Genomic DNA, 288,358 nt, shown 5'->3' with positions numbered 1-288,358 from the left:
CTTCCCCAGAGATTTTTAGCTGCTGTATTAATCCCAGCATTCTCCCTTCCCCTGCCTCTGAAAACAAGATCCAATTTAATTTAGGGAGAAAAAAATGCACAAAAGCCATAACTCTCAGTTTATCCCTTGAAATGCAATCGGGCTGAAGGAAAGAATTAATTTTTAATTCCATCTTAATTACTCAGAGAAATAATCTATTGGCACAGATTGGCCCTGGGACGCCCCTGCCTGATCTCTGCCTGCCGCCAATGGCACCTGCGGCCCACTCCAGGTGCCGCCCGGGGGCGGGAGCGGTGGGCTGGGGCTGGCCTCCTGCACAGGTATCCTTTGCTGAAGAGAGTAATGAACTGAAGAAATTCATGCGTATCTTTCCTTCAGCCTGATCTCAGATTTCTTTAATAAAGCCACAAGATCTATTCCTCAGAGATGCTTAAGCGGGGAGTGGGGGGGTTCTACAGGCATGCCGGAATATTAACTGAACACCTGCTATTTGCCAGGTAACTCGTGGGAGCCAGGGACACAGCAGAGCAGGTCCCTGCCCTCATGGAGCTGACAGTCTCTGGGGAGGGGACACAGTAAGCAAATAAATATGATAATTTCAACTGGTAATAAGCACCATGTTGTAAATAAATAAGGCAATGGATTGGAGAGTGATGGGCGAGGGTTGGCAACAGCAGACTGGGAGTCAAAGAAAATCTCTCCAGAAAGGGGGTGTTTGGGGCTGATACCTGGGAAGAGCACGCCAAGCAGAAGGGACAGCAAGTGAAAAGGCCCTGAGGCAGGCACAATCAACAAGTCTGTGGGGTGGAAAGGTCAGTGTAGCTGGAGTGGCTGAGCCAGGGAGAGGGTGGAGCTTGTGACTTCGCGTTTCATTCTTGGCCCCCGGGGAAAGTTGGCCGTATGCCCATGCAGGCGCACAGTAGGTGGTCCGTAAGCCTCAGAAACAGCAGCCTTCGAACCGACGGCATTTGGGGATCCGTTTGCTGCCATTTTGTCCCCTCCCTGCTGCCAGAGAAATTCAGACAACTGCTAATGTCCAGGAAGCCGCCCTCTGCCAGCCCTCACCAACACTGTTTTGATGTGCTAACAGCTCTTAATGAGGATCCTAATGAGTCACTAAAAATGGCATCATTAGGTTGAGAACAGAACAGTCTACACAAGCAAACGTCCAAAACAACCAGGCGATTAGCCAGCGAGCAGATCCTGCCCCTTTCTAGCCTGTGCTGGACAGGCCGCCCCTCCCCAGACAAGCGGGGAGCCCGTTCCCTGCCTATGTGTCCCAGCCCAGCACGCTGTCATGGGCCATTTTCTTACTACCACGTGAAGCTGTTAGTCTAAGAACTGAGGAAAAAAACGTATAAGGGTTTGCTTGGATATAAAAGTGGAAGTGAAAACATAGCTTCAGGCTGGTCAGAACTTACAGCGCTAATGCATTAGGGCAGAGGTTCTAAAGCGAGGGCTGTGGGCTAAACCTGACACAAGTATGTCTTATTTGGCCTACACAGCAGTTACAAAAAATTTAAATCAGTTTCCTACATTAAATTATTGGGAGAGTTTGCATAAAAATCTTGATGTTCAGCTTCTGCTTAAAGCCAGAAGCTCTGGCATCCCCAGGCTCACATTCTGGTGCGGCAGCGCTGGGCTGGGGCCAGGTAGTGGCAGTCCCTTAGAGAAGGCATGCTCTGTCCTCTTTGTTGCAGTCCCCACCATCCCCCGATGTGTCCCCACCCTGAAGCCAAGTGTCAGTTGCTATTTATCATCCAGTGTGCCCAGTTGATTTTCTTTTGGGAGATTTAAGAAGAAAGGAATATATTTCTCAAAGCTCCTCTTCACTTGTTGAGGAAGTGCTGACAATTCCTACCTGTTTACTATGCAAGCAAATTGTGTCTGCCCCCAAGGAATCCACTGAGAAGCCATGGAAACCAGCCCCGCCCCCCACTCGTGGGCTGCCGTCCTCGTCACAGGTGGCCGGCAGCCGTGGTGCTCAAGAAGCCTGTGTGCCCTGCTCAAGGGAGTGTGCTTTCCACACCAGGGCTGTGGCTCCTGCACAGGCAATGCCAGAAACTAAGCGTTCACTCCTGGGAATTTAAGTGTGCAACTTGCTCAGGAATATCTTGAGTGATATTCCTAGTGAACCTGAAAGTTACCATTTTTTCATTTGAATGTCGATTTCAAACCCCACAAGCGGGTCCTTCCTGACACCTGTGGATCCAAGTGTGGAATCCACTACAGATGTTTACAGCCAGCTCCTGCCCTGGGGATCCGGACACTCCGTCAGGACCTCGAGAAGAGTCAGTCGGCATTCCAGTTAGACAGTATGTGCAAAAGACCTTTTAAAAGTACTCAAGGGGCTGGCCCGGTGGCGCAGTGGTTAAGTGTGCACGTTCCACTTCAGTGGCCTGGGGTTTGCCGGTTCAGATCCCAGGTGCGGACATGGCACCGCTTGGCAAGCCATGCTGTGGTAGGCATCCCACATATAAAGTAGAGGAAGATGGGCATGGATGTTAGCTCAGGGCCAGTCTTCCTCAGCAAAAAGAGGAGGATTGGCAGCAGATGTTAGCTCAGGGCTAATCTTCCTCAAAAAAAAAAAAAGTGCTCAAAACGTTGACCAGCTGGATTACTTCTTATTGTTTGACGTTTGTAAGAATAGGTAATGCGTGCTCATGGGAAAGAAGTCAAGCATTATAAAAAGGGTTACCATGAAAAGCCAGTCTCCACTCACCCAGACCCCGAACTCTCGGTTTCCCTTCCCAGAGGCCTCCGCTCCCCCATGGAGCTGGAATCTGAAGTGGGTTGAATGGTGGCCCCAAAAAGACATGCCCACACCCAAATCCCTGGGACCCGGGAATGTGACCTCATTTGGAAAAGGGTCTTTGCAGATATAATTAAGTGAGGGTTTGGAGATGAGGAAGTCACCCTGGATTATCCAGTTGGGGCCCTCAAATCCAATGAGAGTGTCCTTATGAAATAGACACAGGGGAGAGGAGAGCAACGTGACCCTGGAGGCAGAGATCAGAGGATCGGCCACGAGTCAAGGAATGCAGGCGGACCCCAGAAGCTGCAAGAGGTGGCGAGCGGATTCTCCCCAGAGCCTCAGGCGGGAGCACAGCCCTGCCAACACCTGGACCCCAGACTTCTAGCCTCCAGAACAGGGAGAGAAAAAAATGTGTGTTGTCTTAAGCCACCAAGTTTGTGGTAACTTGTCACGGCAGCCACAGGAAACCAGGACAGAGTTGCTGTTGTCCCCATTTCTCCCTCCCGTTTTCCACGTACATGAGGCATGCTGTGCTGGGGGTCCTGCCTCTTGCTTTTCCTGCGTAAGTGCTGCCTGACAGTCTCTGTCACAGACAGCTGCCACAGCCTTCTTGATGCCTGTGTAGTAGTCTATCGTATGGGTGTCCTGGTGACTGGTCTACCCATCCCTCACTGATGACACTGAGGGTGCTCCCAATCTTTGACTCCCGTCAACAACGCTGCAAAGGGCATCTTGTCCCACACAGGTGTGCATGTGTGTGCAAACACCTGGGAGACCAATTCCCACAAGTGGAATTGCTGCATCCAAGAGTGTGAGCATTTTCCGTTTTCAGAGGTATTGCCAAATTACCCTCCGAGGAGGTTATATAGCACAGATTCCATTTTAAAAGTACATTTTTTTCTCATTATAAAAGTAATCTTTTAGTAGAATTCTTAAGTGTGATTTGATTACACCTTGTAACCAAAATCTTGTCTAGCAGAACATAGTCAATGGGAAAATAACATCAATTACCTGAAATTTTCTTGCCAGCCTGGCTGGATTGGCCCTCTTCTGTTAAATAGGGGGTTCTGGTATTAGGTGTCTGTTTCTCTTCCAGGCAGCCTCTGTGGGGGCTCTGGGGCGGGGCACGAGGATGCGGATCTTGGGGCCAGGACAGCTGTCTGAAGCCACCCCTCCCTGCCCCCCAGCAGTCCGGTGGTGACTAATCCCGACCTCCCAACCCCATGTTCTTGCTGTGAGAAGAGGAGGAAGGGAAACAAAAAGCCACTTCCCCCATCTGGAGAGTCCTATATCAAATGTCCAATGTCCAATTTGTCCTTGTTCTTTGTGTTCCTGGACCAGCCTTTGGCTCAGAGGAAAGTTCCCTGCTCCTCGCCAAGGCAGCGAGAAGGAGGGCTGGTTCCCTGAAGTGCCCCCCAAACCCCGCCTCTTCTTGGCTCTCGTTCTGGATCAGCTGCCAGCACGGAGGGCCTCCTCTGTGCTGTGCCCACCCGCTCAGGTCCTCACAATGGCTGGAAAGCTGGAGAGACCCTTCACACCACCCTGTCGGGTCCCGTGTTTTAAGGACGGACAAACCAAGGCCCAGGGAATGAATTGACTGGTCCAAGGCCACACCCACATTGGCCCCCAGTCACCTGCTGGTGAGAGAGTTGAGCTCTTTCCATAGGATGAGGGGCCCGCACGTGGGCTCCACTTTGTCTCCAGCTCCAGCTCCTGCCACGCCCTGCCTCACCTGAAGTGGCCTGAATAACTCAAAAGAATTTGAAGTTCGCTGGCTGCTGCCCTCCATCACCCGGGCCCCCACCACACACACAGCCCCCGGCTGTGCCCCACGCTCATGCTAACCTCTTCCTTCCTTGACTCAGCCTGGTCAATTCCTTCTCATTTTTTATGACTCAGTTCAGATACACCCTTCTCCAGGAAGCCTGTCCTGATTTTCCCTAGCCGCATTGGATGCCTCTTCTTGGTGCCCGAGCATGTCTCTATGGCCTCAATTACCACATTTATCATGATCTAATTGGCTTCTATCTCACTGCCACCACCACACGGAGCTCTTTGAGGACTAAGAAAAAACTCAAGTCATCTATGTGTCTAGATCAACACATGTTTGTTGAATGAATGAATGAACAAATCAGAAGCTAAGTGACAGACACTGCAATGGAGTAGAAAGAGAGCAGCCCGGGCCTGGAATCAGGAGACCTAGATCTCTGCTATTTATTATTTATATACCACTGGGCAAGTCTCTTACCTTCTTGAGGCCTCAGTTTCCTCATCTGTAAAACGGTGCATCTTGACTGTTTCTCAGTCAGCTGTTGCTGTGACAATGTTAGGCTCTGAGGGACACCTGGCAATAAGCATTGTTTGGCTCCTCCATTTGTGGTTGACTGGGTGTTGGCCGATTCTGCCTGGGCTCATGAGATGGTGGGCTGGGGCTGGCTCTGCTCCATGTGTTTCTCATCTTCCTTGGACCAGTGGGGTAGCCGGGTCATGTCCTCCGATGGCGATGACAGAAGCACGAGAGGACAAGTGGCAACACGAGGAGGCCTCTCAAGGCCTGGGCTCTGAAGGGACGCTTCTGCTCACAGTCCATTGGCCAAAGCTGCTCACACGGCTGAAGAAAAACTAGAGGGCAGGGGGACACTCAGCTTCTGCAGAGAGAAACTGCAAAGTCACTTGAGAAAAAGCGCAGAGACAGAGAGGGTGAAAAATTGGGACCAAAAAAACCAGTCTGCCCTGGGCTGCGTGGTCTCCAGAGACCCCGCTAGGCCTGGCGCGCTGCAGCCCTGAGATGACCCCCGTCCCTCCCTGCTCTGGCCCCTCGTGTCCTGCTGACCGTTGAACGGCCCCCTGCTTCTTTCCGTCCGCCTGGTCCAGGGCTCTCGGTGGAACTCCTGTGAGGGGTTCTCTCCTCCCGTCCAGCCTGTGGTCTTCACAAAACCTCCGCCCAAACCCGCTCCCTCCTTCAGCAGAAGCACAGCCACCCCCTTGTGCTCTCAGCCTGAGACCTGACCTGAGCCTCCGTCTGCTCCCCTCCCAGCTCTCACTAAGCCCCGGGATCTCATGTCCCTGCTCCCTCCTGACCCTGCCGCCTCCTCCCAGTCCCACCTCCTCCCCACCCCCGCCCCACGCCCTGCCCGGCCCAGGCCACCTCATGTCCCCCGAGCCCAGCTCTGCCCCCTCCACTGGCATCCTCCACGCTGTCACTTGCAAACACGCCGTCACCCGCAAAGACTTTGCAACAGGCAGATCTGACTGTACCAAGAGCACTGCTGGGTCCTCACTGCTGACAGCGGGGGCGGCCAGGCAGGCACTGTGAGGCCATGAAGGGACGGATGGTGCCGGGGAGGGGGGGGCACTGTGGGGGCGGGGGGGGGGTTGAGTGCTGAATTGTGTTTCCCCCAAAAAATGTGCTGGAGTCCTAACCCCCAGTACCTCACAATAGGACCTTATGTGGAGATAGGGTCTCTGCAGAGGAATCGAGTCACGGCACAGCCATTAGGGCGGGCCCCAATCCCACAGGACCTGGGTCCTTGTGGAAAGGGGAACTATGGACACAGACAGCACGGAGGGCAGACAGCGTGAGGACACAGGGAGAGCGCCATCTGCAAGGTGCCCGAGGTCGCCAGAAGCGAGAAGAGACGCTGGGACAGACTCTCTCTCACGGCCTCAGAAGGAAGCAAGCCTGTGAGGCCTCGATCTTGACTTCTGGCCTCCAGACTGTGAGACGACAAAGTTGTCTTTCTGCCGTCTCAGCCGCCTAGTTTGTGGCACTTTGTTATCAGGCAGCCCTAGGCGACTCATGCAGTTGGGGGAAACAAACAAGATACTAGCACAGCAGGGGACATGGGAACTGGGAGGCACACGGGTCCTTAACGGGGGGGAGAGAGGCAGGAGAGTCAGAACCAGAGACGGCTCGACCCTCCAGCTACAACACACACCAGTGGCATCCACGGGAAACTGGAGGCCGGGGAGAAAGGAGCCTGGTGTTTCTTCCCTCCCCCTTCCCTGCCTCGGTGGGGGTTCTGACAGGCTGCGCCCCAGGGCTCCCGTGGACAGCCCTCCCCCCTGCCGCAGCCTCCCCAGCTCTGGTCACTCTGCTCTTCCTCTTCCCCTCTGGCCAGAGTGGCAGTGGCTTCTCATGTGGCTTGTGCCTGGTGCTTCCACACCCATTGTAGTTCCCCAATAACTCAGCCAGCACCTCGGTAAATGAACCCCTCATTACATTCTCCTCAGAGTCCCAGCTGAGTGGCCTTCTGTCTCCTGCCAGAATCTGCCTGATGACACGGGGTGTGATCATAAAAAGATGCCAACCGATTTGCGTGGGGAGGTTATGGGACGCTTTGGGAAGGCATTGGACGTGGCATTCTCAGTGTATCCACGGATGGGGCTGGGAAACCGCGATCCTGGAACCGGGAGAGGGGTCGGGGCTTTGAGCCAGACAGGGAGGTTTGGATTCTCCACCCTCTTCCCATAGTTATGCGAGCTTAGGCGACCGGCCCCACCCCTCTGAGAGCTTGTTTGCTGTCCCTAGAATGTGTGTCACCTCCCAGGCTGCACGTGCAGGGAGCACGATGGATGGTGGCTGCCAGGCCCCTGGGGGCCTTCCAGGGACAGAGCAGCACGTGCTCCCCAGGCGGTCAGGGGTGTGCTGAGGAAGCAGCCAGCAGCCAGGGCGCCTGGACCATTAAGACCGGTCTCCAGACAAGGGGAGCTCAGCCAGGAGGCATTTAAAGTCAGGGCAGAAACTCTGGATTGCATTCAGTTGGCAGGGGCTGCCGGGAGGGGAGAGACACATGGTCTGAGAGATGCAGGATCCAGAGAGGAAGAGAGAGAGAAAGAGAGAATTTAGAAGGTTAAGGATCTTTGGCAACTTCCTTTGGAGAATGTTTCAAAGCCATCTGTATCTTGTTTTCTTTGTGCGAAAAGGAGAAATAGAGGCAACTAGAACTCCAGAAGCAATTTATTGACAACTTGGGCCCTGAGAGCAATTCTTTCTGTGGGTAATATGTCTTCTAGCTAGAACTCTTTGCCACCTTAGGCTCGGGAGGGGCCTGGGAACAGGCAGGGCTGCCAGGCGAGTGCTCTGCGGGGAGAGCCCTCGCTTCACGTCCACAGGTCTACCCATGGGGCTCCCTGCGGCCAGACCAGGAGACCCCGGAGCAGGACTCATGGGACAACAGGACTCTGCCTGGAGCCCCCTCCCTCTTCCCCTTCAGGCTCCTGCTAACTAATGGCGCCTCCTGGTTTTCCTTCCAACAGGAAAGGGAGGAAAAGCCCCAGTCAGTCAACGAAGTTGCCCAGAGCCACCTGGTAAATGAGGCTGGTGGAAGACATCCTGTCACTCAAGAGTCACAGCGCACACCAAGGGGCAAGGAAAAAGCACCATGCTATTCATCCTGTCTACTCAGAGCCTGGCCTGCACAGGGGGGCCAATCTCCCCTCACAGCCTATTCATCCTGTTGTTTATCTTGTCTACTATACCAGTCAGATAGGACTTTGGCGTCTTGTAAAATGTTGTCATTGTTATTTCCTTAAAATGACTTATTTGGAATATTTTTCTACCTTAGTCAATACTTTTGGTTTGCAAGAGTCAGAAATCCAACTCAAACCAGCTCCAGGAAACAAGAGAACTGGGAAGTCCAAGGGTATGAGCTGCGGCATCAGGCATGGCTGGATCCGAGTGTAAACAGTCATTAGGGTCTGCTCCCTTTTCCCCAGCCAGGTCTGTTTCCCCTGCATCGGCTCCTTTCTTTGGCAGCCTCTTTCTCCACAGTGGTCCCCAGCAGCTCCAGATTTCTATTCTATAGGCCAAGTACCCCCGAGGAAAGAGAGGACTTCATTTGTCATGGATGTGATAAATGTCCCAGAATGGAGTCCTCTTGGATTGTCCAGGGTCATGTGTCCACCCTGACACCATTGTGTTGGAGATGGCAGGCTCCGGGTGACAAACTTGGGCCAGGTGCCTGCAGGTGCCCACTTCTTGAGCGCAGTGGTTCCAGAGGGACAGCATCCGGGCACAGAGAGTGAGGAGGAGGGTGGAGGCTGGGCCGGCTGGTGGGGCAGGGGCCACCATACGCTCATTCCTTCTGTTCTCTTTCATTTTCAGCAGCCCAATGTGCCTTCTAATGCAAGACTGTATGTGCTAACAAATCTGCATGGGCCATGATTCCCCACGGAAAGCAGAAAGTTCCAGACCTAGCTAAATTGGCCAGGTTCTTGCTTACCTCCTTGGAAGCCAGGATCTGGGGGAAAATCATCATATAGACCTGCAGAGGCCAGGACAGGAGCATCTGGACCCTTCTGCTTGATGCAGTTGTCCTCAGAGCGACAGACAGTGCAGTCATTGAACAAACCAAAAAGACCCAGCCTTTCACTTGTAAAGAGAGCGACGGAGCCAGAGCTCAAGCCCAAGAAGGTCCTGAGGCTGCTCCCTGGGAAGGAACTAGGGAGGGACCACGGCACTCTTAGCGGGGGCCCTAAACAGGTGGTCGTGCCACATCACTCAGAATCTTTAGGTTGCAAGTGACAGAAACGAAATTCAGACTGGGCTGAAGGAAAATAGTAATAGTAAAATTGTTATTCACAATACATAAATCAAACAGTGATAATCACTGTTAATAACATATAGTTATACAATTAATAATACTTATCAATATTATTATCAATAATATTATTCCCTGGTTCGTATAACTTGAGGCACAGCTGGATCTAGGGACCCAAGAAGTCATGGGGCAGCTGTGCGACCCCATCTCAGGCGCCTTCCTCCGCACTGGCTTCGTTCTCAAGTCCCCAGCAGCTTCAGGCTGACACTCTCAGCTCAGCAGGACCCCTCCCCATGATCCCAGGATTCACCTGGATTAGACTTTGGGTTCCCAGTTCACCGTCAAACCACTCTCTGTAACTAGGGTGGATACACTGATTGGCCAGGCCTGGGAGGCGCCACCTCTACCCTCCAGAGTGACCAGCTCCTTCCAAACCTGACCGACTGAGCAAAGGAGGGGCTGTCCCACTGTCCCACAGAGGGTGACGGTGCCTGCAGGAAATACCACAGTTGTCCCTCACTCCAGGAGGGGCCCGGTGGAGGGTGCTTGAAGCACGGAAGGCGGCCTCCTGTCAAGCAGGAGAGGCAGGCCGTTGAGGGGGAGGAGTCTGAGCTGTCCCAGCTCGGGGGCAGAGGGGGCTGGGGAGCAGATGTGGGGTCACAGGGCGGTCCTCTGCAGCAGAGTGTAGGGCAGCGCTGAAGGCAGGGCAGAGAGGGACAGAGCGGAGGCTGAGGCCCAGGGAGTGCTGTGCTGCTGCTGGGAATGGGCGGCCATCCTCAGCTTGCAGTCTGCCACACCCCTGCTGGCGGCCGCCCTTCCCGCCTGAGGCTCTCAGCTGCCTGATGCTTCCAGTCAGTGTGTCCCCGGGGCTGCCCCAGATGCCAGGGGGAGAGGAGGACTCACCTTCTCACGGAGGGTTCCGGGCTGCTGCTCTGAAGTCCCCCCAGATGGTTTCCTGCGAGTCTGACTTCGCTCTGGGGGCCAGGACACAGTGTGAAGGGGATGGATGTGGCCTGGATCTCAGGAGTTCACTTCCTAACTGAGACCAAGGACAGGCCCCTGGTGTGTTCGCTGGGCTCCGGCACAGGGTCCAGCTCACCGATGGGCTTCAGGAAATGTTTGTGGAATCAGGACAGCGATTCAGTGGAAATGGCTCTCGCAGCCCACGGGGTGAGGAGCTGCTTTTAGTCTGACCCACCTATTATTGGCTGGGTGACCCTTACTTAGTCACACACCCTCTCTGGGCCTCCAGGTGCCTCATCTGTCAAATGAGGAGGTTGGAGCAGCTGATCCCCAAGTCCCCATCCAGCTCTAGCATTCTCTGGCCCTCTGGCCGTCTTCCTGCCAAGGGGACAGTCGCTCCAGCAGCCACACTCGCTCCATCCCTCTCGCGGCCAGGGCAGGGGGAAGAGGCATTCAAGGCGAGGTAATTATTGTAAAGAGGAGAGTTTAAGTGTTTAGTTTTATGAGGTAGCCGGCCCTCTCTGTCAGCAGAAAGCCGCGCGGCTCCCTGGGTGCGAGTTAATTTCCTCCGTGGCTCGTTTTCTCGCCCACCGTCATTTTTCCTCCACTGCTTTATGGCTTTTGGAGCAGGCCAGAGCAGTGTGTGCTGGCGGTGGCTTCATGCCCTAGAGTGGGAAGTGCCCCGCGCTGCTCCCACCCTGTGCTGAAGCCCATGGGCAGCCGGGCCCTGCTGTTGGCAGTGAGGCCGGTGACCTCTGCGCTGGATGAGACGCGGTGGCAAGACTGGGAGCAGGGGAGGAGCAATGAGGCCAGGCCAGGGTGTCCCCAACCAGGCCAAGGCCCCTGGCATCTCCTGGATGAGCTTGCAAGGAATAAGTCTAAATTAAATGATGCTCAGACCAGCCTTGCCGCTGTCCTCGGTGCCTCAATTAAACAGCAAAAGACTTTGCCCTCTGGCTCACAGTGAGCAAGTGAGGGGGGAAATGCACCAGCTCTGGCTGCAGACAGCTTGGGTTCAAACCCCGGCCCCACCACCACTGTGTTGCCTGGGCCAAGTGCTTCCTTCCCCTGGGTTACCATTTCCGCGCCTGCAGAACGGGGACGTGGGTTGCACCTGCCCGTTGGTGCTGAGGGGATGGAAGATGACCCTATACACAAAGCACCTCGCACGGAGGCTCCATTCCCCAAATGTGAGCTTGTTTCCTGAGCTGTGCTGTGGCTCTGAATGTCCTCTCGCCTCCTCTGTGGGCTGCGCAGAAGTCATCCCCATGTGGAGGAGAACCATGGATCCTGGTGAGCAACCAGACCACCTCTAAAAGATGCTGTGGGTCTGCCAAGACCAAGACCACGTCTCACCCACATCAGGCCTGGCCACGCACACGGCATTTCTACAACAAGGACCCGTGGGGACCTGCCAGACAGCCTTGCAAGGTAAGGATTGTTAGTCCCATTTCAGGATGGGGTACCTCAAGCTCCGAGAGGTGAAGCAGTGTGCTGGGAGGTGGGGGGGGGGGGGGGGGGGGGCAGGCTCACAGGAAGCCACGCCAGGCGCCTGGCAGTCCCTGGCAGTCCCGTGGTGGTGTCCATAAAGGCACCGCAAAAATGGACTCCCCTTTGGAGGCTGCAGACTGGCCTCCTGATCTCACATCCCTGGGTGGCTCTCAGGAATAAGGGCGATAAAATAAAGGCAGGCAGCCCAGTGTGCTGCGAAGAAGGCTCTGCAGAGTCAAACCTGGGCCTGAACCCACTATGCCACTTGTGACCTTGAGCCAATCACAGACTCCCTCCCCTGCAACAGGGGGACAGCAGCTACTTCCTAGGGCACACCAGAGGATTAAATTAAAGGAGACGAGGCATGTGAACTGCTGTGCACACAATGAGAGCACTGGTGGTGACGTCCCACCCGGATACCAGGGCGGGGAGCTGGGAGAGGGCGTTCTCTTCCGGATTCTGCCTCCAGCTCGTGTTCAGCCCTGAGCGCTGCCCCTCTCGGTGAATCTGTTCTAGGCGCAGGCCCCTGTGAGATTTCACCAAATCGTGGTGGATCCTCCGCCCAGAGAATCGCACCTAGGGCCCCACGGATTTGGCAGTGATTTTCGAGATTCCTGTACCTCCTGAAATCTGTCCATGGATCCTCGGAGAAGATCCCTGAGTCTGACTGAGGGGTCCTCCAGTCCGAACCTTGTATGTCCTTGTGTGGGGCCCGGAGGTGGGTCTCCCATTCTTACTCTGGTCCCTCGTGGACCCGCAGCACCTGGCTTCACAGACGGGCCCCAGCCTGTAGTCCCAGCCGACTGCCTCCTGGGAATGGAGAGAAGCTGTTATGAAAGTCCAGCAAGTCCCATGTGGCTGGTCGGCGTGGCTCACCTCCCCCCCGTCAGGACTTCTGCGGTTTCCTCTCAGCATCCATCCCTTCTTCCTTTTGGAAATTGTCCTCCAAACTCCCCTTGGGGAAAACCCCCTCCCCTGTCCCAGCCTACGATTGGTCAGCTGATTCCACACCCACCTTCAGGAGCAGACCCTGATTGGCCATTCAGCATAGCCCCTCCTCCTGGCTGCGGCTATTGGTTCAGAGATGATCAGGTAACCCGATCAGAGCCAATGAGACATAAGAATATGCCTAGTGTTTCCAGGAGAGCAAGGTCTTCCTGGTTTTACACGGAAGGCTGGAAGAAATCTTCATTGTTCCCCTGAAGGCTGTGGTATCAGATTAGAATGGCTGCAGCTATTTTGCTAGCAGGAAGGGATAGTCTGGAGCCGCTCAACATACCATGAGAGGAGGCTCTGTGCAGAGCACAAGGATGAAACTCACAGCATGGAAGTCAGACAAGGGACATAGAAGCAAGGTCTCTGGTGACATCTTTGGAGCTGCTGGACCAAGCCTTACCTGATGCTAACACTACCTCCAGACTTTAAACCTGTATACAGCTCGATAAACTCCCCTATGATGTAACCAATTAGACCTGGGTTTTCCTGTCGCTTGCAGCGCAAAGCATTCTAGCTGAAACTCCATGCGAGCTGGACAGACAGAGACAAGATCAGGAAGGACTGCTCAGGAATCAGAAAGACAAGATTCTTCCAAAGGATGTGGGAGATGGGAATGTCCCCTCACCCACCTGGTGCTGGGAACGCTTCAGGGGAAAGTGGGGCCTGAGAGGAGATACACTGTTCGGCATGACTTGTCTGGACAGGAGCAAAGTTTGGCCATTTGGTGTTTGATTAGCCAGTAACGCCCTTCCAGTCCACGATGTTTCCTGAAAGCCGGTCGTGCGGGGCACTCTGCCGTGTGGTGGAGGATACACTTACAAACAGGACAGCCCCTCCAGCGGAGAGCCCCCAGTCATGGGGTGGGGACAGGGTCCCACTAAACTCATAGGCCCTGGGAGCCTAGGCCAGGATCACGCAGGAGGGCCGGCCCAGGGGACACACAGGCACAGCCACCTCCACCCAGAGTGAGTGCCTCTGCCCAATTTGGCAAAAACGCCTCAGGGGTCGGCATGGGCCCAAGTGCCAGGAGCTGCGGGGAGCGGTCCCTCCATGTCTGGCCCCACAGAGTCTCCGGATTCTGCGCTCCCCAAATGTGGGATGAGGACGGTGAAGCTAGAGGATTCAGGGGGCGCAGAGAATGGAGTCGAGTCACACCGTCTCACCCAGATGGTGAAAGAGTTACTCCCTGTTCGGTTCTCTCTGAGACCTGCGCTCCAGGCCCAAGTGGCCATTGGGTGCTAGCCCATTTTTGTGGCCTCTCTGACACCCACTGACCCCTCCTTTTAGCAGAAAGAGAGCAGGCCTCAGCGCATTGCCTTCTGCACGCAACAGGTTCTTGCTCAAATTTCCTCACACTGTTTTGTTTTTGTGGCATTTATTTTAACAGTTGTCTTCTATTTATGGCAAGAGATATTGGCTTTCCATTTATGGTAGTGATAAAAAGCTCCCTTTTACATTTCATTTCTTTAAGTTTTTTAAAGGGGGCCAATTGAAAGAAAAATATTGGATGGTACAAGTGGGACACAGATATAACAAAATTGTGAAGGTGGGATGTGAATGACTGAAGTTTGGGACGTATCTGTTGCACACACAGGCTGCCTGCTCGGTGTCAGGCCTTGGGACACAGCAGGGACCCGAGCAGCAAACCCTCGCCCTCATGGAGCTTACAGCCCAACGGGGCAGCAGGGAGGTGAGATGGTACCAAAGTGAACAGAATCCGTGGTGTGTTAGAGCGTGATCAGTGGCCCGAGTGAACGCCAAGCACGGAAGGGACAGCAGTGTCTGGGTGGGCACTGACCCGCCGGGTTAAGTGACGACAGGCTTGGGGGAGGTGAGGCCATGCTCCGCAGATGCGCTGGGAAGGGGTGCAGCGGGCGGAGGAAACAGAAGGGTTGCATTGTGCTGCCGCCCCTCCAGGGTTTGGAGACTCACACTGCAGGAAACCCCACGTCAATATGCCATGCTTTCTTCAGTATGAAAAAGCAAAGGATGGTCTGCGGAGACGAGGGGTGGCACAGAAAGCAGTGCCCAGGGCTTGGGGTCACAGCAGCTTTGTTCTGGCCCCACATTGGTCACAGGACCGGCCCCACACATGAGATCAGGACCCAGCACCCTGGGGCCTGCTGGGGTCTGAAATCATCGCCTCTGAGTCATCCAAGTGCCGTTGACTTCCGGTCAACAACAGTACGGACGCTAAGTGCACTTTATTATTCCACTTCATGGGAAACTGGTCATCTGTCTGTGGTCCATCTGTACCCTGTAAGGAGAAAAGCCTGGGATCTGAGCCACGGCTCCCCCCTTGCGAGCTGTCCGCTCCGTTACTCTTTTGAGCTTTTGTTTCCTTGCATATAAAATAGGGGTGACACATTGAATGAGGTCACTTGTACTGCTCTTGGCACATGTGGCCAGTCAATAGATGCTGTCCTGGTCCCCCACATCCCTAATTCTGAGTTAACCAGAATACCCCTCCCGTCTCCCTTCCACAAAGGGAGCTGGCAGGAAGAGGCGATGGCAGGAAACCCATTCATTCACTCCACAGTCTTCATTCCTCCACGCCAGGCACTGTTCCAGCCACTGGAGGTACAGCACAAAGTCAAGACGGGTGAGTTTCTACTCCCATGGGGACACATCATCAGAGCAATACATGAGATCGCAGCGAGTGACAAGGACTGTGAAAATGTTCAGGGAGCCAGCTCAGACCGGGCACCGGGGGAAGGCTTTGCAGAAGAGCTGACACTCGGCAAGCAGGGGTGAGCTTGTAGAGGTGTGGGCGGAGAGCACTCTCGGCAGAGGGAGGAGCATAGCAAAGCGCCTGCGAGTTGTCTGAGATGGAAAGCAAGCCAGCTGCCGGGGGAAGGCGGTGCTGCGGGGCCTAGGACCAGAGCAGGGGACGTCAGCCCCTGTGGGACTCAGGCAGGGGAGAGGCCAGGGGGCTCTCTCCCCAGCTGTGGGGCCCAGGCTGTGTGAGGAAGCCTGCAGGTCCCGTTGGGTGCCGGGGCCCCTTCGACACATCCTTAGAAACCTCCAACTTGAGCAAGACCCTGGGCTCCCGCCCGCCAGGCCAGGCCCTGCCTCTGGGGTTGGTTTCACCTTTGACCAGACCCACAGGGCACCCATGTGCTGGCTGAATTTCCCTCCCTGAATCCCAGTTCTCCTCCAGGTTGGAAGAAATCTCTGTGGTTTGGATGAAGGAAGGGATGAGGAGGAGGGAGAGAGCAAAGTGTGTTTGCTGGCACCAAAGTCATGGCAGAAGCCAAGACTGGAACCCTTCCCAAGTATTTAGAAATTAAAATAATACAAGAAAACTGAGCATATGGAGTTTGTAAAGTGCCGTCCATTTCAGGAAGGGACATGACTTGCTCAGAATGCAGGGGAAAGCTGGGATCTGGGAGGCTGTGTCTGTAGGGTGCGGATGGACGCTGGCCTCTCAGGTGGGAACGAGGGGCAGGAGCAGGCACCACTCCGGGTCATGAGGAGTGTGGGAATCCCTTTTGGATTGTACTTTTGGAAGAGGAGAAAGAATGTCCCCTCTGTCCCCTCCCAAATCCCATGGGAGTCCCCGTCCTCCCCAGCCAGGGGAATGCACCCCTCCAACCCCACTCCAACGCTGTCTTCAATGCTTCCTCTCTGCATCCAGCTCCGGAGCAGTCCTGTAGGCCTGGCCTCCAAACACGCCCAAACCCAGCTGCTCCCCACCTCCTCTTCCGTCCTGCCCCCCTCCTACCGGCCAGCAGAGCCACCCCTGCCAGGTCTCCCCATGCCTCCCTCCCCATCCCCGCCTGCTCCAGTCTGCCCTCCCCACGGCCACCAGATGGATCTCTCCTCCAAAGGCTTTTCCTCCCACTTCAGGTAAAAGCCCAATGGTCTCCTCGCACCGCCTTCAGATCCTGCGTGAACCCGGCGCTACCTGATCCAAATGTCACTGCTCTTCCCTCTGTCCCTCAAGCAGGCCAAGGTTATTCTGCTTCACGACCTTTGCGCATGCAGTTCCTTCTGCCAGGAACATTCTTCCTCCTCCCTTTTTACGACGGGCTCCTCATTCAGGTCTCAGTCCAGATGCCACCTCCTCAGAGAAGCCCTCCGTGGCCACCTCATCTAGAAGACCACCTCTCCAGTTCCTTTTGACGTCACTTTGTTTATTTCTACATAATCTATTACTATCTAAAATTACCTTGTTTGTTTGGCTTGTCCTTCTACCGTGTAAGTGCCATGAGCCCCGGACCTCGTCTGTCCTCTTTCTTGCTGTGTCCTCACGCCTGCAACAGGGCTTGGCGAGGCAGACCCTCCACAGACACCTGCTGAATGGGGCCCCAGGGAAGGCCAGAGCCACCTGGCTTCCTTGAGCATCAACGGGTGTTCAGGTAGCACCACGACAGCCTCGTGGTTGCTAAGTGGCAAATGCACCTCACTCGGGCAGAATTCATGGGGCTCTGGTGGAGCCGCCTGGTCATGAGTCAGGGTGCTGCAGAGGGCGCCCGCTCCCAGACAAATCGCCAGATTCCCCAGTGTGCCCGGGGGCTCTGTGCCCTGACCGAGCAAGAAACCAGGCAAGAAGCCCTCCCGCTGCCAGAGCTGGGAGCCCACCTGGGCCTCAGGGGCGTCCCTCCAGCCCAGGTGCCCAGGGGACCCTGTATCAGGCAGCCTAGCTGGCACCAGCTGAAGAGGTGAGCTGGCTGGAAGGTATGGGTAGCAGAACAAAGTGGAGGGCAGGTGTCCTGTGCACACCTCTGGGGCAGGAGGCTGGGTCAGCCCACGGCCCTGAGGGTCCTGGAGCGCTCAGAGTGCCTTGGCTTGGGTGTGCAGAGGGCGCTGCGTGGGCACGTGTGGACCCTCACCGGGGAGGAACAGGTGGCTGGGCCTGAGGAGGGGGTGGAGGGTCTCCTCCTGCAGCCCCTCCTCTTCTCTCCCTCTCCATCCTGCCCCTCCGTCTGGCTGCTCCTCTCCCGCTCTGCTGCACGCTGGCCTCTGCAAGATGGATTTTCCTGGCTGTGCCAATCTTGCTGCCACCTGTTCGCGCTGTGCTGGAGCCAGCAAAGTGGCTCAGCTTCAAACCCGGAGCAGCTGGGGAGCGGTTGCCAAGCCTCATCGCCCCCCTCGCTTCCCTCCTTTGTTGCAGCGGCAGCGGCTTGGGCTCCCAGTCATCCTGTCACCTGCTGTCAGCGCAACCCCTTCTCTCCCCCACCATGCCCCTGCCAGACCCCTCCAGGCCCTCCCCTGGGCCTTAGCCCCTCACGGCCAGGCTGAAGAGCAAGGTGCAGGGGTGTCCACAGGGGCCCTCGCCACCCTGCTTGCCCTCCACTCCCAGCCCAGACTCTCCGTCCTCTCCCCTCCCTCACTTCCCATGGGATTCCCTAACTGACTGCTCCCAGGAGCCTTCCCCAGGAACTCCAGACGCAGGGTTGAGGCTGGGACAGGGGCCGGGAAAGCCACGAGGTGTTCAGCTCTACCCACTGAGCCTGTGACAGAGCAGGTGCCCCAGGACACCCCCAGGCAGAGCAAACTTCAAACCTCTGGGAGAGAGAGGGCTCTGGCAACTTCCTGCCGTAGCAATCCCACCGGCCCGTCCCTGGCCCTGATGCTCGCTCGCTCCATGACCTCGACAAAGCCCCTCCGAACCTCAGTGTCCTAGCCTGCCACAGGGCTAGGTGGGTGCCTGCCCAGCCCGCAGTCACTGGGAAGAACAGACAGAGGACTAGCGCCTGGAACTCCTTTGGGAACAAGGCAAGGATATAATTAAACACAAGCGTGGGACAGAGAAATGCAAACTGTAAAGTTCTGTGCAGCCTGAGGAGCTGTTTTTGCTCTTTCTCACAGGGCATGGACCCACTCCCAGAGAGGCGGCGAGTCCCCGTGGCCAGAGCGCGTGCATGCCTGGCCTCAGGGAGAGAGATGCAGGCTGTGTCTGTCTTCAGAAATACCGGCTCCAGTTGAGGGGGCATCTGACGGCAGAGAGACAAACACATCAGAAGATAAAGCAAGATACAGGCAGACAGACAAATAAACACAGATGAAATAGCCGGCGAGGCCGATGGCTCTCCTGATGGGAACAGACAGGCAGTGGCGGCTGGGCTCCCGTCGCCTGGGGCCTTTCTCTGCTCCACCAGGATCCTGCCCTCCCTCCTGCCCTCAGTCATCAGCTCTCACCCGCGAGACCCAGGGGCACGCGGGTGCCGCCTCTGCACGTGCACACCCTGGTGCTCACATGGCTGCCTCCCACGGCCACAGGGTGGGAGGGGCAGGGAGGCTGGACCCTCCAAATTCTGAGATGCTACTGAAACGGCATCAGGGGGACAGAATCTTCCCTTGGTGCCATGACCTGGGGACTGAGGAGGTGTGCCCTTGTCATGACAGTAACAGGAAGCTGCAGACCATTTCCATGGGGGAGGGGCGCTAATCCCTGGGGATGAGTCACGAAGGAGAAGCTGAGGAGGTGGGAGAAACCACAGAGTCTGCTCAAGCTTGTCAAGGTGCTTCCTTCCCCGGGTGCTGAGAGCTGGTCGCCGGGACCTGCAGGTGAGCAGGAAGCTTGGGGCTCCCAACACCATCTGGTTGGTGAGGGTGGGGCTAGCTGGGGGTGCCAGCAGGGCTTGGATGGGGCAGGGGCTTTGGCTGGCAGCCCTGCTTCCTCTTTGCCCCTGTCATGCATCCTCCCACAGCTGCCAGACTGCTCTTTCGAGAAAGAGTGTAGGATCTCTTCCTCTCCTGCTTACCTCCTGGCTCCCATAGCTTCCCATTGCACATGCAATAAAGTTCAAGTCCTACCCATGGCTTACAAGGGCCTCAGGATCTGCCCTGCCTACCTCTCCAAGCTTGTGCCCTACTTATTCCTCACTCATGGCCCTCCATCCACACTGGCCTTGTTGTTCCTCCAATCCAGTCCCGCCCCAGGGCCTTTGCACTTGCTGTGCTCTCTGCCTGGGACTCAAGCTGCCAGTTCTTGCCTTGGTCGCCTTCTTCTCCTCATTTAGGTCTCAATAGACAGGCCCTTCCCCATTCCAATTAGTGCTCCCCTCCTTCCTCTATGCACTACCACATCTCCCTGGGTTTGCTCACTTGTTTTCTGCACAGCACATATCCCTATGTGAAAATCTTTCCTTTGCATGTTTTTAGTCTGTCTCCGCCCTGTAGAAAGCAAGCTCTTGTCTTGCTCGCTGCTGTTTCTGCTGTCTGGAGCAGAGCCTGGAACACAATAGGAATTTAATAAATAGTCCCTGAGTGAACGAGTGAATCTCAGAGGCAGAGGCTCAGTGTCCCTAGGGTGGGGAGCACATGCCCCAGACACTGAACAGGGCAGGAGGGAAAGCAGCTGGGGAACAGGCGTGGTTTTGAGGGGCCAGGAGCAGAGAGACCTCCCAGGGGCTCGTGACACCCGTGGCCATCTTACTAGGAGCTTTGTTCAGTTTCCCTCATTGAATGCTCGTCATCTGAGGCTGTTGTAGCCCTAGCCCCACTTACAGATGAGGCCATTGAGCCTGAAGACTTTAAATCCTGTGTCCAAAGTCACACTGCTTATAAAAAAGAGCAGGGTTGTGACTCCACATCCCACAGTTTCTCCTCTGTGGAGCGTGGCCTCCCAGGGGCCCTTCAGTCTCCCTGGAGCCACTCGGGCCCAGTCCTGAAGGGGCTCTGCCTGTCTGAGATGGGAGCAGAGGAGGCCTGGGCAGCAGGCTGACAAGGATGCCAGGCTGAAGGGGCAGTGGCCAGGAAAGAGAAGCCAGAGAAGTGGGTCCCGTCCTTGGTGGGCAAAGGAAGCGGGGACAGAGGTCTGCTTGTGACTGACAGAAGTTTCTAGAGGAGGTGCGGTGCGAGAAGGCCTTGCACGTGTCCTCCAGCCCAGGGACTGAAGGCTTGGATCCAAGGCCCAGCCCTGCTTTTGGCAGCAATCTCATCATTCAGCCTCACTGTCCTCCTCTGTGGAATGGAGATAATTATGCCTACCTCCCAGAGTTGCTCGAAGAATGAACCAAGCCCTGTGTGGGAGAGCGTTTTTATAAACCTTCGAGAGCTGTACAAATGTGCATTGGTGATGACCCATTTGGCTTCAAGGGTCAGAAGTCCACTCAAACTGGCTCCAACTTGAAAGGGTATTCATAGGCTCTTGTAATTGAAAAGTCCTTGAGTGGAGGAGGTTTAGCTTCAGGCATGGCTGGATCATGGTGCTCCAACAGAACCAGTCTCTCTCCTTGTCTCCTTGTTAGCTCTCCTCTGTGGGGGCTCCCTTCTTAGGCAAGTTGTTGTCAATGGGTGGCCATCAGCCACTCCAGGCCCCTACACTGACCGATGACCAACTCCACCTAAAAGGGAGCATCTCCTGTATGAGCCCAGCTTAAGTCTCAGGATTGATTCTCACCACTACAAACTGGAGCCCAATCTGAACCAACCACTGTGGAAGCCAGGATACTGGGAAAGTCTGCTTGGCCACCCTTGGAACCACTAGTGGGATTGGCTCCATCTGAACCATGAAGACTGTGAGTGGTGATGGTGGAGGTTCTCCAAAGAAAATCGGCGCTTCTCCCGGAAGAGTGGGTCTGGGAGCCTGGCTGGCCAGTCCACAGATGTTCATGGCCAGACCAATGGCAGCATTCTCCCCCTTCCTGGCTGGCACTGCAGAGCAGAGCTCCTTGGGGCTCCAGGTTCCTGGAGGCTCCACTCTGGGCTGCCCTGCAGGGCTCAGAAGAGGCCGCTGCCTTGGGAAGGTACTGAACTGAGCCACTGTGAGAGTCCAACAGAATCGTTCAGGAAACATGATTCGTAAACAGTAAAAACACCTTTCAAATGTTAGAGGTTATCTTTAATGCTGTTTTAGAATAGGAGAGGAGTGGGGAGCTACAGGATTTTGGAACTGAAAGGGGCTTAGAACTCATTGGCTGCCACTCACGCACCCCCGCCTTCTAGAGTCACCACTCCAAGGCAGCCAGAAGAAATGAACTTAAGATGCGGATCACATCACGTCACTCCCTGCGCAAACCCTCCACTGGCTTCCCTTTGCTCTAGGAAGAGTCTAGATTCCCCTCCTCTGCCTCAAGAGCCCTTGGGATCTGGTTCTTGCCCACCTCTCAGACTCCATTCCCCTTATTGCCTCCTGCCACGCCCCGTGCCCCAGCCACTCTGCCTTTCCTTTGGTTACACAAATACACCAAGCTCATTTCCTTCTTGGATGCTTTGCACTTGCTGTTCCCTCTACCTGAAACACTTTTCCCCCAGACCTCCAAATGGCTGCCACCTTCTCATCACTCAGGTCTCAGCTGAAAGATCATCTGCTCAGACACACTTTTGTACTGATGCCCTCCACGCCGCCTCTCCTCCATTCCCTCTCACTTCACCCATTTTATATTCTTCACCATCTGGAATTATCTTGTTATTTATTTGTTTGCTTATTTATTGCCAGTTCTTCTCCTACCTGCCACACTCACTGGGATAACCAGATCCAAGAAAACAGGATAGACACACAGCACAGGGCCTGGCATAATGGGGGTTAATAAACACTTGTTGAATGAATGAGTGTATGGATGGTTGGTGGATGGTGGATGGGTGGATAGATGAGCAGATGGGTAGATGGATAGATAGATGAGTAGGTGAGTAGGTGGGTGGATAGGTGGGTAGATGGGTAGATGGGTGGATAGATCAGTAGGTGGGTAGATGGGTGGATAGGTGGGTAGATGGGTAGATGGGTGGATAGATCAGTAGGTGGATAGGTGGGTAGATGGATGGATAGATCAGTAGGTGGGTAGATGGGCGGATAGGTGGGTAGGTGTGTAGATGGGTGAGTAAGTGGATGGGTGGGTGGATGCATGGGTGGGCTGAACCCATGCCCTGTCTAGTCCAGCCTTCACTGTCACTTTTTCTTGTCCTTAAAAAAAATGTGTCCTGTTACCCTCCTCAGACTAGGGACTGACTGGGAGCTCTGGTAGCTAGGGACCCTCCCCACCGCCCGCTTCACACCAGCTCACGCACCGCAGCCTCAGTGCACCTGCTCTAGTCGCTGAATTCACCTGACTTCAAAGCCCATTAAACCGATCGTTAGGAGGTTAATAAAGCCCTTCCCCCTGCATGGGCACACCTCCGCCTTCGCCGGCTGCCTGCTGCCCATCAGCTGGGTCTGCCTGTCACTGTTGCCAGGAGCTGGGAGAGAGCTCGGCAGCCCCTCTTGCCTGGCAAGCCATGCAGGTGAGCTGAGTGCTTTGTCCTCACGGCAGCCCTGCCCCTCCAGAGCTGCACTTGGAGGCGGGAAAGGGGAGGTGGCCCGTCTCCTTGAGGACCCTGCGCCTGAGCTGGGGGGCCTGTGAGGTTGGCAGGAGGTGGCTGCTACGTGGGGCTATGGCAGCCTCACACGCAGACAGCCATCTGTGAGCTGCCCTGGTGTCTCAGTGACAGAGGCTGGAGGAGGGAAGGGGCGCTGCTGTGACCTTGGCCCACGCCAATCGCTGAGGAGGAGCAGGGTCCAGAGGAGCATTCGGGCAGACAGGGCAGCAGGCGACGAGCCTGGGGGGGCGCAATGTGGACACACTGGGCTGAGTCCACATTCAGGGGTCGCCTTGATGCAGGTCCCAGGCCATTCTTACCATGAGGTCCCAAGGGCAGGGGAGCCTCCTCTTCCTACCTGGAAAATTCCATCTCAGTGAAATCTGATTGAAGGAAACATCAGCTCTCTGGGTCATTGTGGGGGGCACATTGCAGAGTAAGCACACAGGGAGACATCGTGTTGTAAAAAATCCAAAATGGAGCAGAATTATGTCTACTTACAGCAACATCTGTGCCCGTGCACATGCAGAGAAAGGCCCAGAGGCCCCACGCCAGCCTTTCACCACTGCTTCCCTCCCTGGAAAGCCTGAGATTTGGAGCGATGTTATGTGTAGTCTTTTTTTCCCCCCAAAATAAGGTATTCACATTTTATATGTGAAATTAAAGATTAATTTTTTTTTCTAAAGATTGGCACCTGAGCTAACAACTGTTGCCAATCTTTTTTTTTCTTTCTGCTTTATCTCCCCAAACCCCCCAGTACATAGTTGTATATCTTAGTTGCAGGTCCTTCTAGTTGTGGGATGTGGGACGCCACCTCAGCGTGGGCTGACGAGCGGCGCCATGTCCGCACCCAGGATCCGAACCCTGGGCCGCTGCGGCAGAGCACGCGAACTTAACCACTCGGCCATGGAGCTGGCCCCTAAAGATTAATTTTTAAAGATATTCGCCAACAGGGGCCGGCCCAGTGGCCCAGCAGTTAAGTTGACGCGTTCTGCTTCGGTGGCCTGGGGTTCACCGGCTCAGATCCCGGGTGCAGACATAGAGCCGCTTGGCAAACCATGCAGTGGTAGTCATCCCCCATATGAAGTAGAGGAAGATGGGCACGGATGTTAGCTCAGGGCCAGTTTTCCTCAGCAAAAAGAGGAGGATTGGCAGCAGATGTTAGCTCAGGGCTAATCTTCCACACACAAAAAAAGATATTCACCAAGAACGTAATTTAGAGTGTGAGGGTAAGACTCAGCCCTTGAAGGAAGTGGCATTTAAGGTCATGACAGGGTCCCAGCTAGCATAGGACCCCCTCAGTGGCAAGCTAGGCCAGCTGCAGACAAACCCAATGGGTGCCTCCTTTCACCCTGGAGCTCCCCTGGGACAGGGCACTCCCGGCTGCCTCCCCAGACCTGACCCTCCTCATAGTTCCCTCCAAGACCCCGCCCTGCAGTGGCTGAGGTCCACCCAGGAATCAGTTCCAGGACTTGGGGAGCAGGGAGAGTGGGAAGCCAGGCCGGGAGGGAGACGAGAGCGTTCTTTCCGCTCAACTGATTCCATAATGCCAGGCTGCTGCCTCTCTGCTTCTGCCGGCCGAGTGACAGCGTCCGCGTGCTCATGCAAGGGGGGTTATTTTATTAACCAGATAGATTAAGCATCTCTCCTTCTAATTACCAGTTTAATTAACCTTGGCACACAGTATGTACCATCCCCCGAGGGACTGAGTCAGAATCGCTGTGCTGGGTGAACACAGCCCATCTGCTCTGCGCCAGCTTCGGCTGGCTCTCAGGGGGCCAGGCAGCAGGCTCTGAGGGCCAGGGGTCAGGCGGCACCAGAGAGGAGCAGAGGAAAGAGTGGGCGGGGTTGTCAGGAACTTCTCCGGAGGGGCTGAGTGTGGATGCTGGATTTTAACGCAGTCGCCTCTTCATCAGCCCTTCTGTAGGTGACCCTGGGCAAGGTGACCACACAGAAGTCAGCCTGGGCCACCTCACTGGGGTCTTCCAAGTGTCCACAGGGTAGCCTGGGGTCCAGAAGACTTGCGTTCAACTACCAAGTACCAGATGGTGATGGTGCAGGTTCCCCCTTATATTTCCCGAGCCTCAGTCTTCTCTTCTGGAAATGAGCAGGGTGATACCCAGGACATGGAATCATTTAAGAGGTTTGCTTAAGAAACAGAGATCAAGGATCCCTTGTAAATTACATCATTTTTTTCATTCACTCATTCAGCACATATTTATGGAGCATGCACTCTAGTGTTGGCAAAAGTAAGCAATACGATTATGAACAGGGAGAATTTGGAGACCCAGGTCTCTGGAAACTGACAGTATCTGACCCCAGAGTCACCTCCCCTGGGCACACAGGCACACACATACTCCTTCCTGAGCACTCACCCGCGACACCCCACACTCAGCACACGCCTCACAGACATTTGCACACTACACGTGGGCACACACATTCTCCTTCACAGCCATGAACAGAACACGCACCACCTTAGAAACATGCCAACATGCATGAAGACAACTGCCTGGTTCCTTGGTTCTCAGGAAGCGTGAAGCCACGGACGTTACATTAATAAGAAGCACGGAGGCCCTGGTAAAGCGGTTTTTATATATTAATTTGTTTTAAAGCTTATTAAAATCCTAACCTAGTCTCCTCTTCACTAATGTAGTGATTCTGGAGCCTCCTAATGTCTGTGAGGGGGGGTGAAGATGGAAGCATGTATTTGCATACATGTGAGAGAGACTTCCCATGCGTCTGTGTGTAGGACGTGCCAGCACGTGTGCGTGTGCATGAGTGTATGTCTGAGTCTGTGTGCGAGTCCAGGCATGTGTTCAGGTGTGTGTGTGTGTGTTGCATGTGGGGTGTGTGTTACACTCAAACTTCTTCAGACCTTTCAGTGCTGAGTAATGTTTCTCAATCTATTTTTCACGATCGCCCCCATAAGGCACCTTTGTAGACAATTTTTTTCCTTATCGCCCCCTCTCTGAAATTGTAATCGCACAGATACACTGTTTATGTACTGTTATAGATCTGTGCTTTAATGGAGAGGGGGTCAGGCTTTTTTACTCACCCTCCACCCACAAAGTACCGATTTCTGCCCCCTTGGGGGCAATAGTGCCCCTGTTGAGAATTCCTGAAGCAGAGCAAGAATTTCTGGCTCCAGGGGCCTACAAGCCTGTGTGCCGTGGTCCCCAGGCTGGAGGCCCCAGCTGGAAACCTCTTCAAATGCAAATTCCTGGGCTCCACCTGGAGATCCTGTAGCAGATCTGGAAGGAGGTCCAGAAATCCAGGTTTTCACAAGCTCCCAGGAGATTCTGACGCCCTGAATGAGGGAGGGGGCTGGGGAGAAGGGAGTTTAGAACCATCAGCGGCCATCTAGTCTGAGGGGCAAGGGTCTGTCTGCAGTCCTCACCTAGTGCTAGAGAACTTGGAATCTCAACCCTCTAAGGCCGGCACCTGGCCAGCAGGGCCTCCTTATACTAGAGGCCCCATATTAGGGCGCCACAAAGGAGGCTGGGAGGAGGCTGGCGGCTGGACCAGGACCCCTCCCACTGGCCCGGGACTTAGAGAAGGCACAATGAGGGGAGTGTCCCCAAGACCAGGACCACACAGCTGAAGTCTGGGACAGACGCTGACTCAAGGTGTCTGGAGCCCCATTTTCCATCTGTTCCATAGAACCACAGATGCCCGCCCTGTCCCGCGGACCTGGTCCTCCCTTCTGGGAGACCAATCTCCTCCCCCCAGCCTGAGGGACTCAGAGTGCTGGGCACTGGGAGAGGAGGCAGAAGCTTATCTCGGCCTTGCTCACCAGAGCAGCCCTGGGATTGGAATGGGAGCTCCAAGCTGTCAGGGGTTGCAACCCTGCCTGGGAGTTACCAAAGACCTAGTAGAAAAATCAGTCAAAAACAGAGACCCCCTACCTGGCCCTGTCCTCTGTGGATGCCAAAAAGAAAGCTGTGCCTCTTTGGAGGACTGGACCAGTGCCAGGCCCCAGCCCTGGGTGTCTGAGTGATCAGAACACAGGGGACCAATTGATGAGCTGTGGCAGTGGTCCAGCACAGGGCCGCCGGAGGGGCAGATGGAGCTTGGAAGAGGGAGGGAGGGACCATCACAGCGGCCAAGGAATGGGATAGGTTGGGGATAGAAGTGACTCTGTGAGGGCACGATGGCAGGAGAGGGAAAGATGGGAGATGGAGAAAGAGCAGGGAGCGGGGATGCTGTGGTCTGGTGGGGAAGCCAGGAAGGCATCCTTCTCCCTCTCTTAAGCTTTTAAAGGCATCAGAGCATCTTGCTAATTGTTCATCTCCCAGAGACACTAATGAAATTAACTCTGCAAAATGCTCATCAGGTCATCTGCAGAGGGCACAGTGCCAGGCTTCCACTTGGTCCAATCCAGTCCTCCTCCTGCTCTTCAGCTCCTCCTGCCCCTTCTTGGTGGTTCCCTGCCCCTTCTTTTCACACAGGCCCCTCAGCAGGGGAGACCACACCTCCAAACCTGCCTGAGAGTGCTCACTGGGAGCTAGAAATGGGGGCTGTGTAGCCAGGGAAACCTCAAGAGTCTGAGACGCCCTCGAGTTCATGGAGCTGGAAAGGTTGTCTCTGGGTGCGTGTGTTTCTCTGTGTGTGTGTTTCTGAGTGTGTGTGTGTGTGTGTGTGCGTTTGTGTGTATACAACAGCACATACACCACAGGAACACATGTATCTAATAAAACCATTTATTAGACTGATTGTTTTTTCAGTCACTCAGCAAACATTCCTGGAGCAGCTTCTAGGTTTAAATCCTTGTCCCATCCCTTACCAGCTGAGTAACTCTAAAATTACATCCCCTCTCTGTGCTTCAGTTTTATTATCTACACAATGGGGACAATAATAGCATCTACTTCAAAGGGGCTGTGAGAATCGAAAGAGAAAAACCAGGTAAGGAGCTTAGTCCTAAACTGGGCAAGCAGTGCAGTCTCAAGAAACGCCTGGTGCTGTCCTTGGTACTGGAGGCTCTAGGCGAGGAGATCTCGCAGTTCTTGCCTAGCCAGTCGAGAGGCCCAGGTACAAAGTTCTCAGCAGCACGGGACAGCATGCCGAGTGGGCATGTGAATAGTCTGTGGGGGAAAGAAGTAGGGAGAAGTGGAAGTCTTTTTACATTCACGTGAATATATACAGGGAACTTTGTGTTTTTATCGTGTTTAATTGCCAGGTGTGCATACACGTGAACTGGGTGTGGAAAGTGCATTCGTGTTAGGAGCAGAGACTGAGTGGGTGCAGGCATGCTGTGTGTGTGTGTGTGTGTGTGTGTGTGTGTGTGTGTGTGTATTGGACTCAGGGCATTGGTAGGTGTTGAGGTTCTGTGTGTGGAAAAGACCGGCCCAGATGTTGCTGGGGGTCCTCTGAAGGGTCTTGTTAACCCCCATACATTCTTCACTCATCGTATGACCCAGCTCTCATTCCACACTAACTTACAACTGGGAGGATAACTATGCCTTCTCCCACAGGCTGCAGGTTCCCCCAATGGGTAGCACTGAGTTTTGCAAACAGTAGGCACTAATAAATATTGTTCTATCCTGAGCAAGGCTCTAGAACATATTTTTATGAAATACAATTCTGTGTCATTCTTTCAATTCTGTGCAAATAACAGAAACCAAAATGTGCTTAAACAACAAAAAAGGCAATGTATTGGCTCATGTCACTGAAAAATCAGAGGTATATCTGGCAGCTTCAGGAGCAGCTGGATCCAGGAGGCTTGAATGATGAACCAGGATTTAGCATCTCTCTCTTCTCCAGGTTCTACTTTTCTCTGCCCAGGTTTCAGTCTTAGGCATGTGCTCCTCACGTGGTGGTGGCTCCAGGATCACCTCTTTCTTCCTCCAAGTCTAGCAAGGAAAGAAATTCTTTCTCTCCTTAGTCCCAACAAAAGTCCCAGAAATGAGCCTCATTGGCTTGACGTGGGTCATTTGCCCATCTCTGAAGCAAACACTGTGGTTTAGGGAACAGTGGGTGCTGAGTGGCCAGGCCTGAAGCATTGACCATTCTCTGGAACTGGAGCAGGGTAACCCCACATGAAACTGCTGTTGGGGAGGGGTGATCCTCCAAGGAAAGGCGCTGCTTCCAGAAGGCAGAAGCTGGATGCTGAGCAGTGGGCAAATGTGAACGCTTGGACCAGGACAGGGACCGTCAAGAGCCGACATGGGGTTGCCAAGAGCAAGTCCTGCCTGTCGAACTAATTTCCTGTTTGATTGAATTATCAGCCTGGTGGATCAGTGCAAAGCTGGAGGCTCATGAGTCTTGGGGTCTGCAGGGTCTTTCGGCTTATTTCATGAGTGCAGCAGTGAGCTGTGAGGTGAAGATGGTGAGGTCCGAGTCTTCCTGAGTGGATGAAAGGAAGTTGACCTAGTGCCCTAGAGCAATTTGCAAGGTAGTCTGGAGTAGGGAGCCGCTAAGCTCTGTCCTTGGTTCTGCCCTTAGCCACCTGTTTAGTAAGGACTAGGCTGAAAGTATTTAAGACTTTCCAATCTCATCTGGGAATGACAGGAAGCTGAAGAAAATAGCAAGTACCCTGCCTGACAGCCTCCACTTCCTGAGAGGGCTCCATATGGGAAAGAGGGATTAGATGTAATATGATGAAATAGAATTGGGATGAAATTCTATTCCATCATAGAGACATCTGCATTTAAATTCAGAAAGCCAGTGACCCAATGGGGAACACCAGTGGTTGGTATCACCTATGGCAAAGACCTAGGGCAGTGTCCCTCAAAGTCAGGTCTTCAGACCACCGGCCCCAGTAGAAATAGCTGGTAGGGGGTGTAGGGGGCTTCGTGAAGGCACAGATTCCTAGACCCTTCCCCAGATATACTAAATTGGAATCGGGATAGGGCAGGGCCAGGAGATTTGCATTTTAACCCGCATCACAGGAGCTTCTGGCATATCTCCAAGACAGCAGTGGCCTCACCACAGGCTCTGAGGTCTCCTAGCCCAGTGGACATTACCAGTGCAATGTCACTGACCAACAACTGATTGGGACACTGCTTCTGCATCAGGTCACGTGGGCAGGAGATGTGCCGACTCTCTTCAGAGAAGCGGTCTCGCTGGGGAGCACCTGCAGCGGGGGCCAGGGTGGCTAGCACAAGGACCCAGAGGCCTGTCGCCATTGTGGGCCACAGAAGCAAAACTGTTTGGCCTGGAGGGAGAGAATTCAGGATAGACTCAGAGTTTGTGTTCTGAAATAAGTCTTCTGAAATAACAGAGGCAAAAGAGAGAGCAGATATGCCTGATGTGGCCCCAGAAAGTGAACTCGATGAGAGGCAGATTCTCGCTCCCTGGAGAGGAGAAATTTCTGGTCAGCAGAGCGGTTGGAGGTGAAACCTGTGCCCTGTCACTGGGATATTGCGAGGGGGCTACAGACGCTTGTGGGAGGGTACCACCCAGTTAGGTCTGGCCCCTCCCTCCCTTCTGGGGTTCAAGGGCAAAGGAGGTTGGAGACGTTGGAGACCTCCTCCCATTTGGCCATCTACCCGCAGGTCTGAGACAAGCCCTTCCTGGCAGCCCTCCTGATTCTTAAGCAAAATTCAGGAGCTGCCTACTCCCTCATCCCTGAGAGGGCATCCCTGCTCCTTTCTCTGACAGCCCGTGGGTACCACTTGCAAGGGGACAGCTGAGCAGAGGCCTGAGTGACTAAAAGGAACCAGCCATGTGAAGATCTGGGGACAGAGTATTCCAGGAAGAAAAGCAAACAGGAAGGCCCACAGGTGGGGATGAGCATGGATGCTGGAGAAACAGATGGAAGGCCCCCATGCCAGGGCCTAGGTGGTTTTGCAGATGTAGGCAGGGGCAAGTCATAGGGGGCCTCGAGGCTGTGGTCATCATTCATGTTGCTCTTCACATATCTCAGCTGCTGTCTTCCAGGCACCCGGTAGGATTGCACTTCCTGGCCCTCTTGGGTGGGGCTGTGGGGCCAGTTCTGGTCAATGAACTGTGAGTGAGAGTGACACATGTCATTTCTGGGCTGAGCCCTTCGCTGTGGGTGGGTGTGCTTCCAGAGCTCCCTTTTCCTCTGCCTCACTGACCAACAACGCTCTCAAGAGTGGCTGCTTTGTCAGCCTGGGGCCTCGAGCGAGGATGATCTGGAGCATTCGACCCACGGTGCACAAATGAGAAACAAACCCTGTTGACTTAAGCCACTAAGATTTGGGGACTGTTTGTTACCACAACATAAACTAGACTGTGCTGACTGCTACACAGACCATTCTCTTCCAGATGAAGAGAGAAGACCAGAGAAGTGAAGAGAGCAACCAAACTGAACAGAAAAGGAGACCCTTTCCTTTCCTGGACCCCAAACCTGATTCCCAAATTCTAATCCCAGAGCAGAAACTGCAGGAGGAGAGAATGCAGGGAGCATGCACACTGAAATCAGACCTCCCAGGGACCCATGTCAGCTAGCCCTGCAGTCACTGAATAAGGTTGTCTCTGGGCATAAGGCACTTCCTTTTCCCAAGCTCAGTTACCTCATCTGTATTATGGGGATAATAATGTTTATCTAATGGGATTACACGTGAGGCTCAAATCAAATTATAAATGTAGGCAAGGACACAGCAGAGGCCAGCACACATCTTATATTCCAGCCCCCAACCCCAGTGCTTCACCCTCAACCACCTCCCTCCAGTGCCCAAACCCTAGTTCCTAATCATCTCCCCCACAGCGGGGGCCCCAAACGCAGGTCCTGCTACTGAGAGGTCTCACCTCTCACCCTCTCTTCCCTGGGAGTGAGTGGAGCCTGGTGTCAGAGGGAGCAGCCTGGGTATACAATGCTCCCCTGGACACACACACACACACACACACACACTCCAGTTGGCTATATCAGGCTCCCAACACAGCGTACATACAAGCAACCACCAAACTAGAGTTAAAAAAAAACAGAAGCTGGTGGATATTTGCGAACACTTTCATCTGGGCTCACATGAGGTTAAAAAAAATTTTTTTTTCTAGTTAAAAATTTTAAATCAGGAGATTTAAAATGGTTTCTATTGAAAATTTGGAAGATATGGCCAAAACTGGGCCCCAATTCCACCCCCTAACTGGCACCTGGAGCAGAAGAGCCAGCCGTCCCCAGGACTGCCCTCGCCTCCTTGGCGCTGAAAAGCAGCGTCTGTAGATGTGGATCTGGACATTGGCTGATGTTGTTATAGTAGAGTTTAGAGGAAAGCAGAAGGTTTCTCATAACCCTTCTCTATCAAAAGTGGGAAACAAAAGACAGACCGAGAGAGGGCCTCGTGTTTCAAGAAATATGGGAGATCTCATATCTCTTTGTGGAAGCGAAGACCATTCTTACATCGCCCAGCGTGGAGCACCAGTTTATATTCTCGCCCGGCCCCTGCAGGCGGTTTAGTTTGCCACCCTGCCCCCACTCTTCCCATTCCCCTCCCGACCCAGAGTAGGACCCTCTCTTTTTCTGACCATTCGCCCTGTGCACATGGTGCGCGTTTGTCATTTTCTTTCTCCTTCAAGGCAATCTTCTGTTTATTTTAACCCATTTAGAGAATGGGGGTGGGGAACAGAAGATTCCAGCAGCGGTCATTGCTAGAGGCTCCGGGAGACGACGTGACTTGCCCAAGGTCACAGAGCCAGAAGACAGGGGCGCCTAGACCCTACCCCAGCTCTCTCTAGCTCCCAAAGCCCAGCCCTTCCCTTCACGCCCACGTCTCCGGCGCCGTGCGCTCTAGGGGCGCAAACGCCGCGCGACCTGTAGGATACGCTGCGCCCTGGGGTTGTTTTCCTTAGGCGAACGGCGCCGTGGGGTTAGGGAAGCTTTGAGTCACGCTGGGATCCACCACGCTACGTGGTGGGACTGCGGGTGGCCCCAAGTCTGGCCTGCTAGGGCACCTCGGCCCGGGCACGCTCCCGCAGTCTCCTATCCCAGCCGCGGGCTGGTGGCGTACCGCAGCGCGCTGACTGCCTCGGAGCGCGGCCGGAAGGCGGAGAGTGGGGTGGGGTTGGGGGAGAGGACTGCGGCGGAACCTGCCCTGGGCACCCCTGCCCCGGGCCGCTCTCTGCAGTCTGGCGCCGCGCCGGGGTCGCCGCAGCGCTGGGCCCCTCCCGGGCCACCTGTGCGCAGGCTGGCGGGCCCGGGAGAGCCCGGATCCGAAGAGCCGATCCACTCCGGGTTTCAGACTCCTGGCCCGGTCTCTGGAGACCGCACGGGGCGGTGGGAGGCCTCCCCGCCCACCACCCCAGCCCCTCCCCAAGGGAGCCTCGAGCATCGCCGGAAGGGATCCCCAGAGCTGGCCGTGGCCCTTGCACGCGGCGCGGGGCGGCCTGGCCCCTCCTTCCTCCCCCCCCCCCCGCCCCTCCTGGCCGCCGCCCCGCTCCGGTGCTCCAGTCCGGGTTTTGCGGCGCCCGCCGGCCCGCTCCCCGGCTGCGGGCTCCGCGCGGCGGCTGGCTTGGTGCGCGGCGCGGCTGGCGCTGCGCTCCGCCCCGGCTGCATTGCTGCGCTCCCGGTGCCCAGGGGAGCCACGCGCCGTCTGCGCCCCGCAGCCGGCCGCCCGGAGGCAGCGCAGTCCGCTGGCATGGGCCCCGGGGGCGCCCCGGGCTGGGGCTCTGGGCCGAGGCGCTGAAAGCCGCCCTCCCGCCCGCGGGGCCCCGCGCCCAGCCCGCTCACCCGCCCGCGGCCATGGCCGTCCGGCCCGGCCTGTGGCCAGCGCTCCTGGGCATAGTCCTCACCGCCTGGCTCCGCGGCTCGGGTGAGTCACGCGCGCGCTCTGGGGAGGCTTGTGGGGGACTGTGCGCGTGAACGCTTGCTGCTCTAGGGGGTTCTTGACCCGCGCTGCCGGATCGTCTGGGAGCCCCCCGAGGCCAAACTTTGCGAGGCGGGACGCGGGGGCCGCCCCTAGCTGCTGCGCAGCTTCCCCGCGCGCTTCCCCGGAAGCCTGGGTTCTGCCAAGTCCAAGAGCAGCTGTTAGCGCGCGGGGCTGGCGAGTGTAGACACCCCACGCCTCCGGGCGGGGGAAGTTTGCTGGCTGCCGGGCCCCAGAACAGGGTCGGGGGGTTGAATCAACGCCCAGGGAGCCTGACTTTAAGGGTCACAGATTGGAGGGTATTGACCACATCCCAGTGTCCAGGAGATCGAGGAGGGGGGTTGAGACCCCTCTTCCTGGTATTCGTATCTACCCCAAACAGCTACTCACAATTCCCAGCTTGGCACCTGGCCTCTGCCCACGTTCGGAACACAGTGTCCTCCTCTGTCCCCGCCGCACACGCTCGCACACGCACACACTCAGGCGTGGAGGCGCATACAGCAGCCCCCAGCCCTTGCAGCCCGCACAAAGCGCCGCGGCCCCTGGCCCGGGCTGTGGCTCCTGGCGATGGCTGCTGGCCTCCTTGGTGCATGGGGGCCAGAGTTGTGCGCGCCGGGTCGCACTTCCCCGTCTCCTTTTCACTGCACAGCCCTCCTTCCTTCCCTTCTTGTCCCGTCAACCACCCTAACCAGCCCGGTAACTCAGCCCTCAGCCCACCTCCCTTGGGGGTGGGGGACAGTTCCCCTGCATCCTTTGTCTGATCTCCCTGAGCTTCCACCTAGGCTGAGCTGTTGGGGCCTCCTGATCTCTGCCCCCCACTATGCTCTTAGCAGAGCTGAGCTTATGTGAGTATGGAGGGGGCGGTGAGGGGTATTTGTGTGATCAAGGGGTTATGGGGCTTGCCCTAGCAATTCTTGATTCTTGCTGCCCTGAGAACCTGGGGGGTGCCCCCCACCCTGGCCGGGCCATTGTTGATCCCAGGAGTGTCAGAAGGGACTGTTGGAGTTCCTAAGATGCAAAGCCAGACTGATGGGAGATCAATGAGTGAGAGCTCAGAGACCAGCCCAATGATTGAGGCTGATGGCTGTTTCTTTAAAGGGTCTCTGCGTAGCACATCCTGCACCCACCACTGCCTGGCCACACTCCCCATCCTGCCCCTTCAGTCCTCTCTCTGTCTCCCTTCTCCATCACCCCATCAGCCCTCAAATCCTTACTTTACAAACCCTTCTGCCCCATGACCTCCCCTTCTAATCCTGACCGAGCTGGGAGGCTGCACTGCCGTTGGGTATGTGTTCATATTGCATACATGTGTGTGTTAGGAGTGTGTGTGCAACACTCAGGGGGTGTGGGTTGGACCCCTAACCATGGCGAGCTGGGGGTGTTCATGTTCCTCACAAGGGTAGTGTCGCCAGATACCAAGTAGGAGCCCAGGAAATGTTTACTGAGTCAGATATGTGTGAGAGGGCTGTGTGGTCATATCTGCATGTTGCCCACGTGAGCACGTGAGGGCTGTGGGTTGGTATGTGTGCCCTGGTGATGATGGGAGCTGGCAGTGTGTGCAGCATTGGTATGTGTGTGGCCAGATGAGCGTGTCTGACAACTGGGCTGCCACATGTGTGTGGCGGTTGTGAGCAGTTGCACAGGTGAGCATGTGTAGATGAGAGGCTGATAAGTGCGGGTGAGTCAGGGCAGTGCAGCCTGGGGGGTGCCACATGGATCCCTCAGGAGGCCGTAGAGTGGGGGAACCACATCCTGAGTGGTGGGGCCCCTGTCGGGGCCTGGGCCAAGGCTGCCCGGGGAGCCAGTGCCGCAGGGCTGCCCTAGAGCGTAGCCTGCCTCCAGGCATCCCCTCTCAGGCCTGTGGGAGGAGCTGCTGAAGGACGTGGAGGGGCCCTTCTCTCGGCTGAGGCCCTTTGCTGCTGTCTTGCTCAGGCTCTGGGCACACGTGCCCAGGCAGGCTGGCCCTGCCATGACCCCGGCTCCTCCCGCACCGCCCATCAACTCCTCGGCACCAGCAGCTAGTGAAAAATGTGTGTGTGAGCGGCTGAGGGAGGGATGGCCAGCCAGGCAGCAGGGGGCGCTGGGGGCCAGCACCACTGCAGCCTCCAGGTCCCCCAGCCAAGCGCCCACCTTCAGTCACCGCCTAACACAAAAGCCTGTCCCTTCAGCACGCTCACCCAGGTAGACCCCTCTCTGTGTCTCCACACACAAGGACCCACCTGTCTCACAGGATTTTCCCATTCATACCCAGTCACGTGGCTGGCACCTGCCTCCCCACCCCTGTGGGCCGCATACATCTGTCAGTCTCCCAGTCACACAGATGGCTGCACTCCTTGGGGGAGGGGCCCATGGAACCTGGCTCTCCTGGAAGGTGGGCTGAGGGGCACCACGTGGTGGCATTGCCCATGCTGACCCTGACAATCTATCCTGGTAGCCTCTTTCTCCGGCCCCACCCCCATCCTCAGGGCTGGTCCTGGACCCCTCTGTCCACCTCCACTCCAAGACTGGAACAGTTGGTTTGTGGGGGAAGGTGTCTTGATTCTTTAGGGCTAAGAGATACCCTGCTCTCACTCACTCTGCCTTGGGTATGGGGTGGGCTGAGTTTGGAGTCCCCCAACTGTCCCCAGGAGAGGTCTGGTCCTCTGATTGGCCTGCCTGCTCCCCCTTACCTGTGTTGGGAGGGGCTTCCTTCAGGAGCCTGGGATTGACACTGACCCAGGTACCACAGCCCCAACCAAGAGCCCCTGACCTGGTTTCTAGGAGCAGCCAACTTGGGCCTCAGCCACGGAGTAGGGGCCTCTCCAGTCTTACACCCCTTCCTGGGCCCTTTCTGGGCCCCAGACCTGCAGACTCAAGCCATGTAGTCTCAAAGGCAGCAGCTGCCCTAAGCTCGGGGTAGGGGACCTCTTCTCTAGGCGAAGGCCCCGGTGCTGGGCTTCGCGGCCACCTGGGAACACTTGTGTCCACATACACACATGCCTGTGCCTGCTCATTCCAGGCCCTCCCTCTCCTGCCCCCTCCTCCGAGAGCCCTGCCAGTCCCCCACCTTATTCCCCCAGCTCAGGGCTAAGAACCTTACAGTCCCTCTTGGCTCTCCCTTCTCCTTCACGCTTCATGTCTAATCTGTCACTAAGTCCTCCAGCTCAGCCCTACTTGTGACATTGCTCTTGTCCCTCTGCTCCTTTTTTGCCCCTCCTCCAGCCCCCTTCTGCCTCACCCTTTTCACCTGGACCAGTGCAGTGGCCACCACCACTCCTCCCCCTCCTGTGCCTCCTCCACTTAGACTAATGCCCCTGGTGCCCAGGGGGGGAACCCCACTAGGAAGCCTTCTGTGGCTCCCCAGTACCAGCAGGTAGAGTCCAGCCCCGAGCCTGGGGCCCTCAGGGAAGCATTGCCACCTTCACTGGGCTGACCTCTGGGGAATGGGCGTCCTCCTGGCTTTGACTGCCGGTGGGCCAGGCATCCACACCCCCACACAGGCTCTGGCTTCCGCACTCTAGCTCCCTTGCCTTGCAGAACCTGGAGCCCGTGGCCCTGCCAGCCATGCTGCCCGCCACACCCCAACTTCCTCAGCTCTATCCAGACCTAGGCCAAGCCCCCTGCTGCTGCCAATCTCCACCCTGCTTATCTCAGCCTCCAGCTTCAATCCAGCCCCTCTAGGAGGCCTCCCCAGCTCCTCCCACGGCCTGTGCAGGGGCTGTGGCACACCAATGAGCCTTGAGTGGCGACAGGACAGAGGTACTGATTGCTGGGCTCTGCAGAGGCACCTGGGGCCTGGGGCAGCTGCTAGAGGCCTCTGGCCCAAGTCACCTCTTCCTCGTTCTCGCCAGGGCTTCCCACAAGTACTGCCATTGTCTCTGTAACTCTGCTTTCAGCCCCCAGCATGCCCCGAGTCCCAGCCAGTCAAGTGCTGCCTTTTTCTATTTCCTCCGCTTGACTTTGGGTTCTCCAGCTGGGCAAGGGGAACTTACTCTGCCCCCCTTGGCAGCCGTCCCCATCCCTGACCCCAAACACAGTCTGCCCTGCTCCAGGGAGGCTGTCTGGGGTGGGGCTGAGCAAGCTGAAGCCCCACCCACAGACAGCAAACCAGCTCCCATGAGCTTATGTGTTATGGGCCCCCACACAGGTCATATGTCCATGTCTGTTGCATAGGAACCTCCCTGCCCACCTCCATCCCTCCCAGGCATTGATGTTCCAGGATGGGCATCTTCTCATGTGAATGATTTCACTTTGGCCCCCAGACCTGCAGGCACAAGCCCCTGGAAGGTGGGGCTGAGGGGCACCAAGCTGTGGCACTGCCCTTCCTGACCCCGACAGTCTGTCCTGGGGCTTCTTTCTCAGGCTCCACCCCGTCTTCTGGGCTGGACTTGGCACACAGACTTGGCCTACTCTGTGCTGCACCTACTCGAGGCTCCTGGTTCCTGAGACTGAACCCCAGGAGAGCCTGGCCCCTGGGCCCCAACCATCCTTGCCACCCAGATGGGCACTCAGCTTCCTGCGATCAGTTCCACCCACCCACCCCTTCATTCCTCGTCTCCTCCATGGGAGTGGCATCGAAGGGTCCACCACCCTGTGGGACGCCTCGGGCCTCTCTTCCTGTCAGGTGGAGCAGAAAGGGCAGGAGGTTTGAGGAAGACAGGACTGGGTCTCCAAGCCATCTGACTTTGGCCGAGTTACTTTTACGCCCCAGCCTGATTCTACCCCTGTAGGATGGGGTCAGTTCTGTTTCCTGGGACGACAGTAAGGAGCTGATGGGCAACTCAGAGAGACTGCCCTGGTGGGCTCTGACATGGAGCAGGTGCCTGTGGCGTGTGTGTCTCCTGCCTCCATTTTCCGGGCATTTGAAGGGGCACGAGTTAGCACAGGTTGGTGCTTAAGCTGCTTCAGGGCCTAAGCCCAGACAGAGGAGAAGAGGGGGTCTCAGTGTGAGCAGCTCCCCTTCTCGCTGCTCCAGCCTCCGGAAGGAGTCGGTGCGTCTCGTCTCGTTGGAAGAAGCCTGCGGCCCCCATCCACTCGCATCGCCCCCTGCAGGGCCCTGGGCCTGATTCAGACATCGATGCCTCCAGTGTGCAAAGAGTTTTGTTTGGGAGTTCTGTGAAGATGATGATTTGGGCTCAGCTTGTCCTGGAGCTGTGTGCTGATGGTTAGCACTGGCACACAGAACGTGGCAGCAAAGGGGAGGGGGACCCTGGATGGAACTCAATTCTAGTCCCGACTCTGCCGTTTGGTGGCTGTGTGTTTTTGGACAAATCACCCTCTTTGGGCTGTGTGCCTCTTTGTATACTAAAGGATTGGGCTTGATGATTCTATTGGGGAGGCTGCCTTGGACATGCATTCAGCAACAGGTTCCCCTAGGTTCCCCTCACACCTGCCCAGCACCTGCCAAAGCTGCCAGCCACTCTGCAGCAGCTGCCTGCGTTGCCTTGGAGCCAGGTGGCTGTGAGGCAGAGGTGGGAGTTGTGAGTCCTAGCACCCAAGCCAGGAAGCAGGGTGAGCTTTAGCTGGTGAACACACCCCATGGCCTTCTCACGACCCTCAGAAGATCAGAGCGCCAGTGCCTGAGGCCCGCCTTCTTCCCAGGCACTGACGCCAGATGCCGCCAGATGCCGCAGGCAGCCTGCCCTGGAGCCGGAACCCCATGCAGGTCGAGCAGGTGGTGGAATGGTGCAGTTGGCAGGCTCTGTGGTCCGGGTTTGGACCAAGGCTGGGATTGAGTGAGGCAAGGGAGGTGCCTAGGGTGCAAAATATGGGCGGCGCAAGTGCAGGGTCAGTCCTGAGAGTGAGTGCTGTGCCTCAGCCTGCTCTTGGCCATGGATCCAGCTCCTCCCTGCTCTTCTGCAGTTTCCGGGTCTCTAAAATGGAGTCATAAAAGGACCTACCTCACAGGCTGCTGTGCAGATTAGGCAGACTGATGCAGTTCAGTCCTGGCACACAGTAGGCACTTGATAAATGTTAGCACTTGACAGTGATGGATATGGCAGAGGGCACTGTTCCCATCCTCTCCTTGGGAGAGTCCTTGGTGCCATCTTTGTGGGAGAGGCTGCAGCTGGGGGGCCAGGTGGGAGGGCAGGGGCCTGAGGGGAGGCCTCCATTTGGGAATGGGGGACAGGCCTGGCGTCTCTTCTCTGCCCACTTTGACGCCCAGGGGCAGGGCATACAGAAGTCCCCCACCCCTCCCCCTCTAGGAGTGGTTGTTGGCCGGCCCATCCTAGTCCCCCGTGAAATGGGGGTGAGGGGGAGACTCACAGAGATCAGGAGAGGCCTGAGCGCAGTGCTCATCCCCAGAGCAGGCCACACGGGGCAAGTCTTAGGTCCCACTTAGATGAGGGAGGGGGCCATGGTGAGAGCAACAAGGGCCAGCGTCCTGTTGGGTGAGCCCCCCAGAGCCAGGCCCTTCCCATCCCCGGATGTCGGAGCTGTGTCCGATTGGAAGGCTCAGGGTCACCTTGAGCTCCAGGAAAATATGCGGCTGAGATTTGGGTAGGGGGAGTCAGTCAATTGCCTGAGCCTGAGGGACAGTTGCAGGGCCCCTGGGGAGGGAGCTCTGGACCCTATATGCCACTTCTGCCCTATACCCCCCAGCCAGGGTGGCCAGTGGGACTTCCCATGCCCTCACCCCAGCACGTCCACCTGAGAGCCTGCAGGGGAGTGCAGCTCCAGCTAGACCGTACCTCCTCCTATTTGGGGTGGAGACCAAACGGATTTGAGGGGCTGTTGGGTTTTCCCACGCCGGCATCTTTCCAGCCCCCCCCTCCCAAAGAGGGTCCCCAGCACAGGCAGGTAGGAGTGCTTCCTTTAGCCTCCCCGGCGTGACTACATCCTACCTCCTCCCCAAAACAACCCCCACCCGTCCTCCTCGTAGCTTGGTCGGCGGGGGTCACGGGCTAGAGGCAGGCCTCCGGCCAGGCGAGCTTCGGAACACGTGAGCGGCGGTGGGGCGGCAGGGACCCGAGCCAATGGGAGCCCGAGCCCAGGGGACCGGCAATTAGCAGCCGCGCCCGCCGGGGCTCCGGGGAGGGCGCCCCCGCGGGCGTCCAGGGGAAGCGGGCGCTGCGCGTGCTGCCCGCCGCCCTGCCCGCGCCGGCGCTGGGAACGAACGGGCGGCCGCGCGGGAAGGGGCGGGCTCCCTCCGCCCGCCAGCCCGCCCGCGGCCGCCCGCCGGATTAGCGGCTCTTTGTTCGGGCCTGTTAACAAGTTCCTGGCTGAGCGCTCGGCTGCCGCCCGGGGAGCGGCCGTCCAGCCTCCGGGCACCGCGGCTCGCGGCCTCCCCCGCCCCCACCGCCTTCCCCGGGACCCGGATCCGCGACTGGCCGGTGGGCACCCCGGCGGCCTGGTGGCTGCAGGACTTCCAAGAGCCCCCAGGCTGACCTCGCTGCAGAAGGAAGGAGAGGGTCCTGTTGCTTGGGCACCTCCTGTAGCCCAGGGCCTTCAAGTGCGCGGCTGTCTGGGGTCCCCTTTTACAGATGAGGCAGGGCTGGGCTTCCCGAGGTCCCAGGTGGCCATCCTAGACAGGGCTGGGGTTCCAATCCAGGTCTTTGACACCCAACGGCATCCTCCTTCTGCTAAGAGGAGAGAAACCTAGGGCGGCAAGAGGAGGAGCCTTTGGTGTCTGTAGACTGCCACATTTGTTATTTTTAATTAACTTGGTGGCGGTGGTCACCGTGGCCGTGCTGGGTTCAGCCTGCATCATCTGATTGGAACCTCAAGACAAGCCACAAGGTCGGTGAGGTTAGTCCCATTTATTAGATGAGGACACTGAGGCTCAGGGAAGTGGCAGAACTGGTACCTTGTTACTGTTCAAACTCAGCTCCCCCAACCCACACCGTGGGGTGCAGAACCCTGTCCCATGTGGCCAGTTGTCAGCAGAGCTTTGTCTGGTATCTCGTGGACTTAAAAGGCCATGGGAGAAGGTCAGGGGACCTTGATTCTCTGTGTAGGCCAGTCCCCTCATGCAGGTGGGAAAACCCATATCCCCCTCCACATCCTGCCTCCTGACCCCACCCAGAGTGGGCACTTGCTAAACCTGGGCGGGGCCATCCAGGCCCCAGGACTTTGATGATACAACCCCTCCGGGATTGGCTTTCCAGCTTGCCCAGGGCCACACACCTTCAGGCAGCCGGGACTGTTCACAGCTACTTTCTTAAAATGAAGGGGAATCCTTCCCAGTAAGTTCCCCCAAATGGTTCTTGGCTCTTCCTTCTGGGGCCACACAGGATGGGTCTTCCCCTTTTCAGTTACTTAAGACATCGGCACTTCCTCAGGCCAGGCGCCTGCAGTCCTCTCAGCTGTTCCTCCTGTGGCATGGTTCCCAGCCCCCTCCCTGCCCCCTGCCTCCTTTTACCTGCCTCTAGATGTCAGTCTCAGGAGCTTATCCCACTGGGACACATGCCCCCGCATGGACTAGTGTAGGATACTAAGTGTGTCTGTTGCAAATATTGAAAAACCCAACCCAAACTGGCTTAAGCAAAAAAAAAAAAAGCGGGGCGGTGGGGGGGCGATTTATTGGCGTATACAACTGAAAGGCCAGGGGTGGCCCTGGCTTCAGGCAGGGTTGGATCCAGGGAGAACAGTGCCACCAGGATGCATCCCTCATCTCTGCTCTTGAGGTGCTGGCACCACTCTCCAACAACCTCTTGCCTCACAGCCCCAAGGTGGCTGCTGGAGCTACCAGAGCTCCATCCGTGGAGGCCCGGTCCGGAGAGAAAAGAGAAAGCATCTCTTCCCTCAGCCATCCAACAAATGTCCCAGTCATTCCTCATTTGTCCGACCCAAGTGCTATGCCATGTGCGCCAGTCCCCACAGCCAGGGTTATGGTCATGCAATTTAGCTTGGCCCTGAACCGCTTATGCCGCCGTCCTGTTATGCAGGCTGTTGGCCACCACTCGCAGCTTCTTGTCCACTGAGAAGGGATGGGTACATGGTCCTCAGATTTAACCAGGATGTCATCCATATATTTCACCCGAGTATTTAATAACAATGCTGAATAGCACCAGGGACCAGCCTGAGGCTCAGAGGTAAAGATCCAAGTCTGGATCAACGCTAGCTTTTTAATCAGCTGTGTTAGAGGACACTGCTGGCCACCCAACAGGTTTTGCATTCCCTTAAATGTGCCGTCATCTGGTTCATATATCTCTGTTTACTGATCCTGAGATATTTTATCAGGTGCCTGGCTGAAACCCACACACACTGTTCCCAGGCTGGCCCTGAGCTCCCAGGACAGTAACCCTATAGTAGGGAAAGCTGGCCTGGCGTGACAGGCCGTGGGGGTCCCAGCGTGTCTCTCAGTGTCCCTGCTTCCCTTGTTCATCTGTGGCTGACTGAGAGCGCTACCAGAGCCGGGCCTGGGGTTTGCATCAGCCTCTCCAAGCTGTGGCTCTTCCAGTGGACGTTTGTTGTGTTTTGTATCTGTCCGGCTTCCGTTCCAGTCCCACCAGGACCCCATGACCATGACCTCTCCCCTTGCATATAGTCTTAATGAGTGTCTTAGGGAGCCCCTTCGTCTCAGCAGCAGAGCCCAAGTGAGACAGGTAAATAATTTCCCCTGTCTTGGTTCCTCTCCTGCTCCAGAGCCTGCTTTTTAAGCCTCTTTTATTCTCTCAACCCAATTTCTCACCAGTACTTTCATTTTTTGCTTAAAAGTGTGAGAATCAGTGTCTGTTGCTTGCATTCACAGAACCTAACTGGTGCGTTCACTGAATCCAACTTTCTTCCCTTTTTGAGAACTGGACCGCAGCTCACGCCTCTCCTGCCCCACAGCTGCTCCCGCTCCCACTTTCTCGGGGGCCGGCGGGGGGTTCAGCAGGCCCCTGCCAGGACTGAGGTGTGATTTATCAGGACCAGAGGCCTGAACTCATTCAGAACAGCCGCTTGACCTGTCCTGATCTTGCCTTTTGGTCTCCAGTGCTTTCCTACTACAGTCTGTCCTGCCTCTCCCCTGTGGTGTCCTCAGGTGCACAGTGGTGGGGTCAGCAGGCCCGCCCTGTCCCGTCCTCCTCCTCCAAGCCATCTTGCTCTAGCCCTTCCCACAAGCGTCAGCTGGACCTGAGCTTAGTGTTTCTCACACGGTTCTCCCGCCCATGCCTCTCATCCGAGGCTTTGTCCTTGGTTTCCAGCTGTCTGTCCGTGTTGAGTATGTCTGGCCAGAATCTGAGCCTCTTTAGATGTCTTCAGCTGCTCTCACACTTCTAGAATCTAGCTTCCTCCAGGTCCTTTGGGATCACACAGCCAGAGGTCCATTTTTGAGACCCACCCAGTCCTGCCAAGACCCCTTTCCTTTCAGACCCCTGCTCTCCTGGGGGGCTTATCTTTAGCGTGAATTGCCTGAAGCTCACCACCCATAGGCCGGGACGCCCTTCTGAGGGTGGGCAGCATTCCCTCCCCAGCAGTGACGTGCTGGTGAAGGTTTGACAGTCATCTCTCTGGGAGAGCTCAGGCACAGATCGGCCAATTTCCGTGGTGTAAATACTCCCACCACAGCTTATTTCAAGCTACCAGTGTGATGTCAACTGGCTCGCAAAATGATGGGCCCTCCGAGCCAGGATGAGCTGGCTCCAGCACACTGCTGTTCCCTGGTCACCCCAGCCATCTGAAGAAGTAGTCACAGGAGAGGAGTGACAAAGGCTCCTTAGGCCTCTGCCTGCAGGACCCATCGACCTCCCCAGGCTTGGAGGGTCTGCTCCTGCGGGCGCCAGGCTCGCTGGTGGGCGGAGAGCTGGGGAGTCCGTTGGGACTAGAGGGTTGTGATCCAGAGCCGGGACTCTGGAGCTGAGGGTGTGGGTTAGAATCCTAAACCAGCTGACCTTAGACAGGCGATTCCAGCTGTCTGTGCCTCAGTGTCCTCATCCAGCAAATGTGGCTCAGGGAGGGTTCCTGCCTCATAGGGTTGTGAGGACTGAGTGAGTTATTCTGTATGGGGCACTTAGCCCAATCCAGGCCCACAGCGGATGCTCTGTAATTGAGAGCTCATGCTGTGTGGACAGCAGTGTGTATGCTCACTTTTGGCCTCCCTCTGTGACACCCCCCTGCAGTGTGTGTGTGTGGACGTGTGTGTATGTTTGTGTTGGGGGGTGACGCCCACAGAGTCCTTGGCTGACAGCACTAGCAGAAGGCATAAAGGGCAGGACCCTGCCATCTAGAATCTTGGGAAGTGCTCATTTTGGGGTGACGAACTTTCACGAGAGGGCTTGAGAAGGAAGGTTGACGTGGTGAAGGATGACTCACCCAGAGTCACTTGGCCAGGTATGACTCCTGACTGCCTGGAGGCCCGGTGGGTCCCCAGGATACACAGAGCAGAGAGGTGGCAGAGGCCACAGAGACATTTGAGAGCCCAGATGGGCTGGCCAAGGACAACCCACCTGCCGGCCTATGGCTTCAGGGCTGGTCCGTGGCCACCCCCCTTCCTCTGCTCCTGAGTTCTGGGGGCCCTGAGGCCAGAGTAGGAGAGGGACTCTGCCTGGGACCTTGGCATGTGGTGGGATTGGGCCCGACAGTGAAGGGAGGGGAAGAAAGTGCAGGCATTCCCTGGTGACAGTGTGGGTACAGGGGAGCCAGGAGGCGCAGCCTGGCTGGAGCAGACGGCGCCTGTGGGGGACCAGAGAGCGACAGGGCTGGCTACATCGTTGAGCTGGGGAGTGACAGGCGGTGAGCAGTGTTTAAGGAAGATTAATCTGGCAGCGCGTGGAGGATGGATGGGAGCAGGGAGAGGCTGGAGGCAAGGAGACCAGCCAGGAGGCTGCTGCGGTCATCCAGGCAAGAAATGACGAGGCCTCCCTTCCCAGCAAGCAGGCAGTGGGGATGGAGCAAGAGAGATGGATGTGGGAGACATTTGAAAGGAGGAGCCTCTGGATGTTGCATGTGGGGGGTGAGGATGGGGAGGAGGCAAAGATGATTCAGAGCTTTCAAGCCTGGGGAAGTGATGTCAGAGGCAGAAAATGGATGGGGAGCTGTGATGGGGGAGAAGCCGAAAGAGCAAGAGGGCTCCACGGTGCCGTGGGCTGCCCGCAGGGAACTCCACCCCGTCAGGCCCTATCCGGAGCATGGCCATCCATCAGGGCACTTTGGCCACAAGCAACAGAAACTGGCTCTGGGCAAGTTGAGCACAGGGAATGTAACAGAGGGTGGTGAGGGCTGGCAGATGCCATAGGTACTAGAGGGACGAACTTAAAGTCATGTCCTGGGAGAGAAGTCCTGCGAAGGGCAGGGTGGCGACGGGCTGTCCTCTTTAGTTCAGGGCACTGAAGGCAGGAGGGGAGGGTGGGTTTGCTTGTTCTGTGTAGCCCTGGAAGGTAGGGTCAGGACCAGCAAGTAAGAGACACAGGACACCAAGACAGACCTTCCTAACAAGCAGTGACATGGTGGCCTGGCAGGCAGGGAGCGCCCGTTCGGTAGGGCTGTTGAAACATGCCTGTCGGGACCTGTCAGGAAGACTGTGGATAGGTGGCAGGTGGCTTTGGTGAGGCTCTATGGTGAAGGGGAAAGGGTGGGGCTTCGGAACTGACTTGGACTCCTCTCTCAGCCCCACCCTTACTAGTTGGCCTTGAGAAATTTCTTTCCTGTTGGGAACTGGGCTTTCTGAAGAGATGACCCCATCTCATAGAATCTTGTCATTTCTCTGGTGCCCGTTATTGACTACTCAACACGTGTTCTCATGAGCACAGCACCTCCACCCTTCCTTAGGTGGGCTCCTCCCCAACACCATGTGGTCCGGGTGGGACTGTCAGTCATGGTACCCCCTCCGCTCCCTGGGGGAAAGCACCTGACCAGGCTGGCAAATGCTGGTAGGGGTCCTGGGCACAGTGATTAGTCCAGGCTGGCCACATGACCTGGGCTCAGCCAGTCAGGATCCTTCCCGCAGCTTTTCCCGCCTGGAGGTGGAGGAGCTGCCCTCTCTGCCTCTGGGGTGGGTAGCTGTGAAGATGCCGGCAGGGACGTTGGACCAGTGGCGGCTACTTCCCCATTGTATGGAGAGAGCCTGACTGCAGAGGTGAGTGGGGCCAATGCACAGGAATATCAGAGACAAGCTAAAGGGGGAGATGTCCTGTTGGCCCTGACCCCCGGAGACTCAGGGCTTTGTGACTTTTTTCTCAGTCCTCCAAGCTGCCCCTACAGCCTTCCCAACCCTTGAGCCAAGAACTTCCTGCTTTAGGCTTACGCCAGCTTGGGTTGGGTTTCGGTACCCTGCACCTGAAAGGGCCCTGGCACAGGATCTCAGGAGGAAGACATGATGATGTGGGCAAAGCACCCATCCAGGGGTGGCCAGGTGGCAGTGTGCAGGGCATTCATCCCCCAGGTGGCAGATATAACATTCTGAAAATTAGAGAATTCACGTAAAAGTCCAGGATACAGGTTTCTCTTGAAAAAATCAGATCTGGGCACTGAGAGACCACTTTCCTGGGTGGGCAGGGGCTGGGACCTGGCTGCCACCTTGGCAGGTATACACCCCCACCACCCCAGGTGTCCTCCACCCCAGGCACCCCCACACCTCTGGGGGCGCCCCCACCACCTCTGCACGCTAAGGCTACATTCCCCACCCCGCGCACAGTGTTCAGTGTCTGGTGGGCACCGAGGATGTGTGCAGACGCCTTTTCTCCCCCCACCCCACCCCTCCCGCTCTAGGAGCCTGTGTTTGCTGCCTTAGATTCCACCTGTTCCATTTGAGTTGGCAGCAGACGGTCAGGTGGAAACGTCTGAAAGATCACTGGAAACCCAGGCCTGGCACTTTGAGATGTAGTGAGGGCAGGAAGTGGAGATGAGAGGCCCATTCATAAGGAGCTGGTCACAGGCACCGTGAGCTGGAATCCCATTCTAAGGGGTGATTGGGGAAAGGCTGTGGCTGAGATGGAAAAGGAAGATTTGGGAAATGATTCTGAGGAAGCCAGAAGGAGGCCAAAGAGAGAGCCGCGGGAGCCAGGGAGGAGTTTAAAGCTTGGAGAAGCAGAGGGAAGCAGCCGCGGGGAAGGCCGTGGGGAGAGGCTGTGCAGATGAGGCCTGGAGGACACGCACCACGTGGAGGCTGGGGAGCTGCTGGGGGGCCTGTGCTGGGAAGCGCCACACCAACATCAGAGAGCCGGGAAGAGGGGGGTGGCCAGAGGCCACTTGGAATGTGTAGAGCTGGGACAGAAGGATATTAGAGCTAGAAAAGGCGTGGGTGCTCCAAGACTTCAGAGGAGGAGGCCGAGTGCTGGGAGCAGGGGCCGGTCAAGCACCTGTACATGAGCTCTCTCTGCAGGCTCAGACTGAAGTGACCGCCCCACGTCACGGGGGCCGCCACCGCCCCAGGCCCCAGCCCAGCCCCTCTGGGTGCATGTCTGCAGAAGGAGGTGGGGCGGAAGGCCCAGGACCCCGGGGAGCTTTGAGGGAAGCGGAGAGATGGACTGGGGGACAGGGCCAGGTGAAGACAGGGACACCTCAGTCATTAAATCAGCATTGGTGGAGCACCTACTGTGTGCTGGGCCACACGTTAGGCACTGCGGATACGTGGGAGGAGATGACTGTAAGCACAGAGGCACGTTCCAGTAATGAGGAAAGATGCTCTTCAGGAGGCGGTAGGCAGGGAAAGAGGGCCACACGGCCACGTGGCTGCGAGTGAGCTAGAGGCGGGCAAGTTAGACTGGACAGTCAGGCCCTTCTGAGGAGGCGACGTGTGAGCTGAGACTTGAGTGACAGGACGGAGCCAGCCATGGGTGCAGCGGCCGAAAGGTGGTTAGTGAACGTCGGCTGTGGTCTGGGCACCAGCAAGTGGGGCGTAGGGTGAAGAGAGAACACAGTGACTTTTCTCTGTGTTCCTTTGTGCATATGCCCCCTCGGGTTCCAGAAAGGCACAGTCAGAGGAGCTGAGCGGTTGAAAGTCCCTCTGAAGGCAGATCTCGCAGAGCCAACGCGGGTGAGGAAGGAGACACGCAGGTGGGGGTGCCGGACGAGGGAGCCCGGGTCTGAGGGTCAGGGGGCACTCCTCTGCCTGGTCTGGGAAATGGGCGGGATGGCCCAGGTCTGCGCTGTCAGGGAGCTGATCCTGAGGCCTTGAAGTGGGGAGCAGGGGCAGGGGTGAGGGCGGGAAGAGGGAGGGTGTGGGGAGAAGGCAAGACAGGCCACTTACCCTCAGGCGAGGACAGCACCATCCTGCAGTCTCAGTGCCACCATCCCACCACCTCGCAGAATCAGATACCAACCGTAAGCTGAGCGGAGGGATGTCGGGTGAAGCGGAGGTTCACCCCCTTCTTAAGCACTTTGGTGCGTATTTGTGTGTGTGTATATTTAACTAGGATGAAATTCATGTAACATAAAGTTAACCATTTTAAAGTACACAGTTTAGTGGCATTTAGTAAGTTCACAATGTTGTGCAACCATCACCTCTATCTGGTTCCAAAACATTCTCATCAGCCCCAAAGGAGACCCCCGTTAGGCAGTTACTCCCTCTGCCCCCCACACACAGCCCTGTTTTTGGTCTCTGTGGATTTGTCTGTTCTGGGAATTTCCTGAAAGTGGCCTTTTGAGGCTGGCTTCTTTCACTTAGCACGATGCTTTGGAGGGTCATCCATGGTGTAGCTGGTGTCAGCACTTCACTCCTTTCCATGGCCAAGTAACGTTCCACTGTATTCAGAGAGCACGTTTGGTTTCCCGGGTATCATGCATCGATGGACGTTTGGGTGGTCTCCGCCTTCCGGCTGTTGTGAATAATGCGCTTGTGTAAGCACCTCTTCTCAGAGCTCTTGGGTACGTACCTGGGAGGAGTTGCTGGGTCATATGGGAACTCTAGGTTTAATTTTTTGAGGAACCCAAAAAGTGTTTTCCTCAGCAACCATTTTATGTTCCCACCAGCAAGGCATGAGGGTTCCAGTTTCTCCACATCCTTCTGCTTATTTTTGAAATATTAAATTCTTGCAAAACTTGTTTTTCTCCTCTCTTGGCGCTCCAGCCTCACTGGTGCCTGAATCTGTGTGGAGCCTGCCCCCCAGGCCAGCCAGCCCTGCCTGGTGTGGGTTACCTGGCCAGGATTGGCATCAAAGGGCAGGTCGGGGGAACTGGGGCAGCTGGGGGCACATGGCCCTGCAGGCGGCAGGTGGGCAGGTTGGCTGTCAGGGAAGGAACTGGCCTCTCTCCGCCCTCTGGGACCCTGTTTCCCTCCCCCCTCCCTTCTTGCCCGGTGCATGCCCCTAGCTGGGAGCTGCCCTTCGCCACCCCTCTGCTCCGTTTTGTGTGTGCGTCTCATCACCAGGATAAATGTGGCTACAAACAATGCGGCGGGCTGGGTGCTAATTTGTCAGACACAGTGCTCGGCTGTGATTCCGAATACATTAACATTTTCCCATGAAATCATTTCAATTTTTAGTGATTAAGAAGTATTTGTTTTAAAGCATCATGGTGATTTACTGCAGACCTGGGGGGCAGTGGGGGCAAGGATGGGGGAGCCCCCCAGGTACGATGTCATTCGTGGGTACTAGCACAAGCAGAGCTCATGCCAGTCACCACCCCACGCCCACCTGTGCCCACCCATACCCACCACGGGTTTCCTGGGTATAGGGCTGGGGGTGGCAAGGAGTGGGCAGGTCACAGGACTGGCTGGTGGAGACCATAGGGTGTATGGGTCCTTGAGGGCACTGGGGCCCAGAAGCCTCAGCCCCCGATCTTCTCCCCTCTTCTCCATGTCATTCAAACCTCACTCAAGTCACCTCAGAGAGGCTCCCCCTGGCCCCTAACCTCAAGTAGCAGCCTGACACTCTCTGTTTTAGCTTCTTCGTGGCACTTACCAACATCGGAGATGACCTTCTTCTTTGAATTGTTAGCTCTTTATTTTCTCCTTCCCCCCATTAGAACATAAGGGACCTTGGCCTGCTCACTGTTATGTCCCCCATGCCTAGAACAGTGCCTGGCACTAAGGAGAAGGTCAGTATTTGTTGGATGGATGGGTGGATGGACGGACGGACAAGCAGACAAGCAGATGGGTGGATGGATGGATGGATGAGTAGATGGGTGGGCAGTTGGATGGATGGATGAGTATATGAGTGGATGGATGGACAGATGGATGGATGGATGGATAGTTGGATGGATGGATGAATGGATGGATGGGTGGATGGATGGATGGATGAGTAGATGGGTGGGCATTTGGATGGATGGATGAGTATATGAGTGGATGGATGGATGGATAGTTGGATGGATGGACGGGTGGATGGATGGACGGATAGATGGATGGATGGGTGGGTGAGTGGATGGGAGGGAGAGAGGTTGGATGATTGTTCAGGGGACACAGAAGACCCCTCACCATACTATGCATCATAATCCTTGAGTCAAGCTCCCTCTAGGACTTGAGGGACCCCAGCCCTTCCCAGGCAAGCCATCTCTTGTGTGCCAGGCTTCTGGCCACCTGGGAAGAATAAGTTCATTAGCAATAAGGCTGGTACTCACAGGGCTCTAGACCCCCCACTCTTCCTCATCACCCCCACTCTTTAGAGCCTGTCTGTGTCTCCCTCTCCAGATGGATGGGAGCCACTGAGGGGTTCCCTAGGGCTTTGGACAGACCAGCTCCTCCAGGTCCCAGCTGTTGTCAGCCTTCTTGGCCAGGGACTCTCTCCTCCGCTCCTGGAGACTCCTAAGCAGGGTGGCCCTCTCCAGAGAAGCTTATAGGGCCGCTAAGGCCTGGGCATGAAGGATGTGCTTGCACAGGGCATGTATGTGGCATGTACCTGCTTGTGTACTGGCAAGTGTATGAGAGGATGTGCTGGGAGATTTGCCGAGCGAGACTCCCGCTTCTGCAGGCGTCTCTCCGTGGTGACCACACTGGAGTCCCTTCCTCACCCCTCTGTGCCTCCCAAACTTCTGTGGCCCTGTGCCTCACTCCTGTACCCCAGATCAGACCCCTCCCCCACCGACCCCAGTGAAAAGAAAATAACTGGAAGCTTTTATCGTTCAGCAGAAGCAACATCAGAAAACAATTATTGTTTTAATTACCTGCTGTCGCTGTACAAGACAGGGAGGTTGTAAAGTGTGATAAAATCTTTCATGTTAATGGACTGCCAGCCTGGGCCAGGGCGCGATTTATGGGACTGCAGATGGCAGCTCCAGTCAGCTGGTATGGAGCCCCCTGGGCCCCACCTCCCCATCCCTGGGGGCAGGTCTCCAATGCCAGGGGCCTGGGCACCCTTTTGGCCATCACACTTCTACCAACATGGCAGGGACCCAGTGCTTGAGACAGCATGTACCCAGGGGAGTCCAGGAGGCTCCCTCCCTATAAGCTGAACCTTCGATGGGCCGCTCTTTCCGCTCAGTGGAAGGCACACAGTTTTGGCCTGGGTCTGGCACATGAGCCTGCCTCTGTAAATGGGCCTCTCCCCACGACCTGCTCTGCTCTGCTGCCCTCGTCCTCCAGCCACACAGGGCCCGTGCCCCGGGCACCTCCTGGACTCCTGCACTGCCCAGAGCCGGTCCTCCCCACAAGACCTGTAACCTCATACCTGTCTCCTCCTCCGTTCTCCTCCACTTCCTGGAGCCTGACGGCTGGCCGTTGCCTCCTGGTGGAGGTCCTCGTCTCTCCTTCTGCCCTCAGCCAAGCAGCCTCGCTGCTGCGCCCGAATCTTCCTGGAGCCCGTGGTGGTGTGCCCCTGCTTGGGAAGCAGTCTCTTTTGTCTTAAGCGCTTTCACACGTTGTCTCATTGAAGCCTCGCAACAGAGCTTGGAGGAGGTGCTGCCACTACGCTCCCCGTTTTACAGATGTGGAAACCAAGACATGGCAAAGTCAGGTGTGTGGCTGACAGTCTGACTGCAGAGGCTGGTCTGAAGACTAAATGGGAAATGGGGTAACAGTTAGGAGATGCTTGGAACCATGCCGGGAATAGAGTTCATGCCCAGTGCATTTTAGCTCTAATAATAATTCTTGTTGTTATTGCTGTTCAGCCTGGAGCAGATCACTTTCCTCATCTGTGCATTGGGAACAGCGATCGCCTATCCTATAGGAGGAGAGATCAGATGAGCCCGTGTCGTGGTGTGCGGTGTAGGGCAGGTACATGGTGAGAACTTAGGACCTGTTAGCTGCTGTCCTTGCTGTTGCCATGGTGATGGTGGCAGAAGTTGAGGCTGTGAAGATAAGTTGAGTCCACGTTATGCCCGGTCTTTAATACCACACCAAGGAGTTTCGAGCCGTTCCAGAGGCAGTGGGGAGCCGTGGGAGATTTTAAGTCAGGAAAGCATGTGACCAGATCTGAAGTTTAGAAGCATTATGGTGGCTCAGTGGCAGAGCAATGGGTGAGAAAGCAAAGCTCGGTACCAGAATGACCCTGGTGAGGCCTGATGAGGCCTGCACCCCAGCCGTGGCCGGGACAGTGCCAGCCGTGGTGAAGGTGGACGGGCAGGGCTTGGTCACCACTTGGGCAGAGGAGGAACAAGAGAAGAGCCAGTGGTCTGCATGGGGCTGGCCTCTGCCAAGGCGCATACCTTTTTAGATCCTCTCTTCCCTACCCAGCCCCAAGCACAGGCCTGGCACACATGGTGGCCATTCTGGCCTCCAGAACACGGGTAATTGGCTAAGACGCAGGGAGCAGCAGGAGCAGCTGGGGTTGAGGCCAAATCAGAGTAGGGAGGAGCCCAACTCAAGAGAAGCTTTAGGTCATTGCCTGGGCCTGGGGGACGCTTCTCTGAGCCTCCTCAGGAGCCTGGTTTCGTCTGTGGATGGGCTTGGATGCAGGCTGCGAGTCTGCCCCACGTGGCTTCACTCACTAATTCATTCACTCACCCACTCATTCATTCATTTCTCAACTCACATCTTCAACAAATGTTTGTTGAGCACCATCTCTGTGCCAGGCTCTGAGTCGGACCCTGGGGACGCCGGGCAGGGCATGGGAGCTGTACGCACACCCTCTTGGAGCTGACGTTTTAGTGGAGGAGACGGGCAACGAGCCAGTGAAGAAATGAAATAATTGCAGGCTGTCGGGAGTGCAGAGAACAAAGAAGGAGCTGAGACGCGGTCCCCCTCCTCTCTCCTCCTCTCAGTCCCTGTCCTGTCTGCCTGTGAGAAGTGGCTCGCGGCTTCCCGACCTTGCTGAGATGCATGGTGGGCATTAGCGGCCCGGCCTGCCCGATATGTCTCCCTGTCTTCCCCGGATTACTTCCCCCATTTTGGCCATCCCTTCAGAACTCTAATATATTCCCTGGGGCCAGAGAGAGGCCATTCATTTAAAGATCTTTCTATGGCGACTTCTCTGAGGACCCTGAGGGGAAGAAAAATGCCGAGAGGATGAAAAAGAGAGCAAGAGGGATCTGACTTCAGAACTCCCGAGCAGCAGGCAGATGCAGAAAGGAGCAGGGCCCTGTTTGCTCAGAGACGTGTCTAGCCAGCAGTGTAAGTGCCTGTCACCCACCCTCCCGCCTGCTGCTTGTGCCCCTGCAGGAGTCTGAGCGCCCTCTGCCCTCCCAGGGAGAAGCTGTCCCCAGGTGCTGAGAGACAGTGTCCCTGATTACAATTCAATTTGCATCCCTCCCAATTCCCTGAGGAGCCACATGTGCACTGTGAGGGCTCCTGCGGGACCAGCCGCCATGTGCTCCATCCCCTGTAGCTGGGCCAGGGTGGCTGGCAGGCTGGGCCCACCCTGTGCCAGTTGGCTATGGGAGACATTCCAGTGTGGCAGCCCCAAGGCAGAATGGAGTCTGACAGGTCGACGGGCGGGTGGGCTCTGGGCCCTGGTTGGTGCCTGTATGACTCTCTAGGCTGGGAGTCATCACCCTTTTGGGATTTCAGGTGGCAGCTGCATCTCATGAAAGTATTTGGAAATTCCAGGCTCCCACCTGGCACTGTGGGTGATCCCCACTCTCTGCAGGCAGCATGGCTGTGGAGAGAGCTGGTCTCAGGGTGGCATGGTGGGGTAACAGATGTTTTCACACATTGTGTGAGCCTAGGAATGAGGCCTCTGGCCAGGGGCTGGCTTGTACACCTGGAGGAGGACATTGGCATTGGTGTGACCAAGGAAGTATGTACCCATGGGTGAAGGTGACCTCACTGCATGCTTGGAAGGCAGGGATGTTCGCCCCACAAGGCCAGCCCCTGGGGGCGCGGGGCCACCTGCCAGGCCTGCCTCTCTTCTAAGTCTGAACAGAGGCTGCCTGCCTGGTCCAGTGTGTGCTCAGTGTGTGAGACTCGCATGAATGCTTCCATGCAGGGGCAACTGGGCAGCTAGCTGGGTCCCCTGCCCACGGCTGAGTGAGGTCTATCCAGGATTCTCTAAGCACCTCAGTCCAAATTTCAGGAAATTCCCTGATCCCCTACCAACAGCTCCAGATGCTCCAGAGCCTCTGATCCATTTCTCTCATGTGCTGGCATTTCCCTGCCTGGCTCCATCCCCTTCCTTCCTGTCAAACATATGAAATCACTGAGCTTTTCAAAGGGCAGTGCCATGTCCCTCCTCGACCTGCAGGTGTGTGAGTGAGTGCGGAGGGAAGTGTGAGCATGGGGGTAAATCCTTGTGTGCATGAGCATGGCTATGGAGGTGCCAGCATCGATATAAATGGATGCTTTGACAAAGGGTGTTGTGTGTTCGGGTCTGTGTCTTCTGACTGTGTATATCCCAGGTATTCTGGGGCGAGAGTCCCGTGTGTAAGTGTGTCTTAAAAATGGATTCGTCTGGAATTCGAAGCAACTGTTTTATCATTGATAAGGAGCTGACAAAGGAAACAAAAGGTCTGAATGAATAAACAGTCTTCTGGATAGAAAAGTGTAAGATGTGAGCTCAGCCAAGAATCGGAGCTAATCTTTTTTTTTTTTTAACATTTAAATAAAAGATCTGGAAGAGGATGTGTACAGTGAAATCACCAAGTTTGCAGTTAAATCTAAAGTCTCCTGGGTGGTAGTAAAATGCCAAGCTGGTGAGGGATAAGCTTTAGGAAAATCTTATCTTGAAAGGCGGTGGGCTGGGCAGAGAATGGCCAGCAAGTTTTAATTTGGGGAAAATGATATGGATGGTGTCTGGGGGAGAGTATTTGGAGCTTCTTTCCTGGGGAGGGACCTAGAAGGGTGATAGAAGGCTGGACATGATTGGGAAGGGAGTTTGAAACAAGCCGTGAATGTTTCATTCTCCTGATGCATGAGTGGGGGGGTCCCTGCATGCTCATGGTCATGCCTCCTTAGGGGAGAAGCAGCCCAAGATTAGGGATAACCTGGGTTTTAGTACACACATAGGCGATCTGGGTAATTCATTTCCCTTCCTGACCCTCGGTTTATACATCTGTGAAATGGAAGTAGTGATCCCTGGGGGCCTGCGTCACAGGGGTGTGAGAGAGACTGGGATCTCACACAGACGACAATATGTAGGTAACTGTAAAGTTTAGGACAGCTATGAGTGCCTGTTATCAAGAGAGTTGTGATGAGCAGGGAACTGTCATATAAAATCAGACTAGCCCACCTGGGACAACTTCAGTGTACAGAGTGAGGCTAAGAGGGAATATGGTAGAAATCTATCAAATCAGAAAGGGCATGGAGAAGGAACATGGGCTTCTTCACAAAACCCTAGCCTGATAGAATGAACCCCTCCCCACTCCTGCCCCACCTCCAGAGCTCAGGAGAGGCAAGTTTAAAACCAATAACAGGAAATCCTGCTGCACTCAGCAGGGAATAAACTTTGAAAATCATTTCCCCTAGAGGTGATACAGGCTGGAAATATAAATTACTTTTGGAAAGGTTTAGATAAGTTCACGGATGGCAGAGTCAGAGTGGTTCCTGGGCAAAATTAGAATGTTAGGAGGCCTCTGCCGTGTGAGGATGATGTCAGAGAGGAAGTCCCCGTCAGAGCCAAATGCCTGGGCCAGACCTGACAACCTGTGGCCCTGTCTCTATGTGTGCATGTGTGAGTCTGTATTTACGACCAACTTGTCCGTGTCTGGTGAGGATGGCTCCCCTCTCACCAATCCACCTCTGTTCTGAAAGTCCCTTTACTTCCTCCCCGGACCCTCACCCCCATTGCTGGTCCCACACCCCCATTCTCCACTCTGCGAGTTCCCTAGCCCCACTCCCAGATTTCCACTCTCACAGTGCCGACCTGTATCTCCAGCTTGTCCCTGCCATCTCACCTGTCATCACAGAGCAACCACCCCCTCCCTCTGTGTGCTTTCGTCTAACACAGGCACCTTGCCTGGTAGTGCCCAGGAGCCGGTGAGGACTGGAATCTCCTGCCAGGCGCTCCAGTTAATGCTGTTGGCATGCAGCCTCTCTCTCCGGCTGCCTGCCCAGAGCCTGTCTCTGCCTAGCTGCCTCTCTCAGGGTCCCCAGCAGAGGCTGGCTGAATGGAGGCTGACGTCCAAGCCCTTCAGGGACTCACAACCCTGGAGAGCTTGGGCACCCGAGGATGGACTGATATCCACACTGGGGACAGGGTCACCATCAGGAAACAGGCCTGATGGGTCTGTGCCAGGTTATCTGTCTTGTGCAGAAGGTCTTAGGGGACTGGGATTAGCAGAAGATGCAAGGTTATGGAGTCTGCTTCCCCATCGTGCTTCCTAAGATCCTTTGAGCCCCTTCCAAGTCACCACGGATGGGCTGTGTAGCTAGCTGTGGGCTCCGTTTTAGCACCACGGATAGCGGTCCTGGGCGAAGCACGCGCTTTCAGCACCATGGACAGCCCCCACGAGGTGCCGCCGCTCGCGCAGTGCCTCTCCCAGGTCTGCTACCTACCTCTGCTAGCTCCCCCCGGGAGGTCCCCATCACCGCCTCCGGAGAGTTCATTTATCCATTCGCCAAGATTTATTGAGCACCTGCCTACTATGTGCCAGTCCCTGTTTTAGATGCTGGCACCCAGCACACTACTGAACGAAACAAATACTTGGCCTGTGGAGCGTCCGTTCTCAAGGGCGTGGACTCCCGCCCCACAGGTTTCCACTAACGTTCCCAGAGCTTCTTCCAGGCAGGGTGGCCTGGCAGGCCATGGAGGGCAAGCAGATTATGCCTTCTGGCAAACCTGATTCTGACGCTTAACTCTGGTGGGAGGGAGGTGGAGAGGTAGGGAGTAGGGATTTGTGAGGCCCAATCAGATGGGATTTCAGGATTCTAGGAACGCGGGGTGACCCACTCAGCCCCTGCTGAAAACCTTCCGTGGTTCCCCAGTGCCGATGGAAATAAATAGCAGCTCCCATCTGTCATTCAACCCTTGGTAAAATGTTCCTGATCCATCTTGCCAGTCCTATCTTCTTATCACTCTTCTCGTGTTTCCCACACTCCAGCCAAACTGGGTTCTCAGTTAAGAATCTTTTGGTTGCAATATGACAGAAAACTCAACTCAAACAGACTTAAACAGTAAGTGAATGTTATTGACTCTTGTAACTGAAAAGCCTGAAGGTATGGCTGACTTTGGGCAATGCTTGATCCACTGGGTTTGAGCCAGTGGATCTAGAACTACTCTTTCTGTTTCTCTGTTCTGCTTTCTCTGGTGTGACTCCATCCTTGGCCTCCTCAGGGCAGCCTCTGGCAACTCCATACCCTCCCTGTCTTGGTAACAAAATGATTGTGGCAGCCCCCCATCCTTTCCCTACACCATTCAGGGGAGCAGAGGTCTCCAAAGTCCTCATTGACGGGCTCTCATGCCTCTCCCAAACCAATCACCATAGCCAGGGCAGGAAATACAATTGGTTTAAGCCAATCAGGGCCCACACCTGGGGCTGGTGGTGTTGGCGGGGGGGGGGGGGGGGGGTCATTTCTACCCAAACCACGTGGCTGAATGTGGAGCAGCAGGAGATCCCCAAAGAAATGAGGCTACTGTTTGAGGGAGAGGGGGAGAGGGAGCCAGTCAACAGGTGTCCAATCACTGAGCATGCTATTTTCTCTTCTGCTTCTGTAATTTTGCACCTGCTGGTCTCCTGTCGTCCCACCTACTGATACCCTGTGCCACCTTCAAGGCCCTTCTCAAATGCTAGTCCCTTCCCCACACCACTCCCCCATCACTCCCTTCGGAGAGTCACGTTTTCCTCCTCTGATCCCTCACAACACTTTGCTTACTTCTCCCTTCTGTCTTCTCACCATTCCCTGATCAGCAGGCAGGGAAGGGAGTGGACGTGCATCCCAGGGCATGTGTGCTGGAGCTGGGTGATGGATGGCCACTGTCACATTGGCTCAGTGAGGTGGGATAACAGCATCATTGAGCTGCAGGCAGCCCAGGAGGGCTGGCTGGCTGGGCAGGCCCAGGGCTGTCCCTGGTACCCAGGTCCACACAGCCTGGACTGTCCCCTGCTGTGGCCCCAAAAGCTCGGACTCGCCCAGTCTGTGGGTAGAGTCTCTGCCCCTGAAGCTGCCCTGGCAGGGCCAGTCTAAATATGACAGGAAGGCAGGGGATATGCGTGGAGGAGGTGGCCTGGCCTGAGAGTGGAGGCACTTGGCGGAGGGTTAGTGGGAGTCCTGGGAGAGCAGATGTTAGGATGCAGGCAGCACCCTGGGTTCTTTTCCCACCGCCTCTGTCTCCTCAGTGTTAACCTTCTTCAGGCCTCTCTGGCATTGGCTGCGGGTGGGGGAGTTGGTGGGGAGAGGAAGGGCTTGTAAGGAGCCTGTTGGCCTAAGGGAGGGGAGACTGGATCTGAGTGTCAGAAAGAGGAGGGGAGAAACTCCGAGGTGCTGAGGGGCCAGATGTGAGGGGACGCAGCAGCAGGGGCTGGGCTGTGAGCTTGGGGAGGGGCCGGGTGGCAGAGCCGTCATTCATTCCCACCTGGCCTCACAGCTTCCCTCAGTGAGGTGTCACTCATATCAGCACTAACCCTTCCATGCTCTTGTTTAAATAACAAGTGGGCTCAGCAAGGGGGTGACCCCATCTCCCAACCGCTTTCTCTGTTGGACGGGGACCCTCACTCTGTCCAGGAGCCGCTGGTCTGGGTCAGAGCCCAGGTGGCCGAGGGCTCGTGTGAGGGACAAGTGGGGATTCTCTGACCCCCCTCCATGAGCCCCATGATCACTTCCTAGGGGGAGCTGGTGGGCAGGACAGGAGGCAGGCATCTCCCAGCCCAGCCCCAGGCCCCCCTGCCGAACGTCTTCCAAATCACTAACCAAGGGGACTGATTACATCCAGGCCAACTTCAGAGAAGTCTCATTCTGCAGTGGGACAAATGGGACCAGATGACAGGGAGACCTGCCCAGGTGACCCCACATGACAGCCGTGCAATGGCAGTGAGGGTGGGGCTAGGGAGAGCTTCCTACCTCCTCACTCTTGCCCACCTCATGGGTCCCCCACTGACCCCGAGTGGCCAAGGCAGGAGGGCTGCTCCCTCTGAGCCCCTCACTCTGGGCTTTGGTCTCCTCACTGGAAAACTCCATCCACCAGACAGAGGGTGTCTCAGTCCATTCGAGCTGCTGTAACAGAACACCAGAGGCTGGGGGCTTCTACGCAACAGAAATTTATTTCTCACCGTTCTGGAGGCTGGAAGTCCAAGATCAAGGCATCAGCAGATTTGGCATCTGGTGAGAGCCTGCTTCCTGGTTCATGAGCAGCCGTCTTCTCCCTGTGTCCTCATGTGGCAGAAGGGGCAAGAGAGCTCTCTGGGGCCTCTATAGGGGCACTAAGCCCATTCATGGGGCCTCCACCCTCATGACCAAGTCACCTCTCATAGGTCCCACCTCCTGATATCATCACATTGTGGGGTTAGGATTTCGACATAGGAATTTGGGGGGACATGAACATTCTGTAGCAGCGGGGGATGAATGACTAGGCGTTGAGTGGATGCAGTATGACGTGGTTGTGCATTGAAAGCCATGGCCCGCAATGGGAGTGTCAGGACCCATTCTTGTCTCTTGCACTAAACTTATAAGGTCCTGGGGTCAGGACAGCATGGTAATGATCACGAAGCTAAAGCTGTAGGGGCACCAAATGTCTGCTCCAATTTATTTCCTTCAAGCCACAGAGCTGCTCAGTGATGCAGGCAATTGTGGGTGCCATTTGCAGACAAGGATGTGCCAGAGTCTGAGGGATTGTGCAGGCACACTGCCAGCCAGAGGTGGAGCTGGCCTCAGCCTCCAGCCTTCAGCTCCCGGGTCAGAGCTCTGCCCACCACCCTGAGCCTTGCCGAGGGCTGAGCCTGGAGGATCTGTGAACGGCAACCTAGCAGGCGCCTTAGGATGTAGACTCTGGAGCCAGGCTGCTGGCTCTGCCATGACTAGCAGTGTGACCCTGGGCAAGTTACTTTACCTCTCTGAGCCTCAGTTTGTCACCTGTAAAATGGGGAAAATGAGAGTATCCAATTCTTAGAGTTGTTGAGAGAATTAAGTGAGATGTTATATATATAAATATATATAGTATATAAAATAAAGACAGATTTCTTATCAAGTTAAACACATACCAGTTGCCCTCGCAATCTCACTCCCAAGAGAATTGCAGGCCTGCGTGTCAAAGTTCACTGCAGCCTTGTCATCACCAGCATCTGGAAGCAGCACCGGTGGCTGCCGGGGGACGAGCCGCGCTCCATTCACACAATGGACTACTGCTCGGCTGTGAAAAGGAGGCAACTGCGGGTTCAAGCGACGACGTCCATGAACCTCAGAGACTTTGTGCTAAGTGAAAGAAGCCGGCACAAAAGATTGCATACTGTATAATTCCATTCCTATGACATTCTAAAAAGGCAAAACTGGTGACAGAAAGCTCATCAGTGAGGGCTGGGGCTGGGAGAAAGGATGGATAGCAAAGGGACCCGAGGGAACATCTTCAGGAGGACGAAACTACTCTCTCCCTTGATTGTGGTGGTGGAGACCCTGTCAGAACTCATCAGACTGTAGATCGAAAGGGGGTGAATTTTATACGTCAAAAAAAAAAGAAATCCCTGGTTTTTAAAAAGCAGAGGGGACGTAGTAAACACTGTGTGAGCGTCAGCTGCTCTTACTGTTGCTGTTGCCATTGCGGTTCCCCCGAGAGTCTCTGGACTGGCCCTGCACACCATGGCCGTGCCCGGCGCCCGCCCTCCTGCTCAGGTTGGCAGGGAGGACGTGATGGGTCTGCTGGGCACAGAGAGCCATGGGGGGGCTGGGGGGAAGCATGGGGAGGGCGTTCAGCTGTTTCCCCGAGCCTGGCCTCCCTCCTGCTGATCCTGTGAGGCGCTCAGTGACACGTTAGCAAGAAAGATGCCACGAGAAATAAAGTTTGTTGTGAATTATTCTACTTGGAGCTAATTATAGGCACAGAGGAGAGGATTATTACAGAGGCAGGAGGCAGCAGGGAGGGAGAGGGGTCCGGAGGCCTGGAAACGAGGTGGAGGGCTGGAGAGAGTTAAGCAAATGGGTCCGTGTCTGGGCGAATAGAAGCACTTTTTAATAAAACCTGCAGCTAAACTCAGGTCCAAGCTGATGCAAGTGTTTCAGCAGATGGATCCGAGGCCCCAGGCCTCGTCATGTCCTTGAGACAGAGCTGGGGAAAGCTTGATCCTGGGACACCAGCATTCTCTGGGTGGGGTGTGTGGCAGACATGGGACCCCTCCTCCCCTGGACCCCCAGGGGGATGTGGGCCTGTGTATGCACCAATGCCCAGTCTCACTGTTCTCCTTGTTCCTGTCCAGGGGAAGGAGAGGCTGGGGGGAGGTATTTCCACCCACAGAGGTGGGAGTGGAGGCCAGACTGAGCCAAATGTGTGTGCCCACTAGATGGAGCAGGCTGGTGCAGGAAGGGGCCGAGAGGGGACTTCGGTGAACTGTGCCATGCCTAAAGAGTCTAGCCAATTGTGGCTCAGGGATCCGTGGGCCTGGTGTGGCCCCAGCTTCCGATTCTTCAGCAGGAGGTGGAAACCAATGTTTGTGTGAACCTTCCGAGTCTTTAAATGTTGAACCTACAAGACGCATTGAGAGGCCAGTGGACCAGTGGTTCGCGGCCTCTGAAAGCCGGCCTGGCCTCCTGTCGTTCCAGGTGGAAGACAGAGCCCCAAGCAGGGCTGAGGCTCAGTTACTCGCCCCCCAACCTGCCTTACTCACAGTGAGTCACGGCGGTTGGAACTCGGTCCAGCCGTGGACTCCCTGCCCAGTGCTCTTCACAGACCGCGGTCGTCATACCCTTGGGTCTGTGGCTGGGCAGGTTGGTGGCTCTCCCAGCTGGCGGAGGAGCTCCACCTCGCCAGAGGGCCCTGATCTTGCCATCCTCCGAGAGCAAGCAGCAGCCAAGCTTTTCCAGTTCCTTCACCTGGCCGCAGCGCCATCTCCCCACGCACCCAGGCAGGAAGTGGCAGAGTGTCTTCTGCTCCCTCTGAGCCAGGATGATCGCTCTCCAAACCCGGCCCCAGAAGCTTTTCACGTCCCCTCCTCCTCCCCAGCGGCCTGCTCCTCGTGCTGTGTCATGGCCTTCACTCCTCCTCCCACACACAGCCATCTCTCTACAGCTCCCTGATCTACCTGCCCTGCTCCAGAACCTTCCCGGCTTTCCTGTGCTCGGAGTCCTGGCACAGATTCAAACCCTTTCCAATCCAACCCATGCTGCCACCAGATATGTCCTTTCTCGAATTCCCTGCTCCTGCTGCCACCCAGCCTTCCGTGCAGCCCCCGCCTCCCCCGGGCACAGCGCAGCCCCTGGCGCGCCGCAGGGCACACTCCCTGGTTCCAAGCCTGCCGATTTGCCCTGCTGGGCGACGAGCGCCCCCGCGACCCTCTGCGACCCAAACCGCGGGGCCTGGCCCAGAGCAGGCCCTCCAGAAACATGCATGCCTCAAGCAAGATGCGTGGCGGGGGCCTCAGGGTCCGCAGTCTGTGCCAGGGAGACAGGAAGGCAGAGCATCCCTTCCAGCGAGTCAGACAGGGACGCCCTCGGAGGGGTGGGCGCCCGCGAGGGCCAGGGGTACTATTTCAACTGGGGCGCTCAGGGAAAGCCTCTCTGAGTTTCTGCCCTGAGCTGAGATCTGGACAATGAAGAGCCACAGCGTCAGTGGGAACAGCATCCAGGCAGAGGGAACAGCAGGTACAAAGGCTCTGAGGCAGGACTGAACTTGGAGTGCTGGGAGAACAGATGAAAGGCTACGTGTTAGATGGTGAGTTGAAAGGACAGTGGCCTGTGACATCTGAAGGGATAGGAGAAAAAGAGACAGAGACAGAGCCAGCATGTTTCCCGCCAGGGCAGTGACAGTACTGTCTGCATGGGGAGCTGGTTGTTTGGGGTGCCACGCAGGATGGCTAAGAGGGAGTGTCCTGCAGAGACAGGCCTGGGCGTCCTGCAGTGGGTCCTTTGGAGTCTTCTGCTCTGAGGTCCTCATAGAAGCCTGCCGTTCTCCAGGAGCCAGGAGAGAACAGATCAGATCAGAGAGACAGGAGGGGCGGGGGAGCCCTGAGGGCGGAAGCCAAGAGGAGCTCTTGAGTCAGAAGAGGGGTTCCTTGGCAAATGGAGAAGGGGTTTCAGTGGAGCTGTGGGGGTAAAAGCCAGACTGTAGGGGCTGAGAGAGGAACAGGATGAAGGAGGGCAGAACTGGGCCCAGAGAGGAAAAAAGAAGGGACCTAGGCTGGAAAGGGGCAAAAGACTTATACAAATGGTTTTGAGGGTTGAGCATCCTTGGAGACCCTTGGGCCCTCAAGGCATTTTACACGGATCAGTGATACCACCTCCAGGAAGCCCTCCTGGATGCCTCAGGTCAGGCCCCCCACTTATGTGCTGTCATGCCACCAGTGCTTCTCTGACAAGAGCTCTGACAAGGTTGTAACCTTGGACTTCCTGCTCTGACACCTAGCCAATTCTGTCTCCCAGGAGTGGGAGCTCCTAAGAGAGGGGCCTGGGTTTTGATCTCCGTGGTAAATGTAGGCCATCACCCAGGGCCTGACGGGAGAGGCTGAGGCACCAGGGGGAATGGGCACAGTCCTGATGCCGAAGCCCCAGAGGGAGCCAAGCCTGCAGGGTGGTGAAATGGCCCAGAAGGAGGTCATGCTGCCCTTGAAGTGAGCTGGAGGGAAGCGCATCTCAGCAGGGGGCGCATGTGCTGGGGAGCAGGGTGGACACAGACACCACCGAATGCTCTGCCCGCCCAGAGCTGTGACTGGGGCACCCCCACCCCCTGCAGAAGGTGGGGACCCCTCCACCCCGCCTCCCACTCCATCTGTGCCTCTGATGGCGGCACCCACGCTCTGGTTTGGGGGTGGATGAAGGTCGGCCTCGTCCACATCCAGCTGATGTCGAGCTCTGGCTGATTCTCCACACATGATGGCCGGGCCCAGGTGCCGATGGGGCCTTTGCTGGATGAAAGGATGCATGGGTGAAACCACGCTGTTCCCACCCAGCGCCCCTCTCTGGGATGGGGGTTCGGGAGAGGGGCAGGGCCAGCACGGGGACTGACCAGCTGTCTCAGCTGGTCCAGGCAGGAGAGCAGGTGCGTGTGGCCTGGCATGCTGACCCGTGAGCCCTCCCTCCAGGGTCTGCTTTGGGTGAGGGCCCCCACCTGGGAACAGACCACTGAGAGTCCCAGAGAGAGCGCCATGTGGGGGCCCGGGGGGACCCTCAGCAGCCTCTCGGTTCTCTCAATTCATTAAGACCTGTAAATTTTCTCATTAATATACTTAAAGTTCGTTTTAAGGGGAGCAAGCACAGAGATAATTGATAATAAACCCTCAGTTAATGCCCTCCGTTTACTGTACGTAATTTATATCCGCTGATAGCGTCTCTCACTCCCAATTACCCATTTAGCTGTGGCGATAACAGCAGTTCAATCAGACCGATAGCAACTTTTATATATTCCAGCCTGATAGTAATAAATACCCACACAGGGAGACTCACTGGGCCCACTGTATTTTTTTATTAAGATTTAAATATTCATGCAATTATTAGTGATTTATTAAGAGCTAATGACCCCTTCAAGAGGCTCTAAATCTTCACCCAAAGAGGCTGGCCCTCCCCTCCCCCTTCACCCATGTCTCCTAACTGCCCCCCAATCAGAGACATGAGCTGCTCTTCCACAGCTGGATGACATCACAGCATCACCCACATTTCCATGGTGACGGCAGGCAGGCAGGTGAGGCCAAGGATGGAGGTCATGGCCAGGGAGGGCTGGGGACCAGGAGGCTGCCCACCGGCCTCTCCATGCCCTGCTGACCAGCAGCCTCCACACTGCAGCCTCCTTCGGGCTGGTCTCCAGGAGCACCCCCTCCCCACCTCATTCTGGCGTGAGCTTTGCCCCACGCCCGTCCTCTCCTCTGTATCCCTCCTACCTCACACCTGAGTCCCTGCCCATCCCTTTAGGGGCCCTTGGGAGGGGTACACCAGCTTCTCTCCCTCCTACTGCCCTCTCTCTCCTTTGTTTCATTTTAAAACATTCCACCCTGGTTGCATCCAGAGAGGGCCATAGCTCACCTCCAGCTGCACAGCAAGGCCTAGGCCACCTCTCTTTCCTTCTTCCATGTTCCCTCACACCACTTGCACACACACACTTCCTCTAATCCCCTCCCGGAAGACCTTAGAGCCCATTAAAGGGGCAGGAAAGATAATGAACAAACAAAGAAAACATGAAATCAATATCAGGAGAAAAAAGTACGGCTGCCATTAAGTGAAATAAACAAGCTGGTAATTATTTGGACAGCAGGTAATTAAAATGGGGTGAGGGCTGATCACTGTCTCATTGGGGGTGTGATGGGCGCCGCCGGACACCCTCTTCCCAGCTGGAAGGTTGCAGCCGGGCCTGGGCTCCTGCCTGCCTGCCTGGATTTGGGGGGTCGTCACAGGGATCTGCTCTGTGTCCCTGTCTCCAGCAGCCTTCTCTTGGCTCCCCTGGGAAAGGATCTGAGGCCCAGAGCAAAGGCAGGCAAGGCAGGGCAGCCCCCAGCCTGCTGTCTGCCCCCTTCTCCTGACCCCACCACTGTCCGGAGCAGAGAGCAGCTCCCTGCCCTCTCTCGGACCCTCAGCCTCTGGGAAAGGGGCAGTGCCCTCAGGCCTCAGCTGAGGGGGGACGCTTGTGCTGACAATTAAATCTCGGCCACCTGGGGTGATGGACGGATGACCCCTCCGGCCTCTGCCCACACCCCAGGGGACTTCCTTCAGGAGGCCGTGAGGAGGAGCGGTCCCAGGGGGAAGGCAGGATGATGGGGTGCTGGCAAGGATGGGAAGGGGGGAGGAGAGCACGGGGGCTCCCCTTCGCCCTGCTGTGACCCGATTCTTAGATTTGTAAAGTCAGAGAAGACCTTGGACATTGTCCAATCTGACTTCGGCCTGCCAATTTGTTTGGCCTATACAATGTTTAAGTGTTTAAATTAGTTGTCAACATTTTAAAATAGGAAATTCCACATAAAAATGGATTTCCAGCTTCTCTTAAAAGAAAAAGGTCCGGTGCCTCTTGGCCGGGCTGCCCACGTGGCAGCGAGTGGCTGGACTCGGCTGACCCCTTGAACCAGCGTCTTCCTTCTCCACTTCTCCCAGCCCCTGGAGCCTCCCGAGTTTGCACCCCCTGACCCAGTCCGACCCCTTCTGAGGCCCAGAGAGGGCAGTGACTTGTTCAAGGCCACACAGCGAGGGAAAAGCAGTATGGAGACTGAGGATCCAGTCTCCTGACACGCCACTGAGGGCTCTGCCCCCTGGAGTGCCCAGCCCTGGAGCTGGCAGCAAGTGAGGGGGTGCTTCAGCCCGGCCACAATCACCGACCCATGCAGCCTCTGAGTGGACACTGCAGAGGGGAGGTGGCTCGGGGCTGTGGCATGCACTTGATGGGGGGTGCGGTCTGAGGGAGGAGGGGCACCGTGCACCCCGCCTGCGGAGGTCAGTCCGATCATGATCTCACATCCGGGAGCCGAGGAGCTGAGGAGGGCGTCCAGAGGAGGCGACACCTTGAGTTATGAATCAACAGGACTGGGGGGCATTGGGAGTGGGCAGGGTCCCTGGGGGTGCAGGGGAAAGTCAGGGTGAGGGAGGGGTCCAGGCTTGCAGGAGGAGGGGTCAGTGGATGCAGTGAGCTGGCTGCAGGGTGGGGGTTGGTGACCAGGGATGAGGCTGCTGTGTTGGGAATGGCGGGTGGAGACCTGACATCTACCCTGCGGTCAGTGGGAACCGTTGCAGGGGTTTGAAGTGTGGGATCAGATTTTCTTTCTAGAAGGCACTGTGGCGACATAGTTGATGGCACCAGAGCCAGGAGGTGGTCACGGGAAGGAAGGGGGGTGGGGGCTGAGTGGGTAGCCATGAAGCAGGAGAGGAGGGAGGGGTGGGAGGGAGGCTGGGGGGGAACGTGGGGAGCTAGAATAGTGGATGGTCAGGGAACCAGAAGGCCCGGCCGCTCCAAGACTCGTGTGGAGGCTCCTTCAGGTTGTGGCCCAGCTGATGGGGAGCACGAGGTTTAGGGGTGCCACCAGCCACCCACTGGGGATGTGCCTGGTCTTGAGGTTCTAGGACAGCCATCCAGAGGCAGGGAAAGTGTCAGGGTGGAGCTCAGCAGGGAGGGTGCCTAGGGACCCTAGGTGGGGAGCCATGGGCAGGAGGATGGTGGGGAGGCGCCATGGACGCGACCTCAGGAGAAGGCAGAGCTCAGCAAGGCCGCTGCATGGATGAGGAACAGAGGAGGGGCTGGGGTGTTGCCTGGCCACCACCACTGCCACTGCCACTTCGGGAGCTGGCAGGATCCATGGATAGGAGCTGGATCTGCGCTTGGGTGACTGGGTTTTTTTGTGGGTCCCCGTATGAGAAAGGGTCCAGGTGGGCTCAGCTCCTGAGAATGGGGTCACAGGATGCCTGGTGACCTATGGCCTCAGGGTCACCATTCTGGTGAGGACATCGGCTGCCCCAGCCGGATTTAGCCTGGAGGACAGTGGGCAGTGGTGGTGGGCACATGCATGTACCCAAGGGGCTTAATGAGTGTGCCCTTGAATGCCAGAGCAGCAGACATGTGATTCTGGGAGCATGATTCTGGGACAGTGTGTGCCTGAGACTTCTCGGGTGGGGCTGTGGCCACTGGACACTCCATGGGACAGGGACTCGAGTCCATCTTGGCATTGCCGTGTGGCCGATGCCTAGCACAGCACTGGCCCATGGTGTCCAGCACATGTTTGCTGAACGAATGTGACCTGGTCAAGGGCGTGGGGCGCCATAGCCAGCCTGCCTGGGTTGGAACCACAATCACTGCTTATTTCACCTCGCCCTGCCACGGCATCCTCGCCTGGAAGTCAGAGATTAAAAATAGTTATTTGGCTCCTAGAATTGTTGTGAAGGTGAAATAAGAAAATCCATCTAAAGTTGTCATCGTTAAGACGTGTGTGTGAGTGTGCTTGCACGTGTGCAGCACAACCCGTGTGGGTGTCCATGTGTCTCCCACGTGCCAAGAGCCAGTGTCCCTCTTGTCTCTGGGCTCCATCCCGGGCCTGCAACAGCCATGCCCTATGCGCGCCAATCCCAGCCATGTCGGGGAACAGTGCTGCCACTCGTGGCCCCAGCTCTGGCTGGGCTCACATTAAACCAGTGAGATATGAAATGTCACCATATCCGGGACAGGGTCTTTAATTAAATTAATTGCCAGCAACATTGTAAAAATGCTGATTGGGTCATAAATGGCGCATCGGCGATGCTGTTCATCATCCCCTCAGACTTTCAGGGGCCACACCTGGGCTGAGGCCACCAGGGAGCTCTGCAGCCACCAGGGCCGCTGAGGCGGGCAGGCCACCAGGAGGGAATGGGAGCATGGGGCAGGGGTCACCTTGTTTTAAGGGTGCATGTGTGGAATGGTTGCATCATTCTTAGCCGGTCTGTTTTCCTGGTGAAGGACACGGATGGAAATGGGAGGGTGCCTCAAGGGCTGGCAGGGGGCAGGAGTGTGTCCTCCAGCCTGCTGGCCAGTCAGAGTTACTCTTGATCTGTGGGCAACCCGAGAATCTGGCCCAGCCCAGCGCTGATGGCTGTGTGACCTTGAGCAAGTCTTTCCCCTCTCTGAGCCCCAGTTTCTCCATTAGGAAGACAGGTGACCCCCCCTCCCCACCTGCCTGCCTCCCTGGTCCTCCCGGCTCCTCCTGGCCCCCTCTGGCAGCCTCCCACCCCCAGGGACGGTGCAGGACAATATTGTGTCTCTTTCAGCCCAAGCTGCTCAGAGCCTGCAGGCCAGCCTCCCGCTGGGCTGGTGCCCGCCCGCCCACCACCTCCACCCTGTGAAAGGTGGAGGGGGCTGCCATGCACACACACACGCACACACGCACGCACCACAGAACCAGACGCACACCCACAGCAACACACGCTACAGCAGCAGAAGGTTCTGAAGCGGGAGGAAGGCGTCCTTGCCCAGTTCTCTCTGGGCTGTGCGACCACGTAATTACCCTGGATTCCATTCTATTTAATTGCAGCTTATTAAATTCTAACCAGCCAATTATCAGCCACAATTACAGCTTAATTCGGGGACACAATAGCTATTTTATCGTTTGTTAATCAAATGCTTATTTAGGCCTCAGCTTTATTAACTATTTCTCTGGCCCGAAGCGACGCCCTGCGGCAGGAAGGGGCCGAGGAGGGGGTCCTGGGGGCCTGTCCCCCATCATTGCCCTCTCCCTGGGCATCCGGCAGTTTCTAAGTCCCCTCTGCTGGCGAGTTTGGAGGCCCTTAGCCATGGCAGGGGTGCGACACCCGGTGTGGGTGCGGCCGTGCAGGTGGAGGACCTGAGTTTGTTTGTCCACGTGCTCTGCACATATTATCAGACGCCTACTGCGGGCCAGGCCTGTGCCGGGCTCTGGGACCACAGCAGTGACCAGGACAAGTGTGGCCCCACCGTCATGACACATTTCAGGGGAAGGGGACGGACAATAACAAGCAAGCAAGTGCACCACCAAGATGACTTCAGGTAGTGGGGAGTGCTGTGAGGCATGGGTGCGGGGAGGGGGTTGCTTCAGACGCGGCAGTCAGGGAGGGCCTCTCGGAGGAGGTAACGTTGGTGCTGAGACTGGAGGGATTAGAGGCGGCTGCTGTGGAAGAGCAGGGGGCAGTGTGATGCAAGCAGTGGATGAGCAAGTGCAGAGGCCCTGTGGTCAGGGAAGCTCAGAGGGTTTTAGAAACAAAGGATCGGCGTGTGAGCGAAGTGGAGTGAGCAGAGGGTGGCATGCCGGGCGGGGCCGGACCCGGGTCCTGGAGACGCCCAGCCCCCTGCCTGTGTGGAGAGACCACCCTGCCCTCCGTGGCTGTGCAACCTGAGTTCCCGTTCCTCGTTCCTCGTCTGTGAGGTGAGGGGCGGGTGGGAGGCGCCTGAGCGCAGCTGCCAGGTGACAAGCCTGGTCTGCGGCAGCTGGTGGGCCATGTGGCCCGGCCGCACACTCTGCTCGGTGTGACCGTGCTCTGAGCTGCTGAGGGGGCGCCATCCCCCTCCTGGCCTGCCTTGTTCTTTGCTGTTCAGCCTGTTGGCATGTCCTCGTGGCACCTGTGTCTGTCCCTGTGACCCGGCCTGTGGAGCCCACCGGGGAAGAAGGTGACTTTCTTCTGGTCTTGGGGAGGTGACTGCTGCTTCTGTGACACTCACGCACGTGTTACCATGGAAACTGCAGTGCCGCGCATGCGTGTGTGTGTGTGCGTGTGTGTGTCTGTGCACAGGTCAGGGACCAGCCCTCCCTTCTTAGGGACACCGTGAGGGGCTGTCACCCCCACCCCGTCACCTCCACCTCCTGCGCATTCGTAGATGGGAGAGACTGCAGCCATCACCTCCCACTGAACATGCAGTGGGGCCAAAGAGCCTGGCCTCAGACCCACCCCTGCACTCCAGGAAGTCCTTGCTACTGGGAGTGACCGCCAAGGAGACAGGGGTTGAGGGGTAGACCAAGGGGCCAGAAGAGAAAGGAGGGAGGCGTGGGTGGGCGCCTCAAGCTCCCGGTAAGGTGGCATTCCTGACCCCCTCTGATGGTGCAGGGTCAGCGTGACGTGCCCCAAATGAGGAACCAAGGCTCAGGACACAGGTGTCCTGCACAGGGGTCTGGGGTGGGCAGTGGGTCCCGGAAGCAGCTGGGGGGCAGCACAGAGGTTTTTTACATGTCGGATTTGGGAGAATTCTGGGGCATTCACCCCAGCTTGTTCTGTCCCCATGGCAGCCATTGTCACCTCCAGGCAGGTCCACACCACTGAGTTGCCACTTTGAACCTCAGGGTTCTTTGTGTGGCCCCCAGATCTGTCGTCTCTGGGCCTCCCGCCAGCGTTCCCCCACGCCCCCCGCGCCCACAGTTGTCTGTCTCTGGCGGCAAGTGCAGATTTCACCCCTGCTGGTCAGAGCCTCCTGGTGAAGCTCCCTCCTCATAAAACTGCCCTCATGTAAGAAAGAGTCACTCATAGGCCATCTTAGGCGAGGGGTGCAGATGGGCAGGAGGACGCAATCCCCACTCCCCCGCGTGTCTGCACCCCCTCTGCCCCACCACTGTGGCCCTGGCTCCCAGCCCCGCCTGCCTCCCCACATCTGCCTCTGCCTCCCCAGGGTCCAGCACGGGTGTTTGACGAAGCAATTTCTCTCCCCACTGATTTGATTGATGGATTAACTGGAAAGCGAGCAGAGGGGCTCCCAGCCAGATTGGAGTGTGTTTCCTCCGCTTCCAGCTCTCCTTCCTGGGCTGTGGTCCCATTAGAGGGAACATTCATTCCCTCAGGATTCACTCAACAAACACTTGCTGGGTGCTCACTGTGTCAGACCCCGGCGAGGCTCGGGATGTGCGAGGGGTTGGGGGGGTTGTCACCATGCAGTCCCTGCCCTCAAGGTGCTGACAGTGGGGAGACAGACTCATAAATGGTGACAATATGGCATGTGAGGCGCTGAGACTGTGGGATTCAGTTGGTCTGTGGGAGCTCAGAGGCGATGTGGCCAGCTCTGTCTGGAGGTCAGGGAGTCTTCCCAGGGGAGGGGTGTTTGAGCAGGCCTTGAAGGGCGAGTGGAAGTCACTCAGGCAGATAGCAGATGGGCAGGTGGATCAATGCAATGAAAAGATCCTCACTCCAACTGGCTTCGGCCAGAACAAGGATTCCAGGGGAGCTGTGCCTTCCGGCCCGTGGGATCCCAAGCCGCAGGCGCTGCCAGGACCCAGGAAAAGTCCGTCCCTGTCTTCCCCGGTTGTCCGCCTTCTCCAGGCCCCTGCTTCAGACCCATGAGTGCCTTTCACTTGGCTCCCCATGGCCTACAAGGCCTGCCGGGCTGACCCAGCAGAAAGGAGTTCTCTCTTCCCAGCAGCCCAAATCCCGGAGGCCCATCTGCTCAGATGGGGTGGCCAGCCCACCTGGGAACCAGGCTGCTTCACATGCTCACCTCTGGGGTCAGAGATGGGGTCCACCCACCTGGATGAAGTACCATATGGCCTGGGCCGGGTGAGGGTGAGAATTCTTTGTAGAAAACTAGATGCTGTTAGCCAGAGAGAAAGGGGTGCAGAGCCTGGAACAGAATGTGCTAGAGCCCTTGAGGAATTGCAGATAGTCAGGATGCTGCCCACGGGGCGCATGTGGAGGGAGGCCCTAGCGGCCAGGCCAGTGGCAGCTCAGGCCCTGGGCCAGCTGGGCCCGCACGCCCAGGAAGGTGTGTGCACTGTCCGGTGGCACTCTCCTCTCCCGGTCTGGGCCTGAGGAGCGGGACACCAGGCCCCAAGGGGACCTACCAGATGCACATCTCCAGGGGTGAGCTGGCATGAGGCTCCCCAGGACCGGCTGGGAGCACAGTGTGTGAGGGGTGCACAGGGGTGCAGAGCTCGGTGAGCAGGGGGGCAAAGGTCAGGCTGGAGGGAGACAGAGGCTCCAGGCCACCAGCCCCTCCTGCCCTGCATTTCAAATCCAGAACATCTCTCAAGGGGGCAGACAAAGCAGAGACCTGCTGGCCCACCCCTTGCCATGTCCCTTGACCTCGGCGCTGGTACAGGCTGCGCTCGGGAAGCAGAGGTCACATCTCCCTGCTGCGTGAGGCCCAGTGATGCCCTGCCCCCAGCCCTCCTCTCCCCTCCCGAGACCACGTCCTCGCTCAGTAAATACGAGTTCATTAATAGCTTGATTAATCACACCTCATATTTTCGAGGTGCTTTTAAAAATAAAACATTTGAAAGCACTTTCACACCCACCCTGGGCCTCAGAGTTACATGGGCAGGTCTCATCATCTCAGACTGCAGGTGAGAGAAAGGGGCTCGGCCTCGGAGCAGCAGCATGTCAGGGTGTGGCAGGGGCAGCCTAGAGGGCGGAGCCCTCTCCCTGCCCACGGCTCTGCCTGTGGACCGCCCTGCGCTCTCTGCAGGTCTCCCTGCAGGACGAGAGTGAAGGGGCCACCCTTGGGCAGATCTGAAATTCAAGAGAGAAGAAGGGGCAGTCATTTAGTCACTCAACAAACACTCCATCAGTATCCAAGCCAGACTTGGGCTCCTGCCCCACGCGATTTCATGTTCTAGTGAGGGGAGGCAACGTGCAAACATCCACCCCAGTTCTGAATGTGGCCTATACCCTGGAGGGAGGCCCGAGGGACAGGGTAGGTGCTAGGGCAAGTGATAAAGAGTGTGGATCCAGGAAGGCCTCCCAGAGGAGGTGGCATGTTTGCTGAAACTTGAAGGCTGGATGGGAGTCCCCAGATAGACCTCGTGGGGCGGGTCCACCATGGTCCACTCCACTGAACACCTCCCCTCCCCTGACACTCCTGCCTCCCTCCACCATTCCTCACGCAGGGAGATCTCATCGCTCCCCTGCACACAGGCCCCCAGAGGCTCCCCACTGCCTTCCAATAAAATCCCAGCTCCTTGCTGGACCCTGAAGACCTGCGGGTTGGGCCCCTGCTCCCTCTCTGACTCACCTCCCGTGAGCCCCCCTGCTCCCTCCGCTCCGGCCACACCGGCCTCCTCACCATCCCCACACAAGCCCGGCTGCTTCCTACCTGGCGGCCTCTGCTGTTCACCTTTCCATAAAGCCTCTTGTGGCTGGCCTTGGCACTCAGGGCTCCGCTCAGATGTCACGTGCACAGAGAGACCTGCACAAGCCCCCCTGCCCTTGAGAGCCCCCACGCTCATGCCTTTTACCTGCTTTTTAACTCTCAGCAACGTCTGGGATCCTCTCTTTTATTTTGTTTCTCCAACTCGAGTGGAAGCTTCTGGGAGCAGGGGCTGCCCATCGTGTGCCCCGCAGTGTCCCGGGACAGTTCCTGGCACTCCACGAATGATACGTTTCAGGTCGTGGGAGCACATAGGGGTGAGAGGGGAGGGGAGGGGGAAGGTGGCATCTGTCACAGGCTCAGTTCTGGCCAAGGCCCGTCACCCAGGGGCATCTTAGCCCCCTCTGGTCCTGGCCTCCCTACACACACGGACATACACACACACACGGACACACACACAGACGTGGTCTCCCAAGCCCCTTCTCTCTCGCTGTCCCTGAGGGACGCTGGCGTTGGGACTGCTGGGATGGTTGCTCCCACCTTTCATGGGTGGCCAGAGCAGGGGTGCCAGCAGGGGCCGACTTGGGCAGCCAGTGCCCTCCTGAGATGGGGGTCAGCTGGCCAGCCCCAGGGCTCACGGGAAGTGGGGTTCCCGCTTCAGGGCTGCCCGTCCACACAGGCCTGTGCATCTGCCGTTCCCCGTGACCGAGAGCCTATCAAGGAGCCGCTAGTAAGTGACGGAGGTCTTCTAACCGAATTCCAGGAGTGGTGGGGCCACGTGCTATGCGGGTTGAAGAGCCTTGGCCAGGGAATGGTGGACGGAGCCTCTGGGGACCTGGGGCTTGGAGTTCAGGACGTGACAGGGCCCGTGTAGCCAGTGGGCCCTGCCTGCCTGCCCCCCTGCAGCCCTGGCACGTCTGCCTTGGCAGAGCAGGCCTTCCATGCCCATTGTTCAGCAGCCCCACAGGAAGCAGCAGAAGGCACCTGACTCTGAGGCCCCAGGCACCAGCACAGGCACTAGGCAGCCTTGAGCTGGGCAGAGGGATCAGGGATGGACAGGCTGGCAGTGGGGACCGTGGCCTCAGGCACCCACTTGCTTCTCCTATGATAAGAGCTATGGTGGCAGTGAGGATGGACCCCACACTCAGGGCGCAACGGTATGTGTGGTTTCCTAGGAGAGTGAGTTGGGGGGAACTGTCTTTCCAGAAGAAGCAACAGTGGAGCTTGGCCCTGAGGAGAGGGTAGGAAAGTGCTGGCAGACAGGGAAGAGCGTGGGCAGAGCCCTGGGCATGGGAGGCAGCGCCTAGAGGGATCACTGGGTGTTTCTGCGTAGGAAGGCTGGAGAGTTGACTGGGCCAGAAGGGAAGGCTCAGGGATGCCAGCCAAAAGCACTTGGCCCCATCCTGAAACACCCACGAGAGCCAGGCAGACAGCAGAAATAGAAGAAGCAGGCCCAGGGTTGATGCAATAGGGAGTGGTGGGGACTGCGACAAACTGGAGAGCTGCTGAAAGGATCATAGACCATTTGGCGCTGAGCATGCACTGCTTGGTGTTGTCTTTGATAGATAAGTACAGGATTCATGTCAAAGAGAAAGAACGCTCACTCTAGTGGCCTGTGACATGGAGGGGAAGAGACTCTAGGCTCTTGCTGTGCCTTACTTCAGGCAAGGGGCCTAACTGGGAGCGTGAGGGGTCAGGCAGATCGCGGGTGCTGACTACAGGGTGGAGGTCACATAGTGGGTTCGGAGGCCAGAGGGAGGGGAAGCCAGCTCTGGCTGCCCAGACAGCTTTTGTAGCCCCAAGAGGACATCCAGTGGGGCCTGGCTTTGCCCCCACCCATGACCTTAGAGTGTCCTTGCTAAAAGGCATAGCAGCAGCCTGGACCCCTGGGTCCACCCAATAAACGCCCCTCCCCGGTGTGAGGAGGGGAGGCTGTGCCAGCGTGGCGTGACGGAGGCCCCAGAGAAGTGAGCTATGTCCCTTATTGGTCACAGTACATTTATTTTTCATTAGCAGTTAAATGCAGACATGAGGGATTGTGCCGGGTTCAGCGGGCGGCTGACGCGAGCAGTGCTGGGTGCAGTGATCGATAGGGACACTGAAGGGCCACACGCCCGCTCCTGCCCACACCCCTTCCGGGACCCCTGCCCGCATAGCCCAGTAGGCCGGCACAGGCCGTCGCACCGAGCCTCTGTGAGGTGACGCCCGGCACCTCCCATGCCTTCTGGAGCCTGTGACGCCTGCCCCCCCCGGCCCCTTCAGGCCCTGCTCAGGGGTCAAGCTCGGCCTCCTCTGTGCAGCCCTGGGGTCTGTGGAGATGCTGTGATTTCCCCACTAAGTGTCCAGAGAGGCCACTGGACCTACCAGCTCCCCACTCCAGCCCACACTCAGGAGCCCGCCCTCTGGTTCATTCCCCAGACGTTGGGAGGCCCTAGCCTGACTCAGCTCTGCCATGACTGAGCCCGCTCCAGGGTCAGGGGCTGGCTAGTGGCTGCTGAGGGTCAGTGAAGAACAAATGCAATAACAAGAGTCACCCAGCAGCCCCTGGACACTTTGTGAGTCCTGGGTCAAAGCTGGGTGGTCTAGATAAGGGACTTTCCCCTCGGACTTCAGATACCCCATCTGTAAGATGTAAGAGGGCTCTTGCCCTCTGCCCACAACCCCACCTTCCTCAGCCTACACTGGAGAGCCGCGGAGGGCCCTGACAGAGCCCCGGGAAGTGGTTCAGGACGGGGCAGGGTGGGGCAAGGTGAGCTTGGTTCTCCCGCCTGCAAGTGTGGTTCCCAGGCAGGCTGGCCTGCATTACAGAGCTGCAGAAATGTGCAGCGGGGAAAGAGGCAAGCTGGGAGAGGCCAGGGGGAGGGGTGGGGCGGGAAGAGGGGTGGATGACCTCTACTGCTACAGACACTGCCCTGTGCCCCTCCCACACAAGGGCATGACTCCCCTCCATCCCAAAGGCAAGGGACCTACCGACTCTGTGCCTCAGTTTCCTCATTAGCCCTCGTCCCTGAAGAGATTGCTGTGATGGTTACTGAGCTGAGAGAGATGATCATAAATGCAAAAACACTGGGTGTTGATAGCAGCCAGCATTTCCTGAGCACATTGCATCCTCACAACAGCCCGAGGAACTGGGTACCATCTCCCCATTCTGCAGGGGAGTCACCAGGTGCTCAGCCTCTCTGCGGCACTCCCCACTCACCTGAGCCAGCCCAGGATGCCTTCAGGACCAGGGCAGATCCCCTCTGCGAGACCATGGTCTTGGGGTGGAGGGGGCTGTCTCCCATTTTGGAAAGAGAGGGTCCCTGTGCAAGCAGGGGAGAAGGGGCAGCATGGATGCCCTCTGGGGGGTGGGTTCAGGCCCAAGGAGCCAGGCCTCCTGTTAGAAGCCCTCTGTGGGTCTTGGGTTGCCTAGGGAGGGTAGTGGAGCCAGGAAGCTGACTGGGTGAGGCACCTCCAGAATCCCCCACAGGGTAGACGGGACCTCCACATCACAGATGACGAAATGAGTAACTCGGCTAAGGTCCCCACTAGCAAGGAGCAGATGGGTCTCTGAAGCCCCAAATTTCCCCTCTTTATGCCCAGAGTCTCTTGTTGGTTGTGAGTGTGTGTTGGTGGGGAAGTCACTGCAGCCCTGAGGGACACCAGGCTGTAGGGGCCTGTTTGGTGGGCAGCTGGATGGGGAGGCTGGGGGTGGCCCCCACTCCATCCTCCCACTCCCACCCTCTCAGGGGTCCTGCTGGTCGAGTGGATCGTGAGACTGCTGTGGGGTTTACCTCCGCCAAAGCCGCAGAGCCAATTACCTGTGTAATTAGCAGCAAATGACTGGTGGGATGGTTGTGGTTTTCAGTTAAAATTAGAAGGAAACCCATATTCAGGTCTCCTTGAAGGGTGGGACACGGCCCAGGTCTCTCGGCTCCCACACACTCTTCTGGCTGCCTGCCTGCCCCAGGCTCACCCCGCCCCTACCCCTCCCGGGCCCGTCTCCTACAGCACTGCCCCCGACACTCCCCAGGAACCCCCTCCCCTCTCACTTGGTATTTTCTGAGTGCCTACTATGGAAGCAGCCCTGGAGGCAGCCCAGACACCAGAGGAAATGACCCCTGCCCACCTGCCCTGGTAGGGTCCTCTCCTTCCCTCCAGCTTTCGCCTGGACCTCCCAGGGCTGCCTCACCAGATTCCTGAACTTCTACCAGGATGACAGTGAGCCCTGACTGCTGCCATGTGCTGGGACATCTGCCCTTGTCTCATTTCGTCTCTCCAGTCTTCACAAGTGCGTGGACTGCTTCTTCCCCCATTTTACAGAGGGGGACACTGAGGCTTAGTGGGGGCACTCAGCAGCCCAGATTGCGGGGCTGGAAGTGGCAGAGCCTGGCCTCACACTCCTCCCATCGGCCCCAATAGCTGCCTCTGCATGGCCCGGCCCCAGCCCCTGGGCGGGCAGCTGGCCCTGGGAGGGCCCCACAAATCCAGCAGAGGCCCCGGCTCACCTTCCCCCTCTGCCCCTGCTGCAGGTGCCCAACAGAGTGCCACGGTAGCCAACCCCGTGCCTGGCGCCAACCCAGACCTGCTTCCCCACTTCCTGGTGGAGCCTGAGGACGTGTACATCGTCAAGAACAAGCCGGTGCTGCTGGTGTGCAAGGCCTTGCCCGCCACACAGATCTTCTTCAAGTGCAACGGGGAGTGGGTGCGCCAGGTGGACCACGTGATAGAGCGCAGCACAGACGGGAGCAGCGGTGAGGCCAGGCGGGGTGGCCAGGCAGGGCCACTTGAAGGGGAATCTGGTCTCAGCCTCAGGAAATGGAGGCCCAGAGAGGGGCCTGCAGTTGCCCCTTCCCCAGAAGCAGAGAGCAAGGATGTTCCCAGCTCGGTGCCCAGGAGAGGCAGGACTCCCACACCCAGGACCATGTGTGTACACAGAGGCCTTCCCTGAGTGGCCCCACCCCAACAGACCTCCTGGCTTGTTGGGGGGAGTGAGAAGGAAGCCCCCTACAAATGCCTCAGGGAGTTGCAGAGGGAGGGCAAGTCCCACCACTGTGTCTGAGCCTGGCTGGGCCTAGGGCAGCCCAGTGAGCAGTGCCCGCAAGGAAAGGGGTTTGCAGGGTCCCATGGAGCTGACATTTTGTGATAGTCTAACTTGTGCATCCATTAGTTCATTCATTCACTTGCACATTCCCTGAGCACTGACTCCTGAGCTGGGGGCACAGCCCCACAGAGAGGGGGGCAGCATGGTGACCCCTCAGTGAGTCCTGAGGGCTCCCCTGTGGGGAGTGAGAGAGGAGCAGGACCCAGAGGTGACATGTAAACCAAGGGGGCCAGGGGCCTAAGAACTGGTGAGGAGAAGAGGGAACGGGTGTCCCAGGCAGGGCAGAGCGCAAGCAGAGGCCTGGAGGCAGACACAGGCGGGGTCAGCAAAGAGGGTGTAGGGTACGTGCATGGGGCAGGGGTGCCATCTGGGAATCTCACCTCTCAGGCTCTGGAGTGAGGTCACAGTCCCATGGGATTTCAAGCTTCTGAGTAACATGGCCAGAGCTATGGGTGACACTGGGGGGACCAGTGTGGGGGAGGCTGACGGGGCAGACCCAGAGACTTCAAGGAGAGGGAACCAGTGGGACTTGGCTGAGACATGGGGGGAGGGGTTCCAGGGGCAGCAGGCAGACCCAAGAAGTGTCCCTTTCCTGGGACACCCCATGCCCCGTGCTAGCCCTGGCCTTAGGCAGCAGTGGGCAGTGGGGACGTGGGCAGAGAGCCCTTGTTTGGGTTCCTGCGCTCCCCAAGAGCAGGCCCAGCCTGACAAGCTGACGACAGCCTCTCCTCCTCCTCCTCACTCACTGGACCCCACTTAACTCATTTCCTCTCCCTTTGCCCTGGCGCCTTGTGGAGCCCCTACACAGAGGAGCCTTCAGGTCCTGAGCCGTACTGAGCCTCAGCCAGCCTGAGACACACAGCACACACCCTGTGGGGAGTACAGCCACCTACGTGAGCCAGTGTGAATGGTGGTGCAGCCTAGGACAGGAGGCCGGGCCAGGACAACTGACGCTGATGCCCTGATGCTGAGGGCAAGCAGGGGACCGAGGGCCCAGAGAGGCACGCCCGTGCCACCTGGCAGGAGGGGCTGGGGCAGGAAGGATTCCCAGAGGAGGAGTAATGTCCAAGCACAGGTCTTAAACCCAGCATTTCCCAGGTCAAAGGACCTGAAGGTGCAAATGCAGGCCCGGCTGACAGGGCTCGGGTTTGGGTGGGAGGCAGCGGCCACACTTGCCCTGTGGGGCGTTGGTGTGGGGCAGAGGGAGAGTGGAGGAGGGGCCCTGCCTGGGGAACTGCTGGGAAGCCCCCCAACAGTGCGGATGGCGGATGTGCACGGAGGAGCCCTGGGCTCAGGCAGCGTGGGATTTAGTCCTCAGAACCAGCCCGCCATGTTACAGGTGGACTGGAGGCCTTGGCTCTGACTCGTCCAGGGCCCCTAAGGACTCCAGCCAGGGGTTCTGTTCCACGGAAGTCACACCCCATCGCCCCGACCGGGGTCAGCAGGGGCTAGTCCCCTTCCCCCCAAGGGTCAGAGCCTTGATTAGTGATTCCTGCCCAGGCCTTGAGCCCTGCAGTGCCCTGGCCCACACAGGCCTGCTGCTGCAGCCTCCGTCCTCAGGCCTCAGGGGTTAACTGTGCACGTGCTCTGTGTCAGGCCTGGGTCAGATGCTGGGAATTCAGCCCCAAGGCTCTCGGGGCTGGTGATGCAGCTCTGCCTCCCACCTTCAGAAGAGGGATGGAGAGGGTGGTGCCCTCTGTGGCCCAACAGAGTCCTGGGCCCCATCAGCACCTCCCAGGGCCAGAGCCTCCCCCGGCCCGGCAGAGAATCCCGAAACCTCCCTGGCCATACAGGCAGCTTTAGGGCCCACATTGTCCGAGTGGGAGGGTCAGCCTCCCCTCAGGCAAGTCCCCTCTCTCCCTGGGCCTCAGTTTGCTCATCTGTAAACTGGGGATGGGGAGGGCCCCCTTGCATGTTGGTGGGGGAGCAGTGAGATCTCACACACCCAGTTCCAGGCCTTTTCTCTCTCCCCACCCCACACCTGGGGCCCAGGGCCTCTTTTCGGCATGGTGAGTCCCACTGCTGTGGCAGGTCCCCCAGGGAAAGGACAGATGAGGAAGAGGCAGCCACAGCCAGAGCCTGCCTTCCTGCAGCCTCAAGGCCTGTCCTGGAATCTCTGGGAAGGCCCCAGCCCGTCCCCTGCTGCGCCCAGCCTCCCCGCCAGGCTCTCCACGCACACCCCACTTTATCTCCTGCCGTCACGTCACAAGGTCTGGATTCCGTGTCTGTGCAGCAGTCACAGGCTGAACCACAGTCACCCCCCAGCCCGTGCTCCCCAACAGGCTCCCCTGGCCTTGCTCCCTTCAGGCCAGAGAGCAGAGCTCATGAGGACACATCCCACCCATTAGGGCCTGGGCCCTCTCCTCCCTGAGCACCAGACCTCAGGCCCCTCATAGCCAGCACACCTGAATTTTCCTTGGTCTTGTTGATGTCTCAATCCAAAGCCATTGCATGCTTTGAGCTGAAGAGGTATGCTTTCCTCACTTACCCACAAACAGATGTCACATGGTGGGCAGTGGTACCGTGTGCACACACAGACCAAAGACCTAGACCCAGAAATGTCCTGTGGTCAGGCAAAGATGGCAGGGTCGGAGGGCAGCCCAGATCTGCAGCCCCACCCATTCCTAGGGGGAAGTTGCTGGGTGGACACCCCAGGATAGAGCATCCCTGTCTCCCCGTCACGTGCCCCTACTCCCCATCCAGAAGGCTGGGGGAGGGAACAAAGCCTGAGAACCCTGGGACCCAAACCTGCTGATGCTGTCAAAGCTCAAAATGTGGACACCAAGCCCTAGAGTCCCGTCTGGGGTGTCATTTATTGTGTGTTAAACAAACTGATTGGTTACCACAAGCAGATTGGAGAAAAGATGAGAACCTAAGGCTCAGCTTGGCCTCAGAGCCCCCCACCGCCCGCCAGCCCTCCACCTCCCAGAAACACCTGGCACGCCCACACGGGGGTCCCCCCACAGGCCCACGACCAGCAGGGACCCGCCTCCTTCCTCCCCATCCGTCCCCTAGGCTGGTGTCAGCTCCCCTTCAGCAGGCAGGTGCAGGCACAGCCATGCCCAGAAACTGCTCAGTGACACAGCCCCTCACATCAAGGACCCGGCAGGGCAGGGTCTGGGTCTTCCCTCAGTCCACTGCCGTCCCAGGGCTTGTGGGTCTCGAGGACACTGCCTGGAGCTGCGACATCCGAACAAACTTGGCCCTCATTCATGGCAGCGGGCAGGAGCCAGGGAGGAGGTAGGACACAAGTGGGAGGAGAGGGGAGAGAGAAATAGGAGCACTTAAATTTAGCGCGGTTCTCTGCGAGCTGCGTTGCCTGGCGGGGGGAGGGGGCACGTGAGTTCCCCAACCCCCTCGGGAGATGGAGTGGGCCACCCATAGACCTGTCCACCTGGAAGAGAAAAAGTACCCAGTTCAGAATGTTCTGGAGGTTTCCACTGCTAACTAAAGAGGCCGAGAGGAGGAGAGTCCTGCTTCCACCCCCAGGTGTGTGCATGGCTCCTTCTCATGCCCCAAGACTCGGTGTGCTTGGCAGGTAGCTGGTGCCCAAAGCCCTGCTCCTATGCACAGACCCTGTGAAGGACCCTCGGTTCTCAGCCATGACCCACCCCCCAGCAATCACGCACATCCCAACGTCTTGGAGCATGAGAGAGAAAGGGGGCGGCAGGGAGTGTCCAGTGGAGGGAACTAGCCCAGCAATAATGACCTCAGCCAGAGGTCACACCCCCCCATTTCCTCTGAGAACTCGCCAGGGCCAGGGGCGAGTGATAGAAAAATCTGGGGACCCAGTGTGGCAGCTGGAGAGACTGTAAGGAGGGGTGTGGGCAAGGGTCAGGGAGAGACATGTTAGAGAAATGAAGAGGGAAAACAGCCTCCTGCTGCCTGCTCAGCTGAGCCGCTCCTCCTGCAATGCAGCCCTAATTGAATTTCTCTGTTAACAATAGAAACACAAAGGCAGCCGGCCTCTCTCCCTCTTTCTGATAAGCCAATGACCCGAGGGAAATTGGGGTCAGGAGGAGGAGAAATTGGAAACAGTCTTTTCTCACTCCGGGAGACACTGGTTTTGGTTTTGGCCAAGGCCCAGGGGGCTGGAGGAGGGCTGGCATCCCCCCTACCTGGGTCCTCAGAGGGGCCAGCCCTCCCCGACCCACTCCCTGGCACACAGGACTAGGGCTGAGTCCATCCTTGAGAGGGTCCCCCAGCGCAGCCCAGTTGGGGTAGAGTGGGTCCCCAAAGCCCACCACAGGCCAGCTTCACCCCGGGCCCTGCCCCCTCTCCCTTCCCGCCACTTCTCCCTGTGGGATGGGCACCCCGCCTACCCCAGGGTGGCTGCAGAGCACCCTGAACACACTCTGTGTTCAGATAGCCAGGGGCCTATGTCAAGCCACAGCCTCTCTGAGCTTCTTTCTCCTCCACAGAGTGGGAGCAATCTGTCCAAGGGCATGGATTGAGAAAGATAACAAGCTAGCATGTGGGAAACCCTTGCTAAGCCCCAGGGGTCTATTATCATGCAACATAATCTCTGTAATTACATTGTTAATAGCTGTTATTATATTATCGCATGTCACAATCTACCTGCTAACCCCCAGGGAAGTGAGACAGATCTTTCTTCACCCTTTTTTACCCACAAAGGCCCCAGGGCTGGCCTGTCCACCTGACCCCTTCTGCCTGGAGTTCTTGGAGGCCAGTCTCTGTCATCCTCTGTGCCATTGTTTCTGAAACAACAGGAAGCCCCTTTAGGGACATTTCTGTAAGTGACTCCAGGGAGACAGGCCTTAGGTAACACAGTATAAGCATGGCAGTGCCAAAGACACACTTCTGGCCTTCAGGAAAAGTGAAGGGAGCTTCCTGTGTGTCCCCCGGACTGAGCCCCCAAAACCTGTCCGCTCTTCTGCCCAGCAGAGGGAGTATCTGTGGGTGGTGCAGGGACCTCCATATAGAGACTGGACAGCAAGGCCTGTGCAGGCTCAGCGTGGCCTCCGGGCCCTGGCTACCCACCCCTCCCGCCCCCAGGGCTGCCTGCCATGGAGGTCCGCATCAATGTCTCGAGGCAGCAGGTGGAGAAGGTGTTTGGGCTGGAGGAGTACTGGTGCCAGTGTGTGGCGTGGAGCTCCTCAGGCACCACCAAGAGTCAGAAGGCCTACATCCGCATCGCCTGTGAGTCCGGGGCCCGGCCTCAGGCGAGGCAGCCCTAGGGTGTCACCGGGGGAGGGGATCTGCTTGGAGATCCTCAGGTCCTACCTTGATAGGTGGGGGAAGTGCCTATGCACACAACCCAGGCACCCCCATATCCCCCTGGGCACTTGGCACTTCCTCCTGCCATGTACCATGGCCCCTGTGGGAAGAGGGGACAGAGCCAGCCAGGCTGACCCAGCACGAGGCAGCCAGGCTGGAGGACACTCTTGTTCTTCTCCCAGATTTGCGTAAGAACTTTGAGCAGGAGCCACTGGCCAAGGAGGTGTCCCTGGAGCAGGGCATTGTGCTGCCCTGCCGCCCGCCGGAGGGCATCCCCCCAGCCGAGGTGAGAGGGGCTCCAATGCCACAGGTGGGCAGGGCTCCCAAGTCTTGGGTCCCGCCTGCCCAGCCCTCCAGGCTGACCCCCCTCCCCGAGGGGCCACTCTAGCTCCAGGCAAGGCCAGCGTGGGCAGGCAGTGCAGTGATGTGGCTCCCTCCCCCAGGTGGAGTGGCTCCGGAACGAGGACCTGGTGGACCCTTCCCTGGACCCCAATGTGTACATCACGCGAGAGCACAGCCTGGTGGTGCGACAGGCCCGCCTGGCCGACACGGCCAACTACACCTGCGTAGCCAAGAACATCGTGGCACGTCGCCGCAGCGCCTCCGCTGCTGTCATCGTCTACGGTGGGCCCCAGCTCTGGCAGGGCAGAGGGGCTCCCGGGCACAGGAGAGGCACCAGACATGTTGTGGGGCAGCCACATGGCGGGCTCCTGGAGAGTCAGGGCGGGGTGGACCAGACCACGGCCTGACTGGGAAGGACAGGGAGAGGGGCTTGCTGTGGCTGTTGGGGAGGTGAGAGGTGTGTCTAGGCTGAGGTGTGGGGCAGGTTGGTGGTCATCTGTGGCGGGACCATCCCTTGGCTTACTTGTGGGCAGGGGCCATTGTGCAGAGGGAGATGAGGGGACAGGGTGGGAGTCTAGAAAAGGCGACAGACCACAGCTCGTGCTCCCGTGTCCCTGGTGTGGGAAGTAGAATGTCCAGGAGCAGGCAGGGGGAGGAGGTGTGGGAGTTGCCCCAATGAAAGGTTGGGGTCTGGGCCGGAGGATCATGGGACCTGCAGCTAGGGCTGGCTGTCCTGAGCGCCCGCGATGCCTGCTGGGAGAAGGGACTATGGAGCAGGTGCAGCCAGGCCCTGAGGACAGCAAGGACAAGCATGGCCTCCCCTCCAGGGCCTCTCACCCGGCATAGCCGCAGCCCGCCCCTTTCCAGCTCACAGCCCCTGTGTCCTCCTGCTTCGGCCCCTGAGCCAGCGTGTCTGAGGAAGCCCCCGCTCCCTGACCCTAGTCCTTCTCTGTCCGGCCAGTGAACGGTGGGTGGTCGACGTGGACGGAGTGGTCCGTCTGCAGCGCCAGCTGTGGGCGCGGCTGGCAGAAACGGAGCCGGAGCTGCACCAACCCGGCACCTCTCAACGGGGGCGCCTTCTGTGAGGGGCAGAATGTCCAGAAAACAGCCTGCGCCACCCTGTGCCCAGGTACCCGTGGCCGCTGCCTCCCGCATCGCTCCTCACCACACCATCTCTGTGCCCTGGCTCCATCGTGCCCACCAGCCTGCCCCCATGGCTCCATCCCACCTGCCTGCACGCAGGGCCAGGCTCAGTGTGAGGCCGGGATGGGATTCATTGTGATTGCAGGCAGGGCTCGGTCTGTGTCCAGGCTCAGCCTCAGCAAAGGGGCTGAGTCACAGCGTCTGAGGTACATTCAGGACAGGTATAGTCAGGGCAAGTACAGTTAGTATGTGGCAGAGGTAGGGCCCAGCCTTGGGCTGCAGAAGCACCTGTGCCTGGGATCAGAGGGTCATCGTCTACCCAAGCGCCCTCACTGCCCCAGGGCCAGGGTGGCCCCGTTGGTGTGGGTAGAGCCAAGCAGACCCGGCGTCATCGTGCCTCCCGTCATTAGCATGCATCATCCAGGCCAGCTGGACACAGCGGGTGTGCAGACTGGTGGGCCTGGGCCTGGCCTTGGCATGGCACCCAGGTCCGGATGCCCAGTAGAGCCACACCAGCAGACTTCCTGGGCTGGGTCCCCGGGCTGACCACGCCCTCTCCTGTCTGTCCATATCTATCTTATGTCTAGTGGATGGCAGCTGGAGCCCATGGAGCAAGTGGTCAGCCTGTGGACTTGACTGCACCCACTGGCGGAGCCGCGAGTGCTCTGATCCAGCGCCCCGCAACGGAGGTGAGGAGTGCCGAGGCACTGATCTGGACACCCGAAACTGTACCAGCGACCTCTGCGTGCACAGTGAGTCCTCCGCACCCCAGGAGTCCTCTTCAGTTGGCCGGGATTGGACCTGCCCAGCCCTGGGGATGTGGTGGCTAAGGGAGTGGGTCCCCTGCCACAGGCTGCACCCCCTCTCCAAAGTTCAGGACCCTTAGGGACTCCCCCATCCCTAACACACCCAAGCATATGCCCACGCACGACCCAGGACCTCACACGCCACCCAAGACATGCACACGTTTGAAGCTTCTCTGTGCCCACCTGGCCCTGGGATCATCTCCCAGACCCCTCTCCCCTTTCTCTTGCAGCTTCCCCTCTGCCCCGTGCCCCAAGTGCACATGCAAGTCCTGTGGGAACACAGGGCTTGTGCAGCTTGTTAATTACAAGGCCATAACTAACAATTAAAGATCTCTGTTGGATTTTTTTTCTCTAGAACACACCCTCCCCCATTCTTTCAATTAAAAACCTAATTATCTGTGTCAGTTCGTTTCTGATGGACATTTCTTCCATTATGCAAAGCCCTTCTAAAATCAATACAGCTTCCTCCAGGCGGTCAGTCACCCCTCCCCGGCCCTGCCTCAGGCCTGGGGGAGGCAGACAAGGAGAAGAGTACTGACACCCCTGCTTCTGGCCCCGGGAGGGGCTCGGAAGCAGATTGGCAGACCCCATAGGAAGCAGATCCTCTGCTTTGGGGGTCTCACCCCAAGCCCCAGCTGACCTGGGCCCCAGAAGAGTGAGTTCACCCAGCAGCCCAGCACCAGGCCACCCGGGGAAGTGTCTCTTCCCCTCCTCCGTTCTCTGGCAGCAGCAACCTCAGCCTGAATCGAGCCATGAGGGATGCGATTTGCTCAGTGATATGGCAAGGCGGTAGCAGCTGCAGGGCTAGGATGCACGCCTGCCGACTCCGTGCTCCCTGCCGCCAGTACCTGCTGCCCTGCTAGTGCTGATGCCCAAGGAGCGGAGGCCTCATCCTTCTGGGGTATAGACCGCTGACCGCTCCTTCCCGGCCTCCTGCACGCTGCCCCTGCCAAGGCCGCACTCTCTCCCGCAGCTGCTTCCGGCCCCGAGGACGTGGCCCTCTACGTGGGCCTCATTGCCGTGGCTGTGTGCCTCCTCCTGCTGCTGCTTGTCCTCATCCTCGTTTATTGCCGCAAGAAGGAGGGGCTGGACTCAGACGTGGCCGACTCCTCCATCCTCACCTCAGGCTTCCAGCCCGTCAGCATCAAGCCCAGCAAAGCAGGTGGAGTGCTCCCTGCCCCTAGCATTCCTGCGAGGCCTGAACGCCGAGGGCTGCCCAGACGGGGCTGCCCCCATGCCACTCCCTGAGTCTCTTTATCCTTGCAGACAATCCCCATCTGCTCACCATCCAGCCAGACCTCAGCACCACCACCACCAGCTACCAGGGCAGTCTGTGTCCCCGGCAGGACGGGCCCAGCCCCAAGTTCCAGCTCACCAACGGGCACTTGCTCAGCCCACTGGGTGGTGGCCGCCACACGCTGCACCACAGCTCACCCACCTCTGAGGCTGAAGACTTCGTTTCCCGCCTCTCCACCCAGAACTTCTTCCGCTCCCTGCCTCGTGGCACCAGCAACATGGCCTACGGGACCTTCAACTTCCTCGGAGGCCGGCTGATGATCCCTAATACAGGTGGGAAGGACCCCAGATGCCCCAGGGAGCTCTAAAGAGCCAGACTGGCCTCTATGTCCCTCCTGGAGGAGGATGGGGCAGCCCCGATGGCCTCCTGTGCCACCCAGCCTCAGCCTGAGTGCTGACCAGGCTAGAAAGGAAAGGGAAGAGAGGTTGGGAGAGGATCCAGTCGTGGCTTGCTGTGGTGCTGGCGCCAAGGCCATGGTCGGAACTGTCTCCCTCCTGTTGCCTAAGGGCACAGGACTACTATCCATCCATTAAAAAGCCGGCCAGCCTGTGTACACTGGGCCCCGTGATGGCCCTGGGCCCAGAGGGAGGGCAGGTGCTGGTCCCGAGGAGCTGGCCGGAGAGACAGCACAGGACAAATGTCTGGACAGGGGGCCTCTCCACCCACCACCTCACAGACATGCCTCTGACAGGGTCCCCCAGGTCACCTTGATAGAGAATCCATGGGCCCTTTTCATGGTCATGTTTTGAGAAAGGACCGCAGCCTCTAGTGTGGCTGGCCATGCCCACCCTGAAATTCTCTATTCCCTCTGCTTAGATGACCTCACGTGACCCTGATCTTTTTTTTTATTGCAGTAACATTGGTTTATAACATAATATAAATTTTGGGTATACATCATTACATTTTGGTTTCTGTGCAGACTACATCTTGTTCACCACCCAAACCCCTGGTCTTCTTGCCCCTCTCCAGCTGCGCTCGCTGCCTGCTCCCTAAATGTAGGTGTTCCTCAGAGCTCCCTCCTGGTGCCCTGTCCCCAAACCATCTCGCCCACTCCGCGGCATTAATCACCATGTCTGTGCAGATCACTCCCACGCCTCCGGCCCCAGCCGCAGTTCTCCTGGGCGGCAGAATCGTACACCCAGCTGCCTCCTGGGCAGCTCCATCTGGATGTCTCTCAGCACCTCGGATTCATCGTGCCCAAAACGGCACTGTCTCCCACCCTCCCCCAGAACCTCCTGCTTCTGGCTTTCCTCACCTCAGGGACAGCACAGTTGAGTTGCTCAAGCCAGAAACTGGGGGTCACCTTGACCTCCTTCTCTTCTTCACTTGCCCGCTCACCTCCATGCCAGCTTTGGTCACACACCAAGCCCCACTGTTCTTCTTCCTCAACTGCTCCTGCTCCCTCCTGCCTCTCGTCTTCCCTGCTACCTGTCCTGGCCCAAGCCACCACACTTACCTCTCATCTGGTACACAGCTCCAGGCATTCACCAAATGAAGCCAGACTTGATCATGTCCCTCCTCTGCTCAAAGCCTTCCTGAGGCTCCTGCTTCCCGCCGCAAAGCCCACGTGACAAGGCCACAATGACCCACTCCCTGCTGGCCGGCTGCAGCGGCCTCTTCCCTCCCATGCATGCTTCTCCTGCACAAAGCAGCCGTGATGGGCTCACAGCCTCCCAAACACAGCCTGCTGCCCTTCACGCGCACGGGCTTCTCTCCACCACCCCCATCCACTGCCTCATGTGCTACTTCCCCTTCGGGTCTTGGCCTGGCAGCTCTCCCGCTGTGCCTCATGCCCTCCTCCATGAGTGGGATGATGATGTTCCCCTCACAAGGCTGTGAGGATGATGAGGTGAGATGGTCCATGGCAAGCTCATAGAACAGGACAGGCACACGATGGGTGCCCAGTGACTATCGGCCCTTCATTCCCCTAGTGGGATGGGTAGGCTGCCGCTCCTCCTCGCTCTCCCTCAGCAGACACTTTCTGATGCTGCTTCTGCAAGATGCTGGAACACAGATGAATCAGCTAGAGAGGAGGACATGTGTGCGATGGCTCCCAGACCAGAGAGATCTATTGAAGCAGGCAAAGTTGTTAAAGGCAAAGTTGTAGGGGGCCCCTGCCCAGCACGGAGCAAAGTCACCCAGAGGTGGAGTGCCCACCAGAGATGGCCGTGCCTGGAGAGGGAAGGAGCTTGAGCAGGTGGGAGGGCGGGGCACCCAGGCAGAGGCATGCTCAGGGCAGTGATTCCAGGACAGCCAGCCAGGAAAGCAGCACAGGCTGGGCTGGAGAGGCTGCTGGGAAGACCGTTGGGGCCAGAGGCAAAGGGCTTTAAATGCCAGGCCAGGGAGCTTGGCTTTATCAGAGGCAGGGACGGTTTTAAGCAGGGAGTGCCTGGTCCCACACAGTGCCTTTTGGGTTAATGGGGGAGGTAGGTACAGCATACCTGGCTCCTTTGGTTCCAGAGTTCTCTGTGCCCAGGCTAACTAGGCATGCGTTTGCCACCTGAGTTCTCTCAGCTGTTCTTGGGGTCACCATGACTCAGCTTCATGCCGCTGTGGGTGGTTGGACAGCCTGGCAGTCCCTATGGCACCTCTGTCCCCAGGCCAGGCTAACAGCAATCAGTCCTCAAACGGAGGCTTGTGGAGGGGCTGGCAGAGTGGGCTGTGGGGTGTCTCCGCACGCCTGGTAAGCCCGGCCCTCCCCCCGCTTTGTCGCAGGGATCAGCCTCCTCATCCCCCCAGACGCCATACCCCGAGGAAAGATCTACGAGGTCTACCTCACGCTGCACAAGCCGGAGGACGTGAGGTGTGAGCGTGGGCCCTGCTGCTGGGCTGGGCGGGGCCTGCCCCTGCCTTCATCACTGTGACACCCCTGCCCACCCACTGTCCTCGTCCTGCTGGCCTGCGGGAGAGCAGGGGAAGAGCTGCCCCTAAGCTCCACCCAGCTCTGCCCTGCCCCTGCCCAGCTGCCAGGACGGCCCACTGATGCCTTTCCCTCCCCACCTGTGTTTCCCCACTTGAGGTTGCCCCTAGCTGGCTGTCAGACCCTGCTGAGTCCCATCGTTAGCTGCGGGCCCCCCGGAGTCCTGCTCACTCGTCCTGTCATCCTCACCATGGACCACTGTGGGGAGCCCAGCCCCGAGAGCTGGAGCCTGCGCCTCAAAAAGCAGTCCTGCGAGGGCAGCTGGGAGGTGAGCAAGATCAGCCCCAAGCGCCCCCCCACCCCCGCCCCTGCCCCCAAAGTGGGGCTCCAGGTGGAGCCCGGGCTTCCCTCCTGGCTCTGGAGCCACGCCCCCTCCCCAGTCTCTGGCCACTCCTCAGAGCTACCCTTGGCCTGGAGCTGACCCATCGGGCCCTGCCCGCAGGACGTGCTGCACCTGGGCGAAGAGGCTCCCTCCCACCTCTACTACTGCCAGCTGGAGGCCAGCGCCTGCTACATCTTCACTGAGCAGCTGGGCCGCTTCGCCCTGGTGGGAGAGGCCCTCAGTGTGGCGGCGTCCAAGCGCCTCAAGCTGCTTCTGTTCGCCCCTGTGGCCTGTACCTCCCTCGAGTACAACATCCGAGTCTACTGCCTGCACGACACCCATGACGCACTCAAGGTACCGCCTGCCCCACTGGGTCGGGTCAGTTGTGGGGGGTGGGGAGCCAGTGGGGAGGGGCCCTCCCGGCCCCCAGGCCCTGCTGACCCCCTAGGGCGCTGCAGGAGGTGGTACAGCTGGAGAAGCAGCTGGGAGGACAGCTGATCCAGGAGCCTCGCATCCTACACTTCAAGGACAGTTACCACAACCTGCGCCTGTCCGTCCACGACGTGCCCAGCTCCCTGTGGAAGAGCAAGCTTCTCGTCAGCTACCAGGTGAGGGCACTCAAGATGCCCGGAGCTGGGCACACTTGCCTCCGGGCACACCTGACCCCACCTCTGTGCCCCCCCAGGAGATTCCCTTTTACCACATCTGGAATGGCACACAGCAGTACCTGCACTGCACCTTCACCCTGGAACGCGTCAGCCCCAGCACCAGTGACCTGGCCTGCAAGGTGTGGGTGTGGCAGGTGGAGGGCGACGGGCAGAGCTTCAACATCAACTTCAACATCACCAAGGTGGGCAGCAGTGGGCTTCAGCACTGCCCTAATGTGCTCTCCACTGGACCTACCCTGCCACCGAGCCCACCTCCTCCAGAAACCACTTGGCACCTTCCTCCGAGTGCCCCCGGGAGGGAGGTACAAATGCAGTTGGACTTGGGGAGTGGGTTGAAGAGGCTGTGAGAGCAGCGGGACGCGGAGCCGGAGCCGGAGCTGGCCTGGAGGCCCCAGAGGTCATCCCTGAGGAGGGACTTTGTGCTGGGCCTCTAAGGATGAGTCAGTTAGACAGACAGCAGCGAGGGAAAGGGCGTTTCTGGCAGCCATGAGTTCTGAGTGGTCAGCAGAGGTGACTTGGGGAGCAGTGGTGGGGAGAGAAGGAGGAGAATGAGGCCAGTTGGCTCCTCTGCTCACTGGCTGTGTGACTTTGGGCAGGTCACTGCCCCCTGAGCTCCAGTGAGCAGGGTCCTGATGCAGCAGGGGGGCGCAGTGTCCACGCCGGCCCCATGCTCTGGGCTCTTGGGTGGCCTAGGAGGGAGCAGTGGGCTTGAGCTGGGGAAGTTCTAACAGACACCTCCACCCCTCCCTACCCCCAGGACACAAGATTTGGTGAGCTGCTGGCTCTGGAGAGTGAAGGGGGGGTCCCAGCCCTAGTGGGCCCTAGTGCCTTCAAGATCCCCTTCCTCATTCGGCAGAAGATCATTACCAGCCTGGACCCACCCTGTAGCCGGGGTGCCGACTGGCGGACTCTGGCCCAGAAACTCCACCTGGACAGGTGGGTGAGAGATGGGCAGGGAGGGACTGTGAAGGCCATCTGCAGTCCAGCCTGTGTGGGTAGGATAGGTGGGGTGGACGGGACACCCTATGAGGCTGTGGCCCAGCCACCAGCAGCTGGGGTGTCCAGTGCACTTGGCTGAGGGGAAGCCCTGACCTTGGGCAGGCAGGCTTGGGGGCAGGAACCAGCAGCCTGCTGACAGGCTCTCCTCCACTCTCCTCCACAGCCATCTCAGCTTCTTTGCCTCCAAGCCCAGCCCCACAGCCATGATCCTCAACCTGTGGGAGGCCCGGCACTTCCCCAACGGCAACCTCAGCCAGCTGGCTGCAGCAGTGGCCGGACTGGGCCAGCCAGATGCTGGCCTCTTCACAGTGTCGGAGGCCGAGTGCTGAGGCCAGCCAGGCCCACAATGCCTACACTCTCACCAGCTTTGGCACCCGCCAGGGACAGGCAGAAGCCGGACAGGGCCCTTCCCCAACCCTGGGGAGAGCTGCGTGGACAGGCCCCCTCCTGGTGGACGCTGTCTCCTAACACTGGCCCTTGTGTAGTGCCCTGCCCACACTCCCGCCCCTCCACGGCCTGTCTGGCCAGGCTGGCACTGCCACCTGCTGTGACTCTGCCAGGGTCCAGGGTGGACAGTGCCTGGAGGCCAGGCCAGGCGCAGTCCCCTGTATGTGTGTGTATGTGCGTGTGATGCTACCTCTCCTCCTGCCCCTGGCTGGGGGCCGCATGCACACGAGCATGCACGCACACACTGGGCTCGGGACATGGCCCCAGAGCTCCTGCCTGAGCTGGACCTTATGCAAACATTTCTGTGCCTGCTGGGTAAGGGCACATCTGAGGGGCCCAGCTCCAAGCCTGCGGGACCGAGGGCCACAGCCAGACAGGGGGCGGCCCCTGGATTCAGGCACACGACCCCCACACAGGCATGTGCCCACACATGTCTTGTGTGCTCATCTCACATTCATCTCCACACACACACACATCTCACGCTGCACACCCGGAGGCCACTCATGTCTCTCACGCCTGGTGCCAGTCCACATCTGCCTCTCACATGCTGCCCTTCTCCCACCCCCCCACCCAGGGACACCCAACAGCTCCTCCTCAATCCTACCCCTGCCCCCAGCCACGAGGAGCCCTGCCCAACGGGGCGTGTGAATATGCAAAGGGAGTCCCGGGCTGGACTATGGCGAGTGTGCGTGCCGTGGCGTGCCCGTTCCTGGGGCCGGCCGTGCCCCTGTCCGGGGCCTGTTGTGTGAAGCTCGTGCCCTGACTCTGTCTTAAGTGCATTCACGCACTTACACTTGGCCTTATGTACACAGCCTTGCCCGGCCGCCGGGGCGCATAGGGATTTTAGCGGACGTGAATGTAAATAAATTATATATATATATTGCTAACCCAAGTGCTACTTCTCTCCGGGAAAGCCAGGGGTCGAGGCCAGTGGCCACAGAGGGGTCACCCATGGCTCTTCTAGGAGTCTTGGGTGGCCGGGCCTGGCTGGGAAACAGACAGGGCCCGGGCTCCGGTCCAACAAAGCTGCTTCCTAGAGACTTCTTCAGACACGGGCCATCTGGGCAAGGCGACAGGCAACGGCAGTGACCAGGGCTGCACCTTTGCCGGACCCATCCTCTGACTGAAGAAAGGTGACCACACAGCGAGGGGCCAGCTTCCGCACTGTGGCTGCCACCATGCTGGAGAAGCTGTGAGGGGGAGGGCCTGAGATAAGCCCAGGCCAGTCAGGCCCCACCTGGCCATGCCTCCCTGCCCAGGCCGGCACCCAGACTCACTGGGGGTGCAATTTGTAGAGGGTCCCATCCACCCCTACAGACACGGTCAGCTCTTCCAGACCCCGGTTCTCACGGATCTTCTCCACCACAGCAGCCACACCCGCCCCACAGAGCTGGGCAGCCCGTTGGGACACAGCCTGGCACACCTCCAGGACCATCAGGGCGTCATCTGAGGTCAAAGGCAGCCCCAGATCCTCCAGGATGGCTCGGACCTGCCTCAGGGCCAGGCTGTCACTGGGGACAGGAAGGAATAGAGCACAGAGAGGGAGGGTCCTGCATTAGCTCCTCCTCCCTCATGATTCCTCCCACCAACCAGCATTCCACCCAAAGTAGAAGGATAGGCTCCTTTGGGAGGTGGAGGGAGGTAATGCAGGCCCCAGCACCTTTCAATCTCAGAGAGAAACTTGGTCTTGAAGATGTCCCTGGTCTGAAGGCACTGAGTCTGCTGGCCCCGGAAGAGAACTCCAAGGCTGGTCAAATGCAGGAGGATGTGGCGGACGATCTCTCCCAGGTACATGCCACTGATCATCTTCTCAAACCTGCGTGAAAGCGTGTGTCTGCACAGGGCAGGAGACCTCACCAGCACCAGCCACCACCAGCCACCCTTGCCTGGCCTAGCCCCACCTCTGCTTGCCAGGGTTGATGGATGCCTGGTCCACACTTGCATCGAAGCAGGTGCTGAGCACGTCCAGAGAGCCATCGTCCCCAAAGGCACCCCACTCCATGTTGATGCACATGTGGCCTGAGTCCCCAGCCACGCCCGCCACATTCTCGAGCTCTTCCATGTAGCAGGCATTGGTGCCAGTTCCTGCAGAGAGGCCCGACGGGTGGGAGCCATTTACTGACACAGACAAGATCCCTCTGAGCCCTCCCACACTAAAATGGCAAAATTTGAGCTCATTCCATACCTCTCCATCTCCCCATGCTCATGACTTGTCCCGGGTCCTGGTCTTCCCTCCTTCCTGACATTCCTTCTATGGACCCTGCCAACACCAAGCCCACCGGGCCTCCACCATTTCCCCTACCAGCACCACCATCAGTGTGTCTCGCATGCTACCTCAGGGCGCTCCTAAAATGTCCATTAGTTATGTCATTCCCTTGGGAAATGTGTGAATCCCCAACTGTGTGCAAGTGAGAGGCCCAAGCTCTCTGGACTGGCCTTCCAGATCTCTAGTCAAACTAGCCGGTGCTGGGCCAGGAGCTGGGGTCATAGACAGGAATCAGACATGAGAATCACGGAGCTCCACAGTGGCCAGAGATTGGACAATGAGCAGCCAACCCAGATACTGCCTGTATGTGCCCAAATAGAAGTGCAAAGAAGAACATCTGGGAGCCCTGAACACGGGTAAGTCTTCCTGCCTAGAGGGTCAGGAAAAGCTACAGAGAGACAGTGATGTTTGGATTTGACCTTGAAGCCAAGAAGCACAGAGAGGAAAGGTGTTGCAGGCAGACGGCATACCCTGGGTAAGGCAGCCCATTCCGCTCCCCAACACACGGGCAGCTCTAGGCAGGTGGTCTCCTTGTTGGCCCCCCCTGGAATTCCTCTGTCCGGTTGTTTATTCACACAGCAGTCCGGGCGTGCCTCTCTTGAGCTCCTCCCCGTGCCAGGATCTATGTCCCAGAAGCTCCCAGTCTCTTGGGAGGCTACCCTGTACCTCCTGCTCCAAGAGACTGATGCCCAGTGAGCTGCGGGAACCCTCCTCCCCTGCCTAGCCAAATCCCTTCTTCCAAGGCTTTCTTTTCAAGCCCCGTACATGTTGGGACCACTTCCTTTCCAAACTTGGCCTTGTTACCCTGGCACGTAGAGTCAGATTCTGCTCTCTCTGATTGCCATGTGCTGTTCTGGGCTCGACCCCCACTAAACAGTCAGTTCCAAGAAGGCGGGTATTTTCCCCTTCTTTATGTGTCTTCCAGTCCCTTCATCCAGCCCCTAGCTGGCCACAGGATAGGTGCTTAATAAAGACTTAGAACCTTGGACTACCTGAAGGACCCTCACAGCTCATTCTCCCCTCCCACCCCCACCCCCACCTCATGACTCCTTGAGACAGGCATCACTATTATCTCCATCTTAGAGATGAGGGAACTGAGGCTCTGGTGACTTGCCCAAGAGCCTGCAGGAGGAAGTGGCAGAGTTAGTATTTCTACCCAAATCTGTGTGACTCCAGAGCTTCGATCCATTTAATAGATGGGCAAATTGAGGCTCAGAGAGCTGAAATGATTGTGAGTCAGTAGCTGAGTTTGGGCTAGACACCCAAACTCTGGATTCCCAGTCCGACAGAGTGTTCCAGGGCCCCATTGGGTCAGAAGAGAATGATCCCCAAGGCCAGGGGAACATCCGACCTGAGGAATCAACAGGAGGCAGTGAATTATCATCAGACAGTAAAGGCACAAAAGAGCAGAGCCCTCCTCACCGACAATGAGGCCGACTTCACAATGGGGATCCTCATAGCCACAGGACATCATGGTCCCCACTGTGTCATTGACAATGGCAACCACATTCAGCTCCACTCCCTGCACACAAAAGGATGCTGCTAGTTGCTGGGCAACATGGTCGTCACAGTAACCAGCACTGGACCCAGAGGTCTCTCATGCAGAAGGCCCCTTCTCAGGAAGCAGGAGATCCTTCATTCCCCTCGAGGCCTACTGCAGCCCCAAAGCAGCCCTGGAGGCAGACCCCTTACCTTCCTGCGCCCAATGGCTTCCCGTAGCAGACACACAACATCTTGGCCCTCACAGTCTGACGCATTGAAACCCTTCGTCCAGTTCAGGAGAATGCCCTGGGGTGGGACCAAGGAGGGGCAGGAAGCTGGAGGCCCCTTGGAATCTCAGCCCTCCCAAAGCCTGCACCCCATAAGGAGCATATGATTTCCCCCTCCCCAAGCAGGATTCCATGCCCACTCCAGCAGATGACAGAGGGCCTTGCCTTCTGCCCCCTCCCAACTCCCCAGGAGCCTTCCAGTGTGAAGAAACCTATTAATAACCATCCGACCTACGCCTTTCTATTATTAGTACCAGAATGCTCAGATGGTCTGAGGGTCTGGCCATTTTAAGATGTTTGCCCAGAAGGAATAGCCCTTTGTAATTGGGTTAGGAATGAACAGAGCCGGTAAAATAAGTGCCGTGTGTGAGAAAGGGGAGGATGGAGAAGGCTCTGAGGTCCAAATGACAGCAGAGTCCGCTCTTCCAGAAAGAACTAGCAAGAGTCGCTTGAGAGGAAGGAATTTTCAGGGTTGGGACAGAGCCACGTCGATGGGAGATTCACTTGTGTTCCAGATATGAGTGAAGGACAAATGGAAAAGCCAGAACCCAGACACCCAGGCAGGATGGGTGGGGCCTTTACCGTGGGAAATTGGCCTTAGTCTGTGAACTTATTGACCGGGGCTTGACTGCGCTTAGGACTGTTCTTTTCTTGTGTGCCTCCTCCGGGGGGTGCGAGGGGGGATAGGAATTACTCCACTGCTGTTAGGAGAAAAGGCCTGCTCTGCCCAAAGTAGGAGCATGGAGAGCAGCTCTGGAAATCTTTGGGGCGGGACATTTTAGAAATATTAACCAACATTTCCCCCAGTAATATTTCCTTTTATGCCTTTCCCCATGTAACCACAGCTAGAGTGTTCTACGCTCACTGTCTCAGAAAGAGACACCAGAGAGAGTGAGAGAGTGAATGAGAGGGAGAGCCAGTTTAGGGGGGACTGGATCATGAGAAATAGCAAAGCTTCCTTGCTCCCAGACAAGAGAAAGACCCCCTCTACTGGGGAAGGGGAGCTGGCGGGGAAGTCAGAGCCAGGTTTTGGATGGCTTCCTGAAAAGGCTGCCCTCCACCCTAGGCATGCCCCTGTTGGGGAGGGGAGGAGACGGAGGGCTTTGGGTGATCTGAGAGCGGAGGTGGCGTCTGCCGTCCTTCCCCACACAACGCCCAGGGAGGTGTGAGGACCCAAGAGCAGATGTGGTAGAGGCCAGACAGCTGGGGCCTGGGCACCTCCCCAAGCTCCTTGCGCGTCTGCACGTTCTGTACAGTAAAGGATACTGTGCAGCTGAGAGGAGTGCCTACCTGGGGAAGAGAGTCCCCAGATTGATTAACGTTAAGTTTTCACCCCTCAGAAGAATATGGGTTTAACATAGAAATTAAGTTCAGGTATAGAACATTAATAGGACCACGTTTCTTACACGCCTGCCTGATCTTGCACACTAAGTCCCGCCTGCTTCTCAGACCTTACAAAGAATAATCACGAGGTGCCAGGATGCTCAGCCTGGAGCAGAGCAGACCAGCAGAGACACTCTGCTGACCTACTGCACGATCCAAAAGCCCATGGTGTAGAGGAGAGCCGAGTGCAGAGGCAGATGTCTGAGGGAGGTCGGAGCGGGAGGAGGGCGCGAAAGCTGCACGGAGGCTAGTTGGAGCAGAGAAGGCAGAGGTTTCAGCGGGTGCAGGTGGGGAAGACGGCCATGGGTGCCTTCAGGGGCAGCGAGCTCCTCGTCACCAGAGGCTTTTCAGCAGAAGTTGAGGGTGTCGAGGAGGAGACTCCTGGGAGCTTGGGCTGGAGGTCTGGGCAGAGCTGTCTCCACACCAGGCCTCAGGTGTGGGCACTGAGAGGTTACCATTCTCACTAAAGGACACGCAGAGGTGTGTGTCGAGTGGGTGCCATGTCTAGACCCGTACCTGCTGCTCCGCCACCCGAGTCGGGCGCCCAACCCCGAGGCACTGAGAGGGTCACAAGCAAGGCCGGGAAGGGGAGAGAGGGCAAAGAAACAGTGCAACCACAAGCCCCTTTGAGAGCCAGAACAAACACTGCTCCCCGCAGGTCCCCTATGCCAGTGTGGGTGAGACAGTCAATCGTTGGCTGGTCAGCCCCAACCTGGGCCTGCACTGCTCCCAAGTGCCCCAGACCCAACCCTGGCTCCACTCTCCTGCCCACTGGGTATCCATGCCCTTCTCCATCCCAGGGATATCCGTCTTTCTCCATCCCAAGGGTATCCATGCCCTTCTGCATCCCAGGCCTCTGCATAGCCCTAGATTCCAGGCCACTTCACCACACCCCCTCTACCTGGGCACACCATGTCTGGGGAAACTGAGGCTGAGTGCAGGCCAAGTTTAGCATGCCTCCACTTGCCCCTCCACTCAGCCCAGGACCCTCAAAGCCTCTTCCAGGCTTCCTGCCCACTCCATGAAGGGAATTCAAGGTGAGGGGGAGTCCCTGGGGATGGCTTCTCCTGGCCCTCCCTCCCTCACCTGGTCCAGGCCGAGCTGCCTGCACGGGAAGGAGAAGGTGAAACCCAGGGGGAGGCTCTGCCCACTCAGGCCCTGCTTCTGCTGGAAGTCCATGATGCAGTCCACAATGTGGTCAAAGAGCTGAGGGTTGAGGCAAGTCAGAGAACAGGCTACCCCTGACCCTTCCCCACCCCTGACCCAGGCCCAGGCTGTGGGTACCTGCTGTCCAGAGCCCTGGGCCACACACTCAGGGATAGAGTAGACCTGGTTGGTGATCTGCACACCTCCCGTGGCCACACGCACAAGGAGGACCCGGAAGTTGGTGCCCCCGAGATCCAGGGCCAGGAAGTCCCCACGCTCTGTGGAATAGAGACCTTCAGTGTCAGGACAGAGCAGGTGGCTCCACCCCAGCACATACTGTGACCCCCAGGAGCCCATGTCCCAGCCCCATACTCAGGCCAGGTCCTCACCACTGCCATCAGGCGTTGCCCGGACGTAAGTGGGCAGCATGCGGAGGGAGGAGGCCTCCCCTCGGAGCCCCTTGATCATGGCCTCCCGCATCTGTGCCTGCAGTGCTGCCAGCTGCTCTTGGCTCAATCGGAATGGTGCCAGGGTCTCCTCCAGTAGGCGCTGGTGGGCAGCCAGGCGGGCAGCCACGGCAGTCACCATTGCCACACCTCGGCCACCCCCATCCAGAGAGGGGATGAAGGAGACATCACATTTGGGGGCCAGGAACATCACTGTCTCCTGCAGAATGCTGAGGAACCTACACAGACATATACCAGGCCCATCCTGGCTTGATACCTGGCCCTGACCCCTAGGGCTTGCTGAAGCCCTGGGTCCCATCACTTCAAATCAATTCAATTCTAAATTCATCTGTGCAACAACCATATGCCCAGTGCTCCCAGCAACCCCCTCCCTTGCACACTCAAGGAGAAACATCTTCTCTCTCTCTCCTCTGACCTCTTTTGCCCACTCCCCAGCCCCTATCTGGCCTCATTCTGCTTGGGTGCCATTTAAAACCCACTGCCTTGCACCTGTGGTACCAGAGTGCTCTCTGGGTGTGAACCACAAACACACACATGTTCCTGCTACCTGCTCACACAAGATCCTGTGTATTCCCAATACCTGGGGTGTCGCTCAAACACTCGGCCTCCGGTGGCCACAGCGATCTGAAGCGTCTGCTGCTCCCGGCTGTGCTGAAGGCGAGAGAGGACGGCGGCCAGGGCAGCTGCACAGAGCTGGGCAGCCCGTGTGCACACTGCCGCACACACGTCCTGCACGAGCTTGGCATCTGAGGCCCCGGGGCTCAGGCCCAAGTCCTGCAGGATAGTGTGCACACGGGCTGCCCCGACCGAGGGGCTGGGGGTAGGGGGGTAGGACAGGGTGATTCTTTGGGGCTCAGGTATCCCAGAAGTTCCCTGCCTCCCCAAAGTCCCCTGGCTATCTAGGGGACTACAGCATCCTCCCCTCTCCCAAGCCAAGAAGCCCCTTGTGTAAGCCCACTGGCTTTTCCCACTCACTCCTCCATCTCAGCCACGTGCTCCAGGAGGATGCTGCCTCGGCTCAGCAGGGCAGGGGAAGCACAGCCACCAAAGAGGACCCCACACTGGGCCAGGTGAGCCAGCACCAGCCGCACCAGCTCACCCAGGTATAGGCCCCCAATCATCTTCTCAAACCTGCGGGTGTGAAAAGTGGCTGGACAGAGCCTTTCCTAAGCCCTCAGCCCACCTGGCCCCACCTCCAAGAGTCCCCAAAGAGAGGTCATTTTTTGGGGGTCCCCAGACTAAATATTCCAGAAGGAAATGGCCCCCCCGGAGACAGGTTGGAGTTTACCCAGACCCTGCTGCCCCTCCAGCTTAGGTTAGGTTCAGGGGGCTCCTGGAAGGTGGTGGAACCCAAAGGAGGGCAGGGGACACTTTGCTCAGCTACTCCCAAACCCCCAACTCCTGTAAGGACCGGTCAGAGTCAGGAATAAGGGAGGGCCAAGGGTTAAAAACTCTAGGCTCTAGAACCTTGTGCCCTTCTTTCTTTGAGCCTGGCCAGGGTCCCCCCAGAGAGCAACCCGGAGACCCTCCAAGTGAAAGGGAAGGGCCTGAGGGCTGGAGTACAGAGACAGCAGAGGGGGAGGGGAGCAGAGCAGTGATAGGGCCTAGAGCAGAAGCTGGGGCCACCTCTGGGCACCAGGATTCAGGGACTCCTGGTCCAGGGCACAGTCGAAGATGGTCAACACTGGTCCCAGGGCCCCATCATCACTGAAGGAGCCCCATTCGACACTGATGCAGACTCGGCCCCGGTCCTCGTCCAGCACTGCCACATGCCGCGCCTCCTCCATGTAACACGCATTGGTGCCGGTGTCTGACAGGGATGACCCCATCAGGGCCTGCCCTCCAGGCAGCCATGCACCCCACCCACCATCACAAATGGTCCACAGCTCACCTACAATGAGCCCGACCTCACACGGCCCAACCCCTGGCTCGCAGCCCATCATAGTGCCCACTGTGTCATTCACCACGGCAACCACATCGATGCTGTAGGCCTAGACAATGGAGAGCGCAGAGGTTGGGCCTGGCCTGAAGGGGCAGACCTGGGAACCTGGGGGATGGGCAGGGCTGGGGCCCCAGCTTAGATGGAGATGCCCAGAGTCCATGAAACAATGACCTACACATTTGTGTCACATACATTCTAGGCACCCCCACCCTACGGAGGATTTTCCTCCCATCCCATCCTCCCCTTGGCTCCTCTGCCCTCAGCTCAGGCCCTGGGAGTCTCAGGGGCTCCCAACCTCAGCCATCACCTCCAGAACACTGGCCCCCCACAGGACCAGGATGAGGGTGGCAGATGCTGCACCTTGAGACTGTGCTGTAGGCACCTCACTTGCTCACCCTCGTCCTGGCCTGGCTCCCTGAGCCTGCTCCTCCCAGCTCTGACTTCTGCCACTCACACAGCCCGCACAGTTAGTCCAGATGGATCCGCCTCTCTCAGGCCTCCAGACTTTTGCATACGTCCCTCTGAAACTGGATCTTCCTCCCCAGCCCCAGCTTCTGCACCTGGAAAACTCCTCCTTCAAGTCCCTGCTCAAGTCTTGGTGTGCTGGCCCCAGTGCTCCACGAGTCATCGGAACCACCTCCTCAACTGGGACTGTCACATTGGAATGCTTTCCCCACTAGACTGGGAGATGGGTCAAGGCCTCTCTTCTTTGCTTCCCCCAACAGTCCTGAACATTTATTTGATCTTTCTTAGCCTCAGCCTCCCTACCTACAAAATGGGAATGGTAGCAGCATTTACCCCAGGGCTAAACTGGATAAAGGATATAAACAGGAAAGGAAAGCGGGCCCTGCAGAAGCCAAGTGGGCAGCCCGCCCATCACCCCTGCCTCCACTCACCCCCTGCCTCTGGATGGCCTCTCGCAGCAGCTGGACCACATCCTGGCCTTCCACACCACTGCACCTAAAACCTTTGGTCCAGGATATTAGGGTGCTCTGGGAGGAAGAAAACCGAGTCACTCCTCCAACGGCGTTCGTGGAATTGCAGCCCCTCTACCCACAGTCCATGAGCCCACTCTGCCTCACCCTGTCCAGGCCTGTCTGGTGACAAGGGAAGGAGAAGTTGAACCCAAGTTTCAGACCCTGATTTCCCACAGGGAGAGTATCCAGGAACTCAGACAGGCAGCGGGCAGCAAAGTCAAAGAGCTGTGGGACAGATAAGGGGCTCAGCTCGGCCCACCAAAGCCCTAGCTGCCCAGCTGGGCCCCAGAGACTGGGCAGTGAGCGCTCACCTGCTGACCAGGACCCAGCATCACCTCTTGGGGGATCACAAACTCCTGGCTCCGGGGCTCTATCCTGTGCCCCTCAATGCCCGTCAGGGTCACCCACAGAATGCGCAGCGAGGCCCCCGTGGCCCCCAGCTCCAGCACCATGAAGTCTCCTTGCTCTGGGAGAAAGCAAGTCACAGAGAGGCATGCAGCTGGCAAGACCAAGCCCTCTGCCTCCCAGAAACATCCCCAAGGCCTGCAAAGTCTCGTCAAGGGAGCTTAGAGATGGGGGCATTACAGATAGAGTCAGGGATAAGGAACGGCGCACTCCCTTAGATGAGAGCCCTCTCCCCAGTCCTGGCCACACATTTTGGTCACCTACCAGTGCCATGTGGGGTGGACCCCACATATGTGGGCAGCATCCGGACAGCAGGGGCAGGGCTTGTCTGCCCGCCCAGCGCCTGCTCCATGGAGCCCAGGAGGCTGGCCTGGATCTGCTGTAGCTGTGCACCTGTCACCTTGAACTGCCGCAGGCACTCCTGTACCTGGGGAGAAACAGGCCAACATCTGGCTGGGAGCCCTGTTGACCTAGCCAAGTTCCCTGACTCCAACCAGGACAGGCCAGCCCTGGCAGGCTCACATCTCCCCTCATCAGTCCAGACCAGCAAGCCACTCTCGGCTTCCCCAGAGGCTGGCCTGAGCCCTCTCTAGCCTTGCTGGCCTCCACAGAGCTTGCCCAGTCCCACTCCTGGCCTCCTCACACACCTAACTCTCCTGCCCCTCACCGCCTGCACCCAGCTCCTGCATCCTCAGAAGGCTTCTTTCTGGAGGGAAGACCCACTCAATTCCTCCTCCTGCTCCATTCCTTTGTGGCTCCTTCTCAGCTCCCTATACCTTCCCACCCCCTCCATTTCTTTGAATTCGGGGTGTAGTGAGTCCTCTCTCCTGTCACACCTTAATTAATGTCTCTCTGGCTCCCCAGTACCGAGAGCCGAACTGCTGGGTGAGTTGTCCTCAAACAAATGCGTGAACACACTTCAAGTTCAGGTGCTTCCCTCTCCTGACCCACTCGATCTAGAGCCTGAGCAAGCCCAGCCCAGGAGAATCTGGAGACCACCCCCTGGAGGACAGTCCTCCTGCCGGGCGGCCGTCCTTCCCACCGGCGTCGGTTGAGGCCCGCCTACGTGCCCAGCACCATCCTCAGCACCACGTGCTGCGCCACCAGCTGAGGCCTGCTCTTGTGGAGGTCAGATCCCAGTGTAGGAGCCAGAAAATCAGCAAATAAATGTATAATATGGTTCTGGTAGTAATGGTAGCTATTAAACAACAAAAAAAACCCACAGGAATAGAAGTCTGAGAGTGACCAGGGAGGAAGAGGTATTTTTGCATATTGGTCAGGGAAGGTCTCCCTGCAGAGGCAACCCAAATGAAGGAAATGAAGGAGTCATTTGAAAATCTAGCAGAAGAGCACAAAGGGATTTCCTTCGGAGCCAGGGGATGGATTTGGGGAAAGGCGGGGCCTGTGTCGATCAGAGAGAAGGGAGGAGTGAGCAGGCGGGGAAAGCGGACACCCCAGGTTCTTCTCCACCAGCAGCCTGAGGTGGGGGAGTTTAAGACGAGCACCCCTGGGCCCAGCCCCACTGCAGAGTGGTTTAAGTCCCACATGCTCCACTTCAGCAGCCCGGGTTTGCAGGTTCGGATCCTGGGTGCAGACCTACTCCACTCATCAGCCATGCTGTGGAGGCATCCCATATATAAAGTAGAGGTGGACTGGCACAGATATTAGCTTAGGGCTAATCTTCCTCAAGCAAAAAGAAGAGGAAGATTGGCAATGGAGGTTAGCTCAGGGTGAATCTTCCTCACATACACAAAAAATAATAAGAAAAAAAAAAAGAAGCACCCCCGTGCCTCACATCTGTGTGGACGCTGCCCCCAGATGACCCTCTGGCCTGTCCTTCAGAGAGGTTCCAGCAGCCTTCCCGGGTTGGTTGGAGGGTCCCGTGACTCCATCTTGCCAGGCTTAGCCTCTCCCAGGCCCCACTGCCTGTCATACAGGAATTCCATTCCTATGACCTGCTGCCCCCAACTGGACCCAGATCTGTGAAGTAACCACTCAGGCACCTGGTTGAGGAGGCAGGGAGAGCCAAGGAGGAGAGGCTGCCCACTGAGGGAGACAGGAGTGACCCAGTGCCCCAACTTTAGTATGAGAATGGGAAACAGATCCCTAAGGAGGTAAACGATCCTAACTGGAGGGCTGGATGTGCAGTTCCATGTGTACGTTACAGCAGATGCGTCCTGCAGCCATGCACGCTAGGAGAGGCTATTCCTGTGTTACAAATGAAGAACTGAGGCTCAGAGAGGGAGAGTCATTTGCCTAACCCAAGCAGCTATTAAGGGGCAGGGCGGGAATTGAACCCAGATCTGACTGTGGAGATGTTTCCACATAAATGGGGAGCCTTATAAAAACTAACATCTTCACCTGAAAACAATCCAAAGCTGATGAAGTTTGCAGCAAAGAAACCCCATAGGATCTAGGATGAGAAAACTTACATCCGAGTCCTCGCCCTGCCACTTCCTGGCTATGTGGCCCTGGGCAAATCAAACCTCTCTCTGTGGCGACAAGAGCCACCTCTTGTGGAAAACCAAAAGAAAAACAATACTCAAAAGGCCCCCCAAGCCCCCAGTGCCATGGGGTGTGCCTTGTTCATGGCTGTCTCTCAGAGCCACGCAGAGTGGCAGGCTCTAGGCAGGCACTCAGGAAGGATTTGTTGATTGAGTGGTCGTGGGGCCATGAGGATTAAAGGAGATAATGTACATGAAATGTAAAGTGCTGTTCAGATGTGAGGGCTGTGTTATTATTGCTTAATGATAACAGCAGAGTTGTAGAGAAGTTGATGGCTTGGGCAGATTGATATTTTTCTTCCTTCTCCTCCCAAGTGCAGTGAGAGGTGCAAGAGGAGTGACTAGGAGATGGCAGAAGCTGCAAGAAAGACAGGAGGACTTCCCTGGTTGACTCCAGTGGGCAAGCAGCAGCCAGGAGAAGAAACTGAAGTCTCCCCTCCAACCTTCCCAAGGAAGAATGTGGAGAGACCTCAGCCAGGAGGGCAAGGAGCAAAGCACTAGAGAGGGGGGAATCCAATATAGCATCAACGCTGGCTCCATTGACCAACTTGCTGTGTTGGTTGGTCTGGGCCCATCGCCTCACCTCTCTGAGCAGGTTTTCTCCTCTATCAAGCAGGAACAAAAATAGCACCTACTTCTCAGAGACGCTGTGATGACTGAGGAGACAGCAGACATGAAGGGTGGAACAGCGAGTGGCCCATAGGGCACGCTCAGTGAAACGTAGGTTCCCTTATCCTCAGAGCACAAGGTACAACTGGCCTGGAGAGCCTGATTCCATGCCCTCTCTGGTGACAAAAAGAGACCTGGGGGAAGGGGTCAGGAAGGGACTCTGTAGTTAAATAACCTTCTCCTCAGATCACTGTGGGAAGGGGAGCCAAGCGTGAGGCCTCTGGTACTAAGAGGGCCCAAGGCCACAGGAAATTCCTGTGAAGTTCCCCCAAAGCCAAAGGGAATTGTCTTTAAACTGCAGGTGTGTGCAATGGAGCCAGCAGGGTAGATGTAGGACCAGTGCAGGAGTCTCAGGAGGCAGGGGCACAAAGCGAGAGAGGAGATGGGGGCAGGCCCTAGAGCCAGCCCCAGTCAGGCAGGCCCTGCGGCCCAGTCATTGCTCACTTCTGTGGCCCAGCTATGAGTCACGCACAGAGGAAATGTTCACAGCCGGGTTTGGGGTGGAGGTTGGACAAGGGTGGAGTAGGAGCATGAAACACAGTGAGGGGTGATGCCCCCACAGTTTGGGCAACAAGCCAAGCCCAGGAGATATCAGAACAAGCAGGGAAACTCAAGAAATTGCAGGGAACAATTCGAGAAGCCTTTCACAGATGCCTCCTCTGAGCGGGTCCTTGATCTCCATTAGCTCTCTTAAACCTCCAGGGGGCGGGAAGATTAGACTTTATTTTCCTCCATTTTCCTGATGAGGAAACAAAGACTAAGAGATATGAAATGACTTACACAAGTGTTTCCTGTTCAAGGGTGTGGTAGACAAAGGGCTTCTAAATCTTGGTCAAGACGACAGGACAAAGAAAACTCACTCTGAGCTAACCTGAGGCATGCGCACTATGCTGCATAGTAACCTCCAAGTTGAGGGGGCCACTGGAATCACCTCGGTGTGCCTGACTGCAGTGGCTATGTTGAGCGGAGGGAGACAGGCAGGAGAGACAAGAGAATTGGGGAAAGAAGGGCCTCAAGAACACAGCTTTCTACCAGAAATCCCCGAGACAGTCCTTTCTAGACTGTGTCCACCCATTTGGGGCAGGGGCGTTGCTTGAGTGGCAAGGTGGCAAAAGCAATATGTTTGGAGCTGAAACATCTCAGCTCAAGCTCCTGTCACACCTTAAACTCAAGTCGTTTCACTTCTCTAAATCCCCTCTTCCTTAGCTGTAAAATGAGGAAGTAATCACCGCCTTGCCATTGTGTTGAGCTTTGAAAGAGAATTTACCAGATCAGATATGAAAGGCTTGGTTAACTAGAATGCGTTGCACGGCTGTGAGCCATGCCCCATGGCATCTTCAGCTGATCCTGCTCTTGACAGCCTTGAATAGGCATGCGATGGGAACCCAGTGCTGAACTTACCAGCTCAGAGCTGTCTGAGGGGCAGGGCAAGCCCTCCTGGGGGTTGCAGGGGGATCCTTCCCCTTGCCGCAACCCTACAGGCCCAATGGTGTCCATGTGGTTCCACAGTGGAGGGTGGCCACCTATGGGAAGAAAGGAACATCCCGGGTGAACCATGTATTCTGCAGGCTCTCAGAGACTGTGACCCAGACACTTAACTAACTTTCTTCTGAAGAGGACCAGGAAGGAAGCTGTGGGCAGAGCTCAGAACCTCTGACGATTATAGATCCTTCAGTAATCAACCAGAAGGCCTTCATCTTCCAGAAGCATGTGTAGGGAGAGAGCACTGGGAAAGCTGGTTTCTAATCCCAAGGCCATTCATTCATTCTGTCATTCATTCACATTTATGAGTTCTTGATGCCTACTGTGCTGGATGCTGGGGTACAGATGAAGCAGACCTAGGCCTCGCCCTCAGGGACCTGACAGCCTCATCAACAATCATAGTACGTTGACACAGGCAGTGAGAGACAGACATGCTGCTGTGTTTGCAAGTTCAGGGACATTCTAGAGGTTTGGAATAAAGGGTATAAGGTAAGAAGGTGCCAAAGACCTGCTGGAGAAGCAGGCAGGCTGCACTACAGATAGCCTTTATGACAAGCTAAGGTGCACGCATTTCTTCCTGAAGGGAGATGTGGACAGGGCTGGATCTGTGCTTCAGAAAGGGCTTCCACTAATGGCATGACTTTGGGCAAGTCATTTATAACTTCTTTGAATTTCAATTTCTTCTCTTACTGTAAAAGAGGTAGAAATATGAGCCATTCTCTTGTCCCTTGTCTTCAACAGCCCATCTCTGCTGGGCCTCCTTCCTGAGTCCCTCAGTCTTCATAACTCCTTCTCTCCTCTCACCTTAATGGGACTCCCAGGTTTCTGGCCATATCTCTCTCCTCCACACTCCCTCCTTATCTCACTCACCCCCAAGGTTTGATTAAAACCTCCATATGAGGGCTCCCAAATCCACCCCTGTCCTGAGCCAAATCCCAAATTCTAATGGTCTGTTAGACATCTCTCTCTGGATGCTGGAAGGGCCCTCAAACTCAAAAGTCTAAGCCACATTCATTTTCTCCTTCACTTTTCCCCAAGAAACTCTTTTCCTGTCTTCCAGCTTAGTTGCTCACTCTGGTAGTCCAGTTTGCCTGCATGCATCCCTGACACGCTCCTGCTCTGTGCAGTCAGTTCTCAGGCTGAAGGAGCTGGAACAGAAAGAGCTCCCGAGTGTGTCCCCTCCTCCTAGTTCCCACTGCCACTGCCCTAGACCTTCCTCCATCCGATTGTTCTAACAGCTTCCTGATACTTCTGCTCCAATCTGTCCACCTCCCTGCCCCACTAGCTCCCAACACATCACCAGAGTGACCGTGCAAAACCAGATTTTACCATGTCGTTTCCAAGCTCTATCTCCCCTAAGAAAGGACGTAAACCGTCACATTGGAATGTCGCTCACTCCAGAAAAAAAAAGTCTAAAACTCTTTATGGAGGCATTGCAGGCCCCTCGCACTGTCCTCAACCCAGGCTTCCTCTCCTGCTGTTCCCCTTCACACTCCGGCCACATTGACTACAAGCTTCGCCCCCTCTCCCACTGTCCAGCTTCATTCAGTGTTCCCTGAGTCCGGAACCAGTGTCTGAGACATCTCTGCATCTTCAGCCCAGCACAGGGCTTGGCATGGATAGGTAATAATACAGCTTTGTAAAATTGGGGGGAGAGGAGATTTCTTATTTGGAGAACCAAGAAATAAGTTGGGGTTTTTTTTTCTGCTTTTTCTCCCCAATTCCCCCCAGTACATAGTTGTATATTTTACTTGTGGGTCTTTCTAGTTGTGGCACGTGAGACACCTCCTCAGTGTGGCCTGATAAGTGGTGCCATATCCACACCCAGGATCCGAACCAGCGAAACCCTGGGCCACTGAAGCAGAGGATGCAAACTTAACCATTCGGTCATGGGGCTGGCCCCAAGAAATCAGTTTCTAAGAAATCTCCCCAGTCACACATACCTACACTCTGTTTCTAAATCTGTGAAACAGGGACGTTAGTTCCATATACATTACAGGTCTGTTTCAAGGATAAAATGGGGTAACTGAGGCAATTACCTTTGGAAAGGGCCAAGGGCTACAAATGTGGTGAGCTTTCCTCTCCTTTCAAAGCCCAGCTAGCTCAATCATTCATTCATTCACTCTATTTGACTTTATTCAGCACTTCTACATGCTAGTGACTGTGAAGCTTCTCCCAAGAAACCCCAGTATTCAGATCTCAGGAACCATATTCATGTCTGCCTCTTCCAGCTGAGAGTCCCTGTGGGGAAGGGCATGTCTCCCACATCACTAGATCCCGAGAACCCAGCCCAGGGTCTGCACACATTTGAATAACTGTTGGCCTCTTGGCTTAACTCAGCTGAATTAGCTACATGGATCGAACCTTCCTTCTGAAAGGTATCCCAAGGAGCCCTGCCGAGGATGGGAGTCACCATGGAGGACCAGCTGGCTTAGTCTTCCCAGCCTCCGCTCCTCCAGCATGGGCCAAGCAGGAGAGATGAGGGCAAGGGGCTGGAGCTGAGGCAGGCAGGAATCAGAGGAGGCTCTTACCTGGGAGCAGCAGCAGTTGGTCACTCTCCTCAGGCCCAAGCTCTTCTCAATGAATGTGAGGCATCTCACTGACTTGGTTTGCGCCCAGTAATGAAACTCACAAGTGACTTATGTCCCCAAGCCCCACCCTCTTCCTTAGCCACCACTTACTAGAAACAAGCTAATTCAGGAAAGTGCACTTCCGTCTGAGTCTGCCCTAAGAGGTGCCCGGGGTAGGTAGGGCCATGGTGCAAACTTAAGCAAGACGACCACAAGAAGTTGAAGCCCTGAACTGGGTCAAGGACTTTGGGACATCCCCTCAGAGCTCTGTCCATTTTACAAACACTCACAGTCTGACTTTTGAAGTGGTGGCTCACCCCTGGAAAGGAGCTGGAGAAATATGCAGTAGAATAGACAATTTTCCAAAATGAGGAAGTATTAATGAGAAAGAGGTAATGTGGGAACACAAGAGGAAGAGACTAACTCTGTCCTAGAGTGGGCAGGTCAAGTTGAGGAAGCTGAGCCCTGAAGGAAGAAGGGCAATATGCTGACAGAGGTGGTCCTTAACAAAGAGCGAGCATGTACAAAATCATGGAGCACAGGCACCTTCATGGAATGGGGTGCAGCTCCAAAGGCCTAAAGAGGATACATGTAGGTGGGGATATATGGTGGGAGAGGCGGCAGCCCCACTGTGGAGTCTAGCCTTTGGTCTGTAGGCCAAGGGGGAAGAGTAGGTTCACACCCTGGGTCTTTACCACAAGGGGAAGGGGAGACTCAAGCTGCAGTAACGTCATTGGCCACCAAGCTGGTTCCCCCCGAATTAGTCTTGAATGCACAAAACCTTGGGGTATCACTGTGCCCACTGCTGTGGTCTGAATATCAGTGTTCCCCCAAAATTCTTATGTTGAAAATTTAATCCCCAAGGTGATGGTATTAGGAGGTGGGGCTTTTGGGAGGTGATTAGGTCAAAAGGGCAGAGCCCTAATAAATGGGATTTGTGTCCTCATAAAAGAGGCCCCAAAGAGCTCCCATGCCCCTTCTGCCATGTGAGGATATGAGAAGTTGGCAGTCTGAAACCTAGAAGAGGGTCCTCACCCAACCATGCTGGCACCCTGATCTCAGACTTCCAGCCTCCAGAATTGTGAGAAATAAATTTCTATTGTTTATAATCCACTCAGACTGTGGTATTTTGTTATAATAGCTCGAACAGACTAAGACAACCACCATGGTAGGAGACTAGACGAACTGCACCAATTTTTGTTTCAGGGAAATTGGTGAGCAGATACTTTAAACATTTTGGGTTACCTCATCAGCAGTAACCCTACCATTATCCACAGGTAGTACATGGCCTCCACATGACCCCAGGATGGAGACCAGGGATGGTGGCTCTGGTACCAGTTTTGGCATGACTGTGCCTGGAAATATCAGCCCTGCTGCACAGTTCCCTGGGTACCAATCGGTCATAAATGTTCTGAAAGGCAGGGAAATTGGGGAAAGGGTGGGGAGGACAGAGTGGCCATCACCCACGACATAGCATACTGCCTAGCCTGGGGCTCCGTTTCTCTCAACTTTGTTGGGAGAGAATATAGAACTGAATGTGAAAGACCCAGCTGTGATTCATGCTGACCACCAGAGTCTGCAGTCTCTTGCGCCAGAGTGAGGATACGTCCATGAAAAGCAATGCCAGGGCTCTTTATCTGGAAGATAAAGATTTATCTGCTTCTGGAAGTCCTGTGTTCATCTCCCCAGGAGCAGGGGTCTTGGTACCCTAGGCAGAGTGTCAGGGAAGGTGTGTGTCAGGGCCTATGGAGGGAGGCAGCAGCCTGGGCTTGAGGTCTGTGAGCAGCTCTGACAGCCATGACTGTGGCAGAGGTACAGCAGCAGCCAGAAGTTCTCTTCAGACACCAGATGGCCACTGACCAACAGGGAGAAGGACAAGTCCTGACGAGGCTCCCTCACAGCCCCTTAGTGCCAATCTCCAGCTGTCTAGAAGGGAGAGTAAGTAATGTAAAAGTCAGTAATGGAGAGAGTCAATCAGCCGGGGAAAAGGCGGGCCACAGCCAGGGTACCACTGCTGGGCTTGGAGCCAGACCCTCCCTGCTCCAAGGTGCTCACAGGCTTGCTTCTCACAGCTGACAGTGCCCCGCAGCCAGGCACACAGGCCCTCAATAAGCTCTCCATCATTCTCTCCATGCCCTTTTACTCTGGATGTGCCTTGCAGCTCTCCTACACCCATCAAGCTGCTTCTTACTGTTAGCTCTTTGTTCATGCTGATCTGTCTGGAAGGACTCCCCTTTCACCCTCTCCAGCCTTTTCATCTCATTTTTCCTCATTCTTTACACTACACCTCAGTCATCACCAATGCTGGAAGCTTTTCCCGGGACAAGCTCCTCTTGGCCCTTACCCCAGCTAAGTGCAGCCCGTCCATTGATCCCAGTCTTGGATTTCCTTGTACCACTGCATTGACAACAGCCTATTAAAATCATGTTTATGTGCTTGTCTTCCCCCACTGTACTACGGGCCCCCAGAAAAAGTTTCTCATTCACCTTCGTAGCCCCAGGGCCAGTTCTAGACCTGACCTGGAATTAGATATCAGTAAATTTTTATTAAATTGAAGAACCCTCCCATAACCTCAATAGTCCATGGCTTTTGAAACTGAGAGGAAATAAGCAACCTCTTCCTGCCTTCCTGGTGCATGTGGCTTCAACAGCCTTTCCACTCTGGGTTTACACATTCTCCCAACTTCCCACTGGTACTACCTGCCTTCCCCTCACTCCAATTCCCATCTGCTAAGTTAACTTAGGGCCAAAGATGGTCTGCCTCACAGATAAGAACGAGCCCATCCAAACTTAAAATTCCCATTGAGTTTTGTGCCTCAAGTGGGAGGTAGGAGGTAGTATAGTGTAGTACAGACAGCATCAGCTTTGGTGTCAGACGTGAGTTCAAATCCCATCCCATTTACCAGCTATATAATCTTAAGCAAATTTCGTCACTTCTCTGAGCCGGTTTCCCATGTATAAAACATGGAGACTAATTTCTCCATAGAATTTGCCTTAGCTGGGTTTCCCCAGAAACAGACCTAATTTGAGCGCAAAATAGTTTATCTGGGAAGCAACCCAGGCCCGGGCTAGGATTAGGGCAATACCTCTGAGGTGCCTAGCTACAAACGTAAAGAGGCACTCTCAGGTTCACACAAGTGCCAACCCTGCCTTTACCTGAACCCAAGAGTGAAGGCCCCTCACCCTAGTCCCAGCCCTGACCCAGGAAGCACTGACGGGGACCTGGTTGTGCATTAGGAAGAGAAGGAAACCAACAGAATGTACATAATTAAGTTGCTGCTGGGAGCTACTGAGGCTCAATCCCACAAGTGAACTCTGAGAGACAGGTAGAATGCACCTACCTAAGAGGTTGAGGAGGCTGGGGGTTTTTGTTTGTTTTTTGGTGAGGAAGACTGGCCCTGAGCTAACAGCTGTGCCAATCTTCCTTTTGTTTTTTTTAAAGATTGGCACCTAGGCTAACAACTGTTGCCAATCTTTTTTTTTTTTTCTGATTTTCCACCCTCCACCCCCCCCCACCCCCCCGCCATACATAGTTGTATATCTTACTTGCAGGTCCTTCTAGTTGTGGGATGTAGGATGCCGCCTCAACGTGGCCTGACCCGCAGTGCCACACCCACACCCAGGATCCGAACCCTGGGGCACCGCAGAGGAGCGGGCGAACTTAACCACTTGGCCACGGAGCCGGCCCCCTCCTCTATTTTTTGTATGTGGGATGCAGCCACAGTATAGCTTTACTAGTGGCACAGAGGTCCATGCTTGGGATCCAAACCCGTAAACACCAGGCCACCAAAGTGAAGTGCTCGAACTTAACCACTATGCCACTGGGCTGGCCCTGAGGCTGGGGTTTTATCCTCCAACTTCCATCTTTCACTGGCTGAATGCTGCCTCGGGGGCTCTAACTCCCTGGCACTCCCAACATGTGCCACACACAAGCCTAGAGAAGTGTTAAGGCAGACTTGCAGGTTCTTGCAATAGGACCCTGTGGGTACGTAATAGAAGAGTGAATGCCCAGGGAAAATGGGCAAGGCACAGCCTCTGCTAGTGGGCTGTTCTAAGGATGAAATGAAATACCAGGACCACAATGCTTAACAGAGAGAAGTCTACTTCTCTTTCCCAACTTACAGCAATAGCTTATGAAGTTCATACAGCTTCCCAACTCTCTGAGTTGACACCACCAGCAGAACAGCAGCTTCCCATGTCAGAACATGCAAAAAACCCCAGGGGACCTAGGCAAGCTCCAAATGCCCAGGACCCCAGCTTGCCATGGAAGGTTGACGGTTGATGGAGCTCAGGTAGTCGAGGGTTCACTCCTCTAAGAACTGTCTCCACTTGCACCTGCACCCCACCTCTCTGGCTTTTCCACCTCTCACTGTAACATTACCTATGACGTACAAAACTAGCAGCACATTCATAACAACTGCTGACACTTACTCATCATCTACATGATAAGATACTGTGCCTTTATACACATTATCCTACTTCTTAGAATCCTGTGTGTATGATTTTTCCCATTTTATGGACAAGGAAACTAGGTCTCAGAGAGATTAACTTGTATCAGAAGTGGGTTCAGACTCAGGTTGACGTGACATTCTTTCCGCTTTTTCTCTCCACGGTCTCACTAATGCCCCTCCCACACAACCACTGGCATGGGGAGAACAGACAAGCAACTTACCAAAACCCCGGGGGTGGGGGATGGGCACTGGGGAGATGGCTGTTTCCCCGACATCCCATTAGCTAATAAGCCTGGGTCCTCAGCCTGCTGATCCACACTCTCCTCCAACAACGTGCCACTGCTCCATGTTCTAGGCAGACTGCTCAATTTCAAGCTAAATAATTTACTTTCTAGAATCAGCCCTTTCCTTTTTCTTACTTTCAGGCAGAGAGAGAAACAAACTATCCCATTTATAGAGCTCTACTCCAGTAAACTGCCATTTAATGAGAGAGAAGGCTGGAGGGATTTAAGCTTATGGGATATAACTGATAAACTACTTTTCATTACAAGGTAAACAAGAAAAGAATCAATACTAGAGTCAAAATATAGCATTTTCTTTAGGACTGAAGACACGTGGCACTGCGGTCTCACCGCCATGGACAAAAAGTGGTTTCATTTCTTCCTCTGAGCCTTTGTTTCCTCATCTGAAAATTGGAGAGGATAATACCTACCTCAAACGGTTGCTGTGAGAATTAAACACAGCTACATACATTGCCTGAACCATAGCAGTTGCTCAAAAAATAGTAGCTATTATTTATGTGATGTTGGCTGCAATGTCAGTGCCATCCAACACCAAGACATGGAAGGAAAAGACAGTGAGCCTGCCATCCTGCCTTCTTCTAACTCAAAGCGCTTGTGGGCAAAGGCACCTACACAGTAAACAGTGCCTTAAAGGCCTGTGCTGTGCCTTCCATCCTAGCTATCTCTGACCTCCCCAATCTAACACACACTTCATTTTCATTTTAAAACAAAGGAAAAGGTAACTTTGGACTTGATAAATCAGAAGTTAGGAGAGTGTGATAACGTTATCCTCATTATCCTGTCCCAGGACCCTTTCCTGGTCAGCAGCTACCTTTCACAGTCTTTCATTCCATCTTCAAATCAGCTTGGGCCAAAGCTAGCTTTTTTGTTTTGTTTTCGTGTTTTGGTGAAGATGATTGGCTCTGAGCTAACATCTGTTGCCAATCTTTCTCTTTTTGCTTGAGGAAGATTGTTGCTGAGCTAACATCTGTGGCAATCTTCTTCTGTTTTGTATGTGGGATGCTGCCACAGCATGGCTTCATGAGTAGTGTAGGTCCATGCCCAGGATCCAAACTGGCGAACCCTGGGCCTCCAAAGCGGAGCACACTAACTTAACCATTATGCCACCAGGCCAGCCCCAAAGCTAGCTTTCTTAACATTCTTGTTTGGTTATCTCTGTCAGTTAGTTGCTTCTGCCATCTGACCTCCTCTCATCTTTGGAGTCTGCCCATGCACTGAGGACAGTCACAGCTCTGTTCTGCATTGAAATCTCCTGGGCAATGTGGTCAAGAATGTGCACTCTTCTACTTACTAAGGTACTGAAACATAAACTATTTCCTGTTGCTGCTATGACCTTTGACAGTAAGAGAACCAATTTCGGTTTTAACAGATGAATACGCCTGGCACCCCCACTGGTTAATCTAGGAAGAAAAAGTAATTGCAAAGGAACTAGTAACAAAGTGTTTATGTACACACTACTGAGAAGAAGGGCAGGACATACCCCTCAAAGGTCCTATGCTGTGGCTGAGAATTCTTTTTTTTTTTTTAAGATTTTATTTTTCCTTTTTCTCCCCAAAGTTGCATAGTTGTGTACATAGTTGTGTATTTTTAGTTGTGAGTCCTTCTAGTTGTGGCATATGGGACGCTGCCTCAGCATGACTGATGAGCAGTGCCCTGTCCATGCCCAGGATTCGAACTGGTGAAACCCTGGGCTGCTGAAGCGGAGTGTGTGAACTTAACCACTCGGCCATGGGGACAGCCCCTGGCTGAGAATACTTAACTGGGTGAAGCAGCAAGATGAAGTGACAGGTCATTGAATGGTAGGGATAGCAGAATAAGAAGTAGGATTCCAGAATGGTGTCAGAAAAGGTCAAGGGAGCAACCACACTGTGTTTGGAAGTGTACACTACACATTCAGTAAATATAGGCAGTATGTCAAAGACCAGTAATGGAATTCATTTGGAAACATGTAATTTATGACTCTGAGAACTAGCTCCGCAATTAAAATATCTCCACCCCTAACCCCGTAACACAGAGTGAAAAAAAGGAAAATCTCCATCTTGTTGAAATAAAATTTCATACAAACATAGATAAATATATTTAAATTTTCTTTTAACTATAAGCGAATTCAAACAGACTGGTATAAAACAGAATACTATACACAGTTGTCTGTATAGCTCATAGAAAACATAAAAACCAGAATGCTGAGTAGGTGCTGGTGGTGAAAATCGCAGGGCCAAAACTTACTCAACAGTGAACTGGAGGCCATTAAGGCTTAATGAACATGGCCTATCCCTACTGCTAATGGATCTGTCAACCTGTGAACTCTAGAAATTCAAGATTTTCTCCTTCTTCCTCTGCCTGCTTTGGTCCGTGTCCGGCTAACTGGTCGGACAGTAAGTTGCTTTTTGAAGTCTACTAAACAATCTGTGGCTTCTGAAATGGAAACAAAAGACTTGATGGGAGACTCATTTAAGTCAAGATGTGCAAGGGAACTCTGCATCTCTCTGCTGCAGCCTGCCTCTTCCATCCCTGGTGAGGGCAACCTAGAGAGAAGGGGGAAAAATTCAGAATTCAATATACACCTACTAATAGGCATTAAGTATGTGTCACACATTGTACCAGGGGCTTTTACACATATTATTAGTTTATATAATCTTTATAAAAATCCAACCAGAGAAGTACTATCATTCCCTCTTCACAGATGAGGACACTGGGTAAATCATATACCCAAAGCCAAACAGTTAGGCAGTGAGATAATAAGGATTCAGACCCAAATTCTCAAGTTGCTTGAAATCTAAGTCATAAAACCAAGGTTGAGGTGGGATAAAGAGGTGGGGGGGAGTAAGACACAACTTTGTTCTGCTTGTGTTAACACCATGAGTGTACTGAGCTAGCCAATCAATTCTTAGACCAGATATATGAGGGTCACAGAGCTATACAGAGAGGTCACAGTTCCAGAGTGAATTCTACTTTGACAGTTTGAATATCATACTATACACAGAACCCAGGACCAGGTCTGTACTTTTCTAGAACTGCTAACAGCCACATTTCAATGCACACCCCAATTCACCTGAAGGCTCCTATTTCTGAAGACTTAGTCTTTATCTCTGCATCTGTGACAGGAGAGAAAAGGCAACAAATGCTGTTAGTAGTGTTGTAGTCATACTACTTCTCACTGATCATGTGCTTCCTGTGTTCTAGGCACTGCTTTTCATCAGGCTTATCCAGGTAGCTCAGATTCCCAACCCCCAGACCAATGGAATGTGAGCATTAGCATCCAACAGGCTCAGGTGCAGAAGTACTAGGATGAACACTTTTGAATGAACCACCGCTGAGTAAATCTACTTCAAATCTGGACTTGAGGAATAAGGGTTTGCCAAGGGAAATGTGCTACCTGCAGATTCACAACCTGCTGATCTAGAGGCAGCAGGCTGTGGGACTCGGAGAAGCAGCCTTTTTATAGTGATCAGAAGGCAAAACAGATTTACTTGGTGGGAATGCACTATTAGAACTAGATGGCAAGCAAATCTCACCAGGCTTAAGCCAAAGATCCTCTTCCATCTGCATCCAGGGAATGTTAACAACAGCCACTAATAACAACAACAGTAATAATAGCAGCTAACATTTATCAAGAGCCTATTTATGTTGGGAACATGTCAGGAGCTTTACTAGCTATAATCCGTGCAATCTATGAAGTTAGTATTACTAACTCTATGCAATGCTCTTAACCAACCACTCTACTACTCCCTAAATACTAGGCACAAAGAGACAGAGTCATTTCCCATAATCCCTGAGGAGCACAGGTCGGGACACTAAGCTAAAGGTAACATATGAACCATACAAAAAACATTAGGAGGAGATAGTAACGTCTGCATGTCTAGTTTTCCATGCTTGCTCCTTCAGAAGGTACTTGGGGCTTGTGTCATTCCCTTATGATTTAAAAATGCTTTTTTTTCCCAGTTCAACAGGCAGTCCTGAAAGTTTAGGCTTTACAAAGCCAGAAATGAAACATACGATGAACAAGACAGGGTATCTCCCCATCTTCCTTAGAAATGACCTAGAATGAATCTCAAAGGCTGACTGACAAGGTCAAATATGCACCCACATAACTCCAACCAATAATTAAGGAGTCGGCAGTGGCTATTTTTCCTGGAAGGCCTTAGGGAGAAGCTGGTCCTGGGGTCCTCACCTGCAGTCTTGTGCTCGGTTTGTTCCAAGAGACTAAGGAGTCGGCCTTCTCTGCAACCTTTTTCCTGTAACAGAAGAAAATACATGAAAGGGTTACCTCATGACAGAGTGTCTGAAATACAACCTCTTTAGCCCAGATCAACCTGTTTCCAGGAGAAAAGAGGTGTGGGGGCACAGCTTTAAAAAAAGTCTTTTGCTTTCTAATAAATGAGGGTACACAAGTAAATAACCAAACTGTGATGAATGGAACACATCTTTATGCCAAGAGTATTACTCAAGAATGGATACCAGAGTCAAGGCAAATTATTCCACCAAGATCCTATTAGAGAAGAGTAGCCTTTGACCTCTGATAGATTTGGAGCGATTTAAAACAGAAAATAACAGTTTCAAGGTAGCTTCTAGAGGCAGTGATGCAAGAAGAATAAAATGGCTCTATGGTATAAGTACTTACCTATAAGGCCCAACTCAAAATCACCACCTCAGAATCACCCCACTCACACAGGGTTCCCTTTCTTCTGTCATGACAGATAATGGCTTCTCCATCTTAGTGTGCAGTGATTGCTGTGTGAGTAAGCCTAGAATATGGAGCTGCTGTTGTATCTTTGATCTCTAAGCCACAGATCTTCCTGATCTCTAACCAAAAAGCCCAGAAAACACATTCATCTTCCCAGTCAGGGCCAGAGTCCACGGCTTCCTAAGGCCAGGCACATGAAGCATTCAACAGAGTTGATCTCGAATATGTTCCTGGCAGTTGAGGTATGATTGGATACCCTCTCTGGAAAGCAATCTGGCAGTATGTTTCAAGAGATTTTAAAATGTTTATGTCCACTGCCCTAAGAGTTCCACTTCAAGAAATCTATTGTAAGAAAATAATCAGTGGTGCAAAGACTGATTAATATTTTAAATACAGTCTTATAATACAAAAAAATTGGAAAGAACCTGAATGTCCAATAATATGAGAATGGCTAAGTGACTATCTGTGTGATACAAATATTAAGAATAATTAAAAAAAAATAGTTTAGGGACCAGCCCTGTGGCCGAGTGGTTAAGTTCGTGCGCTCCGCTGAGGCAGCCCAAGATTTCACTGGTTCGGATCCTGGGTGCAGACATGGCACCGCTCACCAAGCCATGCTGGGGCAGCATCCCACATGCCACAACTGGAAAGACCCACAACTAAGAATATACAACTATGCACCAGGGAGCTTTGGGGAGAAAAAGGAAAAAAATTAAAATCTTAAAAAAAAAAAAAAGTTTAGGGGCCGGCCCGGTGGCTGATTGGTTGGGTTCACGTGCTCCAATTTGGCAGCCCAGGGTTTCACTGGTTCAGATCCTGGGCGCGGACATGGCACGGCTCATTAGGCCATGTTGAGGCGGCGTCCCACATGCCCCAACTAGCAGGATCCACAACTAAAAAAGTATACAACTATATACTGGGGGGTTTTGGGGAGAAAAAGCAGAAAACAAAAAAAAAGATTTGCAACAGTTGTTAGTTCATGTGCCAATCTTTAAAAAAAAAAAGTTTAAAAACAAACCCAGGAAGGTATTGATGCTAGTGTTAAGTGTATATACACAAATACATCTATACACAATACACATATATATGAAGATATATGTGGTGTCACACATATGGTGTCAACTACATTAAAAATGTATAGAAAAAAAGACCAGAGAAAAATAAGCCAAAATTACAAGTTCTCTCTTCTTTTTGGTGAGGAAGAATGGTCCTGAGCTAACATCCATTATCAGTCTTCTTTTTGCTTGAGGAAGATTGTCTCTGAGCTAACATCTGTGCCAATCTTCCTTTATTTTGTATGTGGGATGCCACCACAGTATGGCTTGATGAGCTGTGTGTAGGTCTGTGCCTGGGATCCAAACCTGTGAACCCCAGGCAGCTGAAGGACAGTGTGTGTACTGAACTACTGCACCACTGGGCCGGCCCCTAAAAGTTATCTTTGAGTAGCGAAATTATGGGTGATAATTTGTTGATTCGTCATACTTTTGTTTGAATGTCCGTACACTACAATGAGCATATACTACTTTTTAATTAAACGAGAAAATAATTTTAAAAAGCATAAATCTTATTTCAAGATAAACAGAAGACAAGGAGTAGGGGGGAGAGGGGAACCCCAGAATAGAACTGTGGAGGGTTAGGTAGCCTTTCCTAAAGCACTCCACACATACCTTTGGGTTCCTCCGCTGCTGCTGCTGCTTCCCCTCCACAGTTGAGCATACTCTCCCACTCTCTTCAGGCCCATCTCCTTGGTCACCCCTTGCAAGCTGGAGACAGGACTCTACGTGACACTGGTACTCTCTCAGTGGGATCAGGGATTTACAGAGGTAACACTTCTCATTCCTAGCCAATCAGAAGAAAGGGAGAAAAGGCAGTTTTCAGATTGGCTTTTGCCTCTGGGCTCCTGGATAAGTCTCAAATTGTGTTTTTACGTCTCAAAGTTATTCTTTGAAGGAGACATGTCAACCAAAGCAGATTCGCTCAGCAGGATCTCCAATAAAACGAACCCAATGCCAATCAAAAGGATTGAGTGATTAACGGTTTTCCCCGGCTGTTTCTCTGTACCCTGCTGTTGCAGCAGTGGGATGGTAATGAAATCAGCCCTTCTAACTATCTCAAACAATGCTGATTGCTCTTCAGACATAAAATATTCTGTCAAACTCTTCTGAAATTAAGTGTAATAATTTTTTCAAAAGGAAGTTAAAATTTAGACAGAAAAGGGAGCACCAAGAGCATTAGATCAAGATGACATTTTTACCAGGGTGGGTGAACTTGTGTGATTAGTAAATCAAGTCTGTCTATGTACTGACTTCCTTAATTCTACAACATGCAACATCAACTAGGAAGTTACCAAAGCCATGCAGCTCTGCCAGAGGCTTTTGCATAACTTCATATACACAATTATTATTATCTTTTTATAACAGTAGAGTTTGTGGCAAGAGAGGAAATCATGTTCTTGATGTAAGGTTTACTGGACATCAGTGAAAACAGAATCACTGGGGACAAAGGAAGAAAATAAACATTTATTAAGTATTTTCTCTGTGGTGAGAACTAGTGCAAGGCCCTTGCACCAACTGTGAGAAATACAATTTCTCAATTAATTCTTTGGCCCTATTAGGAAGGTACTATTCTCCCCAAGGTCCTAAAGCTAATAATTGTTAGAACCCAGGTCTGCCTGACTCATAAGATCATTTTAGTTTTAAGAAGCTAAAGAAAACTTTCCAAAGCTTGCTAATATCTTAGACTTCTCTCTCTGGCCATTACTATCCAGTGACTATAGCAAGAGAGATTTGCATTAGCTCTAAGGAAAAATTTGTCTGGAGGTCTTTAAAATAGGAGAAATAGTCTCTCAAGTACTTAATCATCTGGGAGAAGGCAAGTACAAGTCTGCTTTATGAGAAAAGTTAGACCAGTGTACCTTTCAAGGTTTATTAATTAATGCAAAAAGCATTTAATAATCCCCTAGTACATGAGAGGGAGCAGCAGTGTGGAAGAAGTGTAAGTTTTTGAGTCAGGCTGACTCTGCCAGTTCATCTTGGCCACGTGATCTTAACCATTTACTTATAATTCTCTTCAGTTTCTTTATCTATTTTTTAAAAAAGAAAGGATAACTACCTTACCAGCTATTGTGAGAGTTACAAAGTAAATAAAGCACCTAGCACAGTGGCTGGTACCTAACATTAGGTGCTCAAGAAACAGCTATTGCTGTCTCAGATACATTTTATTAGATCCTGGAAATACAAACACAAATGAAGGCAAGTATCTGCCTTCAAATAACCCACAGCCTACCCAGGGAGACAGAAATGTCAAAAAAGAAAAACAATTACTGCAATACAGTATGATGAATACAGTCCTAGAGGAATGTCTGCATGACAGTAGGATTCCCAAAGGAGCAAGTGATCAGCTCTGCTCAACTCGACTAGGAAAAGCAGCCCTGAAATTTAGAGTCTGAGATCTGTGTTTCAAAGATAAATGTTTCTGCCTAATGACTAATTGTTCTCATGTATTGTTGGTAATGTCTTTACTTTTGAGAGGCAGCACTTACACCTCACCCGCCCCTTAGAATGCACTCTCCTAGTCAAGCTGCAACTCGCAACGCAAGGAAGTCTTCTATATTGCTCAACCTTGTGCAACTCAACTTCTGTACCATTGCATCACAAAATAGCTCTCTGTTCCCTAAAAGCACCAAACACCAATATGCAAAGTCAAGAAAAACAGAAAGCTAAGAGCAATGTGAGAATGGAGTGGATGGCAGGATTTTTTTTTAGAGTAATGAAAAGGGATACAGAGGCCACCTACACTGCATGAACTGGGAATAAGAAAAAGGCATCCAAGCTGCGAAGTGATTGGCAGGCCAAAGAAACCCTGGGTAAAAGAGGACTTGGTCTCTTTATCCAGTCCAAGCAATGGTATTTCATGTGAAAGGAGAGCTCTGTGAACACTGTACCTACTTACTTGTCAATGTCTAGGAAAGTCTGGGCGGCTGTCCCACTCTTGCTCTTACTCTTGCTCTTGGCCTCTCTTTGTCTCCGTGTCAGCACTTTTGAGAAAAAAAGAAGAAAAACTGCTAGTTAGCAGTAGAACTGAATACATAAAAGACAAAATTTTTAGGAAGAAGCAAAGTTTAAAATCCTAGTCCACTGGGAAAAGTGCATAGTCTGGGAAACCTCTGTCTTTCTAGGATAGAGAATAACACTGTAATGTATAGACTGAAACTGCTAGCCACAAGATACTCCATACTTGCTAATGAGATATATAGATTCCTTATTTGCCATGAGACCTAAACATCTAGCCCACACCAAGAAAGGTTTTTGTGTACTACCTCAACTTACAGCACTTGAGGGACGGATTTATACTTTCCCAACCGAAATTCTGTCTGGTGTGACACACACTCCAATGAGATGCTCTATGAAATGCAGTAATGATGGCCACATCTGAGTGCTCACATTAGCTCCAATCTTTACAAAATTCCAGAAAGTGCTCCATTTACAGTGAGGAAAGTGGAGTTCAGAACCGTTAACACAACCAGACTTTTCCACTACACTAGGACTACCTCCCCATTCTAGTGGGTATAGACAGCTTTAGCCCAGGTGGCATACAAATACTTTGTCTCACACCATAAGGCATCTGTCGATGAAATTGTAGTCTCTTAAAGGATCTTGGAGGTTATTTAATCAACTGCTTTCCAGTCTTTAATCCATGCAGTAACAAGAAAAACAGTGACCATCTCATTTCAAATCTTGCCTTCTTCCCTCTTGACACTTGAAATCCCATGACAGAGAATTTAGGAAGGTTATTGGTTCACAAAATAATTTAGGTTGTGAAGTATTTATCTAGCCCAGGAGGAAACTTTTTCTGTAAAAGGGCAGATCATAAATATTTTAGGCTTGGCAGGCCATATGGTCTCTGTCACAACTCTGCAACTCTGCAACTCTGCAATGTAGTAGGAAGACAGACACAGATAACATATACATAATGGTGTGGTGTGTTCCAATAAAACTTTATTTACAAAAACAGATGTCTGGCTGGATTTGGCCCCCAGCTGGCCATCATTTGCCTATCCCTCCAGTCCGACCACCTACTCATAAAAATACTTCCTATAAGCATCCCTGACGAGCAATCATACAGTGTCGACTATATCCATTCACTGAGAGGCATTCCCTTCCTCCTAGGGAAACCCATTATACTGCTACACAATAATCTGGCCCAATGTGCATTGGGGGCTGTATGAATAAGTTTACCCCCTTTTACCACAAATCAGCTCTTTGAACACTTAACAAGCTGCATTACAATCTTGGATTTACTCTGTTGTCTGCTCCACTAAAATGTAACATCCTTCAAAGCAGGGACTATATCTAGTCATTAAGCCAATCTCTAATAAGACTTGGATTGCAGGGGCCGGCCCCATGGCCGAGTGGTTAAGTTCACGTGCTCCGCTTCGGTGGCCCAGCGTTTCGCCAGTTTGGATCCTGGGTGCGGAGATGGCACTGCTCATCAGGCCATGCTGAGGCAGCATTCCACATGCCACAACTAGAAGGACACACAACTAAAAATATACAACTGTGTACTGGGGGGCTTTGGGGAGAAAAAGGAAAAATAAAATCTGTTAAAAAAAAAAAAAAAGACTTGCATTGCAGAAACTTTTGAGTGCCTAGGTTAGCTCTAATCCTTATAAGGATCCTCTGATTGGTGTTATTATTCTGTTCTATTTTAAAGGTATGGAAACAAACTCAGAGGAATTGACTCTGCCAAGCTATCACACTGGTAAGTAGCAGAACCCAGGACAGAATCTGTATCTCTCTGACCCCTATACCCATGTTGTACCTTCCTAGTTAACTTCCTCTACGAATACACCCCAATTTGTCAGTGTCTCTTTTTATATGTGGCGCCACAAAATAGACGTAGTACTCAGCAAGCAGTCTGACCAGTAAAGGAATACAAGAACTACAAACTACCTCATCTAAAGACACATTCTACTAATTTAGACAAGGCTGTGTTTGCTGTATTGACAATCTTGGTAGACTATTGGCTTAAAATGAGCTTAAAGGCAATTAAGATCCATCCCCTACCCTCCCAAATCCTTCAAATAAAACGTTATTAAGACAGGTCTCCTAAATCTATACTTGGATAACTAAGTTGTTGGGTATTTCCACCCCCTCAAACACAGGACTTTGTATTTGTCCCTGTTCTTTTCAACTGAACATTCCAGTCTGTTGAGATCATCTGCAGTCTCGATTCTGTAATTGATGTTACTAGCTCTCTTTTCTAGCTTTGTGTCATCTGCATAAATGACAAGCATGCTTTCTACATCTTCATCCAAGTCACCGGGGAAAAATGAGTGTAAAGGATACGGCCAAGGACAGAAAACTGGGGCATGTTACCAGAGAAACCTATCTTCTTCTTCCTGGTCCAAGTTTCCTTGAAATACTTAATCAAGCAAATACTTATTGAGAATCTTCAATGTGCACGTAATTTGGGGAGATATATGAATGAGACAGGGTCCTTGCTCTTAAGGAACTTACAATTTACTAAAGGAGACAGCACATACACTCAAATAACTACAACATAAGGTGTAAAGAGATAAGCATAATAAAACAAGATCATACACAAAGCAATTATTAGTACTGTTTGTCTCTGAGGAAGTTGATAGGGACACCTGAGGACTGTAATAGGAGGGAGGTATATTTTTCACTACATACTTTTCTGTACTGTTGAATTAAAAATTAAAAGGGAAAAACAAGAGATTGGATTAAAGAAAGGTCTTAGATCCAAATTAGACTAGACAATCTATTTCTAAGGTTCCTTCCAACCCAGAGATTTTATAAGTGAAAATAAAGTACTGCAGAAGAAAAACATCCTAGACACAGTTGTATAACCATCATCAAATCCACCTCCTATTCTATCAGCCAGCCTACATTTCTCCATCTTATGTACAAGGACTTTACGAGAGATTTTATCAAGTGTCTTGCCGGAATCAATTCTTAAAAGGCTGGCACCTCACAGATTGCAGCAACTTTAAAGGGTTGTTTTCTCTTTCTCTCTCTCTCTCTATTTGTCTCCCATCTTGACTACCAAGTATTTTTCCAAAATAAACACTTGGAAACCACTCCACAGACAGGGCTGGAAAAAGATTTAATTGTTTCTACCTCTTTATATATACCACTACTACACTTAGCACAATGTTATTTGTTTATATGTCAGTTTCCTTTCTACACCATGCAACTTCCTAAATTCAGAGGTTCGGGGTTTTGCTTTCTTTTGATCTCTTCAGCATCCTCAGCAAAGTCTAGCTCAGATTAGATGCTAACAAATATTTGCAATTAAATCATAGCAACAGATTCAAGAGAAAAAAAGATCTCTTGTTTTATGAGGATGTACTCTGTGCCAGGGACTTTATAAACATAATCTCTAATCCTTACAACCACCCTGCAAGGCATACATCATTATCTGTATTTTATAGATGATGAAATATTAAACCTGATCAACATCCCAAAGCTAAAACAACAACAAGAGCAACAAAGAAACATGGCACCAGGAATGCAATACAAGTCTGACTTTAAAGAGGCATTTGTTGTTTTACAAGAGCAGGCTGCCTCTCCTGGGTAATAACAGGGTAAAGGATGGAGAGAGAAAAAGTGGTAAGTGGTAAGTGAGTGGGCAGGTAGAAAAGAATCTGAGGGAAGAGACTTGGCAGATGGCTGAGAACTACATGCTAATTCTATTATTAAATGTTCTGATCAGAGTGGACTGGACTGGGGCTTGCAGCTATGTTTTTCCTTTGAAACCTACTGCCCCTACAAAGGAGCACAAAGGTTTAAGCTGCTCCAAAGGAGACTCCTACTCTGGTTTATGAGGGCTGAGACAGCCATTTCAACTAGCTGTAGGCAGTGAATTCAGTATAAAACTTAAATCCAAAACCCTAGCTGCTGGTGACAACAGCCCAAAGACTTCAAAAGGGAACAATGGAATCTGAGGGCAATTACCAGGAAAAGAACTACCAGAGCAATGTAAGCAAAACAGAAAGGAGGGATTATCACTGAGAGCACCACCTAAAAACCACGACCATCATCTCAGGCCTTTATATACCACTAGATGGAAAATGTCCTAAGGAGCTGCACTTGGGACTTGGCTTGGCGCTGTTAAGATACAAGGAAGCAGCAATGTCTACCATAATAAAGTACACCAACTTTTGAGTTGGACAAAACAAGTGTCCAAGTTGGGACTCTACTAGCTGTGTCGCCTTAGACAAGTTACCTAACCTGAGTATCAGCTGACTTACCTACAAAATGAGATGAAAACAGCATCTATCCTCACGGGTTTTGGTAAGGATCATGAATCAGACAATCCAAATAAATTGCAAGAACATCCAGCCCACAGAAAGCACTCAACAAACATTAGTTGTTATTTTTATATAATTCTCATTATTATTCTTCTAGACTTATTTCTTAGTCTTATCCAAAGATTCAAGCCCATCCTTAGAACCAGCACCTACCAGCCTGTCTATGGGTTAGGTCTCAGTCTTAAGTGGTATCCATACTAATCTGTACAAACACAACGAACAAGTAAATACCCAAAGCATTATAGAACAATTACTGATACTATGTAAACACTGGCACATTTGTTTTACAAAATCCAAAGAAGACAAGTAATCAAAAATAAAAGCAGGGGGCCAGCCCCATGGTGTGGTGGTTAAGTTCACCAGAGTTCACAGGTTCAGATCCTGGGCACGGACCTAGCACTGCTCATCAGGCTATGCTGTGGTGGCATCCAACATAAAATAGAGGAAGACTGGCAAAAGATATTAGGTCAGTGATAATGTTCCTCACAAAAAATAAAAAAATAAAAATAAGGGCCAGCCTGGTGGCTAAGGTTCATGTGCTCTGCTTCAGCAGCCTGAAGTTGGCAGGTTCAGATCCCGGGTGCGGACCTATATATCACTTATCAAGCCATGCTGTGGTGGCATCCCACATATAACATAGAGAAAGATTGGCAACAGACGTTGGCTCAGGGACAGCCTTCCTCACCAGAAAAAAAAATACAGCCTAGAACTGCAAACAATGAAGATAATGGCTCCTTGAGTAGAGTGGAAATTATATACAGGGAGAAGACAGATTTGGCAGAATGACAGTGGTTATTAGTCTCCTCACTTTGTCTCTCTCAACCTCAAAACCACCTCAGCAGAAAATAATGGGAGTCCACAGAGCTGTGTATGTTCCTGCTAAGACCACCCCTCCTTCAGCCTAGCACTTCCTTAGTGGGATGTAAGAAGCACCAGCAAAGTTCCACCTGCATGTTGCCTGCCTCAATGCTGCCAGCCTCCTCTAAGAGACCAGTCTCAACAAAAAGGCTACCATTAGAACCCCTTATCTACCGTTCTCTGAGACATGTGGCTCTTTAAATTTAAATCTTAATTAGAATTAAACAAGGGCCGGCCCCGTGGCCGAGAGGTTAAGTTCGTGTGCTCTGCTTCAGTGGCCCAGGGTTTCACAGGTTCAAATCCCGGGCACTGACATGGCACCACTCGTCAAGCCATGCTGAGGCGGCATCCCACATGCCACAGCTAGAAGGACCCGCAACTAAAAATACACAACTATGTACTGAGGGACTTTGGGAGATAAAGGAAAATTAAAATCTCTTAAAAAAAACAAAAAGAATTAAACAGAATTTAAAATTCAGCCTCTCAGTCCCAGGAGCCACACTTCAAGTACTCAGTAGCCACATATGACTACTGGCTACCATTTGACCCCACAGACAACAGAACATTTCTGTCACTGCAGACAGATCCACTGGATAGCACTATTCCTTTAAGATATAACCAGGAATAATTCTGTCATGCTTTAAATCTGTTTATCTTGGACACCAGAGAAATCCAAGCCTCTCCTGGCGTCCTTCATTACCTAGATTCTCATCCCCACAAGACTCTAATCTGTCAGCTGGGGAGACTTTTCTCATCTGACTCAACTTCCCACTCCTACTCTCAAAATGACTCTGTCCTCCGGAATTCATGTAAGTGATCAACAAAATCTCCAATGTTCTTAACCTCCTCTATGAAAGTTTCTTTCACCTTCTTACCCTGAAAGATGGCTGTCCCCTGAGGATATCACTTCTCCTTGTACCTTCTCAAGTACTGGCTTGTTCTGCCTTACGCCACGGTACTACTGAGCTGGAGAGTGCATAAATATCCTTTCTCCTTGTTGTTGCTTCCAGACTACGAGAAAAACTTAGTTTGAAGCAACCATTGTGCTACCCCACCCTGAGGTAGTCATCTCATATGCTCCTGATCACCTGACCTCTACCAGCCACCCCCACTTCCTGGTCATTCTCACTGAAAAATTTAATATATCATTTACTGTCTCATCACTACTCCTGCCATCATTCTTGATGACTTCAGTATCTACATATTAGACTGAAGCAAATGAAGTTGCAGTTTTGTAGGTTCAATCTAAGGTATGATCCATCCAATACTGTGGCCTCTCAGTTTCTTGACCTCTTGGCTATCTACCCCATGGATCATACCATTTCAGCCTTTCTCAGGTGGAGTTCTAAGGGAGGAGAGAGCCTAATGCCCCAAGGCATCCACTGTATGTAACGTTAACTCTGCCCTCTGCATCTAGAATGGTACCAGTTACGTATCATCCTTGGGAGAAGGAAACATTCAATTCAATTCATTTTCTGTGTTCTGTGGTTCCAATGAGGAACCCTGGCTGAGCCTGTCAATAATAATGGTGCCACTTCCAAGATCTCAATTTCAGATGTCCCATTCTCTGATCACCACCACCTATCTTTCCAACTTACTCCCTCTAATGCCCTAAGTCCAATAATCCTTCAGCCCCACTAGAAGGTCTAATTTCAGCCTATCACCTTTCTATATCCATTACCCTGTCATGTCCTCACTTTCCTTCTTACCTTAGATCTCATGGTTATCATATTAACAATTTCCTTGAATATTCTCTCAATTTTTTTTTTAAACATTTTATTTTTCTTTTTTGTCCCCAAAGCCCCCTGGTACATAGTTGTGCATTTTTAGTTGTGGGTCCTTCTAGTTGTGGCATGTGGGATGCCGCCTCAGCATGGCTTGATGAGCAGTGCCATGTCTGCGCCCAGGATCCGAACCAGTGAATCCCTGGGCTGCCAAAGCAGAGCATGCAAACTTAACCACTCGGCCACAGGGCTGGCCCCTCAACTTACTTTTTTCATTTCTACTGTATTCCCTAGTGAAACTCAATTTTGGTTAAATCCAACCCTCCACCTATTATGTGTCCCTATCTAAGCAGCACTACACATTATATTTATGATCACAAACCTCAAGCGGCCCCTTAGAACTGCCTAGCATTCCTAGTATGTTTCCATAGTCAGTTTAGTCTTCTACTCTCCCAGAGACTATTTCACATCTTCTACTCTATCATTATTTTTTGTTTCAATATAACAACGTGATTGAGACATAATTTATATATTACATAATTCACTTATTTAGAATATACTTCAATGGTTTTTAGTATATTTAGAGTTGTGCAACTATAATCACTATCAATTTTATAACATTTTCATTTACTGAAAAAGAAACTCATTCCCATTAGCAGTCATTCAACTTGCTTTCTCTACCTATGAATTCGCCTGTTCCGAGCATGTCATATAAACGAAATAATACAATATGTGGGCTTCTGTGACTGGTTTCTGTCACTTAACATATGTTTTCAAGGTTTATCCAACTTACAGCATATATCAGTACTTCATTCCTTTTTTCCCCTACAGTGGCTGCACCATTTTACATTCCCACCAATGATGTACAAGGGTTCCAATTTCTCCACATTCTTGCCAAATTTGTTCATTTTCTTTTCTTTTCTTAATAGCCATACTAGTGAGTATTATCTCACTGTGGTTTTGACTTGCATTCCTCTAATGACTAATGATGTCAATCATCTTTTCACGTGCTTGCTGGCCATCTGTATATCTTCTTCGGAGAAATGTCCATTCAGGTTCTTTGTTTTAACTGGGTTTGTCTTTTTGTTGTTGAGTGGTAAGAGTTCTTTATACGTTCTGGAATCTAGACTCTCATCAGACATATGATTTGCAAATATTTTCTCCCATTCTGTAGGTTTTCTTTTCACTTTCTTGATGGTATTCTTTTTTTTTTTTTAAACTTCTTTTTTCTGGTTTATTTTTCTTTTGAGGAAGATTAGCTCTGAGCTAACATCTGCTGCCAATCCTTCTCTTTTTGCTGAGGAAGACTGGCCCTGAGCTAACATCCGTGCCCATCTTCCTCACTTTATATGTGGGACGTCTGCCACAGCATGGCTTGCTGAACGGTGCCAAGTCTGCACCCAGGATCTGAACTGGCGAACCCCGGGCCACCGAAGCAGAATGTGCGAACTTAACCGCTGCGCCACTGGGCCGGCCCCCTTGATGGTGTTCTTTGATGCACAACAGTTTTAAAGTTTGATGAAGTCCAATTTATCTATTTTTTTTTCTTTTGTTGCTAATGTCTTTGGTGTCGTATCTAAGAATCCACTGCCAAATCTTAGGTCACAAAGATTTACCCCTAAGAAAGTTTTATAGTTTTAGCACTTACATTTAGATCTTTGATCCATTTTTCGTATATGGTGTGTGGCAGGGGTCCAACGTCTTTTGCATGTGGATATTCAGTTGTCCCAGTACTATTTGCTGAAAGACCGTTTTCCCCCATTGAATTGTCCTGATAACCCTGTCAAAAACTGATTGTCCATAAATGTATAGTTTTAATTCTAGACTCTCAATTCTATTCCACTGATCCATATATCTACCCTTATGCCCGTACCACACTGCCTTATTAGTTAAGTTGTAAAATCAGCAAGTGTGAATCCTCAACTTTGTTTTTTTTCAAGACTGTTTTGGCTATTCTGGATCTTCCCAATCTCAAAAAAGTGGAGTCATCATTAACCAGTTGCTTGGTGGAAAACCCTGGTGTCACCTCTGAGTTTTCTCTTTATCTCATTCTCTGACAAATCCTGTAGGTTTGAACTTTAAAACACAACCCAAATTTGACATCCTTTCTCCTTCACCTCACAGGCAGCACTGTGAAGTCCAAGTAAACATTAGACCTTGCTGGAATACTGCAACAGCATCCTGCTTAGTCTGTTTGCTTCTGCTTTTGCTCCTGTCCTCTACAGACTATTTTCCATGCAGTACCAAGAGCCAGATTACATCACTCTCTCTCAACCCTTTCTATGGCTTTTCATCATATTCAGAATAAAGTGAAAAACCCCCATATGATCTGACCACTGCTTATCTCTCCTGTCTTTTTGCCTGTTGCTCATCTCACTTCAGTCATCGTGGCTTCCTGCTGCTCTAAGGAACATGCCATACACTCTTGCATTGGGGCCTTTATCCTTATTCCCTTTACCTGGAATGACTCTCTTCAAATATCACCTCAAGAAGTCTTCTTTATCTTTTTCTTTAAGAGGCCCATCCTTCCCTGACCTGATCATTCTCTATCCCCTGTTCTTGCCTTATTTTTCTCAAATTTTATTTATTATCTGTTTCCCCCATGAGAATGTAAGCTTCATGAGAGCACAGATTTCTCTTTTGTTCACTGCTGTATCCTCAGCTTGTATAACAGTATCTGGGTTATAGTAGGTGTTAAATAAATATTGATTGGGGCTATCAGTAAAGGAGCATAAATAAACAACACAGTCATCTTATGAATTACTCAGGGGGACTCTCTAAGCGGAGCATCCTGCAGTGGGCTTAGCCAGAAAGCTCAGTCAAACTTGCCTTCTCTCATCCTGACCCTCATTCACAAAGTTTTACTGATTCTCTCACCAAAAGATTCTCAAATCTGTCCACTCCCATTGACTCTGCTTCATTACTTGTCTCCCTATTTCTAGTCTCATTCCCTCCAACCCATCTTCCATACTGCTCCAAGAATAACTGAGGCCCAGCACTATCAGTGACAGTACCCAGGAAGCTGTCCCTGACCCAAGAAGGTTCCAATCTCTACACTCAAATAGGTCCCTATGTACTTATCTCACACAACATTCTAATGATTGCTTTACCTATTTATCTCCCCCAGTAAACTGTCTCTTAATCACATCAGTATTCCACATTCTTGGCATAAAATTAACACTCAATATAAACGCATATTTAATGAATAAATTTAGCAAGGTAGGTTCTTATTTGCAAGTTTGGTGTAGTATTTTCCTGGCTTTAAGAACAACAGAATATTTCTATAATATAGATGAAAATGTTTCTAGAGTCCAATCTGAAATAACTCTTGAAACAGAAAGGCCCTACCTACCCCATTCCATTCAATAAATAAGTTCTTGTTCTCTCAGGCACTGGACTTGATAAAACCTTATTCTACAAGAGACAGCTTCTAACTCAAAAATCCTAATAATTACATTGATAGTTCCTAAGTATAAATATCCCTAAAAAGGCAGGCATCACTGGGCCCATTTTACAGATGAGCAAATAAAGGCTCAGAAGTCTCCATCCTGTAAATACCAGTCTAGGATATGATTCCACGTCTGTTAGACTCCAAAGCCAGTATCAAAATACCAAATTGCCTTCCTTGCTGCAGAGAAATCAGAGAGGCCCCGTCCCTACTCAAGTTGTAGCAGTTTCTTTTCAAGTTTAGAGATAAGCTTGCTTTCTCAAGAGGTGCACTTGAATGTTGAGTTCTTGACCTTAACCTTCAGTACTGCTGTGGTTAGGCCCTGCATCTGAAGTGTTGGTATGCCTTGCTCAACACCTTTCCATACAAAAACAAAAGTGCTCATATAAAAATATTCTTAGCAGACTCCCGCACCTCGAAGATAAAGGGAAGAGTCAAGACTGAGAAAAATCCTTAAATCACACAATTCCCATTTAGGATACAGAAATAAAGGGTCTAGACCCATTATATTTTTATGAACAAAATTCGTCAATCAATGAAGTATGGAATAATTTAGAGGTCTTAGAGAAAGAGTCATTTGTCTAATTCCTACTACTACTTGTGTATAATATTTATAACTCAATCTTTTTTTTTAACAGCTGGAATTTTTATTTAAGAAATTTGGCAATATATACCTACAATTTCAAAATAATTCATATCTTCTGATCCATGAATTATATTTGGGAATCTACTCTGAGGTAATCATCTGAATTTAGATGAGATTGCAAGACAAAGATATTTTATCAGAGCATTATTTATAACAATGAAAAATTTAAACAACCCAATGTTCAAACACAGGATCAAACACTAGGCAGGAATTCAAAATAAAGACGGAAAGGAAATATACCAAAACATCAATTGGGTTCTGGGGTGATTATTTTTGGATGATTATTTTTCTATGTTGCCAAGTTTTTTTCAATGAGCATATACCATTTTTACAACTTAAAAAATTATTTAAATATTGAGAGATACCTTAATGAAATAACAGATCTAGGTGATGATCATCAATGACCATGAGCTGAAAGCTAGGCTTTCTAATGGACAGATTAGGCTGCTCCCACTGTTCAATCTTAGTATCATAAAAGGAAGATAAGCAGATAATATGTTTTCCAATGTGATGTAATGTGAAATATACAATACCACCTATAAAGTAACCTTGTCAAAAAATAAATTAACTGAATTTGATTAAGCCTCAAATCTAACTACAAGTTTTTGAAAATTATAGTCCAGAACAGAAGAACATGTTAAATATAAAACAGGGATACAAATCAGCAAAATCCAGAATGGAAATTCTAAAAAACAAAAAGCCAGTCTCTTTAACAAATAAACCATAAAAGAAAAAGAGAGAGAGGAGGATAGCAGAAATTAAAAGACTTCAGAGAGAGATCAACCAAACGTAACATGTGAACCTCATTTGGACCCTGATTTGAACAAATCATTAAAAAAAAATTACGAGAAGACTGGGGAAAGGGAGATGTTGACTGGTGTGATAATGGTAGTATGGCTGTATTTTTTTAAAAACAGTCCTCATCTTTTAGAGATACATATTAAAATACTTATGGATGAAACTATATGCCTGAAAATTGCTTCTAAAAAAATCTAGCAGGGGGTGCATGGGTGGTATGTTATACATGAAAAAACTGGTTATATGTTGATAATTGCTGAAGCTAGAAAATAGGTTGAGAGAGATTCATCATACTATTAAACAATAAAAATAACAAATAGACTCAAAATAAAACTTGCTGTTAAAAGCTAACTATGTAAAAACAAAAAAGTAAGGAAAAGATGCACATCAAATTGTTAACAGTGGCCTGGGTTGGTCTGGAACATGGATGAATTTTTTCTGAGTAACATTTCCCTAAAATCTTCCATAATAAAGAGTACTACTTTAAAAAAATTGTTAGAAGACAAAACAGCCTAATGATTAAGAGTGGAGCCCTTGGATAAATGGCAAATTTTCCAGGGCTGAAGCAGGAAAAGTGAAGGTAACCCCACAACCGCTTATAATAAAAAGTAAGAAAGTGCTCAAAAAACTGATGGACACACGCCAAAATATTAATGAAGACAACTTAAAGGAACTTTCAAATTTGGAACAATTGGAACATTAAAATGACTACTGGAGCCAACATCACCCTGATCCGCAAACCTGACAAGGACAACACAAAGAAGGAAAACTACAGGCCAATATCACTGATGAACATAGATGCAAAAATCCTCAACAAAATTTTGGCAAACCAAATACAGCAATACATCAAAAAGATTATACACCATGATCAAGTGGGATTTATACCAGGGACATAGGGATGGTTCAACATCCGCAAGTCAATCAACGTGATTCACTACATTAACAAAATGAGAAACAAAAACCACATGATCATCTCAACAGATGCAGAGAAAGCATTCAACAAGATTCAACATCCATTTATGATAAAAACCCTCAATAAAATAGGTATAGAAGGAAAGTACCTCAACATAATAAAGGCCATATATGACAAACCCACAGCCAACATCACACTCAATGGACAAAAACTGAAACTCATCCCTCTCAGAACAGGAACAAGACAAGGGTGCCCACTTTCACCATTCTTATTCAACATAGTACTGGAGGTTTTGGCCAGAGCAATTCGGCAGGAAAAAGAAATAAAAGGAATCCAAATAGGCAAGGAACAAGTCAAACTCTCACTGTTTGCAGACAACATGATCTTATATATAGAAAACCCCAAAGAATCCATAGGAAAACTATTAGAAACAATCAACAACTACGGCAAAGTTGCAGGGTATAAAATCAACATACATAAATCAGTAGCATTTCTATATGCTAACAATGAACTAACAGAAAAAGATCTCAAGAATTCAATCCCATTCACAATTGCAACAAAAAGAATAAAATACCTTGGGATAAATTTAACCAAGGAAGTGAAAGATCTATACAACGAAAACTACAAGACCTTGAAAGAAATCGATGACGACATAAAGAGATGGAAAGACATTCCATGCACATGGACTGGAAGAATAAACATAGTTAAAATGTCCATTCTACCTAAAGCAATCTACAGATTCAATGCCATCCCAATCAGAATCCCAATGTCATTCTTTACAGAAATTGAACAAAGAATCCTAAAATTCATATGGGGCAACAAAAGACCCCGAATTGCTAAAGCAATCCTGAGAAAGAAGAACAAAGCTGGAGGCATCACAATCCCTGACTTCAAAACATACTACAAAGCTACAGTAATCAAAACAGCATGCTACTGGTACAAAAACAATGCACAGATCAATGGAACAGAATTGAAAGTCCAGAATTAAAACCACACATCTATGGACAGCTAATCTTTGACAAAGGAGCTGAGGGCCTACAACGGAGGAAAGAAAGTGTCTTCAACAAATGGTGCTGGGAAAACTGGACAGCCACATGTTAAAGAATGAAAATCAACCATTCTTTTTCACCATTCACTAAAATAAACTCAAAATGGATCAAAGACCTAAAGATTAGGCCTGAAACAATAAGTCTTCTAGAAGAGAATATCAGCAGTACACTCTTTGACATCAGCTTCAAAAGAATCTTTTCGGACACCATAACCCCTCACATGAGGGAAACAATAGAAAGAATAAACAAATGGGACTTCATCAGACTAAAGAGCTTCTTCAAGGCAGGGAAAACAGGATTGAAACAAAAAAACAGCCCACTAAGTGGGAAAAAAATATTTACAAGTTATTTATCCAACAAAGGGTTAATCTCCATAATATATAAAGAACTCACACAACTCAACAATAAAAAAATCAAACAACCCAATTACAAAATGGGCAGGGACATGAACAGACATTTCTCCAAAGAAGATATACGGATGGCCAATAGACACATGAAAAGATGCTCATCATCACTAATCCTCAGGGAAATGCAAATCAAAACTACACTAAGATATCACCTTACACCTGCTGGAATGGCAAAAATATCCAAAACCAAGAGTGACAAATGTTGGAGAGGTTGTGGAGAAAAGGGAACCCTCATACACTGTTGGTGGGAATGCAAACTGGTGCAGCCACTATGGAAAACAGTATGGAGATTCCTCAAAAAGTTAAGAATAGAAATACCTTATGACCCAGCCATCCCACTACTGGGTATCTATCCTAAGAACCTGAAATCAGCAATTCCAAAAGTCCCATGCACCCCTATGTTCATCGCAGCATTATTCACAATAGCCAAGTTATGGAACCAACCTAAGTGCCCAGCAACTGATGATTGGATAAAGAAGATGTGGTGTATATATACAATGGAATACTACTCAGCCATAAAAAAGGACAAAGTCGTCCCATTCACAACAACATGGATAGACCTTGAGGGTATTGTGTTGAGTGAAATAAGCCAGACAGAGAAAGACGAACTCTGCATGACTCCACTCATAGGTGGTAGTTAACATATGGACAAAGAGAACTGATTGGTGGTTGCAAGGGGAAAGGGAGGTGGGGGGAGGGCACTAGGGGTGAAGTGGTGTACCTACAACATGACTAATAATGATGCACAACTGTAATTTCACAACGATGTTAACTTTCATAACCTTAATAAAAAAATAAATAAATAAATAAATAAAATAAAAAAGACTACTGGAAAGTATGTATTACAATATAGTAAATGTAAAAAACGAATCCATGAGTCCATACCACATTAAAAAAATATTAACGGAAGAAGGAGAAAGTTCCTATTTACAGAAGGATGTCAGCTAATCAATATAGAAAAATGGCAGGAATACAAAAATCACCATTTAATAACAGAGTAATAATTAAATTAAGCAAGAATCACCAGTAGGATATTCATACAGCCTCAAAGTATTACCCCACAGATAACAGAATGATCACAAAGGGTAAAAGGTACCTTTACAAAAGAAAACCTGGTAGACACCACCTTAAAGAGAGGATCAGATTTACCATCTGTAACAATATAAACTGCTATCATTTGCACCCTGATGTGATACGTAATAGACTGAATGTCTGCATCCTTCCCAAATTCATACATTGAAATCTGACCCACTGATGTAATGGTTTTAAAACGCAGGGCCTTTCGGTGGTGATTAGGCCATGAATGGGATCAGTGCCATTATAAGGGGCTGTTCTCTCATTCCTCCACGTGAAGACACAGCAAGAAGTCAGCAGTCTGCAACCTGGAAGAGGGCCCTCACCAGAACCCAACCATGCTGGCATCCTGATCTCAGATTTCCAGCCTCCAAAACTGTGAGAAATAAATTACTGTTGTTTATAAGCTACCTCGCCTATGGTACTTTGTTAGAGTAGCCCAAACTGACTAAGACATGATGCATTTAGAAGAACACAACATTCCCTTTGTTATATTCCTGCCAAAAATGTTTAACCTGAGTCTAATCATAAGAAAACATTAGATAAACCCAAACTGAGGTATATTCTGGGAGGAAAAACCATAGAGGAGAAGTCCCACATTCTGTGAATAAACTCTGCTTAGGTCTCTGGCTGAATCCAGAACCACTCATGCACTAGACAGACTTGAGTTAAGGATGATAGAATCAAATTGAGATTGAAGTGCCTCCCCAAATGACAGCATGCAGTTTGACTCCAACCAAGTTAACTGTCTAATAAAACAAACGAAAAATAATACTTTTCTGAAGAATAAAACAGACTCTAGAATATCCACAATATAACATTCACAATGTTCAGGATACAACTAAAATTACTTAACATGCAAAGAGAATGAGGAAAATATGACCTGTTTTCAATTTATAGGCGAACAACAATTTGAATGACTGCAGATTTCTTATCAGAAATTATGGAGGCCAGAAGATAATGGAACAAAATCTATAAAGTGATGAAAGAAAAAAATCCATCAACCCCAAATTCTATATTCAGTGAAAATATCCTTCAAGAATAATGGTGAAATCAAGACATCTTCAGATAATAAAAATGCCAGGAAAGTTTGTTGCCAGTAGATCAATACTACAAGAAATGCTAGAGGCAATTTCTTCGGGCTGAAGAGGATAACATGGTATGAACTCAGATTATGAGGAAGAACTGAAAGAGTATCAGAAATGGTAAATATTTACTAAATATGAAAGACTATTTTCTTCTTAGTTTCTTTAAAGTACACAGGACTGTTTAAAGCAAAAACTGTAACACTGTTTTATGGGTTTATAATATATGTAGATGTACAAATGACATATGACAACTACACCATAAAAGAAAGGGGAGGCTAATAAATGGACCCATACAGTTACAAGATTTCTACGCTTTTCATAAAGTGTTATTAACTCTAAGTAGACTGTGAAAAGCCTACCTGTGACTAGATCATGAAGTGAGAGAACTTCTCTACAGTGGTTTTAGTTGTTAATATTTCTTCAACACATAAAACTTTGGGTAGTAACTCAAGTGTTAATAAGAGCTATTTTATTTTTCAAGGAAAGAATAAGCACATCTGGCAGAAGGAAACTGCTGAAGAAACCCTGAGGCTTGCCTCTTCAGCAGCAAGGCACAACAAGTAGGGGTAACTAAAGCAAAAACAAAGTCAATGTTAAGAGGAACAAGAAGGGAACAGTGAAAGCACTGAGGACTCAAGCAGATAAGGATTACAATCAGACTATCATTTCACATGCCACATCACACAGCAACCATAGTGGAGCTGATATGAGGAAATGTTTCACAGAAAAGTTGAACAGAAGTTGTGAGAAGAGCCAGCCCTGATGGTCTAGTGGTTACAGTTCAGCACTCACCACTCTGGCAGCCTGGGTTCACTTTCCGAAAGTCATGGAACCACACCACCCGTCTTGTCAGTTGTCATGCTGTGGAGAACTGGAATGACTTACAACTAGGATATACAACCATGTACTGGGGCTTTGCAGAGGTTAAAAAAAAAAAAAAGAGGAAGCTTGGCAACAGACGTTAGCTCAGGGCTAATTTCCCTGCATAAATTAATTAATTAAATTTAATTGAAAAAAGTGGCCAGAAGACAAATGAGGTGATGAGGGCAGGAAGGAGATGGGATGGGACGGACAACACACTGCTGCTACATCATTAATACAAAAAGAGAGAGTTACACACAGTGGAACATAACAAGTCTGGGGTGGAGGTACAGGTCTATTGTTCATCCAGTAGCTAAGAATTATGATGTATTTCTATGTCAGTATCATAAGCTTTCAAATAAGATGGTGGCCTCTCCAGAAAACACCAAACAGTTCTGGGGTCAAACCTATCAATGGGAATCTACTTTAAATATACCACTTTGGGCATCTAACTCGTGTTGACCCCCATACCAGGCCACTACCTCCTCCTACCTCTTAACTTCCTCCTCCCACCATCAACGGCAATAAATTCTTTATCTTTTCTCCTTGCTGCCCACTCCTCCCTTAATTCTGCATGGATTCCAATACTCTTTTCCCTGTATCAGTGCTTATTCTATTCAGACCGATTAGGTCTTTCTGCAGATTCAGCACTGCTTCCACTTCAAGAAATAAAAGCTTTGACAGTGTTTGCACAAGAAGACGGTTGCTCTCCCAGGCTGCATAAATCTGGAAACTTGTTAGGAACTGATGGGTAGGTGGAAAAAACCTGGAAAGTACCTGTGAAGCAAAAAGCAAATCATTTATAAAGAACTTAAATAAACTGATAAGAAAAATACTAAGAACCCAACAGATAACTTGCGCAAAGTTTAGAGAACAATTCTCAAAGAAGAAATACAAATTGGCTTTTTAAAAAAAGAAGAAAAGTTCAACTTTACTACTAATCAAAGAAACAAAAAGTATAATGAAATGCCATTGATTACCTATCAAATAGGCAATCATTTTTTTAAAAAGAATATTCCTCAGTATTTGGAATGGTGTGGTTAAAGGAACACTCTCATATGCTACTGGTGAGAATTTAAATGAGTATTACCTTTCCAGAAAGCAATCTGAAAACGCTATACATATAATCCAGTAATTCTACTTTTAGTAATCCAGTTTAAGGAAATAATTCTGATCAGAAATTCAGACAATTTATACATTACAAGATTCACTGACATTTTACACAGCTATCTTTAATAGGAAAAAAAGGTTAAAAAACCCCATGCCTGGTATTAGGGGAACACAAGAATCTGCCCTTTTTTATCACCAATCAGAAGTAATCCCTTCCCTCCTCTGTGAGTGGTTAGTGCCTCTATTTTCCCACTTCAACTGATCTGTATCATACTTAACAGTGTGCAAGCTCCATTTGCCTCAATAGACTGAATTCTCTGAATACAAATTTGAGGTCCCATTCAGCTCTGTATCATATCCCTCACCACCTCTTGAGCACCTCCAGCACTTAGCACTTCACGAATAGCAGGACAAGAAAACTTTTGTTAAGGTGAATCACTGTACAAAGCAAATTAATCAATGATTTCAGAGATAATTTTATACATACAAAGACATGAACACACATAAAGGACATGAACAAACACTAAATTTATAACTGACCTAATTCTACCACAATTTGGAATAAACTCAACTCCAGAAGATTATAGGAATGAGTATAGATGCTGTAGTCAGACTCTACAGTCATACTCCTTTATCCTTTCTCCTTCTTCCTGCCTGGAACACAGATCTAAGTCTAGAGATGCCAACAGCTATCTTGAAACCACTGAGTCAGGAAGCCACAAGTGAAGGATTATTAAAGCCAAAAGAGAAAAGCCTAAATTCTCAATACATCACTGAGCCACTGCCTCACTCTAGATATCTTGTTATATGAGAAAAAGAAATCCTACATTAAACCCACTGTTAATGGTGTTTTCTGTTACTTGTTCTGATTCTGACTTATAAATGATACAAACCCATCCTTGGTCACAGTGACTAGACTAAAAGTGGACACTTAAATAAAGCCAATCAGTTCTTCTCTAGACTGACCTATGGTCTCAAGAGAAGGAACTCTTTCCCACTAAAAGCTAAAAGTTTATGCCTGCTGGCAGACATTTTGCTTGCCCCCTGAAAAAAGCCTACCTGTTGAATAAAGACAAGTGGAGTCAAAGGACGGAGAAGGACATCATCAGAGCTACTAGAGCCAGCTCCGCCTGAAGCCTACATTAGACCTCCCAACTATTATGCAAACTAACCTCTCTTTTTGCTTCAGGTTACTTGAATTATATTTCCAACACCTGCATCCAAAAGAGTTCTATATACTACAATGGGGTAAACATACAAATAATTCTTTTATAGTTGAAAAAAATTTTGCCCCATATTAACCCACATAACTCATTACATTTGTCATTCTTCAACTGCCTACTATTTCCTTTCATAATGTCCATACTACAACCACAGTGAATTGCTTGCTCTTTCCTGTACATCCTTCATATTTTTCTATTTATTTGATTTTTTCCTACTGTTCTTTTACATCAATACCCTTTCCTCTCAATCTATAATCACATTGCTTCTGAAACACCACAGGATTTTATCTGTATGTCCCTTAGTTTTGACCTTGCATTATTACAGTTATTCATGTATACGTCTTATCTACCCAACTGCACTGTAATCTCTGTGTGTTTGGATTTGTCTATCTCCTCACAGATCAGTCTGTCTCCAAATACATGTTATTTCTACTAAACCTGTGCTATTTACCAAATGTTAATACTCAGTAACTAGGTGTCAATAGGAATATACTTGATCTAATCCTCCTGGGTACCAGAAAAGCCACATTAATACAGCAAGAAGATTGAATGGGATACAAATTACAATCAGCTAGGCAAATCTAAGTATAAAAAACAGAAAAAGTCAACTTTGTCTAATTTAAGAAGTTTTACTTAGAGATGTTCAGGTCTGATGATTTTTGCTGAGTCACCCAAGTCAAGCATCTTCTAGGCCTCAGTCCTTCTCTGTTAGCTCTCAAGCTATTTATAACAAGTACTCATACCTCCACCCGCCCACTTACCCATCATTATTATTCCAGGAAATATCTGTGAAGAGAAAATCCACTCCTGGCAGTATCCTGACTCTAAGCCACACCCCTGTATCTAGGCCCAACGAGTATAGACAGTTAATGCCTACAGCTTCCCTAAGTCTCCTATGATCTATCTCTCACTAGCTTATTCTTACCACTTTGACCCTCCTACCTTGCCCTGCCTTTCTTCTTTCCCTTAGCTCCACCTTGCTGATGGCTTATCTTTTATGTATTAGCACACAGAAACACAGACCTCAGAAACACTACATAGGCAGGAAGAATATTCAATAATAACAGTAGCTACCATTTATAGACTATCTATACTAGACATACTGCTAGGTACTTTATAAAGTATCTCTGATTCTCATGACAATCCTGACGATGTCAGACTAATTTTACAAACAAGGCACCTGATCCTCAAAGAGCTAAGATAATTTGTCAAATATTACCCAGCTGACAAGTATTGCAGGTGAAATTTAAGTTTAGATCTGCCTACTTCCAAAGCCCGTGTTTCTCGCACTCTATCATACTGCCAAAAATAAAATGTTGGCTGTTCTCCCAGCTTCCACCCTTGTCCTCAACCCCAACAATCTATTCACAGAGCAGCCAAAGTGATCTTTTTCTCAAATACTAATTCATTCCTTGCACAAATCCCTCCAAGGATTCCTCGTTTAGTCAGAGTAAAAGCTAGAGTCCCTACTATGACCTAAGAGCCATATGTGATCTGTCCACTTGTCCCCTTCCCAATGACCTCTCTGGTTTCATTGTTTATCTCTCACTCACTTACTCCACTCCAGCCACACTGGCTTCTTTGTCATTCCTCATCCGTACCAAGCCTGTTCACACCTCAGGGTCTTTACACTTACTGTTCCTCTGCCTGGAACACTCCCTCCTCTCCACCTTGAAATCATCTTAGCTTATTCCCCCACTTCCTTTAGGTCTCTGCTCAAATGTCACCTTCTCATTGACACCTTCCCTAACCACCTACTTTAAATTGCTATACCTCCTGACCTCAGTACTCCCTATCCTCTTTTTCTTTTTTTCTCCAAAATACATAATATACTCTATGTTTATTATCAGTACCCTACTACTAGAATATAAGCTCCATGAGAACAGGGACTTTATATATTCTGCTCACTGTATCTGGTACATAGTAAGTACTTAGTCAATATTTATTGAATGAGTAAATGGAGTTATATTCTTCCTAGGGGTTTAAATAAAAACGGTCTCAAAGCCATATTCCAGAACGCAAATTCAAAGGTAACCTATCTTTGTCCTAGTCTAGATTAATTCAGCAAATCCTTCTCCCCTCAAACAATACCTTTAAAGAACACTCCCTCTAATTTTTCTGTAGCTGCGGATAGACAGCCATGTCACTGAGCAACAAACTGAGCCAACTTAACCAGACTGTAGCATTATAATCAAATAAAACTTACAGCAAAGTTAATCAGACACATATTTAATGATACGCATAATTGTTATTGTGCTGCACGGTAACTAGGCATAAATGGTAGACACTTCTTGTAAATGACTCTAATTACTATTTCTTTTACACAGCTGAACCAAGCATGCCTAGGATCAGAATCAGGAGAAAACAGGAAGGAGGGGAAAGCTGGATACTTAACTCTGGAAGGTAAGTCCTCTCACGCCATCCCCTTAGGCATTGAGCTAATGGTCTCCCAGCCTGGGTTGTATGTTTTCAAGATTAACTTTTCCCCCTCTATAGTAGGAGAGGCTTCCTTTTACCAAAGATTGAAAAATTAGGCTGAGGGCCTGGCCTCTGTCGACAGTCATAAAGTTGAGAGGAACCAGAACAATCACGACCGTCTCTGACAAGGAAGACCAGGGCAGACAAGCTGGTAGAGAAACCAAATAAAGACACAAAACTTACTGAGGACCTACTATACACCAAGCACACTAGTAAGTACTTTGCATAATTCCTTTAACAACTTCCCCACCCTCCCTATAGCTGCATGCTCTGTTCCCAGGAAAGTAGAGGAGTAAGCAGAGTGGGACAGTTCCAGGGAGGACTCCCTGCTCCAAATTCTTTCATAGGGCCTAAAATGTCACCAGAGAGGGTAATTTAGGTTAGCAAGCTAACATACTAGAAAGATTAAGAGGAAGAAGCTCTTGTTTAGTGGCCTTATTTCCTATCTTATCTAACCCACAGGAGGATAAAGGGCCCCCTACTTTCCTATTGTTTTATCCAAAGCCATCCAGCCTTCAAGCCCAACTAAGCCCACCCTCTCTGAGACATCATCCCTATTCACTGCAGCTCTCCTTTTTCTGACTGCACTTACTGTCAGCGACATTCATTTGGGTACACAATCATTCACTTTGTGTCGTCTTCTAATTATGGTCCTGGGTTAATGCTTATCTCCCCAATGAAACTGCAAGCTCCTTAATGGCAGAAATCTTGTCTTAAACTTCCGTAGTAACTCACATAAGGTCTAGCACCATTTTTTAAAAAGTGTTTCTTAAGTATCTGGATGAATCAAAGGTAAGTAGGAAGGCAGTAGGTGATAGAAAGGAATCAAATTTCTGGTTCTAGGTAGGTAAGTTGGTGTTGAAAATAAATTTGTAGTATTTTAGATTTTTCTTTATTGTACTTCTGAACTAATTTTTAAAACATATTTCCCTATTTGAAAAAGAAAGTGTGGCTGTCATTCAGGATACAGCAGACATCTTTGGGTGGAGCTCTGAGACACTTGAATCAGAGCTACATGACATATAGTGCCAAGAATACAAGAGCTTCCAATTATATCAGAAAACACACTTACATCTATGTCTGAAAGAGTCCTCAAGACTAGAGTGTAAATCCAAATGAGCAGCATTAGACAGGGTAAATGACCCTTGGCCCAATGGAATAAAGAGAACCTGAAAGGCTTTCCCTGAATGAATGACAATGCAAGTCTCAGTCTACTTTGCCCAACAATGGTGTCAGCCTCTCAACAAGTTCAATGAGAAGGTCCTGGCTCTGGTGGTACAAGTCTGCATTTGGTTTGAGAAAACTCAGAAACAAGTCTGAATCAATTTCAACAGCAAACAGTTGGGGTTGTGAGTTGCCCCACCACAGCCAAGTAAGGAAGAACAGTCTTAAAAGCACTATCATATGGCTGAAAGACATCTGACAGTAATGAATACCAAGCTTCCTGTTTAAGCACAAACTGTCAGAGTTCAGTCTGGGAGATGTCAGTAGGAGCTACTCTGTGCGCTACTCCTTACTTAATAATTCTGATCAGAAGGAGGTCATCTATTTCTAGAGCTCAAGGGACATTCAGCTACTCAAACTCATCTATTTCTGGACCTCAATGCTAAGTAGGGTTTTGACTCAGATAACTAATACCAGTTGGGTAAGTATATTTGGTAAGATAGAAAAGATAGGTTCTTCCTTCTCTGATCATCAAATGCCCAGCCCAGAATTTTTTCAGTCACTGGGACTCAGCTAAAAATCAGACTAAAGAGCAATGTCAAGTTAAAACTGCATCTAGAATCCTAGTCCTTCAGTGCTCTTCTATTAAAAGGAGTTGATGACTAGATTTAGGTCTTCGATTTTCATTGTATTTAAAAGACTACAATGCTATTTATAAAGACCTTTAAAAATGATGACAGGGGTTGGCCCGGTGGTGCAGCAGTTAAATTTGCACATTCCACTTTGGCGGCCCGGGGTTTGCTGGTTCGGATCCCAGGTGCAGACCTATGCACCGCTTGTCAAACCATGTTGTGGCAGGGGTCCCACATATAAAGTAGAGGAAAATGGGCACAGATGTTAGCTCAGGGCCAGTCTTCCTCAGCAAAAGAAAAAAAAAAGGAGGATTGGCAGCAGAGGTTAGCTCAAGGCTAATCTTCCTCAAAAAAAAAAAAAAACATGATGACAGAATCTTTGCCTAGTAATTCCACTATTGGGAACAGTAACAGTAGCTGAAAGTTCTTAAGTACTTACTATGTGCTAAGCACTTACCTTAAAATATCTAATTTAACCTCACAAAAACAGAATAAGGTCATTACTATTATTTGACAGATGTATAAAGGGAAGCTTGGAAACTAGCACAGGGTCACACACTAGTAAGTGACAGAGGTGGGACTCAACCTCAGACTGATTAGACTCTAGAGCCCATCTCTCTTACTACCACCAAACTAGAAATATATCCTTGGGAAATAAGTCTAAAATACCGCAAAAACTTTATGCATAAGAGACTCAGTGTTATGTAAGTATAACATGGCAACTTGAAGCATTCTAAATACAAAACAGTTAAGTAAATGGAGGCAATCTGGATTACAGAATATTATGGAGGCATTAAAAATATTTTTACACATAACTTTTAATGACATGGGAAATTTTATGCTGTAAGTATAAAAGACGCACATTTCAACAGTGATGAATGGCAACTAGACTTTTGGTGGTGAACGCAATGTAGTCTATACAGAAGTCAAAATATGATGATGTACACCTGAAATTTATATAATGTTATAAACCAAGGTTACCTCAATTAAAAAAACGGAAAAAAAAGAACACAAAATTTTATATATAGTGTCAGAGTTCAACTACATAAAAAATATCTCTGCACATGGAAAAATCTAAATTTACTGCTAAATAAAAAAAGGCTAGTTGTAGAATAAAATATATATAGCATGGTCCCATTTATGTAAATAGTGCCTGTCTCATTTTAAGTATTCAATAAATGTAAGCCATTATTATTACTATTATTATAATGAATACATACTACTTTATAATCAGAAAGATAAATTATAAGTTTAGGTACTTCTTTAATAAATAAGAAGTGTATTATTTCAGAAAAATTAAATAACATGTGGCTTTCTTTCCTAGAAATCTTAACTTACACAATATCTCACAATTATACAATTTTAGATTAAATACCTCTAAGTCATGGGAAGCAAGTAGCACTAAGAAAAACACTGCAACCCTTCCAATCATCTAAGGCATGGTTACATTCAGCATGTTGGACCACAGCGAGCTGGGCTGATACCATTATATTTAAAGTTTAAAGTCCTAGACAGAAAGGCAAGATGAGGGGTGGAATTTCAAGGGCTATGATGAAGAAGCCAATATCTCACACTGCACCAAAACTTAAGGCTTTTGGTGCACTCTTCAAGAGATAACCAACAGCTCCAGGGTAGGACATGAATGGAAATTAGGGATATTTTTCAGCTGTTGTCTTTAGGTAGAATTTCCACACACACAAAAAACCCAGAAAGGACTTAATTTGAATGAAAAAATGGGCAACTCTAGAACTTAGTTCCACAAATTCCATAGGAGTCTCAAGATTTGGATATATAAGTTGAAATGCAAGGTCCATGGCATTGCACTAATTTTTGGCCTACCTATGGCAAAAATTAGTTGAAACATTCAAAGATGAAACACTTTTCCTTTCCCCTTCTCCTTCTATGCAACAAAATAATACATCTGCCAAAGTAATAAAGAGCATGAAAAATACTACAGAATTAACAAGACAGAAAAAACAAAAACAAACAAACCAAGAACTTTAACTTTGAAGAACAGGTGAAGAAGAGTTTCCTGTACTGTACTGTACAGGATTACAAAACCAACACACAGACTTTGGCTGTCCTGATAAGTCTTACCTGAATCTTGCCCCATTGGCCCATTGCAGTACATGGCATGTTGCTCGATCTTTGAGCGGGGAAAGCCTTGGCCACATACTGGGCAGGATATCCGGGTAGTGGATGAGAAGGTAGAAGTAGGTATTTCCTTCTCAGTGTCTTCCCTGTTACCAACCTGAAAAACATGACAAATGGCAACTGTGACAGCTTTACTTTATAAAATCTCTTTTCCTCCAAAGAATTACAAGAGACTCCATCCCATATTTCATTTACTTTCAAAGAGACAATATCAATCAGTGTGCCAAATTCAGGACTGAGTATTGGGAGATACATTAATATAGTTAATACTTATTCAGTGTCTAACTACTATGTGCTAAGCACTCTGCATGTAATACTCATTTAATCCCCACTGTAATCTTACAAAGGTATTAAACATACCCTTTTTACAACTTAGAAAAGCACTGTCCAGAACAGTAAAGCAACTTGCCCAAAGTTACAGAACAAAGAAGTGACAAGAGCTGAAATTCAAACCAAGGACTATTTGGCCCCCAACCCTGAGGGCATTCCTCTCTCTTACACTGCAAGGCACTGTCCTCATTGGGTCAGTATGCTGTGTCTGCTGTGTTTCAAACAATCTGTAATTCAACAGCATCTTAAAGACACTTTTTTCAATCTCACAAAAGAACTCTGATAATTCTAAGTGACTTCGGACAAAAGGAGTTAGAAAACAAAAGAGATCTAAGCAAAAGGAGCCCAACTAAAATTTAAGAACCTAGGCCTCAGCTTAGAATAGTAAGACATATCACCTCTTGTGTTTTATTTGTGACTTTTGGATTGAAAGAGAAAACACAAGTACAACCCAAATATTTAAGAAGGCCTGAAGAAAAGTCATTAAGACAATCCACCAAAGCCATTCTTATACCTTCTCGCTCTTCCTCCTCTCAGTGTTTTATTGTCATCATTTTTTCCTATAGTCGCCAGTGTCTCTCAGAGGCAGTTTTATTTTACCTTTACAGGTCAGAGCTGAGAAGTGTGGAGTGATTAATTCAACAGTATGCCTGAGCACTGCGGCACTACTGCCTAACACTTGCTTCAAAGGACAGCATGTCCTATCCACTCAATGTGAAACTGTCCTGCAAAGCCACTGCTTCCATTTAAGAGCAAGGAGCACCTGGGCTGTCATTACATCTTACTATGGGGAAAAAAAAATAAACCCTCTTCTGGTACAAGAACAAAATAGGACCAAAACTGAAATGAGTAGATAATTTGAGCTCTGAGTCAATTGGATTTTTTTTGGTCTCTAAGTTTAGGCCATCCCTAAAGTCTACTGCTTGTATTGTGATCCAACAGAGAGGGAAATGGGCCATCTATATACCAAGTCAAGTAGTTTCTATAACTGCGAGAAAATGTCATTTTCAACACACTGGTCTTTTACTTAAAAAGACATACTCTGAAAGGGAAAAAAAGAAAGATAAGAAAGAAACTAACAGTGGTTGAGTTCCTATATTATTTCAGGCTTGGCTAAGCATTTTTCACATTCATCCCTCACAACAACCCAACCAGCAGAGGCATCACTAGCTCCAGCATTACAGAAGACAACATTGAGGCTTGGAAAGGCAAAGTAACCTGCTGATCACAGTTAATACGTGGACAATCAAGACTCAAACCCAGGCCTGTGTGGCATCAAAACCTTTAGACTCTCCATTCCACCACGTTGAGGCAAAAGCAAAAAGCACTCCCTCCGTTCTGTTTCTGGAAGCTGACCCTGCAGGGTACTGGGAGACTATCTGGTTCTATTCTTCTTCTCTAGAAGGTGGGGAGAGTTAAGAGCGTCTGAAAGTTCTAGGTGGTATTTATTCCAAGCTTAGTCACTGAGCTTCTCACCAACCCAGGTTCCTCTGTTCATAAATCTTACAGGGAAAAGTTGTCTTGTGCATGCAAAACCATTTGAACAGAGGGGCAAAAAATCAATATACCCTAAAATTTGCAAGTAGTCTTGACTTCCTGAAAGTTAGTGGCAACTGGCATTCTAAAGTTCACTAAGCACAGAAGTGTTACAGGACATGAATGTCACTGGTGCTCACACCCGTGCTATACTCCTTTGTATTCATCACCAGCTCTATAAAATATAGAGCATGTACCTTCAACTATTAATGTATTCAAGAGGGAGCAGTCTATTATTGTCTTATTGTGAATACAAGACCACTTCCAATCATATTCATAGGCAACCAAGAGGTTTCTGAACATTTTTATATTAAGATTCTTTCCAGCACCATTAAAAAAGTCTATTTAAATATTAACTGCAATGGAGGAACCTCAAGAGGAAAAAATACAAGCGAAGCAGCTTTCATTAGAACCAGGCAATCAGGGATTCAGTCTCTGCAGAGCTGCTTCTACTCCTTTTAAAATACTATACAGTCATTTCTCAAAAGAGGTACTTGGACACCGAATCTTGATCTCTTAAAGGTTGGTCCTTACCTCGTGGCCTCAAAAGAAATCTCACCTCAAGAAACAGACCCAGTGAAAATAAAAGTATGTCCTACAAATCACCAACCTCCCCATTCCCTCCAGTTTTATGTGTAGCTTTGAAAGCTATTTGTTTGGATGTTTCTCCTCTTATCATAAGGACTCAACACAGGTTACTTAAAAACCAACTGATGAAACTGACTGTCAATATAACTCATCTGAGAAAAGAATATCTGAGACTCCAACTGAGGGAAACTCTCAGGCAAGATATTCAAAAATCATTATTTCCAAAGGAACCTGACCACTGCTGGAAATGAAATCAAGGGGGATCACAATTCTGCCACGGGTATTCCAAATACTTCAAATACTGTTGAGCAAGTCTCTGTCATTAGTAAGCGAATATGTGAACAGCCACAATACATTACAAAGCAGTAAAATAATAACTGGTTCCACATGTATACCTCTACTTGTGCCAAATACCTGCTCTGTTTTATATTCTTTATCTAATTTAATCTTCAGAGCAACCCAGAAAAACAGGTTATTTTTGTCTCCATTTTACATATGAAGAACTGAAATTCAGAAAACCGTTCTTCTATGCTCACCTAATGCCCTAGGCATCTCTCTATCATTACATTTGTCAGACCACATTATAATTATAATTATCTGATTATGTGTCTATTTCTTCCCTTACCAGGACCATTTAAGGGCAGGGACTATTTTTTTCTTATTGATCTCAAAAGTCTAAAATAATAACTGGCGCACAGTATACACACAACAATATCTGCCAAATAAGTAAATAAAACAAGTAATTAAATAATCTGCCCAAGAGCCAGCCCGTATTGCCTAGTGGTTAAAGTGTGGCACTCTTACCACTTCAGCGGCCCAGGTTCGGTTCCCAGGCACAGAAGCACACCACTTGTCTGTCAGCTGCCATGCTGTGGCAGTGGCTCACACAGAAGAACTAGAAGGACTTACAACTAGAATATACAGCTATCAACTAGGACTGTGAGGAGGAAAAGATAATAATAACAATTTGCCCAAAGTCACAAAGTTAAGTGGTGGAGTTGGGATTCAAAACCATGTCTTCTAATTCCAATGCTCAAGCTCCTTGCACTAATGACCCTATATGCATATTCTAAGGGGAAGAGTCCACACCCTTTATGATACTATCTTTGTGCACATAAAGAGATTCTATCTTTGTATTAAGTGACTTGTAACTAGTCATTACTCAATAACTTAAACACTAAAGTATCTCTAATTTCTGTTAATAGAAACTTCTAAGACTATTTAGAGACATCCATAGGTATCAGCAAACAGCAACACCAAAAAGAGGACATTCAATGTGAGAAAGGCCATACAATTCTATCCATTTGATGTGTAGTGGTGCAGGCATATAGACTATAAGTTCTAAATAGGGTTTATGCTCTTTGCCCCAAACAAAGAACAGTCTCCTTCGCAGTCACGGATGGGTAAGAAATCAGCCTTGATTAACTAAAGGCTTGCAGGGCTTCTTCTGTAGGTTAGGATGACTATGTCAATAACACTCTGTTCCCCCAATGCCATTTAGAAGGTTCTAGTCTCTCCCTGGGAAAAGGACCTGAGGCCATTTTGGCAGAATCTAGCAGAAATTTGTCCTTAGTTGCTCTGCTACAGGGAGTGTCATCATCTCTCCTACCACCACTGGCATCAGGAAATCTTGGTCTGTCAGCTGTGACAGATCAGGTTCCAGGGAACTAAGCAGTGAGCATGATTCATGAAAGCAGAATTTCTACCCAGTTAGCTGCAGTGCAGACACTAGGGAGGGGATCTAACTTCTACCGTAAACACTATTTTCAAAAAATTTTAGTGTATAAAAAGGAAAAAGAGAATGAAGCCTTTCTGAGGTGCTCAGGATAAGATAGTATACACAAATGTTACTAAAATCTTTATTTCCACAGAAAAATTAATTTAATTCTCAGGCTGCTTTCCCTAACAACAGATTTTAAAGATTTTTCTTGAAATGGTAGTTCTTGGTGGTTAAACTGTTTTGTCAGACTCCACATGAAAAACGCACACTGAGAATCTTAATCAGAAGTATGAACCTGTATCAGTCAGCTTTACGGTTGATGCCAGATACGTGAAGTTAGGAACAGTAATACCACAAATAGAGATTTGCTTATTTTATCATGTTGCTATCCCGACTTTGCATTTCTGATCACGTCTAGAAATCACGGCTGAAAGTTATATCGTAATATAAATATAGTGACTTTTTCCAAGGTGGTTCATCTCTGTTACTTATCAGTATACAATGGAAAATATCCTAGACTTGGAGACAAATGTATGTTCAAATTCTAATTCCACCACTATTAGCAGTTTAAATTTGAGCAAATTACTTAAACATCCTAAGCCTGTTTCGCCATCTGTAATAGAAATAATAAAGCATATTACAGTACTCAAGAAATGGTAACTACTGTTATTTTCAAAAACGGTGCTGAACTGATCTTAAATATAAGAATCTCTCTCTGAGATAAGTGTCCCAAAAGCTACAACCCTCCATCACCTAAATCTTTTCAGCCAAGGTCAATGTTGCATCAGAGAGAGGAATACTCATAGAAAGTAAACACTGAGAAAAACTGTAGAGAATATTCACCTCCTTATCTGACATTATTAATGCATCCAGGGTCTCTCTGCTACCTGCAGAGACTTCTCTTTCAAGGTCAAAAATTTCAGGGGAACTTAGCTGTGTCTCTGTAATTAAAAAAATTAAAAGCTCATTAATTTTCAACTTGAAGTTTCATAGTTAAAAAAAAACATAAACACTTATTTCCCCTAAATTTAGGGTATGATAATACTGCAGTGGCAATATAGATCTAATTAGCTTCTTCTTAAAGCTTTACTGAGGCATAATTTACATATAACAGAATTCACCAATTTTCAGTATACAGTTTGATGAGTTTTACAAATGTATATAATTTATATATGGTATCATTTATACCACATAACCATCACAATCAAGATATAAAACATTTCTAGTATCCCCCCAAAATTCTAATGTACCCCTTTGTAGTCAAGCCCCTCCCACCTGGCTCCTTGCAATTACCAATTTACTTTATGTTCCTATAGTTTTCCCTTTCTAGAAAGTCATATAAATGAATTCATATAGTGTGTTGTCTTTTGTGCCTGACTTCTTTCATTTAGTATAACATGTCTGAGAAGCACCCATGTTGTTTCATACACCAGTAGTTCATTCCTTCTTACTGTGGAGTAGTACTCTACAGATACATAACAATCTGTTTATCCATTCATCATTTGGCTTCTTTCCAGCATAGTTTTGGTTGTAAAATATATTTACTTTGACAGAAAACAAAAACCTGCCAATATTAGTTCTGAGGTTAAAAGGATCATCAGAGAAGACAAAAACTGGGAGCAAAAATAGAAAATACATTCTAGACAAAAATATGCCTTTAATAGATTCTTTAAGCAGTATCTAGTCATTCAATATTAATTCGACAAACATATATGAACAACAGGTTCCAGGCACAGTACAGGCTAATAGTAATATGGAGATGTTAAATGGAGTCCCTCATATTCTGTTTCAAGGGTCAGCAAACTATAGCTCATGGGCCAAATCCAGCCAGCTGCCTATTTTCGTAAATAAAGTTTTATTAGAACACAGCCACACTCATTCTTCTTTGTATTGTCTATGGTTACTTTTGTGCTAAAATGGCAGAGGTAAGTAGTTTCAACAGAGGCTGTATGGCCCACAAAGCCTAAAATATTTACTATCTGGTCTTTTATAGGAAAAGTTTGCCAACCTCTGGTCTAGATACCTATCACTTAATGCAACAAAAGAATAGTAACTATATTTCAAAGAAAGACAATAAATCTGGAAAAGAATTTTATCTCAGAACACAAATCCAGTAAGTGCTCTGTTATCTACACCGTACATCTAACTGGTACTTCTGTGCTTCACAAATACAATGAATGGCCAATGTTGGGCAACTAAAGTACCTGCAAGAAACTAAAGTATCTTCTCAATCATCAAAGAAGGATTAAATATATTTCTAATGTTAACTACATTTTAATACATATTTTTTTGAAAATTGGATACACACACACAGATTTTACCACCTTGTTGGAAAAAGGCTTACACTACACAAACTTCAAAATCTTCTCTGTCAAGTTTCCCTGAGAGATATTACCAAAAAAGAATTCGGCCTGTTAGAAAACAAGAGCCACTCAATGCTTGCACTACTGTAATAATAAAGTCTTAAAGCTTTCTGTGAATGGCTGGAATGTTCAATTATAAACACAACTTAAGAGGAATTAGATCCTTAGAAATAAACAATGCTAGCAGCATGTGCAACGTGTGCATGAGACTATAATCCTGCTTCTTCAATAAAGTGAATAACTCCAAAAAGATGTTATCATTTTAAAGATCAGACCCCTGGAACAGTCAGAAATATGAGACAAAATAGGTAAGATGAACTACTACACTCAGTCTGTTTCACCCATTTAGAACAAATTGTTCAGACAATTTAGATGCATAGTTTCTAAACTATATATTTAAAAAGAGACTCAGGAGTCTGGCTCCATGGAGAAGTAGTTATACTTTCTTAGCAAAAGGAACAGTAACATTATGGAAACCTTTTGCAATCTCATTTAGAAGTGGTTATGTCAGCAAACAGTTGGACTTAATCAGCAGGCTACTGACAGCAAGTCATGATCATAAAAGTTATCTAACCTTAGTCATGAAGGGCTTGCTTTTTCCTCTCTCATTAACTAGGGCTTTTAAGATTATTATATTTGCAGGTTTCTCCAGCGAGATCCTAGGGTGACATCATATGCTATCATCCTAAGTGGACAGATGAGTGACCTCCCAACAGGATGGTATAAGTCAGCAGTCCCAGACAGAGAGGGTGCAAAGTTTTCTTTTCACAAAGATAGTACAGCATTCTTGAGTGCTCCTGCCAAAACTGGAGCACCTAAGTAGTGGGGTCTCTTAGGGGTATCATTAGGCAGTAAAACAAATACATTTCAAGTGAGTTAAGAAACTACTTTCAAAAAAAACCAACACAGCTAAATTTTAAAAATAAGTAAAGAAAGGCCTTTATGATATGCTGCCAAATGTTTAAAAATATTTACAGGACATTCCTAGACTAATGTGTAAACTAAGTTTGAGTCTCTGTGGAAAAAACTTGAAAAAAATAAATAAAAAATAAGAAAACTACAAGTCTCTCTGATCCTGAGAGATTATATGAGATCTAAGGGAAAACTAGATATGACTTATGGTAACACGTGTACCATACTTGCTACCCAAAGAGTTTAAACATTAACAGGAAGTCCCTCAACCTCACATGAATGAGGTTACTGATAAATATAAAGGGCCCCACTTTTAAGAAAAGACAAAAAAGAAAATATAAGCTGAAACAAATTCCTTAGAAAGTAGTAATTCATATCACAAAATGATTCTTCATATTATACAAATGATTCAACTCAAGAATTCCCTTACATGGTGGGTATTTTAGCTCATTTTAAAATTATTTTATATATCAAAAATTTATTAATGTGCAACTTGGAGTGACCATCTCTTCTACCTAAAGCAAGGTACATATATCTTCTTTTCATCTCTACAATTAACAAAAAGCAAAATACACTACTTAATCGGGTTAAGTGTCTTGTCTAAGTCCAAAAATAAGTCAATGACAGAACTGTGCATAAAATTCAATTTCTGGACTCCCTATGTAATAAGAAGTGAATAGCAATGTAAAACTACTAGTAAAAGGCTCTAAGAAAAATCTGCCTAATGACAGGCAGATTTGAAGACAGCCCAACTCTGAGCACCCATAAACTCTGAGAACCCATAAACCAAAACATAAACCCCATTTGGCTCTGAATATACAGTTAAGTACTATTCCTGATGCTTTGCTACCATCTCTGATGAGGGTGGTAAGCAAACAAGCAGAGAAAAGAGCCATGTTAATTTTAAAACTAAAGCATCTCTATCAAGAGAAAAGGCTGAGAATCAGAGCCAATGTCCATTAAAAAAAGCGTGTGTGTGTATGCATATGTAAGTATATATATACATGTATGTGTGTGGAGATATACACACACATCAATCACACATAAACCTTCCAAGAGCGAGTTGATAAAGTCAGAAAAATTAATAGGCACAAAAAGGTATATAGCTAGAGATCACAAATACGGTAAAATCACAGTGGGGTGCTTACCAGGACACACGGTGATTTCTTCTGCAGAACTCTCTGGCATAAGGATTGAGCTTCTCTTGCTGATGAAAACAGTAATGCTGAAAAAGAACCAAACCCCAAATGAATTCCCGGTAAAATAAATCAGAACACCAGGGCAAAAGCAATGGTGAGTCATTCACAAAGCCACAAGTAATCTGATACGTGCTGCCCACTACCACAAAAGCACAGCAGGGAAGCAAGGAATCAGTAGTGAAAAACTCCAGGCTAGAAAAAGGAAAAATAAACATGCTTACAACTTCAGTTCCAGTGAAATCACTGAATGAAAAGAACCCCCTTTTGGAATCTTCAAAGGAAAGCTGAAGGGTAAGGACTATCTATGAATACCATATAAGACAAAAAACTCCACTCCAATATAAGGATGTCAAAGGTGTTTTACAGCCTCCATCTCAGCCTTCTGAAAGGTAGAAATCTGTAAACTCCTAAGAGAAGATATGGAGATTCTCCTGACAACACACTAGCTTTTCCCTCACTTTGCAGTTAAATTTCCTCTTTATCTCAAGATGTGGCTTTCCAAGCAACAAAAATAAGATACAATTCCAAACTGCCCTACAGCAAAAATCTGCCCACACAAGTTGAATATCTATTCTGAGAAAAACATAATTATGAATGGTTTACTCTGCCTGTTCATTGAGTGCAATCTCTTCCTGACACAGGAACACATGGCTGAAAGATCTGAGCATCTGAGCTAGCCCTCTCCTGCTTCATAGAGCTTTACAATTAGTCTGATCAAGTATGCAAGAGGACACTTAAAAACACAAATCCTCACATCAACCAACTACCACAGAGAAGAGAGATTAACCACCACTGATTCATGATAAATAACTAAATCCTGATAGGAAACCACAAGTGATTTCTCTCTCTAAATAAAACATCTCATAGCATTTGTTATAAACCCAAGTCAGACACAGTTTACTCCACAAGTAACATTAGAGCTTCATTCAAAGGGTCCATCACAAAACAATTTGCTGACATTTATAAAATGGGCTAATCAATTTGAAGGCAAACCGCATTGCCTGCAATTCCAACTCTCTCCTGGTGACAAAGCATATAATCATTCATTAAAACCCACATCTGCTCTGCATAAGGCTCACCACAACAAAGCATAGAGGCCTGCAGGAAGCAAAGGGCCTACTCCAGTTAAAACCACTTCTAAAACTGTCTTAGCAGGAGAATCAAACCAAAGCCATATTCCTCAGCTCAGGAAGAAATACCTAGTAGTATCAACTTAACCAAAGGTCTAAGAACACCACCTAATTTATAGGAAATGGCAACTGGGCCTCAACTTCCACATGGGAGATGAAGGTCACTCAACACAAAATTAAGCTCTTGACTAATCCCCAAAGGTCAACTACCGGATAAAAGGGAAAAGTAATTGGAAGCCTGATCCAGTTAATAGTGCAATTTGTAGCCAATCAACCACTATATATTATTAAATATAATATGTAATATTATGTATTATTACCGTCTTCTGACTTAAGACGGTAACCCCATCAATCAATCAACAAGAATTGAGAAGGTAATGCAAATACAACCATTTAAGGGAAAGATGAGATACAATCAGATTAAAAGTGGCACAGGACAGGGAGTGAGGGTGATACAGGTACTGTCCAGCCTGAATAATATGAAGGCATCAAGAGGATGAAAGTCTTAAGAGCAGACTTAAAAGATATATACGGTTTGGATATGCAGATGAAATAATCATAAGCAGAAGGAACAAAGAGAGAAAGGGGATGGGAAGACTAGAAAGAACATAAAGAAATCAATCCACAGTCTTCAAACTGGCATAGGAAACTAGTGTAGTCAAGTTAAGAGAGTTGCAGGATGTAACCACTTTTCAGGAATAGTGTAAATGGGATTTGTGACAAGATGGCTGGATTGGACAAGAAAACCCCTAAGATCTCTTCCACCCTAATATTCTAGGCTTTTACGCGATGCATATATGAGAACTGGGAAATAATGATTTCTCCTAGCTTGTGCTTATAAAAGAACCAAAAGACCCCTGGCAAGCTGTCCCTATACAGTCTCACTTACGTGGTTCATCTTTCTTATTCTGGCACCCTCAGAGAAGAATTCAGACCCAAACAACACATAATCTTACCTTTGTGAGGCAGGTACAGAGTTTCCTTCTTCAGAAGTTTCTTCAACAAATAGCCCTTGGGAAGACTGCAAAGAGAGACAACATCCTAAATATAGAGGCAGGCATAATTGGTTTCTCTTCCTTTTTAAAAGAAATTTAAATTATTTAACATTATCACTCAGCAATTAGCAATAAGAATAAAACATTTTACGTAAGTCAGTAAGTTTCAGTAATAAGAGCATATCCTGTGGAGTCAGAAGACTAGGATTTGAATCAAAAATAAATCACCTATTAACTTTGTAATCTTAGGTAAGTCACATCTGAATCTGTTTCCTCATCTTAAAATGCATATTAACGATTGCCTCACAGAGTGTTACTGTGAAAATTAAAAAGATAATATATGCAACGCACTTTGTAAAATGCAAGATATATAAATATCAATTGGTGAGTCAAATGAATGATGATTTCAGAAAAGCAGTTACAAAGCTTTTAGTGTGGAAGGAGGAAATATAAAAAAAGTCCAGTTTTCAGTGGAAATACTAACTTGGGAAAAACACTGCAATCCATGAAAGAAGTCTCCGGGTACAAGCAAGCCATAACATAAGACATTCCAAAGGGAAGGTTACAAAGATTCCTGTTGCTACAAAATCTGCCACTATGGTTTTGATGTCTGGCTACAGGAATATGTTTTAAGAAATCTAACAAATAGGGATTGGATAAGCGAAAGATTATTTTCTTTGATTAACGGTAGAGTTGGTACACATGTCAACTCATTAAAAGTAGGTGCACAGAACAGAAAAAGCAGCTACTGCTGCCTTAGGAGGACTTCTGAGGCAGTGCCTGGGCTGTGAGGTTTCTTCCAATAGAAGTAAAGCTGAAGTTTTCAGAGTCTCCTAACAGGGTATAAATAACCTAAATAACTTAGGCATCTCTCTACCACTCAGGTAAATAAATGATGAAATACACCAAAAAACAGAAATAGCTGAGATGAGCCTTCAGTCAAAGGGACGATAAAGCTGTACAATGATTGGGAACGTAGTCATTATGAAAAATGAGGGCTGAACAAAACTGTCAAAAGGACTAAAATACAAGAGCAATAAATACTTCACCTGACTATGTGTTTGAACAAAGTAGTGACAAAACACTGTTTCATTCCTGATCTCTCAAAAAAAAAAAAAAGGCGGGGGGAGAGGGTAAATACTAACACTTAGTGTCCATTTAATAGAATTTTACCTTCTTAGCCAATGAAGGCTTGGGCTTTAGAAGCAATCAAGGTACTAATAAGTTATAAGATACCTACACCTCTACTTTAGGCTAAAGCATCACTCTACCTTTCCCAGTAGAAATTTTTTTTTAATTTACTCTATACCTATTATGTGCCAGACCCATGCTAACCACTTTAGATACAATGTCTCCTTTAATCCTCACAAAAAACTTCTGAGGCAGAAACTATTAAATTATTTTAGGAATGAGGAAAGTGAAACTTTGACAGGTTAAATAATTTGCCCAAAATCAAAGAGGTGGTCAAAAGTGGAGCTGAGACTTATCTGACTCCACAATCCATGTTCTGACCATTACTGTTATGTTGTTTACTCAAATGATGATCTTCCCAACCACTTCAACATAGAATCCCAAGAATGTCTTAACTTCAATAAATCATTTTTCATATCTCAACTAACACCTCAATGGCAGTAATTGAACATAGGGTAAAATTAAAGTAAGGTTCTTCCACAATATGAAAATAACATAGCAAAAAAAAAAAGCAATAAAATTTGATTAGAATACCCAAATCTAAATCAAGGTGAGCAGGGAAGCAGAACAGGAACGTAACTGTAACTAAGGAGGCTGCGGCCTAATCAAGATATTGCACTCTGCCTCAAGAAATAATATGCTAACGGTAAAGGGATAATTTGCAACAACTCTAAAAAAGAAAAATCCAAAGATCCAGAATCAAGCAGTGTCTTCCACACCATGGCCTGGGACGTGAAAGTGAAGAGACACATCGTCTGGTCACCACAGAAATGTCCTCTGTTATCAGGCACACGTAGCTGTAGCTAATCAGGTCTTTCCATAGACTAGGTGAATCATCCCTTAAAATTTCCATTTTCTGATTACTATTTCAGCTTCCAGATACCTTCACCCTAGAAGGAGGTACAGTAGATGGTAGACCTAAAGTATTCTGGTCACTGAAAATGTCTCTTTCATTTGGTGTGTAACTGTCATTTGGTGTACATATCAGCTTGAAGTTTCATTAGTCAAAGTCAGTTCCCACACCCCCACAGAATCTGGTCATTTCTGGAAAATAAATTCCAGTATCTGGACTGAAAAATTACAGATCAGACCCTGAAAAGCAGTGACCACATCAATATACAAGACCCTTCCACCTCCCTGCTGCAGGGCCATCAAGATGACATCTCCATCTTCATTAACAACTTTCCTATTGTCTGTGATGCCAGAAACCAGTTATCATTTGATTCTAAAGTTTTTATAACCTTCATACAGACTAAGTATTTTGCCCCAAGGTGAATGTTTTTCTGAGTCCCTGTTTCTAGGACTCTCTTGCTGTCTCTATCAACCAAGGCGTCTCAACTGTGGGCAGCTCCAGCAAAGCCATAATCAATAGAAAATGTTTAACACAAAAATTGTTTCTAACACAGTTCCTGAAAGCAAAAGACCAAAAGGTGAAATTACAATCATAAGACTTTCATTATGTGCCTATAAAATTAGTAAGTTTATTTCTGTTTGTTTTACTTTTTAAAGATATTATATTCTGTTAGCAAGGCTGCAGTGAACTAGGTAGGCATTCTCATACATTGCTGGAAAGAAGGAATAGAAATTTGAGCAACCTTTCTGAAAAGCAATTTGGCAACAAATAGCAAGTCTTTTTTTATGTTCATAACTCTTTAACCCAGCATTTTCTTGCTCCCTATGCCTAAGGACACTAATTTTAAATAAAGAAAAGTTTTATTTAGAAAGATGGTTATCACAACCACAATATCCAGCAATAGGAAAACAGTGAAAATGTTATGGTAAATTCATAAGCCAGAATATTATGTAGTCATTAAAAATGAAATCTATAATTAACTTTTAACATCATAAGAAAATGTTTACATAATGCTAATTTAAGAATACAAAAATACAATAATTTGATCTAAACCATACAAAAAATAGGTATAGAAAAAAAGATGAAAGAATACATCACTGGACGGTAGGATTGTGGATGCTTTCAACTTTATTCCTAATACTTTTCATCATTTTCCAATAGTTCTAAGTGATTTCTAAAATTAATGTTAATGATCACACTGGATACTTACTAGGTTGTCTGCCCAATCTCCTTTTACTGAAGACTGTCCGTCACCCCTCCCATGGCATTCCAGCAGTGGGCTCACAGCCATTTGTACAATTTGACACATACTCACTTCGGGACACAGCCAACAGAGCTGGCGAGGGCTTACTAAACCCAAATGGGCTGTAAGTCCTTTCCTAGAAATTTGAAACTGGAGTTGGGAGAAAGCAAATCTCCTGTAACCTGTATTTAAGTTTGGGAGCTTGTAGGATCAGTGTCTTCCACCTACCATGTGAAACAGAGAAGCAAAGGAAGCCAGTCTGCAGGGAGAAAAATGAAGCAGATACAATACAGCAGCGAGATACAGAAAAACTACAGACAATTTTCCAGGCCCACTACCTTCTCCAGGCTTGGTTACCATCCTGTTTTAGAATTTATGAGGCACGCTGTTTCCTTATGATAAAGTCCTCTTTTTTATTCAGCTAGTTTGATTTGGTTTGTTGTAGCCAAATAGTACCAATTAACAATATTATTTTTAGTATTTGGTGCCCTGTTCATGAAGATAGAGAACTTCTACCTAGCCTTTGGCTTTTCCAAAGGCACTGTTTTCAAACCTCAGAACTTGAAACAAGTCTATGCTCTAACACTCTGGCCCCTGGGATCTTTCAGAAAGCTAACAACATGAATTACAATAAATTATTAAGTGTTCACTCTGTGGAGTTAATTTATTCTTTTAAGGGGAAGCACCTCTGAAGTGCAAAGAACAAACAAAACGTGCTATCATGAGCATAACCTAACTTTCCTTTGGAAAAGAGGCAAGTCACTAGAAGAACTGTTAAGAAAAATGCTTTCTATTCCCATCTTTCCAGAATGTGAATGAAGAAGGCTGCTAGGGAAGAATGTTTCCCACAGGTATCCTAGATGAATGACCTCTGGTCCCTTCAAGAGAACAACTATCATTTATTGAGTGCCTATAATCTCCTAAGCATTATATTATACTAGGCATTTTATATAGTAATTCACTGTAATCATTAAAACTACTGCATGAATTTCTATTCCCATTTTCCAGATGTAAAATCTGAGATTCAGAGAGGTTAAATGGCTTGCTCAAAGATACACAGTTACTAAAATACAAAGTCGAAATTCAAACTTCAAATCCACGCTATGCTATGAAATCTCATAGCTACCATTTCTTGAACCCTTACTCTGAGAGAGACACAAGTAGGATAACAACAAAACCAAACCAAAACCTCAGAGTCCAACAAGAGAAATAGCAACAAAAAACAGTATAGTCATAAAACAGAATACTCTTTAAAATTATAATTTATAAAAAGTTTGTAATTATATGATTGGTTTATAATATTCAGAGAAAAAAATAGAACATAAGCATACATATCTATAATGTAATCTAGATATGTCAGAAAAAAAGTGAAAAGGCAACCCAAATGGCCCCAAACAGGGGATTGTTTTCAGTAAATTATAGAAAACCACGACAAGCAAAATCAGAAATATACCATTACATGGGGGGAAAAATAAACTGGAACACTATATGCACTTCTTATCACAAAGGACCACCTCCCCTAATATATAAAAGGTGCCTAAAAACCACAAAAAGAAAGATTATTGAAAGAGAAAAATGCCCCTAAGATCTAAACAGACAGAAAAGGAAATGTAAGTGGGTTTCAACTACATACATAATAAGAAAAATGCAAATTAAGACTGCATTGAGTTACTATTTTTCATCTCTCAGACTGGCAAAGATCAAGAAGTCTTGATAATTCTGTATTGGTATGGCTATGAGGAAGCTGGTTCTCATACACTGTAGTGAGTGTAAATTTATACAACCTCTGTGGAAGGCAATTTGGCAATAGCTAGTAAAACTGCAAATGCATATATACTTTGACCCACCAATTAAATATAAAAGAAATTATCCTACAAATATCTCCCATGTGGATAAAACATCTCCTGTAGAAGAGTAATCGCTGCAGCAGTGTTTGTAATAGTAAAATACTGGAAACAACCTAAATGTCCACCAATAGGGGCACTGGATAAAACACACTCATCCATACATGGTGTATTACACATCCAAAAAAAAGAATAAATTCTTTATCTATTGTTATGGAATGATCTCATAGAGATATTAAATGAAAAAAGCAAGGTACAGAGTAATGGCGTGGCGTATGCTATCATACATGTAAAAGAAGATGAAGAAAACAATATATACACACATTTGCCTGTACTACATAAAATATCTTGGAAGGATACACCAGAAACCAGTAATAAAGGCTGACTCCAAGGAGGGAAACTGATGGGCTGGGGAAGGGGATAGGAGATAGACTTTTCATGTATATCTTCTTGAATTTTGAGCCATGTGAACATTATTACCTATTCAAAAACTTAATTTCTTAGAAATAATAAACATTTTAACACACAAAATTTATGGTATATCTGTATGACAGAATGTTGTCAAGTATACTTAATAAACAGGAAAAAATATAAGATAAACTATTAAGTGAGGAAAGGAACAAAGCTTATACAGAAGTCTTCATTTTGTTGAAAAATTAGAAAAAATATTTTATATGCATATAAATAATGATTATTGCCTCTTGGTGGTGGGATTATGGGTAATTTTTTCTTCTTTACACTCCTCTGTACTTCCCCAATTTTCCGTAGTGAGCATGTGTTACTTCAAAAATCAGGGGGAAAAAAGACCACAAAAAGAACAAACAGCTAAAATAATCCTTGTTTAATCTGTGAATAAATCATCCTTAATCACAGCATCACTGACCCTTACCTGACCATGACTGGTTGTTGGTTCTTCCTCCAACAAAAGTTTCTCTTTCAAGCTTTTAATTGGGCTTTCTTGGAAATCCTTGGTTTTTGAGTGCCAGACAGATGCCCTAGACTCCTGCCTCTCCTCTTTGTCTTCATCTCCCATATCTTCTGAGATGCCTTCATTTTTTTCACTAGCCTGATCTCCTTGGCCACATTCATTCTGGATCAGAGAAGGAGGTCTAGGTAACACTGGTTCCCCAAACTCTCTTTTTTTAAAGAGCTGCCTCTGAGCCATTTTCAGGCTCTTTTGATAAACTTCCAACTGGCAGAGAATGACCTTGGTATACTGGTTAGGGTCTACTCCAGCAGGGCAGAATGGAATACCCCAGAAGTAGTGCACAGTGCCCCCAATGTCCTGGAGACCTTTGGCATCTGCTGGGGTAGGCAGGCAGTGCCTAGATGTGTCCCCCCTACCCTGGGCAGCTTTGTGAAAAGCACAACCCCTCCCAGTACTTTCCTGTGGCTTCCCACACTGTGTGCGCTCAGCCAAGCGGCCAGTACATCTGTCAAAACATTTAACGTTCTCATTCTCAAACACTGGCTGGCTTGACTGGTCCCAGCTTCCTGAGCTGCCAGAGACCGGCTCCTCTTCAGTGTTTTCAGTGTGGTCCCAAGGCTCCTCTCTTTCCTCAGCCTCGTTTCCCTGACTGATAAGTGAGCCTTTAAACAGTGATGGAGGTACCAGCTGCCATATGCCTGTAGGGTATTTGAGAAAAAGTAGGGCTAAGGACAAACTTTTTTATTAAGAGGGCTTGGCAAGTTATCACTTACCAAGAATTACATAATGTGGGTAAAAAAGGCTCTTCTTTGGATTTAACCAAATGTTGGCTTTTCCTTGAAGACAAAACTATGCTGGATATTAGAGAGATCTCAACTACTTTCTGATTTAACCTCTTTAATACCACCAAAGGGATTTGGGGCATTTCTGTCTATCTACTCTCAGCTTGAGATCCCTGTGATATGGTTATACGTGATGAGTGGAAGGAGTCAGAACAGGGAGACATGCCTTCAGTGGTCCCAGAGTCTGTGGTTTTCTCTTGGTGGGACTGTGAAGATGGTCCAGTGGCCACAGGTCGAGATCTTGTAGCAGAAGCATCAGAAGGCCGGCAACTCTGAAACAAGTGATCCCACACCAGACCAGGTTTATTATTAAAATAGCTATAAATGAAGGGTCACAGAAGGACACAAAGGGGAAGCCACTGTCCCTAAGAGATTCTCCTCTCTAAAACAGAGATGCTCAATTCAAATGAATTCCACAGCATGTACTGAATGCCTACTATGTGCAAAGTGCTGTTCTAGATCACTACACTAAACCTTTTTCTAATATAGAGAGGTGAATGGCATAAAGGATGGCTCAGGACCTGGCACTGGCAAATATCCTTCACATTTAAAATAATTTCAGTTACATATATTCAAATCATGATTTAACATTATCTGAAAAATTTTAAAACTGCCCATTCTTTCTCTCCATAACCCACCTCTGGTTCTCATTCTCTTTGCTCTCCCCACAAAACAGGAGAGGTAAGCACCTTATCTTGTTCCCTTTTGGTTTCTTGGTACTTGGTAACTCTCTTTAGAAGCTGCCAACTACTATGGCTCTCTTAAGCCATGGACTGAAAATCTGTGTGGGAGAAGAAAACTCTTTATATAGAATTACCAAAACACTTCAAATTGGGTTCACCAACAATCCAACATGGACTTTAAAAATTATTTTGGGAAATATGTGTTAGCTGAAAACCCTATAAACTACTACAGCTAGTCCCTAATGCAGCTATAACACTACAAAAGTAAAAGAATGTTGCTGATCAATCCTAACAAACTTTTTCAACATAGCATATTTACATTCAGGCTTTCCGCAATGGCTTTCCTCAAGAGCTCCTCTTCTTCCTCCTCCTGGCTATTCACTTCCCTAGCTTCCTGCTCACTCATTTTGAGAGCCAGAGCAAACTGTTCTTCTTCTGTCATTTCTGTAAAAGGACACAGAAAAGAGAGGGGAGGGACACCACAAACGTTGAATAAGCATGGAGGCAAGAAACAGAATTATTAAACTTTTCAAGTGAAGACACTACAGACCATTTAGTACAATTTCATAATTTTATAATTGAGGAAAGCCCCAAAAGGTAACATGTTAGCTAAGATCAGTAGCAGCAGCTACAACAAGAATCCTGGGTTAACGAGACTGTAAGCTCCCGTGAAAGCAGAGTTTTGCCTGTTTTGTTCACTGTTGTATCTCCAGTATATAAAGGAGTGCCTGGCACCTGGTAATTACTCAGTAAATATTTATTTGGTGAAGGAATAAACAGAGGAATTGACTTCCAATCCAGGGCTTTTTGCTACATATCACGCGGCTTTATGCTCAACATTTAACTGGAATAATTCTATTCTTCAGAATCCTCTGATTTACCCAGCAGAAAAGAACATCCTAGTAACCAGAAAGTGATCGTCAAACACCATTTCCCATTAAAAGCAACTGGAGTACCCTGGAGAAACAGCTGATTCCAAGTCTGGAGCACGAAATGTAGGTGAGCTAGAATAGCTGTCATATCTGTGAGCAAGGAGTCTACCAGACACTACTAGGGTCATATCAGAAGAACTTTAACAGCCAACTTAAAAAGGTTCTGACTGGCCAAAAATGGAACTGGACTATCAATAAGGATAATGAATGCAATTAATTAAAACACATTAAATATGTTCAAATCTGAGCTCATAATGATACTTTAGAAAAAAATACGACTAACTGATCACTGCTGAAGAATGTTAATCAATTACTTTGAAAACTAGTAAATAAAAAGATAGAGAATCAAATTTTTGTCCTACTCTTCCAATACAAGTTATACTACTGGGTAACCAAATAGATGAAAAGAAGTTTCTCTTTAAAGAATTATTTCAGCTCTAAATGTAAAAGAAATGATAGAATATCACCATTTTGTATAATACCTATGGAGAGGATTTTGGCAGTGTCTAACAAACTACATACATGACCCAGCAACCCCAATTCTAGCAATTTACTCTAAAGATATACTTCCAATTGAAAAAAAACAGTAAATATGAACTACATTTTTCATTGCAGCAATGTTTGAATTTGTAAAACATTGGAAATCTACTTAATAACGAACATAGGACACTGCTTGAATAAACTTTGGTATACATACATATAACTATAAAAAAGAATAGGGAAGATATATACGGATCAGGAATAGAATGATTTCAAGGATATAATATTAAGTAAAAAAAAAACAAAAATGAAGTATGAAAGAACATGTATATATGCTACCTTTTGTGTATAAAAAGAGAAATAAGAAAATATACATATACTTGTTTACTTTTGCAAAAAATGACACAAGAGGGACAAATCAAAAACTAATCCAAGTGGTTACCTACAGGTAGTTGGGAACAAAGTAGAAGGGATAAGAGAGGGAGTAACACTTCTTTGACTATATCTTTCTGTGTATTTTTGACTTACAGAATCATGTACATGCTAAATATATTTTTTAAAGTAAAATAAAATCAGTAAGGATAAAGGATCCCTAAAACTGAATCCAAACATAAAAAATGTATCCAACTGAATTTGAAATGACTCTAATAGAATGAAAACATACAAAATCTATGGGATGCACTTAATGCAATGCTTACAGGGAAATGTACAGCATTACATGATCATATTAGAAAAGAAGAAAAAGTTTAAAATCACTGATCCAAGCTTCCTACTTTAAGAAGCTAGAAAATGAGGAGTGAAATTAACCCAAAGTAAGGAGAAAGAAATACAGAGAAGAAATCAACGAAACAGAAGATGACAAACAATAGAAAAAACTTAAGCAAAAAATTGGTTCTATGAAAAAGTCAATAAAATTTATAAAGTTCTAACTAGACTGATCAAGGAAAAAGAAGAAAAAACATAAATTAACAATATCAGGAATAAAAGAGGGGATATATCACTACAGATTCTACAGTCATGAGAAGAATAATACTGTGGACAATTCTACGCCAATAAATTTGACAACTTGGATCATGCATTCTCAACAGGGGTGACACATCATTCCCAAACAGACAAAAACTAGTTCTTGGAGGTCAAATATCTTACTCTCTTTATGTATAAAACACAGATAGAGAATCAATACATAAACAGAATATATAGCATTATCTCTGGTATTAAAATTTTATGGGGACAGCAGTGATTAGGAAAAAAATGTCTAAAGGATCCTTTGGGGAACAACAATGAAAAAAGGACTGAGAGGGGCTGGCCCCGTGGCCGAGTGGTTAAGTTCACGCGCTCCGCTGAAGGCAGCCCAGTGTTTCGTTGGTTCGAATCCTGGGCGCGGACATGGCACTGCTCATCAAACCACGCTGAGGCAGCGTCCCACATGCCACAACTGGAAGGACCCACAGCAAAGAATATACAACTATGTACTGGGGGGCTTTGGGGAGAAAAAGGAAAAATAAAATCTTTAAAAAAAAAAAAGAAAAAAGGACTGAGAAACAATGAGCTGAAACAAACAAAAAAATTATTGAAAAACACAAATTATGAAAACTGATACAAGAAGAAACAAAATCTGAACAGCCTTATATCTATTACAGAAATTGAATTTGTAATTAAAAACTTTTCCATAAAGAAAACCCTGGGGACATCTGACATTCATCACTGGTGAATTCTACCAAAGAATAAAGAAAAAAGTGGGGCCAGCCTGGTGGCATAGCGGTAAAGTTCACACACTCTGCTTCAGTGGCCTAGGGTTTGCTGGTTCAGATCTCAGGTGTGGACCTACGCACTGCTTATCAAGCCATGCTGTGGCAGGCATCCCACATATAAAATAGAGGAGGATGGGAACAGTTGTTAGCTCTGGGCCAATCTTCCCCAGCAAAAAGAGGAGGATTGGCAGTGAATGTTAGCTCAGAGCTAATCTTCCTCAAAAAAAAGAAAAAAGAATAAAGTAATACCATACTAATTCAGAAAATAAGAAATCAATTCTCCCCAAATTGATTTACAGATTCAACACAATCCCAATCAAAATCCCAACAAGCATGTTTAATGGAACATAATAGAAAATTTAGAAATAGATCCACACACTGAGTTTCAATTGATTTTCAACAAGGAAGGACAGGCTTTTCAACAAATGGTGCTAGAACAATTGGATATCCATAAGGAAAAAAATGAACCCTTACCTCACACTATATACAAAACTTAACTCAAAATGGATCATATATTTAAATGTAAAGGCGAAAACTATAAAAATCCTAGAAGAAAACATAGATGAAAATCTCTGTAACCTTGGGGCAGTCAAAGATTGCTTTGATAAGACCCAGAAAGAAAAAGCCATAAAAGAAAAAAAATGGACCTAATCAAAATTTAAATCTCTTTGTTAAGAAAATAAAAAGGTAAGCCACAAAATGGGAGAACATATTCACAACACATATAAGCTGACAAAGGACTTGTATCCAGAATAAAGAATTATAATTCAATAAGAAGAAAACAAGCAATTTAATTTAAAAAATAAAGAGTAAGGGATCTGAACAGATACTTCACAAAAAAAAATATCCAAATGACTAATAAGCGTATGAAAAGATCATTAGTCATCAGGAAAATGAAAGTTAAAATGAGATACCCCTACATACCACTAGAATAGCTAAAAAGAATGACATTCCTAACAAAGTCACTAAGTCAATCAAGAAAAAGCTGATTACATCCTTTATGTTCAACTTAAAAGAATCAAAAACCACGTAATGCAAAAGAGGTAAATCTGAGTTCTTTGTAATATTCTGTTTTTCAAAACACCCTATTCCCTGAAGGCTCTGGAGAGATAAGGCTTTGCTACGTTAACTGAAGTATTCTTCAGACTCTGCCTTCTTCCCAACCATTAAAACAAGAACTTCAATTTAGTAACACAGTCTGACTCTGTTTTCTAGTACATACAGAGGAAGCTCCAGAGCGAGACTGCCTAGGTTTAAATCTTGATTTTTGCCTCTTTAGTTGTGAAATCTTGAGCAGGTTACTTATCCTCTGTACCTGGATACTGGGGCTGATCTCTAATAATCTCCTTCCCCCTTTTTATTTTGCTTCTTTTAATTGCTGTGGACATGCATGTAGAGTAAACATACTCTTGACTTTAAGGATTCTCATGTAAATGTCACCATTGTGTAATACCTGTTTTAGTTCACACATATATAAAATGGAGGTAATAATATTTAAGGCTGCTACGAGGATGAAATAATTTAAATATATATAACACTTAGAATAGTGCTTGGCACATAAGTGCCCAATAATTGTTAATTATTACTATTAATTAATAATAAAATTATGTATTGTTATTATATATTATTTAAAGAAATCCAAAACTTTAATTCAGATTACCACCTTTCTAACTTAGTCATTTTATGTATATTTTACTGACAGCATACAACCACATAACTTGACAAAGCCACCATTACATATTTACTTTAACTACAATAAGAATTAAAAGGACACTCTCATTCACTATTTACTGTCTCTTATTTTCACATATCAACCATGATCTGAGACTAAAGTCCAATAAACATCATTGTTGACTACGACACATTTTAGCTGACCTCTCTACTATGTAAGAACCCAACCATTAGAAGAAAGAGAAAAACAAACTGGAATCCCACCTGGAAGCATGCTCCTTTAAGGAAAATGTCAGCAAGTGTCAACTTTAGAATCTCCAACTGAACTGGCTGGACTCAGCTTATCAAATGATTCTGCTGAGCTAAACACAGAGTAGTACACAAGCTGTGTGAAGCTGATTATGCTGGTCATAATTTATGATGATCAACGTCTCCCACCATTCAGGTTAGCCTCCCACTGAGATGTGCAAACACGCTGTTAACAATTCAGAATACAAAACTAGACAGTACATCAGGAGAACCTATAATAATTTATGGGTACTTAAAATGGCTGAAAAGGAACATTTCATACGCACTCACGTACTACATAACAACATTTTGGTCAACAACAGACGATATATACGATGGTAGCCCAACAAGATATATATCCTAGGTGTGTAGTAGGCTATACCAGCTAGGTTTGTGGAAGTACACTCTATGATAGTCACACAATGATGGAATCACATAATGCTGCATTTCTCAGAATGTATCCCCATCATTAAGCGACACACAACTGTAACAAAAAAATAAACCAGATAAATTATTTTCCTACCCAAATCTTTCGTAAGAACTTTCTCCTCCAAAATAAATACAGCTTTGCAATTGTGGTAAAGCTGATATGCCTACATATTGCCAGTTACAGTATAAATTTATAAAACACTTTTGAAAGCATTAAGGCACTGTGTCATAACCCTTACAGATGTGCATTCTCAAACGAAGTGATCACACTTCTGGGAATTTACCCTAGGGAATCACTGAAAAGAAGGAAAGTGCGATACACAAAAAGATGTCCACTTCACTATCATCTATAACAGCACTGATTTAAATGCCTAAAAACAAAGCAATGTGTTAAGTAAGTTACGGAATTGTCAAATCAAGAGACTCAGATGTTGGTACCAAAATGCTAATCATGAAGACATACAAAAATGATAAAGTGTATAAAAGCCAAATAAAAATATATTGGGGATGACACAACCAACTTCTGGTTCCACATGTAAGGAGCTTAGAATTCTCCACTCGGTCCTAACAAGTAAAAAGCTGAACAGACTGAAAAATCAACAACTCTTCTTAGAGCCATGAGAGAGGACACAGGGCAAACTGCTACCTCCAAGATGGAGAGACAGACAGGGAAATACAAGGAGTCACGGCTTATTGGAGCAGAGATTTACAGCAGAAATTGTCACAGAAGCCAGTGCCAGGGTAAGAAAATCTAAACCGCATTTGACAAATTGCTGGAGGTTCAGTGTGTACAGTCTGAGAGTTAAAACTCTAGGGGGACTCCGTCATAAGGGGACCCCACACTTTTGTGAGTTTTATCTCCAAGAGCTCAACCAGGTTCTCAAGATAAATACAGGAGAAAATCCCTCTTGAGCATTCCACCGGGGAAGGGGAAAAGGAACTATTTTGAAATATACCAGTGCTCTGTTCTTTTTAAAAAGGCCTGCCCTGGGAGCAACCAGTTAACCAGAGCTTCAACTGATGGGGTATTATGAGAGTCTAACTGAGTTGGGAGAAAGAAAACACCAAACTACAACCTATGCTAGCCATCCTGCTCGACAAAGGGGATAGGAAAAAAACTGAAAAACACCTGTGAAGTTCACAATCCAGAGGCACAGGTTCACTAAAAGACTGAGACCTAATCACAGAATGCTTCCATTACCCCCACACTTACCTCCACATTACTAAAGGCCTATTTATAGTACATCATGCCCACCATTCAAGAAAAAATTACAAGGCATACTAATAGGCAAAAAAACACAATTGGAAGAGACAGAGTAAGCATCAGAGCCAGACACAGCAGAGATGTTGGAATTATCTGACTGGGAATTTAAAACAACTATGATTAATATGCTAAGGGCTCTAATGGATAAAGTAGAGAGCATGCAAAAACAGATGGGCAATGTAAACAGAGAAATAGATATCCTAAGAAAGAACCAAAAACAAATGCTAAAGATAAAAAACACTATAAAAGAAATGAAGAATGCCTTCAATGGGCTTATTAATAGACTGAACACAACTAAGAATCTGAGCTTACAGATACATTAACAGAACTCTTCAAAACTAAAAACTAAAGAGAACAAAGACTGAAAAAAAATATAACAGAGTATCCAAGGACTGTGGAAGAACTACAAAACAAGTAACAAACATGTAATCGGATTACCAGAAGGAAAGAAAAAAGAGAAAGGAGCAAAATAAACATGTAAAACAATAATAACTCAGAATTTCCCCAAATTAATGTCAGATTTCTAACCACAGATCCAGGAAGCTCAGAGAATAGCAAACAGAAAAAAATGCCCCCCAAAATCCCTACATCTAGGCATATGACTTTCAAGCTACAGAAAATTTAAGATAAAGAAAAAATTTTGAAAGTCAAAGGAAAAAAACACTTCACCTATAGAGAAACAAAGAATTATACCTGACTTCTCAGAAACCATGAAAGCAAGGAGAGTGACGTGAAATATTTAAAGTGTTGAGAGGAAAAAAACACCAACATAGAATTCAGCACACTGTGAAATTATTCTTCAAAAGTCAGAGTAATAAAGATTTTCTCAGACAAACAAAAACTGAGGGAATTTGCTGTCAGTAGACCTGCATTACAAGAAATGCTGCAAGAAGTTCTTTAGACAGAAGGAATATAACATAGGTCAGAAATTCAGATCCACATAAACAAAGGAAGAGTATCAAAGGAGGAATAAGTGAAGGCAAAATAAAGACTTTTATTTTTCTTATTCTTTTTTGAGGAAGATTAGCCCTGAGCTAACATCTACTGCCAATCCTCTTCTTTTTGCTGAGGAAGACTGGCCCTGAGCTAACACCCATGCCCATCTTCCTCTACTTTATATGTGGGACGCCTCCCACAGCATGGCTTCATGAGCGGTGCCATGTCCATACCTAGGATCCAAACTGGCAAACCCTGGGCCACCAAAGTGGAATGTGCAAACTTAACCGCTGTGCCACTGGGCCAGCCCCTATTTTTCGTATTCTTAATCGATCTAACAGATAATAGTCTGTTCAAAAAAACAGTAATAATAATGTACTTGATTATGTATGCTTATGTATATATCTTATTTATACATATATATGTATGCAGGAAATAAATGACAGCAATGATAAACTAATTGGAGGGAAGACTTAGCATTATTTTGTTATTATAAAGTACACATAATACCCATGAAGCAGTACAGAGTTATTTGAAAGTGGACTTGGATTAGTCGTAAAGGTATATTGCAAACTCAAGGAAAACAACTAAAAAAGTAAAATAAGAACTCTAACAAATACTAAGAAAGGAGAGAAAATATAATCATATAAAATGCTCAATTAAACCCACAAAAGGGGGGGTGGGCCACATGGCTGAGTGGTTAATTTCACATGCTCTGCTTTAGCGGCCCAGGGTTTCGCCAGTTTGGATCCTGGGCGCGGACACGGCACCGCTAATCAAGCCATGCTGAGACGGCATCCCACATGCCACAACTAGTAAGACCCACAACTAAAAATATACGACGATGTACCAGGGGGCTTTGGGGAGAAAAAGGAAAAATAAAATCTTTAAAAAAAACAAAGAAAGACCATAAAAGGGGCCAGCCCAGTGGGGTGGTAGTTAAGTTCACATGCTCTGCTTTGGAGGCCTGGGGTTCATGAGCTCGGATCCTGGGCACAGACATAGACACAGCCCATCAAGCCATGCTGTGGCAGGATCCCATATACAAAAGAGAAGAAGACTGACACAGATTTGAGCTCAGAGCCAATCTTCCTCACCAAAAGAAAATAAAACCACAAAAGGGAGGGAAAAAATGAAAGACAAAATTGGGAATGAAGAAGAGGGACAAAAAACAGAAAACAATAACAAACAAGGTACTTCTTAATCCAACTATATCAATAATCACTCTGAATGTCAATGGACTAAACACACCAATTAAAAGAGAGATTGTTGGAGTGGATCAAAAAGGAAGACCTAACTATATGTTGTCTACAAGAAACTCATTTTAAATATAAAGACAGGGGCCAGCCTGGTGGCGCAGTGGTTAAGTTCGCACATTCTGCTTCTCGGTGGCCCAGGGTTCGCCGGTTCAGATCCCACGTGTAGACATGGCACCGCTCGGTAAAAGCCATGCTGTGGTAGGCATCCCACACACAAAGTAGAGGAAGATGGGCATGGGTGTGTTAGCTCAGGGCTAATCTTCCTCAAAAATAAATAAATAAATAACACAAATATAGATAAAAAGTAAATAGAGGGGGCCGGCCCATGGCCAAGTGGTGAAGGTCACGCACTCTGCTCAGCAGCCCAGGGTTTCACCAGTTCGGATTCTGGGCGCGAACATGGCACTGCTCATGAGGCCATGCTGAGACGGCATCCCACATGCCACAACTAAAACTACACAATTATGGACCGGAGAGCTTTGGGAAGAAAGAGGAAAAATAAAATCTTAAAAAAAAAAAAAGTTAAATAGACGTAAAACATATACCACACTAACAAAAATCAAAAGAAAGCAGGAATAACCATATTAATTTCAGACAAAGCAGACTTTAAAGCAAGGAAAGTTATCAGGGATAAAGAAGGGTAATACACGACGATAAAGAGGTTACTTCTCCAAGAAGATATAACAATCCTCAATGTGTAAGTGCCTAACAACAAAGTATCACTACATGAGGCAAAAAAGGATAGAACTGCAAAGAAAAATACATGAATCTACTATCATAGTTGGAAATTTCAATACCCCTCTATCAGCAATAGACAGACCTTAGCAGGGAGAAAATCAGTAAGGATATAGTTGAACTCAAAACATCACCAAGCAACTGAATATAATGGACAGCTATAGACTACTTCAAACGATAACAACAGAATAAATATTTTTCTAAGCTCACACAGAACATTCACCAAGAATGACCACATTCTGGGCCGTAAAACACATCTTAAATTTAAAACAATAGAAATCAGGCAATGTCTGCTCTCAGACCACAAAGAAATTAAATTAGAAATCAATAAGTGAAAGATAACCAGAAAATCCCAAAATATATGGGGATTAAACAACACACTTCTACATAACACAAGTCAAAGAAGAAATTTCACGAGAAATATAGAACTATTTTTGAACTAAATGAAAATGAAAACATGACATCAAATTTGTGGGATGCAACAAAAGGAGTGGAGGGATATTTCTAGCATTGAAGGTATATATTAGAAAAGAAGAAAGATCTGAATTCAATCATCTAAGTTTTCACCTTAGGAAACTAAAAGAAGAAGAGCAAATTAAATCCAAAGACAGCAGAAGAAAAGAAATAATAAGAATTAAAACACAAATCAATGAAATTGAAAACAAGAAATCAATAGAGAAAATGAACCAAACGAAAAGCTGGTTCTTTGAAAAGATCGATAAAATTGGTAAGCTTCCAGGCTAACTAAGAAAAAAAAAGAGAGAGAGGACACAAATTACTAATATAAGAAATGAAAGAGGGACTATCACTACAGATCTCATGGGCATTAAAAGGATAAAAAAGGAATACTACGAACAACTCTATGCCAACAAATCTGATGACCTAGATAAAATAAACCAATTCCTTTAAAGACCCAATCTGCCAAAACTCACCTAAGAAAAAATACATAATCTGAATAGGTCTATACGTAAAAAAAATAGGTCTATATCTATAAAAAAAATAGAACCTATAATTAATAACCTTCCAAAACAAGAAAGCACCAGGCCCAGAAAGGTTCACTGGTGAATTCTAGCAAACATTTAAGGAAGAAGTCATACAAATTCTCTACAAGCTCTTTCAGAGGATAGAAGCAGAAGGAATACTTCCTAACTCATTCTATGAGACCACTGTTTAACACCAAAACTACACAAAAACACTACAAGAAAACTACAGACCAATATCTCTCATGAACACAGATGTAAAAATCCTCAAGAAAATATTAGCAAACCGAATTCAACAATGTGTAAAAAGAATTACACACCATCACCATGGTGTGGGATTTATCTGAGATATGCAATGCTGGTTCAACATTCAAAAATCTATTAATGTGGGGCCAGCCCTGTGGCCGAGTGGTTAAGCTCATGCACTCCGCTATGGCAGCCCAGGGTTTTGCCGGTTTGGATCCCGGCAGGGACCTAGCACTGCTCATCAAGCCATGCTGACATAGCATCCCAGAAAGTACAACCAGAGTCGCTCACAACTAGAATGTACAGCTATGTACTGGGGGACTTTGGGGAGAAGAAGAAAAAAATCAATTAATGTAACCCAACACACAAACAGTATGAAAAAGAAAAACAACATGATCATATCAAAAGATGTAGAAAAATCACTGGACAAAATCAAACACCCATTCGTGACAAAAACTCTCAGTAGGGGGCCGGCCCCATAGTGTAGTGGTTAAGTTTGCATGCTCTGCTTCAGTGACCCAGGGTTCACAGGTTTGGATCCTGGGCACGGACCTAGTAATGCTTGTCAAGCCAAGCAGTGGCAGCATCCTCCATAAAATGGAGGAAGATTGGCACAGATGTTAGCTCAGTGACAATGTTCCTCAAGCAAAAAGAGGAAGATTGGCAACAGATGTCAGCTGAGAGCCAATCTTCCTCCTCCCCTCCCCCCCAAAAAACCCCTCTCAGTAAACTAGGAATAGAGAACCTCCTCAACTTGATAAAGAATATCAACAAAAAACATACAGCTAACATCACATTTAATGGTGAGAACTCAAAGCTTTCCCACTAAGAACAGGAATAAGGCAAGGATGTCCCTTCTCACTACTCCTTTTCAAAATTGTACTAGACACAGCAGCTAATGCAATAAGACAAGAAAAGGAAATAAAAGGTATACAGATGGGAAGGAAGAAATAAAACTGTGTTTGCCAATGACATGATCATTTATGTAGAAAATCCAAAAGAACTGACAAAAATACTCCTGGAACTAATAAGCAATCATAGTAAGGTTACAGAACACAAGGTTAATATATGGAAGTCAGTCACATTCCCATATACCAGCAATGGACAAGAGTAATTTGAAATTTAAAACACAATACCATTCACATTAGCACCCCAAAAATGAAATACTTAGGGGCCAGCAGTTAAGTTCACACGTCCCACTTTAGCAGCCCAGGGTTCACTAGTTCGGATCCCAGGTGTGGACCTACACACTGCTTGTCAAGCCATGCTGTGGCAGGCATCCCACATTTAAAGTAGAGGAAGAAGAGCAAAGATGTTAGCTCAGGGCCAGTCTTCTTCAGCAAAAAGAGGAGGATTGGTGGCAGAGGTTAGCTCAGGGTTAATCTCCTCAAAAAAAAAAAACAAGAAAGAAATACTTATACTTTAGGTCTACATCTAACAAAATAATGTACAAGATCTATATGAAGAAAACTACAAAACTCTGATGAACAAAATCAAAGAACTAATTAACTGAAGAGATATTCCATGTTCATGAATAGGAAGACTCAATACTGTCAAGATGTCAGTTCTTCACAACTTGATCTGTAGATTCCATGCAATACCAATCAAAATCCAAGCAAGTTATTTTGTAAATATCAACAAACTCATTCTAAAGTTTATACAGAGAGGGCTAAAAAACCAGAATAGCCAACACAATATTGAAGGAGAAGAACAAAGCTGGAGGACTAACATTACCTGACTTTAAAACTTACTATGTAAAGCCACAATAATCAAAACAGCGTGGTATTGGTGAAAGAAAAGACAAATAGATCAATGGAACAGAATAAGGAGCCCAGAAATAGACCCTCATAAGTATAGTCACCTGATCTTTGACAAAGAAGCAAAGGCAATACAATGAAGCAAAGAGAGCCTTTTCAATGAATGTTGCTGGAACAACTAGACATCCATATCCAAAAAAATAAATCTAGACAAAAGACCTAACATCTTCCCAAAATTAACTCAATATGGATCAAGGACTTAAATGTAAAAGAAAAAGCTATAAAAGTCCTAAAAGATAACATATGAGAAAATCTAGATGATCTTCGGTATGGCAATGACTTTTTAGATACAACACCAAAGGCACAATCCATGAAAGAAGTAACTGATAACCTGGACTTTATTAAAATCAAAAATTCCTGCTCTGCAAAAGACAATGTCAAGAGAATGAGAAGACAAGCCACAGACTGGGAGAAAATATTTACAAAAGATACATCTGATAAAGGACTATTAAATATACAAAGACCTCTTAAAACTCAGCAATAAGAAATGACTCAACTAAAAAGCGGGTTAGGGGCTGGCCCCGTGGTTGAGTGGTTAAGTCCGTGAGCTCCGCTGCAGGCAGCCCAGTGTTTCGTTGGTTCGTATCCTGGGTGTGGACATGGCACTGCTCATCAAACCATGCTGAGGCAGCGTCCCACATGCCACAACCAGAAGGACCCACAACGAAGAATCCACAACTATGTACGGGGGTGCTTTGGGAAGAAGAAGGAAAAAAATAAAACCTTTAAAAAAAAAAGTGTGTTAAAGTCTTTAATAGACACCTCACCAAGAAGATATAGATAGCAAATATGAAATACGAAAAGATATTCCACATCATATGTCATCAGGGAAATGCAAATTAAAAGAACAATAAGATATCACTACATACCTATTAGAATGGCCAAATTTTGTAACTCTGACAACACCAAATGCTGGCCAGGGTATGGAGCAACTGGAACTCTCATTCATTGATGGTGTGAATACTAAAGGGTGCAGCCACTTTGGAAGACAGTTTGGTGGTTTCTTACAAAACTAAACATATTCTTACCAGACAATCCAGCAATTAATTCCTTGGTATATTTACCCCAAAGAGTTGAAAGCTCACATCTACACAAAAACCTGCACAAAGATGTTTAGAGCAGCTTCTTTTTTTTTTTTTTTTTTTTTTTGGAAGATTAGCCCTGAGCTAACTGCTGCCAATCCTCCTCTTTTTGCTGAGGAAGACTGGCCCTGAGCTAACATCCGTGCCCATCTTCCTCTACTTTATATGTGGGACGCCTATCACAGCATGGTTTGATGAGCAGTGGAATGTCCGCACCTGGGATCTGAACTGGCGAACCCCAGGCCACTGAAGTGGAACGTGTGCACTTAACCGCTGTGCCACCAGGTCAGCCCCGCAGCTTAATTCTTAATTGCCAAAACCTGGAAGCAACAACCAAAATGTCCTTCGGTAGGTGAATAGATAAATTATAAACTATGGCATATCCAGATAATGGAATATTGTTCAGTGCTGAAGCGAAATAAACTATCAAAAGCAAGAAAAAACATGAAGAAACTGTAAATGCATATTACTGTGTGAAAGAAGAAAAATTGAAAAGGCTACATACTGTATGATTCCTATTATACGACATTCTAGCAAAGGAAAAACTATGGAAACAGCAAAAAGATCAGTGGCTGCCAGAGACTGGCAGGGAGGGTCGGGGAGGGACAAATAGGCAGAGCAAGGAGGACTTTTAGGGCAGTGAAAATACTCTGTATGATACCATAATGATGGATGCATGTCATTATACAGTTGTCAAAACCCACAGAATGTACACTACCAAGAGTGAACCCTAATGTAAAACATAAAATTCTTAATAAAACAAAATTTTATATATATGTATATATACACACACACGAAGGCTGAGAATTTTCCAAAGTTAATAAAATACCCCAAATCACAGATCCAAAAAGAAAATCCAGAAAAATATATTCCATGCTCCCTCCCCAAAACTTACACCCAAACATCATATTCAAACCGGTAAAAAACAAAGTTACAGAATATACTGAAGGCAGACAGAGAAAAAAACACGTTACATACAAAAGAATAAAGATAAGAATTAAAGCCAACTTCTCATCAAAAACTCTGCAGCCGGAAGACAATAGAGTGATAATTTGGAAAATGCTAACAGAAAAAACTGTCAAACCAGAATTCTGTAACCAGGAAAAATATTTCTCAAAAATTTAGAAGATTCGGGGCTGGCCCCGTGGCCGAGTGGTTAAGTTCGCGCGCTCCTCTGCAGGCGGCCCAGTGTTTCGTTGGTTCGAATCCTGGGTGCGGACATGGCACTGCTCATCAAACCACGGTGAGGCGGCGTCCCACATGCCACTAGAAGGACCCACAACGAAGAATATACAACTATGTACTGGGGGGCTTTGGGGAGAAAAAGGAAAAAAATAAAATCTTTAAAAAAGAAAAATTTAGAAGATTCAATATACCACTTTCAGTAATAGGGAGGACTAGGCAGAACATCAACAAGGAAATCCACGTTTTAAACAACACTACACTCCAACTAGACGAAACACCTATCTACATAACATTTCATGCAACTAAACCATATAGCTACAGAACACTCCATCCAACAACAGTAGAATATACATTTTCCTCAAGTACATGGAATAGTCTCCAGGATAGACCATATAATGGTGATAAAACAAGCCTCAACAAACATAAAAGGACAAAAAACACACAAAGTATTTTTTCCAACCATAATGAGTAAAATTAGAAATAACAGAAAGAAGAACTTTGGGGAGTTGACACATACGTGGAAGTTAAACAACACACACTAAAATAGCTAATAGGTCAAAGAAGAAATCACAAGGGAAAGTAAAAAATACTCTGAGATGAATGAAAATGAAAGTATGTCTTCAAAACTTATGGGATACAGCTAAAGCAGTACTTAAAGGGAAATTTACAGCTATCTAATGCCTGTGTTAAAAAAGAAAGATCTCAAATCAATAACCTAAACTTCCACCTTAAGATACAGGGAAAAAAGAGCAAAGTAAACCTAAAGAAAGCAGAAGGAAGGAAATAATAAAGAATAGAGGAGAAATTAATAGAAAAACAAGAAAATCAATGAAATGAAAAGTCAGTGGTTTTTCTGAAAACTTCAACACAGTTGACAAACTTTGAGTTAGACTGAGCAGGGGGAAAAAAAGAGAAGACTCAAATAACTAAAAGCAGGAATGATAGTGGAGACAATACCGATGATCTTACAAAAACAAAAAGAATTATAAGGGAATATTACGAACAACTGTATGCCAATAAATGAGATAACTTAGATGGAATGGAAAAAGTGCTAGAAAGACATAAACTACCAAAATTGACTCAAGCAGAAATAGAAACTGTGAATAGAACAACACAGGTAACAGACTGAATTAGTAATCAAAAACTATCCACAAAGATAGGTCCAGGTCAGTGCCCAGACGGCTTCATTGGTAAATTCTGCAAAACAGTTAAACAAAAATTAATACCAATTCTCTTCCAAAAGCAAAAGAGGAGGGAACTCATTCCATGAGGTCAGTATTAGCCTGATACCAAATCCACACAAAGATATCACAGGAAAACTACAGACCAATATGTCTTATGACTGCAGATGCAAAAATCCTCAACATAATACTAGAAAACCAATTTCAGCAACATATAAAAAGCACCATACACTACAACAAAGTATAATTTATCCTAGGAATGCAAAGTTGATTTAACCTAAGAAAATCAATTAATACACCAAATCGAGAGAACAAAGGACAAAACCCACCTGATCATCTCAAAAGACATAGAAAAAGCATTTGAGAAAATTCAACACCCCTTTCAGGATAAAAATATTTTTAAATAATTAAAATAGTATATTTTATATGTATTTTACCACAATAAAAAAATTCTAATGAGCAAAGGATCTGAATAGACATTTCTCCAAAGAAGATATACAAATGGCCAATAAGCACATGAAAAGATGTTCAACATCAATCATTAGAGAAATGCAAATCAGAACTACACTGAGATACCACTATAAGCCCACTAAGCTGCCTATAATTTTTTAAAAGTGGAAAATAAGTGTTGACAAGGATGGGGAGGAAGTGGAACCCTCATACGATGCTGGTAGAAACATAAAATGGTGCAGCCACTTTATAAAACAGTCTGGCACTTTCTCAAACAATCAAATATTGAGTTACCATATGACCGATGAATTCCACTCCTAGGTATATATCCAAGAAAATAAAAACGTATGTCCACACAAAAATTTGTACATGAATGTTTACAGCAACGTTAGTCACAATAGCCAGAGTAGAAACAACCCAAATGTCCATCAAATAATGAATGGATAAACAATATGTGGTACATCCATATAATGGAATATTATTGGCAATAAAGGAATGAAGTACTGATACATGTCAAAACATGGATCAACCTGAAAACACTAAGCTAAGTGAAAGAAGCCAGTGACAAAAGACCCCATATTATATGACTCCATTTATATGGAATGTCTAGAATAGGCAAATCTATGGAGACAGAAAGTAAACTAGTAATTGCTTAGGGCTGGGTGGGATGAGGGCTTTGAGTGACGGTAAGCATATGGTGTTTCTTTTAGGGGGTGATGAAAATGTTCTAGAATTAGACTGTGGTGATGATTGCACAACACTGTTAATGGCTAAAAACCACTGTACACTTTAAATGAATGTACTGTATGTTGAATGAATTGCAGGGCATGTGAGTTATAACTCAACAAAGCAGTTCCCATAAAAAATGGAGAAATAGAGGCCAGCCCCATGGCACAGCGGTTAAGTTCGGCACACTCCACTTCAGCAGCCTGGGTTCGCAAGTTCAGATTCCAGGCATGGACCTACACACTGCTCATCAAGCCATGCTGTGGCAGGGTCCCACACATAAAGTGGAGAAAGATTGCCACAGATGTTAGTTCAGGGTGATGTGGGCTTGGTGAGCCCAAGAGTTGAAAGAAAGATTTCCTGGACTTTCAAGGCCTGGTAGTAGTGCTCCTTTATTCAGAGACTAGCATGGAGTAGCATGGGGATACAATCCAGTGGGCAGTGAAGAGCTGCAAACATGGCGTGAGAGTAGGGCTAAATTTATAAGGCATGGGTATGTGAGTTATCTGTTTACAAGACAAAGGAAAGATTATGTAAAAAAAAGTTCATTAAAGTGGTATTAGTGTAGGTGGGGTCTGGTTATTGGGTGGTCCTATAACTTTAGATAAGAACCAGATTGGATCAGGTCAGGACATCTTATGCTTCCTGGAGGATGATACAGATGAGTATGTAGGCCAGGACCCATTGGGCTTTTCTCCGTGGGGCATCCTTGATCCTCAAGGGCTAATCTTCCTCAGCAAAAAGAAAAAGAGAGAGAGAGAAATAAAGAATTTCTCAGAAAAACAAAAATAGAGAATTAATTGGCAACAGGTCTATACTACAAGAAGTGATAAAGGAAGCTCTTCCAGCAGAAAGAATATGATAATGGACAGAAACTATGTCCACAGAAACTATTATTTCTACGTAAAGAAATAAACAGTCCTTGAGATGGCACAAATAAAAGAAAGCATAGAATTCTTTATTTTTTATTTCCATTGCTCTAAAAGACAATTAACTATCTGAAGCAAAATAGCTTCACTGCATTGTATGTTATAAGATATGCAAAAGTAAAATGTATAGAAAATAACACAGAGGAGGGTAGAAGAGAATTGGGAGTATAATGTTACAGTCTTTACACAACATGTGAAGAAACATAACATTATTTGAAGGTGACTGTGATTAATTAAATATGTTTATTGTAAACTCTACAGCAAACACTAAACAGGTTTTTGTTGTTTGTTTTTTAAAGATTTTATTTTCCCTTTTTCTCCCAAATCCCCCCAGTACATAGTTATATATTTTTAGTTGTGAGTCCTTCTAGTTGTGGCATGTGGGATGCTGCCTCAGCATGGCTTGATGAGCGGTGCCACGCCCGCACTCAGGATTTGAACTGGGGAACCCCTGAGCTGCTGAAGCAGAGCGCGTGAACTTAACCACTCAGACACAGGGCCAGCCCCACACTAAACAGTTTTTAAAAGAGCTATAAGTAATAATTCAATAGTAGAAATAAAATGGAATCATAAAACAACACTAAAAAAAAAGGACAGGAAAAAAGAAACAAAGAAAACCAGAACAAATAAACGGCTTTCAAAATGGTAGATTTTAATCCAATCATCAGTAATTACGATTAAAAGACAGAAGTTGTCAGAATGGATAAAAAAGAATGGCACAACTAAATAAAAAACTAAAACTCCATTTGACTATAAAGACCCAGAACAACCAAGCAGACAACTATCAACAGTCTACAAATGGTGACAAAAACTTAACTATCAATTGATACAGATTATTTCATCTCAAAAACTAACTACTATCAATAACTCTAAAGACTGAAAGTAACTTGAGTACATTTAACAGATCCAACCATAGTGACAACCATCTCTAGATATAACACGATATAAACAAAGAGCTGTTTGTGGTTAATTTTACAAGACTCAGAATTATACTTTAAACCAACAAAGTTCAAATTAACAGTGAAAAAAGCCTTGTTTATCTTCAATCAACTGCTGTAATAATTTCAACTAGCTATTGTACTTTCTGAAAAATTCACTGAAATACTTGAACATCTCACATCACGTTAAAATGCAAAAAATAATAATTATTAAATAACTTCACAATTAAGTAACAAAGTGAGAAGAGAAAGCAAAAGCTCCAACAAATGGAATTTCCTAAGTGAAAAGACCAGTAAGTGTCTTTTGTTATTCATAACAATCCTCTTTCAACCACACCTGTGTTTAAGTTAATGAGTTTACTTTTGGAAAGGCCCTAAGGATGGGGGGCTGACTGCCAGGGGAACCAACCTTGTGATTAAAGGGTTGGAACTTTCAGTCCCAACCCCCAACCTCCAGAGGGAAGAGAGAAGGGCTGGCTGGAGGTCCAATTAATCACCAATGGAAAATGATTTAATCAATCATGCCTGGATAATGACACCTCCATAAAAATCCCTAAACTACAGGGTTTAGAAAGCTTACACTTGGTGAACTTGTGGAGGTACCGGAAGGGTGACACACCTAGAGAGCATGGAAGCTCTCAACCTCTTCCCCCACATCTTGCCTTATGCATCTCTTCCATCTGGGTGTTCCTGAGTTAGATCCTTTATAATATAAACAAGTCACCTACTAAGTAAACTGTTTCCCTGAGTCCTCTGAGCCATTTTAGCAAATTAACTGAACGTGAGGCAAGGGTCATAGAAACCTCTGATTTACAGCCAATCAGTGAGAAGCACAGGTAACAACCTGGACTTACAACTGGCATCTAAAATGATGGTAGTCCTGTGGGACTGCGGGATCTGACACTATCTGCAGGTAGTGTTAGGGTTAAGCTAAATTGTAGGACACCCAGTCAGTGTCTGCTAAAGAACTGGAGAACTGCTTGGTGTGGAGAAAAAACCCCTACACATCTGATGACCGTAGTGAAGGACTGAGAGTAAAGGAGACACAAAGAAGAGTTTTTCCGTTATAATTTTAATGACAAAAATAGTAATAAGTACCATTATTTGAGCCACCAAGTGACTCTCTAAGTGTTATTATCTGCATTTTATTGAGGAAACAGATAGGCTGAAAGCATTAATCTGCCTAAGGTTCACACAGTAAGGGCTGAAACAAGGACTAAGATTCAAGTGTGCCTAACTCTGAAGGTCACATTTTTACTTTCAACATTCTGTCTCTAATAAGTTAATTATATAAGCTGTAGGTAATTGCAACTCCTAAAAATTTTGATGGAAACCAGAATAACAGGAAGCACACACACCCTTCTTCAGAGAAATCTCTTCCTAATGAAGAAACTAGTGTCAATTCTATAACCGTTGCAATTTATAAAACCATTCGTAACACAAAAACGAAAACATACGTGCAATTTTTCTTTTAGCCAGACACTTAGCTCTATTTGACTGTTTTGTCTTCATTTTCTGCAGTCCATTCTCCTCCTTTGGTTCCTGTTGCAAAACAAGAAATATGATCAGAATTGCTACTGTTAAAAGTAATATTCTTTCTACCTCCTCTACAGCTAACAGCAGCTACTGAGCCTCTGAAGAATCAGTGGCTGTTTAAATCTTCACAGAAAACATCAAAAAAAGATTTTTTAGGAAGGTGACTTCAGCGTCACGGTGGAGTGAGCTCGCCCAGGACTCTCTTCCCTCCAAATTACAACCAAAAGGAGCAACCGCATTCCAACAAAAAAATCCTAATAGCACAGTAATCGTCAGAGACCCACAGCAGCAAAATGGTGGAGAGGCTGGAGCCCCCCTCAGAGGAGCTGGAAGAGGGTAAGAGAGAACTTTTCTCCCTCCCCTAAAGACTGGGATCGCAGCTGCGGGGGTGGGGCCGCACGTCCAGGGTATCCTCCAGGACTCCCACAGGCCACTGCAGCAGAAACCCTCTAATGGAGGAAAGCTTTCGCAAAGGGGGACCCCATCAAGCCAAGGCCCCAGGAAACCAGAGAGTGAGAGCTAATTAGAATCGAGGTCTGCATGCAAGAGAAAGTGTCCCTCCTCCCCCAACCCACGCTGTGTGCCACCATAACGGCTGAAGGTGGAGGGCTCAGAACCTGCTGGCTTCCACCCCATCTAGTGACGACAGGCTGTAACTGCAATCGAATAACAGCATTAGGCACAAAAACCACTCCTCTACCATCCAGCAATGTATAAAAGCTCCAGACCAGAAGGAAAACAATAAAAACACAGAAGTATGTCCTGAAGACTTGGAAATAGGTAAACTAAGTGAGAATGAATTCAGAATAGCTATCATCAAAAAACTCAATGAGGTAAAGGGAAATATAGAGAAACATGTCAATGAGTTCTAGAGTTACTTCACAAAAGAGACTGAAACTATAAACAAGAATCAATCAGAAATACCAGAGATAAAAAATACAATGGATAAGATAAAACAGAATATGGATTCCCTGAATGCCCATGTAGACACCAGAGAGGAGCAAATTAGCATAATCGAGGATAGACAGATTAAATGGCTCCAGACAGCGGAAGAAAGAGAACTAAGGATGAAAAAACTGAGGAAAATCTCTGAAAAATAGCCAACTCAATGAGAAAATGCAACTTAAGAATCATCGGTATTCCTGAGGGAGTGGCAAAGGAAAATGGAGCATAAAGTGTGCTGAAAGAAATAATAGCAGAGAACTTCCCAAATCTACAGATTGAGAGAAATGTGTGTGGAGGAAGCTTTCAGATCTCCTGGATTTGTGCATGTAAAAAGAACTACTGCAAGGCATATAGTAGTAAAAATGGCAAAAATGAATGACAAAGAAAGAATACTTAGGGCAGGAAGGCAGAAGAAAATAACCTACAAAAGAACCTCTATCAGACTTTCAGCAGATTTCTCTACAGAAACCTAACAAGTTACGAGACATTCCAATGACATATTCAAAGCTTTGAAGGATAAAAATCTTCAGCCAAGAATACTCTATCCAGCAAAAATATCCTTCAGATATGAGGGAGAAATTAAATCTTTTGCAGACAAACAAAAGCTAAGGGACTTAGTAGCCACAAGACACCCCCTGCAAGAAATCCTCAAGGCTCTCATACCTGAAAAAAGAAAAAAGGGAGAAAGGGGTCATAAAACACAGACTAGGGAGACAAATAGATAGAACCAGAATAGGATAGCAAATATTCAACTATAGCATTAGGATAAAGGTAAGGAAATCACCAAAGCAAAGACAATCTTATCACTCTAACCACAGACTCACAACACAAGTTGGAATAAGAGATGGAAATAATAATTTAGGAGGGGAGGAGGAAAGGGACTGAATCAGTGTAGACTAAGGAAGTAAGAGGCCACCAGAAAATGGACTATGTTATGCACAAGATTCTGAATACAAACTTCAAGGTAGCCACTAAACTTAAAAACAGAACAGAGACACAAAACACAAATAAGGAAAAAGCTAAGAAACCCAGCATAAGAAACTGCATAAGTCAATGGGTAGGCTAAAACACACAGGACGAGAAACAAATGAAATGCGGAAAAACCAGAAAACGAGCAACAGAATGACAGCATTAAGCCCGCATGCATTAATAATCACCCTCAACGTAAATGGACTGAACTCTCCAATAAAAAGACACAGAGTGGCAAGACAGATTAAAGAACAAGATCCAACAATTTGTTGCCTCCAGGAAACACACCTCAGCTCCAAGGACAAACACAGGCTCAGAGTGAAGGGGTACAAGACGATACTCCAAGCCAATAGCAAACAAAAGAAAGCAGGTGTCGCAATACTTATATCAAACAAAACAGATTTCAAGATAAGGCAGGTAAAGAGAGACATAGAGGGCCAATATATAATGATCAAAGGGATACTTCATCAAGAAGAAATAACACCTATAAATATCTATGCACCCAACACAGGAGCACCAAAGTTCATAAAGCAACTGTAAACAAACCTAAAAGAAGATATCAAAAATAACACAGTAATAGTAGGGGACCTCAACACCCCACTCACATCAATGGACAGATCATCCAGACAGAAAATCAACACGGAAACAGTGGAGCTAAACGAAAAGGTAAAACAGCTGGACTAAATAGACATATAGAACACTCCATCCAAAAACAGGAGAATACACACTCTTCTCAAGCGCACATGGAACATTCTCAAGGATAGACCATATGTTGGGAAACAAGGCAAGCCTCTACAAATCTAAAAAAATTGAAATAATAACAAGCATCTTCTCTGATCATAATGCTATAAAGCTAGAAATTAATTACAAGAAAAAAGCTGAGAAAGGCACAAAGATGTGGAGACCAAACAATATGCTATTGCACAAGCAATAGCTCATTGAAGAAATTAAAGAAGAAATCAAAAAATATCAGGAGACAAACGAAAATGATAACATGCTATACCAACTCATATGGGATACAACAAAAGCTGTATTAAGAGGGAAATTCATCACAATACAGGCACATCTTAACAAACAACAAAAATCGCCAATAAGCAATCTTAAACTACACCTAACTGAATCAGAGAAAGAAGAACAAACAAAGCCCAAAGTCAGCAGGAGAGAAATAATAAAAATCAGAGCAGAAGTAAATGCTACTGAAACAAAAAAGGCAGTAGAAAGGATCAATGAAACCAAGAGCTGGTTCTTTGAGAAGATAAATAAAACTAACAAACCCCTAGCCAGACTTACAAAGAAAAAAGGGAGAAAGCTCAAATAAACAAAATCAGAAATGAAGGGGGAGAAATAACAACAGACTCTGCAGAAACACAACGGATTATAAGAGAATACTACGAAAAACTATATGCCAGCAGAATGGATAACCTACAGGAAATTGATAAATTCTTGGACTCCTACAATCTCCCAAAGCTCACTCAAGAAGCAGACAATTTGAACAGACCAATCACAAGAAAAGAGATTGCAACAGCCATCAAAAACATCCCAAAGAATAAAACCCCAGGACCAGACGGCTTTCCTGGGGAATTCTACCAAACTTTCAGAGAGGATTTAATACCTATCCTTTTCAAGCTATTCCAAAAAATTAGGGAGGATGGAGCACTTCCTAACTCATTCTACAAGGCCAACATCACGCTGATAGCAAAACCTGACAAGGACACCACGAAAAAGGAGAACTACAGGCCAATATTGCTGATGAACATAGATGCAAAAATTCTCAACAAAATTTTGGCAACCCGAATACAGCAATTCATCAAAAGGATCGTACATCATGATCAAGCGGGATTCATACCAGGGACACAGGGATGGTTCAACATCTGCAAATCAATCAACGTGATATACCACATCAACAAACTGAGGAATAAAAACCACATGATCATCTCAGTAGATGCAGAGAAAGCATCTGACAAGATCCAACAGCCATTTATGATAAAAACTCTCAACAAAATGGGGATAAAAGGGAACTACCTCAACATAATAATAAAGGCCATATATGACAAACTCACAGCCAATATCATACTCAATGGGCAAAAACTGAGTGCCATCCCCGAGAACAGGAACGAGACAAGGATGCCCTCTATCACCACTCTTACTTAACACAGTACTGGAGGTCCTGGCCAGAGCAATCAGGCAAGAAAAAGGAATAAAAGGAATCCAAATAGGGAGGGAAGAAGTGAAACTCTCGCTGTTTGCAGACGACATGATGTTATATATAGAAAACCCCAAAGAATCCATTGGAAAACTTTTAGAAGTAATCAACAACTACAGCAAAGTTGCAGGGTATAAAATCAATTTACATAAATCAGTAGCATTTCTATACTCTAATAATGAACTAACAGAAAAAGAACTCAAGAACACAATACCATTCACAATTACAACAAAAAGAATACCTCGGAGTGAACTTAACTGAGGAAGTGAAAGACCTATACAACGTAAACTACAAGGCTTTTCTGAAAGAAATGGATGACGACATAGAGATGGAAAGACATTCCATGTACATCGATTGGAAGAATAAACATAGTTAAAATGTCCATTCTACCTAAAGCAATCTACAGATTCAACGCCATCCCCATCAGAATCCCAATGACATTCTTTACAGAAATAGAACAAAGAATCCTAAAATTCATATGGGGCAACAAAAGACCCCGAATTGCTAAAGCAATCCTGAGAAAAAAGAACAAAGCTGCAGGCATCACAATCCCTGACTTCAAAACATACTACAAAGCTACAGTAATCAAAACAGCATGGTACTGGGTACAAAAACAGGTGCACAGATCAATGGAAGAGAATTGAAAGCCCAGAAATAAAACCACACATCTATGGACAGCTAGTCTTCAACAAAGGAGCTGAGGGCATAAAATGGAGAACAGAAAGTCTTTTCAACAAATGGTGCTGGGAAAACTGGAAAGCCACATGTAAGAGAATGAAAATTGACTGTTCTTTTTCACCATTCACCAAAATAAACTCAAAATCGATCAAAGACCTAAAGCTGAGACCTGAAACCATAAGGCTTCTCGAAGAAAATGTAGGCAGTACTCTCTTTGACTTCAATATTAAAAGGATGTTTTCAGACACCATGTCTTCTCAGACAAGGGAAACAATAGAAAGAATAAACAAATGGGACTTCATCAGACTAAAGAGCTTCTTCAAGCCAAAGGAAAACAGGATTGAAACAAAAAAACAACCCACTAACTGGGAAAAAATATTTGCAAGTCATACATCCGACAAAGGCTTAATATCCATAATATATAAAGAACTCACACAACTCAACAACAAAAAATCAAACAACCCGATCAAAAAATGGGCAGGAGACATGAACAGACATTTCTCCAAAGATATACAGATGGCCAATAGGCACATGAAAAGATGTTCATCATTGCTGTGCATCAGGGAAATGCAAATCAAGACTATACTAAGATATCACCTAACACCCATTAGAATGACAAAAATAACTAAAACAGATAGTAATAAATGCTGGAGCAGTTGTGGAGAAAAAGGAACCCTCATAGACTGCCGGTGGGAATGCAAACTGGTGCAGCCACTATGGAAAACAGTATGGAGATTCCTCAAAAAATTAAAAATAAAACTACCATACGATCCAGCAATCCCACTACTGGGTATCTATTCAAAGAGCTTGAAGTCAGCAATTCCCAAAGTCCCATGCACCGCAATGTTCACTGCAGCATCATTTACAATAGCCAAGACATGGAAGCAACCTAAGTGCCCATCAACTGATGACTGGATAAAGAAGATGTGGTATATATATATACAGTGGAATACTACTCAGCCATAAAAAAGAACAAAATCGTCCCATTTGCAACAACATGGATGGAACTTGAGGGAATTATGTTAAATGAAATAAGCCAGATAAAGAAGGACAATCTCTGTATGACTCCACTCACACGAGGAATTTAAAAATGTAGACAAAGAGAACAGATTAGTGGCTACCAGGGGAAAGGTGAGGTGGGGGGTGGGCACAAAGGGTGAAGGGGTGCACCTCCAACACAAGTGACAAACAACAATGTACAATTGAAATTTCACAAGATTGTAACCTATCATTAACTCAATAAAAATTTTTTTTTTTAAAGATTCTTTACAAAACAAAAAGGAAAATATGTAGATCTGGAACCAACAAAAATAAAAATTTATAATATACTGACATTATTATCTGTCACATACATGCTCATGCAAAAACTGGCCCATCTGCAAAATACCAGTAAGCATGCACCCAAGTTCAGAGAATGCTTCGTTCAAGGTTTAAAAATCAATAATAATGTTTAAACTCAGCGCACACTCATTTATTTAAAATGAGTACTTAAAAAAGCAATAGAACAACTGGGGAAAAGTATGTAATATATTTATCAGATAGAGGGCTAAGTTTCCCTTTATACAAAGAGCTCTTACATTCACTAAAAAGACCACTATTTAGTCTCCCCCTAAAGACAAAGGACATAAGACACTTTACAGAAAAACATACATATGGGGCTCATAAGTATATGAAAAGGTGCTCAATTTGACTTTGGAAACGCAAATCAAAACAATTACATAGATACTTTTTTTAACTTATATTAATAGTAAAAATGAAAATGTTTTATGTAACACTTAATGTTGGGAAATAAGTACATCTTATACCATGGGATAAAATGGATGCAATATGTTTAGAGGGCAAAATTGACAATAACCTCTAAAATCATAAATATACACACTCTTTGTCCAGAAATATACTTCTAGCAATTTATTCTACAGATACACTCACACATAATCACAAAGACGTGTGCACAATAATGTTCAGAGTAGAATGTTTTGTCATTGTAAAAGGCTGTAAACAACCTCAATCAATGTTACTGAAAGTATGATCTACAGATGGGTGACAATCAACACACTGCTTGTGACTGGTCTGTAACAAAATAAGTACAGAAACTAAGAATAAGCGTTTATAAACTTTTACAGCAATCTGACATTGCTACATCATCAATGCACATGATAAGTGGATTTCCATGGTGGAAGATGCAGACTACTTATCTGCAGAATGACCAGTTTATAATATGCGATATTTTAAGCATAGCCATTAAAATCTAAGGTATTAAATATCTGAGAAACGTAGACATTATTTTATAACATTATTTTAACTATCATTTTAATTTTTAATCAAGCCTATTTTGAATGTAGCAGCAGTGAAACAACTGATGATCCAAGTGATTGTGAAGAAATGAAGAACAAAAGTTTCATTCTAGTTTTACTTAGAAGTTTGATCCTTCACACACTGAGTTTGGTTTTATATTTTTACAAAAGTAATTAATGTGAAGGATGACAGTCAGAGTGTCTTATTTCTAACTATGTACTGACTAATGAAATATCAAAATTTAAACATTTATATAGAAAACAAAGAATAAGTTCAAAATCAAAAGAATTCTTTGAAAGAGTACTGAATTAATAAGCTGACACATCTCCTTGATATTTCATACGTAAGTATTAATACTTTGTAGATTTCTTATAAATATTGGATTTGCTAAGACTAAAAAAACTATATAAAATTTTCGAGAAGTTAATAAAAGACTTCAAAGCTGTCTGCTTGGAAATGCTGGTTGAATCTGAGGCAAAGAAGGTGGCTCAAGTACCATATTCCAATGACAACACAGCTCGAAATACTCAGGAAGTAGACGATGATACGGAAGACCAATTAATAAAACAAAGCTACAAACGTACTTTTCATAGCAACTTCATAAATGCACATGTACTGGTACACAACAATTCTTTTAGGAAATGTGTGATGAAGTTGATGGTATAAAAATTCTCTTTCAGCTTCACTGTCAACAAATGTTAGCTAAGTTTTTAACTGTATAAAACCATACACTGGGGTTGGCCCCCATGGCTGAGTGGTTACGTTCTCACACTCTGCTACAGTGGCCTAGGGTTTCGCTGGTTCAAATCCTGGGCACAGACATGGCACCGCTCATCAGGCCATGCTGAGGCGGTGTCCCACATGCCACAACTAGAAGAACTCACAACTAAAAATACACAACTATGTTCTAGGAGGCTTGGGGGAGAAAAAGGAAAAATAAAATCTTTAAAAAAAAAAACCATAAACTTTGGCAAAAGAACTGAGAGTGAATATTTAATACATTTTAGATCTAAGACTAAAAAGTAGAGATGAGAATAGAAGAAAAATATGTAATTATATATTGTAATAATGTAGAAATGATGCAACTAACAAATGAGAGAAGACAGAAATGGAAAGTACAATAAGTTCATTGACAAGGGCTTGCCCTGTCGCCAAGTGGTCAAGTTTGCACACTCTGCTTTGGTGGCCCAGGGTTTCGCTGGTTCAGATCCTGGGCATGGACATGGCACTGCTTGTCAGGCCATACTGAAGTGCATCCCACATAGCACAACTAGAAGTACCTACAACTGGAATATACAACTATGTATTGGGGGGTTTGGGGAGAAGAAGAAGAAGAAGAAAAATACAAAAAGAAGATTGGCAACAGATGTTAGCTCAGGTGCCAAAAAAATAAATAAGTTCATTGACTATTTCTGGGTTAGAAGTTAAAGTCCAAGGATACTATTTACAACTGACAAACCAGATTATAGAAAGCTAAATAAGAAAAAAAGGAAGAAAAGGAATTATAAAAGGCATTAATATAAAACTAATGTCTACAACATAAAATATATGTCTTCCTAAATACCAAAAGATATGCCAAAACAGAGAGCCAAAAAAACAAAATATAGAAAAAGAAATATAGTGAATGTAACAGAATCTAACAAGATGCAACTCAAGGCTATATATGAGAGACTCATCTATAATAAAGTGATCAATAATTGTTGAAAATGAAAAGTCTAGAAGATAATGGTAATTACCTAAATCTGAATCTCTCCAAATACCCTCCAGAAAAACCACAAGACCAACAAAGGCCAAAAATAACATCTATGACCAATGTCTTCAGCATTATTAGGAGACAGAACAAACCATGAACTTCAAATAATCAGCAAGCAGAGAAATAAATAACAAATTCCACCAGAGCTCCCAACACTGCTGCAAGTCTGCAGGTACACAAAACAGAGGAAGGGGTGGCTTAACGGACTCCATGAAAAATAATAAAAATAGAGTGAAGAACTTAAAGCATAGACAAAATTACCCTCAGAATTAGAAAGTCTAACACTAAGAAACACCAGAAAACCAACCACTAAGCACAGGTCCAAGATGTGGTACTTCACGCAACTGGCCTCATTAAAGGGCTTAACAGTGAGATGAACCAAAAGTGGCAACCACAGAGACGCACTGCTACTGAAAGAGAAGGATATAAAAAGAGAAGAGGTGGTGTCCCTCAGATTTATAGAAGGAAAAGAAAAAAATGAGAAACAAAAATGAAGGTCCTGAGGAAAAAAATGAGACATGTCAATCTCTCCTTTCTACCCTCTAAGCCCACTAATATCTATAACATCATGCACTAAAAAAACTGTATTTCACTAAAGTAACAAAAAGAAAAGCTTTTAAGCTAGGCCATCTGTCCAATAAATGATAGAAATAAAAAAAGAAATACCAAACTTAGTGACTATTAAAACAGAAAGAGAAACTTCAAATAAGAACATTTCAGCTTATGAACATTCTTCCCTAAACACTAACCCAGAAAAGAAAAGAAAATTAACACAACATTCCAAACAGATTTCAAAGAAGCATCTGGATATTAAGGAAAAATTAGAATCAGAAATTAAAAACTCAGGGGCTGGCCCCGTGGCCAAACAGTTGGGCTCACCCGCTCTGCTTCCGTGGCCCAGGGTTTCACCGGTTCGAGTTCTGGGCGGACATGGCACCGCGCATTGGGCCATGCTGAGGTGGCATCCCACGTACCACAGCTAGAAGGACCCACAACTAAAATATATACAACTATGTACTGGGGAGCTTTGGGGAGAAAAAGGAAAAATAAAATCTCTAAAAAAAAAAAAAAAGAAATTAAAAACTCAGACCATAATCAGACAAGAAGGAACAAATGGAATGAAAATTGATAAAACTTAGGAAACTGAAGATAGACAAAACAACCTCAAAAAAAAAAACAAAAAAGAATTACTGGGTTTCCAAAGGAAAACAGATTCAGGTAAAAATCAAACAAGGGCCACTGAAGAAATAGAAGAAAACAAATGAGAGAACAGAAAAAATAACCTACAAGAAACATTGTTCAGAGAAAAGAACAAAATGTAAACAGGTATACTAAATTTCACATAAAAAGAAGGGCTATTAAGAAAACATGTGTGGGCTTATTTTTGCTTTAAAGCAACATCTGAAGAATAAACAAGAAATGAATAGGGCCGGCCTGATGGCTCAGTGGTTAAGTGTGCATGTTCCACTTCGGTGGCCTGGAGTTCATCGGTTTGAATCCTAGGTGCAGACATGGTACCGCTTGGCAAGCCATGCTGTGGTACACGTCCCACATATAAAGTAGAGGAAGATGGGCATGGATGTTGGCTCAGGGACAGTCTTCCTCAGCAAAAAGAGGAGGATTGGCAGCAGATTTTAGCTCTGGGCTAATCTTCCTCAAGAAAAAAAAAAGGAAAGAAAGAAATGAATAAAACTGGTTACCAACAAGGGTGAGGTATGTGGAATAAGGAGTACAGGATGGAGAAGCAGGACAATTTCAGTTTCTCTACAGATCTTTCTCTACAGATCTGACTTGTTCAATAGAGCAAACATTCTACATATGCAAAAATAAAATTAAATTAACAAGGATTTGTAGAAAACTAAAAATCAATGCAAAAGCAATCAATAAGATGGTAGATTTTAATTAAAGTATCTCAATAACTATTAAATATAAATGATCTAAACACACCAACTTAAAAAAAGAGAGACTGTCAGATTGCATAAAAACAAAGACTAAACTGTGTGCTATCTACAAGAAACCCAATTACAACATCAAGACATAGGTCAAAAGTTAAAATATCAACAAATGGTGCTGGGAAAACTGGATATCCACATGGAAAAGAATAAAGTTGGACTCTCATCTTAAACCATATACAAAAGCTAATAAAAAGTGGATCAAAGACCTAAATGTAAGAGCTAAAATTTAAAAACTCTTAGAAGAAAACATAGGAGGAAAACTTCATGACGCTGGATTTGGCAATGAAGTCTTGAATACGATGCCAAAAGCACAACCAACAAAAGAAAAAATAAATATTGGACTACAGGAATATCTTGGAAATATTGCGGGTTCAGTTCCAGGCCACCTCAATAAAGCAAATATCACAATAAAGCGAGCTACACAAATTTTTTGGTTTCCCAGTGCATATAAAGGTTATGTTTACACTATACCATACTCTATTAAGTGTGTACTAACATTATATCTAAAAAACAATGTACCTCCCTTAATGAAAAAACACTTTATTGCTAAAACATGCTAACCATCATCTGAGCCTTCAGCGAGTTGTAACCTTTTTGTTGGTGGAGACTCTTGCTGCGATGCTGATGGCTGCTGACTATCAGGATAGTCAGGGTGGGGTGGCTGTGGCAATTTCTTAAAATATGACAAAAGTGAAGTCTGCCACATCAACTGACTGACCCTTCCTTTCACAAACAATTTTTCTGTAGTGTGTGATGATGTTTGATGGTACTTTACCCACAGTAGAACTTCTTTCAAAATTAGAGTCAATCCTCTCAAACCCTCCCACTGCTTTATCAACTAAGTTTATGTCACATCCTAAATGCTTTGTTGTCATTTCAACAATCTTCACAGCATCCTCACCAGGAGCAGATTCCATCTCAAGAAACTACTTTTTTTGCTTATCAATAAGCAGCAATTCCTCATCCATTAAAGTTTTATCATGAGATTGCAGCAATTCAGTCCCACCTTCAGGCTCAAGTGCACTTCTAATTCTAGCTCTCTTGCTATTTCCACCACATCAAAAACTACTTCCTACACTGAAGTCTTGAACTCCTCCAGGTCGTCCATGAGGGTTGGAGTCAGCTTCTTCCAAACTCCTGTTAACGTTCTATTTTGACCTCTTCCCATGAATGTTCTTAATGGCATCTAGAATGGTGAATTCTTTCCAGAAGGTTTTTAATTTACTTTGTCCAGACCCATCAGAGGAATCACTATCTATGGCAGCCACACCCTGATGAAACGTATTTCTTAAATAATAACATCTGAAAGTCAAAATTACTCCTTGATCCATGGTCTGCAGAATGGATGTTGTACTAGCAGACACGAAAACATTCATCTTGTTATACATCTCCATCAGAGCTCCTGGGTGACCAGGTGCATAGTCAATGAGCAGTAAAATTTTAATCTGTTTTTCTGAGCAGTAGGTCTCAACAGTGGACTTAAAATATTCAGTAAATCATGTTGTAAACAGATGTGCTGGCATCCAGGCTTTGTTGTTCCATTTATAGAGCAAAGGAAGAACAGATTTAGCACAATTCTTAAGGGTCCTAGGGTCTGGAAGGGTAAATGAGCACTAGCTTCAACTTAAAATCGTCAGGTGCATTAGCCCCTAACTAGAAAGCCTGTCCGGGGTTAAGTGGTTAAGTTTGCGTGCTCCACTTCAGCAACCCAGAGTTTCGCCAGTTCGGATCCTGGGCACGGACCTAGCACTGCTCATCAAGCCATGCTGAGGCAGCATCCTACACAGCAGAGCCAGAAGGACCTACAACTAGAATACACAACTATGTACTGGGGGGTTTGAGGGAGAAGAAAAAAAAAGAAGATTGGCAACAAATGTTAGCTCAGGTGCCAATCTTTAAAAAAAAAAGGCCTGCAATTTGAAGCTTTGAAGCCAGGCATTGACTTCTCCTCTCAAGCGATGAAAAGTCCTAGCTGGTATCTTCTGCCAATAGAAGGCTGTTTCATCTACACTGAAAATATGTTGTTTAGCATAGCCACCATCATTAATGATCTTAGCTAGATCTTCTGGATAACTTGCTGCTTCACCATGCACTTTTACGTTATGGAGATGGTTTCTTTCCTTCACCCTCATTAACCAACTTCTGGGGGCTTCGAACTTTTCTTCTGCAACTTCCTCACCTCTCTCAGCCTTCACAGCATTGAAGAGACTTAGAGCCTTGCTCTGAATTAGGCTGTCGCTTAAGGGAATGTTGTGGTTGGTTTGATCTTCTATCCAGACCACTACAAGTTTGATACTGGCAATAAGGCTGCTTCACTTTCTTATGATTTGTGTGTTCACTGGAGTAGCATCATTTTTTTTTGGTGGGGAAGACTGGCCCTGAGTTAACATCTGTTGCCAATCTCCCTCCTTTTGCTTGAGGAAGATTGTCTCTGAGCTAACATTTGTGCCAATCCTCCTCTATTTTCTATGTGGTACACCGCCACAGCATGGCTTGATGAGCTGTATGTAGGTCCATGCCCGGGATCCAAACCTGCAAACCCTGGGCGACTGAAGTGGAGCGCATGAATTTACCCTCTACACCACCAGGCCAGCCACCTGGAGTAACACTTTTAATTTCCTTCAAGAACTTTTCCTTTGCATTCACAACTTGGCTAACTGTTTGGTCTAAAAGGCCCGGCTTTTGGCCTATCTCAGATTTCAACATGCCTCCCTCACTAAACTTAACCATTTCTAGCTTTTGATTTCAAGTGAGAAATGTGTGACTCTTCTTTACACTTGAACACCTAGAGGCCATTGTAGGGTTATTAATTGGCCTAATTTCAATATTGATCTGTCTCAGGGAACAGGGAGCCCCAAGGAGAAGGAGAAAGATGGGGGAAACACCAGTTGAGAGAGCAGTCAGAACACACACAATATTTGTTGATTAGATAAGTGGGATGGGATGCAGCTGTAGAGGATCATACTAAGTCAAGAGGGCTTCGAAGGTGGTGAATACAGGTGCTCAGACTATTTGTTAAGACTATGTATTGACAGCTTATGCGCTCTCCTACATGTATGACATATTTGACAATCTAAAAAAATTTAAGGAGATAGATCTGTGTGCTGTTATAGAAGGCTCTCCAAGAAATATTAAGTGAAAAAGCAAAACAGTATGTGTAGCATGATTCCTTTCCTGTAAAAGTCTTTTTTTTTTTTTAATTTTATTTTTTGTGAGGAAGATTGGCCCTGAGCTAACATCTGTGCCAATCTTCCTCTATTTTATATGGGATGTCACCAGAGTGGCTTGACAAGCGGTGCTAGGTCCACGCCTGGGATCCAAACCTGCAAACCCTGGGCACCGATGGATGTGGAGCCCATGAACTTAACCACTACCCACCAGGCCAGTCTCTAAAAGTCTTTATTGATGGCATATGCATAAAGAGTTTTTTTTTCTGGAAGAATACAGAAGAAATTATTACCTTTCATTAAACGTACTTTCACTGAGGTGTTCATCTTCATTTTATACCTCTCTATATTGTTTTGTTTTCAGACAGTTTTGATCTGTTTCTATTTTGTTTTCATTTTTTATCACATATGTATATAACTTTTTAACATATCTGTGTGTGTATATAACTATTTTATTTTTGTTATTATTAAGACAGGCTATCCAAGTGGTAGAACTGATGGATTGTTTTGTTTCCTTCTTTATACACTTTTACACCTTAAAAATGAATTATTTAGACAAAATCCTAATTAAAAATTAGACTATGAGGAAATTCAAAAAATAAATACCCAACAGAGATATGAAAAAATGTTTAATCTTGCTGATTATTACAAATAAACAACTTTTTGACTATCAAATTGGGAAAAATTTTTTTTAAATGTGGTAGTAGTCTTGGCAGGGGGACAAGGAAACTAATGAAGTGCTGATAAGATCCTATACTAGACTAGATTGTGAAGGCTCTGATAGAGTATACCATACTGAAATTCTAAACTGATCTTGTACAGATCATGGAGTCAAAGATTTTTAAGCAAGCAAGTGCAAAGATCGAAAATCTGAACTGTTAAAAGAAAATTGCAGTAAGCTAAGTGAAACGTAGAGAGATAAAACTGAAGGGAGAGAAGCAAGTTCAAAGTCTGTTAACAAGAACTCAAAGAACAGATCATCAGAAAAAGAAATACAAGAGGGAGAATAGACCTGAGGTAAAAAGAGGTAAAAACTAAAGGATGTGGTGAATGATTAGGTAAAACAGATGAGAAAGAGAAAAGAGTTAAAGATAATTTGGAGCTTTATAACTTGAGGCAAATGACTGGTTCTACCATCAAATGAGATAGAAAATAAAGAAGAAAGAAGCAAACTTGGAGGAAAAAACAATGACTTAGTTCATTGCCTTATTCAATGTGACCTACAGGCAGATGGAAATCTCCAATAAACAAATGGAAATAGGGAACAAAAGAGAGACCTTAATATCTAGAGCAGTGCTGTCTAATAAAACTTTTTACAACGAAGGAAATGTTCTATAACAGTGCTGGCAAATACAGCAGACACTAGACTGACGTGGCTATGATCACTTGAAATGTGACTAGTCCAACAGAGGAACTAATTTTTACTTATAATTAATTTAAATTTAAATAGCTACAGGTGAATATTTGCTATCACATTGGACAGACTATATCTAGAGACTTAAAGGGCATTTACATTCTCTTTCTCTTACTTTCTAGACACACGAAAATTAAGATTTACGTCTGATTTAGATTATTCAAATAGTGTTTTTTTGTCACCTGAGCTAACAACTTGCCAATCTTCTTTTTGCTTTTTCTCCCCAAATTCCCCCAGTAGACAGTTGTATACTTGCAGTTGTGGGTCCTTCTAGTTGTGGCATGTAGGACGCCGCCTCAACATGACCTGATGAGCAGTGCCATGTCCAAGCCCAGGATTCGAACCGGCGAAACCCTGGGCCACCGAAGCGGAGCATGCAAACTTAACCACTCGGCCACAGGGCTGACCCCTCAAATAGTTTTAAAATACCACCTTGGGCTAATATATTACAAAACTGAGGAACTATGATCCATCCTCAGCCAAACAGTATAATTACTTCCTTTTAAGTAATTCTTAATTCCATTTACAAATCAAAATGAAGCTGAATAAAAACTGAATGGTCTGGAAGCTGGCACTGAGGTACAGTTGCAAAACAAACCAGTCATGGATAAGGAGGCCTCGTTTGAGACCTAGAGCTTCACTCTTCAGAATACTGACCTCTCCATCACTATCAGATATCACAATGAATGCATCCTCAAGTCTACGCTTCCTCTTCACAGTGACAGAACTGGTAGTTTCTGCATCTTTCTTCTCCAGGTTCTGAGCTTCAGAGGCTTCTTTAACTTTTTTCTTTCTCCGTGGCATCTTTTTGTCTGAAATAAAAGGACAAATAATTTACTCAAAGAACAAGTTTTCTAGACGCTATCTGTAATTTGGTCATGTAAAAGAAAAAGATATCCACCTAATAGAAGGAAAACTAGATTTCTGAACTTTTCACTACTCATTAAAATTTGTATTATTTCTACAGAGGAAAACACATAAATATCTTCAGAGAAATTGCAATAAAAATAGTATTTATCCTTGTTCCTTAAACATTAACTTAGATAACTGGTTCTCTTGACTACATAAACATAATTTATCTAAAAGGCTTTTTTTTTAAATACCAATGCCTCAACCTGACAAAGGACATGTCCAAAAAATCCACAGCTAATATCCTACTTAAAGGGAAAAGACCGAATGCTTTCTCCTTAAGATACGAACACCACAAGAATGTCGGGGCTAACCCCATGGCCTAGTAGTTAAGTTTGGCAAACTCCGCTTTGGCAGACCAGGTCAGGTTCCTGGGCGCACGGACCTATACCACTCATTAGCAGGCATGCTGTGATGGCAACCCAAATACAAAATAGAGGAAGACTGGCAGAGATGTTAGCTCAGGGCGAATCTTCGTCAAGCAAAAACAGCAAGACTGGCAACAGATGTTAGCTCAGAGGAAGTCTTCCTCAGAAAGAAAAAAAAAAACAAGAATTTCTTTTTTCATCTTTTCTATTGAACATTATACTGGAGGCTCTAGGCAGGTCAATTATGCAAGAAGAAATAATAGATATCCAAATAGGAAAGGAAGAAGTAAAACTATCACTATTTGTGAATGACATAATCTCGTATATTAAAAGGAAAAAAAACTAAGAAATATGCTAAAAAAACTACTATAACTAATGAATAAAGTAAGCAAGATTGCAGGGAAAAATCAATTGCACTGCTATCCACTAGCAATAAAAAATCCAAAAATGAAATTTTGAAAATTCCACTTCTAATAGCACCAAAAGAAAAAATTGGGGGCCGGGCCAGCAGCGTAGCAGTTAAGTTCACATGATCTGCTTTGGTGGCCCAGGGTTCACTGGTTTGGATCCCATGCATGGACCTACATACCACTTACCAAGCTATGCTGTGGCAGGCGTCCCACATATAAAGTAGAGGAAGATGGGCACAGATGCTAGCCCAGGGCCAATCTTCCACAAAAAATTAATTAAATAAATAAAATTCTTATTTAACAAAGAAAGTGTAAGACTTGAACAGAAAACTTAAAAATATTGTTGAAAGGAATTAAAGAAGATCTAAGTAAATGCAAAGACATCCCATGTTCATGAATTGGACGACTTTATACTGTTAAGACAGCAATATTTCCCAAACTGCTCTACAGATACAACATAATCCTTAATAAAATCTCTACTGGCTTTTTCGTGGAAATAGACAAGCTAATCCTAAAATTCACATGGAAATACAAGAGTCCAAGAATAGCCAAAACAATCTTGAAAAAAAGGAACAAAGTTGCAGGACTCACATATCTCAATTTCAAAACTTACTACAAAAGCTGCAGTTAGTAAGACAGTGTGGCACTGGCACAAGGACAGACATGATGGAATAGAACTGAGAGTCCAGAGAACACCCACACATTTACTACCAATTGAGTCTTAAAGATTTTTTATTTTTTCCTTTTTCTCCCCAAAGCACTCCCAGTACACAGCTGTATATTTTTAGTTGTGGGTCCTTCTAGTTGTGGCACGTGGGACGCCACCTCAGCATGGCTTGATGAGTGGTGTCAAGTCCGCATCCAGGATCCGAACCAGCGAAATTCTGGGCAGCTGAAGCTGAGGCCGCGAACTTAACCACTTGCCACGGGGCCGGCCCCAGCCAACTGATTCTTAACAAGGATGCCAAGATAATTCAATGGGGAAAGTATAGCCTTTTCAACAAATGGTACTGGGACAACTAGATATCCACATGCAAAAGAATGAAATTGGACCTCTCTCTCACATATACATAAAAGTTTCATGAAATGGATCAAAAAGATAAACATAAGAGCAAAATTTATAAAATTCTTAAGCAAAAACATAGGCATAAATCTACATACGGCATTCAAAGTATAAGCAACATGGGGCCAGCCTGGTGGCGCAGCAGTTAACTTCGCATGTTCTGCTTCGGTGGCCTGGGATTCGCCAGTTCGGATCCCGGGTGCAGATATGGCACCGCTTGGCAAGCCATGCTGTGGTAGGCATCCCACATATAAAGTAGAGGAAGATGGGCACGGATGTTAGCTCAGGGCCAGTCTTCCTCAGCAAAAAGAGGAGGACTGGCAGCAGACGTTAGCTCAGGGCTAATCTTCCTCAAAAGAAAAAAAGTATAAGCAACAAAAGAAAGAACAGATAAATTGGTCTTCATCTAAATTAAACACCTTTGTGCTCTAAACCATAAAATCAAGAAAGTGAAAAAAAGTGGAAAAAATATTTGCAAATCATCTATGTAATAAAGGAATTGTATCCAGAATATATAAAGAACTCTTGTAACTCAGTAAAAAAGGCAAATAAACCAATTAAAAAACATGCAAAGAATTTAAACAGACATTTCTCCAAAGAATATATACAAATAGCCAGTAAGCACATGAAAAGATGCTCAACATCATTAGTCATTAGGGAAATGCAAAGCCCATGATGATGGCTATAAAAAACAACAGAAAATAACAAGTATTGACAAGGATATGGAGAAACTGGAACCCTAGTACACTGCTGATGGCAATGTAAAATGGTGTAGCCGCTGTGGGGGAAGAAAAAGGAATGAAGCACTGATACGTGCTACAACATGAATTACTTTGAAGACACGTTAAGTGAAAGAAGGTAGTCACAAAAGCCCACATAATACATGGTTTCATTTATACAAAATGTCCAAAACAGCAAATCTATAAAGACAGAAAATAGATTAGTGGTTGTCTAGGATTGGGAGTTCGGGAGGATTGTAGACTGACTGTTTAAGGGATAGGGAGATATGTTTTTGAGGTTATGAAAATGTTCTAAAATTGTATACTTTAAATGGGTAGGTTCTATGATATGTGAATATATCTCAATAAAGCTGCTTTTTTCAAAAAAACATAGTAACAAAAAAACCCACATAAAACAAATGTTGGCGAGGATGTGCAGAAATCAAAACCTCCATATACTGCAGGTGAGAACATAAAATTCTGTAGCTGGTATGGAAGTTAGGCAATTCCTCCCAAAGTTAAATATAGGAGCCGGCCCCGTGGACGAGTGGTTAAGTTCGCGTGCTCTGCTCTGGCAGGCCAGGGTTTCAGTAGTTCGAATCCTGGGCGCAAACACGGCACCGCTCATTAAGCCACGCTGAGGCGGGGTCCCACATGCCACAACTAGAAGGACCCACAACTAAAAATACACAACTATGTACTGGAGGGCTTTGGGGGAAAACGGAAAAATAAAATCTTTAAAAAAAAAGTTAAACATATATCCAGCAATTCTACTCGCAGGTAAACACCCAAGAAAATTAAAAGTCTTCAAATGAAAACTTGTACTTGAATGCTCATGACAGCACTAATCACAACAGACAAAAAGGGGAAACAACACAAATGATGAATGGATACACAAAATGTGGTATATCCATACAACGGAATATTACTCCATCTTAAAAAGCAATGAAGTACTATTATATGCTATAACATGGATGAACTTTGAAAACACTACGTTAAGTGAAAGCAGCCAGACACAAAAGGCGACATATCGTATGATTCCATTTATAAATCCAGAATAAGCAAATCTAGAGAGACAGAAAACAGATTAAGACTGCTAAAGACTGGAAGAGAGGGAAATGTGGACTCCTTAATGGCTACAGGTTTCTTTTTAGGGTGAGAAAAATGTTCTGGAATTACAAAGTGGTGATATTGCATAGTATTTTGAATGTACTAAAAGCCACTAAATTATACACTCTGAAATGGTTAAAAGGTTGGATTTTATATGAATTTTACCTAAATTTAAAAAAAAAACTCCCCAGATGATTTTATTTTATAACCAGAGCAGAGACTCACTAATTTAAACACAGCAACCTTAACTGTTTTACAAACTTCTCAAATCCTTTAATCAGTCAATTACTCCTAAGGGAGTTGTTACATCTTATTATCAAGAGTCTGTACAATCCTAGCATTGAGGAAGGACAGTAACAAAGAATACACCCAAATGCTTCCGATCCACAAATTCACAAAATCATTCTATATCATAAGAACAGAAGCATAATTCTTAATGCATATTTTTAAATTATTTAAGTCTTGAAGAAATAGAAATCATACAGAAAATAGCAAAAAATTAAACGACAAATTTTTAAATTCACTATTTAAAGTAACAGAAATATTTATAACATACATGAAAAAGGGTTAGCCATCTATTACATAAAGTACGTGCAAACTGATGAGAAAATATTAACATTTCATTAAATAACTAGACATGAACTGCCAATGTGCAAGAAAAAAATCACATTAAATACAAATATAAATGTATCTAATCTATCAAGTTATCATTAAACATATAGGATGACATGTTTCCACTTCCTAAATTAAAACAAATTAATTTTAATGGTAAGTAGCAGTAGTAGGGTATTCTCTAACCATCAAACTATAACAGAAATGGAAAAAAACATAACACAAAACTTTGCACAAATGGTGCCATATGCCTAATATAAATGATTAAAATGACCAAAGTCTTCAGTTTTAACCACTCACCTTACCCCATCCTTTTTAGATGCAGGTCTGCTACTGCCATAATGAAATTACCCAAAGAAAAAGAAAACAAATCTCTCTGGGGGCCAAGAGAGAAACCACAAAGACACCTGAGGGGAAAATACACAGACTGTGGCAAATTAAAGAGACAGACCTTAGATTAATAATACTTAAGAGAACTGCTGGCTAAGCGTTTTTAACCTGTCAATCCACAAGCCCTTAAAGGATCAATGGATTCACAATTTCCCAAAATTGTGTGCAAAACTGGTTTTGTTTTGTTTTGTTTTGTTTTGAGGAAGATTAGCCCCGAGCTAACATCCACCCCTAATCCTCCTCTTTTTGCTGAGGGAGAGTAGCCCTGAGCTAGTATCTGTGCCCATCTTCCTCTATTTTACATGTGGGACGGCCTGCCACAGCATGGCTTGATAAGTGGTGTGTAGGTGCACGCCCAGGATCTGAACCCATGAACCGCAGGCCACTGAAGCAGAGCACACAAACTTAACTGCTGTACTACCAGGCCAGCCCTGCAAAACTGTCTTGTTTCTCTATGTTCCTTGGGGAAATTTTTATAGCTTCTGAAGAGGATTTTTAGGCTGCTTAATTTTAAAATGGCTTATAGGGGCTGGCCCCGTGGCCGAGTGGTTAAGTTCGTGCGCTCCGCTGCAGGCGGCCCAGTGTTTCGTTGGTTCGAATCCTGGGCGCGGACATGGCACTGCTCATCAGACCACGCTGAGGCAGCGTTCCACATGCCACAACTAGAAGGACCCACAACGAAGAATATACAAAAAACAACTATGTACGGGGGGCTTTGGGGAGAAAAAGGAAAAAATAAAAATCTTTAAAAAAAAAAAATGGCTTATGATGAGGATTTTTAGGCTGGTTAGTTTTAAAACTACAGATGAGATTCAGGCTCCAAGGAGTGGAATTTGCTTGCCCCCTTGTTGGGAAACATTTACATTTCTAAGGGAAACCTCTATCTGTGAAGATGCCTCCCTCTCTGTGCCAGGAAGAAGGGGGAATGGTCTTATCTCTAGAAGCTCTTAATGGGGAAGGCAAGAACTTAAGTTGGTTGCTGTCTGGCAATCTCATGTAACTGGTTTAGGGTGGTGGCGTCTAACCTTTCTAACCTTTACTTAATCCGATTTGATTCTTGTCTAAAAGTCATGGGATCACCCAATGACCAGACCCCACCTGCACTGATGCCATTTTAACTTCTTTTTCATGTTCTTTCCTTTGTCTTGTAAAGAGATGACTCACATACCTATGCCTTAAATTTAGTCCTAACCCTCAACTCGGGGCAGCAGCAGGAGCTCTGCCTGCCCATGGGTCCTGTCCCCATGCCAGCGGGGGCAGCAGAAGCGGCGGCAGCAGAAGCTCTGACTGCCCATGGGTCCTGTCCCCATGCTATTCTACTCTCTAAATAAAAGAGCACTACTGCCAGATCTTAAGAGTCTAAGAAATCTTTCTTTCGACTCCTCGGCTCACCGACCCCGCATCAGCTTCCATCCAATTCTCAAAGGAGCTCAAGACCCAAAAGAGTTTAGAATTACCAACAATCTAGCTAAACCTCTTCACTTTCAGAAGCAACCAAGAGATTTAACTTGACATACCAGTTTCCAGTGTTTCTGTGTTTAATAAGCATGTTTACTTTGTATTACTCAAGTTCCTTGACTCATCTTTTTACATTTTGTGTGTATTACGCTATACACGTTAAGTATATTAGTACACATATATAATTTACAAATAAATATACACATATTATTGATTGTGCTAAAAAAAGTTATCAGTAGGGATACAAGGTTTTTAAAAGGTAAGAAAATCTCTGTGACTTTGAGTAAGCAAAAATTTCTCAGGATACAGAAAGTACTGAAGGAGAGTAGAACATGCCATGCCAAAATATGCCACTTTGGCATATTGATTATTTTGAATCAAAGTTATTTAAGAATCAGCAGGTACAAGGACAGTCCGACCCTCCTTTGTCCCCCTGAAAGCAGAAAATATATTTTCCTTGTGAAGGTATCCTCCCTGTACCAAGAAGACAAAAGGCATCCTTATCACCAGAGATAGAGAATTCAGGGACAAGAAGGCTGTATAAACAAACCTGTTACTTCTTCACTAATAGCTATCCCAAGATCAAACCCCTTTGTTTTGTCAATTCTTCACAAATAGTTTCCTTGTCTAAAAGGTATAAAAGATACCTGCTTTCATCACTTCGGGGAGTCTCATAATTTTACAGGCTCCCATAAACATGAAATTAAATTTGTTTTTCTCCTGTTAATCTGTCTTATGTCAATTTAATTATTAAACCAGCCAAAGAACCTAGAAGAGAAGGAAAAAGTTTTCCTCCCCTATAGTACAAACCATGGCATTTTAAAAAATTGATAAATTGGACTTCATTGAAATTTAAAAATTCTGTTCTTCAAAAGAAACCAGTAAGAAAACAAAAGCCACAGAATGGAAGAAAATATGTGCAATACAGATATCTAGTAAAAGACTTGTATTCATAATATTTAAAGAATTCCTATAACGCAACAATTAAAAAACCAATTTTTAAAATAAGCAAAAGATATGAACAGACTTCACAAAAGTAGATACACTAATGGCCAATAAGCAAAACAAAGAAAAAAAAGATGCTCAACATCATTAGTTATCAGAACAGAAATTAAATCCACAATGACATATCACTGCACATCCATTAGTACAGCTAAAATCAAAAATACTGACAACACAAATGTGGGCAGGGATGAGAAATACACAGACCTCTGACACACTGCTAATGGGAATGTAAAATGGCTATAAACACTTTGGAAAACTATTTGGCAGTTTCTTAGAAAAACAAATGTATACTACCATACAGGCCGGTTATCCTGCTAATATTATTTACCCAATAGAAATGAAAACATATCACCAAAGATTTGTATACAAATGCTCACAGCAGCTTTCTTCACAACGTCAAACACTGTAGATGACCCAAATGTCCATCAACAGATTAATAAACAAACTGTCGTTTATCCATACAGCAGACTACTACTCAGCCATAAAAAAGATACCAGCAAAACATGAGTGACATCTCAAAATCAGTATGCTGAATGAAACAAGCCAGATGCAAAAAGCATAGATTGATTTATTCCATTAATTTTAAATGCAAACTAATCGATATTGACAAAAAAGCACATCAGTGGCTGCAGAGGGCCAGGAGTTCAGGAAAGGAGGGACTGAAAAGATGTATAAGGAATTTTGTGAGGATGATAGAAATGTACTATTGTCACGATTATGGTGGTAGTTTCATAAGTGTATACAACTGGAAAAACTCATCAAACTGTAGATTTCAAATAGATGCAGTTTATTATACATAAATTATTTGGCAATAAAGTTGCTAAGGAAAAAACCACAATAAGATACCACTATACATCCACTAGCACAGTTAAAACTTAAAAGACTGAAAATACCAAGTGCTGACAAAGATATAAAGTAACTGGAACTCTGACACATTGCTGATATGAATATAAAGCAGTACAACCACTTTGGAAAGCAGTTTGGCAGTTTCTTAAAAAGTAAAACATGCATATGCTACTAAACCACCTAGCCATTCCACTTCAGGTATTTACCCAAGAGAAATAAAGACACGAATGTTTGTAGCAGCCCTATTCATAACACACAAAACTTAGACATAACCCAAATATCCATCAATAAGTGAATGGATAAGCAAATTGTGTTCTATCCATACAATAGAAAACTACTCAACAATAAAAAAGAACCTACATAAAACATTATGGTGAGAAGCAGCAGCAAGACACAAAGGAGTACATACTGTATGATTTCATTTATATGAAATTGTAGAAAAGACTAATGTAAGCAACAGTGAAAGGAAAACAGACTAGTAATTGCCTGGGGCCAGAATGGGGAAGGGAGAGAAATGACAGGTAAAGGGCACAACGGTACCTTTTGAGATAACCTAAGTGTTTTGTACCTTGACTGTGGTGGTGGTTACACAGGTGTATACCTTGACTAAAATTCAACAAGGGACTTCTGATTACTGTCATGACAAAGAAAGGAGGTTAATAAATCTGTTCTCAAAAATAAACTATAAAGCTGACTGAAACAGTCAAAAACAACCATTTCAGCTTGGAAATTGACCAAAAGCATACAACAAAATGAAAAATGTTCATTCAGGAAAACTGCTGAACTTTGAGTAAGAATACCATGAGTCTGCAATTCACACCCAGAGCTACTTCCATATACCCTCCTCCCCCAGAATTATCAGTCCCATAGTTCAACCAAGACATGAATATCAACAGCTTCAGAGTCATAGCTGGAGGGGACTCATTAGGTTGGAACATTTTCAGTCTACCTTAGTAACCAGTAGCCTGTGATGGGTCCTATCTGAGGCAAGCAACAAACCAGAGGATGAGTCAGAGATTTATCAGGGAGTTCCAGGAACTGAGACAGCCATAGGAGGATTCATAAACTCTCCAAATATCCCAGATTGATGGGAGGCTGTGTACATGCACAGCAGAGACCAGAGCAGGCCCAAGCCTCCTACAGAACCCTGGCAGCAGGGTTGCGTGCACTCAGAGAAGAAATCTGAGAGCCACAGAGGAAAGTAAAAGCTGAGGCAGACTTGAAAGCTAGTATCCACCTTCTGCCGGGAGCCGTGGCTACATCATTTGATCAGCTGTTTGACAGGGTCCAGCCGACTAACGCCGAGGGGTGCAGGGTCGCCCCTTGGTGAAGAATAACCGGCCAGCCCCTCACATAGTTCTGAAACCTGTGCTGCTTCTAATTGCCCTTCATTCCTTTTCCTTTCTTAACCTCCAGTTTTCACTCCTTTGGGTGGCTGCTTGGGAGGCACTACCTCCCAGGAAAATTAGATATAGTAAGAGAATGTGACCACCTGCAGGTAACTTTCAAGATATTTTTCAGTTAATTAATGGAGAAGCACACAGTCCCATTTGAGACAATCAGAAAGGAATCCTGCCCAGATAAGATGTCGAATTAGGTTTATGGCCTCCATCTGGTTAATGTTTCCTTCTCCCTCCAGTTCTTTGTCTAAATATACATATGCAGCGTCCTTCTAAGTTTGCTGGTTAATTGGATGATCAAGATATAGCTATATATTATTCTTGACCTTCTGCTTTCTGTTAAAAATGTTATAGAGGTTTTCTCCTAAAAGCAATAAATAAAAAACAATTGATGAGCAGAAGGGCCGAGGGGTGCAGGGATGCCCCTCGGTGAAGAATGGCCGGCCGACACCCCTGATATTTTATGAATTATATGCATGCTTTCTAGCAAGGTTATGTCTATACTTATTTCTGTTTTTTATTCTTGAAGATACATAGTTTAGCTTAGCTTTTCAGCCCTTTACTTTACTAACAAAATGATACTTTCTCCGGCAGTGTGCTTAAGGGACTTAGCTCCACAATCTAAAAGACAAAGGAATGCTTTCACCTGCTAAAGGGCGCGAAAATGTAAAGATGTTTAACTGCCCGCTGAGAATGCAGATAGCCCTGGGAATAAGACACCCTGGAGTCACCTTTTGTTTGCATTAACCATCTACACTAATGGCGTAAATGATTGAGGGAGGCAGGGATGGCTCCACCAGGTTGTAACCAGACGCACTGCTGTCCTGTCCGGAGGTCTGGACCTTCTCTCTTTGATTTAACTTTACCATGAATTACAACAGATGCCTAGGTACCTATCTCCTTTAGCTTAGAGACAACAAACACTAGTTAATTGCGGAAAAGACCACCATTAACCTTATGCTCTATAGAACAGAATGCTAATAAATATTCTTGTGCTCGTTTTTTACTTCCTTATCTCTCTGAGAATATCTGTAGAACTATTTCTGTACTAATCCTGAAAAATATATAAACGACACTTGTGCACAGTAAAGTTGGACTTGCTAACACCAACCCAAGTCTCACGTCCCCTTTATTTCCCCCTCATTGCACCGACGCCGTCCATCCCTCAGGAACCTGGACTCAGCCAGGGCGGGACTCCAGCAACCTTCCATCCCGCATAAAACGAAGACATCATCTTTGACTCTGTTTCTCTCATTTTCATATCCAATTCATCCTCATGTCCTATTGATTTCACCTTCTATATTCTCTTTAACCTGTCCATTTCTGTCCATTTTGACCACTACCCTAGTCCAAGCTACCAACAACTCTCACGTGGACAACTGTAATAACCTCTTAATTAGGTTCCTTACTTTTATTCTTGTTCCCCTCCAATCTGCTCTACTTATCTTTTCAAACGGAAAATCTTAAATTAGTCCACTATTTAAATAAAAACTTCAGTAACTTCTCACTGGTTTCACAGTTAAGACATTTTTGCCCTTAAGGTGGTCTACAACGCATGTCCTGTGTTATCTAACCTCCTGCCAGGCTCCTCTTGCTCTAAGCTCTCCCTTAGTTCCTAAGCCACAGTGATACTCCTTTATTGTCACAGGGTCTTTGCACATGCTCCTGCATAGAAGATTCCCCCAACACTCCCCTTCACATAGTTTATTCCTTCCCACCCTTGAGATCTCAGCTCAATTATGACCTTCTTAGAGTCTTCACTGACTCCCCAAATTGATTAAATATCTCTGTTACATATTTTCAATGCACCATGCACATCTTCTTCAAAATAACTTACCACAGTTGTATAATTATATGTTCATTTGTGTGACTTATTAAGAAATATCTATCTTTCTTAATAGGCTGTGTGCTCCAGAAAGGCAAGAATAATACAGCCCCAGCATCTAGCACATTCTCTGACAAATAACAGGTGATCAATAAATACTTATTAAATAAATTAATTACACAAAATTTAGAAAAATTAAGCTAAAGTGGTGAAATTGTTTTTTTGTTATTCAAATTTCTAAAATCTGTGCTAGCTTTATAATTTAATATTTTAAAAAATCTTGCTGTATTTTGTAGTTTTCAGCATACAAGTCCTGTACTTGTTTTGTTAGATTTACACCTATGTACTTCTCTTTTGAGTAATTAAAGAAAGAAATCAAAGATTTAAATAAGTGGAGACACACCACGCTCATGGATTGGAAGATACAACATACTAAAGTTGTCAATTCCTTTCAAATTCATCTTAAATTTAATGCAATCCCTATAAAAACCCCAGCAAGATTTTTTGTAGACTTAGACAAGCTTATTCTAAAATTTATATAGAAAGGCACAAGCCCTAGACAATCTTAAACAATCATGACAAAGAAGACTAAAGTTTGACACCAAAAGCAAAAATAAACAAGTGGAACTACACATCAAACTAAAAAGCTTCTCACAGCAAAGGAGATCATCAACAAAATGAAAAGACAGTCTACCAAATGGGAGAAAATACTTGCAAACCACATTAATATCCAAAAAATAAAGAATTCATACAACTCAACAGCAAAGAATCCAATTTAAAAATGAGAAGAGGATCTGAACATTTTTCCAAAGAAGACATATAGATGGCCAACAGGTACATGAAACAGTGCTCAACATCAGTAATCATCACAGAAATTAAAAATCAAAACCACAATGGTATATCACCTAACACCTATTAGAATGGCTACGACCAAAGTCAAGAAGTAACAAATGTTGGCAAGGATATGGAGAAAAGAGAACCCCTGTGCACTGTTGGTAGGAATGTAAACTGGTACAAATACTATGGAAAACAATATAAAGGTTCCTCAAAAAATTGAAAATACAACTACTATATGATCCAGCAATTCCACTTCTAGGTATTTATCTGAAGAAAATGAAAACACTGACGCATAAAGATATATGCACCACAATGTTCACTGGAGCATTATCTACAATAGCCAAGACACAGAAACAACCTAAGTGTCCATCAATGGATAAATGGATAAAGAAAATGTGGTATACATATACCAGGGAATACTGTTCAGTCATAAAAAAGAAAGAAATCTTGTCATTTGTGAGAACACAGATGGATCTCGAGGTCATTATACTAAATGAAATGGGAAAAAATAAAAAATATTTGCAAAACATTTATCTAATAAGTGGTTAATACATAAAGAATATATAAAGAACTCCTACAACTCAACAAGAAAAAAAATCAATTAAAAAATGGACAAAGGATTTAAAAGACATTTCTCCAAAGAAGATAAAGAAACAGTCAATAAGCACATGAAAAGATGTTTGACATCACTAATCATTAGGTAAATGCAAACCAAAACCAGGAGATACCACCCCACACTCATTAGGATAGCTACTATCCCCAAAAGAGAAAATAGCAAGTGCTAGAGAAGATGTGAAGAAACTATAACCCTTGTAACCTGCTGGTGGGAATGTAAAATGGTGAAGCTGCTATGAAAAACGCTATGGCAGTTCCTCAAAATATTAAAAATAGAAATATCAGGGCCGGCCATGTGGTCAAGTGGTGAAGTTCGTGAGCTCCACTTCAGCGGCCCAGTGTTTCACCGGTTCAGATACTGGGCCCAGACAAGAGACTGCTCAACAAGCCATGCTGAGGCGGCATCCCATATAGGACAACCAGAAGGACCTGCAGCTAGAATATACAACTATGTACTGGGGGGACTTTCAGGAAAAGAAGGGAAAAAAAAATCTAATATATACACACAATGGAATATCATTCAGTATTAAAAAGGAAGGAAATTCTGACACATGCTACAACATAGATGAACCTTGAAGACATTATGCTAAGTGAAGTAAGATACAAAAGAACAAATACTGTATGATTCCACTTATATGAGGTACCAAGAGTAGTCACATTCACAGAGACACAAAGTAGAATGGTGGTTGCCAAGGGGTCAGGGAAGGGAGGAATGGGGAGTTATTGTTTAATGGTTGCAGAGTTTAAGTTTAGGAAGATGAAAAAGTTCTGGAAATGGAAAGAGGTGATGTTTGCACCAACAACGTAGATGTACTTAATGCCAATGAACTCTACACTTAAAATGGTGAATTTTGTACTATGTATATTTCACAACAATTTTAAAAATAAAAAAAGCAGGGGCTAGGCCAGTGGTGCAGCGGTTAAGTGTGCACGTTCCGCTTTGGCGGCCCGGGGTTCATCGGTTCAGATCCCAGGTACGGACATGGCACTACTTGGCACGCCATCCTATGGTAGGCGTCCCACATGTGAAGTGGAAGAAGATGGGCACAGATGTTACCTCAGGGCCAGTCTTCCTTGATGAAAAGAGGAGGACTGGCAGAAGTTAGCTCAGGGCTAATCTTCCTCAAAAAAATTAAAAAATTAAAAATTAAAAATTAAAAAAGCAAAAGCTTATACATACCCTCATGGAAAATCTCCAAGACATATGTCATTAAGCATAAAAAAGAAAGAAGCAGAACAGTAAATAAAACATGATACATTTTGTGCAGAAGGAAAAAAAAGAATCGGCATTGATAAATTTTTCTCAGGTCATCAAAACCAGAAATTAATCCATTTACAACCTTCAACTATGATGTCTAGTCCAAAAATAATTTTCAGGAAAAATTTTCTGTTAACTGAAAAAGAGCCTGAAAGCCTTTGGCAAGTAGTTCGTTCAAGTAACAAGAAGGTTAAATTTTTCTAAGTATTTTCCACTTTAAGGTGAGAAAAAGAAGTGAGGTTTAAATTAAGGAAACCAATTCTCACTCAGCACTGTACTCAACACTAGAAAAAGAAATAATTTTGCCTCTAACTTCCTACCTACACTGGGTCCCATAGTTAGCCACTTCAAAAGAGAACCCCTAACCCTGGAAAAATACCACTTGCTGTGTACTTCTTACTCAAAGCTACCAAGATAAGATTCCTGGAGAAAGTCACAAAACCAAGACAACTAAGTTTTCACTGAGCCTTTCTAAGGCACTTCTGCCTTCAACTCTTTCCCAATAAGCTCCTCCCAACCCTTCTTATATTTAGTTCTTTCTAGAGCCACTCTATTCCCTTGCTACAAGCATTATCAAGACTTTCTGAGCCTAAAAATAACTTCCATCGACCCTATCACCAATAAAACCCTCTCCTTTGCTTTACCACCAAGTTTTTTACTCAGATCTCTATACACTGACACAGAAAATAATCATTAATTAGAAAAACAGGGGCCGAACTGGTGGCACAGCAGTGAAGTGCGCACATTCTGCTTCGGCAGCCCGGGGTTCGCCAGTGTGGACATGGTACTGCTTGACAAGCCATGCTGTGGTAGGCGTCCCACATATAAAGTAGAGGAAGATGGACACGGATGTTAGCTCAGGGCCAGTCTTCCTCAGCGGGAAAAAAAAAAAAGAGGAGGATTGGCAGCAGATATTACCTCAGGGCTAATCCTCCTCAAAAAATAACAAACATGGGGCCAGCCCCGTGGCCGAATGGTTAAGTTTGCACGCTCTGCTTCTTTGGCCTGAGGTTTCACCAGTTCAGGTCCTGGGTGCCGACATGGCACTGCTCATCAGGCCATGCTGGGGCAGCATCCCACATGCCACAACTAGAAGGACCCACAACTAAAAATACACAACTATGTGCCGGGGGATTTTCAGAGAAAAAAAGGAAAAATAAAAATCTTTAAAAAAAAAAAAACCACAACAAATAAAATTCACCTGGAAGCATACACAAGAAACTGCCAAAAGTGTGAGAGGGAATTTGAGGGATTGAGAGGGGAAAGAGATCTTTCCTACTGTTTGAATTTTGAACTATGTGCAAATATTACTTTTATTTATTCATTTTGGTGAGAAAGATTCACTCTGAGCTAACATCTGTTGCCCATCTTCCTTTTCTTTGCTTAAAGAAGATTAGCCCTGAGCTAACGTCTGTGCCAGTCTTCCTCTATTTTCTATGTCGGTCGCTGCCACAGCATGGCTTGATGAGTGGCACAGGTCCACACACAAGAGCTGAACACGCTAACCTGGGCCACGGAAGCAGGGCACGCTGGACTTAACCACTATGCCACGGGTCTGGCCCCCTACTTCTATTTTTCTTTAAAGTAAGCGTTTAAACTCTGGAGATGACTTCAAGTTTTGACATTAATTTTAAAGGGCATGTTCCATATCCACTGTCTGCACTTATCACTCTCTTCTGTCCTTAATACATAATATAATCTCAATCTGCCCTCCTTTAGGATCATCAAAGATCTCCTTGCTCCAACCCCTGTCTATTCTCAGCTTTCATTCCACTAGCCTTCTTAGCAAATCCCTTCTTTATAATATTATGTCTAACTTAGTGTCTGTGACACTGCTCAACTGAGTTTCCTCCTAGTTCTCACCTCTCCTTTTTCCGCCTCTTCCTTCTCTTCCTCTCATCTAAATAAAAGTATTTACCACACAGTCACGTGTCACTTAACTACAGGGATACGTCCTGAGTAATGTGTTGTTAGCTGATTTTGTCATGCAAACATCACAGAGTGTACTTACACATACCTAGTATGATATAGCCTACTACACACCTACACTATATGGTACTAATCTTACAGGACCACCATCATATATGTGGTCCGTCGTTGACTGAAACATCATTACGTGGCTCTGACTATATTCTATATTTGTCTCTCTCTCTCTACTCTTTCACTTTGAAGTGGTATTCACTCTTGGGCTTTCAATTACGAACTCAATTCAGATGACTACAAAATGTACAACTGCATTTAGACCTTTCAGCTCAACTCCACTCCTACCATTTCTAACTCGCTGTGAAATTCTACCAAACATTTAAAGAAGAATTAACATCAATCCTTCACAAACTCTTCCAAAAAACAGAAGTGGGGGAACACTTCCCAACTCATTCTATGTGACCTGTACTACCCTGATAACAAAATCAGACAAGGACAACAAAAGCAAAAAAGAAACCACTATCTCTTATGAATACAGATGCAAAAATCCTCAACAAAATACTAGTAAACCAAATCCAGTATCACAAAAATGATTACACACCATGACCAAGTAAGATGAATCAAAAAAATGCAAGCTCGAAAATGAATCAAAAAAAATGCAAAAAAAAGCAATATCTGAAAATCAATTACTGTATTATACCATATCAATAGAATAAACGACAAACACCACATGATTATCTTAATATACACAGAAAGAGCATTAGATAAAATTCAATATCCTTTCATGATAAAAATGCTAAAAAAACTAGGAATAGGAGGGAACTTCCTCGACCTAATAAAAGGTATCTATGAAAAACCCAAAGTTAACATCATAATTAATGTTGAAAGACTTAAAAGCTTTCCCCTTAGATCAGGTACAAGGCAAGGATGTCCATTCTCACCACTTCTATTCAACCTTGTCCTGGAGATTCTAGCCAGGGCAACTAGGCAAGAAAAAGAAATAAAAGGAATCCAGATTACAAAGGAAGATGGCAAACCATGTCTATTTTCAAATGCAATGATCTTGTATATTCTAAAGAATCCACGAAAAAACTATTAGAGCTAATAAACGAGTTCAGCAAGGTTGCAGGATACAAAATCAATATAAAAAATAAACTGTACTCTATACACTTGTAATGAAATTAAGAAAATAATTCCATTTACAATAACATCATAAGGAATAAAATACTTAGGCAGCATTTTAACAAAAGACACCCAAAACCTATACTCTGAAAACTAGAAAACTGTTGAAAGAAACTAAGGAAGATACAAATAAAATAGAAAGACATTGCATTGCACGCTCAAGGATCAGAAGACTTAATATTAAGATGGCAATACTCTCCAAATTGACATACAGATTCAACACAATCCCTAAAAAATTCTAAGCAGGTTTTCGTGGAAATTAACAAGCTCATCCTAAAATTCACATGGAAATTCAAGGGCCCCAGAATAACCAAAACAATCTTGAAAAAGATGAAAGAAGTTGGAGAACTCACATTACTGATCAGAAAACCTAGTACAAAGCTACAGTAATCAAGATAGTGTGGCACTGGCATAAACAGACATATAGATCAAGAGAACAGAATTGAGACCCCAGAAAATATCCTCATTTTTATCCTCATTTTTATAGTCAACTGATTTTCAACAAGGGTGCCAAGACCATTCAGTGGGGAAAGAACAGTCTTATCAATATATGGTTCTGGGAAAACTGTACAGCCACATGCAAAAAGAATGAAACTGGACCCTACCTCACAGCATACAAAAACTCAAATTGGATCAAAGACAATTAAATGTAAGACCTAGAATTATAAAACTCTTAAAAGAAGACACAGCCATAAATCTTCATGAGCTTGAAATAGGTGATGGCTTCTTAATTATGACATCGAAACCATAAGCAACAAAAGAATAAGTAGATAAACTGAACATCATCAAAAATTAAGAAATTTTGTGCTTCAAATGAAACTATCAAGAAAGTGAGGGGCTAGCCCAGTGGGGCAGCGATTAAGTGTGCACGTTCCGCTTCGGCAGCCCGGGGTTCACCAGTTTGGATCCCAGGTGTGGACATGGCACGTGGCGGCGTCCCACGTACTACAACTAGAAGGACACACAACTAAAATACACGACTATATACTGGGGGTATTGGGGAGAAAAAGCAGAAAGAAAAAAAAAAAAGGAAGAAGACTGGCAACAGTTGTTAGCTCAGCTGTCAATCTTTAAAGAAAGTGAAAGGGGGGCCAGCCCGGTGGGGCAGCAGCTAAGCTCTCACATTCCAATTTGGCAGCCCAGGGTTTGCTGGTTCAGATCCTGGGTGCAGACCTACGCAGTGTTTGTCAAGCCATGCTGCGACAGGCATTCCACAGATAAAGTAGAGGAAGATGGGCACAGATGTTAGCTCAGGGCCAGTCTTCCTCAGCAAAAAGAGGAGGATTGGTGGTAGACGTTAGCTCAGGGCTAATCTTCCTCAAAAAAAAATAATAATAAAATAAAAATAAAATTTCTATTAAAAAAAGAAAGTAAAAGACAGCCCACAGAACTGGAGAAAATTTTGGCAAATTACATATCTCATAAGGGACTTATACTTACAATGTATTTTTAAAAAAGCCCTCTTACAACTCAACAAAAAGACAACTGAATAAAAATTGCCAAAGGATCTAAGTACACACTTCTCCAAAAATTATTTACAAATGACACATAAGCCTGTGAAAAGATGCTCAATATCACTCGCCATAACAGAAATGCAAAATCAAAATCAGGAGATATCATTTTATATCCAAGAATAGCTATAATCAAAAAGATAAGCATAGGCAAGAATGTGGAGAAATTGAACCTTTATACACTGCTGGTGGGTATATAAAATAGTGAAGCCACCTTGGAAAACAGTCTAGCAGTTCCCCAAAAAGTAAAATTAGGGGCCGGCCTGGTGGCGCAGCAGTTAAGTGCACACGTTCCACTTAGGCAGCCCAGGGTTCGTTGGTTCAGATCCCGGGTGCAGACATGGCACCGCTTGGCAAGCCATGCTGTGGTAGGCGTCCCACATATAAAGTAGAGGAACACGGGCATGGATGTTAGCTCAGGGCCGGTCTCCCTCAGCAAAAAGAGGAGGACTGGCAGCAGTTAGCTCAGGGCTAATCTTCCTCACAAAAAAAAAAAAGTAAAATTAGTGTTACCATACGATTCAGCAATTTCACTCCTAGGTAAATAATCATGAGAAATTAAATTTATGGCCACACAAAAACTTGTACACAGATGTTCATAACAGCATTACTCACAAGAGTCCCAAAATGGAAAGAACCCAAATGTCCAACAACTGATGCAGAAATAAACAAAATGTGGTATATCCATAACACGGAGTATTATCCAGCAATAAAAAGGAATGAAGTACTGATAGCTGCAACAACATGGATGAAGCCTGAAAACACCATCCTAAGTGAAAGAAGTCAGTCCCTAAGGACCACATATTGTATGACTCCATTTATATGAAATAACCAGTTTAGTAAATCTATAGAGAAAGAAAGCAGATTAGTGACTGCTTACGGCTGAGGGGGATTGGGTACTGATGGCTAAGAGGTATGGAGTTTCTCTTTGGGGTGATGAAAATGTTCTAAAATTCACTGTTATGATGGTTACACAACTAAGTGAAAATACTAAAAGCCACTGAATTGTACACTCTAAGTGGGTGAATCATATGGTATATGAATTCTATCTCAATTAATCCATGGTGATCCAACTCAGAACATTGGTTACTTTTGGAGAGTAATGACTGGATTGCTGGAAATGTTCTCCATCTTGATTTGGGCGGTAGTTACACAGATGTACACACTGAGCTACACAATTAAGATTTATTCACTTTACTGTATGTAAATGAAAGCTTCATAAAAAAGCTTAATTAATAAATTTTAGTGAGTGAATATTTTAAATAATCCTCATAAAAACGGGAGAACTATCGGGCTGGCCCCGTGGCCCAGTGGTTAAGTTCGCGCGCTCCGCTTCAGGCGGCCCAGTGTTTCGTTAGTTCGAATCCTGGGGGCGGACATGGCACTGCTCATCAGACCACGCTGAGGCAGCGTCCCACATGCCACAACTAGAAGGACCCACAACGAAGAATATACAAAAAACAACTATGTACGGGGGGGCTTTGGGGAGAAAAAGGAAAAAATAAAATCTTTAAAAAAAAAAAAAACGGGAGAACTATCTACAATCATTATGAGGAAACAGGTTCAGAAAAGTAACTTGCCCAAAGTTACAAAGCAGGAACCTGAATTTCCATCTCTTGACTCCAAAACCTGACTCCTATACAGATCTTTCTCACTTTACATTCCAATAAATCATATCGCATATCGTTAGCCAGGAAAAAGATGAAAATTAAAAATTTGAAATATGATTTCTACTGAATTTGTATTGCTTTCACATGATCATAAAGTCAAAAAATCATAAGATGAGTGATCCTAAGTCAGGACTCTATGTACTCCATAACTTAATCTTTATACCTCTTCTTTTTTTTCTTTCTTTTATCTTTTCTTTTTTTTTTGTTTGGTGAGGAAGATTGGCCCTGAGCTAACATCTGTTGCCAATATTCTTCTTTTTTTTTTTTTCTCCCCAAAGCCCCAGTACATAGTTGTACGACGTAGCTGTTAAGTCCTTCTAGTTCCTCTATGTAGGATACTGCCACAGCCTGGCTCGATGAGCAGTGTGTAGGTCCCCGCCCAGGAGCCAAACCAGCGAACCCCAGGTTGTGGAAGCAGAGGGTGCAAACTTAACCACTATGCCACCTGGCCGGCCCCTATACCTCTTCTAAGTAGAACTACTGCCTGATACATAGTACACACACATAAATATACGCTGAAAGAATACCATAAGTTACATATTTAAATTATTAAACTCTATATAAAGGTACAGAAGGATAAAATTATTAGAGACTGAAGAATGCTATAGGGAGGATAATAAGACTAAGTGATCCTTGAAACTAAGAGAATAGCATGAGTAGGACTTGGAAGTAGAGAGTTATGGGGAAGAGTGCAAGAATAAAAGTGCCCTGGGAAAACACGTTGTATGGAATAGTTTCCATCTCATTACACGTTTTCTGTACCCTAGAGTTATTTCAACCAATCTGCTCAAATCCAATAACAAGGGTAGCTATACCATCAAATAGATGTAATTTCTTAAAGATACGTAAATCAATAAAACCCCTTCTCCCTAGCAGAGAACCACCTGCAGGCTCAAAGTGGGTTTTCAAAAAATGACAGCAGATAAGGGACCAATAAGAAGCATTAAGGAGACGCACCCCCATCTGAATCTGAAATACTGATTCCAAAATTCTAGTGCTTCATGAGATTTAGCCAAACTGCTTCCACAGTAATTCTAAGAATAAAAAAGGTCACTGCTCACCCAGTTTAAGCAAGCAACATATGGTTCAACTACTATTTAAGTTGTTACCCTTCAAAATGAGGAACTGATTAAAATAATGGCTTATCTTCAATTACTTGAACTGAGGCTATGGAATTTATTACCACTAACTGCGAAGGAAGGACACAGTCTGGAAGCCAACAGCCACTTCTTAATCAAGACAGTTAGGAACAAAACGTCCCTAAAAGAATGCACAAGCAGGAAAGGTGACCCAATAACGAGATGTTATTTATTCCACAGGTAGCATTTTTGGTAGCATCCTTGAAAATCTCCAATTTGAGATATTATTTGTCATTTTCTTTCAGCATATCCATCATCCTGATCTATCTGAAGAACAATCACTGACGTGGTAATTTATAATCTTGACATTCTACCTACCAAACCTGTCAGAACTGCTTTGAAAGCTTGGGGGCATAGAGACCTTAATAATCCCTTATGAATGATCGATTCTTACCCCTAAACGAGTCAGTATTCAACAAATTTGGTACCAAGGTCTTTATCGCCTGATTACATGAGCTTCCTTGTTTCTCCATCTTAAAAAACGGTAAACGCACACCTACACACTCACCTACACACACACCCCCATGATGCTTTATTTCCCAGCCTCATTTAGGACAACTGTGTAACAGAATCCAAAGACACCCTTAGTAATTAAATTACAGTTGTATTGAGTCCTTGGACACTATTTCAGGCACCTCACACGCATTACAGAGGTCATTCCTCCCAATAACACTATGTGGTAGGTATCACTATTTTACAGTGTTTTTCACTATTTTTCTCACTATCCTGTGGTATGCACTGTTTTATCACTATTTTACATCTCAGAAAATGTATTCAAGTTTCCTGTTGGTAACTGGCTATGTTGGGAACCGAAGCTCCACATGTTCCAAAAAGACACGTCCTTCCACCCAATTCCAAGGCAGCGCCCCCCTGACAGGAGCAGACCCAGCGCGGAGAGCTCTCCGCTCCGGGCGGTACTCACGTGCGAGCGCGCTCCGCGGGCTGAGTCGGGCGCTCCGGCGCCGCTACAGCTCCTGCTCCTGGGGACCGAGGCGACAAAGGACCGGCTCAGAAGGTTGCCGTGACCGCCGAATGTGTGTGCAACGTCCGCCATCCGCTCCCCGCACGGCGGGGAGACACACCAGCTCTGCCGGAGGGGAAGTGAGGGATGGTGACAAGGGTTCTAAGGCAAACATCTGTTTCTGGGCAAATAACTAGAACGACCACTCCCCAACAAAACGGCGGCTGGCGGACGGACGGGGCGTGAGGGGCGGCGGGGCCCACGGCCTCCCTCCGACACAGGGCCCGGCCGTAGGCGCCGCGGGACGAGGCGCGGGGCCGGGGCGGCCTCCCAAGGCGTCCAGAAGGAGGAGGGCGCCCTCGAGGGGCGGGCGGGGCCCGGAGCCCTTCCGCGGGGAGCGAGAAGCACCAAGGGGACGCCCGGAGGATGCAGGCCGCACCCCGGGGGGGAGGGGGCGGTCCCGGGCTCCGAGGGGCTGGCCCCGCGTCGGGAGAGGCCCGCCTCAGCGTCGAGAGGGCCTCGTTCCGGCGGCAGAGGCGCCCCTCCGCACGAGGAGTGGGTCGCGGCCCCCGCAAGGAAGAGAAGGAGGCGGAAAGAGGAGGTGCGCGGAGGCGGGAGGTACTCACCGGCCGGCCCCCGCCGCTGCGCCGAACCCCGCTTCGGGGCGTTGGGGCCGTGCGCGGCCGCAGTACGTCAGGAGCGGGGGCGGAAAGGGCCGCGCGAACCTAGGGCACCGCGAGGAGGGGCCGCGCTCTCGGGCGGGCGCAGGCGCGAGCGTCCGGGGACGGAACCAACCCGCACGGCGGGGGGAGCCGCGCCGGGACGTACCAACGGCACGAGGTGGGGGCGCGCCATCACCCGGGGCGGATCCGACCTCTGAGAGTGGTCTGGGCCCTTCCCGGGGCTCTCGCAATTATCACTTTGCTAGCCCTTGGAGGGAAACCAAGGAGTAGCAACAGGGCCCCCAAAACACTACAGTGAACACTTCAAAGTCGTCTCTGCGACATCAAGCCTCCTCTGGCCCTTTCTTTGCAGGTATCTACTTATAATGAAATTATCTGTTCATACGACCACTTGAAAACTATCTCCGGATGGTAAATGTTAAAGTCTGATCATTTCGGGGAAGGGAGGGAATCTGGGAAATGGAAACTCTTAGAGCTAACAGGTGGAAGTGTAAAATTAGAACATCCACTTTTGGTGAGATTTTAAATGCATTTTATGACCCAGCAATTTCATGTCAAGAAAAATACTGAAGGAAACTCTTACAGGAGTGCACAAGAAGACATGTACATGTCCAAGCCTGCTTCCTTGCAAAAAATGTAAAGAATGCCTGAATAGACCAATCACAAGTAAAGACATTGAAACAGTAATCAAAAACCTCCCAAAAAATAAAAGTCCAGGACCAGACAGCTTCCCTAGAGAATTCTACCAACATTCAAAGAAGATTTATTACCTATCCTTTTCAGTTTGAGAAGGATATTCCAAAAAATTGAGGAAGATGGAAAAATTCCTAAGACATTCTACAAGGCCAGCATCATCCTGATACCAAAGCCAGACAAGGACAACACGAGGGAAAATTACATGCCAATATCGCTGAAGAACATAGATGCAAAAATCCTCAACAAAATACTGGCAAATCAAATACAGCAATATACTAAAAGGATCGGGGGCTGGCTTCGTGGCCGAATGGTTAAGTTCGCACACTCCACTTCAGTGGCCCAGGGTTTCACTGGTTCAGATCCTGGGCACGGACATGTTACTGTTCATCAAGCCATGCTGAGGCAGCATCCCACATAGCACAATCAGAAGGACCTACAACTAGAATATACAACTATGTACTGGGGGACTTTGGGGAGAAGAAGAAGAGGCAGAGGAAGAGGAAGAAGAAGAAAGAAGATTGGCAACAGATGTTAGCTCAGGTGCCAATCTTAAATAAATAAATAAAAAGGATCATACACCATGATCAAGTGGGATTGATACCAGGGACATAGGGATTGTTCAACATCTGCAAATCAACTAATGCGATATACTACATTAACAAAATGAGGGGAAAAAACAACATGATAATCTCAATAGATGCAGAGAAAATATTTGATAAGATCCAACATCCATTCATGATAAAAACTCTCAGTAAAATGGGTATAGAAGGAAAGTACTTCAACATAATAAAGGCCATATATGACAAACCCACAGCCAACATCATACTCAATGAGGAAAAACTGAAAGCCATCCCTCTGAGAACAGGAAGAAGACAAGGGTGCCCACTCTCACCACTCTTATTAAACATAGTACTGGAGGTTTTGACCAGAGCAATGAGGCAAGAAAAAGAAAAATAATTTGGATAGGCAGTGAAGAAGTGAAACTCTTGCTGTTTGCAGATGACATGACTTTATATATAGAAAACCCTAAAGAATCCATCAGAAAACTATTAGAAATAATCAACAACCACAGCAAAGTTGCAGGATACATAATCAACTTACAAAAATCAGTGGCACTTATATACTCCAATAATGTACTAACAGAACGAGAACTCAAGAATACAATACCATTTTCAATCACAACAAAAAGAATAAAATATCTAGGAATAAATTTAACCAAAGATGTGAAAGAGCTATACAAGGAAAACTATAAGATATTACTGAAAGAAATCAATAATGACCTAAAGAAATGGAAAGATGGGGCTGGCCCTGTGGCGGAGTGGTTAAGTTCCGGCATTCTACTTTGGCCCAGGGTTTCCCAGGTTCGGATCTTGGGCACGGCCATGGCACCACTCATTAGGCCACACTGAGATGGCGTCCCACATGCCACAACTAGACAGACCCACAACTAAAATATACAACTATATACCAGGGGAATTTGGGGAGAAAAAGCAGAAAAAAAAAGAAATGGAAAGATATTCCATGCATGTGGATTGGAAGAATAAACATAGTTAAAATGTCCATATTGCCTAAAGCTATCTACAGATTCAATGCAATCCCAGTCAGAATCCCAATGATGTTCTTCACAGAAATAAAACAAAGAACCTTAAAATTTATATGAGGCAAGAAAAGACCCTGAATAGCCAAAGCAATCCTGAAAAACAAGAACAAAGCTGGTGGCATCTCAATCCTAGACTTCCAAATATATTACAAAGCTATAGTAATCAAAACAGCATGGTACTGGTACAAAAACAGGCATACAGGTCAATGGAACAGAATTGAAAGCCCAGAAATAAAACCACACATCTATGGACAGCTAATCTTCAAAAAAGGAGCCAAGAACATACAAAGGAGAAAGGAAAGCCCCTTCAATAAATGGTGCTGGGAAAACTGGACAGCCACATGCAAAAGAATGAAAGTAGACCACTATCTTTCTCCATACACGAAAATAGACTCAAGATGGACCAAAGAATTGAAGGTAAGACCTGAAACCATAAAACTTCTGGAAGAAAATATAGGCAGTACACTCTTTGACATCAGCCTTAAAAGGATCTTTTCAAATACACTGTCTACTCGGACAAGGGAAACAAAAGAAAAAATAAACAAGTGGAACTTGATCAGACTAAAGACCTTCTGGAAGGCAAAGGAAACCAAGATCAAAACCAAAAAAACAACCCACCAACTTGGAGAAAATATTTGCAAATCATATATCCAACAAGGGGTTAATCTCCATAATAAAGAACTCATACAACTGAACTACAAAAAAAAAAAAAACCCAATCAAAAAGTGGGCAGAGGATATTAACAGACATTTTTCCAAAGAAGATATACAGATGGCCAACAGGCATATGAAAAGATGCTCAACATCAATAATCATCAGGGAAATGCAAATCAAAACTACACTTAAATATCACCCTACACCCATTAGAATGGCTATAATCACCAAGACAAAAATAACAAATGTTGGAGAGGATGTGGAGAAAAGACAACCCTCATACACTGCTGGTGGGAATGCAAACTGGTGCAGCCACTATGGAAAACAGTATGGAAATTCCTCAAAAAATTAAAAATAGAAATTCCATATGATCCAGCCATCCTCCTACTGAGTATTTATCCAAAGAACTTGAAATCAACAATTCAAAGAGACTTACACACCCCTATGTTCCTTGCAACATTATTCACAATAGCCAAGATGTGGATGCAACCCAGGTGCCCATCGACTGATAACTGGATAAAGATGTGGCATATATATATATAAGGGAATACTACTCAGCCATAAAAAGACAAAATTGTCCCATTCGCAACCACATGGATGGACCTTGAGGGTATTATGTTAAGTGAAATAAGCCAGACAGAGAAAGACAAACACCATATGATTTCACTTATTTGTGGAACATAAACTTATGGACAAAGAGAACAGTTTAGTGGTTACCAGGGGGAAGTGGGGTGGGAGGTGGGAACAAGGGGTTAAGGGGCAGACTTATATGGTGTCTGACAAATAATAATGTACAACTGAAATTTCACAATGTTACAAACTATTATTATGACCACAATAAAAAAATAGATTAAAAAAAGAAGTTTTTAAATGTTTAGAATCTAAAATAAATGTAAAGATTGGAAATGTCCAATAAGACATGGATGAATAAAACATGATACATTCCTACAATAAAATATTATAACAAATAAAACCCATAAATGAGTCCTATACGTATGAACATTTGATAGCTCATAAGTTACTGAAATAGCAACTGTCAACAAATATGTACACTGTGAAATTTAAATTTAAAAATACATAGAATGTCAGTATATATTGATTATGGAAAATATGTATGTGTAGGGAGCCAGCCCAGTGGCATAGCAGTTAAGTTCACACACTCTGCTTTGGCAGCCCAGGGTTCAGTGGTTTGGATCCCAGGTGCAGATCTACGCACGACTTATCAAGCCATGATGTGGCAGGCGTCCCACATATAAAATAGAGGAAGATGGGCACAGGTGTTAGCTCAGGGCCAACCTTCCTCAGCAAAAAGAGGAGGATGGTGGCAGATGTTAGATCAGGGTTAATCTTCCTCAAAAAAAAAAAGAAAGAAAAAAGAAACTATATATATGTAAAGTATAGAAAATGAACTAGATGGATACACATCATGATAATGTTTTGAGTGCAGGAGACGGGGAGGGGTAGAAGCCAGGATGGGTGGGCAGGGGGGGATAAACAGGACTTTAGGGGCCAGCCCAGTGGCACAGTGGTTAAGTTTGCACATTCCGCTTCAGCAGCCCAGGGTTCGCTGTTCGGATCCTGGGTGCAGACATGGCACCGCTTGGCAAAAGCCATGCTGTGGTAGGTGTCCCACATATAAAGTAGAGGCAGGGGGGCTGGCCCCGTGGCTGAGTGGTTAAGTTCACGCGCTCCGCTGCAGGCGGCCCAGTGTTTCGTTGGTTCGAGTCCTGGGCACGGACATGGCACTGCTCATCAAACCACGCTGAGGCAGCGTCCCACATGCCACAACTAAAAGGACCCACAACGAAGAATATACAACTATGTACCGGGGGGCTTTGGGGAGAAAAAAGAAAAAAATAAAATCTTTAAAAATATATATATAAACAAATAAATAAAATAAAAAATAAAGTAGAGGCAGATGGGCATGGATGTTAGCTCAGGGCCAGTCTTCCTCAGCAAAAAGAGGAGGATTGGCAGCAGATGTTAGCTCAGGGCTAATCTTCCTCAAAAACAAAATAAAACAAAAAAATCCCAGGACTTTAGATAGATCTGTCACGATTTCTTTTAAGAAAGAAGACATCTAAAAATAAATTGTTAACAGTTGGGTAGTGGAACTATAGATACATTATTCTTAGTACTTTTCTGTAACATTTAATTCTGGAATGTCCTTTTCCTATCCCCCCAAGTCTCCTACCTCCACCTGATCTTCCAAAATCCAGCTCAACCATTTCTTCCTCTGCCTCCTCTAACCCCAGTTCATTTCTCCTGCTTGCTTCCTCAGCTGCTGGAACATCCCATCACCCATGGTATACTGCAGTTATTTGCTGAATGTATCTATCTCTTCTATAAGACTAGTGAACTTTCTGAAGACATGACCCATGTAACCCCAGCAAGTAGCAAAAGAGCCTGGCCAAAAGCAAACATGCAATACATGTTGATTGAATTGAACTCGGAAGGGGGGAGATCAGAAAAGTTTTCGGGGCTGGCCCCGTGGCCGAGTGGTTAAGTTCACGCGCTCCGCTGCAGGCAGCCCAGTGTTTCGTTGGTTCGAATCCTGGGCACGGACACGGCACTGCTCATCAAGCCATGCTGAGGCAGCATCCCACATACCACAACTAGAAGGACCCACACCGAAGAATATACAACTTTGTACTGGGGGGCTTTGAGGAGAAAAAGGCAATAAATAAAATCTTTAAAAAAAAAAAAAAAATGGCTTCAATGCAGGGCCAGATAGGTCCTTTTGGAGTATCTTACTTCAGAGAAGAATCTTGAGGCAATTGTTGTTAGCAGCCATCTTGCAACCCTAAGCAGAGCCAGCCTATGGTAGCTGAGCCTCTTAGATGGCCCCCAATCATCCTGCCTCCTGGCAATCACATTCTTACATAATCTCCTCCCTGCCCTTGGGTGTGGGCTACACTGAATGACTTACTTTTAAAAAATATAATAAGGCAGAAGTGATGGGATGTCATTTCCAAGATTAGGTTATAAAAAGATTGTGGCTTCCTTCCTGGACACTCGCACCCTCTGGATTTGCTCACTTTGGGGGAATCCAAATGCCGTGTCATAAGGCAATCATGTGGAGAGACCCATGTGTGGGAGAGGATTCCTGGTACCCCCATATGCTTGACCACAACCTCATAAGAGACCTTAAGTCAAAGACACTGCTTGGCTAAGCCATGCCCAAATTTCTAAACCACAAAAGCTATGTTAATGTTTTAAGCCACTAAGTTTTGGGGTAATTTGTTATATAATAACAAATAACTAATACACAGCTTAGAAGAGGAAAACACTGCTGGAGAAACTTGCAGGGTGAGGGCCCTAATCATAAATACCTGGAGATGGTTCTATTTCTGGGCTTTCTGTGATATGAGATAATAAATTTCCTTAATATTTACATTAGCTTGAGTCAAGTTTTCTGTTACTTGCCGTAAACAACATCTAAATTGATATAAATCTGAATGTCCATCAGTAAGGGAATGATATATTACATTGTATAGTATATTCATATACTAGAATAACATAGAACAATTAAAAGAAATGAACTAAATCCACATGTATCATCATGGATAGATCTCAAAACATGATATTGACTTTAAAAAGCAAGCTGGAGGTGATACAAGCTCCATGAAAATAGGGACTTGACTTTGTGCAGTGCTGTATCCCCAGTACTTTGAACAGCGTCTAGGACGTAGTAAAGAATGAATGATAGGCTCAGCATAATTCCATTTATATGAACATGCACTCTTACACAAATAATATCATATGTTTTTGAAGGTAAGAGACACATGTAAAAGTATTTTCATAGGCCTGGGAGGATACATGGATACATAACTAGCAGAAAATAGAGGATACTTCTGAAAAGGGAGCTAGAGGTCCAAAATTGACATCAGACAAAGGGAACCTTAAAATATCCGTAATGTTCTGCTTTTATTTTTAGAACTACTACTGTGTAATCAAAACTAAATAAACTACTATATAAAGAAAACAAAAGTAATCACTAGAGACCTTTTAATGATTGCTGCATCCAAGTTACCTATGTTTTTGTGTTGATCTCTTTCTTTCCAGTTTCTCCTACTATTTCTGCATAGAATTTCTTGTCACTTTTTAAGTGGGTCATTTATTAATATTGGGAAGATCAGGTATTTATAACTTCTCATGTTCCATGTGGGAGCTCTTCAGTTTGTGTAATAATCCTAGCCCCTCTCCACCTCTTCACTCACGCCTCCCAGGGTAGGGCTGACGTATATGACTGGTAGGTTTCAGAGAAGGAACTGCACATGCTTTCCCCAGCCCTTTCCTCATTCTCTCTTAGATCTGCCCACCTGCATGAAGCACACATTCTCTACTCTTCTCTGCTCTAAGTTTTTCAGCACATCACACTACCCCTCTTCTTTCCCATCTCCACCAAGAAAAGCCAAGGCTACTTAGACAGCCTATAATGGAGCAAGTCCTCCCAGTTCAGATTTGAACTATAAGCAAGGTCACTCGACAACACACTGATCTTTCAATTGGTTCCACTCTTGGGCAAGAACAGGAATGTTATTTATTAACCTCCTCAAATCACAATAATTAGGAAGTTGGTAATTCTGCACTTTTTATAAATGTAGGGCTATATATGCCTACTCATGTAAAACTGTAACAAAAGAGAACAGTATCACAGCACATGTACACAGCTTCCAAGAAAATGCTAAGCAAATTTCAGGTGTATGTGTACAGCACTTGTGTTAGTCATGGTATAATCTTTTTTTTTTTTTTTTGGCTTAGCATTTATTATAGGTTTTCAGTGCTTTTTAATCTATATATATAGGGGCTGGCCCCATGGCGGAGTTAGTTAAGTTCATGCACTCTGCTTCGGCAGCCCAGGGTTTCACCAGTTCAGATCCTGGGCACGGACATGGCACCACCCATCAGGCCATGCTGAGGTGGCGTCCCACATGCCACAACCAGAGGCACCTACAACTAGAACATACAACTATGTACCGGGGAGCTTTGGGGAGAAGAAGAAGAAAAAGGAAAAGTGAAAAGATTGGCAACAGATGTTAGCTCAGGTGCCAATCTTAAAAAAAAATTTTTTTAAATACTGGAAATAACCTAAATGTCCACTCATAGGAAAATGTAACATCCAATTAATGGAAAATTATGCAGAAGTAATATGCAAGAGCAAAACAAACAAACAAAAGCTGCACACAAAGGACAACTTAGAAACTATAAACTGGTTCTCTACTGGGAGTGGGTAGACTCAAAGTGTAAAGAATGATGGGGAGGGGCCGGCCCTGTGGCGCAGCGGTTAAGTTCACATGTTCCGCTTCATTGGCCAAAGGTTTGCCAGCCTGGATCCCGGGTTCAGACCTACGTGCCACTTGTCAAGCCATGCTGTGGCAGGCATTCCACATATAAAGCAGAGGAAGATGGGCACAGATGTTAGCTCAGGGCCAGTCTTCCTCAGCAAAAAGAGGAGGATTGGTGGCAGATGTTAACTGGGGGCTAATCTTCCTCAAAAAAAAAAAAAAAGAATGATGGGGAGAGTAATCACTGGAATGAGATATGAAGGTGGGGAGAGGAGACATTTCATGTTAACACTTTTTTGCATAGTTCTAGTTTCGGAACTAAATTAATGTTTCACATATTAAAAAAATAAAATCAACAAGGATTGGGGGCAGGGCGACTGTAAATGGAACACAAACAGAAATTAGTCAAACTGTATTGCAAATGAAAAACATAACCATACTAAAGAGTGGAAAAAAACCCAAAATGCACACTGAAGGAAAAAATCCAGATGCATACAAATGCACACACATGTTTCAACACATGCATATATGTGTATGGACGTATGTATCCTAGGTCTATGTACTGCGAGAGCCTAGAAGCAATGACACCATAGAAATGGGAACACCTAGCCCCCATATCTTGGCGTTTAAAAAACATTCTCTACTATACAAAACTAGAGCTCTTCAGAAAAATGGCTGACTCCAGGGAAAGTACAAGATGATCCTGGATCATGTGATTGTTCAAGAAAGTAAAGAAGTGCTCAAAGAAGGATGAGGACATGTCAAATACATATAGGAGCCACCTTGAAGGGGTTTCTAGTGTCAAATTTGGAACAATATGAGCATCAAAAGCGATTAAGTGCGCACGTTCTGCTTTGGCAGCCCAGGGTTCGCCAGTTCGGATCCCGGGTGTGGACATGGCACCGCTTGGCAAGCCATGCTGTGGCAGGTGTCCCACATAAAAAGTAGAGGAAGATGGGCACGGATGTTAGCTCAGGGTCAGTCTTCCTCAGCAAAAAGAGGAGGATTCGCAGCAGATGTTAGCTCAGGGCTAATCTTCCTCAAAAAAAAAAAAAATAATAATGATAGTCATGGATTAAAATTTATTAAATAAAATAATTCTTGAGGGCTGACCCGGTGGTGCAGTGGTTAAGTTTGCACGTTCTGCTTCCACGGCCCGGGGCTCGCCAGTTTGGATCCCAGGTGTGGACATGGTACCACTTGGCAAGTCATGCTCTGGTAGGCGTCCCACATATAAAGTAGAGGAAGATGGGCACAGATGTTAGCTCAGGGCCAGTCTTCCTCAGCAAAAAGAGGAGGATTGGCAACAGGTGTTAGCTCAGGGCTAATCTTCCTCAAAAAACAAAACAAAACAAAACAAAAAACAAATAATAATAATAATTCTTGAGTCTATATTGATATAAATATACAATCTAATTTATAAATACATAAATACAAGAAAGAAGGGACAGCTCTTCCATTAGGAGAATGTCAATAAATAAATGTGGAAGGAATAATGCAATTAGAAAACCACCTTTTGGCAACCATCAGAGTAATAATTAAGACAAGTATCATCAATGAATGCTAAAACTATTGGCTGCAAGGCTGATCACTAACAGGATATTTTAAAATTTAAAGAATTTCCTCACAAGATACTTATTAATTACAAAGGGAAAAATAGTACCTTTACAGTAGAGATAACTGGTGGGTACCACCTTAAGCGAGTGGTCAGAGATGTTATCACTAGTAATGAGACACATCAACATCATGTACAACCTGATATGATGCTTGTGGTATTGCTGCAAAAAAAATGCATAAACTTGATTAAGTCAATGGAGAAACAGAGACAAAACCACACTGAGAGACATTCTACAAAATAACTGATCTGTACTCTTTAAATATATCAATGGCAAGAAAGACAAAAGCTGAAGAATTCTTCTAGACTAAAGGAAATTAGAGAGACATGACAACTGAATGGAACATATGATCTAGAATTTTCTTTTGCTATAAATGAGAATATTGAGGCAATTAGTGACATTTGAATAGTCTATAGATTAGATAATACTATTGAGTCAACGTAATATTTTACTTTGATTACTGTACTGTGATTATGCATGAAAATGTCCTTGTTTATAGAAAATATACACTGAAGTTACTTGGAGTGGCAAAGTGACATCATGTCTGCAACTTGACCTCAAATGGTTCAAAAGAATAATATCTGTAAAGCAACTGTAGAGAAGATGATAGAACTAAAGTAGTGAACTGTTAAAATTTGGGAAATCTGGATGAAGGATATTTGGGAATGCTGTACCATTCTGTCAACTTTTCTATAAGTCTAAAATTATGCCATAATAAAAGTTAAAAGAACAGGAGTAGGGGGCCAGCCTCCTGGCCAAGTGGTTAAGTTCCTGGGCTCCACTTCTGCAGCCCAGGGTTTCACCAGTTCAAATCCTGGGCACGGACACGGCACTGCTCATCAGGCCATGCTGAGGCAGCATCCCACATGCCACAACTACAAGGACCCACAACTAATACACAAATATGGGGCTGGCCTGGTGGCCCAGCGGTTAAGTGTGCACGTTCCGCTTCGGCGGCCCGAGGTTTGCCAGTTCGGATTCCGGGTGTGGACATGGCACCACTTGGCAAGCCATGCTGTGGTAGGCGTCCCACATATAAAGTAGAGGAAGATGGGCATCAATGTTAGCTCAGAGCCAGTCTTCCTCAGCAAAAAGAGGAGGATTGGCCGCAGTTAGCTCAGGGCTAATCTTCCTCAAAAAAATAAATAAATAAAATAAAATAAAAATACACAACTATGTACCGGGGCGGGGGGAGGCGGGAGGGTTGGGAAGAAAAAGGAAAAATAAAATCTTAAAAAAAAAAGAAGCGGGGCTGGCCCCGTGGTCGAGTGGTTAAGTTCGTGCTCTCCGCTGCAGGCGGCCCAGTGTTTCATTGGTTCGAATCCTGGGCGCGGACATGGCACTGCTCATCAAACCACGCTGAGGCAGCGTCCCACATGCCACAACTAGAAGGACCCACAACGAAGAATATACAACTATGTACCGGGGGGCTTTGGGGAGAAAAAGGAAAAAAATAAAATCTTAAAATAAATAAATAAATAAAATAGAGTTCCCACTGACAATGTATGATACTGTGATTAAAAAAAGAGAATAATTTTTTTAAAAAGGAGTAAATTTCATGGTGATTCTGATGAAAAAAGACTTCAGTTGCCACCTGTAATACCTAGCTTCAAAATTTTTTCCTTATCTAGACTGCCTTATTGTTCTAATTGATTAATTTTATAAATAACTGTTATAATTTTGAACTTATAAAGTAACTATATATTAATAAATTAGCACTTTTATATGGGATGATGTTTGAAAAAGAGTTCTACTGCTAAGCAAGGTAAACGCTGATCTAGCTCAGCTTCTCCAGTTCACAGTTTGAGAAACTGAATCACAAAGAGGAGAGGTGACTAGTGACTCAACCAAAGTTATACATTTATAAACAAAGTGGGGACTGTCAAACACACAGAGTTAACCCACAAGAAAATGTTAAGAATAAACAAGCGCTAGAAAAAATGTGCAGCATCACTAATAATTAAAGAAATACAAAATATAAGTCCCACAGCACATTTGTTAAGTTAGCAAAAACTAATAAAACAGACAAAACTCAATGCTAACAGGATTGTGAGAAAATAAGTATATTTCTGCATTGGGAATGCACAATAAACAAGTATAATCTTTCCAGGGAGAAATTTGGCAATAGCTGTCAAGAATCATAAAAATGATCATACTCTAAACCTGAGTATTACCACATTGGGGAATACATCTCACAGAGATGATTCAAAAGAGAGAACAGATTTGAACAAAGATGATTATAGCCAAACAGTATGTTATAGCTAAAAACCAGAAACAATCCAAATGCCATGGGAGAAAGGCTAACTGGAAACAGGCCATGGTAGAGCAAAACAATAACAAGTTATTACATTGCCACAGGGAATAGCAAGAGGACCTTGTAGAAATGTGGCAAGAACTCTATCAAGTAAGGATAAGCTACATACAAGAGAATCCCAAGAGACCCATACACAGTGCTGACAGCCAATAGACAACTTGTAGGTAGGTGCCAAAGAGACAACAAGTTTGTTTTTAGAAGATGATTAGGAGCTGGAATGTTTTTTCTTCTAAGATTTTTATTCTTCCTTTTTCTCCCCAAAGCCCCCCAGTACATAGTTGTATATTTTTAGTTGTGGGTCCTTCTAGTTGTGGCATGTGGGATGCTGCCTCAGCATAGTTTGAGGAGCAGCACCATGACCACAGCCAGGATCCAAACTGGTGAAACCCTGGTTCCCCGAAGCGAAGCGCACGAACTCAACCACTCTGCCAAGGGGCAGGCCCCGGAATCTTTCTTTATTTTTTAAATATGACTTTTATTATTTAATGAAATCCATATACAAGAGAAATGAGAGGGGTGACTACAGCCAGAAGCCAGTGACTACAACTCCTCAATCCTGATACAACAATGTGACAGGTTCTCTTACTTTTTCAAAACAACTGCATTGCAATGTAATTAACATACCTCAAAATTCACCTATGTAGAGAATCAACTTACCGCTCTACTGACCTGCACCCCAGTGAAAGTGGTGAAAATTATTTAAAAAGAACCATTTCAAGCCTTCGGAAACAGTCCTTAGGGCAAACAGTAAATGAAGAAATATCTACTCAAAAAAATCTGGGGCCAGCCCGTGGCATAGCCATTAAATTCCTGCACTCCGCTTCAGCAGCCTGGGGTTTGCAGGTTCAGATCCCAGGTGCGGAACTATGCACCGATTGTCAAGCCATGTGTGGAGGGCATCCCACATAAAGTAGAGGAAGATGGGCACAGATGTTAGCTTGGGGGCAATCTTCCTCAGCAAAAAGAGGAGGATTGGTGGCGGATGTTAGCTCAGGGCTAATCTTCCTCTGGGGGCGGGGGTGGGGGGGGTGGGGGGGGTGGGGGGTGGGGGTGGGTTGGGAATCTACAGAAATTCAGTAAGAAAAGTGAGAGTCTGTGGTGTTTGAACCAAGAATATTTTCTCTTCCCCCTCTCAGCTCAGTGAGGTAATGCCTCTCCAGTCTCCTAAAGCCAAGAACACAGGGCTCTCGTCCCTGCAGCTCTCATTCGAAAGACTCTCTTCCGAGGAGGAGAACACCAGTGTTTCTCATTCTGCCCCGAGCTACCCATTGCTGAGGCTAAGTCCCAGGCAAACATAGTTGAGAAGCTGGGGCTCCCTCCTTCCACCAGCCCCTGCTTATGGAGTGGAGGCTCTAACTTGGGTGAGGCACACTAAGAATTACGGCCCTGATCACCCTTGCCCCAGCTCAAGGGGCAGTAGTTCCATGTCAAGATACACAAGCCAAGAGGTCCTCGGGCTGCTGTTGTCCCCAACGCCAACTCCTCAGACCCTAGAGTGGGGGTGCCACTCAGAGAGAAGTTTGTCATTGTTCCCATCTTCAGCTCCCGAGCCCTGGCTTAGAGATTTTGCCTGGGGGAAGAAGAAGACTGGAGGGCAAGGGAGTGGGCTAGGAGAACAGGTAGCTCCTAATCTCTTCCTAAAGTAACTGATTTAAAACAAAGCCTGGAGAAGTTCAAGCCTAAGGGTGTGTGACAAGAGATTTTCACATATTGAGATATATGGGTTAACTATTCCAGTTTAAAACTGATTCAGTTTGAACTAAAAAGCCTGATTTATCGACTATCAAATATACATTTTACATCTGCTTAACCATTAAAGCAAAGAATGCACTCTCTTAAGATAAGAACGCATACTTCCCCTTCTATACCCTATTGGTAACACCCTGTTGGTAACACCCAGAATTAGTCCCTTTCCTGACATCACAGTCATGTTGACCTGCTAATTTGCAACTGAGTAGCTCTTTGAAATTTTGATGAAAATGTATCCTGGGTGTGTGATTTTTTTTTAAGGAAGATTAGCCCTGAGCTAACATCTGCTGCAATCCTCCTCTTTTTGCTGAGGAAGACTGGCCCTGAGCTAACATCCATGCCCATCTTTCTCTACTTTTTATATGTGGGACGGCTGCCACAGCATGGCTTGCCCAGCAGTGACGTGTCTGCACCCAGGATCCAAACCGGCGAACCCCTGGCCACCAAAGCGGAATGTGTGCACTTAAGCGCTGCGCCACCGGGCAGCCCCTCAGAACAATCTTATATCTTTTTAGAACAAGAAACATACATTAAACACACCCAGGCTGGCCTGGTGGCGCAGCGGTTAAGTGCACACATTCCGCTTCGGTGGCCCAGGGTTCACCAGTTTGGATCCTGGGTGCGGACACGGCACCGCTGGGCAAGCCATGCTGTGGCAGCCGTCCCACATATAAAAAGCAGAGAAAGATGGGCATGGATGTTAGCTCAGGGCCAGTCTTCCTCAGCAAAAAGAGGAGGATTGGCAGCAGATGTTAGCTCAGGACTAATCTTCCTCAAAAAAAAATAATAAAATAAATAAATAAAAAGATTGTTCTGAAACCCATGCTTCTCCAGAATACCTTCTAAGGCCTTCCCAAGTTATAATCCTCACTCCAGCTCATAATAAACTCACCCCAATTCTGATTTATAGGTTGGTTATGGATTCTTTGCATCAACAAGTGCTCACGGGGCTGGCCTGGTAGCACAGCGGTTAAGTGCGAACGTTCTGTTTCTTGGCAGCTTGGGGTTTGCCAGTTCGGATCCCAGGTGCAGACATGGCACCACTTGGCACACCATGCTGTGACAGGTGTCCCACGTATAAAGTAGAGGAAGATGGGCTCGGATGTTAGCTTAGGGCCAGTCTTCCTCAGCAAAAAGAGGAGGATTGGTAGTAGATGTTAGCTCAGGGTTAATCTTCCTCAAAAACAAAAAGAATCTGAATCTGATTCTGATAAGTTAAGATGTATACTGTAGGGGCCAGCCCGGTGGTGCAGCAGTTAAGTTCACACATCCTGCTTTGGAAGCCTGGGGTTCACTGGTTCAGATCCTAGGTGTGGACCTACATAGCACTTGACAAGCCATGCTGTGGCAGGTGTCCCACATATAAAGTAGAGGAAGAAGGGCGGATGTTAGCTCAGGGCCAGTCTTCCTCAGCAAAAAGAGGAGGATTGGCAGTGGATGTTAGCTCAGGGCTAATCTTCCTCAAAAAAAAAATTTTAAAAATGATGTCTATGGTAAACCCTAGAGCAACCACTAGAAAAAAAATTTTAAATATAGTGGTAAAATCAGTAAAGAAATTAAAATGTTATATTAGAAAATATTCACTTAATAAGCAAAAGAAAGTCGTAAAGGAGTAACAAAGGAACAAAAAAGAACACATTTAAAATAAAAAGTAAAATGGCAGATGTAAATGCAAATATATCAATAATAACATTAAATGTGAATGGATTAAATAATCCAATAAACAGTCAGAGATTGTAAGACTAGATAAAAAACATGATCTAGCTATATACTAACTCTAGGAGACATACTTTACATTCAAATATACAAAGAAATTGAGAGGAAGTATGTAAAAGATATATTATACAAACAGCAACCACAAGAAAGCTGGAAAGGCTATAATGATATCACATAAAAACAAAACAAAGGTTATTAGAGACAAAAGGATATTTTATAATGATAAAAAGATCAATACAGAGGAAGATACAATAGTTATAAACATACATGCATCTAATAACAGACCACCAAAATACATGAAGCAAAAACTGACAGAAATGAAAGCAGAAATACTCAACAATACATTTTGGAGAATCCAATACTCCACTTTCAATAATGGATAAAACAACTACACAGATGATCAACAAGGAAAAAGAAGATTTGAATAACACTATAAGGCAACTACAGTCATGTGCTGCATAATGACATTTCAGTCAACAATGCATCGCATATTCGACAGTGGTCTCACGATTAGCACCATATAGCCTCGGTGTGTAGTAAGCTATACCATCCAGGTTTGTGTAAATACCGTGGGGGAGGAAGAAATTTTCCTCTAACCTTCTAGGTTATTCTGGCTGGTCTAAGAATTAAATTGACATGTGACAGATTCACAGGAGGAAAACAAAAGTTTAATAGCACATATACATGGGAGAAACCCAGGAAAACCAACTCACCAAAATGGCCAAAACTCCCACCTAAAATACCATCCTCAGCTAAAGACAAAATATGTTGGGGGTGGGGAAGAGTCTGGGACTTCAAAGGGAAGAAAGGCAATTCACAGGTAGGTGAAAAGGAGGAAATGTTTGGAAAACAAGTGATTGTTTGGTCACATAGAAACAGAAGAACACAGAGGGGAGCCCCACAAACAGGCTTTTCCAGGTTCCTTCCTGTCTACCACCTAGTTCATGTTGTGCTAAGGTGATAGCTCGCTTCCTGAGACAGGCTTTTTAATCTGAAGTCTTTTAGGTAGTTAAGGGGGAGGTAACAACAAAAACTGAGTATTTCCTTTCTTAAAAATAATCAACCTAAAATAATCTTCATATTAAAAAGACAAATTTAGGGGTAGCAAATTTTGTTCCCCTTCAGTACACTCTATGATGTTTGTAGGATGATGAAATTGCCTAATGACACCTTTCTCAGAACATATCCCCATCATTAAGCAACACATAACTATAGACCTAACAGACAACTATCAAACACTACCTAATAACAAAAGAATATACAGGCTTCTTAAGGGAAAATGGGACATTCTCCAAGATAGACCATATGCTAGGCCATAACACAAACCTCAATACATTTAAAAGGATAGAAATAATTTTAAAAAAGAAGGAATTCAAAGTATATTTTCCACCACAATAGAAAGAAATTAGAAATCAACAACAGGAAAAAATTGGGGTAACTTGCAAATGTATGGAAGTTAAACAACACACTCCTAAATAATCAATGGATCAAAGAAGAAATCAAAAGAAAAATCAGAAAATACTTTAAGATGAATGAAAGTCAAGATACAACATACCAAAACTTATAAAATGCAGCTAAAGAAGTGCTTAGAGGGAAATTTATAGTTGTAATGCCCATACTAAGAAAGGAGAGAGATCACAGACCAATAACCTAACCTTCTACCTTAACACCCTGGAAAACGAAGAGCCCACTAAACCTAAAGCAAGCACAAGGAAGGAAATAATAAAGAATAGGGCAAAAAATAATAAAAGAGAGAGTACAAAAACAACAGAGAAAATCAATAAAACCAAATGCTGGTTCTTGAAAAGAGCTACACAATTGACAAGCATTTGGCTTGATTGATTAAGATAAAAACAGAGATGACAAATTACTAGAATCAGTAATGAAAGAGGGGACATTACTGTTGACTTTACAGAAATAAGATGGATTATAAAGTTATACTACGAATAATTGTAGGCCAAAAATTTGATAAATTAAATGAAATGGACAAATTCCTTGAAAGACAGAAACTATCAAAACTGGCCAAAGAAGAAATAGACAATCTGAGTAGATCTATAGAAAGTAAAGAGATTGCATCAGTAATCAAAAAACTTCAAAGAAAAACCCAACCCAGATGGCTTCATCATTGGATTTTACCAAATGCAAAAAAAAGAAAAAAAGGGAATTAATAATTATTCTTCAAAAATTCTTCCAAAAAGTAGAAGAGGAGGGAACATATGCCAACTCATCTTATGGGACCAGTATTAACGTTTATACCAAAAACAAACAAAGATCTCTTAAGAAAAGAAAACTACAGACCAGTATCTCTTATAAATACAGCTGTAAAAATCCTCAACAAATGTAAACAGCTAAAACAATAAAACTCTTAGAAGAAAATATAAGACAAAAGCTTTATGACATTGGACATAATTGGATATGACACCAAAGGCACAGGTAACAAAAGAAAAAGTAGACAAATTGGAGTTCATGAAAATTTTTAAATTTTGTACATCAAAAGACCCTACGTTGGGGCCGGCCCGGTGGCGCGGCAGTTAAGTTTGCATGTTCCGCTTCTCGGCAGCCCTGGGTTTGCCAGTTCAGATACCAGGTGCGGACATGGCACCGCTTGGCAAAAGCCATGCTGTGGTAGCCATCCCATGTATAAAGTAGAGGAAGATGGGCATGGATGTTAGCTCAGGGCCAGCCTTCCTCAGCAAAAAGAGGAGGATTGGCAGTAGTTAGCTCAGGGCTAATCTTCCTAAAAAAAAAAAAAAAGACTCTATGTACAGAGTAAAAAGGCAGCCCACACAATAGGCAATAGGAGGAAATATTTGCAAATCATATATCTGACAAGGGATTAATATCCAGAATATATACAGAACTCTCAAAACTCAACAACAAGAAAACAATCAACTCTATTCAAATATAGACTTGAATAGACATTTCCCCAAGGAAGATATATGAATGGCCAATAAGCATATGAAAAGATGCTCAACATCACTAATCCCTAGGGAAATGCAAATCAAAACTGCAATGAGATACGACCTCACACCCATTAGGATGGCTACTATCGAAAAAACAGAAAATAGCAAGTGTTGATGAGGATGTGGAGAAATTGGAACCTTTGTGCGCTGTTGGTGGGAATGTAAAATGGTACAGCCACTATGGAAAACAGTATGGTGGGTCCTCAAAAAATTAAAAATAGAATTACTGGAGCCAGCCTGGTGGTATAGTGGTTAAGTTTGTGTGCTCCACTTCAGCGGCCCGGGATTTGCAGGTTTGGATCCTGGGCATGGACCTACACACCACTCATCAAGCCACACTGTGGCAGTAGCCCACATACAAAAAAAATAGAGGAAAATTGGTGTGGATGTTAGCTCAGGGACAATCTTCCTCAACAGAAAAAAAAAAAAAAAAAGAATTACCATATGACCCAGCAATTCCATCTCTTGATATACGCTCAAAAGAACTGAAAGCAAAGTCTCAAAGAGGTAGGCACATGTCCATAGCAGCATTATTCACATTAGCTAAAACATGGAAGCAATCCCAGTGTCCACTGAAAGATGAATGGATAAGCAAAATATGGTATATACACACAATGGAATATTATTGAGGCTTAAAAAGGAAGGAATTTTTGATACATGCTTCAAACTGGATGAACCTTGAGGACATTATGCTAAGTGAAATAAGCCACTCACAAAAAGACAAATGCTGTATGATTCCACCTTTATGAGGTACTTAAAGTAGTGGAAATCACAGAAACAGAAAGTATAATGGTGGTTGCCAGGGGCGGGGGAAGGAGGGAATGAGGACTCATTCTCTAATAGGCACAGAGTTTCAGCTTTGCTAAAAGCCTTCTGGAACACCATCTCCGCACCCTGGCACATTCAGTGGCTCACGGAGCCTTACTGACTTCAGAAAGACACTGGGATTTACACTCTCCTTTGTCTCTGCCTTGGCTCAGGCCCCTATCATGTCACACCTGGATTACTGCAATAGTTTATGCATTACCACTAGAGTCATTTTTTAAAAGACTAATCGATCCTATTATTTTTCTGCATAAAAATCTTTAATAGCTCGCCACTGCCCACAGAATAAGCACAGCTCTCTTAAAGCATGCTCAGTCTAACTTTGCAGGGTGAGCTCCTACCACTCCTCATACTAGGCTCCAGCTGCCATTCCCTATTGTTACACATCCTGACACCTTACCATCTGTTACACACAGTTTTCCCATTGTCTACAATTAACTTTCTCTCCTTCTCCATATAGAGAATTCTTAATCATCCTCCAAAGCTCAGAATCAACATCTCCTCCTCTTACAGAACTTCTCTGATTCTCCATCCTAAGATATTTGGTTGCTTCTTCCATGAGTCAATCATTAATAATTGAGGGAAAATTATGTGCCCTAATACAAGGTACTAAGTATATAGTAAACAAGACAGATCCAGGCCCTATCAGGCTAGTGGGGAATAAAAAATAAATAATTACAAGCCTGTTGAATGCTATGAAGGTGAAGTATGGGAAACTATGGAATATAACCAGAGAACTTTGCCAGAAGCTATTAGGGAAGGCTTCCTTGAGGAATTATATTTAAACTTAAAGCTGAAAGATAAGTAGGAGCCTGGAGGCAAAAACCAGTGTCTATTCATCTTGACTTATCCAACTAGTATTTATTGAGCGCCTATTTGGGCCAGGTATTGTTTTAGACACTTGGGACACATCAAGGAAATAGAGTCAAAATTCCCGTAGCTTCCTAGAGCTTATATTTCAGTGATTACATTTTAGTTCCTTTATTCACTTACTCAATAAATATTTATTGAGCTGACTCTGTCAGGCACTATGCCAAATGGTAAGAATAAAATACAAATAATACACAAGTCCTTGACTAAGGTTATTGTCAAGTTGATTCTAAATTTATACAGAATATAATTGCCAAGACAATGTTGAAGAAGAAGAAAATCAAAGCTTTAGGAGGCCAGCCCGGTGGTGCAAATGTTAGCTCAGGGCTAATATTCCTCAAAAAAATAAAACCAATTGTTCACAAGAAGATAAAAAGAAAGAATAAAGGAACAAAGAACAGATGGAACAACTAGAAAACGAAGAGGTTCACATGTTCACATGTTCCGCTTCTCGGTGGCCTGGGGTTCACCGGTTCAGATCCCGGGTGCAGACATGGCACCGCTTGGCAAAAAAACAGCCACGCTGTGGTAGGTGTCCCACATATAAAGTGGAGGAAGATGGGCATGGATGTTAGCTCAGGGCCAGTCTTCCTCAGCAAAAAGAGGAGGATTGGCAGTAGTTAGATCAGGGCTAATGTTCCTCAAATAATAATAATAATAAAATAATAGTTTAAAAATAAAAGATAAAAATAGAATCATAAAAAATAATTGTTCAAGGGCCGGCCCGGTAGCACAGTGTTTAAGTTCACATGTTCCGCTTCGGCAGCCTGGGGTTCACTGGCTCAGATCCCAGGTGTAGGCCTACACACCACTTGTCAAGCCGTGCTGTGGCAGGTGTCCCACATATAAAGTAGAGGAAGATGAATATGGATGTTAGCTCAGGGCTAATCTTCCTCAGCAAAAAGAGGAGGATTTGTGGCAAATGTTAGCTCAGGGCTAATATTCCTCAAAAAAATAAAACCAATTGTTCACAAGAAGATAAAAAGAAAGAATAAAGGAACAAAGAACAGATGGAACAACTAGAAAACGAAGAGCAGATTGTAGAAATAAACATACTATATAAGTAATTAAATTAAACGGAAATGGACTAAACACTCTAAATAAAAGAAAAAGACTGTCAGACTGGATTTTAAAATTCCAACTCTATGCTATTTAATTACTAAATATACATGCTATTAAAGACACACTTTAAAGATTTTATTTTTTTTCCTTTTTCTCCCCAAAGCCCCCTGGTACATAGTTGTATATTCTTAGTTGTGGGTCCTTCTAGTTGTGGCATATGGGATGCCACCTCAGCATAGCCTGACGAGCGGTGCCATGTCTGTGCCCAGGATTCAAGCCAGCAAAACCCTGGGCTACTACAGTGGAGCGCGAGAACTTAACCACTCAGCCACAGGGCTGGCCCCTAAAGACACACTTTAAATATAAGGTTATTGAGGTAAAAATAACACAAAAGAAGAGGAAGGAAAAATATATACCATGCAAATACAAACGGAAGAGAGCTGGTTTAGCTAAATTAATATCAGACAAAGACTTTAAGATAATAAGTATTATTAGGGATAAGGAGGGGTATTTCACACTGATAAAAGTATCTATCTAACTAAAAAATATGATTTTCCTATTATGTATATATTTAGAAATGAAATACATGAAACAAGAAAATAACAGAACCAAAAAGAAAAGTAGGGGGGCCAGCCCAATGGTGGAGTGGTTAAGTTTGCGTGCTCCACATCAGCAGCCCAGGGTTCACAGGTTTGGATCCCGGGCATGGACCTACACACTGCTCATCAAACCATGCTGTGGGGGCATCCCATATACAAAATACAGGAAGATTGGCACAGATGTTAGTTCAGTGCCAATCTTCTTCACTAAAAAAAATGAGAGAGAGAAGTAGACAAATCCACAATCATAGTTGGAGATTTGAACATACTCCTCCCTCAGTAATTGACAGAACTACGTAAAAATCAGTAAGGATATAGAAGATCTGAATACACTATCAACCACATTGACATAATTGAATATTTATACAACACTATATCCAACAAGTGCAAAATACACATTCTTTTCAAACACAAATGGAGCTTTCACCAAATAGACCACATATTGGGCCATAAAACAAATCTCAAGAGATTTCAAAAGAGTAAAGTTTTACAGAGTATGTTCTTTGATCACAATGGATTAAATTAGAAATTAACAACAAAAAGAAATCTAGAAAAGCCCCAAAGATTTGGAAATTAGCCAACTGATTTACACAAAGTTCAAGATCAGGCAAAATTAATCTATAGCTATAGAGTTCAGGATAATGATTTCTTTCGGGTGAGAAGAGGCACAGTAAGCATTCTGGGACTCTGGAAATGCTCTATACAGGTATATTTATATATAAAAATTCATTCAAGGGGCTGGCCCCGTGGCTGAGTGGTTAAGTTCACACACTCTGCTTCGGTGGCCCAGGGTTTCACCAGCTCGAATCCTGGGCACGGACACGACACCGCTCATCAGGCCATGCTGAGGTGACATCCCACATGCCACAACTAGAAGGACCCACAACTAAAAATACACAACTATGTACCAGGGAGCTTTGGAAGAAAAAGGAAAAATTAAAAATTAAAATTAAAAATTCATTCAAGGCAGGCCAGTCCAGTGGCATAGTGGTTAAGTTCATGCACTCCACTACAGCAGCCCAGGGTTCACAGGTTTGGGTCCTGGGTGCAAACCCACACACTGCTCATCAAGCCATGCTGTGGTGGTGTCCCACATACAAAATAGAGGAAGATTGGCACAGATGTTAGCTCAGTGACAATCTTCCTCAAGCAAAAAGAGGAAGATTGGCAACAGATATTAGCTCAGGGCCAATCTTCCTCACGCACACACACAAAAAATTCATTCAAGATTTGTATTTGTACACTTTACTCTATGTAAGTTATACTTCAATAAAACAGGGGAAAAAAAGGAGACATTAAATTCCCTAGTACCTAACAAAATATCTAGTTCATGGAGGATGCTTAATAAATGTTTGATGAATTTAAAAAGGAGAGAGAGATAAAGGATAGAATGAAAAGGTCTAACATACATCTAATACCATTTATGCCCACTGGATTGACAAAAGATAAAGAAATCTGACAGTACCAAGTGCTGGAGAAAATGAAACTCAACGGGGACTTTTGCTTTGTTTTGTTTTGTGGAGGAGGATTCGCCCTGAGCTAATATCCGTGCCAATCTTTCTCTATTTTGTATGTGGGTCGCTGCCATAGCATGGCTGCCGACAAGTGGTATAGGTCTGCACCTCGGAACTGAACCGGGCCACAAAGCAGAGCACACTGAACTTAACCACTAGGCCACGGGGCTGGCCCCTCAATGGGAATTTTTATACTTTGCTGGTGAGCATATAAATTGATACAACCACTTTGGAAAGCAATTTGGCATTAGCTTGTAAAGTATAACACACATACTCTATCACCCGGCAATTCAATTCCTATGTGTATACTACAGAAACTTCTTCCCAAGTGTACCAGGAGATAAGCATAGGAATGTTAATGGTAGCCCTATTCAAAATAGAAAAAACTGGAAACATCTCAAATGTCCATCAACAGTAGAAAAGATAAATAAATTATGGTATATTCACACAATAGAATATTATCTCACAGTGAACATCAATGAACTGTAGTGACTTAAAATAACATGGATATTAGAAACTTAATGTCAAGTGAAAAGGGAAGCCACAGAAAAAATACAAACAGTACGATGCCATGTTTATGAAGCTCAAATGCAAGCAAAATTAAACACTATATTGTTAAAGCATATATATAATTTTTTAAAGCAAGGAAATTATAAACACAAAATTCAGAATAATGGTTAGGAAGAGGTGGGGTGATTGGTAACGTTCTAGCTTAGTTTGGATGATGAGTTCACAGGTATTCATTATATTATTCTTCTTTATAATTTATATGTAATAGTCCACATGTATTGAATATGGTAATTAAAAAAAATTTTTTGGGGGGGGAAGATTAGCCCTGAGCTAACTGCTGCCAATCCTCCTCTTTTCACTGAGGAAGACTGGCCCTGAGCTAACATCCATGCCCATCTTCCTCTACTTTATATGTGGGACACCCACCACAGCTTGGCTTGCCAAGCAGTACCATGTCCGCACCCGGGATCCGAACCAGCGAACCCCGGGCCACCGAAGTGGAATGTGTGAACTTAACTGCTGCGCCACCAGGCCGGCCCCTAAAATATTTTTTAAATAAGGAAAAAGGAAATAGACAGGCATAGGAGCATGGAGAAATGAGTTGTTCCCTCTTCCTAGAAGAAGGAATTAAGTAGAATTTTATCTAGTAGGTGTGTCAGGGGTCCCCAAGATCACCCCAAGGTTTGGTGATTCTCTAGACGGACTCACAGGACTCAGCATATAGTGCACTCAACAGCCATGATATATTACAGCCAAAGGATACAGAGCAAAATCAGCAAAGGGAAAGGGCGCATGGGGCAAAGTCCAAAGGAAACCAGGCACAAGCTTCCAAGAGTCCCTTCCCAGTGGAGTTACAAAGGACACACTTAAGTTCTCCTACATGGAATTATGACAACACTTGTGAAGTGTGGTCTACCAGAGAAGCTTGCCTGAACCTAGAAATCCAGGGTCTTTCGCAGGGGTCAGTCATGTAGGCACTCATGTACCAAAGTTTCAGACTCCCAAAAGGAAAGCAGGTATTTAGCATAAACCATATTGTTTGCACGATTTTGGCTCAGTGAGCCCCCCTTACATGTTAGAGAATTTAGGAAATCTCCTGAAATCCAAATTCGCAGATGCCAGCCAAAGGCCAAGCTTGAAAGCAGCCCTTTCAAAGGATAGCAGTGTCAGGCCTGCCATATTAACTCTTTTCTGCATAGTAGACAATACTGTGGCTGAAACTTGGAGAAGTGTGTCAAATGAGCAAGACAAGACGGTAGAAGGGCACTCAAAACAGTGGGAAAGGTATAGGCAAGGGTAAAGAGGTGTGAAATGATGCCCCAGTCAGGAAACAAACCATAGTGCCGAAGCCCATTCATACAACTGGAGCACAAGGTGCTTGGGAGAGTGTCAAAAGAAGCGGGTGGACAGGGAAGGAGTCAAACTACAAAGGGTCTCTTACACCACAGGAGGACATTCTAACTTTGTCCTGCAAGCATTGGGGAGCCACTGAAGCACTGTAGTTAAGGGAGCAGTGTAGTACAGTGCCTGGCTGCAACAGACTGAATGTTTGTGTCCCCCCCAAATTCATACGTTAAACCCTAACCCCCAATGTTTTGGTATTAGGAGGTAGGGCCTTTGGGAGGTAAGTAGGCCACAAGGGTAGAGCCCTCAAGAAGGAGATTACTGCCCTTATAAAAGAGACCCCAGAGACCTCCTTCATCATATGAGGAAAGGGGGAGAAGATGACTGTCTATGAACCAGGAAGCAGGCTTTCACCAGACATCACATTTGCCAGCACCTTGATCTTGGACTTCCCAGCCTCCAGAACTGTGAGAAATAAATTGTTGTTCAAGCAGTTCAGCCAATGGTATTTTGTTATAGCAGCCTGAATACTACTGGTACATAATGTAGTAGCCCCTAAATAAAGCCTATTGATTTGATGTGACTCGGACTACTATGCCAGTTCAAGATCCGTACTGTTCCTTAGCAATCCTTCAGTAGAGATGACAAAGTTTCGTTGGATCATCTTAGGCCACTCTAGATTTCCCTGGATACATTAAACTAGACTAAATTGCTCTGATCCATAATCAAATGCACAGACTATTAACTGAAATTGGTTCTAGGGGCCAGCCCCATGGCCAAGTAGTTAAGTTCACACGCTCCACTGCGGCAGCCCAGGGTTTCGCTGGTTCGGATCCTGGGCGCAGACATGGCACCACTCATCAGGCCACATTGAGGTGGCATCCCACATGCCACAACCAGCAGGACCTGCAACTAAGATATACAACTATGTACCAGGGGGCATCTGGGGAGATAAAGCAGAAAAAAAAAAAAAAGAGATTGGTTCTAGAAATTGTGGAGAAAAAATGAGATTTAGCTGAGACAGTCTCCACCAAGATAGAGACTGGAATCTAACAACAATTTATTAAATTATCAGAAAAATATAGCTTTCAGAACAAACTGGTTAATAACTACAGTTTACTATGTGCCAGGCAATGTGCTACGTATTTTATGGAGATTAAGTTCATCTTCACAACTACCATTTGAAGTGGGTACCATTTTCTCATTTTACAGATGAAGAAACAGACTCACAAATTGTTAAATAATTTACCTAAGGTCACATAGGTCATGAGTGCAGAATGGAGCAGCTGATGTCAAGGTGAGTACCTCACAGCTTTAACTGAGGGCCTGCTTATTTCTCAGAGATTATTGGAGTTAATCCCCATCATGCCTGCCTCAGACATCATCAGGATCTAAGACAGCTTGGCAAGCCATTGCACCTCGTATGGCTCTGAACATCCACCCATCCAGCCCCAGGGGTGGCCCAGGAAGACCACCACTGGGGAGATGAGAAGCACCAGCCTTACCTGTTTGCTCTAATTTGTCATACGGATACGCTCATTTTCTAAGCGGCAGTAATATGGAAAAAGTTGGGAAGTTCTACTTGAATCTAGTCTAATCTTCCCCCTTCCCCCCCTCCTCAAAATCCTCTGGAAATCCCACTCTGTGATCAGTAAACTCCCCTATACCCTCAATCTGTCCTGGGAAAGTCACTGAATTGAAACCTGGCGTCCCCAAAGACACTGCTTCCCTACAGCCCTGAAGACACTATAAAATGACCCAGTCTGAGAAGGATTGCAGCAAAGATGTGACCCCCAGAGTGTGGCTTTTCCACAGTTTTCCTCAGGAGCACCCCTGCTGTTTTGGATCAATCTCAGGTTCTGAGTTAAACAGCACTTGTTCACACCCTGTTAGTAAAACCTAATATATGGCCGCTTCTAACAATTAGAGATGTATTTGCAGAGCCAAGAAGTAGAAAGCCTCATACGGGGTAACACAAATACCATTATGATTCCCTCAACTGTGACTTTGTTGTCCCACCCCATCCACACTTGCCTTGGTTGTTGTACTAATCACATTTTTTATTTTCTGTATTTTATGATGCTTTGACATCTTGGGACCTCGTAGACTAGGATGCAACTGCCCCTCTCAGGGTTAGCTAATTCCTACAGACAGCAAACAATTTACCTTCAAACATACCTTTCATATGCAAACCAACCAATCCAAAACTAGAAACCCCAACCACCTCCTTTATCTAACTCATCCACCAAGCCAATATTCCCTCTCCCCTACATGAACCCAGGGCCAGGTACCAGACAGCTGGGGACCACTTCTATAGCCCAGAGCTCCACTGAAATTATTCAAACCAGCCAATCTTAAACTGCTTACTTTACCTCACCCATTACTTCCTGCAGAAAACACAATAAAGTCTCTGGGTCATGCTCTCTCCTCACTCCTTCTGCCTCCTGACCAACCCTGGTACTTTCCCACACAACCCTGCATGGTGTGGCGTGCCCCTCTCTCTTGGGAACTGTGCATAATGAAACTTTCAAAGGCATTGAACTCCTGTGTCATCACTCAGTCACCTCTATAAATTAAATCCTGGGTACAACCAAAACAGTTGTCACTTCTATAATAGTGGGTAACATACTGTCTGATATCATGTATACAGTAGATACTTTCATCTCTAGAGTTTAATCTCCCTGAGGGCAGGAACCATATTTTACTAAGCTCTGTAGCATGGGTTTGAGGGCACACACAGTCAATGTTTATTCAACTGAAATGTTTGCTGAACTGTGGCAAATTCCTGTTCCTTGGCAAATCCATTTCCCTGGGATTGTGCTTCTCCCATAGCAACAATACACAGTAGAATATGTTGGGAACTGGTTCGCATTTTCCACAGGGAAGAAATAAAAAGCCAGTCCCACAAATACAAGGCATCACCTATACTGTCAGGTCTCAGCAAGGAGTCCAAGCCTGGGCTATTATTGGAAGCACTTACATGAAGACAAAGCAGAAAACTAGTGACAATGAGGGCTGTTCAGACATTCAGCGCTGTAGCTCAGGACTCTGCCTCAGTGGCACAGGGGACAAACAGTACTGCATTCTTTGGAGAATAAATGAAAATTATTTTGAGCATCTAATTGGATTGAGAGTAGGGGGAGGGAGACTGCTTTCCAACAATACGCACAACATCTTCAGTACATACTCCACTCCCAAGATTTGCTCCATTGTGTTAAAAAATATCCTTGTGAGTTCTGGGATTTTAACAAAAATGCCCTCTATCCCTTCAGATTTTTAGCTGAATAACTCGTGCTACACAAAAATGGGTAACTAGAAATCTTCTTTGAGATAAATATGTATAGTCATTGGCTTTTAGGATGATCATCTGGTATCTGCAAAAAGACATGGATTTGCAGTCTGAGGACCAGTGTTCAAGCATGGGCTCTGCCACTAATCAGCTGTGTGACCCTGATAATACCTTTACCTCTCCCCGTCTGTTTTTTTTTTTAAAGATTGGAAACTGCGCTAACATCTGTTACCAATCTTTTTTTTTTCTTCTCCCCAAAGCCCCCCAGTACATAGTTGTATATTCTAGTTGTGAGTGCCTCAGGTTGTGCTATGTGGGACGCCACCTCAACATGACCCACTGAGTGGTGCCATGTCCGCGCCCGGGATCCGAACCCGTGAAACCCCGGGCCACCGAAGCAGAGCATGTGAACTTAACCACTCGGCCACAGGGCCGGCCCCTCCTCGTCTGTTTCTTTATTGTTGAATACGAAAGAATCCCTCATAGGAGAACTACCCTGGGGATTAAATGTTATAATGTATGTTACAGGTGCTTCATAAACTGTAAAGCATTGCATAAACATTAGTCATCTATTGCATTGGAAGCTCCAGAGCCTGGCATGAGGCCTGACACAGAGCTGGTGGTCAATATTTGTAGTACAAATGAGTAAATCCCACTGATGAGCCGTATGATCTCAGGCAAGAAAAATCTCTGTCTCTCTCTCTCTCTCTTTGGCCTTCTCTGATACCACTTTCCCCCATGTTTACCGGGCTCCAGCCATACTGTTCTTTTTTCTGTTCCTCCAACACAGCAAGCTCACTCCTGCCTCAGGGTCTTTACACCTGCTGTTTCCTGTGCCTGGAACATTCTTCCCCAGCTCTTTGCAGAGTCATCCCCTTCTCATCAATCAGGTCTCAGGTCAAATGTCATTCCTTCAGAGGCTTTCTCTGACCATCCTAACAGTCCTTGCACATCCTTCATATAATGTGTATTCCTGTTTTATCTTCTCCTTAGTACTGATTACTATCTGTTGGCTTCTTTCTTATACTCTCCTCCACCAAACTGAAAACCCTGAGCCAAGGACCGCACGAGCTGGTCCTGGAGGGAAGAGTCGGCTGTGGACGCACGTCACACGCAGCGAGGTCCCCCACAGCGGCGTGGTAAGCGAAGCGGCAGAGCCGGCGCCGCAACGCGGTCTGCGGCCCCAAAACCTCGCGAGATTTGTTGGCCGGGCTAAGGCCTTCGCCCAGTCACATCTCGCGAGACTAAGGCTCAAGCGTGGCTATCGGCCGGTTAGGACTTGCGGGGAAGATGGAGTACCCCGCGTTGGGCGCCGCGGAGGCCGCGGACAGCGGAGGGGCCCGGCTATACAACAGCTCGGAGGAGCGGGAGGGCCGGGAACCGGACGGGCTGCGCTTCGACCGTGAGAAGGCGCGCCGCCTGTGGGAAGCAGTGTCCGGGGCCCAACCAGTGGGGAGGGAGGAAGGTGAGTCCGGGGGACTCAGAGATAGGAAGCCTGGCGCCCGCCTGCCTGTGTCGCCGGGAGTGGCGGAAGCGCCGGCGGGAACGCGGACCAGCCCCCGGGCTTCGGGTCACACCCCCTGGCGCCCGGCCCGCCCCCACGCGTGACGCGCCCCGGGACTCCCTGCCTCGTGCGCCGGGTCAGGGCCGGGGCGCCCAGGGCCGGGTCCCCTGACATCGAGGACGCGTGCCCCGGGATTCAGGCCCCCTCGCACAGAGGCCCAGGGCCTTCTCACGCTCAGCCCGCCTTGCTCACCCGCCGGAGGGCAGCTCTTCGGAAACTCGAGGACGGTTACCCCTATCCATGCCTTCTCGGAGACCCACAGATTCCTCACCGCCAGACTCGGAGCCCCCTCACCATTTCTCCATCGCCCCAGTCTCCAGGTCCCCCCCACCCCTAGTGTCTTGCCTCCCTTCTCACGCCCCACACATCCGAATGCTCTAGAAGGCCATCTGTTTATCCCATGTTCCTCCTGGCCTTGGTGACTGAGCCTTGGTTTACCTGTTTCTAGGTGTCTGGTCTCTAGTAGCTGGGTCCCTTTTCTGAGATGGGGGCAGGAGCCTGAGACACTGGCCGGGGTGTACCTTGGCTCCAGCTGCTTTGAATCCCGTGCTTCACCCGAAGTTGTGGGGAACAGGATACACAAGGTTACCCCCAGGGGGCGGGACCCTTGCGGGCTGACGCTTCCCAGCTTGCTCTGCATTTGACCTGGCACTGGGTAAGATGGAGATGGAAAGACGAGGATGGAAAGAGCCGGCCTGACCTGCTTGTGTGACCCCCTTCACAGTCCTTAGCAGAGCCGGGTGCTTAACTCTAACCCAGAAGAGCTCGAACTGTCTGGCCTTCAGCACTCTTCCTGTCAGGTAACCTGCAGGGAAGGCAGATTTCTCTAATGGTTGGTTTGTTTGCTGAACAGACTCATCTTGAAAAGCTTAATATGTTGCTTGTGAAGTCATTGCCCTGGGATAAAATTGAATTTTTAACCACATCCAAGGAAGATATGTTTAAATTTTGGGTGGTTCACAGACCTAGACCTTGGTGTAAACTTCTCCAGTTTAAAAACTAGTCTAGTCTGATTCCTAAATTAACATGGGCCCTCTGTCACCCTCATACTTTCAGACTTGTTTGGTACAAAGTCACCTCCCCCCTCACAATTTTCCTTTCGTTAATTTAACAAACATCCACTGATGCCTGCTGTCTTCCCGGGACTGGCTGGGCCCTGGAGATGAGGGGGATGCTGTCCTTGCCCTGGAGGGGCTTGTAGTCTAATCCAGGAAGCAGGCACTGAGACGTGTCAGTATGATGTAGTGGGGGTGCTGAAGAGGAGTGTCTAAGAGTTGGGAGTGCACAAAGAGGAAGTGACCTTTGTCCTCAGGGGACAGGGAAGGCATGCCCTGGACCTTGAAGCAGAGAACACAGCAGCTGTGCTCATAAAAGTGAACTGTTTGTGTGTGTGTGAATGTACAGTGTGACTTGCCACCCATTTCATTTCCCTAGTCTCCCCACTTCTCCAATATTTAGATAAGGTCTAGGCAGATACCTCAACACCCAAGTTCTACTCACCTTGTTTTGTTTTTATCTAAGCACTTTCATTGAGTTGTAATTTACATACCATAAAATTCACCCACTGTAACTGTACAATTCAACGATTTTTAGTAAAAGTACAGAATTGTGTGGGGCTGGTGCAGTGGTGTAGTGGTTAGGTTGGCGTGCTCTGCTTCGGCAGCCCAGGGTTCTCAGGTTCAGATCCTGGGCACAGACCTAGCACCACTGGTCAAGCCACGCTGTGGCAGCATCCCACATAAAATAGAGGAAGATTGGCACAGATGTTAGCTCAGTGACAGTCTTCCTCAAAAAAAAAAAAAGCATAGAGTTGTGTAGCTACAATCCAATTTTAGAGCATTTCCATCACTCTAGTTTGTGCTCTTTTACATTAAATCCCCACTCCCACCTTCTCCCCTACGCAACCACTGATCTCTTTTCTATCTCTATAAATTTACCTTTTCTGGGGCTGACCCAGTGGTGCAGTGGTTAGGTTTGCACATTCTGCTTTAATGGCCCAGGGTTCACCAGTTCCGATCCCAGGTGTGGATTGGCAGTAGATGTTAGGTCAGGGCTTATTTTCCTCAATAAATAAATAAATAAATTTACCTTTTCTGGACATTTTCATATGAACAGAATCATTCAATGTGTAGTCTCTTGCATTTGACTTCTCTGACTCAGCATGTTTTTGAAGTTCAGCCAATTTGTAGTATGTATTAGTACGTTATTCATTTTTATTGCTAAATAGAATTCCATTGTATGGACCTTGCTTTTTTTTTTTCTTAAGATTTTATTTTTGATTTTTCTTCCTTTTTCTCCCCAAAATCCCCCAGTACATAGTTGTATATTTTCAGCTGTGGGTTCTTCTAGTTGTGGCGTGTGGGACACTGCCTCAGCGTGGCCCGATGAGCGGTGCCATGTCTGCGCCCAGGATCTGAACCTGCAAAACCCTGGGCGGCCAAAGTGGAGCATGCGAACTTAACTGCTCAGCCACAGGGCTGGCCCCTTGCTTTTTTATCTTTTTACACTCTCTGACTTTTGAGTGGCTCTTTAAACTATTTGCACTTAATCTAATTACTGATCTGGCTAGATTTGCATTTCCCATTTTGCTATTTATCTCCTTTCTGTTCTGTTCTTCTCTTCCTCCTCTTTACTGGCGTTTTTTGTTTTCAGTATTTTTTAGCGTACTATTTTAGTTCCTCCGTTGACTTTTTTTTTTAAGTTATTTTCTTGGTGGTACTCTAGGAACTACAAGATACATCTTCCTCATCACAGTCTACTTCAAATTAATACTAACTTAAATCTTGTAAAATATAAAAACATTCCTCTGATATCGCTCCTTTCCTCCCCCTGCTTTGTGCTATTATTGTCTTATAGATTACATCTATATGTGTTATAAGCCTAATTATACAGTGTCATAATTATTGCTTTATACAATATTATGTCTTTTAAAGAAGTTGAGAAAAAATTAGAAAAAAAATACTTATAGCTTCTTGTATATTAACCTACATATTTACCATTTCTGGTGTTCTTTCTTTCTTTTTTTTTTTTGAAGATTGACAGCTGAGCTAACATCTGTTGCCAATTTTCTTTTTTTTCTTCTTCTCGCCAAAGCCCCCCAGTATGTAGTTGTATATTCTAGTTGTGAGTGCCTCTGGTTGTGCTATGTGGCATGCCAGCTCAGCATGACCTGATGAGTGGTGCCATGTCCACACCCAAGATCCGAACCGGTGAAACCCTGGGCCGCTGAAGCAGAGCGCTTGAACTTAACCACTCGGCCACAGGGCCAGGCCCCTGGTATTCTTTATTTCTTCCTCTGGTTTCAGGTTAGCGTTTAGTATCACCTCCTTTCGCCCTAAAGGGTTTCCTTTAGTATTTCTTGCAAAGCAGACCTGCTAGCAATGAATTCTCTCAGTCTTTATCTGGAAATGTCTTTATTCATTCTTAAAGGATATCTATTTTTTTAATAACAGCTTTATTGATCCATAATTCATATACCATAAAGTTCATCCTTTTCAAATGTACAATTTGTTGGGGTTTAGTGTTTTCACAAAGTTGTGCAACCATCACCGTTGTCTAATTTCAGAACATTTTCATCACCCCACAAAGAAACCCTATACCCATTAGCAGCCACCCCTGGCAACTACTTATCTCCTTTCTGTTTCTATGGATTTGCCTATTCTTGACATCTCATATAAATGGACTTGTATAATATGTGGCCTTTTGTGACTGGCTTTGGTCACTTAGCATAGTGTTTGAAGGATAGTTTTGCTGGACGTAGAGTTCTTGGTTGACAGTTTTATTCTTTCTCACTACTTTGAATATGTCATTGCACTGCCTTCCAGCCTTCGTTGTTTCAGATGAGGTTAACTCATTAATTGAATTATTCCACTATACATGATGAGTCATTTTTCTCTAGCTGCTTTCAAGATTTTCTGTCTATATCTTTTAATAGTTAATCTTTCAATAGATGTGTCTAGGTGTAAATCTCATCGTATTTATCCTACTTTGGGGGCCTTCAGATTTTTGGATGTGTAGATTAATGTTTTTGTTTGTTTGTTTGTTTGTTTTCTGAGGAAGATTAGCCCTGAGCTAATATCTGCCGCCAATCCTGCTCTTTTTGCTGAGGAAGAGTGGCCCTGAGCTAAGATCCATGCCCATCTTCCTCTGTTTTACACGTGGGATGCCTGCCCACAAGCATGGCTTTACAAGCAGTGCGTAGGTCCACACCCAGGATCCAAACCTGCAAACCCCAGGCTGCTGAAGCTAACTGCGTAAACTTAACCACTGCACCACAGGGCTGGCCCTAAGATTAATGTTTTTCTTTGATCAAATATGGGGAGTTTTCAGACATTATTTTTTCTGCTCCTTTCTCTCTCTTCTCTCCTGAGATTCCCCTTACACGTAGGTTGGTATGCTTGATGTGTCCTATAGGTCCCTGAGGCTCTGTTCATTATTCTTCAATTTTCTTTCTCTCTGTTCTTTTTGTTTGTTTGTTTGTTTTGTTTTTTTAAAAGATTGGCACCTGAGCTAACATGTGCTGCCAATCTTCTTTTTTCTTCTTCTTCTTCTCCCCAAAGCCCCCCAGTACTTACTTGTATTTTCTAGTTGTGAGTGCCTCTGGTTGTGCTATGTGGGACACTGCCTTGGCATGGCTTGATGAGCAGTGCCACATCTGCGCCCAGGATCTGAACCGGCAAAACCCTGGACCACCGAAGTGGAGCTCACGAACTTAAATTACTTGGCCATGGGGCCTGCCCCTCTCTCTGTTCTCCAGATTGAATATTTCTATTCATCTATTGTCTAGTTCACTGATTCTTTCTTCTGCCATTTTGAATCAGCTGTTGAGTTCCTCTAGTGAATTTTTCATTGCTTTTATTGTGCTTTCAGCTTGACTCTGTTTTATACATATTTTAAGTAGGAAACTTTTTAGCACCACGTCATCAATGCCCTTACATTTGCTTTCTTCATGCCTTTTTAGTATGATAAAAATGTGAGCTTCTTGAGACCATCAACAATATGGATTCACAAGATAGACAGAAGTACTAAGACTAAGTGACCTTAATGGGGCTAACTGCCCAGTTTATTCTTGTAGACCACCCTGCCTGTTATACCATACTGCCTAGCCAATCTGACCCACAGGTAGGTTATATCCAGCCTCCTTTTCCTCAGATCTTTTCTTATTTGTTGCTTTCTAACTATAGCTTTATCTAGAAACCCACTAGCTCCTAATACACTATAATAAGCGGGGTAGTAAGTAAGTTGCATCTCTCTCTAAGGACTGACTCCAGTCAATTGAGGAATTTCTGTAGAGCTGAGTTGAAGCGGCTAAGGCCACGTCTAGGCCCAAGGAATAGCAAATCACTGTAGAGCAGCAATGTTCACCATTAGTTGGAATATGGGAGGTAGCTTAGTGATGCAATGACCAGCCATTCTGGCCCTAAGGCAACTTAAAGCACCTTAAGTCACCCAAAGACAGTTGTAACTTGGATTGAAGTTTGATGATCATTTTGTCTCCTAAATACTGCTTCCCCTGAATTTCTTAAGTTTATGAATTATCTTATTTTGCCACACTAGTGCTCTCTGTTCTACTTCATTGACTCTGTGAAAATCAGCCCTGTACTTCATAATCTAGATCCCTCATCTTCAGCCTAATACATCTTCTGGTTGGCCACAATATGGATACAAATTAAATCCTGCCAATCAGATGCCTTCTCATAAGATTTGGAGGGCAGAAATGCAGTGAAGACCATATTCCCATGCCTATTGGCTGTTGTTGCTGTCAAAAAAGGTCATGGAACTGTGAGGTCTTCCTACATCAGCATTCTAGCATCCGTGCTCCAGCTTCATAGGTTGAGAGGTAGGTTTAATGACAGTGGGAGCTTCTTACTTCTAGCAAGGCTGTGATGGAGGCTTCTATTGCCTGTTGGAACAGTTGTACATTGTTCCTAGAGATGTTTTTGGAGGCCCAACTGACTACCTTCAGCCTTTCCAATGATTTTCTAAGCACCTAATTTCCTATGTCAAACCTGTCCCACTCTGGAGAGGTAGTTGGATTAGAGTTGTATGTGGATATCAGGGCAACAGGGATGCACATTCAGGCCACCTTCTCAGAATTCTGAATTCATTTAAGTTCTTTTTCCCTTCGTGAACCTTAGTTCCTCCAACCTTGTGAACCTCTCCTGGCTTTTGTGGGTCAGGAATTCAGGAAAGGCTTGGCTGACCAGTTCTGTCTGTGGGTTTCTTACGCAGTTGCGGTCAGATGGTGGCTAGAGCTGAAACAGCAGTGGGATGGAACTTGTAGGGGCTGGGCAGGCATTCCTCTCTTTTCAGATAGTCTCAGGGCCTCTCCATGTGGTTTCATGCATGGAATAGTTTGGGCTCCCTCAAAGTTTGGAAGAAAACTGCTTACTTGGTAGCTGAAGACTTTAAGAGCAAATATTCTCAATTTTGGTTCTTTTTTTATAATTTCTGTCTCTGTTGCTTAGTGGTCAGGCAGTGATTCAGTAGAGCTTGTTCTCAAACACCTGGCACCAGTAAGGTCTCGGTCTTCTGCTGTTGGATCTGTGTGTTGGTAGGGAAGCACATTCAAGGCCTTTTTAAATTCTGCACTGGCTTTTACTTTCTGTCAGGCCCTTTTGTGTTTCTTCTCTGCGTGTGTGCAGAGAGCCTCAGAGTTGACCAGGAATATGTAGCTAACTAGGGCCCTCTCAGGTCTCCACTGCCATGCATTCTCATCCAGGCTCTGTTGGTATGGTATCCGTTGCACCAGCCTCCTCCTTGTTCTCTCTGCTTCCATTCCTGTCCCCATACAGTCTGCTGACACAGTAATCAGAGTAATCTTTTCAAAACATAAGGCATGCCTTGTTGCCTCTCATTGCACTTAGAATAAAATCTGTAATTCATATCATGACTTATGAAGCCTTATATTCATTCGGCGTGATCTAGTAGACCTCATGCTATTCTTCAACTTTATTTCCTACCATTTTTCTCTCATTTACCGTGCTCTAGCCACACTGACCTTCTCTCCAAAAAAAAAGGAACCTCCCTCCAAGGCATCTTGACCACTTTTTGGTCCAGAGTAGAAGATAAAATACATGGGCTTTCTGTCCTTCACAGTTTTCTGGACTCTGCCTTAGGTTATCAATGTCATGATAGAACTCATGCCTTGGGTAAGATTTACTCCCTCCCCAAAGGTAAGGCTTTGTTCTCCAGGCCCAACAATTAAGAACAGGTTGATACTATGGTTTCCTACAGTGTGGAACTCGTGTTAGGTGATTTCAGATGTTTCAAAGTCAGATCAAGAGCAGTGAGAAAAAAATTTTTTTTGAGGAGAAGGATTAGCCCTGAGTTAACATCTGCTGCCAGTCCTCCTCTTTTTGCTGAGGAAGACTGGCCTTGAGCTAACATCCATGCCCATCTTCCTCTACTGTATATGTGGGACGCCTGCCACAGCATGGCTTGCCAAGCAGTGCCATGTCCACACCTGGAATCCGAACCAGTGAACCCTGGGCCGCCGAAGGAGAACATGCAAACTTAACTGCTGTGCCACCAGGCCGGCCCTGGAAAAATTTTAACAGTTATCAAATTCTGGATTAAGAAATATCATAATAGGTACAATATAGAAAATAATTAATTTGCTCAGAACCACAGGGCCCAGAAAAGAATTTGATGTATAGCTTTCTGATTGAGCATTTCCTAGGCCAGGCACTATGCTAAGTGCTTTATATGGAAAACCACAAGGAGAATTCATTCTATGGGATACATGTTACCAGTACTCCCATTTTATGCAGAGGAAAACTATGGGATGGAGGTTAAGTAATTTCCATAAAATCACACAGCTAGTAAGTAACAGCAGGAGGATTTGAATCTGAGTTGGCATACCATGAGAGCCCAAGTTCCTAACCATGATTTGTACCACAAATATTTAACTGGTATTAGATAATAATAATTTATGTTTACTGTATAAGAATAGGATTAATTTACCTTTCCTTCTGAGGATAAAAGATCATCCAACAGCGTCTTCTAACTGATACTTATCCTCCAAAATTTCTTTTCAAATATTCTAATTAATTCAAAAGAAAACCAATTTTTGTTGTTTCTTTAATAAACAGAAACTCACATTCTTTCCATAGAAAAGGAATGTTCTAGTCTTTTAATAACTAAACCTTAATATGATTTTCTAACCAATTCTGTATGTATGGTTATAGCAATATAAATTTGTGTGTGTGTGTGAGGAAGATTGGCCCGGAGCTAACATCTGTTGCTAATCTTCCTTTTTTTCCCTCCCTAAAGCCCCAGCATGTAGTTGTATATCCTAGTTGTAGGTCATTTTAGTTCTTCTATGTGGGATGCCACCACAGCATGGCTTGATGGGCAGTGCTAGGTCCACACCCGGGATCCAAACTGGTGAATCCTGGGCTGGCGAAGCGGAGCACACAAACTTAAGCACTCAGCTGTGGGGCTGGCCCCAACAATGTAAATTTAAATAATGAGAAAATGCTATTGATCTTTTAGTGGAGTAAATTTGAACATTTCTTTATTTTTAATTCCACAGAAAATGTTCCATCAATAATAAAAAGATACAGAATGTATTATTACAATTGAAAAAAAAAGAACAGTGAGAAAATTATTCCCTTTTCAAATTTTTCAAGTCTTCTGATTCTATCTGGGAAGAAGTCTCATTTGGGTGCTACCATGTCTTAATGCCTGTCTTCACAGTTGCTGTTCTCTTATTGTTCTTTTGGGGGAAAGCTCAAAGCCTCTGGCACCAGTATCTGGCTAGAATTGTTTCACTTTTATTGTATTTATTTTTTATTTATTTAATTTTTTTAAAGATTTTTTAATTTTTATTTTATTTTATTTTTTGAGAAAGATTTGCCCTGAGCTAACATCTATGGCCAGTCCTCCTTTTTTGCTGAGGAAGACTGGGCCTGAGCTAACATCTGTGCCCATCTTCCTCTACTTTATATGTGGGACACCTACCACAGCATGGCTTGACAAGCAGTGTGTAGGTCCGCACCTGCGATCCGAACCAGTGAACCCCGGGCCACCAAAGCAGAACATGTGAACTTAATTGCTGTACCACCGGGCTGGCCCCTGTTTTATTTATTTTTATTGGTATCTACTTGAGTTTATGATCTAAAGATTCCTTTTTAAAAGAGTTTACTTGTACAGCATAGTGGCTATATCTAATAATGCTGTATTGTATATTTGAAAGTTGCTAAGAGAGTAGATCTGAAAACTTCCTATCAGAAAGAAACTTGTAACTATGTTTGATGACGAATGTTAACTAAACTTATTGTAGTCATCATTTTGCAATATATACAAATATCGAATCATTATATTTTACATCTGAAACAAATATAATGTTATGTCAATTATATCTTAAGAAACTTCTTTAAGTTTACTTGGGAAAGAAAGTGGGCTTACAGAAAATTATGAAGGAAGAGAGCCGGCCCTGTGGCCTAGTGGTTAAGTTTGCACACTCTGCTTCAGCAGCCCAAGGTTTCACCGGTTTGGATCCTGGGCACAGACATGGTATTGTTCATCAAGCCATGCTGAGGCGGCGTCCCACAGGCCACAACTAGAAGGATCCACAACTAAAATATACGATTCTGTACTGGGGGGCTTTGGGGAGAAAAAGGAAAAATAAAATCTTAAAAAAAAATATGAAGGAATAGTATAGGTTGTGTGAGAACATGATACGAGTCACAAAAGCAATAGGGAAGGAGTGACTGAAGTTTGCTGAGATATAATAGTATGGCATTCCATTACTCAGTGCCTGCGTTTGAGGCAGGGTTCAAAGACGGTGCTCTTGAGGCAGGTTCTAACTCAGAGATTTTTTTATTTTCCTCTCTGTAGTGGAGCACATGATCCAGAAGAACCAGTGTCTCTTCACCAATACCCAGTGTAAGGTTTGCTGCGCCTTGCTCATTTCTGAGTCCCAGAAGCTGGCACACTACCAGGTATGCCATTGGAGCTGTAGAACTGCTTTAGTTTCCAGACCCGCCCCAAGCCCCCACCTCTCCCTGGCTTGCACAGTGATCCCTTCTTAGCCACCACATGTTGCCTCCATGCATGTTGACTATGACTTGAAGATTGACTTAATTTTTCTGAGTCTCATCTCTCCCATCCAAATCAGGGTCATTATACTTATGTCTTCCCTTGCAGCTTGGTACAGTAGAAAGTATGCACTTTGGCTTTAAATAAACCTGAGTTCAAATCACAACTCTGCTTCTCATCTTGGGCAAGAAACCTCACCATCTCAGCCTCAGTTTCCTCATGTATAAGATAGAAATGATGATAATTTTTTCATAGATTGTTGTAAAGATTAGATCTGACGGCATGTTAAATGCCTTGAACAGAGTAGGAACTCAGTAAACTAGATTTCTCCCCCTCGACCCTCTCCTCAAAACTTTTTAGGAGGGTGAATCAGATGAAAATCTAGTAAGTGTTTTTGAGTGCCTTAGATATGAAATGGCATTTGGCTATCTTTGATCTTTTTCCTGGGTTCTTGCAGAGCAAAAAACATGCCAACAAAGTGAAGAGATACCTAGCAATCCATGGAATGGAGACATTAAAGGGGGAAACGAAGAAGCTAGACTCAGATCAGGTAATCCAGCTGCCATAATGAGACCGCTCGCTTCCCAGGGAAGCCAGCAGGCAGGTTGGTGTGGTGGAAAGAATGTGGGCTTTGAGTCAGACTGACTTGGCTTCAAGTCCCAGCCCTGTCGTGTGACTTGGGCAAATCTTATTACTTCTCTGAGCCTTGATTTCTTCCTCTATAAAAATGAGGATGCCACTATCAACTACCTTTTAGGATTTTTCCAAACTAAAATGAGGGAACGTTTATAAAAAGCACCCAAGACAGAGCCTGGCACATAGGAGGGGCTCAGTAAATGGAGCCATGGATAGGCATTACCACTCATGGTTTGTTGGAGTAGGCAGGAAGCTGCCAGGTCACTGCTCCAGGAGAGAAAGTGGAAGGAAGCCAGGCTCTTTGCTTTCTTAAGATCCAGGGAAAAGAGCCGAGTTCAGCCCTTGAATGTTCCTAATAAACATGTGGAAGGAACACCTTTCCAAATGCCTCCTCTGATTGAGATGGAAACACATTTCCTTTTTGGCTTAGAAACACTGTGAGAATTATGCTGAAACAACCTCAGTCTCTCAGGAATACTATTATTTTTGTTCCAGAAGCGGCTGTACAAATGTCATTGGATGAAAAGTCAGCAGACTAAGGTCTGATACTAGCTCTGCAACTTACTGGTTGGGTGACTTTGGGCACATCACTTAACCTTTCTGTACTTCACCCATACAATGGAGATAATAATTCTACCTCTTAAGGGTATGATAAGGTAAAATTCCAGTTCTTAGTGGATACTCAATGAATAAGTTTACAAACTATGCCTCCTGTTATAGTGACCACAGGTTTGAAAGGACATTACTCATCCTTTCTCCAAATTCACTGGATGCATCCCCTGGTTGCCCTTCTCCTTATGATTTGGAATTCAGAAAGACAAGATCAACTCTGTGACCCTGGGCAAGTCACCTTACCTCTTTGTATCTTGGTTCCTTTAACTCTCAGGTGGCCCAGTAGTTCACATGGGTCACGGGCTCCTCCCCTGCAACGAAGAATTATCCAGCCCCAAATGTCAATAGTGTCAAGGTTGCAAAATGCTGTCTTACAGTGAATACTTTATTCAGAGATCAAACCTTCTCAGAGAGAGGCTAGAAGCCCCTGATGTAGGTTTGAAATAGATTGTTTCCTAGCCTAATCATAATCAACAAATAAAACCCAGTGATCTGCTTGTTCAACAAACCCTGAGCATCTGCTGTGTGCCAGACTTCAGCAGGGTGCTAAGGATAGGAAACAAAGATGAGTCAAACAGTCCATGCCCAAATATTGCACTTAAGTTCACAGAAAAGCCTCCTAAGCTATGACACTGTCAGTTTAGGGTGACAAGTGGTATAAGAGGTCTTAGTTCATGCACTCTGGGAGTACAAAAGAGGAACAAGATGAGTTCTTCCTGGAATACTCACACAGAGAGGCTTGATAATTGTTTACTGAATGATTTTCTTGAGTAGAAGTCTCCCAGAAGAGGAGATATTTAATCTAGTCCTCGGGGCCGGCCCGGTGGAGCAGTGGTTAAGTGCGCACGTTCCACTTTGGCGGCCTGGGGTTCGCCGGTTGGGATCCTGGGTGAGGACAAGGCACTGCTTGTCAAGCCATGCTGTGACAGGTGTCCCACATATAAAGTAGAGGAAGATGGGCACGGATGTTAGCTCAGGGCCAGTCTTCCTCAGCATAAAGAGGAGGGTTGGCAGCAGTTAGCTCAGGGCTAATCTTCCTCAAAAAAAAAAATAAATAAAAATAAAAATCTAGTCCTCGAAGGCTAGGCAGACATATGCCAGGCAGGAAAGAAGGGAAGACCATTTCTAGGCAAGAGGAATGGCCTAAGCAAAGCAAGGAAGCAACAGAGAATAAAGTGGGGAGTGGTGAGTAGACCCTGGGATGAAGTAGCTGGAGAAGAATCCAGAAAGGTAGGTTGGGGTTAGTGTATGAAGGGGGCCTTGAATGCCCATTCTCCTGTGGGCAGTGGGGAACCATTGAAGATTTTCTGGCTGGGCAATGGCGTGATCAGACCTGTGTTCTTTCTCCTAACCAGAAGAGCAGCAGAAGCAAAGACAAGAACCAGTGCTGCCCCATCTGTAACATGACCTTTTCCTCCCCTGTCGTGGCCCAGTCGCACTACCTGGGGAAGACCCACGCAAAGAACTTAAAGCTGAAGCAGCAATCCACTAAGGTGGAAGGTACTGGTTTTCCTGAGTAGTGCTGTCTCGGGACCCCTCCCGTCCTCAAGGCACCAATGACAGGTGCTCCCAGAAATGCTCACTGGGCCCACAGACTTGGAGAGGTTGAACTGCTTTTAAGAGCCCTTAAAAATAATAAAGTAGACACAGTTTCATTGAAATGCAGCCTCAGAGTTGTGCTCACCTAACCTCTCTTTCTTGGGTTACATCAGTTTTTCTCTATAGAAGCTTCTTAGCTCTGAGCTTTTGTCCTGACTAATAATTATTTATAACTCAGGAATGCCAAAGTCCTCCAGGCCATGCACACCATGAGAGCATTCTATCTCCTACCTCTCCCACGTATTTTTCCCTCCCAGCATCCACCTGCCCTTTTACCATGTGTTCCTAGTTGAAAGCTAAATCCTTGTCTTTTTTTGTGTGCTCAGGTTATGCCCTGCTCACTTTAATCCTCAAAGCTGCCTCTTCTCCTCAAGACAGGGACTTGCCTTTCAAAGCTGAATACTTCAGTGCTGCCACTACTGCCCAGCAAGCTGTGTTTGCCACTGCCATGAATTCATTCCCAGTGCAGTGACTTCTAAAATAGCCCCCTTTATCTTGTTACCACTGGGGCTCAGCCCTTGCTTTCATCTCATTAACTCCTGACTTTCTGGGATTTTTAACCTCTCCTAACTGCAGTTAGTCAAGAGTGAAAGTTTTTTGATCTTTATTTCATTTTTTCTTGGTAATTTTTGCTTCTCTATTTTGGACCAAGAAGTAGACAACACTATCTATAAGATTTATCTTTTTTGTATTACTTTATTATAAAAATAAGACAACATTGTTTTGGAAGCTTTGAAGATAGGGTAAAAAATCACTCTTAATTATGCTCTCCCATCACACCCAATTCTAGTTATTTGTGCTATGTCAAAACAGACCATGGTCTTTGAAGTCATAGATGCCCAGGTTTAAATCCTGGCAGTGTTATTTATCATCTGTATGACTTAACTTCTTCATGCCTGAGTTTCCTCACCTATAAAATGTTGATTATACTATCTACTTCATAGGTTGTAAGAATGAAATAACATATGTTAGGAACCTAGGATATAATAGATGCTCAGTAAATAACAGCTGCTATTGTTACTATTATCAGCATCATCAAGATACCCAGTGAGTGGACTCCCCCATAAAATGCAGTAGTTGGTTAGGCATCCACCTCACGGAGTGTGTCATTGACCTTGCTTATGATTTGTTCATCATTAAGTTGTACTAATTGCTTTTGTTTAAAGTCAGTGTTGGGACCATTCATTGTACCAAAAAGATTAAACATTAGGCCAAGAGAAACTAGCTTAAAAACAGAACTTTATAAGTTCAGTTATCTTTAGCTTTGTATAGACTTATCTTTCCATGAATGGGAAAGTTCCCTGGAATATGCCTGGTCCCACAAATTTCTTATTCAAGAGGTTATTATCCGGGCCAGCACAGTGGCACAGCGGTTAAGTTCACACATTCTACTTCAGTGGCCGGGGGTTCACCGGTTCGGATCCCAGATGTGGACCTATGCCCCACCTGTCAAGCCATGCTGTGGTAGGCGTCCCACATGTAAAATAGAGGAAGATGGGCACAGATGTTAGCTCAGGGCCAGCCTTTTTTTTTTTTTTAAGATTTTATTTTTTCCTTTTTCTCCCCAAAGCCCCCCAGTACATAGTTGTGTATTCTTCATTGTGGGTCCTTCTAGTTGTGGCATGTGGGATGCTGCCTCAGCGTGGTTTGATGTCCACGCCCAGGATTTGAACCAATGAAACATTGGGCCGCCTGCAGTGGAGTGCGTGAACTTAACCACTCGGCCACAGGGCCAGCCCCACCAGGGCCAGTCTTCCTCAGCAAAAAAAGGAGGCTTGGCGGCAGATGTTAGCTCAAGGCTAATCTTCCTCAAAAAAAAAAGAAAAAAGGGTTATTATCCATATTCACTTTCGGCCTTTGCTACACGCAGATATGTTTCTATATACTTGTAATCATAGTTTATGTACCATTTGTATCCTGCTTTTTGCTTTTCATTTAATTTTATAGTTTAGGTATATTTCCATATTATTAGATGAGTTTGTAACTATATTTCTGACATCAAACGTTTTTCTAATATAAAAGTAATACAAGCATGTTGTAGAAAATATGGAAAATATAGATAAATGGAAAGAAAAAGTACCCATAATTTTACCATTCAGAGATAACCACTGTTAACATTTTGGAGTACTGTTTCTCCTAAAATCTTCTGTTATGTGTATGTGTGTATATCTGTGTGTATATTTGTTTTATGTATATCTAGATTAAATCCATGTATATGTGCATATAAACTTAGAATACTTTAACCTTATTATTTTTATAAAAACTATGTATACTCATTATGAATAATTCTAGTTTAAATAATTTGAAAGGTACAAAGAGGAAAGTAAAATATCACCCAAATCCTACCACCAAGAAACATGTAATATGTTGGTGATGTCTCAAAATACCAGTGTACACATATAGATTGCACGTATCTTTTTTAACAATGACGTGATCATATTGCGTGTGTAATTTTCTTTCATACTCTTTTCATTTAATATAACATTTATATTTCCCATGTTATTAAAAACTTTTTCATAAACATTTTTAATGACAATGTAATATCCCATCATACCACACTTAACCCCATTCCTCTAATGTTGAATATTTAAGTTTTTCCCCCTCTGCTTTTTTGGTATTTATAAGTAACAATACAGTGGACATCCCTGTAGAATACTTGTAGTATTTCAAGCTGTTTCCTGAGAGAAGACTCCCATAGCTCTCATTTTCATTTTATGTCCATTAAGCAGTTTCTCTAACTTTACTTAACCATTCACCTCTGATGCTTCTCTTCAGTATCTTTTAAACAGTGACCTTTATGTCTTAACGACCATTATTGCCTCTTTTCTCATGTCAAAAATCTACAGTCATTGTAGAAAAGTTGGAAAATACCAAAAAGCACCCTTTTACTCTATGCTTTTGGTCTTTTTTCCATTATCACCAGTGTGCTTTTTGTTGTTGTTTTGCAAAATTGAAGACATAAGAAATATATTGCTGTACAACCTGCTTTTTTATACACTCAACACCACATACTGAATATTTTCTCATATTATTAAATATTCTACAACATGTACATTACTTTTCAAGTGCCTTGCTGAAGCAATGACCAGGAAAAATCAATGGCCAAGGAAATTGAGATTCCCTATACTGGAAAATTACTGTGGGAAAAGCCAGCAAGTTTCCTCTGACTTGCCAAAAATCCTCAAAACTTCCCCCATTTAAGTGGTGCAGAGATGAAAGAGCATCTGAGCCGTGTGTCTGTGAGTGCTGCTGAGCCCCACCGCTCCTCTACCTGTGGGGGGGTTCTAAGCCACATTCTTAAAGTAGTGGTTACTAGCTTGGCACCATTTCAGCCAGACTCGTTGATTAGTGAGTCGTGGCACCCACCTTATAAGGCAGCAGCACATCCTGCAGTCAGCATCAGGACATTTGCTGACCCACAGGAGGCTTGCACATATGCCCAAACCCGGCTCTGATGCCCTGAATTCATTGACCAGAGCCAGGAATGTTTTCTGAAGATGAAAGCATAAGCTGTAGCCTTCAACTTTCCCTGCCACCCTCTGGCAGCCTGGCATAGCAAAGAGGGCATGGTCTTTAGGGTCACACAGACCTGACTCACCCACTAGCTGGGCCATCTGAGCCTCAATTTTTCTCTCTAATGTGGCAAAACGATACCTAGTTCATGGGGTAGTTCTGAGGACCAAAGGAGAAAATATATATACAAAGTACATAATGAATGTCAGTGTCATCCTCTTGTCTCCCCAGCTCAGCCTAGAAGGCAGTGTAGCCTAAAAGGCCTCCCTAGGGGTCAGCCTGGTGACACAGCGGTTAAGTGCGCATGTTCTACTTGACGACCTGGGGTTCACCGGTTCGGATCCCAAGTGTGGACATGGCCATGCTGTGGTAGGCGTCCCACATATAAAGTAGAGGAAAATGGGCACGGATGTTAGCTCAGGGCCAGTCTTCCTCAGCAAAAAAAGAGGAGGATTGGCAGCAGTTAGCTCAGGGCTAATCTTCCCCCAAAAAATAATAATAATAAAATAATAATAAAAAAATAAATAAAATGCCTCCCTAGTACAGTTGCCTTTTCTAAATGACCCTCAGGCCCTTAATTTCTGCATCTGTGCATTGGCTCCCAGCTCTGTAACTTGGGTACTTCGAGGATGGGACAAAACACCCAAACTTCTTGTTCCACTGCTGTGAAGTTCTGGGGAATTCTGAGGGATAAAAAGGTTGCAAGCATGTATATCTATAGACTGTTGTAATTTGGCAACTTGATAATAGAAGTACAGAGCCTCCTCGGAATGTGAGAAAATTGGGATTCCTATGCCTAAAGTAGTTAAAGCTGCTGACAAAGTAGCTGATCTTTGGGCTCCCCCAGATCTTCCCAGTTTTCCTAATTAGGGAAGGCTTTCATTCTGATTCACACAGGTAGTGCTACATGTGCAAGTGTGATTAACTAGTGACCCAGCCTTTCTTTGCATTCAGCATGCACGCAAGCCTGGCACCATCCGGGTTTTTCATTGTTTCTGTTTGAACTCTCTCACCGCAGCTCTGTCGAAACGCCTTACAAACCCTTTCCTTGTGGCCTCCACCTTAGCCCTGCACCAGAATAGAGAGATGATAGACCCAGACAAGTTCTGCAGCCTCTGCCACGCGACTTTCAACGACCCTGTCATGGCTCAGCAACATTATGTGGGCAAGAAACACAGGAAACAGGAGACCAAGCTCAAACTCATGGCACACTATGGGCGGCTGGCAGACCCTGCTGTCACTGACTCATCAGGTAAGGAGGCCCAGCTCATACCAGAACTGGATTGGGGCTTGACCACTGGGGCTCCCTAGACCACCAAGGCTATGCTTTTCCTTCTTAGGTCTTCTCAAGCAGGCATTGCAAACTCAATTGCCTGCAGAAGCCAGACAGGAGATTTAAATAAGTGAAAGAGCCAGGAGGGAATATGGTCAGCTGAAGAGTGCATGCCCCTCCTAGCCAGCTCTAGCCAGTTGTTACCGTCTTTCAGTTTTTCAAAAGAATCTAGAAGCCAGATTTGAGTGAGAATTCTTATGATTTTTAAATGTGCCACTAAATTTAAAAAATTTTAAACCCTGCGTGAGTCAAACCAGTCTCTAATCCAGATTTGGGCCAAGGGCCACCAGTTCGTAACCCCTAATTTAAACTGCCTGTCGTCCACATTTCTTGTGTGAAGGCCTCAGCAGCTTGTCAGATTTTAGAGTGTTCTCAGCGCCCCTCCTCTCCCAGCATCTGAGGCCTGCCTGGATTCCTGGGGTATGGGGAAGGAGACCACTCTGACTCAAGAGTGTTAGCTCCCTCCCTGACCTCAAGATGCCAGTCAGCATCACACGAGTGAGCATTCGTAAAAAGTGAGGAGCCCTTCCCATCACAGTAACTACTCAGGGCCTAAAGATGGCGAAGGGGGAAGATTAGTATTTTCTCTTTCATTCAGACTGTAAATATTTATTGAGCACCTACTGTGTTCCCTCATTGGGGTAGGTAGTGACCAAGACTGACAGTTCCTCTGTGGAGCCTACAGGAGCATTGGTGTTGGTCCTCAGGGTTTCCTCACCAGGCCTTGGAGATGCAGCACCAGACAGTCAACACTTGAGGCCCTCATGGCATCCAGGTGTGAACAGCATGGCCTCAGGGAAGCTGCTGTGCAGAGTCATCTGTAGTCTGCCCACAATCCCAGAAAGATGAACAGCCAGGTGCCATAGATGTTCCAGACCACCTAGGGGCAAGGAGGGGAGCATGCCTCTCACCAGTCCCCCACATCCCAAAGCAGCCATACAACACAGGCCATGTTTGGGCAATACCGACGCAAATGGGAAGGATGCCAAGCAGTGGCTGTGAAGCACGAGGGCATCCCTTTAGCAGGTTTGCTCCTCCAATGCCATTGAAGGACCCTGCTTTACAAACCTTCAAAGTCAGAAAGAGGTGGCTGATAATTACGTACTGTTCCACATACCCGGCAGTGCCTTCTCCTTTAACAGGATCAGTCCCATATGCTGAGGAATCTGGAAACTTCGGAACCAAGCTCCTCAGAACCCCGCTTCACAAGATGCTTCTATTTTGGCCTGCGACTGATAGGAACAGCATAGCATCCAGCTGGCACGACCCAAGGTTCTCTTGCAGTTGATGCTTCTTTGCTCCAGCTCCTGCCTCTCCTTTACCAGGCCCTGCCCTGGTCTTTCCCTCATTATCTCTTGTCCACTGGCAGAACTCAGGCACTGCAGTGTTTTAGGCTGCTTATCTTAACTTGTGTCCATTCTCTTCTTTTACCTCAAGCCAAAGCCACCTTCCTGTATCCACCCTCCTCCATTTGTCTAAGACTAAATTACCATAATCCTTTTTTCTTGCTTAAGGCGTCTGACTGCTTTGCAGATCAGCCAAAATCTTTCATGAAAACCTAGCCAGGGGGCAGGGGTAGCACATCCCCCTTTGATATTAATATATACATTATAATTTAATCCCCACAGTATTCCCATAAATAGGGATGATTTTCCCATTTCACAAATAAAGAAGTTGAGAGAGTGACTTGCTCCAGGTCATACAGCTGATAGGACTTCTAAGTTAAGTAACATCAGTATGGGTCTCTAGATCTGTCTGGCTCCAAAACTTAAACTCTGTCCTCTTGCCTCCGGCTCTGAGAGTACTTGGCCAGAGGCGTTCCAAGTACAGGATGTCAGCAGAGGCACTGAGCCTACCCTGACCCCCTGCTGACTCACAGAAGTGGGATGTTGATATGCAGGCAGTGACTTCAACTGACAGGGATTCTGCCTTAGCAAAGGGTTTAGATTTGTTAGCAGCTTGACTTTTTCCTGCTCACTTGAGTCAAAGCTTGTTCTTTTGTTAGTTTGTTCAGTCAGTCAGTCAGTCATCCTACACTTACTGATGGCTGCTGTAGTCCAGGCCTTAGGCCAGATGCTCTCACATGCAATTACCTGATTTAATCCTCAGAACAACTCTGTTGTGCAAGGTTGATTATCCCCATTTTACAAATGAGGACGTTAAGATCAGAAAGATGAAGTGATTTGTACTGGGTCCCATACTAGGCAGCCAGCACTGAAACCCAGGTCAATTTCTGTGTTGGGTCAGAGAATAGTTTCCATGGGACTCCTGGCAAGTATCTCGTGACAAGTATGAGTCAAATGTGAGGTGACCCAGAGTGTCCGGATCTCTCCCTCCAGGGGTAAACGCAGCATCTACTAAGCGGATCAAACAAGACATGGAGTTTGCTTTATACTCCAGGTTCACGTTTCTCTCATCTCCCCAAGAATGCCAAAACTAAAACCTGCATGTCATTCAGGCAGCCAAGGCCTTCCAGCTGCCAAGCACTCAGCCTCTCCTCTGGGTTACTGGGATCTTCCTCTGCTTTACCCCATCTCTTTCTCTCCCTACTTAGGGCCTTGCCACCTACAAAGAACAGGTCTGCTTTCTCTGCCCCATGCTGATCTATCAGTTTCTTCAACCCCTGTACATAAGACAGGTTTTCACGTCTTATTAAATTCATATACAGTCAAGAAGTACTTGTTGAGCTCTTTCCTAATACCATTGGATATATGGTAGTAAATAAGACAGGTATTGTCCATGTTCTCATGGAGCTTCAAGTCTAGCAGAGGAGACAGGCATTGAGCAAAGAACTATAAGTTACAAGCTTTAGAAAAGCAAACAAAGGGGATACTATGGCGATAACCTAAAATAGGGGAGCAAGGATCAAGGAAGGCCTCCCAGACAGCAAGGGGATAGTATGGGGCAAAAGGATGCTGGGAAGAGGAGCAAGCGCCTCGTCATGGCACTGTGGGTCATGTTAAGGGTTTAGGTGTTTATCCTAAAATCATTGGGAAGCCATTGACAGTTTAAACATTCTTATATCATTCTGGTCACAAAGTAGAGAATGGGTTGGAATAGGGAGTAGGGGGCGGCCTAGGAGCGTAGTGATTAAGTTCATGCACTCTGCTTCGGTAGCCCAGGGTTCACAGGTTCACATCCCAGGCACAGACCTACACACCGCTTATTGAGCCATGCTGTGGTGACATCCCACATATAAAATAGAGGAAGATGGGCATGGATGTTAGGTCAGGGCCAATCTTCCTCAGCAAAAAGAGGGGGATTGGCGGTAGATGTTAGCTCAGGGCTAATCTTCCTCACAAAAAAAAAAAAAAGGAAAAGAATAGGGAGGAAAAGTAGTGAAGAGAGACCAGCAATGAGGCTATTATAGTAATTCACACTGAAGAAGATAGAAGCTTGGACTAAGGTAACAGCAGAGGAAGTAGACAGAAGTAGATGGATTCAAGAAGTTTGTATGAAGTAGAATCAAGACTTCGCCATCAAGCGTGGGAGAGGAAAGAAAAGGAACAGTCAAGGATGGTGCCCAGATTTAGGGGGATAACCAGGTTCCATCAGCTTGAGTTTAAGATGTCCATGAGATATCTAAGTAGAGATATTACAGAGGCAGTTGGATATAAAGGTCTAGACCTCAAAGGAGAGGTCTGGGTTAGAGATATTGCCATTTTGATACGTCAGAAACTGTTAAATATTGGTAGTTTCATATGTTTTAACCTAATAGGTGGTAATCAAAGTCAGGGGAATAAATGAGATCCCTTAGAGAGTTTAGAGAGAGAAGAGCCTGAGGGTCTAAGACTGAGCCCTCTGGAAATTCTTTCACGTGCTACAACATGGATAAACCTTCAAGACATTATACTAAGTGAACCAAGCCAGGGACAAAAGACAAATCCTGGATGATTTCACCTGTATGAGATATCTAGAGCAATCAAACCTACAGAAACGGAATGTGGAATGGTGGTTGCCAGGAGTTAGGAGGAGGAGGAAATGGGGAGTTGTTCAGTGGGTGTAGATTTTCAGTTTTGCAACATGAAAAAGTTCTGGAGATTGGTTACACAACAATGTGAATATACTTAACATGATGAAAACGCAAATTTCTCTAGCCCAAACTTCTCCTTTGACATTACTGAGTTGTACACTTAAAATAGTTTAGATGGTAAATTTTCTGTTATAAGTATTTTACCACAATTAAAAATAAAACAATAAAGTGAAAAAAGAAAAACATTGAGCTCTCTGGAATGCCAGTGTTAAATAGTGGAGGTCAAACAGGAGACAGCAAAAGAGACTGAGAAGGAGCCAGCAGAGGAGAAAAAGCAAGGGTGCAGCATGCTGAACGCCACGGGCGTTGAAGAAGGAGGAGTCACCAGTTCCATCAGGTGCTGTGAGAGGTCAGGTATGATGAGCCTCATAAACATCCACTTGGTTCATTAGATTTAGATACAGCAAAGTCAACACTGGCCTCAGAAAGAGCGTGTGGCGCATGTCTGTGTGTGTGCAGTGAGATCGCAAAGTGCGTAGTAAGGTTGCAAAGTAATTGAGAGGCAAGAAAATGGAGAAGCAAGTTTAGACAGGTCTTTTAAGGCAGTAAAAGGGAGGAGATACAGGTGCTTTTCCAAATAAGTCCAATGTTTAAAAATCAGCTCTAGTGGCTTATACTTCATAAAATCATGCAGGTAAACCAGAATATCAAACGTAAAGTGGAAAGCAGATGAAAATTCATGAGTGTGGGTACAGGACAAATCTGTTTTTTTGAAGCACCAGTGAATTCTGCAGTCACCCCAGATGAGGATTTAAATCTAGCTTACAGATCAGTAAACAGTGTGCTGAGATCTTGTATCTCATAGGGGACATAGGAGAGTCCAGAGACCTGTGGTACAGAGGGAAGAATGGGGGCTTCACAAACCAGAGGGCAAACTCCAGCTCTGACCTCAAGTCAACCACTTAACCTCTCTGGGCCTGTTTCCTGCTCTGAAAAATGGAGATCACCACCTATCTTGCCGGTGGTTGTAAGAATGCAGGGACATAAATATCCAAAATCCTGGCATGCTGCCTGGTGCTTAATAAGAGTGGGCTGTTGTAATCTGGGCATCAGTAACTCTTAACCATTGGTGGTTGTCACCCCCTCACCAGCCCTAGGTCCCACTCCTGACCTTGGTGGAAAGATAGTTCTGCTAGTCTAATCCATTATGCATCTTTTCCCTGTTAGTGTTGAACCATGAATTCTGATCTTAAATGTCTAAAAAGTACCTAAATTCTGATTGCAGTAATTTTCCCCTTAGATGCTTTAAAGGGATATGTCTTCCAGAAAATATCTGAAGGTACAAGGGAAACAAAGGTAGCTGGGAACATTGGCTAGCTTATTGGAGTAGAGGAGATTGTTGGCGTTCTCCATAGCTGCAGCTGCCATGGATGACTGGTTAACAGATACTGTCCACCTCTTTGCCCAGCATGACTCATGGAGCCCATAAGAGTGAAATAATAGTAGTGATAAAAGCTCACATTTGTTGAATACTTAACTATGTGCCAAATGCTTTTATTTGAATCATTACAATAACTTTATGAGGTTGATACTAATACTGACCTCATGTTATAGGTAAATAACCTGAGTCTCAGAGAATCCCCCCTTTTACAAATGAGGAAACCAAATCTCAAGAGAGGTTAAGTAACTGGCCTGTGGTCCTACAGGTAAGAAAGCATAGAGCTTGGATTTGAGCCTAGGTGATCCCACTCCAGAGCTCTGAGACTTTAGGATGGCAGATGATTCAAAAGGTGTCAGAGCCAGAAGGGCTCTTGAAGTCCTGTATACAGCTGCCTTTCCTGTACAGCCGGCACCCTGCATGCTAGGATAAGTATGGCCTTTGTAGTCAGCCACGTCTGAGTTTGCACTTACTAACTCTGGGTTCTTGGACATGTGACTGTGCCTTAGTTTCCTCATCTATAGAATAGTGGTAATGATTCTCACAGGATCATGAGGGCCAAACAAAATTTTATGAAGTGCATGGGCTATATCAGGCACTTAGTAACTAATAGCTGCTTTTTATTATAAGTATTATGGTTATAAGTTGTGGTATAAGTGGTTTATAGTTTAGAAAAGGTGAGAATCAGAAAGGGGAAGGGATTTAGCCAAGGTCACATGAAGGCAGAGCCAGGAATCCATCCCCGTATCTTCACTCCTGCTTTCTGCTAGACCTTGTGGATAAAGGCCACTTTGCCATTAGAGCAGTCCTGGTGAGTAGCGAGACAGGGTGTCTGTGAGCCCCAAGGTAGAAAGACAGATTGATTTTCGTAACACGTGTTCTTATTAATTACTGTTATTGCAAGACCGAGGAGAGTGGCACCTTCTCAGAGATCTCTCATTAGGGGCATCCTTAATGAGGGCACTTAGCACAGTCAAGATGGAAAAGACAGGGGCCAGCCCCGTGGCCGAGTGGTTAAGTTCGCGCGCTCCATTTCCGCGGCCCAGGGTTTTGCTGGTTTGGATCCTGGGCGCGGACATGGCACTGCTTGTCAGGCCACACTGAGGCAGCATCCCACATGCCACAACTAGAAGGACCCACAACTAAAATATACAACTATGTACTGGGGGATTGGGGGAGAAAAGGCAGAAAAAAAAAACATTGGCAACAGTTGTTAGCTCAGGTGCCAATCTTTAAAAAAAAGATGGAGAAGACAGGCCAAATGTCACCTCTTTGTTCTGTCAATCTTTTATTTACTCAGGTAACTACTCTGCACCAGGCTCAATGCTGGAACTGGGGGCATGGAGGGGAATGAGAAGGTTCCCACCCCCAAGGAGCACATAGGCACAACAGCATGTGTCCCCTGAGCGTTGAGGCCTTTGGGATTCTCATCAGGGCCAACCACCTCACCTCACCCCCCTCAAGGCATCCTCAGAAGGGCATTTGCACACACTGTCAAAGGTCCCTTCTTAGTGGATAACAAAGCATCTCGACTTTTATGTGTGTTTCAGCCGGGAAGGGCTACCCCTGCAAGACATGTAAGATAGTGCTGAACTCCATAGAACAGTACCAAGCTCATGTCAGCGGCTTCAAACACAAGAACCAGTGAGTAATCGTCCTTTGAAATTCAAGGGTCTGCTGCAGGAGCTCAGGGCTTCTGAATCAGAACAAAGCCAGGTGCTCCTTGGCTAAAATGGAACCCTGGCAGCCTTTTCTCAGTCAACAAAAAGATCAGTCAGTTAACAGAAGGAAGCGGCTCCTCTGTAAGTTTTTCACCCATCAGCTTCTCCCCAGCCATCGGACCTGCTGAGCTGAAGGTTTTAGTAGAGAAGCGTGGACGATTTCCTTGGTGATCTCCTAAGAGTACTTGGATTTCCTGGCCTTAGGAGTCTGACTGGGGAAGCATTTTTTTTCCGCTGACTTGAAGACCCTATTTCTTCATTCCTGTCAATTTTATGGCAAGAGCTCCCTCTACAGGCCAATACCAAATATGACCAGGTTCTTTCATTCATTCATCAAATACTGGATACCCTCTGAGTGGTGGCCAAGGCAGACCCAGTCCCTGCTCTCATGACTTTACATTCTGATGGGAGGAGGCAAACAATAAGCAAGTAAAAAAACTAATTACAAATTATGATAAGTGCTTTGAAGGGAATTGGTAAACAGAGAGTCTTCAGTTCGTGATAATCTTGAAAATGACTAGCATTTTTTGAGCCCTTGTTCTTTTGCCGGCCATATGCCAAGCACATTCTCTCAGGTAATCCTCACAACAACCCTGGGAAGAAGGGATGATTATTCTGATTTTACAGATATAAGCAACCACCATTCAGAGTGATCCTATGGGGCAGATCCATAATTCAGACTTAGGCTCACAGCATGCTCCTCTGGGGTACCGTGCTGACAAGGAGGTTGTGGCACCATGTGACATGAAGAGGCTAGGGCCCCAGCGGGGGAGGGCTCACGTGGTTCCCTCCTTTCCTCGCAGAAGGGAACTGTGTAGTATGGACAGTGTGCCACAGCATAACCTGAGATGGGAATTATCCTGTTTTACAGATGAGGAAACTGAGTTTCAGGCAGGAAAGTCAGCTGAAATGATTGCTTTGACTTTAGTAGTTGGTTCTGCATTGCTCACAGAACCGAGGGAATTAAAGGTGGTGGAAACACAGAGTGTTGGAGTCAAAAATGTCCTTGGTCCTGTCTGCTCTGCCTAACGCCGCCTCCCCCACACTGCAGCGCACCTTCCTCTTTATTTGTAGCTGTGTCTTTAGTTGGGAGGACTCTTGCGGCTTCCCTTAGATGTGGACTTGAGGCAAGCCCCAGCAGCGCAGCCTGGGCCTCACACCTATTTCAATATGCCTCCCTTGCAGCTTGCCTGGTGGCAGTTTCAGCAGACAACTGGAGCTGGCCAGAGCCCTGCCCTGGGGCTACCCACACTTGAAAATGCTGGAGTTGTCTACTGTTTTCTTCCTACACTTTCCAGCTATGGGACCTTAGATGAGTCAGTAAACCTCTGGGCTCCAATTCCTTTTCTGTAAGGTTATAGCTACAATTTGTTGAACACCTAATTCAATCTCATTTAATTCGCAGCAGCAGCTCTGAATTCAGACCCCTGTTTACAACCCAAGGGAAGCTAATGTCAGGTAGGTTAATGACTTCCCCAAGACCATATAGTTACTTGAAGTTACACCCAGGATTCAAACCTCTTTGGCTCCAAATGTTGCTCTGCCACTTCCAAAGGGAGCTCATCATCCTCACCTTATGGAACATTGTGAGGGTTAGAGATAATATATGTGAAGTGCTAGGACCAATAAGGGGAGCTGTTAGAGACAAGCTTTCATTCATTCAACAAATATTTATTAAGCACCTATTATGTGCCAAGCCCTGTTTTGGGCACTGGGGCTACAGTAGGAACCAGTACCAATGCTCTTCCCTGATCCTTTAGATCCCCCTCTGGTGCTAGAATCAGATCCTAAACAAATCCATAAACAAAGCAACATCAGGTGGTGCTGGGTGCCCAGAGAGTGGGATAGAGAGGAACAGGAGAGCCACTTTAGACTTGATGAGAGGGGAGAATGGTTGTTCTGTATGCTCCAGGGCACATAGGGCCCTAGGGGCAGAATAAATGGTTTGGTATAGTGGAAAGACATGAGCTGCCGTCCTGAATCTGCCACACTTAAAAAATGGTTACTGTTCGGGGCTGGCCCGGTGGCCGAGTGGTTAAGTTTGTGCGTTCTACTTCAGTGGCCCAGGGTTTCGCCAGTTCAAATCCTGGGTACAGACATGGCACAGCTCATCAGGCCACGTTGAGCCAGCGTCCCACATGCCACAACTAGAAGGACACACAACTAAAAATACACAACTATGTACCAGGGAGCTTTGGGGAGAAAAAGGAAAAATAAAATCTTTAAAAAAAAAAAAACGTTTACTGTGGGCAGGTTACTTAGACTTTCTGAACTTAAGTTTCCTCATATGTAAAATGGGGGTGCTATTCCCTGTCTTGTGCAGTTGCCGTGAGGATGAAATAGGATGCTAGAAGCAAAGCACTCGATGTTGTGCCTAGCAGACAGTGGCCCTAGGCAAAGGAGAGCTGCCCTGCTTATGACTCTAAGGCCCTGGGAGAGCTGTACTAGCATTGGGATAAGCTACCTGGAGCACCATCACACCCACCGCAAACTGACCCTGTGCCTTTGTTCCTTCTCAAATTACAGGTCACCAAAAACAGTGGCATCACCCCTGAGCCAGATTCCAGTGCAAAGGCAACCTATTCAGAAAGACTCAGCCACCTTGGAAGACTAGAGGTGTTTGTGTCTAGCACCCCAGGTTGAACCAGCCATGAGCCACCTTCCTGTGACTGTGGTCAGCCCTTGGCTCCCTCTCCCTCCTTTCTTACATCCGGAGAATATATAGGCCTGAGGCAGGAGTGGGCCACAGACAGCCTCTGATTGGTCCAGGCAAATCCACCCCTGCTCCTTCGCTTAGAACAGGCCCTGTATTCAGGACAAGGGAAGCACAGATCTTGAGGTCTCAAGTGGTAGTATGAAGGATGGCCTTTCCCCTTCCCCAGCCCCTGTGGGCCATATGTCATGAGGCCCCAGGCCTGTCTTTCCTCTGCAGGTCAGTTTTGAACCAGTCCCTGCAGCTAAAGAGCTGAGCTCTCCCTAGGCTCTAGGCATGTCCATTGAAACCTGGAGCTTTCATACCAGACCTTGGCATAGGCAAGAAAGGGCAGATGGAAGTGGCTGCCGCATGGAAACTAATGTGGCACCCCGCTTCTCCCAGAAAGTACAGGCTTTTCTGAGCCTGGAACCAGATGCTGGCCAGTTGTACAGATTTGTGTCCACTGTGAGATCTCCTCCTGCAGCAATGACACAGTCCTGGCAGAGCATTGCTGCTCCTCCTGCCCCTTCTCCACAGTTCCTGAATGGTGCTAAGGATCTGCAGCAGCTGGGAATAAGATAGAACTGTCGGAGGCCTCAGTACCCAGTGGGATCCTGCTCCAATGGGGTTCTCTCCCCTTCTCCATCAGAGGTGCTCTGACCCAGGGTCATGTGGGAAAATCCCCACATACAGGTTTCCTTGATGGTTCTGGGCCGCTAAAGGCAAACTGCCTCATGCCAGCCACCTCAGAGGCTGGTTGCTGCCCTCGGCCCGCTAGCCCTCCCCCTCGTGCAGCAGACCGCCTGCCTAGGTTGCTGTGGTGCTAGTCCTCCCCCGTCATCCACCGGGAAGCTCCTGAGTGCCGGGGAGCGGGATGGGCCCCGGGAAAGAAAGGAGAGCTGATGCCATGAGGAAGCATATTCCCCAGGCCCCAAACCTAGATTTCTCCAGCTCTGCTGTGTTCTATGGCCTAGGACTTCACTGGGAGTGGATTTTTCCTTGTAACTTTCAAACAGGAATTCTAGGGAGTGGCACCATCAGAGGTCCCTCCTCACTGGGTCAGAGAGTCCCTAGCTGCTCTCGTGGCCTCCCTCCCCCTCCCTTCACCTGTGAAATGCCTTTACGTACCGTGTGTGGGTGGGTGTGCGTTGCTTATGCTCTGTCTCTTGGTTACTGAAGCATCTAAATAAAGAATTTCTCCCATGAGCCAGACTGCAACTTAACAGACCTGGGATTTGGGGCCATATTACCATTGGATCTAGTATGTGTGTATTGACCCCTCACCCCGTTCAGACTCCCAGGGCCCTAAATACTGATCTTAGGACTTAGGATGGAGACAGACATCCAAATTTCTTGGCAACCCTGTGTTGACGTTTTTCCAGGTGTGCTAAACTCAATACCACGTTATCCGCTCATCTACCTCCCCCTGTCACAGAGGGCCTCATGGAGATCTTTAGAAGGTTTAAGCTGGGAATCTACCTTGTT

General features: G+C 46.7%; 4 protein-coding genes across 34 annotated transcripts; 2 read left to right on the top strand and 2 right to left on the bottom strand.

Moving 5' to 3' along the window:
- The first annotated feature begins 33,351 nt into the window (after positions 1–33,351).
- Positions 33,352–94,601, top strand: UNC5A (unc-5 netrin receptor A). Of its 4 annotated transcripts, none has more exons than XM_023617164.2 (16): positions 33,352–33,698; positions 78,961–79,182; positions 84,549–84,692; positions 84,953–85,056; positions 85,214–85,394; positions 86,074–86,241; positions 86,843–87,007; positions 88,035–88,223; positions 88,328–88,630; positions 91,074–91,161; positions 91,378–91,546; positions 91,721–91,954; positions 92,059–92,208; positions 92,286–92,450; positions 93,026–93,204; positions 93,431–94,601. In XM_023617164.2, exons 1-16 carry the CDS (start codon positions 33,629–33,631, stop codon positions 93,594–93,596), a joined length of 2,697 nt encoding a protein of 898 aa, XP_023472932.1. In that variant the 5' UTR covers positions 33,352–33,628; the 3' UTR covers positions 93,597–94,601. The 4 variants fall into 4 exon arrangements, with proteins under 4 accessions (XP_023472932.1, XP_023472933.1, XP_070089940.1 ...); XM_070233839.1 differs by lacking the exon at positions 33,352–33,698 and adding an exon at positions 78,615–78,719; XM_023617165.2 differs by lacking the exon at positions 86,074–86,241 and having other exon boundaries at positions 33,378–33,698.
- HK3 (hexokinase 3) lies at positions 94,572–111,658 on the bottom strand. Its single transcript, XM_001498546.6, has 19 exons — positions 111,256–111,658; positions 108,644–108,765; positions 104,334–104,496; positions 103,976–104,130; positions 103,770–103,889; positions 103,584–103,679; positions 102,637–102,736; positions 102,372–102,555; positions 101,721–101,876; positions 101,326–101,559; positions 100,668–100,963; positions 100,417–100,556; positions 100,219–100,338; positions 97,673–97,768; positions 97,403–97,502; positions 95,616–95,799; positions 95,375–95,530; positions 94,992–95,225; positions 94,572–94,904 (listed from the first exon to the last, which is right to left on the bottom strand). The coding sequence occupies exons 2-19, from the start codon at positions 108,737–108,739 to the stop codon at positions 94,760–94,762; spliced, it is 2,775 nt and encodes a 924-aa protein (XP_001498596.3). The 5' UTR covers positions 108,740–108,765; positions 111,256–111,658; the 3' UTR covers positions 94,572–94,759.
- A 6,441-nt stretch (positions 111,659–118,099) lies between these two features.
- Positions 118,100–259,920, bottom strand: UIMC1 (ubiquitin interaction motif containing 1). 8 transcript variants are annotated; one of them, XM_023617159.2, is made up of 17 exons: positions 229,081–229,240; positions 228,416–228,578; positions 205,901–206,055; positions 189,786–189,870; positions 169,369–169,493; positions 168,533–168,638; positions 167,486–168,222; positions 161,427–161,491; positions 159,290–159,366; positions 155,710–155,807; positions 150,636–150,789; positions 124,682–124,766; positions 122,398–122,569; positions 120,218–120,281; positions 119,562–119,618; positions 119,099–119,141; positions 118,100–118,571 (listed from the first exon to the last, which is right to left on the bottom strand). In XM_023617159.2, the coding sequence occupies exons 3-17, from the start codon at positions 206,045–206,047 to the stop codon at positions 118,361–118,363; spliced, it is 2,226 nt and encodes a 741-aa protein (XP_023472927.1). In that variant the 5' UTR covers positions 206,048–206,055; positions 228,416–228,578; positions 229,081–229,240; the 3' UTR covers positions 118,100–118,360. The 8 variants fall into 8 exon arrangements, with proteins under 8 accessions (XP_023472927.1, XP_070089944.1, XP_070089942.1 ...); XM_070233843.1 differs by having other exon boundaries at positions 228,416–228,473; positions 229,081–229,230; XM_070233841.1 differs by lacking the exons at positions 228,416–228,578; positions 229,081–229,240 and adding an exon at positions 259,748–259,881.
- Positions 258,939–288,079, top strand: ZNF346 (zinc finger protein 346). 21 transcript variants are annotated; one of them, XR_011425446.1, is made up of 9 exons: positions 258,979–259,210; positions 269,153–269,256; positions 269,811–269,903; positions 271,957–272,101; positions 276,732–276,965; positions 278,189–278,318; positions 284,008–284,101; positions 285,584–285,636; positions 286,705–286,784. XR_011425446.1 is itself a non-coding variant. In XM_070233869.1 (8 exons), exons 3-8 carry the CDS (start codon positions 269,161–269,163, stop codon positions 286,790–286,792), a joined length of 750 nt encoding a protein of 249 aa, XP_070089970.1. In that variant the 5' UTR covers positions 258,962–259,210; positions 260,034–260,109; positions 269,153–269,160; the 3' UTR covers positions 286,793–288,079. The 21 variants fall into 21 exon arrangements, 16 of the variants coding, with proteins under 16 accessions (XP_023472920.1, XP_070089970.1, XP_070089966.1 ...); XM_070233869.1 differs by lacking the exons at positions 278,189–278,318; positions 285,584–285,636 and adding an exon at positions 260,034–260,109 and having other exon boundaries at positions 258,962–259,210; positions 286,705–288,079; XM_070233865.1 differs by lacking the exons at positions 284,008–284,101; positions 285,584–285,636 and adding an exon at positions 260,034–260,109 and having other exon boundaries at positions 258,962–259,210; positions 286,705–288,079.
- The last annotated feature ends 279 nt before the right edge of the window (positions 288,080–288,358 follow it).

The sequence above is a fragment of the Equus caballus genome, chromosome 14, assembly GCF_041296265.1.
Source record: "Equus caballus isolate H_3958 breed thoroughbred chromosome 14, TB-T2T, whole genome shotgun sequence".
Lineage (NCBI taxonomy): Eukaryota > Metazoa > Chordata > Mammalia > Perissodactyla > Equidae > Equus > Equus caballus.
The sequence above is the reverse complement of the archived record's forward strand: the minus strand, read 5'-3'. Positions and strand labels throughout refer to the sequence as shown.

Bases quoted from the DNA above. Each gene is read 5' to 3' on its own strand.
- UNC5A (XM_070233839.1), top strand. From the start codon at position 78,644: ATGACAGTGAGCCCTGACTGCTGCCATGTGCTGGGACATCTGCCCTTG. The intron at 88,224-88,327 runs GTGGAGTGCTCC...TTATCCTTGCAG, and splicing joins CATCAAGCCCAGCAAAGCAG to ACAATCCCCATCTGCTCACC. The intron at 91,547-91,720 runs GTGAGCAAGATC...CCCTGCCCGCAG, and splicing joins CCTGCGAGGGCAGCTGGGAG to GACGTGCTGCACCTGGGCGA.
- HK3 (XM_001498546.6), bottom strand. From the start codon at position 108,739: ATGGACACCATTGGGCCTGTAGGGTTGCGGCAAGGGGAAGGATCCCCC. The intron at 101,560-101,720 runs GTGAGTGGGAAA...CCCTACCCCCAG, and splicing joins CACGTGGCTGAGATGGAGGA to CCCCTCGGTCGGGGCAGCCC. The intron at 97,503-97,672 runs GTAAGGGGTCTG...TTTTGTGTGCAG, and splicing joins AAGCCATTGGGCGCAGGAAG to GGAGTGGAGCTGAATGTGGT.
- UIMC1 (XM_070233841.1), bottom strand. From the start codon at position 206,047: ATGCCACGGAGAAAGAAAAAAGTTAAAGAAGCCTCTGAAGCTCAGAAC. The intron at 168,223-168,532 runs GCATGTCTCCCT...AATACCCTACAG, and splicing joins AGACTCTGGGACCACTGAAG to GCATATGGCAGCTGGTACCT. The intron at 155,808-159,289 runs GTAAGCACCCCA...TTTTAATTACAG, and splicing joins AGAAATCACCGTGTGTCCTG to AGACACAGCTAAGTTCCCCT.
- ZNF346 (XM_023617149.2), top strand. From the start codon at position 259,036: ATGGAGTACCCCGCGTTGGGCGCCGCGGAGGCCGCGGACAGCGGAGGG. The intron at 269,257-269,810 runs GTATGCCATTGG...GGGTTCTTGCAG, and splicing joins AGAAGCTGGCACACTACCAG to AGCAAAAAACATGCCAACAA. The intron at 278,319-286,704 runs GTTCTCTTGCAG...CTCAAATTACAG, and splicing joins TCCAGCTGGCACGACCCAAG to GTCACCAAAAACAGTGGCAT.